Here is a 226,954-nt window from a genome sequence, read left to right on the forward strand (position 1 = left end):
TGGGGAGTTTGCTTTACCCTCTCACTCCGCCCCTCCCCCTGCTTGTGCTCTCTCTCTCTCCCCCAAATAAATAAAGTCTTAAAAAAAAAAAAAAAAGGGAGAAGAAGAAGAAACTACCTAGGAACAAGTTTAACCAAAGAAATGAAAAAGCTGTATATTATTTTTTAAAATGTTTCGTTTATTTACTTGAGAGAGAGCAACCACAGAGGGAGAAGAAGAAGCAGACTCCTACTGAGCAGGGAGCCTGACATGGGGCCAGATCCCAGGACCCTGAGATCATGACCTGAGCCAAAGGCAAAGGCTGAAGAGACTGAGAAACCCAGGCGCCCCAAAGAACTGTATATTAAAAACTGTAAGATATTTACAAAAGAAATTAAGAAGATACAAATAAATGGAAAGATACCCTGTGCTTACAGAGTGGTAGAATTAATATTATTATAATGTCCATACCACCCAAAGAAATATACAGACTGATGCGATCTCTATCAAAATTTCAGTGCCATTTTTCACAGTACAATCTTAAAATTTGTATGGAACCACAAAAGACCTCAAATAGCCAAAGCAATCTTGAGAAAGAGCAAAGCCGGATCCACCACACTCCCTGATTTCAAACTATATTACAAAGCTACAGTAATGAGATGGCGGAGTAGGGTGGCCCTAAGTTTGCCTCTTTCCACAGATAGAGTTGTAACACTCACATCAGCATAAATAACCCAGAAAATGACCTGAAGACCGGCAGAACAAACTCCACAACTAAAGCAGAGGAGAGGACACATCGAGGAAGGTGGGAATAGCAAAGATAGGCTGGGAGCAAATAAGCCGTAGCTATCTGTGGCGGAGAGGGAGCTGATGGCAGAGAAAGGCAAAAAATGGGCTTCCCCACGAGAGAACCCAGGAATGGGAAGGATGAATCCTCATAACATTTGCCTTTGAAAGTGAGAGGGACGGAATTTTTTTTTTTAAAGATTTTAGTTATTTGACAGAGCGAGATCACAAGTAGGGGGGGGGGGGGGAAGCAGGCTCCCTGCCGAGCAGAGACTTTGGGATCATGACCTGAGCTGAAGGCAGAGGCTTAACCCACTGAGCCACCCAGGTGCCCCGAGGGACGGAATTTTGTGAGTTCTTATAACCAATAGGACCTAAACCCTGAAATTTTAAAAATTGGCTGACTTGGCTCTGGGAGAGCGCAGAGGGTGTTAGGAAGTGGAGTCCCTTAGAGAAACAGCATAACAACCGCCTTTGCAGATAGTGTAGACAGCAGTTTGAAAGGGGCAGACAGAAGGGATAGTGATTTGCTTGACACAGAGTGTGTCCCGGAGAGGCAGGGAGCATGGGAGACCCCTTCAGACACAAGGAGCGGGCAGGCGCCACTTCCCTCCCCCACCCCCGAGCATAAGCAGAAACCACTTGCAGGAACCAGTGCTGCATCAACGCACATTACCGAACTTGGTCCACCCTTCCCAGTCACACTCCCCTTAGTCCCAGAACTGTGGGTCCCCTCTCCCGGAAGACTGGCACAAACACTGTCAACACCACATCTGACCTGTGCATTTTGCAGTCTTCAGCTATGGAGTTCGCAAGAGTGGATTCATTTTGCAAGCAGACCACTATGTACCTTGCTAAAACACACCCCCTCCTGCTAGGGACCAGACACTGTCCACAATAGGCAGAGAGCCTTTGCAGACAATTGGACTGAAGGAAAAAGAGGCCAAGATTGAAGAGCAGAGCATCCACAATTCACATGGAAGACATTCCTTGAAGAGCTAGGCCCTGGGGAACAGGGGACACTGTAATACAAGGCACTATAGGACCTTTTCTTCATAAGGCTATTATGTTGATAGCCAGAGAATTTGGGGCACCTGGATGGCTCAGTCTGTTAAGCGATGAATTCTTGATTTCAAATCAGATCATGATCTTAGGGTCCTGGGGTTGAGCCCCACATCAGGCTTACCACTCAGCAGGTAGTCTGCTTCTCTCCCTCTCTCCCTCCCTCTGCCCTACCCCCACTCGCAGGCACACACTCTCTCTCTAAAATAAAAGGTTTTAAGAGCAAGGGAAGTAGCTGATTTTCCTAACACCGAAACAGACACACAGAATTAGACAAAATGAGGAGACAGAGAAATACGTTCTAAATGAAAGTACAAGACCAAACCACAGCAAGAGACCTAAATGAAATGGATATAAGTAATATACTTGATAGAGAATTTATCTTTTTAACATTTTATTTGTTTTTAGACAGAAAGTATGAATGAGGAGGAGGGCAGAGGGAGAGAGAAAGAGAATTCCAAGCAGACTCTGAGCTGAGTGTGGAGACTGACATGGGGTTTGATCTCATGACCCTGAGAATATGACCTAAGCTGAAACCAAAAGTCAGACACAACTGACTGAGCCACTCAGGTACCCTTGATAGAGAATTTAAAGTAATGATCATAAAGATACTGGACTTAAGAAAATAGTGGAGGACATCCATGAGATCCTTAACATAGATTTTTAAAAAGAACCAATCAGAGATAATAACACAATAAAGGAGATTAAAAATATATTTGTTGGAATAAAGAGCAGGCTAGATGAAGTAGAGGAATGAATTAACAACCTATAAGACCAATTAATGGAAAGAAACCAAGCTGAGCAAAGGAAAGGAAAGAAAATTACACATATTGAGAATAGTCTTAGGGAACTCAGTGACTCCATCAAGCACAGTATTTGTATTATAGGGATCTCAGAAGAAGAGAGAGAGAAGGGGGCAAAAATGTATTTGAAGAAATAATAGCTGAAAACCCCCCTAATCTGGGAAAGAAAGCAGAGATTCTGCCCCCACCCCAAATCCAACACAAGGAAGTCCATGCCAAGATACATAATGATTAAAATGGCAAAAAGTAGTGATATTTTAAAGCAGCAGGGGTGGGGGATGGGGGACGGGGTAGGGGAGGAAGACAGTTACATACAAGGGAAACACCATAAGGCTATCAGAGGGTTTCTCAGTAGAAACTTTGCAGGCCAGAAGAAAGTGCTGTGATATATTCAAAGAGCTGAAAGGGAAAAATCTATAGCCAAGAATACTCTTCCTGGAAAGGCTATCATTCAGAATAGAAAGAAGAGAGAGAGTTTCTTAGACAAATAAAAACTAAAGGAGCTTCATCATCGCCAAACCAGCCCTACCAAAAATTTTAAAGGGGACTCTGGGTGGAGAGGAATGACCATAAATGAGAGTATGAAAAGTAAAAAACACAAAAGCAGTAAAAATAAGTATTTCTGTAAACATTAGTCAAGAGATTCATAAAATAGAAAGATGTAAAATATAACAGCATATATGTAAAACATGGTGGGGAGCAGAGTAGGAGTAAAGAATGGATTCAAGCTTAACCATCAACTTAGACTGTTATACACGGAAGGTGTTATAGACAAACCTAATGGTAACCACAAATTGAAAACTGGTGTAAAGAATGAAGAGAAAGGAATCAAATATATCACTAAGAAGTCAACTCACTGTGAGAGAAGAGGGCAAGGGAAGAAAGAAAAAAACTGCAAGAATAGCCACAAAACAAGTAACAAAAAGGCAATAAATATATGTATCGATCAATAATTACTTTGAATGTAAATGGACTAAATGTTCCAATCAAAAGACATAGGATGACAAAGTGAGTTCAAAAAATAACTGGGCGCCTGGGTGGCTCAGTGGGTTAAGCTGCTGCCTTCAGCTCGGGTCATGATCTCAGGGTCCTGGGATCGAGTCCCGCATCGGGCTCTCTGCTCAGCAGGGAGCCTGCTTCCCTCTCTCTCTCTCTGCCTGCCTCTCCATCTACTTGTGATTTCTCTCTGTCAAATAAATAAATAAAATCTTTTAAAAAAAAATAATAATTATCTGGGGCGCCTGGGTGGCTCAGTGGGTTAAAGCCTCTGCCTTCGGCTCAGGTCATGATCTCAGGGTCCTGGGATCGACCCCGAATAGGGCTCTCTGCTCGGTGGGGGCCTGCTTCCTCCTCTCTCTCTGCCTGCCTCTCTGCCTACTTGTGATCTCTGTCTGTCAAATAAATAAATAAAATCTTAAAATAATAATAATAATAGTAATCTGTATGCTGCCTACAAGAGACTCATTTCAAACAGAAAGATACCTACAGATTGAAAGTGAGGTGATTGAGCCCTACCCAGTCTGAGGCATGGCAGACTTAGAACTCAAAGGCCTGGAGGTCAGACCTAAGAAGTGTTCAAAAACCAAGTCATGGATCACCTACACATAAAGAAAAATCCAGGGGCACCTGGGTGGCTCAGAGGGTTAAGCCTCTGCCTTTGGTTCAGGTCATGATCTCAGGGTCCTGGGATCGAGCCCCGCATTGGGTTCTCTGCTCAACAGGGAGCCTGCTCCCCACCCCACCCCCACCTGCCTTTCTGCCTACTTGTGATCTCTCTCTCTCTCTCTATGTCAAATAAACAAATAAAATCTTTAAAAAAGAAAAGAAAAATCCAAAGTTAGACACCTGGGTGGCTCAGTCGATCAAGCGTCTGATTCGGGGTCAGGAGATGGAGCCCTGCATCAGCTCTGCACCAAGCATGGAGCCTGTTTAAGATTCATCTCGTCCTCTCCCTCTGTCCCTCGCTCCCCCCTCCTTGCTGCTTGCACATGTGTACTCTCTCTCTCTAAAAACAAAACAAAACAAAACAAACTTCATGATAGAAACCCTCTGCAAAATAGGTCTAGAAGAAACATACCTCAATATAATAAAGGCCTTATATGAAAAACCTACAGATAATATCATTTTCAGTGTATGATATCATACATCAATTATACATCAATGATGATATTATACTTAGACCTTTTCCTCTAAGGTCTGGAACAAGACAATGATGCCTAGTCTCACCACTTTTTTTTTTTTTTTTAAGATTTTATTTATTTATTTGACAGACAGAGATCACAAGTAGACAGAGAGGCAGGCAGAGAGAGAGGAGGAAGCAGGCTCCCTGCTGAGCGGAGAGTCCGATGTGGGGCTCGATCCCAGGACTCTGGGATCATGACCTGAGCCGAAAGCAGAGGCTTTAACCCACTGAGCCACCCAGGCGCCGCAGTCTCACCACTTTTATTCAACAACGTACTGCAGGTCCTAGCCACAGCAATTAGACAACGTAAAGAAATAAAAGGCATCGGGGCACCTGGGTGGCTCAGTGGGTTAAAGCCTCTGCTTTCGGCTCGGGTCATGATCCCAGGGTTCTGGGATCGAGCCCCATGTCGGGCTCTTTGCTCTGCGGGGAGCCTGCTTCCTCCTCTCTCTCTCTCTCTCTGCCTGCCTCTCTGCCTACTTGTGATCTCTGTCAAATAAATAAATAAAATCTTAAAAAAAAAAAAAAAAAAAAAAAAAAAAAAAAAAAGAAATAAAAGGCATCCAAATTGTTAAGGAAGAAGTAACACTCTCACTATTGCAAGGGACATGATATTATATATAGAAAACCCTGAAGACTACACCAAAAAAACATTAGAACTGACAAATTAATTTAGTAAATTTGCAGGATACAAAGTCAATGTACAAAAATCTGTTACATCCCTATACACTAATAATGGAACAGCAGCAGAAAGTGCAATTAAGGAAACAATCCTAATAATGAAGGAAAGCGATCCTAATAATTGCTCTGAAAGGAATAAAATATCTAGGAATAAACCTAACCAAAGAGGTGAAAGTCTTGTACTCTGAAAACCGTGAAACACTGAAGAAAGAAATTCAAGATGATGCTAAGAAATGGAAAGACAGGGTGCCTGGGTGGCTCAGTTGTTAAGTGTCTGCCTTCGGCTCAGGTCATAATCCCAGGGTCCTGGGATCGAGCCCCGCATTGGGCCCCCTGCTCAGCGGGAAACCTGCTTCTCCCTCTCCCACTCCCCCTGCTTGTGTTCCCTCTCTCGCTGTCTCTCTATCAAATAAATAAAATCTTTTTTTTTTTTTAAAGAAATGGAAAGACATTCCATCTTCATGGGTTGGAAGAAAATACTGTTAAAATATCTATAGTACCCAAAGCAATCTACAGATTTAATGCACTCCCTGTCAAAATACCAACAACATTTTTCACAGAACTAGAACAAACAATCCTAAAATTTGTGCAGAACCACAAACACCTTGAATAGCCAGAGCAATCTTTTTTTTTTTTTTTAGCCAGAGCAATCTTGAGAAAGAAAAAGAAAATTGGAAGTATCACAATTCCAGACCTCAAGTTATTTGTATTACGAAGTGGTAATAATTAAAACAGTATGGTACTGGCATGAAAATAGCCACATAGATCAATGGGATAAAATAGAAAACCTATGGTCAATTAACCTTCGACAGAGAAGAAATGAATATACAATGAGAAAAAGACAGTTTTGGGGCTCCTGGGTGGCTCAGTGGGTTGACTCTGCCTTCGGCTCGGGGCATGGTCTCAGGGTGCTGGGATCGAGCCCCGCATCGGGCTCTCAGCTCAGCAGGAAGCCTGCTTCCCCCTCTCTCTGACTGCCTCTCTGCCTACTTGTGATCTCTCTCTCTCTGTCAAGTAAATAAATATTTTTTAAAATAAATAAATAAATAAAATCTTTAAAAAAAAAAAAAAGACAGTATTTTCAACAAATGATGTTGGGAAAACTGGACAGCTCCATGCAAAAATATGTGGGGTGCCTGGGTAGCTCAGTTGACTGAGGAATCACTCTTGATTTTGGCTTGAGTCATGATCTTGGGGTTCTGGGATTGAGCCCAGTGCTGGGCTTCATGCTCAGCCGGAAATCTGCTTAAGGATTTCTCTCCCTCTGCCCCTATCCCCACTTGCAAGTGAGTGTGCACTCTCTCTCTCTCTCAAATAAATAAATTTAAAAATTTTTTTAAAGAATGTAACTGGAACAATTTCACTATTACACACAAATTAACTCAAAATGCATTAGAAACCTAAATGTGGGGCGCCTGAGTGACTCAATTAAGTGTCAGACTCTGGGTTCAGCTCAGGTCGTGATCTCAGGGTCCTGTGATCATGCCAGTATCGGTCTCCACACTAGGCATGGAGTCTGCTTGTGGATTCTCTCCTCCTGCCCCTTTGCCCCCCCAACTCTTCTCTCTCTGTCTCTCTCTCTCTCTCTAATAAATAAATAAATCCTTTTTTAAATGAATACCTAAATGTGAGGCTTGAAATAATAAAAATCCTTGAAGAGAGCACAGGCAGTAATTTATCTGATGTCGGCTAGATATGTCTCCCGAGGTAAGGGAAATAAAAGCAAAAATAAACTATTGGGACCACATCAAAATAAAAAGTTTCTGCACAGTGCAAAAAGCAATCAACAGAACTAAAAGGCAACTTAATGACTGGGAGAAGATAGTTGCGTATGACGTATCCAATAAAGAATTAGTATCCAAAACGTCTAAAGAACTGATAAACTCAACATCCAACAAACAAATAATCCAATCAAAAATAGGCAGAAGAGGGCCACGGAGGTGGCTCAGTCACTTAAGTGTCTGCCTTCAGCTCAGGTCATGATCTCAGGGTCTTGGGATTGAGCCACACGTGAAGCCCCCTGCTGGGCAGGGAGCCTGCTTCTCCCTCTCCCTCTGCTCCCCACACCCCCCCCCCCCGCTCCTGCTCTCTCTCTCTCAAATAAATAAATTTAAAAAATTTTTAAAATGGGCAGAAGACACGAATAGACATTTCTCCAAAGAAAACATACAGATGTCCAACAGATACACGAGAAGATGCTCAACATCACTCAGCATCAGGGAAATGCAAATCAAAACTGCAATGAGGTATCACCTCACACCTGTCAGAGGGCTAAAATCAACAACAAAACAAGCGTTGGAGAGGATGCGGAGAAAGGGGAGCCCTCCTGTGCTGTTGGTGGGAGTGCAAACTGATGCATCCACTCTGGAAAACAGTATGAAGGCTCCTCAAAAGCTAAAAATATGGGCACCTAAGTGGGTTAGTTAGTTAACTATCAGGTCATGATCTCAGGGTCCTGGGATCGAGCCCTGTGTTGGCAGGGGTAAGGGGGGGTGTCCCTGCTTAGGAGGGAGTCTGCTTCTCTCTCCCCCTCTCCCTCTCTGCCCTGCCCCATAGCTTGTGCTCTCTCTTTCTGTGTCAAATAAAATCTTTTTTCTTAAGATTTTATATATTTATTTGACAGAGAGAGAGAGATTGCAAGTAGGCAGAACAGCAGGGGGTGGGGAGCTCAGCAGGGAGCCTGATTCAGGGCTTCGATTCCAGGACGCCAAGACCATGACCAGAGCTGAAGGCAGAGGCTTAATCCACTGAGCCACCCAGGTGCCCCAAATAAAATATTTTTTAAAAGTTAAAAATGGATCTACCCTACAATCCAGAAATCGCACTACTGGGTATTTACCCAAAAAATACAAAAATACTAATTCAAAGGGATACATCCCCCCTATATTTATTGCAGCATTATTTATAATACCCAAACTGTGGAAATAGCCAAAATGCCCATTGATAGATGATGGATAAAGAAGATGTGTGTATAAACAATGGAATATTATTCAGCCACAAAAAAGAATGCAATCTTGCCATTTGCAACACCATGCATAGAGCTAGAGAGTATAATGCTAAGCAAAATAATCAGAATTACTTCTCAACCTTTTTGCTTTAGAGCATATGTGAAATAAATCAGAGAAAGACAAATACTATATGACCTCACTCATACGTGGAATTTAAGAAACAGAACAACAAACTAAAGAAAAAAAGAGTGAGAGAGAAAGCAAGAAACCGACTCTTTGGGGGCGCCTGGGTGGCTCAGTCAGTTAAGTGTCTGCCTTCAGCTCAGGTCATCATCCTGGGGGCCTGGAATTGAGTCCTATATCAGGGTCCCTGCTCAGTAGGGAGTCTGCTTCTCCCTCTCCCTCTTTCTGCCACTCCCCTTGCTTATGTTCTCTGTCAAACAAATAAGTAAAATCTTTAAAAATTAAAAAAAAAGTCTGTTTCCTTTTTTTTAAGATTTTATTTTTTATTTGACAGAGACACACAGTGAGAGAGGGAACACAAGCAGGGGGAGTAGGAGAGGGAGAAGCAGGCTTCCTGCTGAGCAGGGAGCCCAGTGCAGGGCTTGGTCCCAGGACCCTGGGATCATGACCTAACCAGAAGGCAGACGCTTAACTGACTGAGCCACCCAGGCACCCAGAAACAGACTCTTTTAAATATAGAGAACAAACTGATGGTTTCCAGAGGGGAGGTAGGTGGAGCATGAGGGAGAATAGGGGGTGGGGATTAAAGAGTTCACTTATCATGCTGAAAAATAAATAAATAAAATTTATCCCTTTCCTTTAAGTATAGAAAAAAGCTATAGTAATTAAAAGAGTATAGTATTAGCATAAAAACAGACGCATAGATCGACAAAACAGGATAGAGAGCCCAGAAGTAAACCCACACCAATATGGTCAATCAATTTACAACAAAGAGCCAATAATACACAACGGGGAAGAGACAGTCTCTTCAACAAACGCTGTTGGGGAAATTGGACAGCCACAATGCAGAAGAACGACACTGGACTACGGTTTCACAACATACAAAAGAGTTAAAACTCAAAATGGATTAAACTTGAACATAAGACCTGAAACCAGAAAACTCCTGGAAGAAAAGGTACCTCTTTCACATGGATCTTGGTGATGATTCTTTGAATCAGTTTTGAATCTTGAATTTTACACCAAAAGCAAAATCAATAGAAGTGAAAATAAACAAGTGGGACTTCATCAAGCTAAAAGCTTCCTCACAGCAAAGGAACCATCAACAAAGTGAAAAGGCAGCCTATTGAATGGGAGAAGATATTTGGAAAACATATATCTTATAAAGGACTAATATCCAAAATATATAAAGAACTCATACAGTTTAGTAGCAAAAATAACCCACAAATAATCCTATAAAAATTAACTAGACACTGTCTGTAAAGCAGACATATGGATGACTAATGGGTACATTAATGGGCACCTGGGTAGCTCAGTCAGTTGGGTGTCTGCTTTTGGCTCAAGTCATGATCCTGGGGTCCTGGGATAGAGCCCAGAGTTGGGCTCCCTCCTCAGTGGGGAGTCTGCTTCTCCTTCGTCCTCTGCTCCTCCCCACCAGTCCCACTTGCACGCACTCTCTCTCAAATGAATAAATAACATCTTTAGAAAAAAAAGATACTCAACATTATTAATCATCAGGGGGATGCAAATCAAAACCACAATGATATTGCCTCACACCTGTTAGAATGGTAAAGGCAATATTACCCAAAGCAAATAGAGTTGTTTAGGATTATATCCCAGAGTTATAGGATATAACTCTAATATAACTCTAATATATTCAAATTTATATCACCTTGACTTCTGGTCTATCTGACTCTGCTTCTGTCCAGCGTCATTACCACCTCTTTAATTTATTGCTGTCTTTATGCATTGTGTGTCCAGTAACATAGGCTAATAACTTTTTTATTCGTTAGTCTTTTTAAAAAGGTTTTATTTATTGATTTGATAGAAAGAGAACACAAGCAGGAGGAGGGGCAGAAGGAGAAGCAGACTCCCCGCTGAGCAGGGAGCCTGTTGTGGGGCTTAATCCCAGGACCCCGGGATCATGACCTGAGCCAAAGGAAGATGCTTAATGGACTGAGCCACCCAGGTGCCCCTAGTCTTTCAAATCATAGAGAATTAAAAGTGGGATTACAAACAAAAATTCCAATAATACTAGCTTTTACAATTGCCCATGTCTTTACTCTTACTGGAAATCTTTATTTCTTCGAGACTGTCAAGTTATTGCCTAGAGTCCTTTCATTTCAGCCTGAAGAAGTCCTTTCACCATTTCTTGTAGAACTGGCCTCATGGTAATGAACTTTCTTAGTTTTGGTTTATCAAGGAATACCTTAATTTCTCTATTTTTGGAGGACACTTCTCCCAAATACAGGATTCTTGCTTGACAGTTGCTTGTTTTTTGTTTGTCTTTTTGTGTTTTGTTTTCCTTCAGCAATTTAAATATTTCAACCCGTTGTCTTCTGGCCTTCAAGGTTTCTGATAAATTTGCTGATAATCTTACTGGGAATCCCCTGTCGGAGATGACTTGCTCCTTTCTTGTTGCTTTCAAGATTCTCTTTGTCTTTGTGATTTGATAATTTTATTATGTGTCGTAGTGAGTCTTTTGAGTGGCTCCATTCATGTCTGTCATCAAAGTTGAGAAGCTGTCAGTCATGATTTCTTCAATTAATCTCTTCGTCCCTTCCTCTCTTACTTGTCCTTCTGAGACCCCCACAGTGCATATGTTGGTCCCTTAGGTTCTCTCACGTTTCTTTAATCTTTTCCATTCTGTGTTTTAGACTCAATAATTTCCATTGTCTTATCTTCAAGTTTGCTCATTTTTTCTTCTGCCCGCTCAAATTTACTCTTGAATTCCTCTCGTGAATTCTTCTTTTTAATTATTATACTTTTCAGATTTAAAATTCCTTTTTATTTATTTTCATGCTTCCCATCTCTTCACTGATATTTCCATTTTGTTCATATATCATTTTCTTGACTCTATGTAAGCCTTTAGCTCTTTGAATATTTTTAAGACAGTTGTTTCTTTTTTTCTCTTTGTCTTTTACAAGTTTATTGAGATATATTTCACATACAATAAAACCCACCCCTGTAAATTGTACAATTTGGTGGTTTCAGTGTGTTCACAGAGCTGTGCAACCATCCCCACAAACTAATATGAGAACATTTTCAACACCCTAAAAAGATAGGTATTTTATTTTATTTTATTTTTATTTTTTCTCACATAACACATACACCCCACAATGTCCCTCATCCAGCCACCCCAGCCACCTCCCCTCCAGGAACCCTCAGTTTGTTTCCTGAGATTAAGAATCTCTCATGATTTGTCTCCCTCTCTGGTTTTGTCTTGTTTGATTTTTCCCTCCCTTCTCCTATGATTCTCAAGACAGTTGTTTCCAAGTTTTTCTCGCAAATCCACCATCTCTTCCTTAGGTGAGGTTTCTGTTTTTGAGTGGGCTAGACTTTCCTGATTTTTGTATATGTTGTGATTTCTGGCGGTTTTCACTGAAAACTGAGGATCTGAATTTTACAATGTGGTAACTCTAGAAATCAGCTTATTTCCCTTCCCCAGAGTTTTCTTTTTTTATCAAGTCTTTTTTTTTTTTTTTTTTTTTTTTTTTTTTTTTTTTTAGAGAGAGAGTTGGGGGATGGTGTGGAGAACAAAGGGAAAGAGAGAATCCCAAGCAGGCCCCTTACTCATTATAGAAACTGACACAGGGCTTGATCTCACAACCTTGAGATCATGACCCTGGCCAAAATCAAGAGTTGAATGCTCAACTGACTGAGCCATCCTGGCACCCCTTTTTTCATAAAATGGTTATTGTAGGGTATTTTTGTGTTGAGGATCAGTCTGAGGTGTAAACTTAAGGTCTTCTCAGGTCTTTTCTGAGACTCTTTTCCTGGAAATGTACAGTGACGTTTCCAAATTCCCCTGCACATGTGTTTGCTTTTGAATGTCCAAATCCTGAATTATCTGGTTCCCAAAAGGGAAAAAGGAAAGCAAAACCAAAAACCAAACAAATAAAAACAGCTAAAGAAACAGGCACTGTGGCTTTAGATTCCCTAGATGTTGCTTCAGCTGGTGGGGACTCGGTCCTGAGAGCCAGCTCTGTGTCTGCACACCTGTGGTCACAAGCAGCAATCCACAGTCAGGACACGGGTCCCTGATATTTGGAGAACAATGTCCTATTGCCCACCAGGGCTCCAACAAAGCATTATAGGAACATGGGCATGGCTCCCTGCTATTGGGTGGAGGGGACAGGGGGATGGGTAGCCATTACCATGCTAAGAGATCAAATCACCCAAAAGTAATCGGGGTTCACCATCCAAGCCCTCCCCTAGAAAGTAAAAAGCTGATAGACGTAAGAGCTCCAAAATAGTTACATCAGATGATTCTGTACAGTTGTTATCTAGGTGGGGAGAGGGATTCCTGACTCTTCCTATTCCATCTTCCCTGATGTCGCTGCTATAGCAAGAACTTTGACAACTCAATAATAAAAAGAGAAATACCCCAATTAAAAACCAGCAAAGGGGGAGCGCCTGGGTGGCTCAGTGGGTTAAAGCCTCTGCCTTCAGCTCAGATCATGATCCCAGGGTCCTGGGATCGAGGCCCACATCGGGCTCTCTGCTCAGCGGGGAGCTTGCTTCCTCCTCTCTCTCTCTCTGCCTACTTGTGATCTCTGTCTGTCAAATAAATTAAAAACAAACAAACAAAAAAAAATCAGGTATCTACATACATGTTGGTCTGCTGCTTGAGAAGCCATGGGATTATCTTTGTATTCATACACTAATAACACAGTGTCTTAATTACCATACTTTATAATAAGCCTTGATACCCAATGAAGCCATTCTCTTATTTGTTCCTCTGCTTTCAAACGATTTTGGATATTCTTGGTCCTTTGCATTTTATAGAAATTTAGAATCAGTTTGTCAAGCTACATATCTGTAACATATATGCACACACCCCTTCATGCATGTTTTTTTGCGATTGCATTGGAAGTACCCATCAGTTTTATAGAAGAATTAATACATTATAATAATGAGTCTTCTGATATATAAACATGATATATCTCACCTTTTATTTATTCTTTCGTTTCTTATAATTTCCTTTAGTTTTCTATGTAGCTGTCTTGCACATCCTATATATGTCTTTACAAAGATTCATTCTCTAGCTCCTGTGTCTACTTTACAGAAATACAATTCCTTTTCACACTCTGATCTTATGCCCAGCAAACTTACTAAAGTCACTTATTAATTCTAATAATTATCCATGTATTTATTTTAGATTTTCTCTTTTTTAAAGATTTTATTTATTTATTTCACAGAGAGAGACACAGCAAGAGAGGGAACACAGCAGGGGGAGTGGGAGAGGGAGAAGCAGGCTTCCCGCTGAACAGGGAGCCTAATGCCTATGCTGGCGTGGATTCCCAGGACCCTGGGATCACGACCTGAACTGAAGGCAGACACTTAACGACTGAGCCACCCTGGCACCCATATTTTAGATTTTCTATGTGCATACCATCGCAAATAATGACAGTTTTGTGTATCCCTTCCCAATCCTTTATCTTTTATTTCTTTTTTCTTCCTGCACTTACCAGGAGCTCCAGGACAATCTTGATTTAAATAAGCGAAAGTGGGTGTCCTTGTATTTTCCTGATGGCAAAGAGAAAGCTGGAAACATTGAAACATTAGGAATGACAATGTTTGGTGCAGATTTGTTTAGATGTTTTAACGGATCAAGGAAGTTTCAGTCTATTCCTAGGTGGCTAGGAATATTGAATCAATTGTTTTTTTGCAGGTGTTAGTGTGTTTATATGATTATTTTCTCCTTTATTTTGCCATTTGGGTGAATTACACTGCTTGATTTCTGTGAAATCATCAGGGTCTAGAGTTTTCTCTGGGGAATGTTTTGAATTGTAGTTTCAATTTCATTGGTATGATACTCCTCGATTTTCTATTTATTCTCAGGCCAATTTGGTTAGGTATATTATTCTAGAAATTGGTCCATATCATATAAGATTTTAAACGTATTGTTACAAAGCTGTTCATGATACTCTCTTACTGGCACTTTAATGTCTGAAGGATCTCTAGTAATGTCTCTTTCTCACTCTTGACCTTGTCTCCTGTGTTCCCTTGCCGTGATCGGTTTCACCAGTGCTGAGACTTGCAGTTTTGTTGATTCTGTTTGTTTTCCATTTCATTAAGTTCTCCTCTTTATTATTCCCTTTCTTATACTTTCTTTGGATTTAGTTTACTGTTTCTTTTCAAGCTTCTTGAGCTGCTTGCTTAGGTCTTGGGTTCTCAGCCTTTCTTCTTGTCTGAAAGAATTTGTATAAAACTGAAATAATACAGTTTGATAGAACTCACCTATGGAGTTATTTGCCCTTCAATTTCCTTACTAGTTATGGAGTTCTTCATTTTCTATTTCTTCTTGGATAGTCATGATGTTATAGTTTCTGGGAATTATAAGCTTTCTATTAACACAAATTTGATGATTACATTTTTTTTAACCTCTGTAATATCTATAGTCATTTCTTACTTTGTATTTTCTAATACTTTACTCTTCATTTCTCTCTTTTATTCTAATTAGCCAGGCTAGAGTTTTGCCTTTTGTTTTGTTTTGTTTTTGCTTTTGTTTGATTGTGTTTTTACCAGTTTTTTCAAGGAACTGTTTCTTGGCTTTGTTGAACTCATTTTATCTTTATTCTTCATTTCATTAATTTCTGCTTTCCACTTGTCCTTTTTACTTTCTTTTGGTATAATGTGTTCTTTTTCTGACTACGTAATATTAACACATAGCTCATTGGTATATTTTTTAAGTAAGCTCTTTACCCAGCATGGACTTGAACTCATGACCCAGAGATCAAGGGTTGCATGCTCAGCCAACTGAGACATCCAGGCACCCTGGCCCATCTTCTTTTCTTATTTGAGCATAAAATTCTTTGATTTTCACTCTAAATACCATTTTGTTGTATCTCACAAGTTTTGATGAGTAAAATGGTTATATGATTCAATTCTACTTTTTCCTTCTTGGTTCGTTTGACCTATACATTATCTGTGTACTTGCTTGCCTGCTGTAGGTCTAGACCCGAATGCCTTATCAGGATCTCCTTCGGGCGTCCTGGCTGCAGAGGCCAGTTCCTGCTTATTCATATTCAAGCACCCCAGTTACCCATCCAAGCCTGTACACATCATGCACTGCAAGTCATCCTGTCTCCTCCTCTCTTGGTGAAAGGCGGCTTTGAGTCCAGCAGCCCCAGGGAAGGGCATGTAGGTAGGCCTCAGGCTGACTCAGAAGGCCAGCCCTGGACAGCTCATGTCTGAGGTTACACCCGCCAGAACAGAATCTTGTTCTGACAACCCAACAGGTTCCATGTGGCCTCGTCATGCCCAGCTCCTAAACTGTCGTGTGAGGTCAGAGATTTATTTAACAGGAAAGGTTAGACTTTTGAAGTTTCGCTCTTTCAGTCCTGCCCCTGTCTTTGACCTGGAGTCAAACGTACTGGTAACAAATATTTTCCAAATGCAGTCGGGACAGCCACTTTCCTGGTTGACGTGTACTGGGCATCTGATGAACGATCGGAATCATGGTCGTGGAAAGGGTAGTGCAGGAAGGGCAGGAAGGGTTGAATCTCCGTTCTTTTGTGTTTTGTTTTGTTTAAAGATTTTATTTACTTATTTGACAGAGGGAGCCACAGCAAGAGAGGGAACACAAGCAGGAGTAGTGGGAGAAGGAGAAGCAGAGCGGGGAGCCCAATGTGGGGCTCCATCCCAGGACCCTGGGATCATGACCTGAGCCGAAGGCAGATGTTTAACAACTGAGCCACCCAGGCGCCCTGAATCTCCTTTCTTGACGGCCACTCCCTGTTAGCTTCCTGTAAGGGATCTATAATAAGCAACAGAAAGGTGGCCAGTCACCATTAATTATGCCTAGTGCACGGACCTCAAGAGAAGATTAAATCTATTACCAACCGATATAAATGGCCTGCATATATCAGCCACCATTTTTTGATCATTTTGTCACTTAACTTGGTGACTGTGGGCAAGTTAGTTAGTCCAGGAAGAGTTGGCTGCACAGTGGCCCCCCGAATATCGGGTTTTAATCCCTGGAATCTGTGGATGTTACCTTATATGGCAAAGATCCTGCCTGCCAGTGTAGTTAAATTAAGGACCTTGAGCTGGGTAGATGATCCTGGATTATCTGAGTGGGCTCTAAATGCCATCACAAGGATCCTTCTATGAGCCAGGCAGAAGGGAGGAAGACACAGGAAGAGGAGATGGCAGCGTGACCAGAGACTGGAGCGATGTGCCCAACAGTAATGTGGCAACCGTTTTCCCGCGCAGTAACGTGCCCCGGTGCGCATGTCAGGAGCCTCTCCCGGGCAAATGCTGTGGCCGGGACGGCCGCGGTGTGGGGCATGGCCAGCTTCCACGTTACTTGCCGATGTCAGATTGCTTCCCAAGATGCGCCAATGGTATTCGTTTTTGCAAAGAACCACTTTTTGGCTCCGTTGGTGCTCTGCGTGGTCTTCGTGCTGTGTTTCATGATTTTCTGCTCTTGCCTCTGGTGCCAGGCTCACGTCCCAGCAGCGGCGCCCAAAGCTTCCTTTGCTCCACATTCTCAGCAAAGCGTGGCGTGTCAAACTGTGCCGGTTGTGCCCATCTGGTGACTGTTACACAGTGACTCAGTCTGCTGTTGGTTTGCATGTGCAATAGCAGATGAGTTTAAGCGTGTGTTCTAGTATTTATTGCCACTGTGAAGGGCCTGTTCTAATGTCTCGCCCAAATGTCTAGTAGATTATTTATCTTATTAAATTATAAACATTCTTTACGTAGTATAGTATGACTAGTTTACCACTTATACCTCCTCCTAGTTTGAGTTGTAGATTTGTGCTATCACCCTCTTTTTTTTTTTTTTTTCCTGGAGAGAGAGAGAGCAAGCGAGCGCTCACAGGCAAGGGGGGAAGGGCAGAGGGAGAGAAAGAATTTTAAGCAGGCTCCATGCCCAGTGTGGAGCCCAATGTGGGGCTCGATTTCACCACTCTGAGATCATGATCTGAGCTGAAAAGAAGAGTTGGACACTTAACCAACTGAGCCACCCAGGTGCCCCTTTATTTTTTAATTTTTAAGTCATGTCTATACCCAACACGAGGTTTGAACCCACAACTCTCATGCCCCACTGACTGAGTCAGCCAGGCAGCCCTGTACTGTCACCCTCTTGGTGTTTTTTGAAAAAAGAGATTGTTATAGGGTGGAGGAGGGCTTTTTAAAAACCGTGATTCCCTTCATACCTTGTAACTTATGCACCAAGTGCATCTATTGCCAAAAAACATATATATGATTTGAATCAAAACAAAGGCGCTTAATCTTGAGGCGCCTGGGTGGCGCTGTCGGTTAAGTGTCCCGCACTTGGTTTCAGCTCAGGTCGTGATCTCAGGGACTCAGGAGTGAGTTCCAAATCAGACTCCATGCTCAGTGGGGAGTCTGCTTGAAGATTCTCTCTTTCTGCCCCTCCCCCATCTCTCTCTCGTTCTGTCTCTTCCAAATGAAATACAAAAATCTTAAAAGAGCTTGTCTCTATCACTGTACCCTCATTAATTTTTATAAGTTATCATGGGGCGCCTGGGTGGCTCAGTGGGTTAAAGCCTCTGCCTTCGGCTCAGGTCATGATCCCAGGGTCCTGGGATCGAGCCCCACATCGGGCTTTCTGCTCAGCAGGGAGCCTGCTTCCCCCACTCTCTCTGTCTGCCTGCCTCTCTGCCTACTCTGAGCTGCCAAATAAATAAATAAATAAAATCTTTAAAAAAAAAATGTTATCATGCCCTAAATTGTATCACCCATGAATTTTTTTTATGTGTGTCTTGTGACACTTGACACAGAGCTGTATCCCCAGGGCTTCAAACACTGCTTCACACAAAGTGGGTGCACGGTCCTTACTCTATCGGGGAGCCACAAAGGAAGGTAGGAGACAAAGGAGGGAGGGCTGTCACTAGGGGAGAATGTGGCTTTTCATGGGAATCCACTGGTTCCCGTGATGGCACAGGAACCACAAATAGAGCTGAGACTGTTTCTGGGAAAGTTATTATTTGTACTGGGACGTGTGCTTACTTCCGTAGGTCAGCCCCTAAGGAGTAGATGATGCAAGGCTGCGGAGAGGTCCTGGGTCTTTGTCGTCACCCAGTCGTCCTGGCTCTCCTGCACTCTTTTATTGCCTGACTGTCTTTGCAGCCAGGACGGTGTCTGAGCCACTGGCCTGGGACCTAGAGCACTGGTCTCTGCCCTGGGAGCTTGAGCAAGCCATCTGCCCTTCCACAGTCTCCATGTTCCTGAGGCAATGACGTGAACACTTTACAGCTCACCCTGTATTGCTAGACCTCTTACCAAGAGCGCTTGCCTCCATTGTCACCTCCTGTAACAAGGGACGCTGTGAGGTAAGTGGGATTGGATGAGGAAACCTGGAAGGAGTGAGTCTCTAACTCTTGGCCATGTGTGGCCTAAGAAGCCTGTCGTCTCCACGGTTCATCCTGGGGAGAACTGAGATGTGCGACTGCCCAGGGAAGGTGAACTCTGCACATACGTGCTGTCTGTTCCCTGGGCATTACCTCTGCGGATCCCCATAGCAACTGTGAGGGACAGGTACTATTATTCCCATGTGACTGGTGAAAAAACTGGCTTTGAAAGATGTGAAGTGATTTGCCTAAGGTCACCCAGCACTCAAGGTCATGAGCCAGGGCTCAAATCCAAGGTTCCAATCCAGAACCCGTGCTTCTCTCCCACTGCCGTTGTCTCCATAGATCTTGGCATGCATTTGAAACAGTGGGCTTTCCCAGCTTAGAGCAGAGTGGCCAAGGGAAAGGGCCCTCTACAGAGAGCCACACTGTCAGGATCTAGAAGGTCACCCAACAGAACGTCATATACGTATGCTTCTAAATCTAGACCTGGACTGACAATCTCCAGCACATCAGAGAATAGAACATTTCAATCGCTTGAGGCCATTGAGCGCAGAGTCCAACAGCCCTTTCTATCACCATGTCCCACAAGGCTATCCCAATATTGCAGTGCATTATGGGAACTGATAAAAGGGTAACTATGGGTCAAAGCTGAATTTTCCAGACCAGTGTGCTTAGGAAGGCTGGAACGTCTGTGATCCGTCTCAGAAGCAGCCCATCCACAATCATCCTGAAAGGACGCAGCACTTAGAAGAGAGAAGGGTGGTCCCTGTCAGATCTGTACTGACTTTCTAACTGGACACTCTGCTGAGCTAAGCTGCGGGGGCTAGAAGGCGCACCCCACCCTTACCCAGAATGAAAGGGATCCATCACTGGATCACTGGCTGTTGGATAGTTAGTAGTCTAAGTGCTTGGTGCCGTGCCAGGTACACAGCTGGAGCTCAATAAGTGTATAGTGACCACAGGCAGTAAAAATCAAGGATGCTGGCAGTGGGGAAGAGCCCACTGGAGGCCAGTCTGGGAAGGCTCCATGGAAGAGGGGAGATGACAGGGAGGATTCAGGGGGACTGGGAAGCTGTTCTAGGCCAGAGAACAACAGGAACACAGTCTCAGACATGCGAATTCATGAGCTTCCTGTTAGGCCCTCCCTGAGGGCAATAATAGCCCCACTGGTGTGAAGAAGGGGACCAGAGTAGTGAACTAGAGGAGCAGCGCGCCTGCTCTGCCCTCCGGGGTGCTGGGCAGCGGCCTGGAGGGTGGATCTGAAATGGACTTCGTATTTCCCGGCACCTCCAAGCATCCATGGCCTACTGGGCCTATACGGGGCCTGGCTCCTCCCCTTCCCTTGCCTCTGGGCACGACAAAGACCCCAGGTATCCCAGATTATCACACGCCTCTTCTCTGTGACTTTGCTCATTCTCAGTGCTCAGCTCTGGGTCAGCTCTCTACCCCTGCCCACACACACACCCCCTCCACATACGCACACCAAGGCATTGCTCCTGGCCCCAGCACCTTCCACATGCCGGCAGAAGGCCATGGCTGTGAGCATGGCGGACAGTCCTGCCCTGTCTGAACTAGATGTATGCAGAGAGTGCAGGCCTGGGGCTCAGGAGATCTCACTGCCACACGTGACAGAATTGGTTTAGAAATGCACTGGGCTGCGAGTAACAGACAGCCCAAACCGTCACGGCTTCCACAAATGGGTGCTTATGTTTCCTGCACAAGGCCATTATTGCCCTCTGTGAGGTCCGGCGGGCAGCTCAGGATCTCACAGCTCAGACAGTCTTCCTGCCCTTCTCAGCCTGGAATAGCTTCCCAGTCCCCCTGACTACTCCCTGTTGCTCTCCAGTCTGGAGGAGATCATCTCAGGGCTGTCGCAGGTACTCGAAGATTCTTTCTTCCTGGTGCCCACACTAGCTGGGTCTGGGGCAAGGACACGGGTCTGGGGCTGGGGAGAGCTTTCCGGCTCTGCTGCTAACTAGCTGGGCTGCTGCAGACAAGCCACTTTACCTCTCAGAGGCTCCATTCCTTTCCTGCCCCCCAGTAATGAGGGTAGGACTAGATTATCCTCGGCTTCTCTCAGGATGAGCTTCCTTCCTGAGGTGTGAGTCAGCTCTGCCTATGCACACACCCAGCTTGGTAGATTTCCTTATGTCTCTTCAGCTTTATAGAGACAAAGATAGAGCCTATCTTAATGTAAGATAGAGAATAAGGAACATGGAAGGAATAAGGAAGTCTGAGAGTGACTTCCAGATGCAGACCGCGCCCTGCCGTTCCTTTCAAACCACGGAGCCATACATAACTGCTTTATTTTTTCTTTTCTCCTCCTTCTACACTTCAACTTTTCTTTTTTTGCATGTAACATGCATACTTTGCCTCCCATTTTCCCATTTCCAGGTCTTTATAGTACCCTGATGTCATTTGACGTAAGTGAAATGAAAAGCTCAGGGTGAGGAGGGCCTGTGATGTGATGGGCACTGGGTGTTACATGCAACTGATGAATCACTGAACACAACATCAAAAACTAATGATGTAATACATGTTGGCTAATTGATTTAAAATTTAAAAGCAGGAATATATATATATATATATATATATATATATACACACGAAATATAAATATATATATATATTTCTTTAATTCCAGTCTTGATGAAAGCCAGAAGCATCGTGAGTTAGTGTCAGCTTCACTTGCTATCTTTTGGCATTCCCTGAGTCATTATTTAAGGTTTGGCTTGATGAGAAAAATGTTTAATTGGAAACCTCATCCCTCAGCTACTTTGGACAATGTGGAATGTTCTGAATTGTCTAAACCCTGTCTCTCAGCAATTACCCAAGGCTGAAACACTTTTGTGTGTCCTCCAGGTGTTTTCACAGCTGGTCTAGTTGACATTCATCAGGACGAAGAACTGAGTGCCACACGGTGTCCCAGCCTGGCCCCTGCCTAGCCCACCAACCTAACCTCTCGCCCCTCCTTCTCTTGACACTTACCCAACTCGGCCATATTGTTCCTCATCTCTGAGCTCCTATACGGGCTGCCCTTCTGCTTGGAAAGCCTTTCCACTCATACTCCCCTGTCTAGTTCTACTCACACATTCAGACTCGGCATAAATAAACATCTCTTTCCCAGGAAGCTCCCCTGACCCAATCCCCCAAATTGGGCTATGCCCAACCAGGGCTACCAGGATCTTGTGCTCACCCACATTTCAGATGAAGTGTATGAAGCACACATTTATGTAATGAGAATTTAGCCATGCCTCCTTGGCCAAAGAGGGGGAGAGAGAATAACATTTTATGGGAGCAGGGGGAGAGGGAAAGGGAGAAGCAGATTCCCTGCTGATCAGGGAGCCTGACTTGGAGCCTGATCCCAGGTCTCTGGGATCATGTCCTGAACCAAAGGCAAGTGCTTAACCAACTTTAGCCACCCAGGCACTCCAAGAGAATAACATTTTAAATAAGGTTGCCCTTAGCCCAGTGAACACTAGCCTGAGAGGGTGAGATGGAAGCCCCAGATGCACCTTAGTCCTCATGTGTTTTTACGGTGGGAGCATCTACCCTCTCTGGGTATGATGCTGGGGTTTAAAGACATGTATGTCTCACAGAGCAGGAAATGTCCCAGACACAGCAAGACGGTTCACATGCTGCGGGACGGGAAAGAAAAAATAAAAGGGAAAGAAAGAAAGAAAAACAAGGCATATCGACTACAAGAACTTATCTGTTAGGGAAGCTTTAGGACATGGGTTCAAATCCCAGCCTGCAGCAAACCAACTGGGGTAGTCAAGTCACTCTTATCTGTTGACAAGTGTGTCTGCCCCTTTATAGGCTGGTTACCTTGAGGGCCAGCTGCCTGGCTCGGTCCCTAGAGCATGACTCTTGCTCTTGGGAGAATTCAAGCCCCACATGTTGGCACAGAGCTTACTTTAAAAAATATATGGGTTACCCGAGGCTTAAATGAGAGAACAGATGTAACGTATCCGCGACGTAGACTCAGTGACAGTTGGTGTTACTTCAGCCAATACCCGCCTCCTTCCTCCGAACCCCGAACCAGTGGCTTCCAGCCGCCGCGGGCGGGGGTCTGCGCAGGACCACCAGGCACCGCAGAGCGAGGGAGCCCTCCGGCGGCACCTGCGATGCTCCAGGCCGCCAGCGTCGCTGAGCTCGGCCCCGGGCTGGGACCCAGGGTGCTTCCAGCCCTCCAGCAGCCACACGCTGCCGTTGAGGAATTGGTCCCTGGGAGCTCCGGGGGCTTCGCCTCGCTCCTCCTCCAACCCCCTGTGTAAGCCGAGTCCGGGTCCATCTCCCTCCTGGCCGCGAGCTCCTCGAGGGAGCCGCGCCCAGCCCCCGGCTACCCGGGGATGGAGGCAGGAAGGGTGACTGAACCCTCGGGTCTCGAGTCACCGTGAATCATGCCCACAGCCTCGGCCCTATAACCGCTGCCGCGGCTCGATTCCGTGCAGCACGGTCCCGCGGGCGCGACCTCAACCTCGGCCCACAGTGTTCCACCAGCACTGTACATGCCACCCCAGCAGTCGCAGCCAGACCCCCGCCCAGGCCCACACGCCGACTCTTTCGCGGGCACCCGGCGCCCGCCGCCCGCAGCCCACCGCGCCGGGCCGCCGGGTCCGCGCGCAGAGCGCCGCCGCCTCCGCCCGGGACAGCACCAAGTCGCCCCTAGCAACAGCAGCCGGGCGGCTTCCACGGGCCGCTCTGATTGGCTGAGCTCCGGGAGACGGCGGTGCCGTCACTTCCGGCATCCGGAGGCAGCAGAGGAAGCCGAGGGGCGGCCATCTTGGGTCCGTGAGGCTCTGAGGTACCGGGAGCGGCGGCGGCCGGCGGGTGGAGGCTGAGGCGGCAAGTGAACCCGAGGGAGCGGAGCAGCCGGGCGCAGGCGCCGCTTCCGCAGCTCCCTCCATGGTCGACGCCCGCAGCCCGCGGCGGCCTGTCTTGCACTTCACCTTGTCCACATCCTCCTCGTCCTCGTCTTCAGGGGCAGCCGGCGGCGCCGTGTGGAGGCCCCGGCGCTGAAATCCGCGGTGCGACGGGCGAGGGCGGACGAGGAGGCGAAGGGGTCCGGGCCCGCGGGGCGCCCTGAGGCGCGGGGACGCCGGCGGGCCGACCCGCAGCCCGCCGCCGGCCCGGCCCCGCCACCGCCGCCCGCGGGGCTCCTCGGCGCGGCCGCCGGGGCCGGGGGGAGCATGAGCCGCGGGACCCGCGGAGGGACGGCCCGGGCCCGGCCCGGGATCTAGACGGCCGTGGGGGAGGGGAGCCGCCTTCCGCGGCGCCGCTCCGGAACCGCAGGGCCCTCGAGGACGCGGTCGCCGGCCCCCCAAGGCCGCGCTGATTTGTTTCACCGTCGCATTGTGCAGAAGCGAAGTGAAGTACAATGTCCACTCGGACCCCGCTGCCCACGGTGAATGAGAGAGACGCTGAGAACGTAAGTGGCCGGGGCGTTCTCGGGGTCCGCCGGGGCCGGGCGCCCGCCGCTGCCCGCGGGAAGCGGGGCGCAGCCCGGCCGGGTCGCTTCCCGGAGGCGGCCGCCCTGCCGCGCGGGGCGTGCGGGCCGGGGCCGTGCCTGGGTGATCGGCCGGAGTCTGGCGTGCCTGGCCGGGCGGTGACCTGCGGTCCGGGGGAGCCGCGGCGGGGGCGGGGGGGGTGTGCCCGAGCGTGGGTCGCGCCGCTGCGGGTGTAGTGCTTGCTCGGAGCAGAGCCCCGCGTCGGCCGGCCGCAGCCCCGCCGCTGTCAGCTGGGGACGCTTCGTGGTGCCGACGAGGTGCCGATCGGGGCGAGGCGACTGTCCTTCGTGCCCGCTGTGGGGAGGTCTGGGACTAAGTTTAGTGACAGTCGCTACGACCGATGGCCACCGAGGAACCTCCGAGGGGCCTTGGGAGGAAGTGCAGAGCTCTTCGGAAGAGAAGTTTGCGGAGGGAGTAGGGACCGCGTCCAGCAGCAGTTTCCTCCCCGCGCGACGCGCTCCGAAGGGCCGGCGTGCAGGGAAGCCGCGCCGCCCCCGCCGCCGCGCCGCCCCCCGCCGCCCCCCGCCGCCCCCCGCGGCTGGCTCCGGGGCGCGCGCGGGGAAGCACTTTGGCTGAGAGGAGCCTTGCGCCCCTTCCAGCGCTCCCATCCGATGATTCTGTAAAAGGGACCTGTGGTTTTGTTCTCGGAGACCTTTTAGAACGGCCAGGAACAGCATTTTTAGGGAACGACAACTTGGGGAAATTCCCGAGGACAGATGTTGACGCTGCCCGAGTGCGTTCTGAGCTCTTCTCGCCCCGGCTCCAGAACTCCTGAGTCAGTGGCGCTGGGGGACGTCTTCTGCCACACATCCCGCCCGTAGCTCCTGAAGACCCCTCCCGGGCCGGTCGTGATCCGTGCTAGGAGCCGGTTCCTGGCAAGAAAACGCGGTCCCTTAGGAAAGGCTTTCTTGCCCTGCCTGTTTCCACGCTTCCAACAATGTCCCGAGACTTTGTGGCCTCCTGGCATCAAGTGCCTTCATTTTAATCTTCAAAATGCCACTTGTTTGCTGGATAACTCTCCGGGGATTTAATCTGTTCCTGTAAACTTTGGTCTAAAGCATTCCTGTAGTGTATTGATGTAGAGTATTTGACGCTCGTTAGCCTGGTAAGCGAGTAGTCCAGTGGCATGTGTTCCTTCACCTGAGATGGGGTAGAAGGTTCCACAAAGAGTGAATAATACAAAGTCATAGGCTAGGGCGCCTGGGTGGCTCAGTGGGTTAAGCCTCTGTCTTTGGCTCACGTCATGATCTCTGGGTCCTGGGATGGAGCCCCGAATCGGGCTCTGCTCAGCGGGGAGCCTGCTTCCCCTCCCCCTCTGTCTGCCTCTCTGCCTACTTGTGATCCATGTCTGTCAAATAAATAGATAAAATCTAAAAAAAATAAAATCATAGACTAGGTGAGTCAGTGAATTTATTCATTTTCTTTTTTCTTTTTTCAACCCATATTTATTTATTTTTTCATGAGAAAGAGAGAGGCAGAATCAACGGGGTAAGCAGACTCCCTGTGGAGCAGGAAGCCTGATGTGGGACTCTATCTTACAACCCTGGGATCTGACCTCTTTTTGTCTTTTATAATTAAAATAATCTTTTTGTGTTTGTCTCCTAAACTTTTCTGCTATACACAGAGCCCACTATTTTGTCTTTTTTTTTAAAGATCTTATTCTGTTGACTAGTTACTGGAATACATGTATAGATGAGGAGGCATTGGTATTAAGGGTATATGTTTCTTTTAGAGAACCTTACAAGAGATAAAGCAGTTCTTCCAGCTTCATAGTATATTACTTGGGCTAAGTTTTATTGCTCCTCTTCACTCATTCAAATATTAGTTTTTAGTTATTTGGTTTATTATTACTGTGAAAACCCTTTTGATTGTATATAATACCAAGATTTCTGCATCTGTAATTTAAAAACAAGGAAGATATCAACATAAATTTCAGTCAAATTCACCCATATATTTAATTTAGTTAATGCTTCTAGTTACTGCATGTTATCAGGGATAGGTCTGAAATAGAAACTGACAGGAGTATAACATTCTCCCACCTCTTCAGAATCCCAAGTGGGAGCAAAACACAAAGGCTCAAATTAACTAAACATGTATACAGAAGCAACACAAAATCTATACAGAACTTATCAAACTCAACACCCAAAAACCAAAAAATCCAATCAAGAATTGGGCAGACGACATGAACAGACATTTCCCCAATGAAGACATCCAAAGACAGATGCTCAACGGACTGAGCCACCCTGGCCCACAGGGAATTCATTTTCTTATAGACCCTTGGAAGAACCCATTTCTGACTTAACCATTTTCCTATTCCTTGACTGCTCTGCAGAGTGGAGTAAGCAAAAAAGTGAGTTGATTAGCTTCGATCATTGACTTTCACCCAGAAAAGCGAAATCTTACATTGACTCAAGAGCAGGCACTCCATACTTTCTAAATGAACTGAAGCCAAAAACAGATTTGTGATAATGAAGAATTTACACTAAATGAGTCTTTTTACTTTGATCTCTGGTGAATTACAGTGTGTTGTTAGAAACAACTAAACTTTATTCTTTAAAAACAATGTAGAGGGCGTCTGGGTGGCTCAGTGGGTTAAAGCCTCTGCCTTCAGCTCAGATCATGATCCTGGGGTCCTGGGATCGAGCCCCACATCGGGCTCTCTGCTCATCAGGGAGCCTGCTTCCCTTCCTCTCTCTCTGCCTGCCTCTCTGTCTACTTGTGATGTCTGTCAAATAAATAAATAAAATCTTAAAAAAAAAAAAAAAAAAGTAGGGTGGGTGCCCTACTGGCTCAGTCAGTTAAATGCCTGCCTTTTGCCCAGTTCCTGATCCCAGGGTCCTGGGATCGAGCCCCACGTTAGGCTCCCTGCTAGGTGGGCAGCCTGCTTCTCCCTCTTCTTCTGCCCTCCCCACCCCACTGTGTTCTCCCTCGCTCAAGTCTGCGCGCCCGCTCTCTCTTTCTCACAGAAAGAAGTATAGGATATGGAGTGTGCCTTTATTCTTGTGGAATGTATTTAATTGAATTTTTTATAGTGTTACAGTCAGGGATTTGTAGCACATCATTGCCTTAATTCACCATGCCCTGTTTCATTTTTAAGTTTGTATTAGAATGTTCTGGGAGTAGTTGTGTGTCTTTGACAGTGTGGTGCCCTTGTGTCAGTGTTACAGTCTGGCATTTGCCATGTTATTTACCTGCCATTATTGAACTACTAAGTATTAGACTTCCCACCAGTTGGTAAGGATATGAGAATGAATGGAAGCTCTCAGTTTTTGGAGCAGCTCTACTGTTAAAGTCAGGTCTGTTGAGATAGAACTCTTCTTAAGTGTAAGGCTTGATGAGTTGTGACAAATGTACAGATATGTAACCACGATTGTAATCAAGATATAGAACATTTTCATTGCCCAGAAAGGTGCTTACCTTGTCGCCCTTCAGAGTCCCTTCTCTATTCTCCCAGCTCTTCACAACCTCTGATTTTTTATGTGTCTTTGGAGTTTTATCTCTTCTAGAATGTTACATAAATGGAATCTATATTCATGTTTGTGTGTGTGTATTAGTAGTTCATTCCTTTTTATTGCTGAGTAGTAGTTCATTGTTTGTATATACAGTTTTTTAAAAATAGAAGTTCGCCTGGGTGGGTCAGTGGGTTAAAGCCTCTGCCTTCAGCTCAGGTCATGATCTCAGGGTCCTGGAATTGAGCCCCACATCGCTCGCTCTCTCTGCCTGCCTCTCTGCCTACTTGTGGTCTCTCTTTCTGTCAAATAAATAAATAAAATCCTTAATAAATAAATGAGTAAATAAATAAATAAAAGTTTTAGGTTTCATTTCCAGTTACCATAAAGTGTTGTATTAGTTTCAGGTGTACAATATAGTGATTCAGCACTTCCGTAAGTTATCCAGTTAACGTAGAACAACTTTTAATCCATCCACCATTGATGGACGTTTTGGCTGTTATGATTAGAAGCTCTTTGTCTTTCCATTTATCCTGGGAATCTTACTTATTTATTAATTTTTTGGGGTAGATCCATGCTAGGCCTCCCACTGTCAGACTTGAACTCACAACTATGAGATCAAGAGTCAGATACTTAACTGACTGGACCACCCAGACACCCCTCCTGGGACTCCTATCTAAATTTTGAATAATTAGGTATAACTGTGATAGGAATGTTGCTTACAGATCAAGAGTCATGGGGCACCTGGGGGGCTCAGTGGGTTAAGCCTCTGCTTTCGGCTCAGGTCATGATCCCAGGGTCCTGGGATCGAGCCCCAAATGGGGCTCTCTGCTCGGCGGGGGGGGGGGTGGGGGGGTGGAGGGGCCTGCTTCCCACCCCCTCCCCCGCCTGCCTCTGTCTGTCTTCTTGTGATCTCTGTCAAATAAATAAACAAAGTCTTTTAAAAAAATAAAGAGTCATAAGGGGCAGGTGATGTGCAAGAAGAATATCGTCTTCATCTCAGTACACTACTCTGTTTTCTTTTGTTTGATTTACAGATGTGAATATACACTTTAAGCTGTTGGGTATATAAAAGATAATACTGTTTGGGGTGCCTGGGTGAGTGGCCGATTCTTGATTTCTGTTCAGTGTCTGACTCTTGATTTTGGCCCAGGTCATGATCTCAGGGTCATGAGATCGAGCCTTGTGTTGGGCTCTGCACTCAGTGGGGAGTCTGCTTGAGATTCTTTCCCCTCCCCCTCTGCTCTTTAACCCCATGTCTGCGTTCTCTCTCAAATAAATAAATGAAATGAAATCCTCTTAAATAAGAGATAACACTGCTATCAAATCATTTTAAAACTCAAAATCAGGTCTCTCTGCTCAGCAGGGAGCCTGCTTCCTCCCCTCTCTCTGCCTGCCTCTCTGCCTGCTTGTCAGTCATCTCTCTCTGTCAAATAAATAAAATCTTAAAAAAATTTTTTTCTAATTTAAAAATCTCTCTCAAAAAATAAAAATAAAAGTTATGTACTAATTACTCAACTAGAGAGATGTAGTTGTACCCAAACACAGTGTATAATAAAAATAAGACTTAAAAGTTTTTAAGTCTGCTCTCTGCTGAGCAGAGAGCCCGATGTGGAGCTCCATCCCAGGACCCTAAGATCATGACCTGAGCCGAAGGCAGAGGCTTTAACACACTGAGCCACCAAGCCACCTCAGAATTTAGTGAGTTTTTATCAGTGATTTTCAACCAGGAACGATTTTGCCCCCCCAGTGGACTTTTGATGGTGTCTAGAGACTTTTTTTTTTAAGATTTTATTTATTTATTTGACAGACAGAGATCACAAGTAGGCAGAGAGGCAGGCAGAGAGAGAGGAGGAAGCAAGCTCCCTGCTGAGCAGAGAGCCTGATGCTGGGCTCGATCCCAGGACCCTGAGATGGTGACCTGAGCCGAAGGCAGAGGCTTTAACCCACTGAGCCACCCAGGGGCCCCTCTAGAGACATTTTTGATTGTTGCTACTGAAGAGAGTTTACTGACTAGGAATGCTGCTAAACATTTTATAATATGCAGGACAGGACCCCTTCCTTCTCTAACAACAACAACAACAAATATCTGGCCAAAAATGTCAATAGTGCCAGGGTTGAAAAACCCTGGTATATAGTTAGCTGTCCATGCACTCAACAGCTCAGTGGCCAGTCTTATTTCATTTGGTTTCTCCCCAAGAAACAAATTCAGTACATCATATCACTTCATCTCTAAAGCTTTTAGAAGAGATAAAACTTGTTTTTATAAAAATTGTAATTATAATTCCTTTACCATAATTTCTTCATATCAAATATCCAGTCAGCCTTCAAATTTCTTCAGTTGTTCAGTTACTTTTTTATTTTTTAATTTTTATAAAAGATTTTATTTATTTGAGAGAGAGAACACGCACAGGTGCATGTGAGAGAGAGAGAACGCGCAAGCAGGGACAGAGGCTGAGGGAGAGGGAGAAGCAGGGTCCTGCTGAGTAGGGAGCCAGACAAGGGGCTCAGATCCCAGGACCCTGGGATCATGACCTAAGGTCACCCAGGTGCCCCATTTACATACTTTTTTAACACTTTGTTCAAACTGGAATCTCTTGGGTCCTTATCTTACAGTTAACTAACGTGAAATTAGATACATTTTGAAGGCAACAGAAAAGTTTATGTTTTAGTTTATGTTCTGCAGTTGACTTTTATAGAGCCAGGGTCAAATTCTGTTTGGACACTGGTAAAATTAGAAATGTAGTTTTCATCTAAATTTTAAAACATATCACACTTTGGGGGCACCTGGGTGGTTCAGTGGGTGAAAGCCTCTGCCTTCAGCTCAGGTCATGATCCCAGGGTCCTGGGATCAAGCCCTGCATTGGGCTCTCTGCTCAGCAGGGAGCCTGCCTCCCGGCGTGCACCGCCCCCCTCGCCTGCCTCTCTGCCTACTTGTGATCTCGGTCTGTCAAATAAATAAATAGAATCTTTAAAAAAAAAATCGCACTTTGTAAGCCTGAATTATTTGCCAAAGTACCAGAGGCCCCAGGGCTTTGCCAATTATTTAACGGTTCCTTGTGCGTGTGCAGCATGTACTTACTTATTATTAATGCAGACAAGCCATCAGAGTTTGTCTCTTTAGTGTTCTTGTTTAGTCAGCTATAGGTTATATGACACTGTTATTAACCTGTTCCAGTTTGAGTGCCTACTTTGTGTATGATACTGTGCTGGGTGCCTTAGAGGATATACCTAGGAACCATATTGCACCTGCTCTTTAGGACTCCTCAGTCCCTGTAGAAAAAAACACCCTGAACTCTGTGAAACTAGTCTAATAAACTCTCAAACTGGAGCAAGCACCAGTATCACCTGGTGGCCTTGTTAAAGCTCTGCTTGTTGGGGCCACTCCCACACTCTGATTCTACAGTTAGCATTTCCTTTCTTTCTTTCTTAATTTTTTTTTTTTTAAGATTTTATGTATTTATTTGACAGAGAGAGCAAGAGAGCACAAGCAGGCAGAGCAGCAGAGGGAGAGGGAGAAGCAGGATCTCCACTTAGCAGGGAACCCGATGTGGGGCTGGATCCTAGGACCCTGGGATCACGACCTGAGCTGAAGGCAGTCGCTTAACCAACTGAGCAACCCAGGTGCCCAAGTTCCATGAGTTTTTCAAGTTGGTTCTTTGTAAGAAAGTGTGGTTATCGAGTATAAAAATAGTTAGTTTGTTGATCACATACTGTGCATCAGGCAACAGTACTAAGTATATAGTATTTCATTTAAAATATATAGTATGATTTCGGGGTGCCTGGGTGGCTCAGTGGATTAAGCCGCTGCCTTCGGCTCAGGTCATGATCTCAGGGTCCTGGGATCGAGTCCCACATCGGGCTCTCTGCTCAGCGGGGAGCCTGCTTCCTCCTCTCTCTCTGCCTGCCTCTCTGCCTACTTGTGATCTATCTCTGTCAAATAAATAAATAAAATCTTTTAAAATAAATAAATAAAATAAAATATATAGTATGATTTCATTTAATCTGCCTTTTAACTTCCAAGCGCAACTATCTATTGACTAAAGCTGTCTGGGCCTTTTTAAAAAAGTTGCTCTCTCTCTTTTTTTAAGATTTTATTTATGTATTTGCCAGAGTGGGTGGGGGGAGCATGAGCACACAAGCAGAAGGAGTGGCAGACAGAGGGAAAAGCATACTCCTTGCTGAGCAAGGAGCCTGACGTGGGACTTGGTCCTGGAACCTGGGATCATGACCTGAGCTGAGGGCAGACGCTTAACCGACTGAGCCATCCAAGTGTCCCAAAAGTTGATTTCTGAGAATAAATATTTTTTTACATCAAAGTGTTTTGAGAAAACATCTTAGAGACTTAAATTTGAGGGTTATTTTGTTTGTTCTGTATGTAAATTAGGTGAAAGTGGAAATTGGCAATGAGCAGACTTTGATTATTTATATAGTAAATATTATATTTATGTAGTACATGATTATTTACATTGTAATTACTTGTAAGAGATTTATATACAGTTTAATATCAGTTAGTGGTACCTGTTATTTAATTTCAAAGAAGGTTGTTCTGGATTCTAAGTAAGATATAGCCAGATTTTTATCCCTGGAATTTCTTTTCAACCTGGAAGTAAGCCAGGGATTCCAGCCCTTTCTGATCACCATAGGGAGGACTAAAGCAGACACACCTTGTCTCAGTGTGGAGGGGGGCTGATGCCATGTGAAGGGGGCTGGGGGAAGGAGGAAAAGGAAAAACTATTGTCCCACTTCCATTTTATTTTTATGTATTTCTAAATATTTTTTAAAAGATTTTATTTATTTGAGATAGAGTGTGTGTGCAAGGGTTGGGGGAGGAGCAGAGGGTGAGGGACAAGCAGACACCGTGCTGAGAGTGGAACTTGATTCCGAGCTCCATCCCACGACCCTGAGATCAGGACCCGAGCCCAAATCAGGAGTCAGACACTCCAACATGGGGAGTAGGGATTAAGGGTTGAATGCTCTACTGGCTGAGCCAGCCAGATACCCCATCTCCCCTCTACTTTAAACTATCAAATTAAACCTAAAGGAGAGAACAGATCTCTTCCCTGTGACTATCCCAGCTTTAGTGTTATTTTACACAAGAATTTAAAGAATGTGCTTGGAGTTGGTCTGCAAGTAGTAATAAGGAGTTTGTGCTGACCCCTATATACCTGCTTGTACAATAATCCTTGCACTGTGAGCAAGGATTAATTTTTTTTTTTTTTTTTTGAGTCTCACTTTGTCTTCAACGTAGAGTTTTTCAGCACTGCATTCTAGCCACCTGAGTTGTTCAGCCATGGTTAGTCTTATGTGGACTAGGTAAGGCATTTTGTAAGTGGGTTACATGGAATCTTGGTGCTCAGAGTTGAAATTTGAACAGAGCAGGAGGTGTTTTGGTTGTATTTGTTGCTAATAGTTAGGCATTTGCATTTGGGTGGATGTTCATTCACTATTGGGGAGTTTGTATTATGGACATTTCACATGAAAATGTATATTGGTAGAATTTAATATAAAATTTGAATAAACTGAACCTATAGTTTTATTCTAGAATTTTAGATAACCCAATTCTTTATGCAGTAGGTACCTTTATGACTTCATTGACTACAATAGCAGATTCTAGCTTGAGAATCCTGGAGAGGAGTCCACTTAGAACCATTCCCTAACTCAGCCTTCTGAGAATTGCCAATCCTTATCCAGAAGAATAACTTAAACCAGGGCAATCAACTTTTGTTGTTGAAGGCATTTGAGGTGTTTTTGATTGCATTCTGTTCATGTACTGTCTTTCCTTTTCTTCGCTCCCTTGCTAGCCCTTGCCTATTCCTAGGCTCTCCTTGGTACCCATAGGCATGAATTAGCTCTATTAGTGGAATGGACTAAAGGAGTTTGTTTTCTTCTCTCAAAAGAAGGTTGACATCTAGACGTTACAGATATTTAATGATAAAGAACCTTCCACATACCATGGTAACGTATTCCAGGTTTTTTGTTTTTTGTGTTCATTTATGTTAACTTAGTTCAGGTGTTTTGTTTTAAGATTTTATATGTTTGAGAGAGGAAGAGCATGAACAAGGGGGTAGGGGCAGACGGACAAGCAAATTCCCCTCTGAGCAGGGAGCTCGAAACAAGGCTAGATCCTAGGACCCTGAGATCATGACCTGAGCCGAAGGATGCTGAGCCACCAAGCCGCCCCAGTGCAGGTTCTTTATATTTATTTCCTGCTTATTGTATAGTGGTTCTTAGTAGTGCTGTGGAACAACTGTGGAACTCCACAACTTAGTAGTGTAAAACAATGGCCATTTTATTACCCTCACAGGTTGTGTATAAGGAATTCAGACAGGGATGGCTTATCTCTGTTTTTCTATGTGGGATTTGAGTTCTGAGGATCTCAGAAGACCAGTGGGATTTGAACAGCTGGGCTGGGAGATCTACATCCTAGATTGCTTCTTCATTCACATATCTGGCACGTTGGTGGAAGGCTGGGCTCAGCCGGGACTTGACAAGAGTGTCTGCCAGGGCTACTCCATCATGGAGGCGGCAGTATGATGAGAATTCCGAGGTTGTTCAGCATTTCAGAAGAGAAAGAAGTTGCCTGTCTTTTATGACCTAGCCTCAGAGGGCACATAGTATTACTTTTGTCATTTTTTCTTGGTTAAATCTGTCACAACCACCCAGATTCAACAGAGGGGACATATACTTTAACCTTGTAATGGGAAGTGTGTCAAAGACATTGGGTTCATGTTTCCAAATCACTGTAATAGTAACTCTTTGGGTTTATAATCCGATTTAGCATTTTATTGTGTGACCTTGGACAAGTTACTTAATTTCTTTGTTGTCCCAGCTTGACCTCACAGGGCTGTTACAAGAATAAGGCCTTCTGTGCTCTGGCCTCCCTTCCCTCTTTGCTCTCATCTCCTACCTCTCTGCACCCACTACACCCATAGACCCAGGAGTCTAATTGCTGTTCTGGGAACACACCAGGAACACTTCATTTTGAGGGCCTTGGCATTGCCCTTCTCTTTGAACACGTTTCTTCCAGATAGCCTCATGACTGACTTTCACACCTCCTCTTAATACATACCGCCTCAGTGGTTTAATCACCTGTGGCTCTCCCAGTCTCCCCAACCCTGATCTAGTTTTTCTTTTCTCTTTTCTTTTCTTTTCTTTTCTTTTCTTTTCTCTTGCAGTTGTTACTTCCTACATCCCATATTATTTACATGTTTCTTATGTAGTTTGTGTTTTTTCAGTTTCCTCTAGTATAAGGAAAGCCCCACAGGGACAGGAGTATATGTTTTGTTTACTGACGTAACAAATAACCTAGAATATGCTTGCCATTTATTAGAGATGATCAACAAAATATTGGTTGAATTAGTGATTAAATGAGACAATGTGGCTAAAGCATTTGAAACAGTGCCTGTTACATAGTAACAGTTAAATGTTAACCATTGTTAATGTTGATGGTAACTGTTCTTCTCATCTCTGTCCCTGTGTCCCTAGCCTTTCCCCTCTGTAGTTACTCTACTGAGAGCATCTCCTCTCTCCCTTCTTAAAACCTAAGATAGCTTTCTTTTTTTAAAAAGATTTTATTTATTTATTTTACAGAAAGAGATCACAAGCAGGCAGAGAGGCAGGGAGAGAGAGAGCAGGAAGCAAGCTCCCTGCTGAGCAGAGAGCCTGATGCGGGGCTCGATCCCAGGACCCTGAGATCATGACCTGAACTGAAGGCAGCGGCTTAACCCATTGAGCCACCCAGGCGCCCCCTAAGACAGCTTTCTTAAAGGGAGGCTTGATGATAGTGTCTGGGCTTGGAAATGGAGAGAAAGATGGTAGTGTAAGACTGGTTGAGGGAGTGATTATGAAGCATGCCTGAGGTAGAGTGGACAAGATGTGGAGCAAAAAAAAGGAACAAAAACAAAGCATACAAGAAGTTGGGATTTGGAATTGCATATCTGGAATAGAAACAAGCCTTCAAATATAAGTAACTCGGGCGGTTAAGTGTCTGCCTTCCACTTAGGTCATGATCCCAGAGTCCTGGGATAGAGTCCAGCATCTGGCTCCCTGCTCAATGGGGAGTTTGCTTCTCTGCCCCTCCTGTGGTTCATGTGCTTTCTCTCTCTCTTGCTCACTCTCTTTCTCTCTAAGTAAATAAATAAAATCTTTAAAAAAATATATATGTAACTTAATCATGACCAAGTTAATTCCCGATCCGTGCCTTAAAAATATTTCACTTTTTTTATGTTGAGATGTAATTGACATATAAAACATACTAGTTTATTAGTATCAGGTGTACAGTGTAATGATTCAATATTTGTATTGATTGTGAAGTGATCACCACAGTAAGTATAGTTAATGAATGATTAACATTCATCACCATGCATAGTTAAAATTTTTTTCTTGTGATGAGAATTTTAAGATCTACTCTCTTAGCAACTTGCAAACATACAATACAGTATTATTATCTAAAATCACCATGTTGCACATTTACATGTGTAGTTTTTTGTTTTTTTTTTTTTTAATCCAAGGAAATAACACCATCTACTCGGGGTTGTTGTGATTGAAGAAAATAACACCGATAACGTGCTTGGCCCAGTCCACACCACTTCATGGGCATTCTGTGGATGTTAATTCCCTCTTAAGACAGTTTCTGTAGTGTTATTCTAAATAACTAGATAATCTAAAGTCTTTGGTTTAGCATTCCAAGTTCTTGATATACCTTTCTAGCTTTATTTCTAACTGCTCAACTATATAACCTTAATACCCAACCAGACAATTCTGCTTGGCTATTTGTTTACCCAGAGATCTCACCCCTGGTGGTTGCCAGGTCCTGTGTTCTGAGACTGCAGAGGGACTCACAGTCTAGTACTTTAGGATAGGGATTAATTAAGCTAAGGGTTGGGGATAGAAAGGGGAACAAGGCAGAAAGGACTGCCTAGCCATGAGCATAGAGATAAGTTGCCAGCTAGGGATTGCCGCTTGTATTAGTTACTGTGCTCCAGGTTAGCTCTTCAGCTGGGTTAGGAGTGCCTGAAAGCTTTGGCACCATGCTTTATTTCATCACTTTGTAGTGCCTGGCACTTAGTTGCTTAGCCTGTAGTTAACTGGTCAAAAGCTACTGAGTGAAAGTTTTCTTTAGCCACAATTTATTTTGCCTTACAATCCTTCTGAGTAAATTATTTTTCAGTCCATTTCATTATTATAATAATTTACCTGTTTTACTAGTAATACTAGTTTATTCAAAGTGAAACCAATTTCACTGAATTTATGGATATGAGCAATAATAGTTCATCATTTCTGTTTTTCATATTCTTAGAAACTTCTTATAAATTCAGCTGCAGAAAGTCACCTTATCTTTGGTCAGTGTGAGCTCCTTCTCTTGTTTTATTTACTTTTCTTAATTCCCATATATGTTTCCCATATCCCTCCAAGAGTGACTGTTCTTTGTTTAATACATTGTAATGTGTGTATATGTATGTGCCCTTACAAAGTGTACATTGGCCCTTCATGTAAATACTGCATATGTCTCATCCATGCATCTGATCTTTTCTGACCACTGGCTAGCACACTCCGTGGTGTGCATCTGTCTACCATACTTGACATATCTGCTCGCCGGGGTTAGACATTCCACTTCCTGCAGCCACAAAAATGCTATAGTAAGTATCTTCATGTGTGTCTGTTACAGAGCTGTGTGGGAATTTCTTGGGATGTATAGCTAGAAATGGACTTGCTCTGTCACAGAAAATGTAGATAGGGCCAGAAGTTGCCCTTTTGGATGGCTACATCAGTCCACACTCCTGTGAGTAGTGCAGAGTATCCCTAGTTCCTGGCATCATTTAGCATTATTCAGTTTTAATTTTTTGTAAGCCTGTTACGTGTAATGCGATAGCTCATTGTTTTTTTTTTTTTTTTTTTTTTTTGTTGTTGTTGTTTTAAAGATTTTATTTATTTATTTGTCAGAGAGAGAGAGAGTGAGAGCGAGCACAGGCAGAGTGGAAGGCAAGGCAGAGGGAGAAGCAGGCTCCCTGCAGAGCAAGGAGCCCGATGTGGGACTCGATCCCAGGACGCTGGGATCATGACCTGAGCCAAAGGCAGCTGCTTAACCAACTGAGCCACCCAGGCGTCCCACGATAGCTCATTGTTAACTTGTATTTCTGTATGATTCTTATTAGCTCTATATATTCCTTGGCTTTTGGAGTGTTCTGTAATTGCTCTTTCTCCTCTGTCATTTTTCTCTTGGGTTGTTGTCTTTTTCTTATTGATTCTTAGGCATTCCTTCATTTTCTAGATGTTACTCTGATATATGTTTTATTTATTTTTTAGGGTTTTCTTTTCTTTTTTTTTTTTTTTAAGATATTTTATTTGAGAGAGAGAGAGAACGAGCATGAATAGGGGCAGGGGCAGAGCTAGAGGGAGAAGCAGACTCCCCCCTGAGCAGGGAAGCCTTACATGGTGTCCAGTCCAGGACCCTGAGATCATAACCTGAGCCAAAGGCAGAGGCTTAACCCACTGAGCCACCCAGTCGCCTTCTGTCATCTTTCTGTAATGCCCTTTATTGAACAAATCCTTAATTTTGGTGTTACCAACATAAGCTTTTGCCTTGTTTTTGTGCTTTTAATTTGAAGCTATACTCAAATACCCGGATCACAAGGATATTCTCTTTTATTTCATTTCTTAACCTTTTATCATTTTACCTTTCATGTGTATATTTTTAATCCCTTTAGACCAAGCGTGCCTTGCATATGGTCTCAGGTAGGGATCTAGTTTTATTTTTCTTCATAGGCTTATGTCTGAACAGGTTTTCCCACTGGTTTATAGGTCCCTTTTCATTGTATCTTATATTCCTACATACTTATATCTTACAGTTTTGTATTGTGGTGCACAGGGCTGTTTGTCCATTTTGCCCATACCCCACAGGTTTTCTGTTCTTTTTCATGACTGTGGCTTTGTAGTCTATCATATGAGACCATATAGTATTTGTCTTTGATTTATTTCACTATCTGTATATATATCTTCTCTATTGAACTTTTTATTTTGAAATAGTTGTAAACTTAGATAAAAATTGCCAAAGTAGTACAGAGTTCATTTATGCCTTTCACCCAGATTCCCCTAATGTTAACACCTACGTAACCATGGTTCAGTTGTGAAAGCCAGAAAATTGATACTGGTTTGACAGTGTTAATGATGATGATTACAGAATTTATTTGAATTTTCACTAGTTTTTCTTCAGGGTTCTTTTTCTTTTCTAGAATCCAGTCAGAGATCCCACATTACATTTAGTTGTTGTGTCTCCTTAGTCTTCTCCAATTTGTAATGATTCCTCTGTCTCTATCTTTAATGCTCTTGACAGTTTTTTTTTAAAGATTTTATTTATTTATTTGACAGAGAGAAATCACAAGTAGATGGAGAGGCAGGCAGAGAGAGAGAGAGAGAGGGAAGCAGGCTCCCCGCTGAGCAGAGAGCCCGATGCGGGACTCAATCCCAGGACCCTGAGATCACGACCCGAGCCGAAGGCAGCAGCTTAACCCACTGAGCCACCCAGGCGCCCCTTGACAGTTTTTTTTTTTTTAAAGAGAGAGAGTACCCACACACCAGTGGAGGAAGGGACAGAGAGAGAGGGAGAGAATCCCAAGCAGACTCCCCGCTGAGTGCAGATCCTGCTGTGGGGCTTAGTCTCATGACACTGAGATCATAGCCTGACCTGATATCACCTGTCTGTCACTTAACTGACTGTGCCACCCAGGCACCCCTGCAGTTGACAGTTTTGACAAGTACTGGTCAGTTGTTTTGTGGAATGTCTCTCAATTTAAGTTTGTCTGATGTTCTCGCACAATTAGATTAAGATTATATATTTTTGGCAAGAATGTTCAGAAAAGATGTCGTGTCTCTCTTAGTGCAATGCTGTTAGAGAGTACATAATAGAAATATGTTTTGTTATGCTTATGCTAACCTTGATCACTTTTTGTTTCTGAGCTTTTTTTTTTTAATCTCTTTCATCAAGACTGACCTGGCAATTATTCATCCATGTAAACTTCAGAGTAAGATTAAAATTACACAAAAACTTAAAAAAAAATTGATTTGGAAACTACTAACTGGAAATTTTAATTGAAATTGCATTGAACCTATAGATTAATTTGGATAAAATTTTTAGTATGCCAGGGCATGGAATTTCCATTATTTGAGTATCTTTATGTCTTTTATTAAAAATTTAAAGCTTTCTCCAGAGAGCTTGTATACTTGATTAAGGTAGTTTCTACCTGCTTTATACTTCTTATTGATATGATGGATGGTTATTTTTTGTTAAATGTTGTGGCAGGTTACTACAGGTGTAAAGAAATATCATTGTAGGTTGATCTTGTATCTTACCAGACTCTTTCACAAGTTCTAGTGGTATTTCTTTTTCTTTTTTTTTTTTTTTTTAAAGATTTTATTTATTTATTTGTCAGAGATAGAGCGCGAGCGAAAGCGAGCACAGGCAGACAGAGTGGAAGGCAGAGTCAGAGGGAGAAGCAGGCTCCCCGTGGAGCAAGGACCCCGATGTGGGACTCGATCCCAGGACGCTGGGATCATGACCTGAGCCGAAGGCAGCTGCTTAACCAACTGAGCCACCCAGGCGTCCCACTAGTGGTATTTCTGATTCTGTTGGTTTGTAGGTAGATCATCTCATCTATAGCAATGACAGTTTTATCTCTTTCCTTCTGATTCTCACATCTTACAACTTTTTTCTTTCCTTAAAGTACTGGCCATGACCTTTAGTATTATGTTAAATAGTAGCAGTGATAATAGGCAGCTTTGTCTTGTTTCTAATTTTAAACAAAGGATTCTTAAGTATCTCCATGTAGTGTAGTATTTACTTAAGGTTTTTGGTCCATGATTTTTTTTTTTTTTTTTTAAGATTTTATTTAATGGAGAGAGGGAGGTTGAGAGAATGAGTGGGAAGGGGGCCAGAGGGAGAGACATACCTCCTGCATTTTGGTCCCAGGATCGTCGGATTATGACCTGAGGTGAAGGCAGACATTTAATCAACTGAGCCACCCAGTCACATTGGTCCATGGTTTTTGTCAAATTAAGGAAGTTCCATTCTGTCTCTTGTCTGCTGAAAGTTTCTTAAATCACAAATTGTTTAATCTTAGCATATTTTTTTTCTGTAGTGAATGAAATAATCACCCCACTGCTTTCAAAGTGGAATTTGATTTTCTAAGTATCTCTAAAGTACAAAATACTTGGGGGACAGCCCTTTATCATCACAATTTAGCTTTGTAGATTTTTTTTTTTTTTAACATTTGAAAAACCTGCCCTGTGTTATGGAGGTAGCTTGTTTTTTTTAGGTATTAGAAAGGATGTGTTGGGTACATGTCTTGTGTTTTACAAAAGGGACCAAGCTCTGTTCAGGAGGAGTTGAAACAGTGTAAAGTTGTTGTTTTAAACTCTCAAACCTGATTTTTCCCCCCAGTTTTATTGAGAAGTAATTGATATAGATCACCGTATAAGTTTAAGGCATACAGCAGGATGGTTCAATTTATGCACATTGTGAAATGACTCACAGTACATTCAGCTAACATCTGTCTTATACAGAAGGGGTGCCTGGGTGGCTCAGTGGGTTAAGCCTCTGCCTTCAGCTCAGGTCATGATCTGGGGGTCCTGGGGTCGAGCCCCACATCGGGCTCTCTGCTCTGCAGGGAGCCTGCTTCCCCACTCTCTCTGCCTGCCTCTCTGCCTACTTGTGATCTCTCTCTCTCTGTGTCAAATAAATAAATAAAAATTAAAAATAAATGCAGTGAAAAGAAAGAAGAAATTAAGGGGAAAAATTCTCCTTTTAATAAGAATTCTTAGGATTTACACTTTTAATGACTTTTCTATGTATCATACAGCAGTGTTAGCAGTAATAACCAGGTGTACATTACATCCCTTAATTTACTGTAAAACTGGAAGTTTGTACCTTTTGACCATCTTCCTCCAATTCTCCCTTCCCTTCCCTATAACTTCTGGTAATCTTAAGTATGATCTCTTTTTCTAGTAGCCTTTATTTGTTTTCTTTTCCTTTTTTTTTTTTTAAAGATTTTATTTATTTATTGGATAGAGAGAGAGATCACAAGTAGCAGAGAGGCAGGCAGAGAGAGAGGCCGGGGGAAGCAGGCCCCCCGCTGAGCAGAGAGCCTGGCACAGGGCTTGATCCCTGAGACCACGACCTGAGCCAAAGGCAGAGACTTAACCCACTGAGCCACCCAGGCACTCTTGTTTTTGTTTTTTGTTTTGTTTTACAGCTTTTGTATTTCACATGTGAGACCGTATAGTATTTTTCTTTGACTTATTTCACTTAGCATATTGCCTTCAAGATCTAGCCATGTTGTTGCAAATGGTAGTATTTCCTTGTTTTTTAATGGCTGAATAATACTCTGCTGCATATATATACCACAGCTTCTTTATCTTGTCCAGGGAAGGACACTAAATTTGTTTCCCTGTCTTGACTATTGTACATAATGCTGCTATATGCAGGAATCTTTTTGAGGTAGTGTTCTTGTTACCTTTAGATATTTACCCAGAAGTAGAATTGCTGCATCAAATTATCGATATCGAATTATCGAACCTTTAGCTTTGCGCAGTGGCAGTATCGTAGCCAATGAGGTTTATCCGAGGCGCGATTATTGCTAATCGAATTATCGAACCTTTTACTTTTTTGAGAATTGTCCATACTGTGTTCCATATTGGCTATACCAATTTACAGTCCCACAGTGCACAAGGGTTTATTTATTTATTTATTTATTTATTTGACAGACAGAGATCACAAATAGGCAGAGAGGCAGGCAGAGAGAGTAGGGGAAGTAGGCTTCCTGCTGAGCAGAGAGCCCAGGACCCTGGGATCATGACCTGAGCTGAAGGCAGAGGCTTAACCCACTGAGCCACCCAGGTGCCCCTACAGATGGCTATTAGTAGTATTGACATTTACCAGTATTAATTTTTCCAACACATGAACACAGGATATTTGTGTTGTCTTCAGTTTCTTTCTTTGGTGTTTTATAGTTTTCAGTATGGAATCTTTCATATCCTAAATTTATTCCGAAGTATTTTATTCTTTTTGATGCTGTTGTAAATGGGATCGATTTCTTTCTTTTCAGAAATCTCATTGTTAGTGGGGTTACCTGAGTGGTTCAGTTGGTTAAGCGGCAGGCTCTTGATTCTGGCTTAGTTCCTGATCTGAGGGTCATTAGATCAAGCCCTACATTGGGCTTCAGGCTCAATACAGAGTCAGCTTGAGATTCTCTCTCTCCCTCTGCCCCTCCCTTGTTTGTGATTTATAATTAATTAATTAACCTTTTAAAGATCTCATTATTAGGGATGCCTGGGTGTCTGTCTCAGTTGATTAAGCATTTGACTTTGGCTCTGGTCATGATCCTAGGGTCCTGGGATTGAGTCCTCGTCAGGCTCCTTGCTCAGCGGGAATCCTGCGTCTCCCTCTGCCGGCTGCTCCCCCTGCTTATGCTCTCTCTCTCTGACAAATAAATAAAATAAAAATCTTTGAAAATAAAAAAATCTTAGTGTTAGTTTATAGAAACACTACTGCTTTTTTTATTCAATTCTATATCTTGCAGCTTCACCAAATTCATTGATTATATGAATATTGATTATATCCCAACAGTTTTTTGGTTGAGTCTTTAGGGTTTTCTGTATCTGGTGCTTTGCCAGATAGATACAAGGCCAAGACTGGAACCATATTTACTACGGTAAAAAAATAAAAGATAAAAGATCATGTCTTTTTTTTTCTTCAAGATTTTGTTTTTAAAGTAATCTCTCCACCCAGTGTGGGGCTTGAATTTACAATTTACTCCTGAGATTAAGAGTCATGTGCTCTACCAGTTTAGCCCTTCAGGCACCCCTATAAAATCATCTTTTGCAAATAGAGACTATTTTACTTCTTTTCCAATTCTTTTTTTTTTTAAGATTTTATTTATTTATTTGACAGACAGAGATCACAAGTAGGCAGAGAGGCAGGCAGAGAGAGAGAGGAGGAAGCAGGCTCCCTGCCGATCATGACCTGAGCCGAAGGCGGAGGCTTTAACCCACTGAGCCACCCCGACACCCCATTCTTTTCCAATTCTGATACCTTTTATTTTTTTTCTTGGCCTAATTGTTCCCATTAGGACTTCTGGTACTATGTTTTTTTGTTGTTGTTGTTTTGGTTTTTTTAAAGATTTTATTTATTTGCCAGAGATAGAGAGAGAGAGTACACACAAGCAGGCAGAGAGGCAGGCAGAGGCAGCGAGAGAAGCAGGCTCCCCGCCAAGCAAGGAGCCCGATGTGGGACTCGATCCTAGGACCTTGGAATCATGACCCTAGCCGAAGGCAGCAGCTCAACCAACTGAGCCACCCAGGCGTCCCTGGTACTATGTTTAATAGGAGTTTTGATAGTGGGTACCCTTGTCTTGTCCTGATCTTAAAGGAAAAGCTTATCTTTTCACCACTTATTATATTAGCTGTAGTTCTCACGTATATAGACTTCTTATGTCAAGATAATGTTTTTTCATTGCCTAATTTGCCAAGCGTTATCACCATAAATGGATGTTGACTTTTAAGTCTGGGATTTTGTTGGATGCCTTTTCTGTGTCAAGATGATCATGCAGTTATTTTCTTTTACTGTTAATGTGGTATATCACATTGATTGATATACCAAATTATCCTTACATCCCAGGGATAAATCCCTCTTTATCATGGTAAACGGTCCTTTCACTTTGCTGCTGAATTCAGTGTGCTAGTATTAAGAATGGAGAATTTTTGCATCATATTCATCAGGGATTTGGCCTCTTGTTTTTTTTTAGTAGTGTCCTTTTCTACTTAAACCTGATTTAAGTCGGCTTCTCAAGTTTCAGGTTGATGGTTTCCCAGATAGACACAAAGAAAAGCCTGGAACCATATTTATTATGGTAAATTAAAAATAAAATTTGGTGTGTACCTTAGGTATATTCTCATTTGTATCTTTTGGTTGTGTGATTTATATTTGATGACTCTTACATACAGACTTTTTATTAGAGAAAAACTAATATGTAGAACATAAAATGGAATGCGTTCCCCATTCATTTTTCTTATTGCTTCTTACATTAGCATTGATAGATAGTAATACTTCGGCTGAAAGTAAAAAACCCAAACATAATGGCTTAACCAAATAGGGGTTTGCTTTTCTCAAAAAAGACATCTAGGGAGCTTCTAGCTTTGGTTCAATAGTACAGTAATATTGGAGTTGGTGGTTTTTATTTTTTTCTTTTCTTTTCTTTTTTAAGATTTTATTTGACAGAGAGAGAGACAGTGAGAGAGGGAACACAAGTAGGGAGAGTGGGAGAGGGAGAAGCAGGCCTCCCTCGGAGCAGGGAGCCCCATGTGGGGCTTGATCCCAGGACCCGGCAGACACTTAACAACTGAGCCACCCAGGCGCTCCTGGAATTGGTGGTTTTAAATTTTTTTTAATTTTTAATTTTTTAAAAGATTTTATTTATTTATTTGACAGAGAGAAATCACAAGTAGGCAGAGAGGCAGGCAGAGAGAGAGAGAGGAGGAAGCAGGCTCTGCTGAGCAGAGAGCCCGATGCGGGACTCCATCCCAGGACTCCCTGAGATCATGACCTGGGCCGAAGGCAGCGGCTTAACCCACTGAGCCACCCAGGCACCCTGGAATTGGTGGTTTTAAAAAAAAAAAAAACTTTTTTCTTTCATGTTTGAGACCTTATGGCTGCAGGATAACTTCTCCATCTTCAGTTATGGTTGTTTTTTGAAGGCTCGATAAAGGAGGAAGGGACCGTACTAGTGTATCTGTTCCCCTTTATGAGAAACAAAAGATTTTCCCAGAACCCCCACCCCCTGGCCTTCATTAATGAGAACTGGCCAGAACCAAGCCATACAGTACATCTAACTGCAGAGAAGTTTGAGGAGATAAGTATTTAATTGGCCTTGTAGCCTTGCCAAACACATCCAGGTTCTCTTGGTAATGAAGAAGGGAGAATTTAATACTGAGTAGGTAGCTATATTGTTTGCTCCATTCTTTGCTTCCATATATCACCTGGAAAATTAAATGTTTTGCATTAGGGTTTTTAGTTTGAAAATGGACACTTTATGAATTTGTTAATAATTTCCTGTCCTTGGCTTGCTTTTGATTATTTTCAGTAGCAGTGGCCGTAATCTCATTTTCATGGTGGCTGAAGTGATGTAAGCTCAAATCCATGGGAGAGAAGTTTCAGGAATCCCTCAATCTTTAAGAACTAAATTTAACAGCTTTGAGTACCAATTACATGCTTAGTGCTGCCACACAATGTTATAATATGAATAATGAAGAATTCTATAACTTTTTTTTTTTTTTTTTTTTTTTTTGGTCCTCACGTTGTTTACTGGCTGGCTCCTTAGGGAGAAGGAAAAAAAAAAAGCCTGTGCATGAACTAAGTGGCTAATAGTACAAGAATTTAGAATTATTTGTTAAAATGATTAGTATCCATACTGAGTGCTATAAGATTAGAAGCTTTTGGGGCGCCTGGGTGGCTCAGTGGGTTAAGCCGCTGCCTTCGGCTCAGGTCATGATCCCAGGGTCCTGGGATCGAGCCCCCCGCATCGGGCTCTCTGCTCAGCAGGGAGCCTGCTTCCTCCTCTCTCTCTGCCTGTCTCTCTGCCTGCTTGTCATCTTTCTCTGTCAAATAAATAAAAATTTTTTAAAAAGTCTAAAAAAAAAGATTAGAAACTTTTTTCCTTTAGGGTCACTGATAGAAGCATGGGAAGAATAAAATGAAGGCCAAGTAGAAGCACTACTAACTGTTACAGGGCCATATCAAACTAATGTAAGAAGCAATAAGAAATGAATGGGGAATGCATTCCATTTTATGTTATACCTCTGACTTAAAAATGTGTCCATGTATAAGAGCCATCAAATTTAAATAATTATGTAGCTGGAAGACACAAATGAGAATATACCTTAGACACACATATACCCCCAGAAATTATCTTTAATTTTTTTAATGCAATAAATATGATTCCAGGTTTGCCTTTCTACCTACCTGAAAGCACCAACTTGAAATTTGAGAAGCCTGCTTAAGAAATCAGTTTTAACTGGAAAAGGACCCTACTAGAAGACCATAGGCCAATATCCCTGATGAATACATTGCTTCTGTTTTGAGAGAATTTTTTTGTTTCTGAGAGAGAATTTTTTTTGTTAAGATTTCATTTTTAAGGGGTACCTGGGTACTCAGTTGGTTAAGTGTCTGCCTTCAGCTCAGGTCATGATGCCGGAGTCCAGGATGGAGCCCTACTTCAGGCTCCCTGCTGCCCCTCTACCTTTCCCTGTGCTTCTACTCTCTCACTCTCTCTTGCTGTCTGTCTCAAATAATAAAAATCTTTTTTTTTTTCCTTCAAGATTTTATTTATTTAATTATTTGTCAGAGAGATAGAGAGCACGCAGGCAGAGTAGCAGTCAAAGGTGGAGAGAGAAGCAGGCTCCCCGCCAAGCAAGGAACCCGATGAGGGACTTGATCCCAGGACCCTGGGATCATGACCTGAGCCAAAGGCAGTAGCTTTACTGGCTGAGCCACCCAGGTATCCCTCAAATAATAAAATCTTTTTTAAAAAAAGATTTTGGGGCGCCTGGGTGGTTCAGTCAGTGAAGTGTCTGCCTTCGGCTCAGGTCATGATTTCAGGGTCCTGAGATTAAGCCCTGCGTTGGGCTCCCTGCTCAGCAGAGAGCCTCCTTCTCTCTCTACCTCCGCTGTTGCCCTTTTTGTGCTCTCTCTCTCAAATGAATAAACAAAATCTTTAAAAAAAAAAAAAAAAAAGAAGAAGAAGATTTGTATTCTGTATACGCAACATGGCGCTCTAGCTCACAACCCCGAGATCAAGAGTCCCGTTCTGGGCACCTGGGTGGCTCAGTAGGTTAAAGCCTCTGCCTTCGGCTCGGGTCATGATCCTAGGGTCCTGATCCCAGGGTCCTGGGATCGAGCCTCACATCGGGCTCTCTGCTCAGCAGGAAGCCTGTTTCCTCCTCTCTCTGCCTGCTTCTCTGCCTACTTGTGATCTCTGTCGAATGAATAAATAAAATCTTAAAAGAAAAAAAAAGTTCCATGCTTTACCAACTGAACCAGCCAGGCACCATTAGATTTTTTAATTTAAGGGCTTTATGTTAAGGAAACATGAAACTAAATATACTAAGTTTAACTCTCTTGTAATTTAACAGGCATCATGTATTTCAATCCGTTGTCTGAGTTTATAGGCTAATGGGGGAAATAGAAGTTTCTTTTTTGGTTTGTGTTATGATTGTTTATTTGCATGAGTATATTAGTTTAGTATAAATGAGTATATTAGTTTAGGTTAAGTTATACTGTGATAACATACACAATCCAAATTCTAGTGGATTAACACAGTAAAAACCTTTGTTTACACAGTTTGCCAGAGGGCTCATTGGCTCCATGAAGATTGAGCTCCCTGCCCAGGCCAGTTTGGTCCTGTGCCCTTCCTTCTGCCTTTGGGCAATGCTCAGGATTCAGGAGAGCAGAAAATGATTGGAGTCAAGCACCAGCAGTTAAGTGCTTCTGCATGGGAATGCCATGTCACTTTCACTTACATCCCATTGGCTACACTTAGGCACATGGCTTTGCCAACTCAAATGAGGGAAGCTGGTGTGAGTCCCTTTGTGAAGTCAGTGGACTCCTCCACAAACCCGGAAGCTTAAGAGTCAATATGGTGGATAATAGTTGTCTACAAAAAGTAGCATAATATAGATAGATACAAAGTATCTCTGGAGCCCAAAGGAAAAGAAAAAAAAATCTGATGGGTTGCAGGAAGAGTCTCCGAAAGCTTCACAAAGACAGTAACAAATGATACGATCCAAAGATAAAGGAATGAGTAGGGTTTTCTTAGGTTTGAAGAGAAGAAAGGGCATTCAAACTGAGGGACCAGGACCATGCTACAGAGTAGTGGATGCTGTATCCTGAAAGGAGGAATGGATTAGATCACAGAGAACATGGGATTCTTTTCCCATTCATTCAGAAACAATGTATTGCACAGCTGCTCTGTGCCAGATACTGCTCCCAAGTTCTGGAAGTATTTGATAATGAACAAAACAGACAAAAATCCTTGTCCTCCTGAAGGTTACATCTAGTGGATGCTAAAGAGGTACTCTTTTATCATAAGTAGGTTGGAAAGTAAGAGTAAGCAAAGGTATAAACTTTGGACACCTGTGCATTTTAAGATTCTTTTAATACTTGTATTTTACATGCAATAGAAGACAGTTGATTTGCACGTGTTAATATTTTGTCCATTTAACTGTGCCTCATTCTAGAAAGTAATGTATGAAAAGCTGGATTTATAAAACATTTAAATTAGAAAATAATTTTTAGGGGCGCCTGGGTGGCTCAGTGGGTTAAAGCCTCTGCCTTCGGCTCAGGTCATGATCCTGGGGTCCTGGGATCGAGTCCCGCGTTGGGCTCTCTGCTCAGCAGGGAGCCTGCTTCCTCCTCTCTCTCTCTGCCTGCCTCTCTGCCTACTTGTGAGTTCTGTCAGATAAATAAATAAAATCTTTAAAAAAAAAGAAAATAATTTTTTCATTACAAAAGCTTTTTAACCCAAATTTTGGATAGTAGTATAATTTTTTAATAGAATTTTTTTAAAAGATTTTATTTATTTCTTTGACAGAGAGAGATCACAAGCAGGCAGAGAGGCAGGCAGAGAGAGAGGAGGAAGCAGGCTCCCTGCTGAGCAGAGAGCCGGATGCAGGGCTCCATCCCAGGACTCCGAGACCATGACCCGAGCCGAAGGCAGCGGCTTAACCACTGAGCCACCCAGGCGCCCCAGTAGTATAATTTTTTTTTAATTTATTTATTCATGAGGGACAGAGAGGCAGAGGTAGAGGGAGAAGAGGTTCCCCTTGGAGCAGGGAAACTGATGTGGGACTTGATCCTGTGGGATCATGACATGAGCCAAAGGCAGATGCTCAACCAACTGAGCCATCCAGGCACCCAGATAGTAGTATAATTTTAATGACTGTATTTTCATTGTGTAAATAATAAAACCACTTGACACATAGCTCATGGGAACAGGTTTTTTGTTTTATGCACTGCTGTGTTTCCAGTACCCAAAACAAAGCCTGGCACATACATGCATAAAATCTGGGGTGCCTGGGTGACTCAGTCAGTTCAGCAGCTGCCTTCGGTTCAGGTTGTGTTTCCTGGGACTGAACCTTGAGTTGGGCTCCCTGCTTAGTGGGGAGCCTGATTCTCCCTCTCGTGCTTCTCCCTCTCCCCCTGCTTGTGTTCCCTCTCTCGCTGTGTCTCTCTGTCAAATAAATAAATAAAATATTTTTAAATAAATAAATAAATAGATAGATAAACCATATTCCATTTGATATACAAAATTGCATTACAGCAGCACTTTAAAAAAAAAAAGATTTTATTTATTTATTTGACAGAGATCACAAATAGGCAGAGAGAGAAGGGGAAGCAGGCTCCCTGCTGAGCAGAGAGCCCGATGCGGGGCTCCATCCCAGGACCCTGGGATCATGACCTGAGCCGAAGGCAGAGGCTTTAACCCACTGAGCCACCCAGGCGCCCCAGCAGCACGTTTTGTTTACGAGTGTACCTGTTTTATGTGAAGCTCTCCTCTTATAACTTAGTTGCTATTTTAGTTTTATTTCTTTGATAAACAGATCCTCATTTATAAATAGGCTATTTCTCCAAAGTTCTTATTTGGAAATTAGAATCCTTTTTGTTATAGGAACAGTATTACAAATGACTTACATTTGTAGCTGGTTTATAAAAGCCTATTTTACTTTAAATAATACATTTACAATAAAAACAAAAAAATTGTGTGCATGCAGTATTATATGATAATGAAATGAAACAGAAGCGAACCTGTCCTAAAACCTGGTACATGAGGGAGAAATACTTAATTAGAGGATATGAGGAAGTAGATGGAGTTTAACAGGGAAATTCTGAAAAACATCTTTGAAGACTTCAGAAGCTAGTTGCACAAATGCTTAAGCTTTTACTTTAGAACACTTGTTTTTCCTTTTTCCTTGATATGTGTGTTACAACGTAGTTTCTTAGGTTTGTCAGCTAGATTCAGGCTTGTTTTGATCTAGTAGTGCGAGAACCAGGAGAAAGAAGGGACATTTTCCTGCATAAAAAGAAAAGAGAAAAGAATGAAGATTTCCTGTGTACGTATGAGTGCTGGGAGAGAAAGCAGTGCCCTAGAGGCAGGCAGTGGGCCACAGCATCCTTCATGTGGGGCAAAAGGAAGCACGAAGCAGCTGGATGTTTATGCATGCAGGATTGTACACAGTGGGTGTTTGTAATTCTAGTACTTTTCTATTTAATATGGTTAGAGGTATGTATGCTTTGTTCTACTTTTATGGAGCATGTTGAGTATTCATTTAACATTGATCAAGGACCACGTAGTCTTGCTGGTTTTTTTTTTTTAAGTTTTTATTTTTGTTTTTAAAAATTTTATTTATTTGTTTATTTTAAGATTTTATTTATTTATTCAACAGAGAGAGATCACAACTAGGCAGAGAGGCAGGTGGAGAGAGAGAGGAGGAAGCAGGCTTCCCACCAAGGAGAGAGCCCGATGCAGTGCTTGATCCCAGGGCACCTGGGATCATGACCTGAGCCAAAGGCAGAGGCTTTAACCCTCTGAGCCACCCAGGCGCCCCCAAAATTTTATTTATTTATTTGACAGAGATCACCAGTAGGCAGAGAGGCAGACGGGGCAGGGCGCAGGGGCGGGGAGACAGGCTCCCCGCCAAGCACAGAACCCGACGCAGGGCTCAATCCCAGGACCCTGGGATTGTGACCCAAGCTGAAGACAGAGGCTCTAACCCACTGAGCCACCCAGGCACCCCTAAAGTTTTTATTTTAATTCCAGTTAATGTATGGTGTTATATTAGTTAAAGGTGTATGATACAGTGACTCAACAACTCCATACATGACCTGGTGCTCGTTGAACCAAGCGTGCTCCCTAATCCCCATCACCTCTTTCCCCCATTCCCTCACCCACCTCCCCCCCAATAACCATCAGTTCTCTATAGTTAAGAGTCTGTTCTTTGGTTTGACTCACTCTCTCTCTCTTCCCCCCACCCTTTACACATCTGTTTTGTTCCTTAAATTCCACATATGAGTGAAATCATATGGTGTCTGTCTTTCTCTGACTGACTGACTTTGCTTTGCATTTATGCCCTCTGGATCCATCCATATTGTTGCAAATAGGAAATTCATTCTTTTTTATGGGTGAATAGTATTTCATTGTATGTGTATGTGTGTGCGTGTATCTCCTTTTTTTTTTTTTTTTTAAGTTTTATTTGAGAGCATTGGGGGGTGGGGCAGAGGAAGAGGGAGAAGTGAATCCCCGTGAGCAGGGAGCCTGACATGGGGCTCAATCCCAGGACTCTGAGCTCGATGGACTGAGCTGCCCAGGTACCCCTGTATCTTCTTTATCCATTCATCAGTCTGTGGACATCGGGCTGTTTCCACATCTTGGCTGTTGTAAATAATGCTGCTATATAATAGGGATGCATGTACCCCTTTGAGGTAGTGTTTTTGTTTTTTGAGTGTAAATACCGAGTAGTGTGATTGCTGGGTCATAGGGTAGCTCTATTTTTAACTTTTTGAGGAACGTCTGCACTGTTTTCCAGAGTGGCTGCACCAGTGTGCATTCCCACCAGCAGTGCACGAGGGTTCGCCTTTCTCCATGTCCTTACCAACACCTGTTGTTTCTTGTGTTGTTGATTTTAGCCTTCTGACAGGTGTGAGGTGATATCACATTGTAGTTTTAATTTGAATTTCACTGATGATGAGTCATAATGAGCTGCTTTTTATATGTCTATTGGCCATCTGTATATATTTTGAGAAATATCTGTTCATATCTTCGCATTTTTAAAAAACTGGGTTATTTGGGTTTGGGGTGTTGAATTTGATAAGTTCTTTATATATTTTGAATACTAACTCTTTAACAAATACATCATTTGCAGATATCTTTTCCCATTCTGTAGGTTGCCTTATTTTATTTTATTTTTTAAGATTTTATTTATTTATTTGACAGAGAGAGAGATCACAAGTAGGCAGAGAGGCAGGCCGAGAGAGAGGACGTTGCAGGCTCCCCACTGAGCAGAGAGCCTGATGTGGGGCTCGATCCGAGGACCCTGGGATCATGACCTGAGCCGAAGGCAGAGGCTTAACCCACTGAGCCACCCAGGCACCCCTCTCTAGGTTGCCTTTTAGTTCTATTGATTGTTTCCTTTGCTGTGAAGAAGTTTTATATTTTAATGTAGTGCCAGTTATTTATTTTTGCATTTGTTTCCCTTGCCTCAGGGGACCTGTCCAGAAAAAAAGTTGCTACAGCCTCTGTCAGAGAATTTAATTGCCTGTGCTGTCTAATCTGGCTGCTGCTTGAAACACATTATTTTGAATTACTGTTAGCAGCATAGTGTAGAAAGAAATTGGGAATACAGATTCTCTTTGGATCTTTCACTAAATAGTGACATGGCCCTGAATAAATCACAAAAATCTCCTCCTCTGGTGAGGGATCATGTGTACAAGTGCACTTAATAGCTGATGGACAGGTTACATTCTTTCTGATGTAATGCAGTCTTGTTACTCCTATTTTATGTTGCAGGCACATACAGAAAATATCTCATTTCCTTCTGAATACCCACTTTAACCCTTGATAATTTTCTTCTCAGCATTTGCTTGTTTTCCTCATAGATTTAGATCATGTTGGGCAAATTCCTTTAAAGTGCTAGATGCATTCAGATTAAAAATAAAGCAGTAATGTTTTATTTCTTCAACTAGGGGCTTTTAAAATTTGGCAAGTACTATGTGTTCTTTCATTTCCTTATTTTTGTGTATGTTATATTGTAGCACACGTCACATGGAGATGGGCGGCCAGAAGTTTCTTCTCGCACTGGGCGCTCTGGAGCTCGGTGTAGAAACTCTATAGCTTCCTGTGCTGATGAACAACCTCACATCGGAAACTACAGACTGTTGAAAACAATCGGCAAGGGGAATTTTGCAAAAGTGAAATTGGCAAGACACATCCTTACAGGCAGAGAGGTAAATATTAAGCCTAATTTCTCTTATGACACCAACTCTATTTAGTTTCATATGAGAGAGAGAGGAAGATAATGTATATATTTGAGTTAATTTCTAAGCTAATTAAATATTGTTTTTAAGAACAAGAAACTTACATACTAGTTATCTGGGAGTTCTTTTGCTTTCTCATTTATTTAAATGAAGTAAGTATTACATCAAGTATTTGAGCTTTTGCCTTAAAAAATGGGTAGTGTCTTGTTCTTTTTCAGTGTAAACCTCTGCCACCAGAGTAAAAATTCCTCTGAACTTCATGTATAAGCTCATAGTACTTGCAAATCAATAGTGTTGTCTGTTCTTAGAGATTTTATCATAAAGAAGTTTCTCATTTTCCCAGATAAACTTTTCTCAAAGCTTATGTTTGATTGGTTGTTGTGTAGGAAGGCATATGCTTTCCCGACTTTTGTGGTTGGCTTTCGGTTCAGCTCCATTCTGTGTTTATCAAAAGTACATTGGTTAAAACTACTAAATTGACTCCCTCCTGTTCTACATGTATAATACAGAACCTGTTTTGCTTCTTTGACTTCTTTCATTTAGATCTTTATGCCTGCTCTTCCCTCTGCTTGAAATACACTTCACCCTTTTGTGTGGGATCACTTCTAGGAAGGAGTTGTTGACAGACTCTCTTTTCCCAGGCATGGGACTCAGGTTAAAAATCCTGATACTTCCCCTAATATAGCATGCTTTATATTACGTTGGAACTGCTTATTTCCCAATCTTTCTCTCCAGGCTTTAGGGCAGATACCCATACTTAACACAGTGTTTGGCACATAGTAGGTGCTTAATAAATGCATGTTGAATGATTGTAATGGTACTTTTTTTTTTTTAAGATTTTATTTATTTATTTGATAGAGATCACAAGTAGGCAGAGAGGCAGGCAGAGGGGGTTGGGGGGAAGCAGGTTCCCTGCTGAGCAGAGAGCCCGATGTGGGACTCGATCCCAGGACCCCGAGATCATGACCTGAGCCAAAGGCAGAGGCCCAACCCACTGAGCCACCCAGGTGCCCATAATGGTACTTTTGAAGGAACCTAAATTTTTTTTTTTTTGATTTAAAGATTTTATTTATTTATTTGACAGAGAGAGAGATCACAAGTAGGCAGAGAGGCAGGCAGAGAGAGAGAGAGGGAAGCAGGCTCCCCACTGAGCAGAGAGCCTGATGCAGGGCTCGATCCCAGGACCCTGAGATCATGACCTGGGCTAAAGGCAGAGGCTTAACTCACTGAGCCACCCAGGCATCCCAAGGAACCTAATTTTTTAAAAATATTTTATTTATTTATTTATTTATCAGAGAGAGAGAGAGAACGAGCTCAGGCAGCGGGAAGTGGCAGGTAGAGCAGGCAGAGGGAGAAGCTGACTTCTGCTGAGCAAGGAACCCAGGAACTCCATCCCAGGAGCCTGGTATCATGACCTGAGCCAAAGGTAGACACTTAATGGAGTCACCCAGGTACTCCAGAAAAAAGCTTTTTTTTTTTAAAAGATTTTATTTATTTATTTGACAAAGAAATCACAAGTAGACTGAGAGGCAGGCAGAGAGAGAGAGAGGGAAGCAGGCTCCCTGCTGAGCAGAGAGCCCGATGCGGGACTCAATCCCAGGACCCTGAGATCATGACCTGAGCCGAAGGCAGCGGCTTAACCTACTGAGCCACCCAGGCTCCCAGAAAGAAGCTTTTTGAAGACATGTTTTCCCTGTACCAGAGCCTCCTGATAGGTGTGCCAAGACAGTTTTACAGATGTGTCGTGGTAGTGATGCTTGCAGCCCACCATGCCTGGGGCTGCTGGAGCAGGACCCTGGGCCAGCTATTCCATCAGTAAGCAGCCTGTTTGCTGCAGTGTGCCTCATGGATATTCTCATTTTCTGTGTGTGCTGGGAGCTGAAGAAGGTTGGGAACCATAGGTCTGCACTAACTGGAGTTACAGACTTTAACAGTTAGCCACTTCATGCTTCAGATCACCTTTATTTATTATTTTTTTTAAAGATTTTATTTATTTATTTGGACAGAGAGAGATCACAAGTAGGCAGAGAGGCAGGCAGAGAGAGAGAGAGGAGGAAGTAGCCTCCCTGCTGAGCAGAGAGCCCGATGTGGGACTCGATCCCAGTACCCTGAGATCATGACCTGAGCCGAAGGCAGTGGCTTAACCCACTGAGCCACCCAGGCGCCCTTCAGATCACCTTTAATGACAAATCCCTGGTTACTACTTGTTGAGGTACCTGGGTTGCTTTAGAGTCAGGAGAAGCATGAGCAGGTGGGGCTTTCCTTGCTGTCCTTGATCAGAACTTTCCTAAATAAGGAAAAAACCTCTTGAGTTTAGGCCCCACCAATTCTAGGTGGTTGGTTACTTGGCCAGTTTCCTTACATGGGCAGTTGGTAGGTTGGAAGAGGAATGGAACAGACAGACCCTCTACCCTTCTCCTTAGCTGCAGTTTGGCCCACTGTGTTTGTATCTAGTAGGTTCTCTCTCCAGAAATCTGGAATCTGACTAGCAGAGTGGCTTAATTTAAAATTTTTCTGTTCTTTTTTACCCTAAATTTTTAATTAAGCCATTTTACTCTACTTTTTTGTTTTTGCCCTATTGTAGATATTAAGCAGAATCATGGAAAATGTAAACATTGTATTTCTATTTTATAGAAATTTATTATGTAGGAAGTACAAGTTCCTTGAGATTTCTCTCCTCAAAAAGAAATCAGCATTTTCAGCAGTTTGGTGTATATTCCCACAGTTTTTTATACAGACATCAACTTTTTGTTTATTTTAACAAAGGGACTCATGGATAGAATAGTCATTTTCTTAGCAACATACTTGACCATATCTGAATCTTAGTGCTCATAGATATGACACATTCTTTTTTCCAGTGTGTACTGGTGCCATGGTTTATCCCCTGTCAGTGGGCATTGAGTGGTTTCTGATTTTTTCCTGCTGTAAACATCTGCAGTGAACACTCCTTAACATAACTGTCTACTCTTATTAAGAGTGTTTCTGTAGGATAAACTCCAAGAAGTGGGTGTCTTAGGTCAAAAAGGATGATTATTTGACATTGTAATGGGTACTGCTAAATTGCTTTTGAGAAAATATCAGAGTACTTTATTATCCTGCCATACTGAATGAAAGTATCCATTCTTCTATACCCTTACTAATACTATGTAGATAATTCTTATCTAATGGACAAAAAATGGTATCTTTTTAAAACTTGCTTCCTTTTGATAACTAGATTGATGATATTTTCATCATTCATATTTGCTTCTTAAAATAAGTTTCCCGTTTGTATCCTGTATCCATTTTTCTTTCCTCTTTCAAATCTTAATGATTCGGATGCCTGGTTGGCTCAGTCAGTTAAGTGTACTCTTGGTTTCAGCTCAGGTCATGATCTCATGGTTGTGGGATTGAGCTCCCTCTCGGGCTCTGTGCTCAGCTGGAAGTCTCCTTCAGATTCTCCCTCCCTCTTCTCCCTCTCTCTCAAATAAGTAAATAAAAGTCTTTAAAAAGTAAATAAATCTTAGTGATTTAAACCCATTATGTGTTTCATGTATCAGTCTGATCTGTCTGGGTTTCATGACTTGGTGAGAAAGGTTTACTTTGTCCCAAGATCTAAAACATGGTTATCTTCTTCAAACACTCCTATGGCTCATGTTTGAATGTTTCATTCATTTGGTATATATTTGGGGGGATTAGTATGAAGTGTAGGGATCAAACTTTTTTTTTCCCATGTGGATTACCACTTGTCCTGGGATCATCCGTCTTTTTCCCCAAGTGAAGATACCTGCTTTTTCACATACCAGATTCCCATATATGTCTTTTTGTTTCTCTGATCTGTTTGTTTAGTCTTGTACCCATACGGTGGTAATTTTATTACTGCAGCTTTGAATTTTACATTTGTATGTTTTAGAGTAGGTTAAATGCTCTGCAGATTATTCTTATTTTTTAAAAACTTCATACCTGTTCTTGCCATTTAGTGTGTATCTTAGAGTCAAGATACTATGTCCCAAAAATAGTCTTACTGAAATTCGGTAAGATTAATTTCGATCGGAATTAACTGAATTTATAAACTGATATGGGGGAAATTTGTTATTTTAATGATATCAAGTCCTTCTATATAGGATGTGAAATATGTCTCAATTTTGTTTGGGGGGTTTGTAATTTTCTTCCTCTAGGCTCTGGATCATTTTTTCTTTAAGGGGGTTACAAATAAATTCTGCAGATTAGGTAAATGGTTTACATAATTCTTAAGTTCATTCCAAGGTATTTTAAAATTTTTGTTGCTGCTGTGAATGGCATTTTTGCCTTTGTTGTTATGAACAATATGGGAAGGCTGTAACATGTGTAAAACATCTTATATCAGAGCACCCTTTATACTCACCCTCATTTTAGACATCAAAATTAATCAAGTTTTTGTTATTTTTAAAGTTACACATCATTTTTTCCTTTGACATACAGTTCTCTGAATTGTAACACATGTATAGATTCATGTTACGACCACCATAATCAGGATACTGAAGAGTAAACACAGAGAAATGTCAAACCAAGCTGTTTTTGAAAGGATGGGCAAAATACCAACATGTTTATCTGTTAATGGGAATAATCTGACAGAAAGGGGGAAAGTGGTGCTGTGGGAGAGACACTTAAGAGGGTGAAAGGGCATGGTGGACGTGCTGGCCTTGATCATGTGGACAGTTCTTACATAGAAACCGGAGAAATGTAAAGGACCCTGGCATAGGTGTAGCTCAGGGCTCTGTGTGGTGATGTGGGAGCTTGGGGAGGTTTTCTTCCTGTGGCAGCTATTTTTTTTTTTAAAGTAAAATGGAAAGATCATTCAGCTGACACTGTGATTATTGAGGAGCTAGATAATAGAGATGTGAGAAGTTACAGTAATAACTGGGCCAGCAGAAGAGTTAGCAGACTGGAAGAATGCAGTAGAATTGCCAGGTGGCCTTAAGGCTTCGCTGGGGATGATCCCGGATACAAAGTGGGAATATGCAGCAGGGCTGCAGGGCTGGGAATTACCCAGACACAGGTGTCGCATTTATAGATAGTTGGGTTTTTTGTCACACTGAGTGTAGAGGATGGGAACAGAGCAAGGACATTGATTTGGAATACCTCAGGGAGTGATTACAATGAAGGACTATAGATTTGAATAGGAAATAACTTGGGGGAGAAGACAAATCATAAGAAGGTTGTGGGATCAGTGGATTATGGACCCTGATGATTTCAGACAGTTATTGGCGTTCTAGAAACAGATGGAGGAAAGGTGGAGGAGGTGATAGAAAGTGGGAAGCTCAAAATTAAGGTCAGAAGAATTTTCCGGTATTGGTAGTTCTAGAGATTGGAGTATACAATATAATTGACTCAATTGTGTGAGTATTTTTTCTTCTCTAGAAGCTTTTTAGACTATTCACATTCATCCTTGCTGTTCAGAAATTTCACAGTGAAGTAGCAGGAGTTGGTCTGCATCCATTCTTCTTCTTCTTCTTTTTTTTATTTTTTTTAAAGATTTTATTTATTTATTTGACAGAGATCACAAGTAGGCAGAGAGGCAGGCAGAGAGAGAGAGAGGAGGAAGCAGGCTCTCTGTGGAGCAGACCGCCCAATGTGGGGCTCGTTCCCAGGACACTGGGATCATGACCTGAGCCGAAGGCAGAGGCTTTAACCCATTACATCCATTCTTCTTGATTGCTCATTGGACCCTTGCGGTTTAGAAATTCTTAATCTTTCAGTTCTATAGAATTGTGTCATTCTGTTATTTTAAAATCTTTTTTTTTTCTTTAAGATTTTTAAATTTATTTATTTGACAGAGAGACAGCTCAAACAGGGGGAGCAGGAGAGGGAGAAGCAGGCTCCCGCCTGAGCAGGGAGCCCGATGTGGGGCCTGATCCCAGGACCCTGAGATCATGACCTGAGCCAAAGGCAGATGCTTAACCGACTAAGCCACCCAGGTGCCCTAAAAATCTTTATTCTATAATTCTTACTTATCAGAGACTGGAACTCTTGGAAAAGAGCCTTGACATTTTTTTAAAAAATCTGATCTCCATGTGTGTTTCTATTTTATTTTCTGGGTGATGTCTTTAATTTCATCTTTCTGTTAAATTTGTATGTCCTCCCCCTTCTTCCCAGCTCTTTCTTTTTTTAAAAAGATTTTATTTATTCATTTGTCAGAGAGAGGGAGAGTGCACAAGCAGGGGAAGCAGCAGGCAGAGGGAGAACTTGATCCCAAGACCCTGAGACCATGACCTGAGCTGAAGGCAGATGCCCAACCAACTGAGCTGCCACCCAGGTGCCCCTCTCCCAGCTCTTTCTTATTCTCTGATTATTTGTCTGTGTAGTATTCAGTTGTGGGATCATGAATGCTGTTTCTTCTGTTAGCTCCCTGGGTGGGTAGTGGGTAGTAAAGGCCTTGATCATAGTCTTGTACTCTGGTTTCTCTCCCTCAGAATTTCATGCCGAGCAGTTCTGCATGCCACTGTATGGTCATTGTACCAGGTTTAGTGGTCGTGCGGGGTTGCATTGATTAGAATAACAGTTCCCAAATTCTGTGTCTCAGAACGCCTTGAACTTTTAAAATTGAGGACTCCTGGGATTCTTGGTTGGCTCAGTCAGTTAACTGTCTGCCTTTGGCTCAGGTCATGATCCCAGGGCCTGGGGAATGAATACCCGAATCAGGCTCCTTCTCCCTCTGCCTGCCACTCCCCCTGCTTGGTGTGCGTGCACGCGCGCGCGTTCTCTCTCTCTCTCTCTTTTTCTCTCTGTCTGATAAATAAATAAATAAAATCTTTTTTTTTTTAAATTGAGGACTCCCCAAAGCCTTTGTTTACATGGGTTGTACAGACTGAGATTTGCCATGCTAGAAATTAACACTAAAAAATTTTAAACCTATATTCGTTTAAAGAAATAACAGACCTACTATATTTAAATGACATTTTTATGAGAAAGAAACCCCTATTGGACAAAACAAATTATTCAAAAGAGTGACATTGTTTTAATTTTTTGCAAATCTCTTTAGTGTCTGTCTTAATAGAAGGTAGCTGGGTTTTCATATAGTCTTCTACACTTAAGTTTTGTCAGTATATTGTTTTGGTTGAAGTTTATGAGGAAAATCCAGCCTCATACAGATAATATAACCAGAAAAGAGAGGAGGTCTTAATTCCCTTTTTCAGATAATTGCAAATATTGTTCTTTGATACTCTACTATAACTCAGCAAGTAGTAATTTGGTGGCAGAGGGGGCAATGATTAATGGAATGTTTATTCAGAACAGTTACAGTGATTGCCAAAAAGTGTTGGTATCCAGAACAGTTTGCTCCATTTGGAAATTAATAGTAGTAGATTTGGAAATGAGTGAGCGGAAGGGTGAAAGAGAGCCTCCTGTTCCAGTAATAGATATAATTGAAAAGCATAAAGATGTTCATCTTGCTTTTAGTACAATCTGGGGGTGGAGTATTTAGTTGTGCAGAAAAAGAGAAAACCTCACCTGAACCTAGTTTCTACAAATTAAAAATCACTTAATTACACAACTGTTATGCTTTTTTTATTGTGGTTAAATATATGTAGTATGAAGTCATTTTAACCATTTTTGAGTGTACAGTTCAGTGGCATTTAGAACGTTTGCATTGATGGGGGTCCCTGGGTGGCTCAGTCGATCTGCTTTCGGCTCAGGTTGTGATCCCAGGGTCTTGGGATCGAGCCCCGCATCGGGCTCCCTGCTCAGCAGGAGGCTTGCTTCTCCCTCTCCCCTTGCTTATGTTACCTCTCTCACTGTGTCTCTCTCTGTCAAATAAATAAAATCTTTAAAAAAAAAAATTGCGTTGTTTTGCAACTATCACTATCACCCATCTCTAGAATAGATAAAGTTGATCTTACTTGCAAATTCCATATTTTCAAGATTCACCTGCTTACTACAATTTGTTCGTATTTCCATAATCAATACTTGGCAGTGCTTTTGCAGTATTTGTGAAGATACATAAAGCATCAGAAAGTTTGAATTGTCCAAGGTATGCATCCTCGGCTGAGATCCAGCCAAGGGATGATGCTCTGCCTTGTTTCAGCTTCCGTACCGCGAACAGATGCTCTTTTTGCGGTCTTTTTACTCCACGGTTTTTGCCTTTTTGTGCTTTCTGTTGTCAGTTTTGCTGTTTCAAATGGCCGTTAAGTGTAGGGCTGAAGTACTAGCTACTGTTTCTAAGTGCAAGACTGAGATGTGCCTGATAGAGAAAACACATTTTTAGATAAGCTTCATTCAGACAGGAGTTAGGTTCTGTGGCTGGCTGACAGTTCAGTGTTAATGAAGCAATGATGTGTGGTAAATAAGATGTTCTTAAAAAGAAACACACAGGGGCGCCTGGGTGGCTCAATGGGTTAAAGCCTCTGCCTTCGGCTCAGGTCATGATCCCAGGGTCCTGGGATCGAGCCCCGCATCGGGCTCCCTTCTCAGTGGGGAGCCTGCTTTCTCCTCTCTCTCTGCCTGCCTCTCCGCCTACTTGTGATCTCTGTCAAATAAATAAATAAAATTTAAAAAAAAAAAAAAAAGAAACACACATAAAGCAAGGTTATATATTGATCAGTTGATGAAAATTGTTATGACCAGGGGCCCATAGGAACCTAACTCTGTTTCTTCTAGGAGCAGTATTCACAATGACTTTGTAGAACATAATTACCATACTCAGCAACAAACAACTATCTCTGTTTTTGAAAGAGAAGCGTCAGTTATCTGGTGTTTTCCCCTAACACATATATGGAGAAGGGTATCAAAAAATCAAAGGCTTTCCTTGTCTGTGATTTTTGATTCGCCGTTAATTTTTCAAGTAGGGAGCACTAAGAAGCAAATTGGGAGCTTTCTGTATGGGACAAGGTATGTGGAGGCTACTGGTCAGGTGCCTGGCTAAGCTTCCTGGTGGCCAGTAGGAAAGTTGCCACATACACAGCACAAAGTGATTTTCTCAGTGAGGTTTCCCTGGATTGTGCCCTTCTTTGGGCACACTCTAGGCTTGTATGTGCCCTCAGATTTTTTCTTCCAAAAATTGTTTAAAGTCCCTTGTCTCCTGATGACACCTCTCCCATTCTCTTTGTCATTCTGTTTTTATTCGTAGGGGCTCCTCAGTGGGTTAAGCCTCTGCCTTCAGCTCAGGTTATGATCTCAGGGTCCTGGGATCGAGCCCCACATCCAGCTCTCTGCTCAGCAGGGAGCCTCCTTCCTCCTCTTTCTCTGCCTGCCTCTCTTCCTACTTGTGATCTCTGTCTGCCAAATAAATAAATAAAATCTTTTAAAAATAAATAAATAAAAATAAAAACTGTCTCACTTAATCCCCCACCCTCATTTCCTAATCTTCCAAGGTGGTCACTTTCAGTCTTTTAAACTGGTTCTTTTTTTTTTTTTTTTTAAGTTTTTATTTAATTCCAGTTGGTTAAAACAGTGTTATATTAGTTTCAGGTGTACAATATTAACTGATTATTTATGTTTTACTTGTATCTTTATCACACTTTTTTTCTTTAAAAAACTTTTTTATTGAAGTATAGTTAACACACAGCATGCTCTTACTTAGTTTTCCAGTTTTAGGCATTATTTACTGTCTTTTCATGATTATTTAGTGTCATGATTGATTTTTTAAAAATAAACTCTTTATTGAAATATAACACACATCCAGAAAAAGTATCCAAATCATAAGTGTGTACACCTTGATGAATTAATACAAAGTATACATTTGCGTAACTACAACCCAGGGCAGAACTATACTGTGACTTGAACCCCAGAAGCTTCCCTTCTGTCTTCTTCTAATCACTTTCCTATCTTTCCTCCCCAGGGTAACCACTGTCTTGACTTCTAGCACCGTAGTTCATTTTTTGTTTTCCTTAACATGCTAATGGAATCATGCAGTACGTGTTATTCCGTGTCTCTTACCGCACTTTATGCTTGTGATGCTATTCCATGTTGTGTGTCGTTCATGTGTTGGGCACTGTGCTTTAATTTGAAGTTTTATGTTGTAGCCATGTGTCGTAGTAGTTCAGCTTGGTCTTTATGCTGTGGACTGAATTGTGTCTCTCAGAATCATATATTAAATCCCTAATCCCCAGTGTTTGGAGATAGGGCTTTTGTGGAAGTAGGTTAAATTAGATCATAAAAGTAGAGTCCTGATCCAGTAAGATTAGTGGCTTTACAAGAAGAGACATCAGAAAGCTGCCCTCTCCACCATGTAAGGACACTGTTAGAGGGGGGCCATCTGCAAGCCAAGAGGAAAAGCCTCACCAGAAACTAACCGTGCTGGTCAGACTCTGATCTTGGACTTCCAGACTCCCAGTCTGTGAGAAAATAAATTTCTGTTGTTTAAGCCACTGGATCTATGGTATTATTGTTATCGCAGCCTGAGCTGACTAATAGTGCATCCTTCCGGGCTTCTGCATCCTCTTAAAGAACATGGGATCTTTTTTTGACTGCTATTTTAGTGTTTATGGATGTTTTAATGCATGTTGGAAGCAGGATATTGGGACCTTTGACCAGTAGAAAATTGACAGGAAGTGGAAGATAAGGGTATTTATTTCTCTGGTGGGCGTTTGTTACACGTTTATTGGGCCCTCTAGGGTGACGTATATTGGGGGAAGCCCTTCTCTTGCATGAGGTCTCTTTATTCCTATTTTGTAATTTTCCACTTTGTTTCTGGCATCAGGGTGAATAAATGGAATTTCCCAGAACTTTATGCAACAAGTGGCAGGGACACTCCTCTTTCCTCGCCAGTGAGCTCCCCTGGCTTTTGCTATGCACATGCCACCCCCCCCCCCCCCCACAAAAAAAAAAAACCTCCAAAAACTCCACAACCTTGGGAGCACGTGTGTGGTCTCTCCAGTCCCTGTCTTTCTCAGGCATTGTTGTTGCCCCCACAGTTGCTTCCTCTTTTATTGACTTGAGGTCTGAGGTCTCCCCCAGGCTCCAGTTCTGGGCCAAGGTTATTTGGTAGTTGAGTCACCCCAGCAGGGAACTGGAGGAAGAGGGCATTACGGGCTTCCCCCTCAGGCTTCATGGCCACACAAACTCACATCATTCTAAGTAACAGTGTTTCACTTACGGGACACTTATTTTAATAAATGACTTAATAAAATGACTCTCTTTGACAGTTTGATTTAGCTGAATGAAACATATTTTGAGCTCCTGTTTTTGCTTTAAATACTGCTTGAATAGCAGTATTTGAAAAAGGCAATGATGAAGAATAGAATCTTTACTGTGGAAGGCGGATACTGAATAGAGCCAGAAACAGCTAATGATCAGGAATGTGGTCATGAGAATAGAAACCAGGTCTCAGAGGTTCAGAGGGAAGAAGAACCAGAAAGACAGCATATTTGATAGATCTGACAATCAGAAGGAGGAAGAAAACAGAAGGTTGCCAGAAAGGAGAAGGTATATCTAAGTGGTTTCTTTGGAAATTAGGAGATCCATGGATCCCACATAAAATTACTTAGGAAAGTAAAGTTTGAAGAAAATTAATCCATTAAACCTTGAAATAATGTAATTTTTTAAAAAAGATTTTATTTATTTGAGAGAGCAAGCAAGAGAGAGCATGAGCATGGAAGGGGGTGGCCAGGAGAGAGAGAAGCAGACTTTTGCCGATTCAGGGAGCCTGGATGTGATGCAGGCTTGATCCCAGGACCCTGAGATCATGATCTGAGCAGAAAGCAGATGCTTAACCACCTGAGCCAACCAGGCATCCTTGAAATAATGTATTTTTTAAAATTACATTGATATCTGCTACAACACCAGAAACCCTATTTCTTCACTCTTCTGTCTCCATCTCAAACACGTGTGGTTACTGAGTATGAATGTTCAGGGCCTCACATCAGCTCAGGAAGCATTTATCAGATGCTTCTTATGTATCTAGTAGCATGTTGGAACTCTTAACAGGATGCCAGTCCCCAGCGGAGATGTGAACAAGGTCTTTGTTTATATATTCCAGCCTCTGACTTTGCCTTTCACTTTTTTTTTTTTTTTTTTTACTATAGTTTCCACCAAGACTTAACTATAGTTTTCCACATATGAAATCAGAATTCTATCTTTGCTTTTTTCAAACATGCATGCTGACTGACCGCCCCTCCTCCAATTCTGATTTCTTTTTTCTCCCCAGTTGGGGTGTGCTGGGATGGTGGGTCCTTACTTTCCAGAGTCAAGTTCACGGCGTGCCGTGTTAGCAGCATGGTTCAGCGTGTGGGCTCATAGGAAGTAATAGATAACTTAGGCAGATGGAGAGTTTAGACCAAGTAGAGCAGGGGTCGTTGTTTTTAAGTGTTACTATGAATAAGTATAGCAGTTCTTGAAGTAGGTGTGGGGACCCTTGGAGGTCTCTCTGGAGAACCTTTTAGGGAGTCTGCAAAGTCAGTACTATTTTTGTAATACCATTAAGATAGTACTTTTTCCATTTTCATTCATGAACCTTAAGTAAAAATTTCCAGAGGCTACATAACATGTGGTATCACAACACATTGAATACAGGATATGTGAGAATTTCATAAAAATGTTATTTATATTAACATATCATGGGCTTATTTTTTTTAGTTTATTGTGATAAAATGCACATAACTTAAAATTAACCTCTTAAATGTTTTTAAGTGTATGTTTAAGTAGTATCTAATACATTTATAATGTGCAACCATCACCATCATGCATCTCCAGATCTGTTTTCATCTTGTAAAACTGAAACTTTGTATCCATGAACACTGACTCCCCCATTCTTTCCTTACCCCATTCTACTTTCTGTCTCTATGAATGTGAATTCTCTAGGAACCTCATAAAGTGGAATCATTATTTTGTCCTTTTGTGTCTGGCTTGTTTCATTTAGCATAGTGTCCTCAAGGTTCCTTCATGCTATAGCATGTGTCAGAATTTCCTCCCATTTCAAGACTGAAAAATATTTGGGGTGCCTGGGTGGCTCAGTCAATTAAGCGTCTGCCTTCGGCTCAGGTCATGATCCCAAGGTCCTGGGATTGAGCCCTGCACTGGGCTTTCTGCTCAGCAGGGAGCCTGCTTCTCCCTCTCCCTCAGCCCCTCCTCCAGCTTCTTCTCTCTCTCTCTCTCTCGCTTACTCATTCTCTGTCTTTCAAATAAATAAATAAAATCTTTAAAAAAAAAAAAAAAAGACTGAAAAATACCTACTATATGGAGACACTACATTAGGCTTATCCATTCATCACACAGTGGACGCCGGGGTTATTTCCATATGTTAGCTATTAAGTGAATAGTGCTGCTGTGAACATGGGTCTACAAAGATCTGTTTGTGTCCCTGCTTTTGGTTGCTTGGAATTGCTTCATTATATGGTAATTCTGTTTTTAATTTTTTTGAGGAACTCTGTTCTGTTTTCCATAGCAATTGTACTATTTTACATTCTTAACAGAAGTGCACAAGGTTCCGGTTTCCCTACATCCTTACTGCTTGTTGTTTTCTGGGAGGTGGTTTTGGTTTTTTATAGTAGCCATCTTGATGGGTGTGAAGTGGTATGTTGGAGTTTTGGCTTGCATTTCCCTAATGATCCGTGATGTTGAACATCTTTTTTATGTGCTTACTGGCTGTTAGTACAGTTAACCCTTGAACTACATGGTTTGAATTGGGCAGGTTACTTATACATAGATTTTTATTTTATAAATGCAATACAGTACTATAATGTATTTTCTCTTAACATTTTTGTAATACGTTTTCTTTTCTCTAGCTTACTTTATTGTAAAAACACACACAACAGGGGCACCTGGGTGGCTCAGTTGGTTAAGCGACTGCCTTCAGCTCAGGTCATGATCCTGGAGTCCTGGGATCGAGTCCCGCATCGGGCTCCCTGCTCGGCAGGGAGTTCGCTTCTCCCTCTGACCCTCTCCCCTCTCATGCTCCCTCACTCTTTTCTCCTCTCTCAAGTAAATAAATAAAATATTAAAAAAATAAAACCACACACAACATACAAAAGATGTGTTAATCAATTGTATATATTATCAGTAAGGCTTCCCATCAAGAGTAGGCTATTTGTAGTTAATGTTCTGGGGGGAGTCAAAAGTTACTCGTAGATTTTTCAACAATATGGGTGCCCCCCCCATATTGTTCAGGGGTCTGCTGTGTATCTTCTTTGAGGAAATGTCTCTTCAAGTCATTTGCCCATTTTTCAGTTGGGTTTTTTGTCATTGAGTTGTAGGAGTTCTCTCTATATTCTGGATATTAATCCCTTCTCACATCTATGATTTGTAAATACTTTTCCCATTGTCTGGGTTGCCCTTTTCCCCTATTAATATTGTCTTTTGATGCACAAAAATTTTATGAGGTCTAATTTGGCTGTTTCTTTTGTTGCCTTTGCCTTTGTGTCATATCTAAGAAATCACTTCCCAGTCCAGTGTTGTGAAGCTTTTGCTGTATGTTTTCTTCTAAGAGTTTGATAGTTTTAAATCTTAAATTTAGGTGTTTGATGCATTTTGTAGTAATTTTTGTGGGTAATGTTAGGTAGGAGTCCAACTTCATTCTTCTGCATGTGGATATCCAGTTTTCCCAGCACCATTTGTTAAATATTATGTTGAAATGAATCTTGTTATGTACAATACTTATTTTTATAATTTCTCAGTATTCATTTGTAATAAGGTAAATTTTAATAGATATAACCCACATTTGGGATCATCAGTAATCTTTAAGAGTGTAAAGGAGACCAAAAAGTTTGCGAGGCAGTCTCAAAGCACTTTCCCCAGACTTTGACTCCCTTTCTTCAGTGGTGCTTCTTGCTGGATCTGGTCCTGAAGGATGCACATTAGGAATACAGCATCCTCAGTGTATGGTGAGACCATTTGTGGTCCTGGACTTCAATTGCAAAGCTGAGTTAATTATGTTCTCCAGTTCGTGGCAAAACCTCTTTCTTCTGATATGATACTATATGTGGAAAACCCAAAAGACTCCACTCCAGATCTCCTAGAACTTGTACAGGAATTCAGTAAAGTGTCAGGATATAAAATCAGTGCACAGAAATTAGTTGCATTTCTTTATACCAACAGCAAGACAGAAGAAAGAGAACTTAAGGAGCCAATCCCATTTACAGTTGCACCCAAAACCATAAGATACCTAGGAATAAACCTAACCAAAGAGGCAAAAAGAATCTATAGTCAGAAAACTATAAAGTACTCATGAAAGAAATTGAGGAAGACACAAAGAAGTGGAAAAATGTTCCATGCTCCTGGATTGGAAGAAGAAATATTGTGAAAATGTCTATGCTACCTAAAGCAATCTACACATTTAATGCAATCCCTATCAAAATCCCATCCATTTTTTTCAAAGAAATGGAATAGATAATCCTAAAATTTATATGGAGCCAGAAGAGACCTTGAATAGCCAGAGGAATATTGAAAAAGAAAGCCAAAGTTGATAGCATCATAATTCCAGACTTCAAGCTCTGTTACAAAGCTGTCATCATCAAGACAGTATGGTACTGGCCCAAAAACAGACACATAGATCAGTGGAACAGAATGGAGAGCCCAGAAATAGACCCTCAACTCTATGGTCAACTAATCTTTGACAAAACAGTAAAGAATGTCCAGTGGAAAAAAGACAGCCTCTTCAATAAATGGTGTTGGGATAATTGGACAGCCACATGCAGAAAAATGAAACTGTACCATTTCCTTACACCACACATGAAAATAGACTCAAAATGGATGAAGGACCTCAACGTGAGACAGGAATCCATCAAAATCCTTGAGGAGAACACAGGCAACAACTCTTTGACCTCAGCTGCAGCAACTTCTTCCTAGGAACATCACCAAAGGCAAGGGAAGCTGGGGCAAAAATAAACTATTGGGACTTCATCAAGATCAAAAGCTTTTGCACAGCAAAGGAAACAGTTAACAAAACCAAAAGACAACTGACAAAATGGGAGAAGATATTTGCCAATAACATATCAGATAAAGGGCTAGTATCCAAAATCTATAAAGAACTTACCAAACTCTACAGCTAAAGAACAAATAATCCATTCAAGAAATGGGCAGAGGACATGAACAGACATTTCTGCAAAGATGATTTCCAGATGGCCAACAGACACATGAAAAAGTGCTCCATATCACTCGGGTTCAGGGAAATACAAATCAAAACCACAATGAGATACCACCTCACACCAGTCGGAATGGCTAAAATTAACAAGTCAGGAAATGACAGATGCTGGCAAGGATTTCTTTTGATGGCTGCATATATATATATATATCTCCCATCTTCTTTATCCATTCATCTGTTGTTGGACATCTAGGTTCTTTCCGTAGTTTGGCTATTGTGGACGTTGCCATTTACGACAATGTGGATGGAACTAGAGGGTATCATGCTTAGCGAAATAAGTCAATCGGAGAAAGACAACTGTCATATGATCTCCCTGATACAAGGAAGTGGAGATGCAACATGGGGGGTTGGGGGGGGTAGGAAAAGAATAAATGAAACAAGGTGGGATCGGGAGGGAGATAAACCATAAGAGACTCTTAATCTCACAAAACAAACAGAGGGTTGCCAGAGGAAAGGGGGTTGGGAGAGGGTGGTGGGGTTCTGGATGTTGGGGAAACTATGTCCTATGGTGAGTGCTGTGAAGTGTGTAAACCTGGGGATTCACAGACCTGTACCCCTGGGGCAAATACATTATATGCTAATGGAAAAAAAGCCTCTTTCTTCACTTACGTTCCCTTTCATCCCCTTTTGTTACCCTCTCCCTTCATTATGATATCCCTAGTTCCTAGAAGTCACTTTTATTCTAGAAATGACAATATATCAGATAAGGACACCGCTGTAGGTCCACTTAGTAAATATTAGTAAAACTAATTTTTTTCTTTTTTAAAGATAAGCTTTTATGGCTGGAAACTGTAGATCTTTCTTTCTGTATCTTAGTGGCTTATTTTAAGACTGCTTGGGGTTTACTTGGCCCTTTTTGAACAAAAGTGACCGGGTAATCCATTTGTTGCCTCTGTACATGTTTCACTTGGTTAGCCTACAGATTGTTCTGGAACTAGTCTGTTTTCCTTCTTTTAACTACCAAAAGATCTTTTCTATTTTTTTTTAGTAAAATGTTTTTAAAGTTTTCAGATTGAACTCCAACCTATTAGTTCATGTATTTACTTAATTATCAAGCTCCTATTGTATGCATGACACTGTGAGCAAGGCATTCTGGGCTGTGTAAATCTGTAAAAGCTCTGCTTCCTGCCCTTGGATCCCAGCATCAGATGAAATTAAAATATTGGATTGCTTCTCAGCCTTTTGGCTAAGATCAAGTATAGTATCTCTTCTTTATCAGTTTAATATCTGCTACATCCTCTCTCTGAGGACAGTACATGAGATGGATTTTGGGAACTAGGAAATGGAATAGGAGCTTGCTCCGTCTACTCCGTGCATTGACCTGGTATTGCAGTATTTCCAGGAATGGTGCAGCCACCACCCACTCCTGCCTTTGGATTAAAATTAAAAAAAAAAAAAATTTTAATTTTTAAGTATCACTAAATAGGGAATAGATTTGCTTCATTGTCCTACGTTTTTAGAAGTGTTTTCATTATATAATCAGTCTCGCTCTGTCTTTCTGATGTCCCACATGTCTGAGCATTTACAAAACTATTACCAGTTAGTCTATAATTACTAAATTTGTAAAATCTGTAAACATTTATTTATTCTTTTCTAGGTTGCAATAAAAATAATTGACAAAACTCAGTTGAATCCGACAAGCCTACAAAAGGTAAGGTTGGTTCAATATCCATTATTTATTAAAATGATTTTCGGTGCTAATTGCCATCTAATATGTCGCACAAAGACCTCAGCTGCTGTTTGCATATATTACATTTGGTGTAGTAGCTTCCTGCTCCTCAGTGAGTGCATTGTAGATATAATATTATAGGAGAAGTTGTGGGATTTTTTTTCCTTCAGATGAAGATAATGATTTTTAAATGTTCTTAGTAGCACAAATTGAAGGCTGTACATTTTAATTGAATATTCTAGCTATTGGCTAGAACAGAGCGTTTCGTTTTGTGTAATTACTCTTACGCAGCATTATACACCTTTCTCATAGCTAATACTGAGGTCTTTAAAGTCAGCACTTTGGCTTTATTAAACTCTGTCACTGTAACTAATTAAGGAGTGGTGATTAATTTGTATGAAAGGAAAATATAAAAATACAAATGATAGTTGAAAACATGCTTGTAATGCACTGTTGCAGTTTGTATCATCTGATAGAGATCAGAAGTCCTCAACCGTGTTGCATGTTAGAATCCTGTGGACCTCTTTGCAATGTCTTAATGACTAGTCCAGAGAGATGTTATTGCTCAGGTTAAGGCCTTGGCATAGGTATTTCACTGGTGCAAATGATCTTCACAATAAAATCCTTCTAGTTCTTTTTAGTCTTCCAAAGGCTTTATATCATTCAATTTCTAGATTTGGCCTGTAGTAGTTGGGGTTTTAGCGACCTTGAACTAGGACAAGAAGTCTGAATTAATACCTGCTCTGCCACATAATCAAATGTCTAATTTGACCTTGAGCCAGTTACTTTACTTAACTTCTTTTTTTTCCCCTAGTTAATTTTCTTAACCTCATGTTTCTGGTCTTTAAAATAGTGATAACTTCATCTTCTCAGGATGGCTGTGTTAGTAAAATAATGCACTTAAAAGAGCTCTGTAAACTTCATAGCATTTCACGTATAAGATATTGTAAGTGTATTGCCCTATATAAATTCCTAGTGTTTTCCTAATGGGTATTGTCTGTTTGTATCATCATAATGTTGAAGTCCTGTCTGTGTGTATGTGTGTGTGTGTGTGTGTGAGAGAGAGAGGTGGGGAGGAAGGGACTTTACCTTGCGCTAAAAATGGTACTTAACAAGTGGTTCTGTAGGCGGGAGTGAGTCTTAATGGCATTCAAGATGGCCCTGGAATGGATCCCAAAATTCCAGTCCTTTCTTCTGAATATAAAACTGTCTATTATTTTAAAACTTTTATTTCTTCATATATCTAAAGACTTGGTATTAGTAAGTTAGGGGTTACTAAAATTTGGTATTCAGAACTAAAATCAACATATAAAGAAGTTTACTGAGGATTCTACTTCAGTATCCTAACGTTACAAATCTTACACTATTCAAGCATCCTTGCAGATAACTGGAATTCTAGCAATTTTCTAGGAAGAATTTTATTGTGGTTTTATCTTTAGTTGATTGTAATTTTTCCCTCCTTCCTTGCTTTTTTTCATTATTTTGGCTAAGAATGTTTTATTGCTGCTATTCTTTTATTATTTTTTTTAAGATTTTATTTATTTATTTGACAGGCAGAGATCACAAGTAGGTAGAGAGGCAGGCAGAGAGAGAGAGAAAGGGAAGCAGGCTCACCACAGAGCAGAGACCCCGACGCAGGGCTCAATCCCAGGACCCTGGAATCATGACCTGAGCTGAAGGCAGAGGCTTTAACCCACTGAGCCACCCAAGCGCCCCATCTTTTATTATTGTTATTACAAATTATTTTTGTCACATCAATATCAGTTTAGTACATGATAGATTGTATGGTTAGGCTGATAGTGTGATTATGCATATTTATATCAGCTTATTAATTTGGGCACATAATATAATAGGTAAGACCTTAAGAAGCTAGATCTGTCCAGGTTAAATAACTTAATAAGTATAGTATTTTAAGCTTACCGGCCATTATTTTATTTTTTATTTTTCTATTGAAGTATAATTTACATACAGTTTTACATTAGTTTCAGGGGTACAGTATAATGATTGAGTAGTCCCGTACATTATTCAGTGCTCATCATGGTAAATGCACTCTTAATCCCCTTTGCCTTGTTCATCCACCCCCCACCCACCTCCTCTCTGGCAACCACCAGTTTGTTCTCTGTATTTAAGAGTCTGTTATTTTGCGGGCGCCTGGGTGGTTCAGTGGGTTCAAGCCTCTGCCTTCAGCTCAGGTCATGATCTCAGGGTCCTGGGATTGAGCCCCACATCGGGCTCTCTGCTCAGTGGGGAGCCTGCTTCCTCCTCTCTCTCTCTGCCTGCCTCTCTACCTACTTGTGATCTCTGTCTGTCAAATAAATAAATAAAATCTTTAAAAAAAAAGAGTCTGTTATTTTGCTATGGACATTGGGGAAGGTATGTGCTATGGTGAATGCTGTGAAGTGTGTAAACCTGGTGATTCACAGACCTGTACCCCTGAGGCTAATCATACATTACATGTTAATAACAAATTTAAACAATTTTTTTAAAAGAGTCTATTATTTTGGGACACCTGGGTGGCTCAGTTGGTTAAGTGTTCAACTCTTGGTTTTGGCTCAGGTCGTGATCTCAGGTTGCAGGATTGAGCCCCATGTTGGGCTCCGCATTCAGTACAGAGTCTGTTCGTCTCTCTTTCCCTGCTTCCCCTTCTTCTCTCTAAAAATGAATAAATAAAATATTTTGTTTTTCAAGTGTTGTTTGTCTCTTTTTTTCTTTGTTCATTTGCTTCATAAATTCTACATTTGAGCGAAATCATGTGGTATTTGTCTTTCTCTGACACTTACTTCACTTAGTATTCTACTTTCTAGATCCATCCATGTTGAAAATGACAAGATCTTGTTCTTTTCTATGGCTGAGTAATATTCTTGTGTGAGTGTGTGTGTGTGTGTGTGTATACACATCTTCATTACTCATCTGTGAATGGACACTTGGGTTACTTCCACATCTTGGCTATTGTAAATAGTGTTCCAAGAAACACAGCTGCATGTATCTTTTCAGTTTAGTGTTTTCATTTTCTTTGGGTAAATATTCAGTGGTGGAATTACTAATCTTAACAATAATTCTATTTTTAATCTTTTGAAGAACCTCCCTGATGTTTTCCATAGTGACTGCACCAGCTTCCATACCCACCCACAGTGCATTACGGTTTCTTTTTCTCCACGTCCTCCCCAACTTTTGTTATTTGTTGTCCTTTTGATTCTGGCCTTTCTGACAGGTGTGAAGTGTTACCACATTGTGGTGTTGATTTGCATTTTCCTGGTGATGAGTGGTGCTGAGCATCTTTTTCATGTATCTGTTGGCCATTTGGATGTCTTCCAGGGGAAAAATGTCTATTCAGATCCTCTGCCCATTTTTATTGGATAATATTTATTTTCTGGTGTTGGTGTTTTATACGTTCTGTATATATTTTGGATTTTGACTCCTTATTGGATATATCTTTTCTCATTTAGTAGGTTGCTTTATGGTTTTGTTGATGCTTTATGGTTTTAAAGATGATGGCTTCCTTTGCTGTGTAAAGGCTTTCTATTTTGGTGTAGCCTCAATAGTTTAATTTTGCTTTGGTTTCCCTTGCCTGAAGAGGCAAATCTGGAAGACTGTTTCTTTGGTTGGTGTCGAAGAAATTACTGCCTATGTTTTCTTCTAGGAGTTTTATGGTTTCAGTTCTCACATTTAGGCCTTTAATCACTTTTGAGTTTATTTTTGTGTGTTGTGTAAAAAAGTGGTCCAGTTTCATCTCTCTCTCTCTTTTTTGTTTGTTTTTTTTTCTTTTTTGAGGAATCTCCCCCATACTGTTCCAGTTTCATCTTTTGCATGTAGCTCTGTTGTTTTCCCAGCACCATTTATTGAAATTTAGGGCATTGCTTAAATTGCATGTCTTAGTTCATATTCTTTTCTTATAAATTAGAAGCATTCTCTATATATTTCTGTACAGTTGTTTTTCATTGAATTCCTTTTCCATGGAGACGTTCCCATAGGGTAGAGTTTACATGGGGTCCTTTCTCTTGGAATTGTACTTCCTACAGTCTTTTTTGTTCCTCAGCACCAAGCACAATTTTATCACATCATATCTTTATATTGTAATTTTAAGCCATGAAGCTTATACATTTCTCAGTGTTTATCATGATGAGCACCAACTAATATATAGAGTCATCATATTGTACACCTGAAACTAATATAGCACCTTAGAAGCTAACATCCACTTTATTTTTTTTTTAAAGATTTTATTTATTTATTTGACAGACAGAGATCACAAGTAGGCAGAGAAGCAGGCAGAGAGAGAGAGGAAGGGAAGCAGGCTCCCTGCCGAACAGAGAGCCCGATGTGGGGCTCGATCCCAGGACCCTGAGACCATGATCTGAGCCAAAGGCAGAGGCTTAACCCACTGAGCCACCCAGGCGCCCCAAACATCCACTTTAAGGAACATTCTGCCATCAACAAAATACAATTTTTTTGTGCTGCCACTACCAAAAATGTGGACTGTCTCATTTAAGGAGTGTTTTAACACAGGTGTTAAAATAGTGTCCTTTTCAACATGTTCAAATTATTCAGGCTTACACATTGAATTGTGCACGTTGCAAACTAGTGTTACTTTCACAGACAGGTTTCTTCATTGTTAGATTCATTTCTTCATTTCTTCATGTTAGATTCTAGTAAGAGGTATTCTGAACTTTGAACTATGAGTTAGATCAGCTTTTTTTTTTTTTTTTTTTTAAAGGTCAGCCTTTAAAATGTGTACCTATAATGGTTTTGAAAGCAGCAGGTATAAGAAATATATTAGTCTTCTTTTTGGTTTTACAGAGTTATTTTTAGCTTTGGTTTGGTATATGCGAGTAATTTTTTTTAATTTTTTTTTTTATTTATTTGACAGACAGAAATCACAAGTAGGCAGAGAGGCAGGCAGAAAGAGAGGAGGAATTAGGCTCCCTGCTGAGCAGAAAGCCCCATGCGGGGCTCCATCCCAGGACACTGAGACCATGACCTGAGCCAAAGGCAGAAGCTTAACCCACTGAGCCACCCAAGCGCCCCTATGGGAGTAATTTTGCTGGGTCTTATTTTAGTCTGTCATTAAGCAACTTATGGCTCATTTTTAGAAATTTGTTTACCTATTCAAAATGCTAGTCTCTTGGGGCACCTGGGTGGCTCAGTGGTTAAGACTCTGCCTTTGGCTCAGGTCATGGTCTCAGGGTCCTGGGGTCGAGCCCCGCATCGGGCTACCCCCTCTCTGCCTGCCTCCCTGCCTACTTATGATCTCTCTCTCCCTGTCAGATAAATAAATAAAATCTTCAAAAATGCTAGTCTCTTAAGACATTCCAGTATACCCAGTATATCCCATCTAAAGTTACTGCTGTTCTTTTTCAGTCTCGGAGTAGAATGTTAACATGAAGAGAGAATATGGAGTGATGGTTAGGAGCATTGTGAAGCCTGGCCACATGGATTCAAATCCAGGCTTAATCTGTGTGACAAGTCGTTTAACTTCCCCAGGGTCTTAGTTTCCCTACTTATAAAATGGGAATAATAATAGTAGTAGGTCATAGGGCTATAGTAAGAATTAAATGAGTTGACATTTATTTTTTTACTTTCTTCTTTTAAGTTTTTGTTTAAGTTCCAGTTAGTTTTAACATTCAATGTAATATTCGTTTTAGGTGTACAATAGAGGCATTTCAGTACTTCCATCCAATGCCCAGTGCTCCGTGCAGTTAAGTGTGCTCCTTCAGCCCCAAAACCTGCCTCAACTATCCATCCTCCCACCTCCCTTCTAGTAACCCTTTGTTCTCTGGAGTTAAGGATCTGTTTCTTGGTTTGCCTCCCTCTCTTTTTTTCCCCTTTTCTTGTTTGTTTTGTTGCTTAAATTTCACACATGACTGAAATCATAGATTTGTCTCTTTCTTCTCTCTCTCTTTTTTTTTAAGATTTTATTTATTTATTTGACAGACAGAGATCACAAGTAGGCAGAGAGGCAGGCAGAGAGAGAGAGAGAGAGGGAAGCAGGCTCCCTGCTGAGCAGAGAGACTGATGCGGGACTCGATCCCAGGACCCTGAGATCATGACCTGAGCCGAAGGCAGCGGCTTAACCCACTGAGCCACCCAGGCGCCCGATATTTGTCTCTTTCTGCCTAATTTATTTCGCTTAGCATTATACTCTTCAGATCAATCCACATCATTGCAAATGGAAAGATTTCATTCTTTTTTGTGACTGAGTAATATTCCTGTGTATGTGTGTAAAATCTTATTTATCCATTTGTCAGTTGATGGACACTTGGGCTTTTTCTGTAATTTGTCTATTGTAGATAATGCTGATATAAACATGGGGGTGTGTGTAACCTTTTGAATTAGTATTTTTGTATTTGGGTAAATACCAGTAGTGCAATTGCTAGATCACAGGGTAGTTCTATTTTAACTTTTTGAGGGACTTCCATACTGTTTTCTACAACAGTTACACCAGTTTTTATTCTACCAGTGGTGCAAGAGGGTTCCCTTTTCTCCATGTCCTCACCAATACCTGATACCTGCTGTTGGTTGATCTTCTGTTTTTAGCCCTTCTGGCAGTATTGAGTTGATACCACGTTGTTGTTTTAATTTGCATTTCCCTGATACTAAGTCATGATGAGTTTCTTTCATGTATCTGTTGGCCATCTATATGTCTTTGGAAAAATGTCTGCTCATTTCTTTTGCCCATTTTTTAATTGGATTATTCATTTTTTGGGGTGTTGAGTTGTACCAGTTCTTTATATATTTTGGACACTAACCCTTTATTGGATGTGTCACTTACAGATATCTTTTCTCCCGTTCTGTAGGTTGTCTTTTAGTTCTGTTGATTGTTTCTTTTGCTGTAGTCCCAGTAGTTTGTTTTTTTATTTTGTTTCCCTTGCCTCAGGAGAAGTATCTAGAAAGAAGTTACTAAGGGCACCTGGGTTGCTCAGTGGGTTAAGCTGCCTTTGGCTCAGGTCGTGATCCCAGGGTCCTGGGATGCAGCCCTGCATCGGGCTCCCTGCTCAGTGGGGAGCCTGCTTCTCCCTCTCCCACTACCCCTGCTTGTGTTCCCTCTCTCACTGTCTCTCTTTGTCAAATAAATAAATAAAATCTTTTTTTTTTTTTAAGTTACTATGTAAATAAATTAATATTTAAAAACCCTTAGAAGAACAGAGAATAGTCCCTAACCCACGATAAGGACTGAATGAATGCTTGTCATTATTATGTGTCCTGCTAAATACTAGGTTTTTGTTTGCTTGGGTTTGGTAAAAGATGTTTTTTGTTTGTTTAAAAATTTCTCCTTGGAGCGCCTGGGTGGCTCAGTGGGTTAAAGCCTCTGCCTTCAGCTTGGGTCATGATCCCAGGGTCCTAGGATCGAGCCCCGCATTGGGCTTTCCGCTCAGCAAGGAGCCTGCTTCCCCCTCTCTCTCTGCCTGCCTCTCTGCCTACTTGTGATCTCTGTCCAATAAATAAAATCTTAAAAAAAAAAATTCCCCTTATAGGAAATAAAGCTTAAGAAGTGATCAGTAGATGGGGCGCCTGGGTGGCTCAGTGGGTTAAGCCACTGAGTCATGATCTCGGGGTCCTGGGATCAAGTCCCGCATGGGGCTCTCTGCTCAGCAGGGGGCCTGCTTCCCTTCCTCTCTCTCTGCCTGCCTCTCTGCCTGCTTGTGATCTCTCTCTGTCAAATAAATAAATAAAATCTTTAAAAAAAAAAAAAAGAATTGAGCAGTAGGTTCTGGCTCAGTCTCTTTTGTAGGACTTAATTGCAGTGCACTATTTCCGGTAATGACAGATATTTGAGCATCTAAACGATTTTTATTTATTTATTTGAGAGAGAGAGAGAGAGATCACAAGCAAGCAGAGAGGCAGGCATAGAGAGGGGGAAGGAGGCTCCCCAAGGAGCAGAGAGCCCGATGTGGGTTCCAGGACCCTGAGATCATGACCTGAGCCAAAGGCAGAGGCTTAACCCACTGAGCCCCCCAGGCGCCACAGATATTTGAGCATTTAATGCTGAGCATTTTTCTGGGTGTATGACTTATATGAACCCATTGTATTAGTTTGCTCACACTGCTACAACAAAATACCATGGGTTGAGTAGCATATAAACAGTAGACCTTTATTTCACACAGTTCTAGAGGCTGGGAAGCCCAAAATCAGGGTGTCGTCCTGATGGGGTTCTGGTGAGAGTGCTCCTTCTGACTTGCAGGGAGCTGCTATCTTGCTGTATTTTCATGGCAGAGGGAGAATGAGAAAGCACCTTCTCTGATGTCTCCACTAATCCCATCGTGAGGACCTACCCTAAGACCCATCTAAACCTACCTAACTCCTAAATGCCCCATCTCCAAATGCTGTCACATGGTGGGTTAGGGTTTCAACATATGAATCTTGGGGGATTCAAGTTCAGTCCGTAGCATTCATTCACCCTTTACAACTTTGTCAGCTAAGTTTCATTATTCAGGAAAGAAAGGCCAGGGAGATTTGAAAACCTGCCCACAGTTTTTTAACTTACAAGTAATGGGTACTTGGGCAATCCTTCCAGGGCAGGTATAGTCAGCTTTGAATCAAGCATTACTGAACTCTAAATGCAAATGTGTTTGCCACAGTTGAGATAACGGAGCACTTCGGTAAGCCTAAGGTCACGACTGAATGTTTACCAGGGGATTCACTGTCATTAGATACTATAGTCTGTGCCTCCTATGTTCTTACACATAGAAGTGTTGAACTTTTTCACATTAGCTAGTCTGATGGATATGTTTTCATCTTCATGGTCTGTTGATTTTCCAGTGAGGAGACTGATTCAGAAGTAGATCTAGTTCAGTTCTCTAGCTAGTAAGTGGCGGGGTGAGCATGTAAATCCTGCTCTGACTCCAAAATACAACTCTTTCCACACACCCCCCCCGTGTCTCCTTACTGTGATTAGTTAAATTTCCCCAATTCAGGATTATGAGAACTAGAACTGGAACTAACCCTAGATCTTCCTTTATGGTTCCTGTAAAGAAGTTAGTAGTTTAAAGTTGGGAGGAATATTTCAAGTACATAAGAGAAGTAGGCCTTGTATTCCTCCTCTCTCTCCAAACATTACATAAGCCATGTTTTTATGCAGGTTTGTTTATCTATTCAGTCATTCATTTAATACACTTATTATTAAATACCTACTATATGCCAGACACTGTTCTAAGCAATGTTAAGTTCCTGCTTTAATGGAATTGACATCCTAGTAGGAGAGCGGCAGCAAACAGATACATAATGTCTTGTCACATCAGTGCTATGAAGAAAATAAAGTAAGGTGTATTAACTGTATTTCCCTATTTCCTGTTTTCTTAATATTCTAGCACCTAGGACTGTGCCGCCCTGGGAGAGACCGCCCCTCCCAGGGCAGCTAATTCCTAGAAATAGCAGACGACTCCCCTGTGAGTGTACTGTGTATGTGCATACGCATTAATCCAGAGTTCATACTCAGAACCACCTCCTTTATCTGGCTCTTAAACTCTAGGAGGCAATATTCCTTTGCCCTAATCATCCCAGGCCTAAGTGCCAGACAGCTAGAGACTGTATTTATACCCCAGAGCCTACTGAAATGGTCCAGATAATCCAGTCTACCCTCCTTGACCTTGCGTTTCCTGTGGAAACCAAGATACTCTTTCCTATGCTTTCCCCTTGCTCCTTGTGCCTCCTGACTAAGCCTGGTACTTTCCCATGTGGCTCCAGATGGCACTGTGTGCCCCCCTTCTCTTGTGAACTGTTAATAACAGTTACCTTTTTAGTGCCAGTCCTGATGTGTTGGCTCACCATACCTAAATAATAGTAAAACCTACATTTTAAAACATAGGCTGAAGAGATAATATTGAAGGAATATGTAGATTTGAATGAAAAGTAGGGGTGACCTCTTATTTATTTAAGAAACATCTGTGTCCTCCTGCACCAAGGTCTGTGATGTCTCCAGTGAGTCAGATAAAGTGGACTTATTTGGTGATAAGGGTGAACCCAAGTGGTTTGCAATAAAATTTTACATAGGCCTTGAAGGATCTAAATATTTTTTTACCAGTGTGCCTGAGTGGTTCGGTTGGTTAAGGCACTGACTCTTGATCTCAGCTCAGGTCTTGATCTCAGGGTCTTGAGTTCAAGCTCCACATTGAGCTCCACACTGGGCCTGGAGCCTACTTATAATAATAATAGTAACTATTATTACAATAAATAGTTTTTACCGAGTAAAAAAGATGGAAAGTCCTTTGTAGTCTTATTGTGGTGTTGGCGTGGGAGCACTAAGTGTTAGCAGGGGGACTGCATGCACAGCCTAAGGGGTGGCGCAGCAACAGGCTGGGGAGAGCTGAGTGACTGCAGAGTAGTGCGTGTAGGAGGCTGCTGCAGGGTTCCCATCGGGCCCTGTGGGAGCCCCTGGTACCCAGTGCTTTTAAGGAACAGTCATCTATGTGCAGTAAACTTTTCAGTGATTCCCTGACCTTCCCTTGGGTTGTTCTAAGATTTTCTTATGTTAGAAATACTCAGTCTTCTTGGTGGCAGAAACTTAATTGTCACCATACTCTGCCACAATTCATTTAAACAGTAATTCTTTTTTTTTTTTAACTGGAGCCCCTTAATTTAAAGCAAGAAATTTATAATAATTGCTCAGAATATGTATTTATGACAGCTAGTTACTTGGCCAGTTTTAAACACATCCAGAGACAGAGGCACACTTCTTACCTTACGTCATCTTGTTACCTTGTTCCAGTGGTGAATGACTCTAGTTAATAGATTTTTTTTCCCCTTTAGTTTGCACTAGCATCTGTCTTCTAGAAATGTCTACAACACTGTTTTCTATTCTGCCATGTAGAGCTAGAGAGGTCAAATCTATCACTGCAGACATAGCCAGCTCTTCTGAGTCTTCTTGGTTCCTTCTCCAGAGTCAATACTCAGCCTCTTGGGCCAGCCACAGGAATTGCTCTCGACACAGGCCTAATTTATTTGATACCTGCAACTGTTTTTTTTCTTACCTGAGTTTGGTAACTACTAAAGTTCATTTAATTGGATTTCTGCCACAGTTCCAGTCTATTGACTTATTTTTGAATAGTGAGTCTCCTGTTTGCTGTCACTTCTAGTTTGGTGCTGCATTAACTAGATAAGGATGTCTTGATCCAATTAAAGTATCTGACAAGGCCCTTCAGTGAAGACTCCATCTTTTAGTTGATCCTGCTGACCCAGTAGCAAAGCCCTTTTTGAGTTAAGATTCAAGGACTATTCTTCAGTCTGACTTTTAGGAAGAGAGAAAGGGAAATCCTGTGTTTAAAAATAATTTAGTGAAAATTAATGAAGGAAAAAAAAGAATGGACACTAAGTTCAAGTATATGCAAAATACAGTAGGTTGCTGAAGGATTATTTAATTACTGTTGACTACAGATTCCTTTTATAAGGGTGTTTTTAGGGAAATCTACTTACACCCACTCAGCGTGTTTTCTTTTTAAAGCAAGTGTTTGTTTTGGAGCCACTGCTAGTGCTCAGAGCTCTGTAACAGTAGTGGCCTTTTTGGCATCCCAGAGAATGTTCGCTGTGGGACAAATCAGGGAACTGTATAATTTGAAGGCAGAGAGAGAACCCAGTTCGTGCTTTTCATGTGGTCTAGACAATGTTGTTACTTTTATTGCTACTACCACTGGGTTACTTGGGTCTTTTTTGCTTCAGACTTCTTAAACCAGTCATTTTCAACCCTTGCTGTGTAGTAGTATCATCTGTGGAGTTAAAAAAAAAAAAAAAGTTTCCTTCAGAACACACCCAACCTCCCCAGTTCTAGCTTGATTGGCCTGGGGTGAAGAGGAAGGTTCCAAAGTACACAGCCCAAGTGAGAATGGCTTCTAGACCATTTGGCTTTGGTTCCCTTGTAAGTTCATAATTTCTCTTATCTCCCAATGTGGGGCTTGATCCCAGGACCCTGGGATCAAGACCTGAGCCGAAGGCAGCTGCTTATCTGACTGAGCCACCCAGGCGCTCTGGAAACCTTATTCATTGAACAAGTCTATTCATCTTTTCTGTATACCTCTTCTTTCCAGCTTGACTTGTAGCAAGCTAGCAGTTTAGGACATTAACAACAGTAGTTACAAGGGTTCTGTTTATTATTTACTGGCTCAATCCCAGTACAGTGCCTGCATCCAGATCAGTGTAATGAATCTGGTAAACTCAAAAAACAGGGTAGGGTACATGAAATCTAAAACCCTTCTTGAGGGTGCTGGGTGGCTCAGATGGTTGGCCATCTGCCTTTGACTCAGGTCATGATCCCAGAGTCCTGGGATCAAGTCCTGCATCAGGCTCCCTGCTCAAGGCCTTCTTCTTCCTCTCCTTCTGCTATTCCCCCTGCTTGTGCTTGCTCACTCTCTCTGTCAAATAAATAAATAAAATCTTTTTAAAAATTAAAAAAATAAAACTCTTCTTGATTATACATATTCAAAGTATTGAGACAAAATATATGTATATTTCTTTATTTTTAAATTTCAAAAGCTGTAATAGAAATGCAAGAAAATAGGGAAATCCCTTTTACGAAGATGGCACTGAAAGCTAAGAAGGAAGCCCCTGCCCCTCCCAAAGCCGAAGCCAAAGCAAAGGAAGCTAAGAAAGTGGTGCTGAAAGGCGTCCACAGTCACAAAAAAAAGAAGATCCGCACATCACCTACGTTCCGACGACCCAAGACTCTGCGTCTCTGAAGGCAACCCAAATACCCTCAAAAGAGCGCCCCCAGGAGAAACAAGCTTGACCACTATGCCATCATCAGGTTCCCCCTGACTACTGAGTCCGCCATGAAGAAAAGAGAAGACAACACACTCGTGTTCATGGTGGATGTCAAGGCCGACAAGCACCAGATCAAACAGGCTGTGAAGAAGCTCGATGACATGGATGTAGCCAAGGTCAGCACCTTAATCAGGCCTGATGGAGAGAGGAAGGCATACGTTCTGCTGGCCCCTGACTATGATGCTTTGGATGTTGCCAACAAAATTGGGATCATCTAAACTGAGTCCAGCTGGCTAAATCTAAATACAGTTTTTTCATGATTAAAAAAAAGAAAGAAAGAAAGAAAGAAATGCAAGAAAATAGAGCTTCAGTGTTGCCACTGCTTTATGGGGAACTTTTCAGTTTATTACAAGACTTATTTTTGCTTCGGTAGAAAATAATGCAGCTTGATATTTCAAGTAGATTGTGAATTTGAGAATATATAACTTATTTTTATAAATTATAACAATTCTTTTTTTTTTTTTAAGATTTTATTTATTCATTTGACAGACAGAGATCACAATAGGCAGAGAGGCAGGCAGAGAGAGAGGGAGAAGCAGGCTCCCTGGTGAGCAGAGAACCCGATGCGGGACTCGATCCCAGGACCCTGAGATCATGACCTGAGCCGAAGGCAGAGGCTTTAACCCACTGAGCCACCCACGTGCCCCAAATTATAGCAATTCTTATACCAATTATAATTATACCACTATATATTATAATTGTAGCCATGATTCATGATGCTATTTTATTTTATTTTGTAAAGATATTATTTATTTATTTGACAGAGAGAGAGATCACAAGTAGACAGGCAGGCAGAGAGAGAGGGAGAAGCAGGCTCCCCGCTGAGCAGAGAGCATGATGCGCAGGGCTCAATCCCAGGACCCTGCAACCATGACCTGAACCGAAGACAGAGGTCTAACTGTCTGAGCCGCCCAGGCACCCCTCATTATGCTATTTTAGAAAAGTCCCTAAAGAACCAAATATTTTAAATCGGTTAAACTTAGAGCATGGCATGGACCCATTTGTAGAAAATCAAAAATTGGGCACAAATTAGGTCTTTGGGAGAGTCATACTAACAACAACAGCCAAAATCACAACCCCATACTGAGTGTGTCTTGTGTGCCAGGAACTATTCCAAGCTTCCCACCTTTTAGACTCCTTTAATCATGAGGGCACCAGAATCCCCGGAAGGTCACGTCACCTAGACTCACTCAGTGAGTGCTAGAGCCAGGCTGGGCCAGGTGTAGTGCTCCAGAGCTCAATTTTTTTTTTTTTTTAATTTTGTTTATTTACTTGTCGGAGAGAGAGAGAGCAGCAGGCAGAGGGAGAAGCAGGCTCCCCTTTGAGCAAGGAGCCTGACATGGGATCTCAGCCCCACGACCCTGCAATCATGACCTGAGCTGAAGGCAGTCAATTAACTGATGAGCCACCCAGGCTTCCCCAGAGCTGAAATTCTTAATGACTGTGCACAGCACCTATATCACACATTGCCTGTTTTTAACATCATCCCTGTGACACAGCTTTTTTTTTTTAATCTATATTTTACAGATGAGCAGACTGAAGTTTTCTAGCGTTTTGCAGCTTGTTCAGTCATCCAGTGAGGAAGCAACTGCACTAGAGTTAGAGCCTTGTTCCACCATGTCCCCTTGGAAGGGATCAGGTCCAGCCCCTTCCTTATGGGGATAGCAAAGGAGTGTACTGAAGTTCAGCTTGTATATGGTGGATACCCAGTAAAATCTGTTAAGTGCCAAATTTATTTTAACACTAAAATATCATCTCATATTACCCTGATTCCAGGAATTTGACCACTAGAACCTGGGATTTTGGGGAGTGGAAGAATCTCTTTGTCTTGGAAATATTTAATATAAAAATCCATGTTGCTGCTGCTTTTATTTTGAATTTTTATTTTATTTTATTTTAAAGATTTTATTTATTTATTTGACAGAGAGATCACAAGTAGGCAGAGAGGCAGGCAGAGAGAGAGAGAGGAGGAAGCAAGCTCCCTGCTGAGCAGAAAGCCCGATGCGGGACTCGATCTCAGGACCCTGAGATCATGACCTGAGCCGAAGGCAGCGGCTTAACCCACTGAGCCACCCAGGCGCCCCTATTTTGAATTTTTAAAAATTGCTTAATTTTATTAGTTAAATCTAAGCAATTATTTTAAATTAGTTTTAATTTTTATTAACTGCTTTACATACCAAAAAAGCTGGATGTTTATAGTGTAAATATAATGGGAAATAAACACCCATTCACTTCAAGAAATGGATCATCAGTACCTTATAAATCGCTCACACTGCGGCCCTCTCCAACTTGATTCCCCTTCTTCCTTTCCCACCTACCAGGTAACCACTGATGAGGGTATCCTTGTTGTTTTCTTGATTGTCTTTATAATTTCACCATATATGCATTCTCTCATTAAAATAGTGTAAAGGTTGGGGTGCCTGGGTGGCTCAGTGGGTTAAAGCCTCTGCCTTCGGCTCAGGTCATGATCCCAGGGTCCTGGGATCGAGCCTCACATCAGGCTCTCTGCTCAGCAGGGAGCCTGCTTCCTCCTCTCTCTGTCTCTGCCTGCCTCAGCTGCCTACTTGTGATCTCTGTCTGTCAAATAAATAAATAAAAATTAAAAATAAAATAAAATAGTGTAAAGGTTTTATTTTTTTTATCTTTTAAAAAAATACTGTAAAGGTTTTAAATACTAGGTAAACGTAATCATATGTATTCTTATCCTATTTGCTTTTTCTTACCCAAATTGTGTTCCATGTTGACATATTTAGCTAATTCACATTCTCTACTCTGCTCATTTTCATGATTATATGGTGTTCTATTACATGAATATACCATGATTTACATACGCATTCTCTGATTCAGAGACCTTCAGATTGCTTAGAGCTATTTGTATTACAAACATTGTTGCTGTGAGTTGTCCTGGTACATTTGTGTAAGAGTTTCTTTTTTTTTTTCCTTTTCTTTTTAATACACTAATTCCTTTTTTTTTTTTTTTTTAAGATTTTATTTATTTATTTGACAGAGAGAGATTACAAGTAGGCAGATAGGCAGGCAGAGAAAAGGGGGAAGCAGGTTCCCTGCGGAGCAGAGAGTCCGATGCAGGGCTTGATCGATCACCAGGACCCTGAGACCGTGACCTGAGCTGAAGGCAGAGGCTTAACCCACTGAACCACCCAGGCACCCCTGAATTTGTCTGATTTTTTTTAATCCTTGCCAATCTGATGGATATAAAAATAACATTTCCTTATGATTTTTATTTATATTTCCCTGATTAGTGGGAAGTATTACATCTTTTCATATTTTTATTGTTTTTTGTTTCTTCTGTGAAGTGCCTCTTTGAGTCTTTTGTTCAGTTTTAAGAAATTCTTCTGGGGCGCTTGGGTGGCTCAGTGGGTTAAAGCCTCTGCCTTCAGCTCAGGTCATGATCCCAGGGTCCTGGGATCAAGCCCATCAGGCTCTCTGTTCGGCAGGAAGCCTGTTTCCCCTCCTCTCTCTGCCTGCCTCTCTGCCTACTTGTGATTTCTGTCTGTCAAATAAATAAAAATAAATAAAAAATATATATATATTTTTTTTTTTTAAGAAATTCTTCCTTGCCTAGGGCCATAAAGATACTTGTCTCTGTTGTCTTAAAGTTTTTAAAATCTCTGTCTCATGATCTGACCCTGAGATCATGACCTAAGGCAAAATCAAGAGTGGACTGCTGAACCACCCAGGTGCCCCTACTTTTTTTTTTTTTTTTAAGGACTTTATTTATTTATTTGACAGAGACAGCGAGAGAGGGAACACAAGCAGGGGATGTGGGAGAGGGAGAAGCAGGCTTCCCGCTGAGTAAGGAGCCTGATGCAGGGCTCCATGCCAGGACACTGGGATCACGACCCGAGCTGACAGCAGACACTTAATGACTGAGCCACCCAGGCGCCCCCCTACATTTTATTTTATTTTATTTATTTTTAAAGATTTTATTTATTTATTTGACAGACAGAGATCACAGTAGGCAGAGAGGCAGGCAGAGAGAGAGGAGGAAGCAGGCTCCCTGCTGAGCAGAGATCCCTATATGGGGCTCTATCCCAGGACCCTGAGATCATGACCTGAACTGAAGGCAGAGGCTTAACTCACTGAGCCACCCAGGTGCCCCCCTACATTTTATTTTTAATAGAAGAATGGCACATAATAAATGGAACCCCAAAGTACATGTCATGTCAAATCTGAGCTAAATTAACGCACATGACAAAAGACTTGACCTCTCTCAGGCCATGCATGACACATTAAGTAGGAAAAAAGATACAGATCTTAATATACTAAGCCTATATTACAACTTGGTGTGGTTTTTTTTACACACCCCTTTCTAAGGATATGTTATAACTTTGTGCCAGGATTTAATGTAGTAACTATTGAAATTTATGATGGCTACAAGGTAAATGATTTCTTTAGGGTTAAGCAGTACATATACATAAGCAGTGGTTCTGTTAATCTTTCTAGGCTACAATTTTTTTTCCCCTTCTTCCTCCTCTTCTCTTCCTCTTCTTCCCCTCCTCTTCCTCCTCCTTCTCCTCCTACTTCTTTTTCTTCTTTCTTTTTCTCAAAAAACTTTTTATTTTGAGTAGTCTCCAACCCAGCATGGGACTTGAGCCACAATAGGAGATCACAGATCTTCACTCCACCCTGAGCCAGCCAGGCCCCCCTTCTGGCTACATTTTCTGAATGAAGAGCAGTAAAAATAGAAACAAAAAGTACAAACATGTAGAACTTAAAACACATAGAATTCATAGATCAAATATTAAAATATATACCAAAAGTGCAATATATCTAGAAATTAGCACTAACAAACTACATATCAGAACCTATAGAATACTGCTTTTGGTGTTTAAGAATATTTGTAGCTTCAAACACACTATTAAACAAAAAAGTATGAAAATGAAAATGTTAAATATTAAACTATGTTAGAAAGGGAACAGAATAAATGTGTTATAAATCTGTTATAAATAAATAATAATAACGTAAGAAACTAATGAAGGCAGGAATTCGTGAATTTGAAAAACAGAAAAAAATCTAAAGCTTTGGATTTTGTTGTTATTTTTGAGGGGGGATGAGAAGGAGGCAATAAAAAAAATAAAGGGAAAGAAAATATGAAGTATGGAATGAGGAGCATAGAGAAGACCAGATAGAAAAGAAGTAAAATTATCACAAGGGTGATAATTCACAGGGTACCTTTTGTGCAAATAAATTAGGACCAACCTAAGAAATGGGTAAACATTTCTGTTGTTGTTGTTGTTTATTTGACAGAGAGAGAGAAAGAAATCACAAGCAGGCAGAGAGAGAGGGAAGCATGCTCCCACCAAGCAGAGAGTCCGATGTGGAGCTTGATCCCCAGACTCTGAGACCACGACCTGGGTGGAAGGCAGAAGCTTAACCCACTGAGCCACCCAGGTGCCCCTGGGTGAACATTTCTTTTTCTTTTCTTTTTTTTTTTTTTAAAGATTTATTTATTTATTTGACAGACAGAGAGCACAAGTAGGCAGAGAGGCAGGCAGAGAGGGGGAAGGAAGCAGGTTCCCTGCCGAGCAGAGAGCTGATGTGGGACTCGATCCCAGGACCCTGAGATCATGACCTGAGTCGAAGTCAGAGGCTCCAACCCACTGAGCCACCCAGGCGTCCCTGGGTGAACATTTCTTAAAGGGAAAACATAGTTACCAAAATTAACTCTAGGGAAGAATCTATATGCACCATTAACTATAAAAGAAATTGAGAAATCGGTGAAAGGCCAGATGCCCGCCTCAAATTGCCAAACCCAGAATTTCATGTTTGACTCCTTTCATACCTTCACTGAATAGGTAGTACCACTTCTGTCCAGCTGTTTCAGAACTTGAGAAAGAAGGGGACGCTCCTGATTCATTTCTCAAATTCAGAAACACTGCTATCAAAATGTGTTGGAAACAGGGAAGAAAACTACAGTTCAGTCTCATATACATTCAAAACCAGGAATTAAAAATATTAGCTCTAGGACTTAGAATTGAACATGAGCACATTTATCTTTGCTCCCTCCGTCCACTCACTAAATAGTGGTAAAGGAATTAAAAAGGAAGTGTCAGGTACACCTGGGTGGCTCAGCTGGTTGAGCGTCCAGCTCTCAGTTTCGGCTTGGGTTATGACTCAGGGTTGTGAGATCAAGCCCCGCATTGGGCTTCGGATGGGTGTGGAGCCTGCCTAAGATTCTCTCTCTCTCTGCCCCTCCCCATCTCTCACGTGCGCTCGCTCGCTCTCTCTCTCAAAATGAATGAATGAATGAGTGGAAGTGTCAGAATAGGAGAGAACTAGAGGACAAAGAATTAAACTTAGTTTTGTCAGATGGAGTGTGTGAGTGTGTGTGTGTAATGTTTAATAGATACAGCAAACCAGAGGGAGCGGAAACCAAGCCTCTAAGAGCAGGAGTTAAGGGCGAAGGTAGGTAGGCTGGTAGCAAGAAGAATCATGCTGAGTCATGCCACAGGATTCAGAAAGCTTTGAAATAAGTTCTCTGAGCTCCTTTTATGGGTGGGGTTACAAGTAGAACAGCTGAAAAATGATACAAGGGCCTCCAAGCCACCTCCCAGTTAGAAATGGAGCAGTTTGTTTTCCAAAGAGGCTAAATCAAAGAGCATCTAGACTTGAGGATCTCATACTGCAAACAAGGACCCACTGAGTGGTGAGACACTTTCTCCACTCACTTTCTTTGCTCACCTCCCAGAACTTTGTTAGCCCCTTTTGTATTGCCTGAAAAGAGAATAGGAGATTTCTTCTCTGGGAAAACTGACTTAAAAGAGAATACAGAGGGACGCCTGGGTGGCTCAGTTGGTCGGGCAGCTGCCTTCGGCTCAGGTCATGATCCCGGCATCCTGGGATCGAGTCCCACGTCGGGCTTCTTGCTCGGCAGGGAGCCTGCTTCTCCCTCTGCCTCTGCCTGCCTCTCTGTCTGCCTGTGCTCGCTCTCTCTCCCTCTGACAAATAAATAAAATCTTAAAAAAAAAAAAGAGAGAGAGAGAGAGAGAGAATACAGATACAGTTGGTGTTGAGTTGAAGCTCCTAATTTCTGCCCAGTCATCTTAGAGTCCAGCCCTCATGTATGTAACACTCAGTCCAGAGTTTTGGCGCCTCTCTTAAATATGGAAATACAGAACGACAAACAGAAATCTCCGGATATTTGAGAATAACCAGAGACTAAAATAAATAAGAATAAAAAAGAAAAACTAGAAGAGGAAACTAGACTACTTAAAAAAAAAAAAAAGGAAAGGAAAATTACAATTTTTATTTCCAAAGATTTAAAAAAGAGACAGACAGTAGTACAACAACAATTATATTCATGAAAGAAGAATATGATGCACTGAAAAAGGACCATTGAGGGAAGGTACTTTTAAGAAGAAAGAAGAAGGTAGGAAGAAAGTCAGTAAAAGGGTTGGAAAATAAAGTCAAGAAGATCTCTCAGAAAATACTATACAAATTCAAAGACTTGAGAATTAAGGAGGATAAGATATAAAACTGAAGTATCTGTCTAGATGGTGTAGTTTGTGATAAAGCAGAATGGTAAAAAGAACTGAGGATGGGAGGGGAAATTATCAAGGAATAACAAAAGGTCATTTCCCAGAACTGTGGAACCTAAATTTTCAGATGGAAAAGGCTTGGCGCCCAGTGCAAACATGCCAGAAGACTCACAGTGTATCTGTTTTGAATGCTAATGTACCACAGATCAAAATCTCTGGTATGTTAAAATTTAAATATATCCAGGTTAACGAGAATGAAGAGGAAAAATAAAGTCACAAACAGAATTGTAACAAAATGGCATTACACTCGTCTGCATTGCTTTAAGCTAAAAGAATATGGATCCAGGTCTTTAAAATTCTGAACCAACTGGATATTCACAGGACCCCTATCCTACACGACCCACAAAAATTAACCTGAAGTGGATTAAGGTCTTAAACAGACAACCTAAACCATAAAGCTCCTAGAAGAAAACGTAGGGGGAAAGCTCTTTTCCCCCTTGAACTTGGCAATGATTTTTGGGGTATGACAACAAAAGCAAAAACCAACTAGTGGAATTTCAGAAAACTTAATGCACAGCAAAAGATACAGTCAACAAAGTGAAAAGGCAGCCCACAAAATGGGAGAAAAATATTTAGAAACTGTTTATCTGGTAAGGGATTAATATCCAAAATAGATAAGGAACTCCTATAATTCAGTAGCAAAAACAAAAATATAATTAAAATGGGTGAAGATTTAAATAGATTTTTTTCCCAAAGAAGACCTACGTATAACCAATATGTGCATGAAAAGGTGTTCAGTGGGCGCCTGGGTGGTTCAGTGGGTTAAGCCGCTGCTTTCGGCTCAGGTCATGATCTCAGGGTCCTGGGATCGAGTCCCGCATCGGGCTCTCTGCTCAGCAGGGAGCCTGCTTCCATCTCTCTCTCTCTCTCTCTCTCTCTGCCTGCCTCTCCATCTACTTGTGATCTCTATCAAATAAATAAATAAAATCTTAAAAATAAAAAGGTGTTCAGTATCGCTCATCATCAGTAAAAGGCAAATAAAAACCACAATGAAATATTTATCACCTTAAGCTTATTACAATGGCTATTATCAAAAAGTGATCGATGCTGGCAAGAACGAGAAATGGCAGCCCTTGTGCCGATGGTGGAAATGTAAACTTTGTAGCTGCTTATGGAAGATAGTGTGGAGGGTCCTTTACCAATTAACAGTAGAGCCTCCGTGGTTATCTAGCAGTTTCATTTTTGAGCATATATCCATAGGAGGTGAAATCAACATCTCAAAGAGATAACTGATCTCCATTGTTCGCTCCAGGATTATTCGCAATAGCTAAGACATTGGTACACATTAAGTGTCTACAAATGATGGATAAAGATGTGAGATTACTGGGACGCCTGGGTGGCTCAGTTGGTTAAGCAGCTGCCTTCGGCTCAGGTCATGATCCCAGCGTCCTGGGATCGAGTCCCACATCGGGCTCCTTGCTTCGCAGGGAGCCTGCTTCTCCCTCTGCCTCTGCCTGCCATTCTGTCTGCCTGTGCTTGCTCTCTCTCTCTCTCTCTCTGATAAATAAATAAAATCTTAAAAAAAAAAAAAAAAAGATGTGAGATTACTTACACACATGCAGGAATATATATTATTCTACATAATATTCCATAAAAAAGGGAATCCTGCCATTTGGGGCAACATATTTTGAGGGTGCACTAAACAAATCAGATGGAAAAAGACAAATACTGTATGATCTCACTTAAATGTAAATCTTAAAAACTGAACTCCTAGAAGCAGAATAGATGGTGGTTGCTAGGGATTGGGGGTGGAGGAAGTGGGGACATATGGATCCAAAGGGAACAAACTTCCCAGTTACAAGATGGATAGGTGTCAGGGATCTCATGTACAGCGTGGTGACTGTGGTTAATGCTGGTTTGCATACGCTCAAGCTGCTATGAGAATGGATCTTAAATGTTCTCACCACCACCATAACAACAACAAAATGGTAATTATGGAGGTGAAAGATGTGTTAACCAACCTCATGTAAAGATTTCACAAAATACATATGTGTTTCAAACGATTACATTGTACACCTTAAACTTACACAGTGTTACATGTCAGTTATATCTTATTAAAGGTGGGGGGTTAATTTTTCTGAGAGAAAAGAATCTCATCTAGAATTCTTTACCCAGCCAAAGTGTCAGTCACATTTAAAGATAGAATCACATATTCTGGGGCACGCAGGGTTTCACAGTTAACCGTGTCCTTACCCTTCCTCAGGGCATATTGGTGGTGTGTCCTTCACTACCACAAGAGAGAATTCCAAATAAGAGAAAGCGTAGGGTTCAGAGGGGGAAGTCCGACAGAGTGTGTCTTGAGAACAGGACAAAGGCTTTCAGAATATGAATATCTACGAGGGAAAAAAATTACTGAACTGTTTGAAAGTATTTGAAAGGAGACTTACAGGGGCGCCTGGGTGGCTCAGTGGGTTAAAGCCTCTGCCTTCGGCTCAGGTCACGATCTCAGGGTCCTGGGATCGAGCCCCACATCAGGATCTCTGCTCAGCAGGGAGCCTGCTTCCTCCTCTCTCTCTGCCTGCCACTCTGCCTACTTGTGATCTCACTCTCTATCAAATAAACAAATCTTTTTTTTTAATTAAAAAAATTTTTCAAAAAATCCTTGGAAATAAGTAGGTAAACAGTAGATGAAATACTTTAAAAAGTTGGAAGGATTATCTGTGCGCACTTCACAAAGAGGGACAAACAGAAGAGGAGGGCAGGGGCGAGGTTGGATAAGTAACCAACAATATCTGCCTTGGCATACACCAGTCTCATTTTCTTACTCTATAAAAGGTTGTGCAAATCGGTGAAAATATATAATCTAATAGAAAATAATCAAAAGATATACTTAAGTAATTAATAGGACAGATGGTCAGTATTCAAGTAAAAATATTCAACATCCTAAAGATACCGTTTTTTCACCAGTCAGATCTGCAAGAGACGAATAATGCATAATGTTGGCTAGACTGTAGGGAAACAGGAAATCTCACTGTTGCCAATAGTATAATATGTTTGTTTGTTTGTTTGTTTTTTAAGATTTTATTTATTTATTTGACAGATCACAAGTAGGCAGAGAGGCAGGCAGGGATGGATCCCAGGACCCTGAGATCATTACTTGAGCCAAAGGCAGAGGCTTAACCCACTGAGCCAGCCAGGCACCCCAGTAGCATAATATGTTTTAATCAAGTAATACAGCACTAGCAAAGTGTTGAGGGCATGCATGGCTCCTGGCTGTCTCAGTCAGTAGAGCATGTGACTCTTGATCTTTGGGTTGTGAGTCAAACCCCCATGTTGGGTGTAGAACTTTAAAAAATAAAATCTTAGGGGTGCCTGGGTGGCTCAGTGGGTTAAAGCCTCTGCCTTCGGCTCAGGTCATGATCCTGGGGTCCTGGGATCAAGTCCTGCTTCGGCCTCTCTGCTCAGTGGGGAGCCTTCTTCCTCCTTTCTCAGCCTGTTTGTCTGTCTGCTGTCAAATAAATAAATAAAATCTTTAAAGATAAATAAAAATTTTAAAAATAATAAAATCTTAAAAAAAAGAAAAAAGAAAGCCAGTATGCCTTTTGGCCCCCATCCTATCTCTAAGAACCTACCCTGCCAGAATATTTGCTTGAGTGTACAAGTAGTATATCCCTGTATATACATAGTCCCCCTTTTTCTGAGGGTGTCATGTTCCCAGACTCCCTGTAGATACCTGTACCTGTGAATAGTACTGACCCATATATATATACTATGTTTTTCCTGTACATACACACCTATGATAAAGTTTAATTTATAACTTAGGCACAGTAAAAGAGTAGTAATAATAACTAATAATAAAATATGGGGCGCCTGGGTGTCTCAGTCAGTTAAGCTTCCAACTCTTGGATTTGGCTCAGGTCCTGATCTCATGGCTTGTGAGATCAAGTCTCACATCAGTCTCCCCACTCAGCGAGAGTCTGCTTGGACATTCTCTCCCTCTGCCCTTCCCCTGCGTACACACACACTCTCTCAAATAAATAAATCTCTCTCTTTTTAAAAAAAGGGGGGGGGGGCGCCTGGGTGGCTCAGTGGGTTAAAGCCTCTGCCTTCGGCTCAGGTCATGATCCCAGGGTCCTGGGATCGAGCCCCGCATCGGGCTCTCTGCTCAGCGGGGAGCCTGCTTCCTCCTCTCTCTCTCTCTGCCTCTCTGCCTACTTGTGATCTCTGTCTGTCAAATAAATAGATAAAATCTTTAAAAAAAAATAAAAAATAATAAAATAAAATAAAATAAAACTAATAATAAGATAAGACAATTATAGGAGCACCTGGGTGTCTCAGTCAGTTAAGTGTCTAACTCTTGGTTTCAGCTCAGGTCATGATCTCAATGTTGTGGATCAAGCCCTGCATGGGGCTCTGCACCGGGCCTGGAGTCAGCTTGAGATTCTCTCTCCTTCAGCCTCTGCCCCTTTGGCTATGTATAGCCCCCCAAATAGAATAAGTATAGCCGGGGCGCCTGGGTGGCTCAGTGGGTTAAAGCCTCTGCCTTCAGCTCAGGTCATGATCCCAGGGTCCTGGGATCGAGCCCTGCATCGGGCTCTCTGCTCAGCCGGGAGCCTGCTTCCTCCCTCTCTGCCTGCCTCTCTGCCTACTTGTGATCTCTGTCTGTCAAATAAATAGTCTTTAAAAAAAATATAATAATTATAGCTATATACTGTAGTAAAGTTATGTGAATGCGGTCTCAAAACATTTTATTTAAAGATTTCATTTATTTATTTGACAGAGGGAGAGGTTACAAGTAGGCAGAGAGGCAGGCAGAGAGAGAGGGGGGAAGCAGGCTCCCAACTGAGCAGGGAGCCCGATGTGGGGCTTGATCCCAGGACCCTAAGCTCATGACCTGAGCTGAAGGCAGAGGCTTATTAACCCACTGAGCCACCCAAGCGCCCTCAAAACATTTTATTGTACTGTACTTAACCTTTTTGTGATGATGCAGGATAATAAAATGACTTTGTGATGGGTTGAAATGAGGTGGGCTCTATGACGTAGCATTAGGCTCTACTGACCTTCTGACCATCTACCAGAAGGAGTATCATCTGCTGGATTGAAGCCGATCGCAGGGAACTGAAAGTGCAGAGAAGGTTGGGGGGCAGGGGACTACTGTACAAGGATGTTCACTGTGATATTAGCAAAAATGTGTCCGTGACCTATATGACATCAGTAAAATTCTAGTTAAATACATCATAATAAACAGAACTGTCATATCTCCACATCTATAGATCTCTCTTCCTGAGTGGGAGTAGTTACTGCTTTTGGCTAGTGTTAGACAAATGGTCTTTGGTTATGCTGTTAATAATTATCTTATTTCCCTATCATTCGCTAACTTTCCTATTCTGTTCCTAATTTTAAAATATTTAATGTTGGAGTGATTCTGAGAGTGACTCCAATCTGTATCTGCCTTAAATTTTGCGTTACAACGGTGGCTCTCATATTTACTTTACTTCAGAGATACTCCCTAGAAGACTTTCTTGCCTTTCACCCACTGGCATCCTCCACCCACATGGTGAAAAGAGATAAAGAATGATCAAAATACAGCTTTCCTAGCTACCTTGTCTTTTTCAAGAATTTCCCTTTTAGCCTAAGAAACAAAAACAAAAACCTTTTCTTTGTTCATTCTCAACCCTTCTTAAAAATCAGATTAATTGAGGGAAGGGAAGTAGATAATACAGTTATGTGTCTTCAAGTTCAAAGGACAGAAAGAGTATTGAAGGAAAAGTCTTCATTCAGCCTTTGACTACCCACCTCCCTGATCCTGCCCCTGGGACAACCAGTGCCACTGGTTTCTGTTTGTCCTTCCAGAGATATTCTGTGTATAGAAAAGGAAAGACATAATTTTCCTTTTTTACACAATGTGTTTTCTTCGCAGTTTCTTCTGCATTAACTCTGTGAGCTTTTGCCAGCCTCTCTCCCTTGGTGTCATCTAAGAGAGTCTTTGATTTTTTCTTCTGTTCAGCAGAGCTGCGGTAGCAGTGTAGTAGGACAAAGGGACAGAGGTTTCTGCAAGGTGAAGAGGAAAAGCAGGTCCATCATCCTTCTATTTTTCCTTCCTGAAGCACCCTTGAGACGGGCCAAGACCTGGGATGCTGTTTTTGAATAGAACATGGGCCGCACATGTAGGTCTGTTCTAGGCATTAGGCTCCAGTGTCTGGATTTCATTCTGTGTCTCTGGCTGCCTCCTTTTCTGAGTCTCCATTGTGGACTCGAGTTGTTTCTTCTCTGAACTGTTTGCTTTTTGGAGTTCCTGTCTTTTCATCCTGCACAGTTAGGCAATGTTCTTTCTTTCCCAAGGATGCTATTTCTATGCTGGTAATTCTACGGAACGTATCTCTAGCCCAGATTTTTCTCCTGAGCTTCAGACCCAAATACCATGTACTCTGACTGGCCTCAAGCGCCCTCACACTGCACGTCCAGAAGCAGCTCCGTCTGCCTTGCTGCAGCCTGTCATGTCTTCTCTGTCTCACAGTGGCACGTGGACCCACCTAGGAGTATCCGCGCCCACTCAGCCTCCCTCTTCTTTACTCTCTGATTGTTTCCTTACTGTGTCTCCTTTTCTTTATCCAAGAGTGCTGGTAATTACCCACAAATCTTAGATTTATAGCATGACTATTTTCTATGCAAGAAGAGGGTGGTCATTATGTTTGCTTCATTATTTCTGACATAAGTTGTCATTCAGCCTGTCACTCTGCTGCCATGAAAGCACAGGCTTTCACCGTCACAGCCTGTTCCTTCTTGTATCTATTATGTATCTGGAGAGGGGAGTCTGAATACTTTCACCGTCATGATCTAGATCACAGTCTTATGTGATCTCCCTTCCCCACCTCCGCGTTCTTTTTTACGTGCTCACTTTACTTTTCCTTTGCTTGTTGAATCGTCTTTTTCCAAAGATAACTCCTGGGAATTCCAGGTGCTGGTTGTTGGGACATCTCTTCAGTCTATGGTACTGTACATTTGGGGTCCTTGGTGTTCTGATCACCAGGATCCCCGATCTCTGCCTTCGAACATGTTTGTTCTCCTCCTGGATACCGGTTCCTAGAGGACTTGAAGATGTTGGGAGGTTGCAAATTGGTCAGCGAATTGAGAATTTTTGCACTTCAACTAGTTGTGTTCTTTCGTTTTGTTTTTTATAACTAGCATCTGCATAAGATTGAAAAAGAATGCAGAGAAGTAAGTTGAATTAAGATAGGGTCTCGTTAAGTGTCCTTTTATAATAACAAAACTTAAAAAAAATACACGTTGTATAATCCCAATAGGGACTTCCTAAAATTTCATGCTTTCTCTTCAGTAAGTTATTTCTGTCCAAATTTAACTGTCTTCAGCTATGGTTCACAGTTGATACAATTACATGAAATCTCTGGCATGTTTTTGTGGGGTTTTTGAGTGTTTTTTTTCCTCCATCTTCCCCAGAATCTCTGACATTTTTATCACTTACATGCAGATTGTCAACTTCTAAAAATTGTGCCAGTGCCCATCTGTTGCTCTGGAATTTTCTGAACCAGCAGTTTATAATCTTATCAGTGATTTTACTTTTAAATTTCAAAGGCAGCTACATGGCATCATGAGATGAGCGTGGACCTTGGAATCCTGGCTCCAGCACCTACTAACTGGGAGTCCTTGGACATGTTTCTCAACTTACTCAGTTCTCCTTCATGTCTACTGGACCTGATCAGAGTCGCTGGACAGAGTTGTGAACATTGGGTTATATCATAGGTGGAAGCATCTAGCCTTGTGCTTCAGACACAGCGGATACCTCGTAGCTCTTGGCTTTTTGCTTCCTCTCCACCTCCTTGATTAACTTGCTATAGATTTATTTACTCATTTCTGCTTGAAACAGTTCTGATAGCAGCAAATATGTAAAGTTATTTGGTAATATCCTGACACTATCCTACTAGGGAATCTGTGGGTATTCTTCCTGCCTCCAGAGTTAAGCTCGTGCGACCCAGCCCTCTGTCTGGTACCGTTTACCTTTCCTCTGGGATTTCACAGCATGTGCCTTGGTGTAACTCATGGGTTGTCTGCAGTGTTTTAGTTTCCAACTGCTCTCTAACAGATTACCCCAAAACTGAACAACTGAAACAAAACCATTTGTTACCCTGAAGTTCTGTGAGTCGTGTGTTTGGGAGTGATGGCACAGGTGCTGTCAAGAAATTTTGGGTAAGAGCCATAGCTGCAGGTATCTGAAGACTTGATTAGGCTGGTGGGTCTGCTTCCAGAAGGGCCCTCTAACCTGGCTCTGTTGAGGGGCTATAGTTCCTCACCAGCTGTGGGCATGAAGAGGCCTCAGTACCTTGCCATCTGGCGTCTGTCCATCGAGGTGTTTAATGCCCCCACAACACACAAGCAAGTGATCTCTGAGAGCATGGAGGGGGCCCCAGTATCTAGTCATTTTCGGTGAGTCACTCACTAAGTGCGCCCCACACTCAGAAGAGAGGGATATGAACTTCTACCTTTTGCAGAGGATTGTCAAAGAATTTGTGGACATATTTTAAAACCACCATACCTAGGGTGCTTGCTCTAAGTAAGATTCTTCGTCCCACTTCAGATCTAGCAAGAGGTAGGGCCCAGGGACCTGGAGTTTGCATAGACACTCATGATTCTGATGTCGGTAGCCTGAAACCCACACTCCGAAATGTGCTTTTCTGCCAGACGGATCACTTGGTCTTTTTTAAATAAATGGTCTTAATTAGCCACAACCACATATACAAAGCACACATAGCTCGTTTTTTTACTGTGGACATCGTTTGGAGTCTTGCATGAATCTGGTTACGTCCAGTGGTGCCTGCTACCCCAAATTAAAGTGAGCTCTGCCTTTCTTGAATTCCTGTAATATTTTATGTTTTCCCGCTGTGTGGCTCTGATTACTGTGTTTCAGTGCTGCATTGCTAGTAGGGATTTAAAAATGATTGCCTTCATTTGACCTGCTCTCCTGCCAGCAGAATTATGACAACTCTGCACCTAGCATTCTGGTACTCAGGATTTAAAAGCATTGTGGTCATTAGAATGCTAAGGAGGCCGGTTCAAACCATACTTCTTGGTAGTTAGTACTTTCATAAAGGCATTTGTCAAACAAAAGAGTTCCTGTTGTGTGCCAGGCCTGGTTTCAAGTATCTGGTAGTGAAAGGAGGCCAGTTGCCTTTCCCCAGCCCACGTGGGTGACAAGGCAACAATGAACAGGTACACCGAAATGGATCTTGATACTTGAAAGACATTCTGGAGAAGAAGTAAACAGACCACTATGATGCAAAACAAGGGAGATTTTCTTAGATAAGGTTTTCAGAGAAATCTGCTGGAGACTTCAAGGACAGAACGGAGAAAAGACTCGAAGGGAGGAAGCAGTTCAAATGTTTTGATACCTGAGAGGAATCAGGGTGGCTGGAAGAGCCTGGCTGGAGCTCGTGTTGCAGGGATAGTAGAAGTCGCCATGGCCGTAGTCGGAGTTTTACACTAAATGCAGGGTCCTAACTTGTGTTGGTATTGTACCCAGCTTGGAACTCTCCTGCTTTAGCAGTTGTGGGAATAACTGGGAGATTCAGATTATAAGCTACAAATTCAACTATAATGAATTGGAAGACAGGGTTTCTGTGTTGGCTTGACAGAGGGAAACTAAGAACTCAAGCCTGAGTGGTGGTCAGAGTAGCTGTCTTCTCATCTCAGAACACAAAACGCGGGAATGACTACAACAGCAACAGGAGATATTTGTGTTGGAATAAAAGTGCTTCAGCCTTTAGAGATGATCCACTATTCAGGAAAGGAATCTTACTCATCTGACTCCATGTTTTTAAGCTCTGAGCTCAGTTTAGAGCTCAGATGGGTCCATGTCCATCTCCATGCTCTTAGTTGTGAAGTACTGATTCAGTTCTAGGTTAGATGTGATAGACGGGACAAGTGTAGTAAACCTGTGATTTCTCCCCAGATTTCTTCCCACATAGCCAGCTTCTCCTCCTCCCTCCAAGTTCTTCCCGGCCCATGCCTCCCAGCGGTTATATATGCTGGTTGTTGGCAGACTTTGGTTCTGGCCCAGTTCCCCACGGAAAGAGAGCAGGACCTTGGGAGATCTTTTCCTCTCCTTTCCTGGTTTCCACTTGTCTGCAAGAGGGTTGGATAAGATGACCTCTAAAATTGTTCTTTTCTGAGATCTTCTGATACTGGCCTAGGCCGTAACACCACAGCTCTCTTCTGAATTCACAGCACATGTTTAATCAACAAAGTTTAATATTTCTCCTTATTCTCTGTGATGGTTTGGCAGCTCCACCAGTCTTACCTGGATGGTTTTTCTTATGGCATCCTCTAGGTTCGTTGGTGTGGCAGCATTCGGCTGATGAAGTGATGGGGCTGAACTCGGGTGGGACAGTGGGTCTTTCCCTGCATGTACTCTTTCATCCTCAAAGAGGCCAAACTGGCCTCCTCATATCATGGCATCTTTATTCCAAGAGAGCAAGTGCTGGATACGCAAGCATTGATCCACTCACTCTCTTCTTGTTTTCAAATTTGATAATGTCCCATTGGCCAGAGCAAGTCACCCAGCTTATACCAAAGTGTAAACATGCAAGGCAGAACTCATTAGGACCATAATTGAACCGTCTGCCATAGCTGCCGTGCTAAATTACCTGTCTTCTCCAACAAGGATTTCCCACAGTGGTTTTGTTCAAAATCTTCTCATAGAATTACTTGGAATCATCAGTTCTAACACAATCACGAAGTAGTTCCTCAGGACTGTACACATTTGGATTTGCAGTGATATATTGAATCAGACTGAGTTTAATCACAAGGTATTCTTGGCTAAATCCGATCTTACATGTTCAGGATAGCAAAATGTAATTCAGGTTGTGGCGTCCTCCTCTGCAACTTCTGCTTTTCCCAGAGCCAAAGCTGAAGTCTGTATAGCTTCTCTGGACTTGCATGCTCACGTCAGATGTAGACTGTTGAACACTCTCAGTGAGGCAGTTGTCTAAGAGAAGGTTTGAATTTATGTTGCAACAGTGGAGTAGAATGTTTAATAACCTGTGTTGGGGAACTATGTGTTTGTTTTTTAGCTCTTCAGAGAAGTAAGAATAATGAAGATTTTAAATCATCCAAACATAGGTATTTTCTGCTTTCTTAAATATTTTTGGGTCTAAATGCATTCCATTTGGGGTCTCAACCTATATGCCAAGAGTGATAGGAGAGTCCTTCCCCCCTCCTAGCCCAGGTATACTTTTCATAAAATATTTATTTATATAAATTGTTTATCATTTGTATTAACTTTTTGCGATTACTAAAGGCAGGTTAAAACCTTAGGTATGAAACTCTTGAATTTAAAGTTTTACTGCAGTAGAAACTCTAATCAGATCATAACTTTCCAAGTTTTAGTGCATATTAGAAAGTAATTTTATTTAATTCATATATGGGAAAAGAAATTAAATCAGAGTTAAGATTTTCAGACGTAACAGGTTTTGCTGTGGCAGTGTTCTTAAGAAATTACTTGTCCATTGAATCATATTTTAAAAGATATAGGACACCTGCTATCTAATGGAATTTTTTTAGGAATTGTTTTATACAGCACAGATTTGCTTCATGTGCCCTCTGTGTGCATAGTTCAGTGCTAGGTTTGATGAGGTGGATTTAAAGGAAGGGTATAGAGTGCCTGGCTGGTTCAGTCAGTAGAGCAGGTGACTGTTGATCTCAGGGTCATGAGTTCAAGCCCCAATTTGGGTGTTAAGCCTACTTAAAAATAAGTAAGTAAGGATGAGGAAGGGTCATCATGTCCTGCTCTCATCATAATCATAGGAGCAAAGTGAAACTATGCAAATTACTTAGTATTTTGTATATTCATCTCAGTGAAAATGTTTGATCCCATACATAACATAATAGAGCTCTTTTATGGTTTTATTTATTTATTTTAACAGAGGGAAAGAATTCACAAGTAGGCAGAGAGGCAGGCGGGGCAGGGGGTTGGGGAAGCAAGCTTCCCTCTGAGCAGAAAGCCCAATGCGGGGCTTGATCCTAGGACCCTGAGATCATGACCCGAGCCGAAGGTAGAGGCTTAACCCACTGAGCCACCCAGGTTTCCCTAGAGCTCTTTTTGAATAATCTGTTTTTTTTATACAGTGATAGCTCCTACAATCTAAAATATTATTTCAAGAATGAAGTAGCTATGAAGACAGGCACTTTTACCAGTTTAGTATCAAAATCAGTTCTAGAAAGTGGGGGGCACGAATTGATGTTATGGGTATCATATCAAGAATTCTTAAGGCAAAAAAAAAAAAAAAAGAATTCTTAAGGCACAAGAATAGAAGATAAAATGGAGACACAAGCCACTTCATCAGGTCTAAGCCACATCATTTAAAAGACATTATTTTACATGCTACTAAGGAAAAAATTATGCCAAGCTGTCATCTTATTCTTAGTGATATTAGTTAAAATGTGAAAAAATTTAATCTTAGAATCAGTGAAATCCAATGTTTGGAGAAAAGTAACAAGGAATATAATCATGGGAAGAAAACCTTTCTTCACTTTTCATTTCAGCCCTGGGGGTTACCTGGCTAATTCTTGGTTTCAGATTCCAGGTTTTCACCAAATAACCAATCACTGCATCCTAGAACTAGCCTACTTAAACGTAGTTATTTTGTTCTTTAGTTAGGTTGTGCCCTGATTAGAGTTCTCTCTACTTACTCCCAAATAGCATATCTTTGATAGTAATTTAATAATTCTAATTTAATAATTTAATAATTCTAATAATTTAAATTTCTGTTGGATTCAGATAGTTTTTCCAGAAGACCCAATATCTGTGTTGGAATTTTAGAAAAGTTTTATTTGTATGTTGATGGTTTACCAGCATATATGCCTTAAATTTCTTTAAATCATTTTTCCCATCAACCTGAACATCTTATTTTAGAAATGATATGATAGTTTTATTCATCAGTTCAACAAACATATATTACTTACTGTATAAGGCACTTAATTTGGTCTGATACTCTATATTAAAGTGTCAGAAAATAGCCTACAATATAAGAGACCAGCACCCCATCCCCCATTTTTTGGTAAATTTAACTTTAGAGTATATATTACCAAAATAAAGTAGGTATAAAAAGCTTTAGAAATGTATTTCAGTTTCATTTTAAAATATGTATATATTGGTTTGATTTGGTTTTGTGAATTAAAAGTAATAGAAATCTTATTTTGATCCGTAACAAGAGACTGCTATATAACAAAGTCACACTGACCCAGGGCAAATAATTCTTTAAAAAGTCCTTTTCAGTTAATTATAGCAGAATCCCTTCTATTTCCCATCTCTGGCTTCAGAATAGTAACAAAAGAACCTTGTTCTCTGAGAACAAGTGAACAGAAGTTTCCCAAGCAACAGAAGTCTCAAGTGAAATTGTTCTATATATCCTTAAAGCCATAATGACAAGTGAATGCACTTAAACTTGGAGAAGTAGAATAGATCTGAGCAGTTCCTGCAGATTGAATGTGAAGAACCCTTTTCCTGAGGGAGAGGCACAGTCAGCAGGGAGGGCAGCTAGCCAGTGTAGGCACCATACAGGATGAGGACAGAGGAGATGCGAGTAGGTACACAGCCTGGACTGCTGAGTGCATGCCCACGTTACGCCGTTTGAGGACCCAGACATATCTTGACTCTTAAGGAATTCCGTGCTTTTATAAAATGTGTTGTAATTTATGATAAAATTCCCCCAAAACATTCTATTAAACCACAGCCAGTTATGAAAATTTTCAACAGGCTAAAAGTTACTTTTCGTACTTACAGTTTATATGTACAGTGTATATGCATACAGACCTTTGTTTCTTTTTCTCGGTACCGCCTCCCCTTCCTCAGTGAAGTTGTTCGAAGTCATTGAAACTGACAAAACGCTCTACCTAATCATGGAGTATGCAAGTGGAGGTAAGAAACTTCCATAGTTGTTCTTTCTTTCTTCCCTTTTAGAAGGACACACAACCACACTGCCATGTGGATCATTGCGAAGGTTTTGTTTAACATCCAGAGTTGTAATACGGTAGCATGACAATCAGTAAAGCTGTCTTGGCTCTTCTGTGGGTTGCTATTAAGTATTTCACTATTAGCATTATTAATAATATCCAAAACTTGGATTTTTTTTTATTGTGGTAAGATGTACATAACACAAAATTTAGCATTTTCACCATACAGTTCTGTACAGTTCTGTGGCATTAAGTACATTCACATTGTTGGATAGCCATGACCATCACCCATCCCCAGAACTTTCTCATTTTCCCAAACTGAAACTCTGTCCCCGTTAAACACTAACTTCCCTTTCCTCCTCCCCAGCCCCTGGGATTCACCATTCTATTTCCTGTCTCTGCGGATGTGACTCTAGGTAGTCACATGAGTAGAATCTCATAGCATTTGTCCTTTTATGCCTGTTTCACTCCGCATAATGTCCTCAAGTTTCATCCATGTCAGAGTTCTCCTTCCTCTTTAAGGCTCAATAATATACCATTATGTATATATGCACACCACATTTTGTTTAAGCAGTTGGATTTTTAAATATGTCAGTGCATTAGCCTGTTTAAAATAAATATGCCTATAAATATGCAGTACTGCCTATTGGATGGTTTTCTTTATCAGATTTTTTTTTCTCTTTATCAGATTTTAATGTCATTGATGTTCGTCTTTTCAAAGGCCAGAGTGGTGGTTGCAGTGCATATATTCAGATGTTCCTTAAAGATCAAGGACTTGTCATTTTTTGCCTACAAGGTTATATACATGTAGTCATTTTTCTGAAATGCATGTATATAACTGTTCTCTTTTACAGAGATACTGCTTTTGGGGTTGAGGTTGGGTTGGGCTTCTAGTTTTTGGACCACATGTGAGTCTCCTTGTCTGCGGAGAGCAGAAGCTTTCTGATTTGTCTTTGTGTTCTCCCTACCTTGATACCTCCACATAGTGCCTGGCACAATGCAGATGCTTAACAAATAAGAATTCAAGTGTGGGGACTTCTACTGGGGACATACTCTGTTTAACTAGGGACATGAGTATAGCTTTGACTCTCTTGCTTATACTAGTTTTATTTTATCGTCAGCATTTTGATCAGACAAAACCACAGCCTCATTGTAATGAATTAACAATTAAATAGATTATAATAAACCTGCTGTGGGCAGGAATGAGTTATAGTAGGAAAACCTTTGATGAGCTTTCTCATATTCATTATTGTCTGATTCAGAGTTCAGATGTGTGGTTTGAGAATTTAGTTGGGTGTTTTCACATTGGGGAGGAGTAGAAGAACGGAAACTGAATTGCAGCACCACAAGTCTATACGGAGTTCTGGTACTTTCTGCTTGTGTTACAGAGTTAAGGTCATAATCTTTTCTTTGTAGAAACTGTAGTTTCTATAGTGCACAGGTGCTGTCTCTCATCAGATCTCCTGTGATCCTCACAAGGACTCCATGATGTGGCCAGACAGGGAAGGATGGGCTTTTACCCTTGAGGAAACGGGAACTGGGATGTCATTGTGGTCACCCTGCCAAGCCCTCAGCCCTAGCCTTCTGACAGTAGATATGCTCTCCTGATTGGTCAGTTGGTCACGGCTGTCCTTTCTCATCTATTTTAGGCATTAGGGTCATAACCCTTTTTCTTATATAGGGGCACAACTCATCCAATTTTTGTAGAAAGAGGGTGGGCTTTTGAAAACAAGGACGTGGGGTCAGTCTATGCAGGACCTCTCACTGACAGTGTGACCTGATGAGTCAGCAGTGTCTGAGCTTCTTAGTGGTGTGCTAACACAGCCGTCCTCTGAGGGCTCAGTATGCTGCTCAGCGCTATAACATCACTCCTCAGTCATAGGTCTTTCTTGGCTTTGGGCTATTTTAATCAGCTCAACAAAGCACTACCAGTCCCCAGCACATCTGTTTCATTGTATCATCCCCAGCACATTTGTCATCTGGACAGCCAAAGTGTCATTAAATTGACTACCTAGTCCTCTTTAGCCTGGTATTTCTCAGTTTGGTAGAATCATGGAATTTTACAGTTGGAAGGAATCTTAGAAGTCTATCCAAGGCAACTGCCTAATTTTTACAGATGAAACCACTCTGGAAGGTGGTTCTATGCCAGCAGTTCCGTCACGTGTTTAGTGACAGGACCCCAGCTGGGACCGAGGGCTTTCTGAACTGACCTGTTCAGTGTCCTCTCAACCACAGGGTCCCTGACCTGGGTGGGAAGAGCCACTGTTTGTTGTCTTTTTCCAACAAATAGCCTTTTGAGGTTTTCAGTGTAGCTTCTTAATCTGAGCTAATACATTTTTAATAAGGAAAATAAAGAGCTCTGGGTTGAATTCCTGATATATAATTTAGTGATCATGAGTATGACTTTATTGTTCCAAAATCTCTTAAGAGGTTTATATTGCTCTTGAATTTATAAAAATATTTTTAAAAATTTTGACAGACTTGGACTTTTCTCCAAGTTACTCTACAGCAACTAATGGGTACAGCAACTAGTGGGTTCAGTCGACTAATTTCTTTTAAGTCGAAACTGGTTTTTGTATGATATGAACACATGTTTAGTTGCTTTCACTTTTTAACCACTTGTTTTGACATTGTATACTATTCTGCAAATAGAAAGGTCATTTGCTTAGAAAATGTGGACACTTTATTGAGCTGACATTTAACTTCATAATTCATCATAGTTAAACGAATTGTGTAAATTAACAGTTTGTAATGTGTTTTAAAAGATCATTATGCAATCAGGTGATAACTTAAAAATATTTATGCCCATCCATTATTTTAAAATGTTTCAGCTAGGCTAGAAGCTTAAAAGCTAGAGATACTAATATATAATTCAGAGTAACTTTTTCCTCAAAAGTATGTTATGTTCCGAAACTAAGCATTTTTTTAATTATCAGAATCCTTTAGTTGAATGTTGTCACTCAGCTGCTGGAAGTATTCTTTATTTGTATAAAGTAGATGTGATTCTTTCCCAGGGCATATTTTGGGAAACATAATTTGCTCAATTAGTACCCTTTTCTGTTGATTTGAGAGGTATTGTTTCTTTATTCCCAATTGATAAGCAATTGGCAATGCTAAGGTATTTCCTGAAGTACCACCTCTTCCCTGAGGAATTATTACTGTATAAACTACCAAGTGGTTGTCCACTAGCATGTTCTGTTGGCTTGACCTTCCCACTGAATCCTGAACCCCCCCACTTCTCCCCACCACTGCCACTTCCCGCTTGAGGCCCAGCCTTCCTCATTCTTGCCCTGATTATTGTGCTACTCCCTCTTATCTTTCTGTCTCTTCCCCAACCCTGACCTCTTTTCCTCTCTGGCAGCCAGAGTGACCTTTTCAAGAGGTCGGTCATTTCATAGCCTCCTCTGCTGCTTCTCACTCAGAGCAAAGCCTGCGGGACTCTTCATGGCCTGACACCTCCTTCCCATCTTCCATGCCCATCCAGTAATTTCCTTCTCCTTGTTCATACTTCTTTGGCTATATAGCCTTACTGCTCTTTGCTATTTGCTCCGCCTAGACTTCTCCCTGATAATGACAGTGCCCTCTCCCTCACAGTAGTCCCCAAAGCTCTTGCACAGGCGGACACACTTCTCTTTCTTCCCCTACGTCTGCTCCACAGTCCTTGTCAGCTGCCGTCCCATTCTCATGTTTGTTGATTACCTCTCTCTCGCTACTAGAATGTAAACTCTTCATGAGGAAAAGGACTTCACTTGGCTCACTGCTGTATTTCCCTAGAGCTTAGAAGAGTGCCTGGCAGTTAGTAGGCACTCAATAAATATTTGTTGAATTAATTATTATATTCAGGAACTGCTTTTTTAATAATCCTACAGTGGAGATACCATCCTCTTTTAACACATATCATTTTCCCGTTTTAACTTTCAGTTTTTATTAAAGCACGTTGAAAATATAACCCTTAAAATGTTGTATAAACATAGGAAAGCTTAATTTTAAGGTTTTTCTCTAGTTTAAAGATTTTATCAAAGATCTTTTGCCCGTAGTTAAACTTAAGGCTAGGCCTTAAGTTCAAAATCCACGTTTCTGTTATCTTCATGCCTGTATTTAAAAATAAAAATTAGAGCATTTCTAAAAGTGAAACATCATCAGTTTATGGGAAAATTAATGCTCAGAAGTAGGACTTCTGCTACTTTTATTTCTCTTGATTACAGGTGAAGTGTTTGACTATTTGGTTGCACATGGAAGAATGAAGGAAAAGGAAGCAAGAGCTAAATTTAGACAGGTATGAATTAATGCACCTTTATTCATTTAATAAAGTAATCTTGCTTTAAACCCTGAAACAGACAGTGTTTGCCTCTCTAAATGGTTATAAGGCCCACTGGATGGAGCAGGGTGTGGTTGGTTGGCCATTCAGTTTAACAAAAATTTATCTATTAATTATCTTTCATGCCTAAGGCACTGTGTAAGAGGCAATGATGGGTTCCGTTTCTAGCTTTCTCAAGATTTTCACCTCACTCTTAACCTTAGTTTTTGACAATAGCCTCAAAAATCTAGAGTCTTTCAAAACATTTATGATTGCATTAATTAAAACCATTTCCCAGTTTTTAACAAGAAGAGTGTCACAATCTCAAAATTCATTAATTTTTGTCTCACATAAGCTAGGAGTAGGCTTAAATTTAACTTAAAAACATTAATACTAATGGTATTTTTAATTAAAACCTATTAAATAACAAATTTTAAGACTAATCTTTGGCTATAATTTAACTCTTTGTATCCTCAACTTTTCTACCTACAAAGATTGGAAGTTATACTTGATGATTAGTTTTGAAGTGCTTTCCAATTCTTTTTTTTTTTAAGATTTTGTTTATTTATTTGACACAGAGAGATCACAAGTAGGCAGAGAGGCGGGGAGGCGGGGAGGGCAGGAACAGGCTCCCCACCAAGCAGAGAGCCCGATGCAGGGCTCAACCCCAGGACCCTGAGATCATGACCTGAGCTGAAGGCAGAGGCTTAACGCACTGAACCACCCAGGTGCGCCACGCCCCCCCCCTTTTTTTAAGATTTTTATTTATTTAGGGACACCTGGGTGGCTCAGTGGGTTAAGCCGCTGCCTTCCGCTTGGGTCGTGATCCCAGGGTGCTGGGATCGAGTCCTACATTGGGCTCCTTGATCAGCAGGGAGCCTGCTTCTCTCTGCCTCTGCCTGCAGCTCTGCTTGCTTGTGCGTGCTCTCTCTGACAAAAAAATAAATAAAATCTTTTTAAAAAAATATTTTTATTTCTTTATTTCACAGAGAGAGACAGCAAGAGAAAAGAGAGAGATAGAGAGAGAGCAAGAGAAGGGAACACAAGCAGGGGCAGTGGAAGAGGGAGGAAGCAGGCTTCCCGCTGAGCAGGGAGCCCAATACAGGGCTTGATCCTGGGTCCTGGGATCGTGACCTGAACTGAAGGCCGACGCTTAATGACTGAGCCACCCAGGCGCCCCTAGTGCTTTCCAGTTCTGATATCATTTTATTCTTGTGATCTACAGAGGGAAGCACAAGTTTCTCTTTATGATAAAACAAAGTCTGTTTGGCCCTTTCCATAACTATACTCTTCATTTTTATAAATTGACCACTTAAAAGCCAAGAGATTTTTTTTGCCTCATAATTCTTAAATCCCTTCCCACTAAGTTGAATCTGTCTGACTCACATTTATGTGAATATGGTTTGTTGACTGTGAGGAACAGCAGGTTTGAGCCTGACCATCTCCAAGGAAGCAACCCTGTGACTGACTGCTCCTCACTACTTCCATCTCCACACATCCCCCTGGCAGGGTCTGACTTGTTGGAGGGACTCGGACAGTTACTAACCTACCAGTGGAGTCAATCACGCAGGCTTTTATTTTAAATTTCCTGCAGAGGGGCCTCTCAAGAGTCCTGGGATCAAGCCTTGAGTCGGCCTCCCTGCTCAGCGGGAAGTCTGCTTCTCCTTCTCTCTGGTGTCTCCACCCGATTCATGCTCTCTCACTCTCTCAAAAAAATAAATAACCTTTAAAAAAAAACTTCGGGACATCTGGGTGGCGCAGTGGGTTAAAGCCGCTGCCTTCGGTTCAGGTCATGATCCCGGGGGTCCTGGGATCAGCCGCATCAGGCTCTCTGCTCAGCAGGGATCCTGCTTCCCCTCCTCTCTCTCTGCCTGCCTCTCTGCCTGTCAAATAAATAAATAAAATCTTTTATAAATAAATAAATAAATAAATAAATACATTTCGGGGCACCTGAGTGGCTCAGTGGGTTAAGTCTCTGCCTTCGCTCAGGTCTTGATCTCAGGGTCCTGGTATTGACCCCCACATCGGGCTCTCTGCTCAGCGGCGAGCCTACTCCCCCCTCTCTCTGACTGCCTGTCTGCCTGCTTGTGATCTCTCTCTCTCTCTGTGTTAAATAAATAAATAAAATCTTTTTAAAAATAAATAAATAAATAAATAAATTCCCTGCAGAAATTCTGTAGTCTTTATTTGAGGAACCCGTAAGTTGGTCAAGGAAAGATAATTTATGTGCTTTTACAGCTAATGGCTTGATTTACACTGTTTACAATGTAATGTAATCCTTTCATTTTGCCTTAGTATTTCCTAAACATCCTTCATTTAAACCTGGAAGGATCAATCAGGATATTGGTGTTTCCACTGTGCTCCATTATAAATTGCCATGCTTTACAAAAGTTTATAAGCCATTCTTACTTTGACTGAATAAGAAGTCTTCCTCTCTGTGGCAAAGAGGAAGGTATGCCATACACAAGGTACACTCCTCATGAAAATACTGTCTGTCAGAAACAGGCCCTTCTTTCTGCATCCAAACGCAGATAGTGTCTCCTTCCCACCTCCTCGGCCATTCTCATCCTAATGACCATTTGTGTGGTTTTAAGCTTTTGAATGAGCTCTGTTCTTTTCAAAGAAAGAGAACAGATTCCTGGCTTTCATCTTTCCTCACCTCTTTCTTGGTGGGTTGGTAATGTAGCTGCCTCTGCTTTTTCCTGTCTGACTAGAGGTAAATTAAGTTTGCATTCATATTTCAATCTGGACAACATCCAGATCCTCAACCTTTTTAAAGAAATAACTGCTTCCAGCTTAAAAGAATGCAAAGCAAACAAAAAACCCAGTGACTTAAGGTTGAATATTTTCAGGTTATTGTGGCTTTAAAAAGGTTAACTTTGAGTTGTTTGGAGGTAAAAGGAGAACAACTCTGATCACTTTGAGAAAGGGTAGGAAATTGTCAAATACTTATTCAAAGGCAGAATTTGAAAGTAACCTATAGGAGAAATCTCAGTATTAATGGGGTTGGGGAGAGAAGAGGGAAAGTTGGATGAGGCAGAAGTAAGGTCAAGGTCATGAGTTCAAGCCCCACACTGGGCATGAAGCCTCCCTAAAAACAAAAAACAGCATTCTCTGAGGGTTTATGTTCAATGTAGGTTGTTGTGTGGAGCTTACAGTTAAAAGCTGATGGTGATCTGGAGAAACAAGCAGTATTATCATTAGAACTCCAGTTTTGCATGTATGTGGTCATATGTAGTTACACTGGCATAACACCAACAAGATTAGAAGCAGACACACTAAAACAATAAGAGATGTTAGCAGGCATGCGTTTATGCATACCTTTCTATATTTCCTAAAATTCCTGTAATAGGCATATAAAACTTTTATTAATTAGAAAAGGAGGCTTCTGGGGTACCTGGGTGGCTCAGTCAATTAAGTGTCTGGCTTCACTTCAGCTCAGGTCATGATCCCAGGACCCTGGGATCAAGCCCCAAATCAGGCTCACTGCTCCGTGCGGAGCCTGCTTGTCCCTCTACTTCTGCTGTTCCCACCCCACCCCCGCTTGTTTTGCTCTCTCTCTCTCTCTCAAATAAATAATACATAAAATCTTTCAAAAAGAGAGAAAAAGATGGGGCACCTGAGTGGCTCAGTGGGTTAAAGCCTCTGCCTTCAGCTCAGGTCATGATCCCAGGGTCCTGGGATGGAGCCCTGCATCAGGCTCTCTGCTCAGCAGGGAGCCTGCTTCCCTCTCTCTCTCTCTGCCTGCCTCTCTGCCTACTTGTGATCTCTGTCTGTCAAATAAATAAATAAAATCTTTAAAAAAAAAGAGAGAGAGAGAAAGAAATGCGGCTTTTTTTTTTTTTTAAGAATTTTTTATTTATTTGGCAGACAGATCACAAGTAGGTAGAGAGGCAGGCAGAGAGAGAGGAGGAGGCAGGCTCCCCACTGAGCAGAGAGCCCGACGTGAGGCTCAATCCCAGGGTCCCAGGATCATGACCCAAGCCGAAGGCAGAGGCCCTAACCACTGAGCCACTCAGGTGCCCCCAAAAAGAAGGCTTCTTAAAAATTACAAATAAGTGTAAAATTTCAGCAAAATAGTTGTTTAATCAACAGGAGTGACCCAAAATTTACTAAATAAGTAATAAAAAATATACATCATTTGCTGAGAGTAGAAGGGACCCTTACAGATCAAGCACATGATAACTTACCTAGTCTAGTTCACATATATTACATTTACTCTTCCATTTTAAGGAAGAGGAAACTGATCATCAGAGAGGTGAGTAAGTTTTGCTGTCTTGGAATCCACATCAGCTAAAAGGACATGAGTATTTGTTGTAAGGAGCAGTCCTGACTGGGAAGAGAATTAACAGAGGAGACCCAACCTGGATGAACGCCTGGCCATGGATAGTCTATAACTAACAGTTTGGTTTTGAATTAATTACATGGACATGGAAAGCTTGCACTAGAACCATCCGATCCTGGCTCTGGGGGCAGCTAGGGTCCTCCAGATCCTGGTGATTTCTTGGGCCCTGGCATCATATTCACAGACTACCAGAGTGTCAGGGGATAAGCCCAAGAGGAGACTACCCATTGAAAACTAGAGAGAGCAGGAAGAACATCCTCACCTATCTTTTCTTACCCTCACCCCTGAATTTCTCCAATTGGAAAGTTCAAAGCACAAGAAAATTATTTTTAGAGACCCAGAGTCAGGTGCTCACAGAGTATTTTGCATGTGTGAACATTAATGAGGTTTTCATCTTAATGATGATGATTAACCTGTGTCTCTCCTGTGCAGATTGTTTCTGCAGTCCAGTACTGCCACCAAAAGCGGATTGTGCACAGAGACCTCAAGGTGAGTTGCAGGGCCCTTGGTCTGTGAGAGTACTCTCTGCCTGTATGTGGTCAGTTCTCTTGGTGGTCACTAATTAGACTGTGTTATTAAGACAAAGTAAATCCTATAATAATTGATCTTTTTATTGCTTTCAGGAGTAGAATTTATTGATCCATCACTTACATAATAATTAATCCTTTTAATCAGATTTTGGTATTAATGAAATATGAAGTTTATTTAAAGTATCTTACGGGGGTGAGGGTTGGGTGAGCCTGGTGGTGGGTACTAAGGAGGGCATGTATTGCACGGAGCACTGGGTGTGGTGCATAAACAATGAATCTTGGAACACTGCATCAAACACTAATGATGTATTTTATTTTGACTAACATAACACATAAACACATACAAAACACATATATAACACATACAAAAAAATAAAAATTTTTTGTAAAAGTATCTTACGTTTTAGTGAAGGTAGCTCATAGTTGGTCTCTGTAGAAATATTATCACACTACCAAACAGGGGGACCTCCAGAAATGTTTGCTGTCACCTAGATGGTGCCCTCAGTACCACCTGGCTACGTCTTCTCTGTCTCTGGCCAGTGTTCTCTCCTGTTAACAGTGGTGCTGAAGACCTGCCCCTGCCCTCACTCTTGGCATAGAATAAGGTTCTGTTTCCCAGATAACATAGAAATGCCAGGCAGAAACTCCTTCAGTTTCCCAGCAAACCTGCAAAGTAAGCTGCGCCAATACCTGCCCTTCACCTCTCAGAACATTCTTGTTACAGTCAGTAGGCTGGCTCAGCTGACCCTGCCTCTGGGTTCTGGTCCCTCTCTACCTACTGGCTTCCCACCCGCAGCATTTATAAAATCATGCTGAAGTCTGGACCATATTCTACCAAAAAACCTCCACCCCAAGTCCCCTTCCGCATATGCTTGCTTTCTCTCTCCAGCTCCACGGCCATATCTCCCTAAATACCACCTGTGTTTGTCGGTACTCGCTTCCTCCCTCTCCGCATGTCATCATCATCAGCTTGTCCTTCTCCACACCCATCTGTGCTGTGTACACGTCCACTCTAGTAGCTGCAGTGGCCACCTGTGTGCTGATGACCCCCAGATTCCATGCCTGCAGCCTGAGGTGACAGATAGGCACCCGCTAAACTCTGCTCCTGTCCCTCGGGTTCAGCAGGCTCGCAGCCTACCTTCTTCCTTCCTGAATGGGAATGTTCTTGTTCTGACACCTCATGTCCCTTGGTGCCTCATTCTCCTGTACTCTAACATCCGCTCAGTCTCCGGGTCCTTTTGCTACTGTTCCCCATACTTCTTGAGCCCGCTCTTTTCTCTCCCTGGAACCACTGTCCTCCTCCAGACTGCCAATATCTCGTTCACCAGCTTTTTGTTAGTCTTCCTGCTTCCAGTCTCGTGTCTCCCTCCATCATCTCTTTTACATGCTGCAACCAGAATGGGCTTTTTTTTTTTTTTTTAAAGATTTTATTTATTTATTGACAGACAGAGATCACAAGTAGGCAGAAAGGCAGGCAGAGAGAGAGGAAGGGAAGCAGGCTTCCCACTGAGCAAAGAGCCTGATGCGGGGCTCGATCCCAGGACCCCGAGATCATGACCCGAGCCAAAGGCAGAGGCCCAACCCACAGAGCCACCCAGGTGCCCCCAGAATGGCCTTTTAAAAATAGAAATAAGAGGGGCACCTGGGTGGCTCAGTGGGTTAAGCCTCTGCCTTTGGCTTGGGTCATGATCTCAGGGTCTTGGGAACAAGGATCGAGCCCTGCATCGGGCTCTCTGCTCAGCAGGGAGTCTGCTCCCCCCCCCCCGCCCTCCACCCCCCACACCACCTGCATCTCTGCCTACTTATGATCTCTCTCTCTCTCTCTCTGTCAAATAAATAAATAAAATCTTTTTTTTTTTTTAATGGAAATAAGATTATTGTTTTCCTGCTTGAGTGACTCTAACGGCTCCCCATTGCCATTAGATTGAAAACTTGAACTTTCTATTGGTCATTAAACTGCCCTTTGTGACGGGGCGCCTGGGTGGCTCAGTGGGTTAAGCCGCTGCCTTCGGCTCAGGTCATGATCTCAGGGTCCTGGGATCGAGTCCCGCATCGGGCTCTCTGCTCAGCAGAGAGCCTGCTTCCTCCTCTCTCTCTCTCTCTCTCTCTCTGCCTGCCTCTCTGCCTACTTGTAATCTCTGTCTGTCAAACAAAATAAATAAAATCTTTAAAAAAAATAAAATAAACTGCCCTTTGTGATTTGGCCATGGCCATGTCCCCTGCACCGCTTTCACACACACTGTCTCAGTTTCTTGTAAAACATGTTCTGGGTTTTCAGACTGTTTTTACCGAAGCTCCGGGCAACAGCTTTGATTTCACCCCCTCTAGGAAACCTTCCTGCGCCTTTCAGTGCCAAGCCCCCAGCTCCCCACACATCCTCAGTTACAGCATTTAGGTCAGAGTGCAGCTGCTTGGTTTTCTGCCTTCCCCCCTCTAACAGCTCCTTGAGGGCCAGACCCTGTCTGTCTTGTTCATCATTACATATTCAGACACAAATATATAATGCCAGATGTGTCATTGGCACGTTGTGGATATTTGGTGAAATAAATGAAAATGACTATGATCTGTATCTTGAATGAGGTCTGGGGCTTTCCCCTCCCCGGTGATAGCCACTGCACAGCTCTTTAGCAATTTTTTTAATAAAACGTGGTTGGCCATTTAAAGCAAGTATTCATTTTTTTAAAGCCACTTACTAGTTAAGAAAGCTATATAAATGATTTTTTTTGATCATTGGGCATTTGTTGTTTAAAATATTGCCAGAGTTCACCTGTACCTTATATCCGTTACTCTTATATCAGAAATCTTGGGGTGCCTGGCTGGCTCAGTAGAGCATCTGACTCTTGATCCTAGGGTTGTGAGTTCCAGCCCCACATTGGGTATAGTGATTACTTTAAAATAAAATTAGAAATTCTAATTTATCTCCTTTTTTTTTTTTTGCTTTTCCTCTAGAAAGAATGTTTTCTCATTTTTTTCATTAGGATATATTAACTTTATATCATTACAAAAAGCTTTTATGAAATGCCTAATTCTATCACAGTTCTAATTCTATTTTGGTTAAATTTCATTTTTGTCTTGATGTTTTCCCTCTAGGCCGAAAATCTATTGTTAGATGCTGATATGAACATTAAAATAGCTGACTTTGGTTTTAGCAATGAATTTACTGTTGGCAGTAAACTGGATACGTTTTGTGGCAGTCCTCCATATGCAGCCCCAGAGCTCTTCCAGGGCAAGAAATACGATGGGCCAGAAGTGGACGTGTGGAGCCTTGGCGTGATTCTCTACACTCTAGTCAGCGGGTCACTCCCCTTTGATGGACAGAACCTAAAGGTATAAGAACCAGTTGTTATCCACTTTCTTCAGAATGCTAAACATTTTATTAAATGATTAGGATTAATATTTTAATAATCTGTCGGTATGATGGGGTCTAAGTGGGTTCTTTTTTAACCTAAAAATTGACTCACTAGTTTTCTTTTCTCCCTGTCCCCCCGCAAAGGAACTGAGAGAAAGAGTATTAAGAGGGAAATACAGAATCCCTTTCTACATGTCCACAGACTGTGAAAACCTTCTCAAACGCTTCCTGGTGCTAAACCCAATAAAACGAGGCACTCTAGAGGTAATTGCATAAGTGCAAAATAAGTAACGATTTTGGAGAATCTTTATAGTATTTTTAGAACTTTGCTTGGATTGTAGGACATACTGAATACTGTTCTGGGTCTTTTTAAGCAGAAATTGAGACATTAAAGGTTTTTCTGAAAGTTACCCTTTGAGATATAATCCTTGAAATGTTGAAAATAAATTTTTCTTAATATTATGGATATTAGTATGTTTTGTTCTACACTGCTAATGAAAAGTTCACCTTTCAGCAAATCATGAAGGACAGATGGATCAATGCAGGCCACGAAGAAGATGAACTTAAACCATTTGTTGAACCAGAGCTAGACATCTCAGACCAGAAAAGAATAGGTAATTACTCTGTACCTGCATGCTGTGTGTGTGTGCAAGTAACATATTTCTGTATTGACGCCTGTGGATATGCTAAAATGGGAATAATAGGAAGTTAAACATAAGTTATATGATTCACCTTATGTGTTGTCATATTTAGGAACTTACTATAGTGTAAAATATCACTTAGTAACTCAGAAATAAGCTAACCGCCCGTTTAGGTTAGAAAATCTACAACATTTTGGGTCAAATAAAGGAAATTTTATCCTGTAACACAGTGATTTTGTATCCAAACAAAACACATATACTATATTATGTCCTTCTTTTAGATATTATGGTGGGAATGGGATATTCACAAGAAGAAATTCAAGAATCTCTTAGTAAGATGAAATATGATGAGATCACAGCTACGTATTTGCTATTGGGGAGAAAATCTTCGGAGGTAAGAGTAATCAGAAAGAGCTAACATGACTTTTAGGTAAATGAGTTTAATAAGTTCTTTTGTTAGACTTTATTTCATTACTATGTATAATATTTGATGTATCATTTTTAAATTTACCTGCAAATGACAGACCTAACTGCTCTGACCATTACAAACTACTGTTTTAACTTTGAGGTAGAACCTTAACGGTGGGTATTATACCAAACGTGAATGTTCTAAGTTAACCTATAGTCATTAGTAGTTTAGAAATAATGTAAAGAAAGTATGAGATGAGAGCATTTTAAATTATATGAAAACGCCTAGAAAGAATCTCATAAACACCTATCCTTTTGTGAGCTTTTTCATCAGTCAGAAAAATATTTTTCCCCAAATTGAAGGTTGTCATTTTTGTACAAATTGTGTACTTTTGTACAGAATTCTTCATCTATAATGTGATGTGATTCTTCATCTGTAGAATGAACTGTTTGTGAGAGGTTTGTGTGTTACGAGAAGTTTAGTTTCCTAACATACCACTTGGGTCCGTGTTGTGGTTTTTGCTCTGTTCTTCTCATTTCCTCTTAGCTGGATGCTAGTGACTCCAGTTCTAGCAGCAATCTTTCACTTGCTAAGGTTAGGCCAAGCAGTGACCTCAACAACAGTACTGGCCAGTCTCCTCACCACAAGGTGCAGAGAAGTGTTTCTTCCAGCCAGAAGCAGAGGCGGTACAGTGACCATGGTAAGTCTGAGACCATTCCAGTGTGTTCCTTGCAGTCTCCCCTTACACAAGAGACCTCCTGACATTGGGAAGCAGCCTTTGGTTTAGGCCTCCTGGGATGGGAAACTGACTTGATTTCTTTTCAGGGCATTTCTTTCCTACCAGTCCTACCAATGATGGCATGAACATCTCAAGGCTCTGATCTCCTTGGTACACTCACTCCTCTGGTACCCCTGCTTCCATCTCTGGTCCTCTGTTTCACTCTCTTCCCCATCTCTGCATTGGATTTACTTTCCTGATCATTGTCCAGCACTTGCTGCAGTGGTGAAAATGTTCTAGATCTGTTCTGTCCCATAGAGTAGTCACTGGCCACATGTGGCAGTTGAGCACTTGAACTGGGAAAATGGTTTTCAGTTTTGCTTAAGCTAAATTTATGTGGCTATATGTGGCCTTCCGTGGAAAACATATAGTACCCCAGTTTGCCATGCTTGGTTTAAAATTTTTTTTCCTTAAGGATATTTATTTATTTACTTACTTACTTACTTACTTACTTATTGTTTATTTATTTGACAGACATCACAAGTGGGCAGAGAGGCAGGCAGAGAGAGGAGGAAGCAGGCTCCCTGCTGAGCAGAGACCACCCGCCTCCACCCCTGATGCAGGGCTCGATCCCAGAACCCTGAGATCATGACCTGAGCTGAAGGCAAAGGCTTTAACCCACTGAGCCACCCAGGCGCCCCATTGGTTTAAATTTTTGACTTGGGTCGTTCTCAGCCACACACTCTGTTGATGTGACTAAACATCCTCAATCTTAAAATATTTAAGATTCAGAAATGAATCTTTTTTGAGGCTTTGGACCCTAAGAGATATGGTTACCAAACTTAACAATTCTTCTGCCTTCTAGGCAGCCCCACGTGTGGGGATCCAGAGACGTGTGTGTGTGTGTGCGCGCGCGCACACGCACGTGCTCGCTTACGCACGAGCACATGTACATACTTATGTTGCCTGTAACCTATGAATGTGCACATGACATTTATAAACCTAGCGTTGGGGCGCCTGGGTGGCTCAGTGGGTTAAAGCCTCTGCCTTCGGCTCAGGTCATGATCCCAGGGTCCTGGGATCGAGCCCTGCATCGGGCTCTCTGCTCAGCAGGGAGCCTGCTTTCCTTCCTCTCTCTCTGCCTGCCTCTCTGACTACTTGTGATCTCTGTCTATCAAATAAATTAAAAAAAAAAAAATTATAAACCTAGCATTGATCTGAGTCTTTCTTTGTTCATGTTCAGGTTAGTTTTTAAGGAGAGGTTTTCAGTGCCTCTGAACAACAGGACATTTAGCAAAATGCCTACAGATTGTTCTGAATCACCCAGTTTAAAGGGAATTATTCGTAAAGTCCTGGGGTGAGGGGGAACTGGTTTGTTTTTGAGGGGTCGACATTATATGTGAACGGGAAACATCCTCTTACAGGATTTGACTCTCTCGTATTTTTTTAGATGATAGCAGTCTTAGGTCCTCTTATAAAATATGTTTATTTTCACAGAATAAATTGTAAAACTGTATTCTGACTTTTAAAAAGTAAACTCTTCATTTTAGCTGGACCGGCTATTCCTTCAGTTGTGGCATATCCAAAAAGGAGTCAGACCAGCACTGCAGATAGTGACCTCAAAGAAGACGGAATTCCTTCCCGGAAGTCAAGCGGAAGTGCCGTGGGAGGAAAGGGAATTGCTCCAGCCAGTCCCATGCTTGGGAACGCAAGTAATCCCAATAAGGCCGATATTCCTGAACGCAAGAAAAGCTCTACTGTCCCTAGTGTAAGTATTGTTAAGCTAGAGAGCATTCCTAGGATTGTAGGGTTATGGCGGTCTGGACGTTCTGTTCCTCTCTTCTCATCCACCTACAGTGCTGTCCTCATCAGGCCACCATGCCCAATCTCAGCCTGTGGAGATCACCCTCGGTACCTGGGTTGAAGGTGTTTCTTGCTGAGCCCCATCCCACTAGATGAGTGTTCAGATCTTTCTTGCCAAGGACTGTGTCTGGTTATTCCACAAACATCTGCTGAGCTTTAGGTCATATCAGGTGCTGAGAAATAGAAATACCTCATACCTGCCAGGAAATAAATAAAACCAAATGACGACAGAGCAGGCAGACGGCTGCAGACAGAAGCCTAACAGAGTGTGCAGAGGACACTGGGAGGTCTGATTGGTTGAGGGTCAGCGATGTGGTGTGCATCTTCAGATGCAAAAAGCATTTGACTGAGTCCTTACTGCGTACTAGGGACTGTGCAAGTGTTTCTCCATGTAATAGCTAAAATTTTAAGGTGAGAAAATGAAGAAAAGTTAGGTAATTTCCTAAAATTATACTGCTGATCTGTATCCATCTCTTAATCCCTATTCTTAACAAATCTCCCCCTTAAGTTGGTAGTATTTATTAAATTAAATTCAGTCTATTCAGTTTCAGGAACTTTTCTGTGAATTGAAACATGTTCTATCTGACTAATATAATGATTATAATTCTTAACACTCTTGAAGTAATTTTAGAAAGAATTTCCAGAGGATATACAGTATCAGGAATATTCTATAACCACATATTTTTCCTTCAAAGTTAACAATGGCACAGCCCTCTCTCTACCTCAGAAAACCCAAAGTGTGGGGGCCCACGGAGAAGCTCAGCTGCTCTTTTCCAGATGCTCTTGTTTGTGCTGTTCTGGGGATAGGAGCTCATAGAGAGGCCCCAGGGGGTTTGTCTCTGCCATCCTCTGACCTTGTGTTTTATCAGAGTAAACCCTATTTGCAAGGTTTTTGATTTTGCCTTCCTAATGCCATAAAGTTGGGTTGTCATGTCACAGTCCTACAAGTTCAGTTCAGTCTCCAGCTTTTGTTGAGAGTTGTGAGAGCAAGCTAAGACCCTGTCCTCTGCCCTCATGACTTTCTGTCCCTATTGCTCTACTCAACTGCATACCTCCCTTTTGAAGATACACCCCGCAGTATTATCAGTCATCCGTATCTGATTATTTATAAAAGAAAAAAAGTCATGTTACTAAAATTTTCTCCCATTTAGACTGGAATTTCCCTGTACGTGGTCTCCTTGTGCTGTATTAAAGGTGGCTGTGTTTCTCTTTGTATAAAAATTCTTCTTAGGGGCACCTGGGTGGCTCAGTGGCTTAAACCTCTGCCTTCGGCTCAGGTCATGATTTCGGGGTCCTGGGATCGAGCCCCGCATCGGGCTCTGCTCAGCGGAGAGCCTGCTTCCTCCTCTCTCTCTCTCTCTGCCTGCCTCGCTGTCTGCCTCTCTGCCTACTTGTGATCTCTGTCAAATAAATAAATAAAATCTTAAAAAAAAAAAAATTCTTCTTAATCTGGGGCGCCTGGGTGGCTCAGTGGGTTAAAGCCTCTGCCTTCGGCTCAGGTCATGATCCCAGGGTCCTGGGATTGAGCCCCACATCGGGCTCTCTGCTTAGCAGGGAGCCTGCTTCCTCCTCTCTGTCTGCCTGCCTCTCTGCCTACTTGTGATCTCTGTCTGTCAAATAAATAAATAAAATCTTTGAAAAAAAAAATTCTTCTTAATCTAATAAAATTCTGTAGTTGTTAACTCCTTGCTTGTTAATTTTGAAAGCATTTCTTTCCTTGCTTAATTTTTTTTTTAAGATTTTATTTATTAGAGAGAGAGAGAGACAGAGTATAAGCAAGGGGAGCAGGAGAGAGAGGGAGAAGCAGACTCCTACTGAGCAAGGAACCTGAAATGGGGTTTGCTTGCAGGACCCTGGGACCATGACCCAAGCCAAAGGCAGATGCTTAACTAAACCACCCAAGTGCCTCTTCCTTGCTTAATTTTGAAAGCATTAGCTTTTCAAAAATAGGTGTGGGGGCGCCTGGATGGTTCAGTCGTTGGGCATTTGCCTTTGGCTCAGGTTGTGGTCCCAGGGTCCTGGGATCAACCCCTGCATCAGGCTCTCTGCTCTTCGGGAAACCTGTTTCTACCTCTCCTACTCCCCCTGTTTGTGTTCCTGCTCTCACTGTCAAATAAATAAAATCTTTAAAAAAAAAAAAAGAAAGAAAAAGAAAAGAAATTTGCGGGGGGCGCCTGGGTCCTAGTGTTCAGTTGTTAATCATCCTCCTTCGGCTCAAGTCATGACCTGAAAGAACCTGACACGGGGTTCAATTTTTTTTTCCTTTTGTTATTCATCCTTTGGTGTCATATCTCTGAATCTGTGTAATGCAAGGTTGTACAGACTTACCCCTGTGTCTTTACTAATAATTTTATATTTTTAATACTTATGTTTAGTCCTTTGTTTTTCACTCTTATTATTCTCATGCTTGATATTTATTTTATTTGTATGTTTACCTTATGTTTCTAATCCTTTTTTAATTTTTATTTTAAAATTATTAGCTTTTAAAAACAGTGGATCTCTATCTTCCCACTCTGTTTAAAGTAATATATGAACTAATTTATGGATTATTGTAGCCGGCTTTTTTTTTCTTCTCTTTTTATTTTTATTTTTTATTTATTTTTTTAAAGATTTTATTTCTTTATTTGACAGAAAGAAAGATCACAAGTAGGCAGAGAGAGTGGGGGAAGCAGGCTCCCTGCTGAGCAGAAAGTCTGCTGCGGGGCTTGATCCCAGGACCCTGAGGTCATGACCTGAGCCGAAGGCAGAGAGGCTTAACCCACTGAGCTACCCAGGCGCCCCTGGTTTTTTTTTTTTTTTTTTTAAGATTTTATTTATCTATTTGACAGAGAGAGATCGCAAGTAGGCAGAGAGGCAGGCAGAGAGAGACAGACAGATAGGAGGAAGCAGGCTTCCTGCTGAGCAGAGAGACGGATATGGGACTCGATCCCAGGACCCTGATGACCTGAGCTGAAGGCAAATGCTTAACCTACTGAGCCATCCAGGCGCCCCATAGCTGGCTTTTTAAGAGTTGCTCTACCATAGCCAAGTTTCACTCTTTCTGCCAGGAGACAGCAGAGGCTGTTGCCTCCACCCTCTTTTGTGATCTTTTAGCCAGTACCACTGATAGCTTACTGTCGGTTTATTCAAAGACTAAATTATTCTTGTGTATTTAAATGAGCTTGTTTTTCCTCATTGTACCTCCTTATTACTAAATGGTAAAAAGGCAACCCCCACCCCTTTTTTTTAATAGAGTAATACAGCATCTGGTGGAATGACACGGCGAAATACTTACGTTTGCAGTGAAAGAACCACAGCTGATAGACATTCAGTAATTCAGAATGGGAAAGAAAACAGGTACGAAATTTCACTTGTTTGCAAGAAAATCTGTTTTTCCCAAAAGAAATGGAAGCATGTTGTTTACTTCTCAATTTTTATAATCAAAATTCAGATAATAATGGTAAGTATTCTTTCACGGTAAGTTAAATATGATGGAAATTTTGAGCAAGATACTAGAATTCCAATTCCTGTCATTGTTCAGAGCTTGTTTTCCTGGCAGGTTGTACGTGTGGTAGTGGAAAGGATTGAGTTAAATGAGGGAGCTTTCCTATAGGAGACACATCTTAAGCTGTGTTATAATTGTAGAGTAACAAGTAGGGAAGTGGACATTATTTTGTGTGCGTTAACAAGTTGAACGAAGGGTGAAGCGGGGAGGGATAAGGACCCAGGGCGCAGGGAGCCAAGCCTCTGTAGCACGGTGTGAGGCATGTGGGGAACCTTCAGGAACAGGCCAGCAGGTGACCAGAGGGGCCAAGTGGAGAAGCTGAGTGGGAAAAGTGGGATTGAGTAGGGCCTAAGACCATCCTTTAGGGGGAGAGAAAAAAGAGAAGAAAGAGGTTGGGATTGGTAGAGTAGTTAAATATATTCTTTATGGAAGAAGTTTCTCAGGCAAGCATGGATTTCCTTCTCTTCTATCGGGAAGAGTAGAGTATAAATTAAATGCAGAGTGGTGAGGTAAAGCCACAATGCGCAAGCGAAGTTCTGGAGTAGAAATCTATTAAGTAAATTCCCGCCATTTTCGTTGTCCCCTGGCCACCTAACTTGAACATTGTCTGGTCTCGTCACAGTCCCATGTCTGGCATCAAAATGGTTTCTTTTTTCCTGATATTTACTTTCTGAAGATGCATCGTATGGTTTCTGTTCCCTCGAGATCTCATTAGTCAAATGTTTGGTCACAAACTTCCATCACGGCCTAAGCAAAGATTCTGCTTTCCTCTTCCATCCTCAAAACAAGACCATCATTTCCCTCTCCCATAGACTACTTAACTCTGAGTTGACATGAAGCTAAAACCTTATTGTGTGAGATTATGTGGATTATTCCGTGCATTTTTTTAAATATTTACATTCCAGGATTCTCTCTTCTGATTCCTGTATGTGTACTTGTTTTAACGTTGTCTTTTTCCTCATGATTAAGAACTGTTAATAACTTGAGTATGCGATGGCAGCTGTGCTATATAGCTTGTAGGTATTTAATAGTAGTCTATTCTCTGGTAAAGTTTCTTTCTTTTACATTCTCAAATCTATCAGATTTCTTCTAGTTCAGTGTTATTTAATAGAGTTTCTCAGTAGAAGACAATTAGAAGCTTCTAATGTAAATGTTGTTTCATGACTCTTTTTCCTTTCGGAAATTCTTCTAAATTGTTGAACTGTTCTACCAGCTTCTTCTTGATCTTTAGGAAATACATTTCTCTGAGGTATAGAGTCAGACTTTTTAAAAGGCTCTTAAGACCAGGATCTACTACTCCCTGCTTTCTGGCTTATGTTTGTATGTGTGCACATGGTCTTCTAACTGTCCCTTCCTGCAGGATTCGACTCACTCTTCAGAAATAGTTTGAAGAATTCTCTAATTTCTTTGGAGTCACCACCTGTCTGTGTCCTCCCTGCACACACCTTCCCTGCTGAGACCGACTTCTCGTATCCCAGCCTAGGCCTCATTGCTTCCATGAGCTTCATTTAAATGTTTTGCTTTTGAAAGTGGTTTTTTGTTGTTGTTGTTTGTTTTGTTTTTTATCTTTAGCCAAATAGTCTCAATGTCAAACCACTCAAGACAAGGCCCCAAATTTGTATAGTATCTGGATTTTCTTTTTTATCATACAGATTCATTGAAAAAATGTGGGAAATTATTAGAGGCTTGAATGCCAAACTAGTCATATTTTTTACCTTCAGTTAGGGCAGTAAGTGTTAGAACGTTCTCACCCCTAAAGTAGATGCTGAGTCTTTAATCAGATCCACTGCTTCTTCTCTGTGCCCAGATGACTTTTTAACCAGACAGTTACTTTCTTCTCTCTGTAGAGAGATGTAGATCTTTGACTCCTTGACTAAAATCGCAGTGAGCTACAGGATGCCTGGATCCCTGTTAACTTCTGAAGAAGGGGGGCGCCTAGGTGGTTCAGTGGGTTGAGCCTCTGCCTTCCGCTCGGGTCATGATCTCAGGATCCTGGGATCGAGCCCCACGTCGGGCTCTCTGCTCGGCGGGGAGCCTGCTTCCTCCTCTCTCTCTGCCTGCCTCTCTGCCTACTTGTGATCTCTGTCTGTCAAATAAATAAATAAAATATTAAAAAAAAAATTCTGAAGAAGGACTTTCATTTTTGTTTTTAACCATGAATATGTGGGACTTTTTTTTTATATGGATGTATGTTTATACAGAATTCCAATGTTGAGCATGGCTAGTAAAGGCTGTGCGAGTCTGAACTGAAACTATGCATATCCTACACAATTCTTCTGCTGTTGTCCAAGGCCTGCCATGAGCATGGGGCGATGTTTAAAGCTCTCCCCATTGGCCATGCCATGGTTGTTTGATTTTAGAATTGATTTTATGGATTGATTCTTACCAGTGCAGTCGTTCTGTTTTATCAGCTTTGTTGTATGAAAATAAAGAAATCGTTGTTGTTTAAAGAACAGAAGTTACAGGATTTGGCAAACTGTTACTTTGGCTTGAGAACATGTGAACTGTTTTCTGAGTTAGACCGTTGTTTTGACACCAGGCATGCCAAAATCCAGCTTCCTTTCTGCTCTGTCTCCTGATGTAGTTATTCTGCCTTCTGATGGCAGACTCTGACTGTGGCCCATTTCCAGCAGTGACCAATGGTCCGTATAAACTAGGCGTGAGAGAGTGTAACCACAACTTCAGTTGTGTGATTGTATCACAGTTGTGTAGTTCTTTACGGCAAGTCTTAAACCAGTTAGCACAGAGACTGACATATGATGCTGAACACATCCTGGCTTATGGACGGACGCACCAGTAAACCATTCAGATGGGAGTGTGAAGAATGTCTTGAATCTTACTTTACACTGACTTCTTAATTATTTTGCTAACCTCCACACATAACATGGACCCTGTCCTGCTCTTTCTTATACTTTTAGATATGTCCAGAGACTACTGAAGTGTTCATTTGAGGGCCCCCAAAGAAGTAGTGTGATATAGTTACAGTAAAGCACAACAGAATCTTTTCAGAGAAGTTTTTAGGTATTTGATATTCTAGGTAAGATTTTAAAATTGTAAAATGTCTCTGTTATTTTATCCATTTATCCCTTTGTCCTGAATCAAGGTATAGGGATTGAGCAGAGAAAGTTCACACATGTATCTTTTGGTTATATTTTTAATTCTGCCTTTGCCCAATTACAGAGTATGGTTTGAATCAGCAACCAAAACATTCCATATCAGAGTGTTCCAATATGGCATAAATGTCATATCAAACGAATTCAAAATACCTATCCTTTAGTAACTAACTGTAGGTAGAGTAGTTTCCAAAAAAGACAAAAATACAGACATAAATACAGAGCAATTAGACTAACAAGAATCTCGTACAACTTGAGCTGGTTAAGGTTTGAAAATGGTTTTCATGGTCTGCCTTTGGCTCAGGTCATGATTCTAGGCTCCTGGGATCAAGTCCCGCATTGGGCTCCAGGGAGCCTGCTTCTCCCTCTGCCTCTCTCTCTCTCTCTCTCTCTCTCACATGAATAAATAAAATCTTTTGAAAAAGAAAATGGTTTTCCCTTGGGCCCAGAAATTCTAAAAATGTAATGCAGCTGCTGTTTTGCTGATGTAGATGATTATGGGCTAATCTATTAAATATAATCACCATTTTTAGCACTTTTTGGTTGGTAACATTTTGTCCAGTTTTCTCAGCTTCCTTTTAGAATATACAGCCCAGTGTGATACTGGGGTTGTCTGTTATAAACAGAATTTTTGTGACTTAAGGGGCACCTGAGTGGCCCAGTTGGTTAAGCATCTGCCTTTGGCTCAGGGTCCTGGCATCAAGCACCACATTAGGCTCCTTACTCAGTTGGGGGCCTGCTTCTCCCTCTCCCTCTGCCTGCTGCTCCCCCTGGTTGTGTGCACACTCTTGCACGCTCTCTCTTTCTCTCTCTCTCTCTGTCAAATAAAATCTTTAAAAAAAAATTTTTTGTGACTTTGTACAAATTTGAAATTCAAAAGACATTTAGTGAGTTTACTGTTTCCTAAATCAAGGCTCTAAGCCTACTGTAGAAGTAAAAACAAACAAACAAACAAAAAAACCACATGTCTTGTTGCTCGGTTTGTGAAACTCGTGATGTGACAGGGATTAAATTTCTAAAATAATTCATTTAATTTCCTTCAGGATTAGTGTGTCAAAAATTTAAAAATTTACAATGAAATATCAACTTACACTTACCTTTTTTTTTTTTTTAAGATTTTATTTATTTGAGAGATATGCATCACAAGTAGGCAGAGAGGAGAGGCAGGCAAAGAGAGAGGAGGAAGCAGGCTTCTGGCTAAGCAGAGAGCCCGATGCGGGACTCGATCCCAAGACCCTGAGATCATGACCTGAGCTGAAGGCAGAGGCTTGAACCCACTGAGCCACCCAGGCACACCCCCCTCCTTTTTTGTTGTTGTTTTTTTTTTTTTTTAAAGCTTTTATTTATTTGTTTGAGAGAGAGAGAAGATAGAGACAGAGCTGTGGAGGGGGAGCAGAAGAAGAGGGAGAAGCAGACTCCACCCTGAGGGTGGAGCCCCATTTGGGGCTTGATCTCTGGACCCTGAGATCACCACCTGAGCTAAAATCAAGAGTCGGCTGGTCGACTGAGCCACGCAGGCGCCCCTTACACTTCCCTTTTGAGAAAAGTTTATAACTTTAAGGAGGGTCACTGTTTTGCTGCAAAGTATCCAGTCTTGCCATGCTTATGTGCCTTATAGGTCTTGCCTGCACAGTCCAGCCGTTGAGCGGGGTACCTTGGCAGGCAGTAGATCAGGCATCTTCTTGCTCTGTGTGCTCACTAAAAGCTCTTTCCTTCTTCAGGTCTTTGGGATCATTCATATTCTCCAGGGAAGAAGCCAGAAAACCCGTCTTTCTTCCCTTGCTTTTAATGCACGCATTGATCCTAGCTCCTAATTTGAGCAGGAGAATGTCAGCCGCTGGGCAGAGGCATCAAGTGGGTTGACCCTTGACCTGCCCTAAAAAGATAATAGAGCACAAAAGACCATCATATTTATCTGTAACTTGTTTAAAAATGAAGTTGTGTGTATATATATGTATATGTATGTTTGTGTGTATGAGAAACAAGCATTTCTCAAATAGTTGAATCACTCCTTATTCTGCTGTTTTCCCTCCGCTTCTCACTACTGCACTTGACTAGTCTTCAAAGAGAGTTGAGGGACTCCTGGGTGGCTCACTGGGTTAAGCCTCTACCTTCCACTTGGGTCATGGTCTCAGGGTCCTGGGATGGAGCCCTGCATTGGGCTCTCTGCTCAGCTGGGAGCCTGCTTCCCCTGCTCTCTCTGCCTGCTGCGTTGCCTACTTGCAATCTCTCTGTGTCAAATAAATAAATAAATCTTTAAAAAATAAAAATAAAAAGTTGAATCAGGGGCACCTGGGTGGCTCAGTCAGTTGAGTGCCAACCGACTCTTGATTTCGGGTCAGTTGTGACCTCAGGGTTGTGATACTGAGCTCCGCATCCGGCCCGTGCTCAGTAGGGATTCTGCTTGGGATTCGCTCCTCCCTTTGTCCCTCACCCCCTCGCATGTACTTGACTCTCTCAAATAAATCTTTTTTTGAAAAGTGTATCTTTTGAGTTCCTATCACTAGAAAAGTGCAGGGAAGGAGTCAGGGTCCGTCTCCTAATTCCGCTTTCTCTGTAGGGGTTTCCTGGTTGGGCTCAGCAGCATTTGGCTTGGCATCTTCCCACTGAGCTCTCCTCAGACAGAAGCCCTGGGCTTGGCTCTGAGTCCATGCTGGTGTGGTTCTGGCCAGTCTGTCACTGGCCAGAGTGGCTGGGAAAGTCTGGGGTGGAGTCTGAATCCAGAGCCTCGGAGCTTGTTTCCCTCATAGCGGAATTCAAGTGTCGTTGGCTTGGGAAAAAGAGTCAATGCTGAATGGCAAAAACATGAAATCGAATCTGTATTTATCTTCATAAGACATTTGTTTCCAATTCTTTTGTGACTATATTAGAGCCTTTCTCCCAGGTCAGAAGATAGAATTCTCAAACAAAAATGCAGGGACAACTTATCTTCTTGAGAAATTTATTACAGACACATCTCCTCACCCCCTCAGTCAGGACTGTCAGAACGCCAGGGACTCTCAGTGAGGAGAGCATTTATTGAGCACAATGCTTGCAGGACAGTCTAGCAGGGAAGGGTCACTGTGATATAACATGGGGCATAGTAGCAGATGAAGGTAGTATAAAAGGGGGTGATTCGCTGCTGATGGGAGAGGGCATCAGGGGAAACTTCGTGGAGAGGGTGACTGCGTTAAATTTTTATGAAAATCGACAATGCTTGTTCTCCAGGCACAGAGAATAGTTCCTATGAAAGTTATTTGACCTGATATATGACCAAGGGATTGCACATGATAGGAGCTTCCAAAAGTCAAGTTCCCAGAGGTAACAGCAGAAGGTAGAACCTGGAGATGCAGCCAGGGCCGGGCCATGGGTGCCTGAGGGTGTAGCTAGGAGTTTGAGGGGTTTGAACTTCGTCCTGAAGACACAGCGTGCTTTCGAAAGGCTGTAGCCGATGAGCACCCAGTGAAGGCCAGGAGACCAGTGAAGACGGGTGCTAAGGTATAGGCCAGTGTGGGACAGGAGGGAAGACCCTGTGTGGGGAGACCCTGGGATAGAGGTGGGGAGGGTGTACAGACTGATGTGCAGAATCAGAATTCTGAATCCCTGGCTCGCCTCAAAGGAGAGAAACTGCCTCTTTGGAACAAGGACAGGATGACTGAGCTGGAATTAAGAAGCAGCGTGGCCATGGTGAGGCTCCTTCACTCCGGGCCAGGTGAAGCCGTCGGGGTCCACAGCCACGTCTGTTGCTGTTTCTTTGTCTGCAAGCAGTTGAACTACTCATGCTAGATTTTCTGCCTTGAAAAAGGGGGCTCTGTTGACCCCGTAGGGATTTTGACTTGTTTATAAAGAAGTGAATGCCCTTTGCATAGGAAGATTGTCATCTGTCTTTAAACAGCATAGGACCCTTGGATAAATGCACCTAGTTACTATTCCTATCCTTTTACTAGTCCATTTAAACTACGTCTGTGCGCTGGGAGACCAGGTAGGGCACAGTGTGCTCACGTTGTGGGTTCACTTGACGGCTCCAGTTGGAATGGAGCCTCTCTTTCGGGAGAGGCTTGGTTTTGTACACAGCTTAGAAAACACTGCCCCTCTCATAAATATTCAAACAAGATGTCATTTTTCTTCTTTAAAGCTAAAACATCTTTCATTGTTTGGGAAAAAAGCAGCTACAGGTTAGTAATTGCTGCTGAATCCTTAAAACAGGGTTAAGAGATTTTTGTTCTAAGGCAAAATTGAGCTGGTTTGGGGAGGAAGGTGTGTGCTTGAAATAACAGGTCGCTCTTTTTGTCACTGCGCCATCATATTGTTGTTTCTGCCTCTGCCTGAACCCAAACCCCCTCCCAGCCTGACAGAACTGTTCGCTTACGCAGCTAGCCCTGCCTCAGTTTGTGCCACAGCTTCCACCTGTCGGCTGAGACATCAGAAGTCGATGTCCATGTCAGCCTCGGGGCACCCCACGATGATGGTACCTCCAGTAGACAGTGAAGGAGATAACAGCAAGGCTGTGTAAGACAACTGCACATTCCTCGTGAGACTCGTGTGTGCCCGCCGCTGCTCCATGCTGTGCTGTGGATTTTATAGTCCACGGGTCGTTACTCTTGTGCACAAAGTACCCTTCCTGTGTGTGGTTTTAGTTAAGTGCATCCTGTGTCATGGTGTCCTTGGTCGTCTGTGTGTCTTCATGCCTTTGCATACTGCAAAGGGTGTAAGCAGTCCCCCTCCTCTCCACGGTGCTGCTCTTAGCATGTGGGATCTGATAGTAAACGTGCCATTCGTGTTTGTGTGCTTCTAAAACATTTTAGTTGCCTATTCTTCGATTTCACCTGCATAGCCTCTGTTTATTTTATATTGGCAAGGTTCTCTGCATGTAAGCAACTCTGAGAAGGAAGCAAAGGGAAAAGCTCGAGTTAGCCATTCCTTTGTCCTAGAATTTCCCTGCATTTATCTTGTCCTTGAAAATACGTATGTCCTATTACCTTAAACCCCATGAGGCTGTGTTTCATTATATACTGTTTATTTGATACCCTCCTGTTTAGCTTGCCTTTTGGTCCTGAACCCTATAAAACACCCCCATGGGTCTAGACATTTATTAGAACTGGTTTTCTCCACCATATATAAGAGGTCTATTGTAGATTTTTGTGTGCCATGTTTGCCACAAAGCTGGGCTCTTGTGAACAAAGATGTGAGACCATTCTGTTCTGATCTTCTAGCACTATTCCTGATCCGAGGACTCCAGTTGCCTCGACGCACAGTGTCAGCAGCGCAGCCACGCCAGACCGACTCCGCTTCCCACGGGGCACAGCCAGTCGCAGCACTTTCCATGGCCAGCCCCGGGAGCGGCGGACTGCCACGTATAATGGCCCGCCTGCCTCACCCAGCCTGTCCCACGAAGCCACACCATTGTCACAGACTCGAAGCCGAGGCTCCACTAATCTTTTTAGTAAATTAACTTCAAAACTTACAAGGAGGTAAGTGCTGGGTTGTGCTGGTGGTTTGGAGCGAATATAAGAGCAAAACAAGAAACGTCTTCTCTGTTGTGTGAAGCAACTGCCCAAATACTTTTCACTTTGTCTTTAACTTTTTTTTTTTTTGCTGAGAGAGATCACGAGCAATGGGGATGAATAGAGGGAGAAGCAGGCTCCCCACTGAGCAGGGAGCCCAATGCGGGACTCGATCGCAGGACCCTGGGATCATGACCTGAGCCAAAGACACTTAACGACTGAGCCACCCAGGCACCTTTTGCTTTGTCTTTAGCTCATGTTTTTCTGGTTTATATATAGAACTTTATACTTTAAAACCTTTTGGAGTAGGAATTACAGAGCTCAGAATCCTCACAGCACCAAAAGTCCTCCAGCACTAAGGAGGCTGTTGCACACTTCTGTCCACATGGCATGTTTACTGCAGTTCAGTAAAACCCCACCTCCAGTATAGGCTGGCACTCCAGGGGCAGTTGCTGCCAAAGACAGTGTGTGGTCTGGACATGGAGGAGAGAGACATTTCTTCTCTTACCTCTCTCACCTCCTGTCATTGTCATTGAAGAACACTAAGTTTCCGAAGGTCTAAATCTTAAAACTGTTCTCTCTGTCAGTAAGTCATAGTAAGAACAAGGTAACTTGCTTAAACATATAGTTTGGCAGATAAAATTCCTGATTTCTTCTCAGCAAGAAGCTAGCATCTGATGGTGTATAAAAATCATTTTTCCCTTTAGGTACTTTGAACTTTATTTCCATAACCTAATCTGGAGGCTGCAAAGGCTTAGAATCATTGACTGCTGTAAGAGGAAGAAGAAAAAGTGCCTCTATGCACCATACGCGCACAGGCAGAGGCACCATTAGCTAGGACCACACTCAGGAGACCTGAATGCCACTGTACTCTCAGGACTCCCAGAAGAGTTTCCCAGAAATTGAGCCTCACAGGCACCTGGATGATTCAGTCTGTTAAGGGTCTGCCTGCAGCTCAGGTCATGATCCCATAGTCGCAGGATTGAGTCCAGCATTAAGCTCCCTGCTCAGTGGGAAGTCTGCTGCCCTCTCCCCTTCTGCCCTCCCTCAGCTTCTGCTCTCTCTCACTTTCTCTCTCTCTCTCTCTCTCTCAAATAAATAAGTAAAATCTTGCCTCACCATGGAGTAGTATGTCCAGGGCGTCCTGCAGCTCCCATGTTGCAGACCCTCTTGTGCATCATTTTTATTTTACTCAGAACAACAGAGTCTGATACGGCTGGCACCCCCCTCCTCTGTTTCTCCACATTCCCTGTGGCTCACTAGCTGGCTGCTTTGTTTCCTGCTATCTTTGGTATTTAACCTGTAAGCCAGATCCCACTTTTCAGTCTCCTTAATTCCTCCAGTAATGTTAAATTCTTTTAGATCAATCACTTGAACTTAGCCAAGTCACATTCAGCTGCCTTTCTCCAGGTAATCTGCTTGTCGTCAGGACACTGGCGACCGGATTAGGGAGGACTTCTGCTTTATCTTATTGATTGGAGGTCAGAGGGGGGCCAGAAGTTACAGTCCAGCTTCTTACTCTACCCCTTTGCTGAGACCCCCTGTTCCCAACTGGGCAGAAGAGTAGAATAGTCCAAAGGACTTTGCCAAGTTTGGGGCACCCACTTGGGACCAGTAAGAGAAGCAGGGAGCTGAATCCAAGAAGGGTCTGGTGACCTCCAGAATAATTTCTTCCTCCCTCTCAGGGTTATCCTAGGGCCTGTCCCAGGCCTCTCTGTTCCCTAGTTTCTTCCTTGTGGACTAAACTGAAATGGAATCTGCCTCTGAAACTCAGGTGGTAGGGAACGAGCCACTTATCGTCCTGCTGGCTTTTCGCTCCCTGGCCTTGCTTACTGCTGACTGGTGTTATACACGGGGAGAGCCCTGGGTGCAGTGGGGGACGCACCCAGTCAGATCTGTCTGAGCTGGTTGCAGGACAGGCCGCTGTTTGTCTTCACGCTTCAGTCTCTAATGGGCTCTTTAAATAAAACCTTACAAATCAAGAATATCCTTGAATTTATTTGTTACCTTTGTGCTCTTTTTTGGTCATCCTAATGCTATCATTGTTACAAGTAACATCAGCTAACATTTCGTGATTGCTTATCAAGTGCTAAGGTGAACAGATGTCTATAGATTTATAGAGATGTACTTGTTTTACGTTGATAAAGATGCACATGTCTACGCACACATTCTCTTACATTCATTTAATCTCCTCCACAGTCTGCCTGTGTAATAGATATTATCCCAATTTTGTAGGACCACATGGGAGATGAGGTTCAGAGAGTTTAAGAGTTTAAGTTCAAAGTTATACAGCCAAAAGTTGCCAAGCCAGGTCTGTGCCTCCAGAAGAGGCCCTTGAGTCCGCTGTGCGTGCTGCCCTGCAAGGCTGTCAGGGACAGTGTGGGTCCTTGTCCCTCATTTTCTAATGTCTAATTTTCTTTTCATGTCTTTGAATTAAAATTGGAGACTGAGCTTTCTTGGTTTAATTTTAGAAAAATCTTAGGGGTTATCTTACTTTACATTTCCAGGCAATTTCTACCCCTAAAGATTGGCAGAAATATAGTCTTCTATTTGTTAAAGTTTGCACACTGAGGTCTGTAGCCTCAGTTTACTGTCCTTTAGAGGTACACTGATACAACTAAGTGTTAGATCAGCGAAGGCTGCTAATCCCGCCCTAACAATGACTGTGCGGATCAGAGTCCTGGCGCCTGTGAGAGAGGCGGCGCAGGGGTGCTTTTGGAGGTGCTGCATCGGAGGCCTGCTGAGGTGTGGTGGGAGGACAGCCGGCACCAGGTCTGCATCTGCTCGTGACTCTGACTCTGCCCTGAGTATGTGGGGCTCCGGAGAGCCGTGTGCTCTTCCACCTCAGTAGTCAGAAGGAGTGAGGCTGTCCCCTCCTGGGGACATAGGGTGCTCATACCCTGAGACAGGATGTTCATGCCTCTGTGTGCCTCAGATTGGTTCACGGGCCCCCATGAACCAAGCCTCAGTCCTGCCGCTGCTCCTCTTTATACACCACCGGGATTCATGGCAGGAAATGTGAAGAAAAACAGTCCTACGGCACTTGACCAGTAACCCCGACTTAACTCAGGTAGAAAATTGGGAAATTAAAATACATCTTAGGGACGCCTGGGTGGCTCAGTTGGTTGGACGACTGCCTTCGGCTCAGGTCATGATCCCGGAGTCCCGGGATCGAGTCCCACATCGGTCTCCCAGCTCCACGGGGAGTCTGCTTCTCTCTCTGACCTTCTCCTCGCTCATGTTCTCTCTCACTGTCTCTCTCTCAAATAAATAAATAAAATCTTTAAAAAAAAAAAAATAAAATAAAATAAAATAAAATAAAATACATCTTAAAGGGCGCCTGGGTGGCTCAGTGGGTTAAGCCGCTGCCTTCGGCTCAGGTCATGATCTCAGGGTCCTGGGATGGAGTCCCGCATCGGGCTCTCTGCTCAGCAGGGAGCCTGCGTCTCTCTCTCTCTCTCTCTCTCTCTCTCTGCCTGCCTCTCCATCTACTTGTGATCTCTCTCTGTCAAATAAATAAATAAAATCTTTAAAATATATATATATATCTTAAAGACCTTTTAATCAGTTTTCAACTAAAATAATCTTTTGCATAATTCCTGCCTTATATTTATGTAGTGCTTAATTATTTACAAAGTACTGTCATGTGTGTGATCTTCTCTACTGCGTGTAACCCTGCTGTGTACTGCTTCTGATTTGATTACGACGTGGTTGGCTGGTATCTGCACTAGTTAGATGTTTTTTAAGTGGTTGTATCTGAAGCAGTGCCAGCTTATCCATGTTAGAACAACAAGTCCAAGGCCTTCATCCCTTCGTTCACGCAGAGTGAACCCTTTGTTTAATCACAGAACTGGGAGGTTTCAGAAATAGTTAGGTGAGCCAGCCTGCACTTGCCCAGGAATGCTGACCACATGATCGTGCAAGCCTGACTCGTAGTTTGGAATTTCTTTGGTCAGATTCTGTTCAGAACAACCTAAGCATCTCCTTAATTTTTAACGAGCAAAAAGCCCCTTCTCAATACAGCTCTTCCAGTTTATTCCATAAAACATCAATTGAAAATCCCATTATCTTATTATTTAATATCCATTCATTTTGCCATCTAAAACTCCGAAAAGTCCGCTTCATTTTAAATCCCAATCACTTAGTTTTTTCTTAAAAAGTGATTTATGTCCTACACTGTAATAGGCATTCTGTGAATGTTTAAATCATCTTCCTGAGATAAGTAAAGGTTCTCTTAATGGTTGAACACTTTTAAATGAAATTTTTAATGTTATATAAGAAGGTGAGGTTTTTGTTTCTAAGACATTCTCAAGAGGATCGAGAGGTGTTACCCTCTTACTGTATCGTACTGCGGATGATTTCTGTCACTTCTTTAACATAGGATGTTGGATTTTATCATCTTACAGTATATCTATCTGAAAACCCTTAAATATATTTAATTACAGCTAATGTCAATATTTATTGCTGAATTTTTCTTACAAGTACAGATATTTACATACTCAGTTACCTGTAATTTTACTTTTTCAACAAATGTCTCTGTTCCATTGTTCTTTAGACAGAAGAGGAGCCCTATTTTATTTGTTGTTTTTCTTTCTCTCTATAATTGACTAGATTTTCTATTTAATTTGTGCAAGTCATTTTTGTTAATTTTGTTTTTGGCTTAATTTCTTTTAGAAACATGTCATTCAGGTTTATCAAAAGGTAGGATTTATATATACACATTTTTTTTTCCGATCCTTACCCCAAAATGGCTCCTGCAATTAACATCAGGTTTGGCTTTCTAGCCTTGTTTTTTTGTTTTGTTTTGTTTTCTTAAAAACTAAACTTTCTGCTCAGAACTAAATACTTATTTCTTTGTAAGGAAACCTTGGAAAGAAATAGATTAACTCTGTCAGGCATTTGTAAAGGGACTGTGGCACCCACGTAACAGTAGGCCTGTGCATGCTCTGTGCATTTTCTTTCTTTGCTAGAATTATTTAGCATCCAAATAATTCTGTCTTCATACTAATAACACTTAGCATGCTTCTGTTTGAAGAATGAGTTGTTCAGTAATATTAATGTACAATTACTGATTGGCCTCAAGCCTGCAGAAGGTAAGTGGTAACTGTTGCCATCTTTTATACCATGAAGGATTGAATTAGCAAAACACTTTAAAATGACTGGGAAATTAGCTAATATTTTTACATGCGAAACAAGCACAAAATTCAAACCTATAGCCTCATTTGGTTTGAGGTTTTCAGAAATAAAGATGTGGGCAGCTTACAGCAGAAAAGTTTTAATATTTTCAGAGAGTTGAAGAGTAAATAGTATTCTGTCTAAAACCTGCTTTCCACCAACCACTGAAGGAAGTAGGCCTTACTACTTTACTGAAAGCATGTGGTAAATCTTATATATTCCTACCAGATGATTACTTTTTGATGACGATAAGTCAAGAGAACAAAAATGTTGCTCACCGTCTTGGAATGCACAGAGAATGAAGCAGAAAATCTGCCATATGAGCCACCTGTGCCCAGAAAGCCAGGCTGTGGGGGGTCTGTGTGTTGATGAGGTCAGTGGATCACTGAAAAGCTATGTGAACATGAGCTCTTTGTTAAAACTGTGGGAGGAGTGCTTTCCTTCTAAGGGAAATTCCACTACGTGATTGTTTTTTAATCTTCCCCGTTGCCAAATTTTTCCTTGCACAGGAAATTTGGTAGTTGTAGGTAGGATTTAACTGATAGAATTCATTTCCTTTTAGTTAAAACCCATTACACTTTGGGGCAAGGGTTAAAAAGTCAGAATAAAATCTCCAGTTCCAAAGCCAGGCAAGAGTACCTGTTGCAGATGTGATGCAGGTGTGTGGCCGGGGCCTCCCACCCCACCTGTGAGCGCGCATGGAGAAGGATGGTGGGGGCCGAGTCACCCCCTTGACGGGACGAGTTTAACAAGCACAGCCGGTGACCTAAACTGCTTTGGATTTGTTCATTCATGACATCTGTATTTGTATATGGGTGGTCGTGTACTGGTCTGTAAGATTTCTTTTCTCTTTCCCACTTCTCTGTGCTTCTGCATTCTGTTCGTTGAGGCTTCCAACTGAATATGAGAGGAACGGGAGATATGAGGGCTCAAGGTGAGGGAAATGATTTTTACTTAAAATATTTTATAGGTATTTACCTTGTGTGTGTGGCAGAAACGATGCTCTTTTCTGAATGTCCTGCATCATATGCCTGCTGTCAATGTAGGATTGCTTGGTGAGGTCCACGTTCTATGGTTCTTGAAGCACCAGTGTCACTGCTGCCGCCTCCCAGTGGCCGCTTGAGGGCACCAGAGTGCCATGGCTAACCGCTGGTGAAAGCCTTCCGCCTCCCAGACTGACTAGGGCTTTCCACTGGTGTTTGGGTGGTGCAATACGGGGCCCTCCTGCCTGGGCACTGACAGCCTGAAAGTAGCTCTGGGAGTCAGTAGGAGCACTGTTGGCGTGTCCATAACTCCTGCATGATTCTGGTCTCAAAGAATGAAAGCAGAATATTGAGAAGAATTTTTCGTGTCTTAAATTAGATGTTGTTTTGTTTTGTTTTTGTTTTTTTAAAGATTTTATTTATTTACTTGACACAGAGAGAGATCACAAGTAGACAGAGAGGCAGGCAGAGAGAGGGTGGGGAAGCAGGCTCCCCGCTGAGCAGAGAGCCCGATTCGGGGCTCTATCCCAGGACCCTGAGTTCACAACCCGAGCCGAAGACCGAGGCCTCAACCCACTGAGCCACCCAGGCGCCCCTTAAATTAGATGTTTAAGAATGATTATGTAGTCAAGCAATTTGCTTTTACATTCTGTAGATCATTCCGTATTTCATTACACAGGTTTGGAAGTTGGGGGAGTTCACCAGTTAGGCTCAGACAGGCCTCTGTGGTTGCAGATCTCGTCCACTTAGGCCCTTTCGATACCCATTACCGCCAACATGCTGTCTCGGGTCCCTGTGAACCCAGTTGCTCTCCTGCTGGTCTTTTTAAAGCTCAGCTCTGATCATGGGACTTTTCTGATTGAAAACTTGCAGTGGCCCCATTGCCTGACCTGCTCTAGGTGGCCTCAGCAGCCCTGGCCTCTCCCAGCCTCACCCCTACCCCAGCTGAGACGTCACTCCCAACCCAGGCCTGCCTGTGCCAGCCTTGAGCAGGCTCTAGCTGTTCTGAGTTTGCCTGCCACGAGTACTCCGCGGCTTTCGTAGGGGTGATGCTGTGCCCCCAGTTCCAGCCCATCTGTACACTCAGTGTCCTCTGTGCTTTCCATACGTCCTCGCTTTCCCTTAAGACATTCCCTCTGCTTGGCACACGAGCTCTCTTCCTCCGCCCCGCTGTACTGGAATCCCATCCTTCTTGGTTGCTCTTTCCAGAAGCCACCCCTCCTGGAAGCCATTTCCGCATCCCCCTGCACCCCTCCCTTTAGAGGCTCCACCTGTTGTCCTGCCACCCTCTGCGGACTGCTCCTACCTTTCCTGTACTGCTGCTGTTGCCTTGAGCTGGTCAGTCTTCCCTCCCCCAGCCCCAACTTAGCTTGAGAGCTTTTGCTCATTTTCGTAACCTGTTTAGTGTCTAATACAGCATTTTGCATGTAGGAAGCTTCTGACTGGTTTGACTGGATTTTTAACTAAATTGAATATTCTGCCACCACATGGGCAGCTACGTACATAGTAAACCTGTGGCCCACCCTTGGCTCTGACGAATTTGCCACAGGATGAAGTGTTTTTAACATGCATGTACTGGGTGTTTTTAATACACAAGAGTGTCTGGCATTGTCCTGATTGAAGCATTCCAGTGTACACACGAGACTGTAAATAAAAGTTTGTAGCAATGATAATTAAATGCCATGAAGAGCAAAATATAGTAGACTCAGAAAGTCGTGGACTTTCTGAGAGAACTGTGCCGGGGGCGCCACTGTGACATCCCCTTGTCGATGTTCGGACCACCCCGTCTACTCCGGGTCAGTAGAGGTTGCATTCCAATCGGTTGTTGGAGTGCTCTGCTCTGCAGCAAATGGGCCTTAACATTTCATTTTTCTGCTTCAGTAGTAAGATAATGTCATCTAAGAATTATTTTTAACCATAGATTAGTGGTTTAACAAAGCGGCAGAAAAAATACTGAGGTAGGTGGAGGGAATGGAGAGAAGGCCCCCGCCCGCCCCCCACAGTATACACAGCATCAGGGGCCACCTGCGGGGAAGATGATTTTGAACGAAGTGGAGGCCCTGGCTGTCCTGAGTGAAGGTTATGAGGAGCCGACCCAACAGGAGAAGTGATGGTGCAGGGGCAGCCGTGCTGGTCAGAGCCAGAGGCTGGCCTGCTGACCCCGCCTCCCTAAGCTGGGCCTTTGGCGGCCCGCCAGCACCTTGCCACCTGCAGTCAGCCTGGAGAGGAAAGCTGGGCTCTTCTTGGAGAAGTGCTCAGCTCTGTCCTTCACCTGAGTTCCAGGGATTCTGTTTAATAGATTATTTTCTTCATGTTATTAAGTATAGATGGCTGGCGAAGATTTTCCAGCCAGGTAGAGCTTTGCGTGTGTAGGTCATGGTTTGAAAAGCGCGTGGGGGATGAGTACTAGAGGAATGCTTCTCAGTAAAGGAACAGATCACCACATGGGAGCCTGTGCAAGAGCAGCGTGGGGGCCAGTTACTCTGTCAGAGCAAAGATGTTGATTATGAACTAGCTGGACTAGAAAAGGTTGGTTTTTCTGTGCAATTAAAAATAAAGCTGCCACTGTGCATTTCAGTCGCAACGTATCTGCTGAGCAAAAGGATGAAAACAAAGAAGCAAAACCTCGCTCCCTGCGCTTTACCTGGAGCATGAAAACCACTAGTTCCATGGATCCCAATGACATGATGCGGGAAATCCGCAAAGTGCTGGACGCCAATAACTGTGACTACGAGCAGAGAGAGCGCTTCTTACTCTTCTGTGTCCACGGTGACGGGCACGCAGAGAACCTCGTGCAGTGGGAGATGGAGGTGTGCAAGCTGCCAAGACTGTCTCTGAATGGGGTCCGGTTTAAGCGGATATCAGGGACATCCATAGCTTTCAAAAATATTGCTTCCAAAATTGCCAATGAGCTAAAGCTGTAACCCAGTAATTACAGTGTAAATTAAGTAGCAATTTTAAGTGTTTTCTTGAACACTGATGGAAATGTATAGAATAATATTTAGGTAATAACGTCTGCATCTTCTAAATCATGATATTAAAATATAAGGACGAGAGCACGCCTGGGAGCGGAAGCTGGCCTTTTTTCTACAAATGCACTACATTAAAGATGTGTGACACGCATGCCCTCTGTCTTATTTCCATTGCCCTGAAAGTCAGCGTGTGACATCATCGCCACGGGCCTCCTGTCTGTGTGGTGTGAGCGTGGACTGTGCGTGTGAAGTAGTGCATATGGACGGCTCTCCTTACGCTGGCAGCCAGAGTTGTTACAAGTACTTCTGTGGGAGATCATTTGGTGCTAAAACATTAAAATTGCCAAGGAGGAAAATATTGAATTACTACTAAGAATTAACCTTAAGACTAGTTGATAATTAATACAGGTTTACAGTTCATGCCTGTGGTTTTGTGTTTGTTGTTTTGTGGGTTTTTTTTAGTGCAAAAGGTTTAAATTTATAGTTGTGAACATTGCTTGTGTTTTTCTAAGTAGATTCACAAGATAATTAAAAATTCACTTTTTCTCAGTAAAATCTTGCATTGTCTCCTAATACTGTATTTAAGACTCAGATTAAGGCAGTGACTAAAAAGTATGTTTTTGCCTCCACCACCAAGTTGACTGAACAAAAGCAAATGGAAAGTGATGAAGGCCTGGGGCCGCTTTGTCCTTACCGTGGAGCCCAGCATTTTGTGATTACTAGCATCTTTTTTCTCCAAAGGCAGTAAAGGGAGAAGTCGGCCCTCCTGGCGACCTGAGGAGGAAGGGAATCAGGAACCTCCGTGAACCCATGCAGAGAGACACCGGGTCTTGACGGTTCTGGGTTCTCCATGAAGTATGTAATTTTCCTCTCTTGGGTTCTTTTTATTTATTTATTTATTTATTTATTTTTTGTGATTCAGAGCATAAATCAATTCTACAGCTTTTTTCCACCACCTACATGGTTATACAGAAGGAGTAAGGTAATGAATTCATCACTTAGGGTGACACTTCAGTCTCTTGGGAAAATTGCCACATTGATTGTGGTGCTCTTTTGAGTTCTGGGTTTTTTGTTGGTGGTCAAAGTATGAACGTCTGGACAGTCACTCAGTCAAATATACGCTGCCACGGGCAGAAGACTGTTTTAGGTGTTTGGAGACGTGTCGGTGAACAAAACAAACATCCCTATAGCCTCTTGAAGCTGATGTTCTAGTAGGACTGCAGCCTGTGAACAGTAAGTCAACGGAGGAACTAAGTGGTCAGTGCCAAGAAAAAAATGCAGAGTGGGCTCAGGCATTCCTAGAGACCTGAGGGTTGGTTGGTGCCATGTTAAATTGGGGGGGATGGGGTTGTGGCTTGTCCTGTCAGGGAGCAAGGGGAAGCCAGGAAAGCCTTTCAGAGGCTGTAGGCAGTGATCAGGCAAGAGTTACTGCTGCCCAGTGAGACCGTGGTCAGCTATGGCGATGTCCTGAAATAAGCAACTGCATTTGCTCTTGGGCTGGCTGTGGACAAGTGAGCAGAAGCCCAAGGCTGTACACGTTTTTGGCCTGAACAGCAGAAAGGACAGGTTTGCTGCCCATTGGGATGGGGCAGCTTACTGTGGGGGGAGGGTGAGCAAGAGAGTGGTTTTGAATGCACTAAATTGGGGGGTCCTTCAGACACCATGTGGAGACCCAGGAGGGACCCCAGAAGCCCTCAGCCCCTCAGCCCCTTAGCCCCTTGGGTGGATCCTATGCGGATATGGGACAGAAGCTCCCAGAAAAGGGGTGTGACCTGGGAGGAGCAGTGAGGCGGGAGGGGCCCGCCCTCAGGGACGGCTGTAGACCTGACGGGGGCTCTCAAACTTCGCTCCCTCCTTTCACCGGGGGAATTTTAGTTCCTCCTCTAGACCCGGTTCCTTTGCACACCCACTTCCTCCCCAGCTCTGCGTGCGCAGGCTCTCCCCGCCACTGCCCTGTGGAAGTTTGCAGAGGGAGAAGCCGAGCTCTGCTGACGTTTGCCATCGTTTTGTCCTCAAGGACACACTGAAGACTGGAAGTTAGGCTCCTTTGAGAGAAGTTCATTCCCCGTGTGCTCTGATGAGATGACCACTCTGTGTACACGTTATTGTCAGTTGTTGGTTTGTCCGAAGCGTGTGGGCACATGAATGCACTACTAATCCGGTGAGACCGAGTACCATTCACAGAGGTCGTTCAGGTGGGTCTCATTTAAAAGCTTCTACCACTGACTGACATCGGTTTGATTTCAGTGGCAGCAAAGAAAGCGTTGCCTTTACTGCAGCTAAAACATGAAATCAAATCGATTACTAAGGGCCCCTGCCTTTCCTTTAGAATTGTACATTTTTATAATGTGTTTTTATTCCGCATACATGAATTTTGGAAAGGAATATTCTAGAGTACTTGAAAATCACTTTAGATGCAATGACAAGGCCACATTTTTCCCTTGTTGACTGCTCTGGAGTCCCTCAGAGGTGAGGCAAGGAATGTGGTGGGGGTGGTGCTACTGCTTTTATTTACGTGACGAGAGTGTTGACCTACTCCCGAAACCAGAGTTACGGTTCCGGTAAGCTGACTCTCGTCTGGATCAGGCGAATCAGAGGACTCAAGACAGCATTTTTTTTTTTTTTTTTTAAGATTTTATTTATTTACTTGACAGCGAGAGGGGGAACACACAAGCAGGGACAGTGGGAGAGGGAGAAGCAGTCTTCCTGCTGAGCAGGGAGCCTGATGCGAGGCTTGATCCCGGGACCCTGGGATCATGATCTGAGCCAAAGACAGACACCTAATGACTGAGCCACTCAGGTGCCCCCAAGACAGCATTTCTTAATGACTTGTCTGGCTCTTGAGCCATCCTTTCATTTCTAAGAGTGAAGACCCAGGCAGAAAGCTGGGAGGGAACATGTCTGCCTGTGAGAAGCACAACCGTGACTGTTCTCACATTGTGTGTTTCCCCAGAAACCTAGAGAAGGGTATTTGAAAGAAAGATCTCGCTGCGTGTGCTTTATGAGCACTTTACGGTTGCTGTGGAAACCGTCCCTGGAATACCCTTTCCTGGCTGTTCCTGCTCTGTGAGTGGTGTGCATGGTGACCTCAGTGTCCACAGAGTGGGGGACACGGGTGCAGGGAGATGTGTCTGCCTGCTCAAAACTTGGCTTTTTGCGGGATGTTTTTGTTATTTTGGGGGTTGGGGGTTTGGTTTATTTTTTTTTTTTTAAGATTTTATTTATTTGACAGACAGATCAGTAGGCTGAGAGGCAGGCAGAGAGAGAGAAGGAAGCAGGCTCCCCGCTGAGCAGAGAGCCCTATGCGGGACTCGAACCCATGACCTGAGTGAAGGCAGAGGCCTTAACCCACTAAGCCACCCAGGCACCCCTGGTTTGGTTTATTTTTGCTGATTTGCCATGAGACCCTTCAAAGAGCTCAGAAGCCCACTTTACACTGGGGGGAATGGTTGCTCTCAAAGGGAATGACAGTGAGTGAAGGATGTTCCTTGCAGGTGCCCTGACTGCACCGGTGAGTCTGAGTGTGACTCTCCCCAAGAGTAGAATCCGAAATTCTCTCCAGTCAACAGAGAGGACAGATTTTCACAGCTTTGTAAATGAGTCTTTGGTCTACCACTTTGAGAGACCAGAACCTGGGGGGGCAAGGAGGGGGGGGCGGATAATCCCTCGGAGGGAATAGGGATGTGCACCATTGGTGTGATGGCACTGCAGGGGGGAAGCTGGGCTTGATCAGTGTCAAACCAGCATTGTGCTCCTTAGAAATCAGAGCTCCTGCAGGGCATCTGGACCTGGCTTCTCCCCCTGGGGAAGGGCGGTCACAAGGGAAAGAAACCATCAGAGGGACTGGATGGGGAAGTTTGGGCACGGGATGAAGGGGATGGGGGTGGGGCTGAGACTCTGAAGGTGGGAGCCAGCTTGCTAGGATAGCGGAGCGGACGCTGCAGGGAAGCCTCTATGAACTCCCAGTAACAAGAACTCTGCTGGGAGGTGAGCTGCGGGCAGTGGCAGAGGTGCTGAGGTCTGTCCGCTGGTTACTACATTAGGGTCTAGATGGGTCTAGATGGCCGGGAAGGCTGGTGTAGGATGGATTTTAACAGGCCAGAGGACCTCTCAGAATTCACTTCCCTCAGACATCAGAGCCCTGTTTAAACCTGAATTAGGCGGGATGCCTGGGTGGCTCAGTTGGTTAAGCAGCTGCCTTCCACTCAGGTCATGATCCCGGTATCCTGGGATCGAGTCCCACGTCGGGCTTCTTGCTCGGCAGGGAGCCTGCTTCTCCCTCTGCCTCTACCTGCCATTCTGTCTGCCTGTGCTCACTCTCTCTCCCTCTCTCTGACAAATAAATAAAATCTTAAAAAAAAAAAAAAAAAAAAACCTGAATTAGGCAACGTGGCTTACCAGTTGAGGTATATGGCCTTCATCAAGGCTGCCTGGTTTCCAGGCTCTGGGTTCATGACCTGAGGTTGCCTCTTTAAAGTATGGTAGTGATGATCTCTCACTCTGGGTCACTGGCAGAGTCCCCTGGGTGGCAAGTGCAGAGCGGGGTGTCTGGCAGATGCTAGTGACTATGCCGCTCACACAGGTACAGGCCCTTTTTCTTTTTCTTTTTCTTTTTTTTTAAGATTTTTTTTATTTATTTGACAGACAGAGACCACAACTAGGCAGAGAGGCAGGCAGAGAGAGAGTTGGGTTAGGGAGCAGGCTCCTCGCTGAGCAGGGAGACCGATGCGGGGCTCAATCCCAGGACCCTGAGGTCATGACCCGAGCTGAAGGCAGAGGCTTTAACCACCTGAGCCACCTAGGTGACTCAGTGCAGGTCCTTTCAAACAGGAAGTCCAGCTAACCCTGTGCTCTTCCGCCCCACCCAGCATAGCCTGAAGTCCTTGAACACTGGGCTCTCTGCCCTCCCAACTAGGACTTACTAAGAAAAGGGGCACCTGGGTGGCTCAGTGAGTGAAGCATCTGCCTTCAGCTCAGGTCATGATTTCAAGGTCCTGGGATGGGGCTCTTTGCTCAGCGGGGAGTCTGCTTCTGCCTCCGACCCTCCCCTCTGCTGGTGATCTCTCTCTCTCTCTCACTCTCTGTCAAATAAATAAATAATCTTTTAAAAATAATAATAAATAAAAATTTAAAAATAAATACTTACACATATACGTACATACTTTAAAAAGGGGGGGAATTACCCCGATTTCTAAAATGTAGAGTTCTGGTCTCTGAGCCTGATGACAGGACACCAGCCTGTTCCGTTGTGTTCCAGGCTCCAGGTTTTGGCATATGTCCTCGGGTCGGGGAAGAGTGTGAGTCTGGTGGAAGAGCTTGGGCAGAGGAGGCAGATGGTGCCACCCATCCTCGCTCTACCCCACCCCACCCTCCCTTCAGACTGCTGGTCACCTCTCCTCCAACAGGCCTACTGTTGCCTTCACTTTTAAAGATTTATTTTAGAAAGAGAGCAAGAGCGAGGGGAGGGGCCGAGGGAGGGAGGGAGGGAGAATCTCCAGCAGACTCTGCACTGAATTCGAGCATCGGACGCCCAGCCACGACTAAGCTGCCCACATGCCCCTGCCATCACATTAAAATCCCATTGGTTCAGGAGTGCCTGGCCGGCCCAGAGTCCACAGAGCATGTGACTCTTGATCTCAGGCCCATGAGTTTAAGCCCCACGTTGGACGTGCAGCCTGCATTTTAAGAAATAAAGTAAAATCACACCACACCACACCGGCTTTTCCAACCAGCTTGCCCAGGTCTGTCATCCCACTCTGCTGCTTCATGTTGTGCTACGTCAGCAGGGCGGACAAATGCATTTTGTCCCTCCCTGTCCTTGTTAGAAATCAGGCCCCAAGGGGAAGGGTGGTTTGTGTGTGTGTTTTGTGGTGGGTTTTTTTTTTGGGGGGGGGGTTAATTTTTTTTTTTTTATTATTTATTTGACAGAGATTACAAGTAGGCAGAGAAGCAGGCAGAGAGAGAGGAAGGGAAGCAGGCTCCCCGCTGAGCAGAGAGCCCAACGTGGGACTCGATCCCAGGACCCTGAGATCATGACCTGAGCCGAAGGCAGCGGCTTAACCCACTGAGCCACCCAGGCGCCCTGGTTTGTGTGTGTTTCCCCCTAAATCCGGGTACCTAGAATAGTGCCAGGTACTTAATACAAAATAAGTATTCATTTAAAATAATGATGATGGTGTTGATGGAGGAGAAGTAGTAGTAGTAGTAGTAAGTAGTAATAGTTGTAGAATGGGCAAGAAATACCTGGAAAGCACAAGGCAGTTTCAGTGGCTTCAGTCAGAACTCTTACTGAGGTTGCCCCATAGCCCAAGGCCCAAGGATGAGGCAAGCACAGCTGTAGGAACTGGTGTTTCGATTTGTGGCCCGTTGTCCTTGGTCTCCAGCAACTGTCTGAGTTGAGAGAACTTTCTGTTTTATAGTCAAGGCTCAGAGGTGGCTGGGAATGTGCTTTTCTCTTCACCGAGTTGTCCAAATAGCTGATGCCTATATTGTGTCATTCGGTCAAGTCAGGTGGAAGACACACCAGTCCTTGGGTGGGTGCTGTGGGCGTCCAGGATTAGGTCCTGAATCATATGACATTTGCCATCCGATGTGAAACTGGGGGTTTAAGCTCTTGGCTTAGACCCTTAATGCATGTCTCACACCGCAGAGATGCACAGTGTGATGCTTAGGGCATTAAGAGAGCAGCCGTGCGAGGCTTGGCAGCGGAGTGGCAAGCTGGAGGTTGGAGTAGTCTTTGGGGTGTGAACAGTAGCCCTCAGCTCCCAGTGCTTGGTCGCAGGCACCAAGCCGGAGGGGAGACAGGAAGGAGGCGCAGAGCTCAGGTACCTCCTGCCTGAGACAGGGAGCCTGCTCCTTGGGGCGAGACTAGAGCACAGCTTGCTGAGATGACCCAGGTCTCTCCGGGAAGGCTAGGGAGTCTGGGGCTACAGGAGGCCCTTCCACCGCTGTTGGCTTTGGTTGGATTGCTTTGTTGATTTGTCTTGCTGTTTCTGTGGTGGGGCTTGATTCGTTACAAATTCTGAGGTTCTCCTGTCTTTTTCCAGCTCCCCAGATACTCATCGCAGTGGTTTGTGGCCGTGGTGAGATACCTTCTCACCAAGTGGGTTGACAAATAGGTGCCTTCCTGGGGGGCATCAGTGAGAGCAGGGACAGCTGATCATGCCGCAGCCCTTCCCCCAGCTTGTGCCTTCTGCAGCTTCCTGCTCTCTGCCTCCCACCCGCTGAACCCACCTCTCTGTGCTATTTTAAGCCAGAGCTCTAGAACGCATCCCTCGAGCTGGAGGGGAATGTGGAATTGCTCATCGGGAACTTGTCCAGCTTCTGCTGGGCACCTTCAGTGCCAGGGTGTGCACACGCACGTGCACACACCCTGGGCTGGGGGAGGGGGGCTGGTGGAGAGTCCTGTCTGGTCCCGGATGTTCCTGATGCTCAAGCAGCTTCTTGCCCAGCCCTGGTGGCCTCCTACTCCTAGGAGGTTTCACTAGTCAGGGCTCAAATATTTGAAGATAAAAATTGTGTTTCTTCCTGAGTTTTGCTTCCCCAAGTTAAACTGCCCCAGTTCCTTTCAGGTGTTTCAGGACAAAATGTGAAGATTTTTCATGGTAGTTTGTTCACAGGTTGGTTCAACATGCATTTTTGGAGGGTCAGAGTGAGACAGCTACTCTGGAGGGCCCCATGCTGAACTCTGGGGATCCTAAAAGAACTATGGTAAAACCTAAGTCTGCTAATAGCTCGCTCTCACCGGGAGAGGCGCACAGAGTCTGGAAATGTGGTATGGTCAGTGCTACACGAAGGGGAGGGGGTGGAGGTTCCAGGGGCAGCCTGAAGCACCCCCTGGTCTGCTCATGGAAAGGGAAGCTGTGAGTGTGCAAAGGCAGCCATGGAAGGCTCATCCTACTTCAGACTCAGCATGCGTGTAGGGGCCGTGCCATGGCCAGTGCCCCGCTGAACAGGCTCTGTCTTGTCACCATCCCAGTAAAGTATGTCAGACAATGCACCTCTGTTCTCTTAAGAGGACTTTGGTCCAGTACTTTCTCAGGAAGTGACATGGCAGGATTGGGGTAGAGTTCTGTCGCCAGACAAAAATAGACCCTGCTACACTAGGAAGCCAGGTCCCAGGGTCCAAAGTGGAAGCATCCTGGCCAGTGTGGAGCACCAGCATGCCAGCTCCTTCCGGAGTGAGGTCTGCACTGACTTGCCTCTCCCTCACTCTCTAAAGGGAGCTGCCAGCAGGCGTGGGTAGGTGTGAATACATTCTCAAATCAGACGTGTTTTGCATGGAAATAAGCTGGGAAATAGGAGCATATGTAGTCCTGTTCATGAATATGGCACCCAAAATCCTTTGGTAGACGGTGCCCCTGAGGGCCATTTCCTGTTGTGGCACCGGGAGCTGCTCTGTGTACCCTGGGGCACTGATCAAGCTGGTCCCTCCTCTGCTCCTGTCCTCCTGGCCAGCTTCTGCTCGCTCTGCAGCACCCAGCTCATTCGTCACCTGCTGCCTCCGATCTCTGCGGTTCCCATCCTCTCAGCCCCAGAGCCCTGGGTCACTGGGTCTTCTCCCCACCTTCTCTGAACTCTGGAGAATCCTGTTGGGCTTGTCTTGCGGCCCATCAAACAGCGGCCCAGCCTGTATGTAGCGGGCAGGGTTCTGCTACCCAGAAAGGTGCCGCCATGTGTCTTTTGTCCCCACATCACTAAAGATGCAGGGCACATTTTGTTGGGCTGCATTTCCTGGAATCGTGTCAGTAATAAGTTAGACCAAAACACTGGAGCTGGGCCAAGTCCTGTTCTCCTGTGTTCTTCGGGCGAGGAGAACGGAGAAGATGGAAAGCGCTTTGGCCCTCCTTTCTGGTCTCCGGGAAGAATGAGGAGGACGAGGCAGGACCTCTGGCCTCCCTGTACCCAGAGCATTTCCTCGCTAAGGTAAGCATGTTGCTCTGATTTTTGCTGCAGCAGCACGGATGGATCCTGTCAAGCACAGAGTCCGCAGTTTCGAGTGTGGTTAAATACGGGCCACCGTCATTATTTCTTCTCGAAAGGGTAATGCGTTTGAAGTGCTTCAGAATGTGTTGGGCAGTTGGTGGGTCAAAAGTATTGACAAAACTAGACTTTTCACTTTAGTGAAAACTTAATGGACATTGTCTTTTGTTGCTAAGTCGTGTGTTTCTGGAGTAACCCCAGGGGATGTGTTAACACAGGCCACCTTTCCCAGTAATGGAAGCAGCCCGCTTGGGGTGGGGCAGGATGGACGGAGGAAGACCCGAAGCCTGACCCCACAGTCCGGGTTCTAGAGAAAAGTCACAGCGAAGCAGGATATCACAGGAGAGTGACTAAAGGATAAAGCCCAAGGACAATGACATGTGTGGACTGAGGTCCTTCCCAAAAGGAGGGCTAGGGCAGGCAGGGAGAGTTTCCCGGGAATTTGGGCATAGGTGGGCCTCCGGTAGGGTGGACCAGATGTGGAAAGCAGGAAACCGGCATGCAGGAGGGAGCTCAAGGTCAGACCAAAAGCAGCGAATGAAAGCAGGCCTAGAGGTGTTGGTGGCTCTGCTGTGTGTCTCCTCTCGCATGTTGCCGTGCCGAGTGCACACTGGCTTTGGGAAGGGGAGGGGTAACCCAGGCTGTGTTTCTGGAGCTACTGGTTTGAGTTCCAACCAAAGTCTTGGACAGATTCACCTTGAAGTCCTGCCAGACCAGCAAGCCTTGCAGTTGGGTCCATGAACGGCAGGGCAGCACCCCAGTCCCCATCGCCCCAGCAGGAGCGGGGCTGGCCGTGGCACGTGTGCATGCCAGGTGCGTGCACTGCACATGTGCAGGTGTTCGTTTGCTGGCCCTAGCTGGCCCTTGCCTCACAGCCCAAGATGGCTGCTGGAGCGTTTGTATCCCCATGGTTACAGCTGCCTCAGGGGCGTCTCTGAAATGTGCTCCTCGAGCAGTGCAGCTGCATGCTGGGCTCAGAGCCGGGGTTTTGCTCTGAAAGGAGAAGGGGAGAATGGCTACTAAGAGACCGATTTTGCGTGAATGGGAGGAGCCAGGAGTACTTGAAGCAATTCTGGGTCTTAAAGTTAAATATTTAAGTTGAGCCTTAAGTTTTGACAAGCCCCCAACTCTGAGAAGGGTGTGAAAGTCCTATTTCCAAAACCAAAAACATCATCTTTGGTTCTTTGAAAGACTTCACTGAAGCAGAATGAGTTCTACAAAGACAGGTCTGGGGAGAAAGGGGGAAGGAGTGTATGCACCGCGCATGGGTCCCTGCAGACAGTCTGGGACCAGACTGGGGAACCAAGGGCAGTGTCCTCCAGTTCACAGGTGAAACTCCTAGTTCTCCAAGCTGACATGCTGCTCCCTCATCCATGGAAACCTCGTGGCCACAAAGATGAGTCTTGCCACAAACTGCTTCCCTTTGTTACCTGTGGAGGAAGAAAGTGGCTCAGAATCCGCTCAAGTGCAGGGTGCAGACTCCAGGCTGCTTTAGGACGGTTCCCTGTGGGCACCCGGCAGCTGCTGCCTGTGCGGTCGATGCTCAGAGTGGCAGGAGCTGCACACTGAGGGTCTAGAATGTTCTGAAAAGTCAAGGAGCAGCACAAAGAGCGCAGGACTTGGAACGTGTGGTCTCAGACCGGTGACCGTGGAGCCATTCCTCCCTCGCCTCGAGTCTGTTTCCACCCCAGGGGCGGTGATCAGTTTGTGCCGAGCAACGGACGGGCGGTGGCAGTGACGTCCTGCCTTAGTGGTCTCCCACGAACTGTGACACATGAGAGCATCTTTTTAAACACCACTTAAAAAAGAATTTATTTCAACTTATATAAGTAATACATGTTCACTGTAGAAAATCTGGAAAACAGTATAAAGAAGGAAATCACCTGTTACCCCACCACCCACAGTTAACTACTGTTCGGGGTTTTTTCCATACATGCTCTGGGATCCAGAGTACAAGCTGTTTTATAACCTGCTTTTACACTTCCAACTTTTTTAAGCATGCCTCCGTCTCGCGGATTTCTTCACACGATTGGGATGCTTGCATGGCGCCCCTCAGAGGGAGGTGGCCTGGATTTGTAACCAGCAGTCCTGACCCGTTCTTCCCCATTCTGAGTCACTGTACCTCTTAACTACTTCTGTAGGGCAGTGGTTCTCCCAGAGGCAGTTGGAGCGTGGGGCACGTGGCAGGCTCAGTCAGTAGAGCGTGTGGCTCTTGGTCTTGCGGTTGTGAGTTCAAGCCTCATGTTGGATGCAGAGCTTACTTAAGAAAAAAATTAATTCCCATTCAAAGAGGCAAGTGGAGATTTTGGCCCTCAGGTTACGTTTGGCCATGTCTGCATGGCCTTCTCACCGGGTGGGGGTGGGTAACAGTGCCCAGGGAAGCCCCCGCCCTCCCAAGAGTCACCTGCCTGGTGTGAGTGGGTACAGTTGAGAAGCCCTGCCTGGGGGGCGTGTCCTGGCGGGGCCCCGGCCTGGCGTGGGGGGGGGCGGGGGACAGGGATAGATGCTCTTAGTGCTGCTGACTGGTGGGTGTCCATCCGAGACCGGAAGCAAATAAAAGAATGTTTTCTCCATGTTGTGGTGTGATAGGGTGTTCTTAGACTTCCCATGTTTGACTGTGATTTCATAAGGAAAATTAAATTCACCCTGTTTAAAGGGGGGGGTTGTAGGGACTCTGGTCAGAGGGTCCAGGGACAGGCAAGCAGAGGTACCCCCAGTGAGGGGAGAGCACCGTAAGCCCCACTTTGTCCCAGAAAGAACTGACCAGCTGGAAAAGTGCATTCAGCAGCACCAAATAAAATGAGAATAAAAGTGAGCAAAGAGAAAATTACAGGGGAAATAAAACAAGTGGCCCATAAAAGTAGGTGTAGTTCTGGGCCCGTGGCAAGCACGCCAGTTTGCCCAGCTTCCTGAGAGCACCCAGGCGCTGGAGGCGGCAGCACAGGTGAGGAGCGTGGGGCCGGGCCTGCCCGGCTCTGGGGGAGGTCAGGCTTCCCTGCCTGCGAGAAGTCCTGAGCCAGGCCTGCCACCCGGGCCTTCCCGGGTGTCCTGTTGCGAGGCCTGCACAGGTGTGGAGGTTCCAGCCCATTATTTTACATAACCACTGGTAGTGAAGGAAGGGGGCCCCATTCTAATGGTCCAGACAGCATAGAAACCTCTCAGGAGGTGAAGTGCCTGCCTGACGCCTGTCCACACCTCAGGGCAGAGCAGAACAATCGCTCATCCCTGAGCCTGTGCAAGCAGGACGGCCTTGGCCTAGAAGGAGCGTGGGCACGGGCCCCCCGGGGGGGCGGCCAGCAGAAGGCGCTTCCAGCGGGACGTACTTCCTGTGCTCCTCAGGGCCCTTTCTCCTAAATTACCGGACTCTGCAGTCTGCAGTGTACACTCCGTCTGGCCCAGTCCCCACGGACTGAAGCTAAAAAAAGAGGAGCCGTACTGATGGGCACCCAGGCCGGTCAGCGAAGGTGGGGACCAAGTGCCAGCCCCAAACCCAAAGAATGGGTTCAGAGTCCCTATCCTTGTCAACCATGTGCACCAGGGGCCCTGCCCCCTCCGGTCCCCATCCCACCCAGGGGTTCACTCCCCCAGCCTCTGTGCCTGTGCCCCTTCCCCTGGCAAAGGCAGATGACAAGACACACCTCCTGGAGCTTCTGCACTGCGGGCCCTGGGCCCCAGGGTGGTGGACACGAAAGCCCAAGCTTCAGTGAGCCAGACTGTCCCGGCCCAGGATGCAGAGGGCACAGAGGCCAGGCCTGGCTTCTTTGCCCAATTGCAGGGTAACCTTAGGGGTGGTTAGTCAAGTCGGGTGGGGGACCAAGTCCGAGGTGGCCCTGGCCAGCAGGTGGCAGCACAGGCTGCCCCCAGAACTGTGGAGCTGGAGGACGGGCCCTGCCCCTGGCTGGCTCACCAGGTCGGCTCCTACTCCCCACTCGCCCTGGCCCAGCCCCCCACAGCGAAAGAGCAGCTGAGGACAGTGGCAGCTGTGAACTGGCTGCGAAACGGAGACCAAGGAGCCCCTACCCCAAACAGGCCCGACCGCCACACTGCTGCCCAGGGCCCATATGGTGGGGATCCCATGAGGCCCTAGAAAGGAGGCGGCAGGGAAGAGGGAGCTCCAAAGGGGCCCCCAGGGCTTTCTGAGAGGAACTGAACGGCTAGGCCCGTTCAGCCTACGGAAGCTCAGAGGAAGGGCAGCTGAGGGGAGAGACTGGAGAGAAACTGGGGTGGGGGGGGGGGCACGTTCTTCTGGGCTCCTGCCCACCCCCGGCCGGCATCCACACCTCCCCCTAGCGCAGGATGGGGCTGGGCTAAGTACTAGGCTCCACCCCCCAGGCCCGAAAGACCCTAGACGCTGGGGGTGGGGCTCTGCCACCTAGGAGCTCCTCCCTCTCCCTGTCGCCTCCCCACGGGCCCATCCCAGGCCTGCGAGGAAGCCAAGTAGACAGGGCGGCAAGGGAGTTGTTCTGGGAACAGGACGGGATGGGCACAGCAGGGCGACTGCCTCCCGACTGCAGTCCCTTCTTAGAGAAAGCGAAGCAGAAAGGACGGAGGCCCCCACAGCCTGGCTTCTGGGCACCACATCTGCCCGGAAGGGGACACACTACTCCAAGACTCACGGCAGGCCGAAACCCTAGTTTTATTTCAGCATCAGCAACGTCTTAGCCATCACAAAAATAAACTCTACCAAGGGCGACAGAAGTCTCTACAGCGAGGCTAAGGGCTCAGCCGCCAAGTGGCGAACATCAGGGGTGCATGGCGGGCACTGCCCGGGCAATAAGTTAGGAAGCGGCAGGGCTGGTGGTGGTGGCGGTGGGGGCCGGGGCCTCACTTCTGGGCCGGCACGAGGTCGTCGATGGCCTGGCCTTGCTCCAGCCGCTGCTCCATCTCGATGAGCAGCTTCACGCCGTCCACCACCATCTGCACCAGCTCCACCTCCGAGAAGCCCAGGCGGTCCGCGTTGGAGACGTCGAAGACGCCCCCCACAGCAGCTGTGTCCACACCACCTGGGGAGATGACCAGGTCAGCAGGAGTCGGGTGGGGGGCTGCCCCAGAGGGAGGACTGCCGGCAGCCGCTGCCCCACTCACCGGTGCCTCGTTTCTGAAGCCGCAGCCGCTTGAGCACCTCCGGGAACTTCTCATGCTTGCCCAGGTGGGGCAGCTTGATGTGCACACCTGCCCGCAGGCCTGTGCCCAGGTTGGATGGGCAGGTGAGGATGTACCCCAGGTGAGGGTTCCACATGAATTCGTAATTCTTCGACTTGAAGAGTGTTTCAATCTGGAGTTTGAGAAGTGGGAGAGGTGAGCCCTAGCTGAGAGCCCCCCACCAAGGGATTAGCTGGGACCTGAGGGCCCAGGGGGACCCAGGGGGAACACCCACTCCCTGCCTGAGCTCTGGAGTTTGGCCCTGGCCCCTCCCTGGCCCCAAACCCCACTTGTGCCCACCCAGCTTGGGGTGGTCAGGCCTGACCTGGGTGAGGCCATTGCAGAAGCGAGTGAACACCTCCTTCATGTTGCCCCCTTTCTGCATGGAGATGACGCGCAGGTGGTCTTCCTCGTTGATCCACACCAGGAAGGTCTTATTGTCATTGTGCCTGGGGGAGGGGCCCAGTCAGGCCTCCTCCTTGGACTATGGTCTTAGGACACATCCAGAATAAAGCTCTAGGGGGACCCCAGGCCCCAGGAACTCTCCAAGTCCCCGAGGTGCTCAATCCAGCTGTCCCCAGAAGCCTGAGCTGCGCCCCGCCCTGCCAGTCCCGTGCCCCGCGTCTGAGGGGTGGGGGAGGGCGGAGGGCCCCACCTAGGCGGTCAGGGGCGGAGGGAAGTGGCGTATCTGGACGTTGAAACCGCCCTTCGCAGGCAGCGCAGGCCCGAGGCTGTAACCTTCCCCCAGCCCCCGCTGGGACGCGTCTGCGTCACCCGGCACCTGGCAAAGTCCCGGTGGAGAAGGAGAGGAGAAAGGAGACAGAAAACACGAAGCTCCAGCTCCCAAGAGGAGGGTGCAGGAGAGAAGCCAGCGCCACCCGTCGGCCCCTTCTAAGCTCCCCCGAGGCCTGAGCCGCCTCCAGCTGGAGTCCCTCTCACGTACCTGCGCGGTCAAGGTCACCTGCGAGGCGGCCCGGAGGAACCAAACCTGTCCCAGGAGTGCGGCCCCTCCCTCTTCCTCCTCGGCGGCGGCGGCGTGGGGGGAGGGCCAAAGGGAGGGGAAAGGGGGACCCGCGGGAGGGGAAGGGGGGCACGCACCAAATACCGCGGGCGTCTGGCCAGTCACGGGCCATGCCCGAGGCCAGCAGCAGGGGCGACACGGGCTTATCGAAGAGGAAGTGGTCGTCGATGAGCTGCTGCTGCTCCGCCTCGGTCATGCTCTTGAGAGCGTAGTAGCGGCCGGCCAGGTCCCCGTCCAGGCTCGACAGAGCTGCAGAGGCGCACGCTCAGGAGGACACACACGGGCCCCGGCCCCCACGCCCGCCCGGCTTTGTGTGAGCCCGGTCCAGGCGTTGGTCCGAGACCGCGACCTCGCTGGGCCTTGGGCCTCCGTCCCCCCGGGAAACCGGACACGGCGCGCAGATAAGAGCGTGGCAGCGGCGGCTCGGGTGACTGGGGTGACTGATACCCCGGACCGGGGGGGGGGGGGGGGGAGGGGGCAGCCGGCCGGCCCGACCCCTACCTTCCACCGCGAGCTTCTCGATGGCGCGGCGCTCCCCGCGGCTGCAGTGCGGGGGAAGGCAGAAGCCGCGGATGCTGCGACCCGTGCGCACCCGCGAGCTCAGCACGTAATTGGGGTCCAGGTCGTCGCCGCCCTGGGGGCGGAGCCGGGGTGAGCGCCGGGAGACCCCTCCCCAAGCCCGCCCCGCCACCTGGGGCCGCCCCGCACCTGCAGGTTGTCGGGGTTGAGGTCGGTCTTGTGCTCGTCGCTGGGCTTGTAGCCGCCGTGCCGGTCCTCAATGATGGGGTCGAAGAGCTCCTTGAACACGTCATAGGACTCCTCGTCGCCTGCCACGCAGCCCACGGTCATGATGTAGGGGTGGCCTGGGGGGACGCGAGATGGGGCAGTGACGTCACTGCCAGGCCTAGGTGAGCGCGTCAGGACCCTGCAGCTGCGCCCGGGAAGGGGGACGGCGGAACCCCGGCCCGAGCGGGGTTCTGGGGGAGGCGCTGGACCCTAGCCCCACGGAGATTTCTTGCGGATCAGAACCCGCACCCTGACCCCGGGACCAAGGTGCACGTACCCGGGTTGTCCACGCCGGTCTGGATGACGTCGTCCAGCGTGAAGCCGCTTGGCGTGCTCTTGGCGCGCAGGTCCGCGTACAGCTCGGGGGTCAGCACCTTGGCCATGTGGTTGTTGTGGCCGCTGAGGTCGGGGAACTCGTCCTCGGCCGGGAAGCGCAGCTTCAACGTGTTGTGGCTGTTGGAGAAGGGCATGGCGGCGGCGGCGGCGGCTGCGAGCTGCGGGGAGATTCGGGGGTCAGGGAGGACCCGGCGCACCGTGCCCCTCGGGGACGCGCAGGCCGCGCGGGGCCTCGCTGCCCGGGCTCCTGGTCACCCTGGGACGCGGCCAAGGTCAGCGGGGTCCGCAGCTCGCGCAGGGCGTTCCCGCACCGCCCGGGACCCCAGGCCCCGCCGGCGCGCGCTCCAGGCGGCGGACCCCGGTGTGCGGGACTCTGCGGCCCACAAGCCCCTTCGTGCGCAGCAGCGCCCCCGCCCCAGCGCCCCGGCGGCCTCCGCCCGTCCTCCGGCCCACTCACCGGGTGGCCGGGCGGGGCAGGGGCTCTCCGTCCGTGGGCAGCTCCGGGCGCGGCGCAGGCGAACAGCCGCGGCTCCGCGCTCCCGCGGCTCTTAAGGGGCGCGACGCGGGCCGCCCATTGGCCGCTATTTATAGCCCATTCATTCCATTGGCCCGCGCTGCGGGGTGGTGCCGCCGCTTTGTCCGCCGCCCGCAGCCCCCGACAACCCCCCCAGGCCGCCCACCCCTGCTGTCTCCTCGCCGGGACCCCGCGCAGCCCGCCCACCCCGCCCGGCGTCCGCCCAGGACCCCGCGGCCGAAACCTCAAGCCTTTGGACGTGCTGGAAGTTCCCTCCCACGCTGCCTCCGGGCGGGAAACTGAGGCAGGGAGCCGCGGGGCACTTGAAGGCGCTCGGGCTCCTCTGCAGCCGGGCTCTGACCTTCCCCGGTCCCGCCGGGGCCCGCGGCCGTCACGACGAGGGGCCAGGCGTGAACGTTCCGCGCTCCCGCAGCAGGTACTCACCCTCCCCCACCCCACCCCCGCCCCGTCCGAGCCGGCCAGGAGCCGCCGACCTTCCTCAAGGTGTCCGGAGGCATCTCCCGGGCAATGTTGGTGCAGAGCGAGGGCGCGCCGGGAGGCGCAGTCTGGCTGCGGTCCAGCGGGGCGGCTCCCGCGGTACCTTGACCTTGGGCAAGTGCCCCGACTCCGGGGGACCCGAGCCAGAGACCCCCGGCCCAGCCCTTCCTGGGAGATGAGAGAACAACATGGCTCTGGAGGCCACCGGGGTTGCACAGCCTCAGAGCCTCCAGACCCCAGCCTTGGCCCCTTTCCACCGGGGACAGGGTCATCTCACCACCCCACCCCCAAAGGCAGGCCCCAGAGACTCTCGGCAAAGATGGGAGGAAACACGAACAAACAATAAGCATGTGTGACATTTAAAAACAAACAAAACCCAAAACCGCCCCTCACTAAAAATCAGAATCATCCAAATTAAAACTAGGACTATACCTTCCTTCCACTGCCCCAAATACACCCAGATGGCAAAAATGTGAAAGACTGACACCAGCCAGGGCTGGCTACGGGCTGGAATGTGGATAGACAGGCCTTCACACACTGCTCAACTGTGAACGGCTACATCCTTTTTGGAAGGTAATTTGGCAGTATATTAAAATTAAAATTGCTTGTACTTCATGACCCAGCAATCCCCCTTCTAGGAATCCAGCCTGTAGAAAGGACAGTCTCATTTCTCTTTGCGGATAGAGATGTGCAGTGGGAGAAACATACAAATGAGCTTGGATAGAACTCGATGCCCATCACTTGGGGACTGGCCAGGGGTAGGAAGGCGCGTCCCCAGCATGGAGTATTACACAGTTATTTTAAAAAATGAGTTAGACCCCTAGTCATTGAGCCACCAGCAAGGACTCAGCAGCCTCCCCCTCAAACCCCTCACCTCTTGAAGATCCACCTGCCTTCTCCCAGGAGGCCTTCTGTCGGCCATTTCCACCGAGGAAAAGGAATCCTGTCCTATGTCTGCCCTCCAGAACCTCCACTCTTCTGAACCCTTTGCTAATGCACATAAGAGTAATGATCTGATTCCTGCTGGCACTGCGGGTCACATCCATAAGAGCATTCAACAGAGAAAGGGCAGGAAGACCCTTCCTACTTCCAAGTCACCAATGATTACAAGAGAAAGAACTTAATGAAGGTGTTTAAGAGGAAGCCTGCCTACAACGGTGATGCAACGAGCACCCGGAATACGGAGAAGTGATTCCGCTGCAGGCTGACCGTGCGAAAGCATGCACCAGTTCCTCACAGAGACCGGGCTGACTAAGGATGGCCAGCGGAAGTTGCGAGGCTGGGCTGTTGTTGTTGTTCATCTTTTTTTAAGTAATCTCAGCCCACAACGTGAGGCTCCAACTCACAACCCCGAGATCAAGGGTCGCGTGCTCCATCGACCGAGCCAGCCGGGCGCCCCAGTTTCATGGGTTTTAAGTGCTTTTGATTCACTGAAGCTTACATGAGGATTTCCTTGCAATGAGTAGAATTTCCCTTCTGTCCCTTATCGCAAGTTCAGAAACCTCGTGGCTTACATAATGTAACCATTGGGGTCTGCTTTTAGCTTGGAGTAATGCAATTCCTGCCTGCGGTCAAATGAAGAGAAAGGGGCGTCTGGGTGGTTCAGTCGGTTAAACCTCTGACTCTTGATTTCAGCTCAGGTCATGACCTCGAGGTGGTGAGATCAGGCTCCAAAGCAAGACAGGCTCTTTGCCCGCAGTGTGGGGGGCTCTAGAGTCTCTCTCCCTTGCCCTCTGCCCTCCCCCCACTCACGTGGCCTCTTTAAATAAATAAATTACATCTTTTTTTTTTTTAAAGGTATTTATTTGTTTGTTTACCTGAGAGAGAGAGCACAAGTGGTGCGGAAGGGGGGGGCAAGCAGGCTCCCCGCTGAGCAGAGATCGGAATGTGGGGCTGGATCCCGGGACCCCGAGATTGTGACCTGAGCCAAAGGCAGAGGCCTAACCCACTGAGCCACCCAGGCGTCCCAGTAAATAAAATCTTTTTTATTTTTTAATGAAAAAAAGGGGAAAAAAGTGAATTGGAGCTTGTGTGTCCATGTCCACCATACACTGTCCTGTGAATAAAGCAGGAAAGGAGACGAAGCCTGTAGCACTGTGTGTGTCGCACAGCATCCCTGCAGGCTGCGAGGTGAACGTGGCGCCGCTGCCGGAAGGCTGGCCCCAAGCAAGCGGCCACCCGAACCAGAAGGAAACCAGAAGGAAATACTGGCGGATCGGGGAGGAGATGGGTGCTGCTGGGCAGGGGCGGGGCACAGGCAGCGCGAGCAATCCCAGTGTCTCTGGTGCCTCTGGGGAATGGGCACTGGAGCAAAAACCCAGAGGAGGAGCGAGTCCCTTCACCTCTGCCTACGTGCGCCGCCGCGGGGCCAGTGCCGGCAGGCAGTCCCTGCGCTCAGCCCCTTCCCTCGTGCGCCTTAGCATGCTTTGACCTGTTCCGTGTCGGCATTCTCTCAGGTACGTAAAACAAAGCAACGCGAAGTGGCAAATGGCCCCGGGCTGCCCAGATAGCAGGTGTCCCTTAAGACTGAAATTTCTGCGCACTGTGCTCGGGCAGCCCCTCCTCCAGTTTTAGAAATCATCTGCAGTTGCTCTCTTTACCTCCCCACCCCCAGCCACAGCCTGATGGGCTCAAGTTTCTGTTTCTGGAAGTCTGGAGGCTGACTTGGCTTTCAGACATGGGGGTGGGGATGTGGAACTCTGGGCTTCTCAGAAGAACCCCCTCTCCACCCTCAGGCCACTATGGGCCTGGCCTACTGGGTGGAAGGCCGGAAAGTCTTGCTCCCTCTCCTCCCTAGAGCTCGGCCCACACTGGCGAGGGGCAGTCCAGAGGTTTGGGGCTGCCCTGCTCAAGGTCAGGCCCCTGTGACCCTCCTGCCGGAGGCTCGAGCAGTCCTCGGCATTCGGACATGGGTGTTGTACCATGCTGCAGAGAAGTGAAGGGAGACCAGAGGTGGGAGACGGGAGAGACAGGTCAGAGGTCCAGCAAACCCTCAATGGTCCGGGAGTGCCCAGCCCTGGGCTAACTTAACCTGGAGCCCATCCTGGGGACCCCTGGGGCAGGCCAAGCCTCGGCTGGACTAGACTCACAGCATGCGTGATCGACAGCTGTGCTGGGGGAAGGGGAGGAGAGATTCAAGGCCCTTAGACCTAAAGGTCATGGCGGCCCCTACCAGGCAGAGGCTGCTTGGGAGCCTGGGTGGTCCCAGAGCAGAGGAGCAAGGGGTGGGGAGGCCTGGATGGTGCCAGCCTCCACCGCAGCTAGAATAACATTGCCCCAGTGGCCTAACCCTTACCTGCGGACCCTCCATTTTCCCCAGGGCCCAAGGAGCTGGTTTGGCAGTGTCTGGGCAAGAAGCTGGGTGACATCACCCAACCAGTTTATGGTCCAGGTTCCTCAGAAATCACAGCTGGTTGCACATTAACCAGCTGGCCCTGGAGGGGGAGGGAAGCTTCAATGGAATCCTCAGCTTTGCACCTGTGGGACTTAGCCTGCCTAATGGTGCTGCAGCTGTAGGCATGCAGAGGCAGGCCAGATGGGAGAGCCAAGCAGGGGGCCAGAGGTCATTCTCAGAGTCTGTCCTCAGAGGGCAGTCAGGGTATGGGCTGCCCCGTTGGCTCAGTGGGGAGAGCACGCAACCCTTGATATTGGGGTTGTGAGTTTGAGCCACATGCTGTGTGTAGAGATTATTTAAAAATAAAATCTTTTGGGGGCGCCTGGGTGGTTCAGTGGGTTAAAGCTTCTGCCTTCGGCTCGGGTCATGATCTCAGGGTCCTGGGATCGAGCCCCACATCGGACTCTCTGCTCAGCGGGGAGCCAGGTTCCTCCTCTCTCTCTGCCTGCCTCTCGGCCTACTTGTGATCTCTGTCAAGTGAATAAATAAAATCTTTAAAAAATAATAATAAATAAAATAAAATAAAATCTTTTTTTTAAAAAGGAGGCAGTCAGGCTGAGCATTTCTTCCTCTTTTGCTCTGTCCCTAGTTCTGAAGAACCAAAGGGGAAGCTGCTTGGGGTCAGGAGAGGAGTGGGAGCTGCTTTGGGGTCAAGCACTCTGAGGCAGGAGGCTAGGCTAGTCAGAGAGGGGAGGAGCTTGGTCCCTGCCAGGTGCAGCCTCCCCCAGTGCGAATCTTCAGCTTCTCCCTTTCCCCCAGAGTGACTCTAACCCTTTTCTCCAAGGTCTTTTTCCTGCCTGCTCTCACCTTTATTCAGACCTACCATTGGTTCTCTGAAGTCAAGATTTACTGGCTTTACATTCCAGTCCAACTGTGGACCCATTGCCTATGTGACCTGAGGCAACTACCTAACCTCTCTTGAGTCTGCATTGTCCCATCTGTAAACTGATCCACACCCCTGCGCAGTCCCCTGCTCCATAGGATTGTGGAGAGAGTTTAATATGATGAGACTTAGCTGGGCTTATACAGAATCAGTTCTTGTTAGTGAAGCCTCAATATGTAAACTCTGCCCAAAGCAAGGTGCCCACCTGACCTGGGTCATCAGCTGGAGCTTGGGAGAAGCTGGTGCTTTGAGGACACAGACTGAGGGCTGGGGCAGGTGTGGATGGGGCAGACGGACAACTCTGGGTAGGCTGCCTGGAGGAAGGAGCTGGGCCAGCCAGTTACGGACAGAGGCAAGTGGGAAGTTGGGACCACAGGAAACCACGGCGGAGTCACCAAGTTCTAATTTAGACTCTTAGTAGGCGCCCAGCCCCAGCTCCGTACTGCAGCTGAGAGGTTGAGGAAGAGGAACCCCCAGAAGTGGAACGCTGACATCTCCCAGGGGAGCGATTAGGTGGTGACTCAGGCAGGTGCATCACGAAAGGAGCGAAGATCACCTGGAACAGAGGCAGCCGCAAATGGGGCGGCTGGTCTCAGTGCTGGGAGCAAGAGGCAGAGAGGCAGGGAGGCCGTGATGAGACACACAGGCACCTGATCCCAGAGGAACATGAACCACGGGGAATGGGAGGCCGCCTAAGTCCCCTTAACTTTTTACCACCCCCCAAGGAAGGTTCCCAGACCGAGGTCCAGCCAGGGCAGGGGCATGGTGGGGGCAGGGTGGGGGCGGTGGACCTGAGGCTAGGCAGGGGTTTCCACCACGGATTTTGTGGGATCCATGGCAAGGGCCACAGACCCTCTGGCAGGCCTGGCCACTCCCATTTTGCCAGGCAGGAGCTATGTGGGCCTGGGGTGTGGCCCGGGGGTCATTGCTAGCTGGCCCTGGTTCAAGCCCTGACTCAGCCTCTGGGTAGCAGGGGTCGGCGGGAGAGTCTCTATCCCTTTCAGGCCAACAGGCCAAGGCCTGGCTGCTGGAAGCTGGGAGATGCAGAAAGGCGTCCCACGGCCCCGTCGTGCTCCCTCCCCCACTGTCCACCGAGGAGCTGGCTCTGAGTCAGCGGGGCTGAGACAGAACAGAGCTGCGCTTCCCTTTTCTGGCCCTCGCCTTCCCGCTGCCCAGCCCCCAGCCCCCGCTCAGGCCGCTCGCCTGGGCCTCCGGGACCCCAGCGCGAACCCAGCTCCTGCGTCTCGGCACCACCGACCTGCCCCTCCCCTGCCCCTGCCCCTGCCCCACGGCTTCCCTGCAGTGGAGGACGTGCCCGCGGGGGAGCCCGGGCCCGGCCTAAGGCCGTCTGGACACCTTCCCGGACAACCCACCGGTCTGCAACGTCACTTTCCGGAGTCCACCCCGGGGCCCGGTCCGAGGGGCTCCCAGGGCGGTCCCGCGGGCACCACGGCCGAGGCAAAGCGCCTCGACGCGCCTGGGCAGCTAGCGAGGGCCGGCCTTGCCGGGAAGCCCAGCCCCGGTGCCCGCCCACGGCAGCCCGGCCGCGGGGACGCTGCAGCCCCCCGAGGGTCCCCGCACGAGCTTCTGTAAACAGGGAAGCCGCCGCGGACGGAAAGGCGCCCAGGAGGCGCGCTCGGCGGCCGGGCGGGGCTGCCCGCGGGTCCCGGCGTCCCGCGCGGGGGGCGGGGGCGGGGCGGGGCGCCGTGACGTCATCGGCGGGCGCCGGGCCGGAGCCGGAAGCGTGGAGCCGCCAGCGTGGAGCCGCCGTCGCGGCGGCACGTGCGGAGCGTCCGGGAGCGGCCCCCGCCGCGCGAGGCGGGTGAGACTGTGCTCCGGCCGCCCCCGCCGGGTGCCGACCCGGCCTGACGCACCCCGACCCCTCCCGGGGCGCCCTGACGGCTCCTGCATCCCCCTGAGAGCCCGCTTGGGGGGAGACAGGGAGGGGGGCTTCGCGGAATGGAGCCCGGCCTGGAGGTGATCGCGCAGACCAGCGGCCGCTGCCCCGCGGCGGCCGGGCCCTCATCTCGCCCCCGGAGCATGGCAGCCAGTCGGCTGGGCTCCGGCCCTTGCTTGGTGGGAAACCTTGGGCCCGTCCTCCGCCGTGGCCCCGCTTCCGTTTCTCCCTCTGTGATTAGGGCCGGTGACTTGGGCCTCGTGACCCAGACCGAGGAGGGTTTAACCTGTCCGGCCAGGGTGCAGCCAGGGACCGAGGCAGCCGCCCCACTCGCACCGCGGGGCTCTGGGCCTCACAGCCCTCGCCCAGATTCCAGGTGCACCCTCCCGGCACCTTTGCGCACTCACGTCGACCCACTTCCTCCCAGGTCCCAGCCACCTGCCCGGTCGCAACACCATGAGCTTCGTGGCCTATGAGGAGCTGATCAAAGAGGGTGACACGGCCATCCTGTCGCTGGGCCATGGTGCAATGGTAGCAGTGCGCGTGCAGCGTGGGGCACAGACCCAGACCCGGCATGGTGTCCTGCGGCACTCCGTAGACCTCATCGGCCGCCCCTTCGGCTCCAAGGTGACCTGTGGCCGCGGTGGCTGGGTGTATGTGCTGCACCCCACGCCTGAGCTCTGGACCCTGAACCTGCCGCACCGCACGCAGATCCTCTACTCCACCGACATTGCTCTGCTCACCATGATGCTGGAGCTCCGGCCTGGCTCTGTGGTCTGTGAATCCGGTGAGTTCTGTGGGCTACCTCAGTTCTGTTTCTAGAAAAGTGACGTGAACATGGAGATCCGACCCAGCATCGAGACAGCCTCCAGCCTGCCCTTCCTGAGGACGGTTGTGGGTGCTCAGCCTGTCTCTTGCAGGAAGTCTCTGGGGGGCTAACTGCAGGGAGTGAGACGCGGTGGAACTGGTTAGGAGGCTGACGCTGTGACCTGAATGAGAGTTGATGGGGCAGGACCAGCGCTTTCTCCGCCAGGAGCTGGTGTTCGGTGAGGGTCCTGCCTGCCTTGGTGGGGCAGGGCCAGAGTGCCTCTCGGCTCTGGCCTGGCTGCCGACTGCCGTTGCCTACCTCTTTGCTGACAGAAGAGTAGGGAGCGCCTGGCCTAGCAGTCCCTGACCACCCCTTCCCGGAGGGAGGCCAGAGCTGCTCTGAGGTGCTCATTGTAGGTAGGGAGACTGCCTCAAGCTCATCCTCGGCCGGCAGCACTGTACCGAGTCCAGGGCCCAAGGTCCGTCTTGGCCCTTACACACACATACATACACATGGGCATGGGGCCAGCTAGGACGGAGATTGAAGCATACACCGCAGCCAGGAACAGCCCAGGCATGCGTGCACCTAGATTTCCAGCACGTTCGACATGGGCTGCGCAGCTGGGCTCCAAGGTCACGAAGTTTCCACCAACTTTCCAACTTTCTGAGGACTCGAGGCCATCTCGCCCTTCTGCATGTGGACAATTGGATGGTTCCTGTTGCCCAGCCGAACACTCTGAAATGGGAAGGGTCAGAGGGTGAGCAGGGGCTGGGCAGTGGCCATCTGCTCATCCGCAGGGGACCTGGGGTGATGGTGGCGGCAGGACAGTAGGACTGCAAGACGGTGCCACCCCCTGCTACTGTGTGTGTGCGGTGGGCATGCTTCTGGGCTCTGCTGTGCCGGCCCCTGGTCTAGGAACTGTGGGTCCGGCCCTGAGTAGCACAGGTCGGGTTTCTGCTTCCCCGAGCAGGGAGTCAGCCCAGTGTCACCATTTCAGTGCTGAGTTGATTGTCGTAAGGCTGCACGTTTGAGGGCGACTCCCAGGGGTCCCTCCAGCTGGTTTGGTCGGGGAAAACTTCTGACAAGATGTTCAGCTGGGAATGATGAGAAGGAGGCACTGCCAAGAGCCGAGGGAGAACGTCTCCCTAAGGGCGAGCCATGCAAAGTGCGGGCCCAGCAAGGAGGCCCGAGTGGCCAGAGCAGGTAGTGAGGTCAGGAGGAAACAGGCTCAGACGGCCATTAGGGTTCGGACCCTGCATGGTGTGGGGTGGGGAAGGCAGGTGTGACTGAGGTGAAGAGACCCTGTGCTGTGTTTGAGGCGGGATAGAGGGCGGCCGGGCCAGCTGGTGGTGGTCACCCCAGGCAGCGGGGTGGCAGGGTGGGAGTGAGGGGAGACATGAGTTACTAGTGGGTTGAATGCTGGGTGGAGAGGGGCACCGAGCGCGCTTCGGGGTGTCTGGCTGAGCTCTGGGCGACTTTGACTGGGCTGGGAAGGCTTGACAGGGAGGGGTTTGGGATTGGAGCGGGCCCAGGTTTGCTCTTGCTCCTGCTGAGTGCCGGTCAGCTGTTTGGGGCAGGGGTGGGGGAGGCGTGTGCACTGGACACTGGGTAGGAGTCTGGAGGGCAGGGACATGGCCTTGCAGCGTGTTCATCAAGGCTGGCATCTGAAACCACCGGGGGGGGGGGGTCATTGTGGGGGCGGGGCCGTAGCCCCGCTGGGGGCTGCCAGGTAGGAAGTCCAAGCTGAGGGGTGGCTGAAGGCAGCTAAGGAGTGGCCAGAACAGGTGGAAGAGAACCAGGGGACGATGACGGGGAAGACTGGCGCCGTGTCGCCAGGTGGTTACCGTGTCCCAGCTCATCGCCGTGAGGCCGCGGGGAGGACGACAGCGCTGCCCCTGTGTGGTGGACGTGGGTGAGGGGCAGAGGGATGGGCAGCCTGAGCGGGCCAGGAGCTGGGGGAAGGGGCTGGGGACCAGCCACCGGGTGGAGGGTACGGGACAGGCCCGCGCTGCCCTGTCCACTCTGTCCAGACCCTGCCTCTGGCGTGGGATTGGGTAGGGCTGCCACTCCCCACCCCCCAGGCCCAGGGCAGACTCAAGAAATAAACCCCAGCTCCTGTCCCCACCCAGCCCTGGTGCAGCCCCAGCTAACCAGACTCTAGGCGGCCGGGACCTGACGGGCCGCTCTGGGAGCAATGCCCCCAAGTAACTGGGATCGTCTGTCCCCGCGGGGCCTGTGTGGGTCTTTCAGGGTGAGGGTGGAGTTCTTTCGAGTGTCCCCAGCAGGCCCGCCTGACATGCGTGCCGTCCCGTCAGGCACTGGCAGCGGCTCCGTGTCCCACGCCATCATCCGCACCATCGCGCCCACGGGCCACCTGCACACGGTGGAGTTTCACCAGCAGCGTGCAGAGAAGGCCCGGGAGGAGTTCCAGGAGCATCGGGTGGGCCGCTGGGTGACGGTGCGCAACCACGACGTGTGCCGCAGCGGCTTTGGTGTGACCCAGGTGGCAGATGCGGTTTTCCTGGACATCCCATCTCCTTGGGAGGCCGTGGGCCATGCCTGGGACGCCCTCAAGGTGGAAGGTACAGTGCGGGCTCCGGTGCGGCCCGGGGGCTAAGCTCCTGGGCTGGGCCTTGGGCCACCTGAAGTCCAGAGGGGTCAGAAACCACCAGGCCACGCAGCCTGGCCAGGCCAGGGCCCCTTTTGGCCCAAAATAGGGGTGGGTCAGGCTGGCTGAGGACTCAACATTGAGGTCAGCCCATGAGAGGGGAGGTTGGAAGGAGTAGGGTCCGGGGAGAAGGCAGCCCCGGCTGCCCCTGCCCTTGGCCTTGTCCCACTCTCGCACGGACGTGAGGTCTGAGTCCGCCGGGGAATGTGGCAGCTCCACCTCGGTGAGATGTGGGGCCCATGCCAGGGAACATCTCAGGGGTTGGAGGTCAGCCCCTGACCCCAGCCCTTGCCAGCAGTCTCCCTTCCCCCCAGCCACAAGCCGGCTGACGGCCCCTTTTAGGGAAGATGCTGGATGTGGAGGCGGGAAGGTTGGCTCTTTGCCAGGGAGGAGCTGGTGAGGCCCTGGGTTTTTCCCTTTTCTGGAGAAGGAGCCGGCCCAGGCAGGGCCCCTTCCCTCCTCCCTGCTGAGTAGTGCAGCCAGGAGAGCAGGGGGGGAGCCCAGGGGGCCCCCCGGGAAGGGCCGCCCCTCCGAAAGAGGTGCCAAGGCGCGGCTTCACGAGTGAGGGGCTCCAGGCAACGGTTCCCAGGGGGTCCCCTGTTGTGACCGTGACCCTGGGTTTTGCCAAGGTGGGCCTCGCTTCCCCACACCTGCACGCCTTCCAGCTTTGCCCCCAGGCACCATAGTCCCGGGTCCCAGTCCCATGGAGGCTGGAGCCAGCTGCCCAGCCTGGGCCAAGCCCAGGGGGTCACACTCTTGGGCCTTCTTCCTGTCACGAAGCTTCCTTCCTGGTGGCTGGCCCTGGGTGCCATCTATCGTCCCCATCCCCCAAGCTCCTCTAAGCTCCCTCCTTTGGGCTCTTGCTGTGTCTGATCTTGTTGGTCCCAGAGGCTCCCAACTTACTTGTGGGCCTTGCATTTTCCAGTGGCTCCCCTGCCTGCTCTGTGCAGACCCCCACGAAGGGCCGTCCCCAGGCTCTGTGGAACTTGGGCTGGCCCGCAAGCTTGGGCCCTCGCCTGGTGGGGCCTGTTTTCCTGGTGGTACGCATTGGGTCGGGTTCCTTCTTGGGGATGACCCTGCGCCCTCCCTGGGTTGGCTTCAGACTGCTCGTGCCTCCTCCAGGCCCACACCTTCTTGAAGACCTGTCGGGGGCGGGGGGTGTCTCTGTCCCCAGGTGTGGCTGACCAGGCCTCAGGGCCATTTGAGGACTCACCCGGCCACGTCCCTGTCCCCGCCGCAGCTTCCCCACACCCTCCCTGCTAGGACAGGGATGTGGGCTGGCCCCGGGCCAGGCTGAGGGACACCGCGGGTGGGCCGTGGTGGGAGGAGGCAGGAAGGGCTGTCAGCTCCGCCTGCACCCTGTCATCCTCGGCCGTCGGGCTCCGCTCGGAGTAGGCGCCTCCTGTTCCCGCGAGCAGGTGACAGCCTCTAATTTCCCGTGACAGCAGCAGCTCCCACTGCCTGTGAACCCCTTCCCCCGCTGCTGCCGCACTGCATGGCTGGATCTGTTCTGGGAGGGTGATCTGGCGGCTGCCAGGCAGAGGTTCCGCCCTGACCCCTGATGGGTGGTTCGTTCCGGCCCCAGGCCTTGGCTTCCTTGTGGAAGTGGAGGGTAGCGGTGCCCAAGTCCAGACGGAATCAGGGTCGTGGGCTCGGTCTAAGCGGTCCCTTCTATGCAGCTCCAGGGGAGCTGTGGCCCCACCGTGGTCTGGGCCCACGCCTGTCCCCCTCACCCCCGCTGCCCCGGGGACAGTGGGGGGCCCGGCCTCCCCCCTGCCACCCCCAGCCCTCCAACCCCAAGCCTGGCTCCCCACAGGTGGGCGCTTCTGCTCCTTCTCGCCGTGCATCGAGCAAGTGCAGCGGACCTGCCAGGCGCTGGCCGCCCGCGGCTTCTCGGAGCTCAGCACGCTGGAGGTCCTGCCGCAGGTGTTCAACGTGCGCACGGTCAGCCTGCCCGCGCCCGACCTGGGGGCCCACCCGCACCCCGACGTGCACCCCTTCCGCAGTGGGACGCCCATGAAGGAGGCTGTGGGCCACACGGGCTACCTGACCTTTGCTACCAAGACCCCGGGCTAGTGGGCCTTCCGCCAGGAGCTGCGGGGAGCGGGGAGCTGGCCACAGGCCGCCTTATATGGTCGGTGAGCCTGCTGGGCCTGCCTTTAGACGGACCTTGGGGCCTGCAGCGGGCGGGGCAGGGCCTCCCACAGCCTGGTTCCCTCCCTGCAGCCTCTCTGGAGAGGAAAGCCTCCGGCCCATCAGCCTGCTGGACGCCCCCACCCCCCGCTGCTGCTCTCTTGCTACAGAGTCTCCTGCTCTTCTGGTTGTTGAGACCAAGGGCTATAGGTGGTGGGGCCCGGGTCTGACCACTTCCCAGGTAGCCCCAAACTGGCAGGGAGCAGGGCTGGAGCCAGGAGGAGGAGAACCACCGGGACTGGGGGCCCCCAGAGCTGATTGTGCCCGGCTGGGGGCGGGAGAGGTAGGCTTTCTAGGTGGCCTCAGGCCTGAGCACACCCCCATCCCTGTCCCCGTGAGGTGCCCTGCAGGCCAAGTGGGGGTGCCCTGTACCCCCTCCCATGGAAGGGAGGGGGCCCTGGGCAGCCCTGCTCCTCTGCCGCGCTTCTCTCGCAGCTGGAAGTGCCTTCCGTGGCCCCAGTCCAGCCAGAGCCCTGGCGTGTTGGTGAGAACAGCGCCCACGCGGCCAGGACCCTGAGGGGGATGGTGAAGTGCCTCAGGTAACCCGCCCAGCCCTCTCAGAGCTGTTGGAACCCCGGCTGGCCAGCCCCGGGGCTGCTTGGGTGCCTCTGCCCCTCACAGGAGTGCCAGGGGCACGGGGGGCGCATCCGGGACAGAGGGCAGCAGCCCTGGCCGCCAGCTCTGGGCCGAGCGGCCGGCATCCCCGCCTGCCTCGGTTGCATGAAGGGCCTGAGCGTCTGCCCTTGGCCTCCCCCATCCTCCAGAGCTTCCGTTTCCCCCATTAGGACAAGAGCCCCAGGGAAGGTGCTGGCAGGGGGGCTGGAAATAAACACTGTTGTCTCGGCCATGCTCACTGGTCTCTTCGGTGACCCTCACACCAGACCCTTGTTCCCCAGTGCCAGTGTCCAGGCTGGACCTCCCCACACACAGCCCCTGCCCCGCTGCTTCCTCTCCCTGTCAGACAGCAGCCTGGGATATGATGGACAAAGGGGCAAGTGTGTGGCCACCCCCACTCAGCTGCAGAAAGGGCCACTTGTCCTAGTGAGGGGGAGGGGGGGTCTGCCTGTGTGTGTGTGTGCGCGTGCGTGCTTGTCCTTCTGTGTGTCCCAGAGCACTGGACCCTGCCTTCACGGCCCGGCCTGGCATGGCATTTACAGCATGGACCGCCTCTTGTGCTTCTGGAAGGGCCTAGAACTCAAGAAGAACCCCCCCCACCCCCTCCAAAAACAGGCCTGCCCTTCCAGCCCCAGGCCTGTGAGTCCTTGCAAAAGAGCCAGGTGGGGTGGGCCTGCTGGAGGACTGGGCTCCTGGGGCAGCTTTAGAGGCCTGGGGGGCCTCCCCTCTCCTGCCCAGGCTCCTGACAGGAACCGAGTCCCATCAGAGTTCCTCTGGGGCCCTGGAACCACCAACCCAGTGTTCTTACACTCGTCCCGACCTCTGAGCAAATGCCTAGCTTGGGGGACAGGAGGGACCTGTGCCTTGGGCTGGCCTTGAAGAAAGCTGGGTGAGACCCCTGGCCCAGGTCATAACCCTCCATGCTCTGCAGAGCGCACGGACCTGCCCGAGCATCCTCCCTCCACGCGGCCTGAGGATGGCCTAGACTACAGCCCTGGGCATCCCTGGGCCTGTGGGAGCTAGAGGATTGAGGTCAGGAGACCCTCACACCTGGCCCGGGGCAGGTCCGAAGTCCGGGGGGCCCTCTGGCCCCTCGGCTGTGCTGCCAGGCCCCACACAAGCCCCTGGGCATCAGTCTCACCCCAGGTAACCTCCAGGCCCCATTCAGCTTCAGCCTGGAGCTCCATGTCACCCTAAGCCCCCCAGGAACACCTGTGCACCCTTTGAGACCCACGCCGGTGTCTCCGTGCCTCCCACCAGCAGTCTCGGGCTGCCCCACTATTCTCCCGCATCGCCCAGCCCGCAATCCCCGGTGAGTGCGCCTCGGTTCTGCAGAAGGGGGTCCTGGGTCCAGAGGTACCACCAGCGCCCGTGGCGAGTGAGTCTGCAGGTCTGTGTCATCAGCCCTGCAAGTCAGCGGCATGGGGCTGGTCACAGGGCGAGGATTCACCCAGATGCTCCCTGTGATGCTCCGTTTTTCCTGGAAATTCCAGTACTCACGCTGTGACACATCCTGCTGCCTCTACCCCCGCCAAGGCCTAGGGTCCCTGAAGGCCTAGAGTCCCTGGCTCACCCCGTCCCTGGGCGGCAGCCCCGGATCCTGCCCTATGGACAGGATTAGAGTCCGCTTCGGTCTCCATGGAGGCTGGCTCCAGCTGCTTCCCCCAGGAAGGGCCCTCCCGCCTTGCCCTCGTCAGCCCTGGTGTGTGCTGCCTGAGCCCATGCTTTGCCTTCCCTACCTGTGAGGGGCTCACCTCCCCCAGCGGGAGCCCCTGGGGCGGCGAGGGTCCTGGGACTGAGCCTGAATTTCTGACAGGCACTGGGTGGATGCAGGCCCCTGGGGGCCACACGTTGTCTAGCCATGTGACAGGGAAGGGCTGTTTGTTCCGTGAAGACAGACAGCGGGTGGACTTCCCCACACCTGCCCCCCACCCCTACTCTAGATCTGTGGCCCACCAACCTTCCCCCCACAACCCCTAACCCTGTCTTCCAAGGAACGTGGGGCCCCTGCCTCTGATACGTGGAAGCGAGGGCAGGCAGGCTCTGTGGGACCCCAGGCCCAGGGAGATGATCCTGTTCCTGACCCACCCTAGCTCACTGCACATGTGGAGAAACTGAGGCCCAGAGGAAATGAGACTCGGGATACAGACCTCTAGCTTCTGCCTGCCCACCAGGGACCTTCTCCCACCCTGTGTGGTCCCCTAGGTTGTGACCCCAGAGGCCAAAGGGGAGAGAAATCTCTGCTGTAATCCTGGAAGACTCCTCAGAAGAGGTGACAGTCATACAGGGGCTGGAAGGGTGGGTGGAAATTGGAGGAGGCAGAGCAGGAAGCCTTGCCAGGTGGGAGTGGGTAGGCCTGGGGCAGGAGACCAGCAGGAGACCAGGAGACCGGGAAGAGTAAGATGGGAAGTGCTGGTGGGAAGCTTCACTAGGTGTCTAGGACACCTCCTCCAGGCTGGGAGCTGCCTGCCCTGTTTGCAAGGCTGCTCCAAGCACAGGCCAACCGCCCAGACCCAGTGCCCCACTCTGCCAAAAGGCTTCTGGGCTCACGGGGCAGCCTGGGGATGGCCCTGCCTCCAGGCGGGGCCTCAGGTGTGAGGGTACCCGGGTCAGCCTTGCTGGAGGTCTTAGCTCTTGATGACCCCCAGGAGGGAGTGTGCAGGTGGGGGCTGATTGTGCCTGATTCTCAGAACCTTGCCCTCCTTGCCAGCCTCTCACGGGGTGCTCCCACCCAGCAAGTGCAAACCATGCCCCTCCTGGTGCTGAGGACCCAGACATTTGGGGCAGCCCGGCCTGTCCTTGGGGCAGGGAACCAGGCACAGACTGTGCAGGTGAGAAGTGCACGGTGGGAGCAAACAAAACAGGGGAAGGGGTTAAACTCTGGGGGTCAGGGTGGGTGTGGTTGGGGGTTGGGACTGTCAGGAGGGCTTTGCCAGCAGGTGGCCCCTGCAGCCCCAGAGGGACCAGGAATCTGGACTTGAACTGGAGCCAGGATGGCCAGACTTCGCTCTGCCCTCCTCTGCGGGGGGGAGGCGAGCCCTGATGGGCGCAGGCTCTGAGCCTGCCCGCTTCCCGTCCTCCCTCTGGCGCCATGGCGACAAGTCACCTCCCTCCTCCTGGCAGAGGACGACGAACACAGTGCCTGCCTTGGGCTGGGGGTGGGGAGGAGCTGCCAAGAGATGAAGGATCAAGTCAGCATTTGCTCCGCAGTCCTCACGGAACATTTCTGGTCTATTTCTTTTAAGTTAAAATTTATTTTTTAAAAAATAATGTCTGCACCCATTGTGGGGCTCAGACGCACGGCCCCGAGATCAGGAGTGGCGCGATGGCGCACTCGTCCGCCGGAGCCAGCCCGGTGTCCTGGAACGTCTGATTGTTCTCACTGCCGCCTCCAGGAAGCCCCCAGGCCCTGCGGCAGATTCCCAGGCGGCCAGAATTCGGCCGCGGCTGCTGGGTCCATCTGAGCGAGTCCTTTGCTACCTGAGGCAAGCCTTGAAGGGCGGTTGGCCCCAGGGGCGCTGAGGACGACGAGAGAGACTTCCCCGCCCTCGTGGCCCCCGCGCTCCGAGGGAAGCGCGACGTGAGGCGCCGCGAGCACCGCGGGGACCCGCCCGCCCCGGCGGCCCCGGACGCCTGCCCCCACCCCACGCGCCTCGCGGGCTCCCGGCCTCTCCCGGCCTCTCCCGGCCTCGCAGGTCCGCCGGGACCTCGGCGCTGCGCCCCCGCCCCCGCCCGCCGCGGCCGCGCGCTCATCCCTTCTCGGGCGCGCCCTGCTCGGCGGCGGCCGCGGCCTCGGCCTCGCGCGCAGGAGGGGCGGGCGGGCCCCTTCCGAGCCGCGGCCCCGGTCACGCGGCCCGCCCGCCGGCGCGGTGGGGAGGGAGACCCCGCGGGCGGGGTGCGGCGGGGCGGGCCGAGGGACCCGGGCCCCGCCGAGCGACGAGGGCGTTTCAAAGTCAGGCCGCCCCCGGAGCCGCGGCGTCGGCGGGAGGGAATAGCTCGGCTCCCACCAGGCCGAGAATAGCTCGGAATTGGGTCACCCTCACCCGGAGCTCCGGTCACAGCCTCCAGCCTCCGACAGTAATCAGCTTTCTCCCTGACATCTGTCCCTTCCGAGGGGGACGGGCTGGGCGCACGCCCATTTTTAGAAGGAGCCGAGGGGCCGGGGCGGGGAGGAGGGTCGGCGCACGGGTTGGCCCCGCACCCCCGCCCCGCCAGGCGGGCCACCCCATCGCCCCCCGCCGGCCACCTGCTGCTGCCCCCACCCGCGGCAGCCCCGCCACCGCGCCGGCCCGCGGGCGGATCAGGGGGCTCCGCCCCACCCCTGCTCGCTGGCCCACCTTGCCCTTTGCCTCCGGAGACCCCCTGTGACCACCTCCAGGGCCCCCCTTCCTTCCCTGGTGGAGGAAGGTCGTGTCCTCCGCCAGGCGGACTCCCGTGCTCTGTGCGGGCCGGGCCCTCCTCGCAAACCCACTCGGCGGTTCTCCTGTTCCCCGCGGCACGACCCGTCCCGACCCTGGCCGCACGCGGGTCCAGGAACCCTCCCTGGGGCTGCGACCCTCCCGCGGCCGCCAGGGACCAGCACACCACCCCGGACCTACAGAATGTGGAACCCGGGGTGGGGGGGGGCGCGGGGATCCCTGCCAGGGGACCTGGCGTCTCCCCAACCGTCCTCCTCCTGTTTCTTAAGCAAACCCAACACATCCTGAGCGTAAGCAGCCCAGCCAGCCCCAGGGAAGCTTCCAGACCATCGACCTCCCTCTCCAAGGCCAGGCTGTTGTCAATTAGGGCTTCGCTTTGCCTCAGCCTGACTGGAATGTTTGTGTCAAGTCCCCAAGTCCTTCCCCTGAGACGACTGTCTCCAGATCATTTCACAAAATGAGACATTTGGGCAATGGGAAGCCTGAGTGGCTATTCCGTGGGTTGAAGGAACGATCATGAGCCCCTGAACGGGGAAAGTGGCTGGACACCGGGTGAGGGGAGTCAAGGCGGCGGGCAGAGCACAAGCGCCAGCCCTCCTCGGACCTGGAAGGCTGTGCATTTTCTCGGCCCTCCTCGGACCTGGAAGGCTGTGCATTTTCTCAGCATTTGTATTTTCCTGACATTTCCCATGACGCCTTCTTTTAAAGGGGAAAATGCCCAGGGCTGCTCCAACCAATTGGTCGCTCTGGGTTCTGGGGCAGCAGCTGGGGCAGCAGCCCTGCCCCTGTGGGGGCTCAGACTCCCGCTCACAGCCTCCCCTCCTGGGGTCAGGGCCCTGGTGCTTTTCTAGGGTTTTCCAGCCTGGGGAAGGGTTGGGGGGCGGGCAGCGGGGTCACGCGCTGTAGGGCGGGCAGGAGGCAGTGAGCTGGTCCTTGGCAGGGCGACAGGGAGCCGTCCATTCTCTGCTCCCCGCGGCGGCACGGATCCAGCGGCCGCAGACCCAGACGTGGGTTTGGGGCTGGCAGAGGGGCCCCGGTGCGGGAAGATGGGGGCAGCAGGGTCCCTTGCTTCCCACCCCCGAGAAGGCTCCGTCCCACACCCCGGAGGTAGCGCCTGCCCTGGCTTCTCGGCTCCGGGCGACCACCCCGTCTCCTCCTCAGCCCCGGACCCCTGCTCCACTGCTGCCAACAGGTCTGATCTGTCCCCCAGAAAATGGCTCAGAAATCCCTTTCATCACAGTGTAATGGGCATGCAGTGGGGGCACCCAGGCCATTCTCCTGGCTCAGGCGTCCCCTGGAACCCATGCCCCTTTCCCGTCCCTGCCCCTTCACCCCTGCCTTCCCCACAGCCGCTTGTGGCTCTCCCTACAGTCACCACATTGGCGAGAAGGTGGACCTAAGCGGGGCTGAAGCGGGAAGGAAGCGCGGGGGAACCCGGGGCTGTGGCCTCAGAGGCACAGGCGCGGCCGGGAGGAAGCACGTGGCAGGCGCCCCTCCCCCCACCCGCCGGTGCCAGTGGCCGCGGCTCCCAGGTGCTGGGCGCAGAGGCGGGGAGGGCTCGGGGCTGCTGGATACGCGGGAGGCCTGTGGAGACTCTGGGCCCAGGAATGCGGGCCGCGGGCTGTGGGGCGGGGACGGCAGGGGTGACCGAGGCGTGTTGCTAAGCTACCCGCACAATGGACATTCCGGGCACTAGGCAACCGGGCAGGAGCTGTTTCCCGGGGAGGGGTAGGAACCAGAGGCCCCCGCCTCCCCTATCCCCTAGCTCTGCTGCCCCCCAACCTGAAGGTGCACAGGGTGCCTGGCCCCTCGGGGGAGAGTGCAGCTTCTTCCCAGTGCCTGATCCCCTGCGGCCGCCTCCTGACCCAGGCCCAGGAGCTGGGCTCCTGCAACACGGGGTGACCCCGCCCTCCCTGCCTGCTCCCAGCCTCTGCCTCCTCTGCTCATGCTTCCTGGCTGGTGCCCCCAGCCCGGAGTCCAGATGCAGGGACTTCAGGGGGCCCTGGGCAGATCTTAGAGGTTTTGGTGGGACCCCAGTCCTCTGCCATCTGCTGTTTGTCCCTGGCCCTTGCGCTTGGCACCCACACCTCGAGTCTGGCCAGGGCAGGCTCTGCTCGCAACCACGTCTTGGCAGGGCCGTGGGCCCCCAGCGGCTGTCCCTGGTGTCCAGCCTGGCCTCTGTTTGTCTGGGACAAGCCAAGGGCTTTTGTTTTGCTCCCTTCAGGCTCCACTTCCTCCCTCCGCGGAGAGACTGCTAAGGAGCTCTGGGCCCAAGTGCCACCAGCTGGCGGGGGAGGGGGGCGGCTCAGCAGGCTAGGGAGGGAGGTCCACGTGTCCACGCGGCTGGCTTCCCACCCCACAGCCCTGCTGAACTCCTAGGTCAGGCCACCAGACCTTTGCCCACGCATCTCCCATCCAGCGCCTTTTCCCCCCCTGGGTCCCCTGCACCAGGGCTCCCCCGGCTCCTCTCACAACCCGGAGAGACCAATGGAGGCCGCCAGCCCCTCTCACCCCACTACGCTCCCGCGCACGTGCAAGCATGTGCACACGCGAGCGCGTGCGCGCACACACACACAGCAAACACACGCACAGGCCAGGCATCACGGGATCCCGGGAGGAGCCAGTTTGGGTGGCAGAGTGCGAGGCGCTCTGCCTCGAGCCTCCCCCCACGAGCAAGCCCCGCCCCAGGCCAGTGGCACAGCGGCTACGCCTGCCTCAGGACAGCCTCCTAACACCCCACTCTCTCCCCTTCCTGCGGCCCCCACCCCTGAAGCCTGGTGGCCTGCCTATCCGGGGAACACCCAGATACAGACACGCCCCAACAGAGCTGAGGCCCCCACAGCTGCCCCAGGCCCAGCATAGCGTTTGGGGTGGGGTCTGCACCCAGGCCGGTGCTGTCACTCCTCGGGAGCCAAGCCCAGGGACGGGCGGCTTCCGCCCCTCCCCCATGCCATTCATTTTCCCAGGAGGAAGGCTGGGCCTGGCCTAGGCTGAGTTGGGGCCCCTTGGGGTCTCTTTTAGGCTGAGAGCTGGGGACAAAGAGGCAGCTGCCAGCGGGGTGGGGGGGGCGCGGCGGCCTTTGTGTGCGTCCGGCCCCTCTTGGTGACCTCACTGCCGGCCAGTGAAGGGCCCTTTCTTCCCAAAGGCGGCCGTTGGGAATCCGCCTGGGGACAAAGCCGCTGCCAGGCGGGGAACAAGTGAGTGGACGGCCCCCCTCATGGCATAAATTAGGGGGCCTGAGGTGGAGGAGGGGAGGGCAGCTGCAGCTGGCGCCTGAGGCAGAGCACACCCATGCGCGTGTGCAAACGTACAGACGGACAGCCCCACCCCCCCACTCACAAACTGGTGCATGGGGCTGTCCCCCTTGCAAGCCTCATTCATTCATTCCTCCCGCGTGGGGCGCGCTGGCCTGGGGACACAGCATCTGCTGGTGAAGCAGTGAGGACGTCTGCTGGGCACCGGGCGTCCCTGGGCGCAGGGACTCTGGTCCCCAGCGGGAGCTGGGACTGAGTCTGCAGGTGGACCCCCAGAGCTCCCTGTCTGCAGGTGCCTGAGGTCCAGCGGGTGCCCCGGCCTGAGATCCCATGGCAGGTGTCTCGGCCTTCCCGCTCACCAGGTGAGGTCAGGAAAACAACTGGTTTCAGATGAGTGGTGTCTTGTGACACCCACCCCCTGGGGGCCCAAGGGCTTCCTGTCTCCAGGGTCCCTCCTGCTCCACAAAGTATCCTCACAGCCGTATTGACCCTCAGCCCTCCCTGCCCAGGGCACTGCCCCTGCCCCAGGGATGACTGTGTGAGACCCTTGGGATGAGGGGGGAAGGGATCCAGGATGGCCAACGGCAGCAGGCCCATGTGGACGTCAGGAGGGTCAGCCAGCATGGGTCACCACACTGTCCCTCAGGCCACCTCACGAATGCACCAGGTCTCCTCCAGCAACTTGCTTAGCCTCCCTGCGCACTGGAAACACTTGTCCCCATCCCGACAGCTTCAGGCCAGGCAAGCTTCCCACCGGCGGAGGCAGTGGGCTTGGAGCTGGCCCTAGATGGTCAGCTAGGTCCCAGAAGCAGGCACGGCTACTGTCAGGCCCAGGGGCTCTCCCTCAAAGAATGGCGGCCCTGCCTGCCCTGAGTGCAGTCTGGCCCTGGTGTCCTGGCCCTGCTGATGACCCAGGCTGAGAAGGCATCTGACCCGGTGAAGGGCACTGGCCCTCCCATGGGTCCCATCCCTTGAGGGGACGTATGTGCAGCTCAGGGCTCTCTCCACAGTGCTCCTGGCTGCCCCTCCCACACTGGGAAGCCTTGACCTGAGGCCTAGGGTCGGGGTCCAGAGAATTTTGAAGCTTGCTGTCACCGCAGCAGTACAGAGAGCCCTGAGATTTCTAGGCGGCTTCAAAGCTCTTTTGCAACCCCTGAGACCACAGCCCACCCGGAAGCGGGAAGGACCCTGGGGTGGCTGGGCACCTGCTGGGTGCGGGGCATTTCTGCACCCCCCTCCCTTCTATGGAACGGGACACTGAACACCCACGGGCTGCGCCCAGCATCCAGGGGCGGGCGGCCGGCCAGGAGGGGGCCCGCAGACGCCGGGGCGCGCAGCCCCGCTCCCCCGCCCCAGGCCGGGAAGCCCTGCGCCCTTCCGAAGCTGGGAGCGGGAGCGGGAGCGGGAGCGGGAGCGGGAGCCCGCGCACTCGGGACGGGAGCGGGGAGGGGGAGCGCTCTGGGCCGCGTTGCCATGGCGCCGCCGCTGGCAGCCCGGTGCACGTTCCCAGCGCACCTCCCGGGACTGCCGCTGCGGGGACTCGGGCTCCGGCCGGGTCAGGGGCTGCCCCCAGTCGCCCAGCCCCGCTCCAGCCCCAGGCCCCGGCCCACCTGCGTCTGCCCGGGCGGGGGTGGGGAGGGGTGTCCCAGGGCGGACCGCGTCTGTCCCACCCCGTCACGCCAGCGCGCGCGCACGCACACACCGCGCCGCGTATCCGTGCACGCGCAGAGCACACACGTGCACACACACAACCGCACGAGGCGCTCCGCGGAGCGGCGGGAGCCACTGCCCTGGAGTCCCCAGGAGCTTCACGTCCACCCCCAGGCGCAACGGGAGGCAAGATGTCCGGCGGAGCTTCAGATCCCAGACCTGCCCGGGCTCCTGGAGCGCGGCTTCGGGGGTCTTGGCCTCCTCTGCTTGCCAAGTGCTGCGGAGGAGAGGCGGCTCTGCTGGACTAGGACTTAGGGGACACCCTGGTCTAAAAGGAGGACATGAATGGCTCTGAGCTCAGATGAGGTCTGCCTCCAGGAGGCTTTGGGACCTACTGGGCTCCTTGCCACGTGATGGCTGCGGCCACCCCCAGGGCTCCACGTGGGCCCCCTTCACAGACAGTGGCCCAGAGACACACGGGTGGGTAGCTGCCTTGGCCAAGGCCTCGGGCTGTCACCGGGGCCAGTGGACCACAGAGAGGCCCTGGGGCCCTGGGCAGCTGGCCCTGACTCCTTTTGTCACCTGATGTCAAAGGGTGGGGTCTGGACATCAGGGAAGGGACCCAGGTTCTGTGAGCTTCTGCAGGACCCCACTGAGGGTGGGCAGGGACAGAGGCAGTGGCTGCTGGGAGGCTCCAGAAGGCTTCCTTGGGCAGAGGCAGGGGCTGGAACCAGGGTGCTGGGGCAGGGCAGGAGTCAGCCCACGTCAGGAAGAGAGCCTTCCTTTCTCCTGGGGCAGAACTGATGGCAAGGAGGCTTCCCTTGTGTGGAGCTCAGGGCCATGGTGAGGCCACACCGGAGGCCAGGAGTTAAGGTCCTCCACCTGCCAGCTGTACCCTGGGTCACCAGGAGGTCATGCTAGGGCTGGTGCCATCAGCCCCTGTGCCCTGCTCCTCCCTGGCCCCGGCCTGCCGTGCTTGGTGACAGGTGCTCTTTGCCTGGTTCACCACCACCTGTGCTGTCCTGCTTGCTGCTGACCCCACAGTGCCATGTGGGGGCCCTGTCAGCCTGGGGACAGCCCTGGGAGGCCTGCTGGGGGGAAACTGAGGCTGGAGAAGAGCAGGATGGCAGGGCTCCATAAGCCTCCAGAGCAACCAGAGGGAGGCCCAGGAAGGGGGAGGAGCACCTTCCCTTCTCACAGCAGCCCTTCCTGACCTGAGGGTCCAGACCCCAGCCCAGGTACACCTGTGGGCTCCTTCCCTCTTTTCAACTTCTTTCTTGACTTTCTCCACCCTGTTCCCCTAGAGCCCGAAACACAGGAGCTGTAGTGGGGCCTGAGGACAGAGGAGGGGGTGGAGATTACCCAGAGGAGGGGGTGTCTCTCCAAGGCCAGAGCAGAGCCCCAAGGGGCCAGCGCAGGGGGCTGCGGGCAGGAAGGGGGAGCTGGGGTTACCCGGGAGGGGGGACCCGCCTGCGGGGAGAAGGGCGCAGGCAGCGTGGGCTCCTTGTCTGCCAGGCGGGGGCCCACGCTGACGGCGCTGCACCCCGTGGGGCCTGAGGCGGGTCCGCCAGACCCAGCTCCGAGGGGCGGCGGAAGCTGCGAGAACCACGGGGCCGCGCGCCGACCTTCCGCCGTGGCGCGTGGTTGTGGCGTTGACGGGTCGCGGAGCCCCCACGGGCAACCAGCTCGCGCCCGGAGCCGCGGCCACCTGTCCGGCAGCGCGAGGGCAGGTGCGCTCAGCGGGGACCCAGGAGCGACAGCTGCGCGGCCGGCCCGCGGCTCGCTCTCCGCGGTTCCCTCCACCCGGCCAGGACCCCGGTCCCGGACGCCGGGTCGCGGGCGCCGCCTGGCGGCCGCTCTTCCCCGCAGCGCACGACCAGCGCCGGCCCCGCGAGGTCAAGGGGGCCGCGTGCCAAGCAGGTGCGGGGACAGCGCGGGCTGGCTGTGGGGAGGGCCAGGGGCGTGGGGGGGGGTGGGGGTGGCGGAGGGTTTGGTCGGGTCCTCCTTGTCCCCTAGAGCTCTCACGGGAGGGGCCCCCTGAGGCGCCCTCCCAAGCCGGCCGTCGCCCAGGCTTAGCGAGGGAGGGACACCCACGGGACAAGTCTCTGCTAGGCTTGGTGGAGCTGTGGCGGTCGGGCCTCGGGGAAAGCGCCGGCTCCCAGCGGGCCACCTGAATCGCTGTATCACACCTGGCTCTCTGTTCTTGGGGACTTTCTGATTCCGGATGCGGTCCTGCCCCTCAAGGCGCCCGCAGCTCGCCCAACAGCCAGCAACGCGGACTCTCAAGGCCTTTGCCTGGGCTGTGGTCTGCCCGCAGGCGCTGCCGGATCCGGTACAGCCCGGCTCTCAGGCCCGCCCCACTAGCCATGTTGGTTCAGGGACAACTTCCTTTCTTCTGAGTGTCGGGGTGGGCAGGGAGAGCGGAGAGCTGGGTGTCCCAGGGCAAGTGAGCATCTGGAGCTGGGAGGCGAGGGCTGCCGGGAGTGCCCTGGGCCTGCCTAAGCTGGCCTACCTGGAGGGAAGCATGAGGAGGCTGTGGGGGTGCCCACGCGAGACCTCAGGGTGAGGGCCGCGGCCGGTGACTCACTGCCCCAGGCCCCAGGGTGGCAATAGGCAAGGGACAAGTGCCCTGTGCCCATTGCATCTTTGTGCCTTTATTGTTATTGTTATTTTTTTATTTATTTTTAAAAAAGATTTTATTTATTTATTTGACAGAGATCACAAGTAGGCAGAGAGGCAGGCACAGAGAGAGAGAGAGAGAGAGAGAGAGAGGGAAGCAGGCTTCCTGCGGAGCAGGGAGCCCGATGCGGGGCTCGATCCCAGGACCCTGAGATCATGACCCGAGCCGAAGGCAGCAGCCCAACCCACTGAGCCACCCAGGCGCCCCTATTTTTTTTTTTTTAAGATTTTATTTATTTATCAGAGGGGGGGGCGAGCACAGGCAGACAGAATGGCAGGCAGAGGCAGAGGGAGAAGCAGGCTCCCTGCTGAGCAGAGAGCCCGATGTGGGGCTCGATCCCAGGATCCTGAGATCATGACCTGAGCCGAAGGCAGAGGCTTAACCCACTGAGCCACCCAGGTGCCCCTTCTTTTTTTTTTTTTTTAAGATTTTATTTATTTATTTGAGAGAGAGAGAAAGAGAGAGAGCATGAAATGCAACAGGTCAGAGGGAGAAGCAGACTCCCTGCTCAGCCAGGAGGCAGATGTGGGACTCCATCTCGGGACTCCAGGATCATGACCTGAGCCGAAGGCAGTTGCTTAACCCACTGAGCCACCCAGGCGTCCTGCATCTTTGTGCTTTTAATAACCAGCTCCTGTCGTTAGTGAGCCAGACCTGGGGAGTTCTCCCACTCACCTGCTTCTGTGACTGTCCCCCACACGTATTCTCTCTGGTCAGGCAGGTCAGACCCCTGGGAGTCCCCACCTCTGGGGCCGCCCTCACTGCGCCACCCCAGATCCTCGCCCTGGGTCCCTCACTCTGCCTGCTGCTCTTACCGCACCCCCGCAGGCCCCCGCCCTCGCCCCAAGGCTCCCAGTTCAGCGCCCGCCCCTGCCACCAGGTGAGTACCCAACCGGGCAGCCAGTCCTGAAAGCCTTGGAGGCTCCCGCGGCTCCTGGGGGGCGGCCATCCAGCTGCTCCGTTCTCTGCCCCTGACTCCCTGCTGAGCTCTGCCGGGCCCTCGGGTATGCCTGGCACCAGGCTCTGCGCTCCGCCCCTGCTACTCCCTCACCTCTGGGGGCTCGGTGTAAAAGGTGTGCCCCTCAAGGACCGTCCTCCGACGCCCCCAGCGGGGGCACACGTGCGGTGTATGCACCCACCCTGAGCTGTGTGCCCCGTGACCCTCGTCTGCCTTCCCCCTGGACACGGGGACCCTCCTGGGGCTGGTGCTGCCAACCTCCCGGTACCCCAGGACAGGGCCCCATGGAAGTGTGCTGCGGGAACACAGGCGGCCCTCCCGGACTCAGGAGGTCACCCCACCCCTCTCTGCTGTCCTCCTGCCTGCTCGGTGGGAGCCGTTTGCCGTCATTCACTCCGAGAAATAGTCATGGGTTGGTCAGGTGCTGTTCTAGGGACTGACTATCCTGCCAGGAAGAAACCAGTTTTGTGACCTTAGAGTCCATATGGAGACAAGCGCGACTGGACATGTGCTGTGGCTTCGGGCCGCGGGACTCCCCGCCGAGCCCAGTGGTCCGGATCGCCACTAGTCTCAGCAGGTGGTGTGTGCTGTCGGTCCCGCTGCCCTGGGGGTTCACTACTGGCCGCTCAGCAGTCAGACTGGACGTGCCGAGGACCAGGGACCGGAGCCAAGGAGCCGATCCTTTCTGCAGGGCCGGCCACCAGGAGGTCACAGGGCTGCCTGTAACCAGGCACAAGATGGAAGCGGTTCCATTCTCTGCCCTCCCCAGGGAAACAGAGCAACCCAGACAGTGAGAGAGAAGGGTGGCCCGGACCCAGACCTCAGGGGTCCTGGGGGGACCCTCCAAGTCCATTCCCACCACGTGAGCTCTGGTGTAGTGTCCCTCTTGGCAGAGGGTTCCTGCCTCTGCCTGACACCCTGGACCTTGGGCACCTTGCTGTCCAGCCCCGGACTGGCCAGGAAGATGACAAGACCAAGGAGGCCACAGCGTGCTCTCCTGAGGGAGGGGCTCGCTTCCGTGAGGGCTGCCTGTGTCCCTTCAGCTCCTCGCCCGGCTAGGTGCTCAGCCAAGGGCGGTTGGTCAGTGGCGAGGGTGGCAACACAGCAGCCTGGCCAGTCCCGGTCTGGGGGCCCCTGGGCAGGAGGATGAGGTGGTGGCTATAGGGCAAGTTCCTGACCGCGACACCAGGCCCCCAGCTACGGGTGCAGTAGACCAAGGTTCTTTGAATCCTGATGAGCAGAAAAGCAGGTGATTTTATTTGAGATTTCATTTTCTAAGGGGCACCCGGGTGGCTCAGTGGGTTAAAGCCTCTGCCTTCGGCTCAGGTCATGATCCCAGGGTCCTGGGATGGAGCCCCGAGTTAGGCTCCCTGCTGAGCAGAGAGCCTGCTTCCTCCTCTCTCTCTCTCTGCCTGTCTCCCTGCCTACTTGTGATCTCTGTCTGTCAAATAAATAAAAATCCTTTAATTTTTTTTTTTTCTTTTGGCAAGTGGTGCTCACTCCTGGCTGAGCGCCGAGGCAGCGGATGGTGAACAGCCCGTGGAGCTATTCAGCAAGTTCTTGAACAGGTATTGTGCAGAGAACACTACTTCCCAAGAAGAGTTCCCTGAAAGGACATGGGGAGTCTGGGAGGCAGCGTGGGGTGGCCTGGCGAGGGTGAGGCGGGAGCCAGAGGCCGGGGCGCTGTGGGAGGGAGGGCCGGCGCGGAAGTCACGCCCGCAGCCTGGCCAGGTAGGGAGGCGACCAGACCATCCAGCTCTGTGTCCCAGGCCCCTGGAGGACGGGGACCGGGACACTCATGTCAGCGTGAGGACTGGCCATGTTCGCTTGGGAAACAGGCTGCAGGGGAAAGGCCCAAGAGTTTAGATTTTATTCTGAGAGAGCACGTGAGCACGGGGAGGGGCAGCGGAGAGAGACAGAGTCTCAAGCAGACTCGGCGGCGGAGCGCGGAACCAGAACCGGGGCTCGATCCCACGACTCTGAGATCGTGACCTGAGCCGAAACCAAGAGTGAGACGCTCAACTGACGGGGCCACCCAAGCGCCCCGCAATGTCTCAAGTTTAAAGGATTATTGTGTAAATCCAATGGCCTGTGTCGTGACCGTGCGGTGAAGGCGAGATGTGGGGGCATGCGGTGCTGCTCGAACGGGCGCCATGGCCTCCCGGCCGCTCAGGAACGTGCTCGGATCTGAAGAGGAGTAGGAAGGAGGTATTTTTCCGGTTATAATTCACAATGAAGAGCCATGAGGACAGAATAAGACACTGGTTTGAGACAGTATTTCTTTTGAAGTTTTCCCATTAAAAGGGATGCAGGGCGGGGGCAGGGAGCCTGGCTGGCGGTTGGTAGAGCCCGCCACTCTTGATCTCCAAGCTGCTGTTTGAGCTCCATGCTGGGTATAGAGATTACTTGAAAAAAAAAAATATATATATATATATATATATTTAAAGATTTTATTTTTTTGAAAGAGAGAGGGAGCATAAGCAGAGGGAGCAGGAGCCGGAGAAGCAGACTTCCCGCTGAGCAGGGAGCCCGAAGCGGGGCTCGATCCCAAGACCCTGGCAGCGTTGAAGGCAGAGGCTTAATGACTGAGCCACCCAGGCACCCCTTAAAAAAAAAAAGGCCACAGGGTTTATTGATGTTTGGAGCCTAATGTGGTGCTCGTGAGCCAGAGGCCTCCTCAGCCTTCAGCGCTAAGGGCCCACTTAAGCCCCGGAGAGCTGAGATCCGGCCCCAGTCTGAGCTCTCAGCCGATGCCCCAGGCGGGCCGCCGAGTTCCCGGGCTGTGCACCGCGCACGGGAGCACCTGCGGGTAGGACCTGCCCTCCAGGTGAACTGGAGCAGGCGTTCTGCTGAGCCGGAGCCGTCCCAGACGCCTGTGCCTTTCCTAGGTGCCCTGGTTCCCCGGACAGGTAATCTCCGGAGGGTCTGATTCATCCCGGGGACAACGCTGAAGCTGCCTTGGGGCGCTCCTGAGAATGAAGCGTGTGCGAAACGCGCCTCACACAGGGCCTGGCGCGGGGGCTCGGTCCAGGACGGTTTGGAGAATGAAGCATTTACGGCAGAAGCGGGGGCGCCTGGGTGGCTCGATCCGCGAAGCGTCCGACTGGTCTCAGCTCGGGTCTTGACTGAGCTCGGCGGACAGTATGCCGGGGTCACTCGCCCGCTGCCCGCCCCCCCTCCTCGCTTGCTCTCAGATCAGTCCCAGTAAAAGCCACCATCACACACGTCCTGACCACCTGGGTACCCTCAAACTCGCACCCAGGGGCCCCATCTGGGCCCTGCCCCAGCCCCCTCCCTCAGCCTCCCTGGCCCAGGACGCCCCCCCCTTCCCCGGCCTCACCAGAGCACACTCGGCTCCCTCCCAACTCGCGCCGCCGGAGTCCGATCCGATCGGAGCGCCCAGCACGGCACGCCCTCTGCCACCCTGGCCGGACTGCGGTTTCTTCGGGGCCACACGGTGACGGACCCGCTCCGACCGCCAGCACAGCACGAAGCATGCAGCAGAGCTGGACGCACGGGTTCCGGTGTCCGCAAGCAGTGGAAGCCTAGTGTGCTACGGTGCCTCTGTGTGGCAGAGCATTTAAAAATTTCCAGTTTCCCCCAAAAGTATCCTTTTTTAACCTGTACAGTTTGTTTCTTGTCACTTCTGGGCCTCGGGCTCATTTGCATGGCTGGGTAGGCTGCCCCGTCTCTATGTGGGTCACCTGGAGACCTTCGCAGGAGAGGCGGCAGCAGAAACGAGCCGGCAGGAGGCGAGAAGCAGAACAAGGTCCTGCTTTCACGTAACAGGGGGAAACGGGCAGGGAAACGGTCCCCAGTGAATGGGACTAGTCCTTGCTGGAGGCGGAGCAGGGAGGCGCCGAGGGCTCGGGAGCTCTAGAACTACCCGGTCAGAAATACCAACTCTCTACCGAGAAGATGAGCTTCAATAGCACACCTTAATTCATGCCTTTTCTCCGTGGAGAGGAGCTTCCCCGTTTCCCCGCTTTGCTACAGGTAAGGCCACCTCCTGCCTGCACGGGGGCGGAACGGGAGACCACATCTCCCCTGGGCTGTTCTCTGGTCCCCACACTCCGGGACTGCTTACGTCAACGGCCACCCCTTCCTCTGCCACAGGACTCTGATCCGTGCTCCGTGCTGTCACCTCCTTAGGCCACTGCCACCGACGGGACCTGCGAACCCCTCCCCATGTCTGGCCCATTCTGCCAAGACATCGTTGCTCACCCAGGCCGGACAGCAAATGACGGTGAATCAGAACAGAACTCAGACCTCAGACTGAGTTCTCCACTGCAAAGATAAGCTAAGAGATTTTTATTGCATTAATAATTATGGGTATACTAATATCTCAAAATACTGAATTATTTCAGACATACGATTACAATAGTCATACAACGGACGGAGTGGGGACAGGAACCAGCGCGCTGGGGGGCACATCCGTATTGTACATCAAAATCAATGGCAAATATTTCTCCAATTATTCTTAGAAAAATACTAGACAGATTAGAAGCTGAAAAGCTTTGCTTAATAACAACCTGTATATACAGGATAAGCTTAGACCTTCAAAAACCAGGTAAAAACTGGCAAAGTAAAACACAAGAGAAACACGGGTTAACACACGTACTAACCGGCAGCAGATACCGTACCGAGGCATTGTACCAAAATAAAGCATCCACCCCCGCAGGGACGGTTCGTTCCGTCTGTCTTCATCACGACTTCGTTACAGGTAGACCGACTTAGTCTAATGTGGGTCAGGACTGACCCGAGAGCAAAGCTGTCTCACGGGAGGTAAAGAAAGCAAACATTCCCAGCCAGTTTTTGCGTGAACATGGATTGTACTGTTTAATGCAGACCCAAGGCCGAACAGTTTTGGGGGGTAGGTTTTACTAACATTACAGGTTCTCCTCATGTAAGACCGTAAGAATACAATAGTGTTACGAGCCCGGTTCACGTTACACGCGGCAGCCCCCTAGGACACGGACGGCTCCCAGCCGGGGACAAGGAAAGCTCCGTCCCGTGTCGCCAGCGTTCCTGACGGGAGCGTCATCAGGTGCAAGGAACTAGAACAGGTCGGATAGGGGACGTCATGCCTTAAGTCACGCGAGGATGATGCGATCATCTCCACACCTCATCTCCACGACCGAGGGCCACACGAGCACGCGCACCGGCTCCCGAGACTTCCCTCCCTCACAGGCGCGCTCAGAGCTCGCGGCTCCGGAAAAGCTAGAGATCACCTTGTTTAAAACGAAACAATGGAGATTTCAAAAGGAAACTCCGACACTGAACTTTCAAATCTGACTTTGAAAATGAAGTCAAGCCTGGGGCAGGACAGGCCTCAGGCACTTGAGTTTAGAAACGCTAAGATTTTAAGCGCACCCACGAGTGAGGATAAGCCCTAAAAAGGACTTTGGCCCAAGTGAGCTCCCAGTGGTCTGCATGGGGACCTGCAGGCGCCAGGGGTGGGATGAACACATGGGAAGGGCTCAAAGCCCAAAGACACAAAAATGCCCTTGGACTCCACGATCCGCTGAGTCCCACTGCCACAGTTCTAGCAGGAGACACACATGGAGGGCGCTTAGCTATCGGGCAGCGCCGAGACAAAACGGCGATCTCGAGGGTCACATTTTTATCCTCCTTTCGGTGTCAGGGCCCTTCCCTTCTCTCTTACTTTTAGCTGCCTGCAGTTACCAAATCAGTATCTCTGAAAGAAAATGACAGGCTGCCCGAGTCCAAGAGCCATCCGTCCTCTAGTAGGGTTATTGGGTGAGAGGTGACAACAGCAAGTCTGTTCGCCACCATGTGGGGACCGACACGTTACCAAGCCACTTGAGAACATTGGGAAATTCTCTTCTTCCCATCAACTGGCAGTCACAGAACTGGGTCCCCAGAAAGCAAAGTATAGACACCCGCATGCCCTTTAACGAAAGGGAACCCACCACACGCGGACAGACCTTACTGGCTCTTTCTGGCCCTTGAGACACCGCCACGTGCCACTGCCGTGAGCTCCGAAGCCCAGCGGGTGCGCAGAACCGCTGTCACTGCTCGGCCCGGGCGGGAGATGTTCTGATGCCGGGGCCGTGCCCCTCCTCGGGCAAGCTGGCAAGGTCTGGTCCCGCAGAGCTACTCGCTGCCGCTATGGAACAGCACGGGGTGTGCGCAGGGAGTCTGTCCGCGATGCAGCCTCCAGCAGCAGCAGCCTGGGACGCGCCACACTCAGGCACTTCAGGAGGCTTAGCGCGACCTGACAGCGGCAACTCATCTCCAGCTTTCCTGATCTTGCCACAGGGATGGGTGTTTCCTTTTTTTTTAAGGTCTCCTAACGTCACTTAAATGTTCCCAGCCTTACTGATGACCATTGAAAACTGTGAATTCAGAGTTTACAACAAAAACTTGAAGTAATAACTTGGTGTTTTATCCCTTCTTCAGGGCAGTCTCAAAGGTTTTTTTTTTTTTGCTACTAATTTTCATAATTTTCTTATGTTGCACAGGAAATAAGAGTTTCCCCTCTAAACGCAGAGTATGGGGGAAAATACAGACACCATTTTCCAAACAAAAAATGCTTATGAAAAAAAAAAACCCCAGAAAATCCAAAAACAAAAACAAAAACCCTCACCCTATTAACTTGGGTTGAACCAATCAGGCCTCAGAAACAAAGGAAAAAGCCCCCAAGCCCTCTGCTGTAGGTAGCGCAACAGAACATATACCATGGTCTGCTTTGTGTTTGGACCTTACTTCTAACCAAAAATCTCCCTGCCTCATAATCGTTCCAGTGTCCTGTCAGCCTATGTCTGTATCTAGATCCTGAAAGATCTGCACCCCAGTGCTTGCACAGCCCCCTTAAAAATGACAAAAGCTGCCCGTTCCACTTTGACTTAAAAAACCCCCCAAAAACCACACCACAACATATGGATAACGATCCAAATGGAAAAGTTAATGTGCTGTAATGACATTTGTTTTGCAACATCAAAAGCAGCAGATACTGAATATAATTTGCTTAAATCATAAAAACGGAGACTGAAATCTGCATGTATAAATCAAATCTAGGCTCCACGAATTGACAGCTCCCCATAAACACGCAGAAGTATACATAAAGTGCAAAACAGGAAGTACCCCCCGCGAGACGGGCAGCGTCTAGTACTCCCACTCGTCGGACTTCAGGTCCAGATAGCTGAGGATGTTCTGGGCGAGCTTCACCGCCTGCTTCCTGGCGGCCTTACACTTCTCTTCTCCTTGCGGGTCCACGGCGTCCAGGGCCAGCAGCTGCTTCGTGAGCAGCTCCTCTAGCCGGATGTAGTTCTTATCCGTTCGGTTCCCATCAAACGAGAGAACTTCGCCCTGGATCTCGGACAAGTTGCCCAGGATGTCCCAGACCGCTTTATGGGACGGGTGCTCCTCGCAAGCCAGTGTCTTCCTCTTCTCCAGGGCCTCCTTCAGGTCAATGTAGGTTATCAGGGTTTGCACCTCAATGACCGCCCTCCTCCGAGCCTCCCGGATGCAAGGATTTTTCTCGAGACTGACCTCATCCAACTGCCCGATCAGACCCTGCAATTCCATCTTTGAGCTCAGGTACAACTCAGGAGGATTCTGTGCTTGAAGAAGTTCATTTTTTATTTCTCTCATTCTCTTGAGGACCTTTTCTATTTTTAAAATGGAATGATTCTGTCCCAGGTCGAACGCGTAAGTAGTATCTGCTTCCTCTTCCAAATCCAAATATTTCAGTAATTTGTTGATATCTTCCACCACCTCGCGCCGGTAGTTCCTGATCTCCGTCCGCCCGCACACGTCCAGCGCGTCCAGGTCGGCGATCAGGCCCGAGAGCACACAGGAGAGGTGCCTGCAGGTCTCGGTACTGTTCACGCCCATGAGCAGCGCGATCAGGGTGCCCCTGGCCTTGTTCACCTCACACATCACCGAGTTGATTCTGGCGACGGAAGGATGGGCGTCCTCGGAGAGCGGCAGAGAAGGCTGCTTCTTCACGCAGTCTTCGATGATCTCCTGCACCGCGCAGATTTTGGTTAAGGTGTGATACCTCGCTTTCCGCAAGGAGATCTTCCCTCCGGTTTTGACGTGTGTCAGCCTCAGGATGATATCCTGGATGCCTTCTTCAAATTCGTCAGCCACACGGTTGCCCCCACTGTAAAAGGGCACAATCTTCTCCTTCACCAGGGACTGGGCTTCTTTAAAGATGTTCTCTATTTCGATCCGGTGGGGGTGGTTTGCGTTCTGCTCCAGCTCCTTGAGAAGACGCTCTGTCTCTTGGGCCGCCCTCTTCCTCGCTTGCTGAATATCTCCTTTTCCTTCAGTATCTACAGAATCTATTTCGAAAAGTTGTTTCGTTAGAAACCGCTCCAGTTTCTTGTAATTCTTGTCATCTGACAGACCACTGAAGCCAATTACTTGCTGTTCTATGCTTTTTACTTCCTTTTGGATTTCCTGAAGCCTACTGATAGCAGGATGTTGGTTTCCCATATCCATACTTTTGTTGTGTTCGGTTTTACAAGCACTATAAAAAAAATTGACGAGAATGCCAAATTACACAACATTGCTACAGAAAGGTAACCGTATACTCATTTATTCTGAAATTTTCGTTAAAAAGATGTATTCAAGAAAAAGGGCCCATCATTACTGTGATCTAAGCAGTCATACTCAAGTAGAGACAGTGACCAATCCACTTTGCTGAAAAGCACCTTCACAGCCGTGATTAAGAGCAGACAGGAGGGGCATCTGGGTGGCTCAGTCATTAAGCCTTTGCCTTCGGCTCGGGTCATGGTCCCAGGGTCCCGCCATGGAGCTCCACAGCCGGCTCCCTGCTCGGTGGGAGCCTGCTTCTCCCTCTCCCCCTCCCCCTGCTTGTGTTCCCTCTCTCGCTCTGTCTCTATCAAATAATAAAATCTTGAAAAAAGAAAAAAGCAGATAGGATACTGCAGTGGGGAATGAGCTGGAGCTCTGAGCCTGTGAATGTCCTGTGTCCTCAGCCGGAGCAGAGGAGCGTCTGTGCGCACGAGGTCAACCCCCAGCTTGGAAACAGTACAGGAATCTCAGGTAACATTAACCTCGGCCCTGGCTGTTGGCAGGAGCTGGGCGCCTTAGTCGATGTACAGCAGCAGCTCGTTTCACCTTCAAAGCTAACCGTGCCATCCCAGCACCTCCCTGGCCCAGGAGCTATTCCTAGTTTCCAGAAAAAGGAACTCTAGGTCAAACAATTAGCAGCAGTCACCCCGCAAGAAGTCCCGCTTCTGCGTTCCTCCCACCCTTCAGGTGCTTCTGCAAAGCGACCCTGTTTCTCCCCGCCCGCCGAGTCGCTCACAGATCGTCCCTCCGCTGGAAAGGTGAGGTGACTGGCACCGCGTTCAAAGTACCACCTTGGCCTCCGGAGGGCTAGGACCTCCGCAGACCCCACCATGCTCCCCTCCCCACCCCCACCCCCACCCGTCAGATGCCGCAATGCGTTCATTAGCCTCCCACGGAGAGGCCGGACTGGCTCAGCGCATCCCCCCAAGCTCTGAGCTTCTAAGGGCCGGCTCGCGGAGGACGACGGACGACCCGCTGACCCCAACCCCTTGGGGGTGTCCCGGCCAGGAACAGGCCTCCGGAGGCCCCCGAGGGCGGCTGCCCGGCTTCCTTGCCCCCTTCTCGCCCTCCCCTGCCGGCACTTTACCCAGAAGAGGTCTAAGCTGGTTTGGTCTTGGTTTCCCGTGGGTGAGGTGGCGAGGTGGAAGGTCAGCCCTTTACGGGGTGCGGCACCGGAGCTGGGCCCCTAGCTGCATCCCCTCACCCCTGCCGGCTAGGTCTGAACCGGGCGGCCGGTGAAGGGGCCGGCGGTGGCGCGGCAGCTACTGGCCGCAGCGGCCGCTCCGGGGGTCTCGCCCGGACCCCCGCTGCGCCCGCCGGCCCTGACCTCACAATGGCCCGCGCGGGGAGGGGACGGCCGCGCTCGGCCGGGCCGCCGAGCCCCCCGGGCGGGCGGAAGCCCCGAGAGGGGGGCGAGCGGGCCGGCCCGCGTCGGACGCAGGCAGGACGCGGCGCCCGGCCGAGGCCCCGTCGGGCGGGCGCGGGGGGGCGCGCCGGCGCGGGGGTGGCTCGCGGGCCCTCCCGCCGCCGCGCCGCGCTCACCTGTGCCGCCCGCGCCATCGCGCGCTGCGCCGCCGACGCCCAGCGACTCCGCGGCTCCCGCCGTCGCCCGCCCCGCGGCCCCGCCCCGGGCCGAACAGCGCTCGCCCTGGGAAAACGTCCTCCGGCGCCGCGCCGCGCCCGCGCTGAGCCCGCCACCACCGCTGGGCCCCGCCGCCCGGAAAGGTCCGCAGGGCAAGAGCAGCCGCCGGCCTTCCGCCCCCGCGCCGCGTCGCCCGCAAGGCCGGTTTCACGCGGGGAAAGCTCACGGTCGGCCGCGCCGCTTTCTCCCGCCGGCTTTGCGACCGTGCCGTAAGGCAGCCCCTCGCGCCGTCGCGGCTCTGCCGTGCTCTGCGGCCGTCGGGGGACGCTGGCCATGGCGGCCCTGCGGCCCTCGAGGAGGGCACTTGTCCCTCCGCTCTGCCGCGCCTTCGCGGGGTCCGGCTGTCAGCTCGCCCCAGAGCGCGGCGCGGAGCGCAGGGATACTGCGTCCGGCCGGGTAAGCTGGGGTCCTGCAGAGGGCGGGCCGGGAGGGCGGACCGCCAGTGGCGACGGCCCCAGGGACACCTGTGGGCCCCACACCCCTTTGTGCCCGGCCGCGGCGTCAGCCGAACTCTGAGGGAGCAGGGCCCGCGGGGCCGGGGGCGGGGCGCGCAGAGGGAGCAGTCGGCCGCGTGAGGGGCGCCCGACCTCCCGGCCTCGGAGCCCCCGGGTCCGGAGCGCCTGGAGCTGAGGGTGTCGCCGCCAGCCCGGGGCCTGTTGACAGAACCGCTGCTGCGGCGGAGTCCGGGGCCAGTGTGTGCGCACCTGCTCTCCTCCAAGTTGGTGGCCCGAGTGGAAGAGCGCCTCGTGGGCGCCCCGCGTGCTGTCGTCGTGGCCCGGATCGCTGGTGGCTCCCTGCGAGCGGTGGCCCTCGCCGCGCGGAAGCGGCAGACGTGCGTGTCGCGCATGGCAGCTGCTTGTCCTTGCCTGCAGCGACAACGAATGACAGTTCTTACGGCCGCACGGCTTTGGGGAGGGCTGTCGTGTCTGCGGGGTTCTGGGCTTTGAGTCCAGCCATCCGTGACCGCGCTCCGCGAGGTGCGGGACGGCTGCAGATCAGCAGTTCAGACCACGCCCCCGTGGGCCAGCAGCCCGAGGGGGAGGCCGGAGAGCCTGGGGTGCAGGCGTCCGCCTGTGCGAGTTGGTTGCTCTTCGCACGCTTCTGGAGACCAGCTTCGCAGTTCCGTCTGGTTTCCAGTTTCGGCAGGGAGTTAGCAGGAGGACCGGTCCCCGGCTCGGGTCCTGTACAGTGGCCACAGCTGTGACTTCATTCCTGCAGCATAGAAGCCGGCAGCGCGTCGTGCTTGGGCAGGAGCATATTCTACGTGTGTTGGAAACCGCATCTACAGCTGTCCGGAGGGCGAGGACTGACTTTAGCTTATTCCGTGAGCTGGTGCTGGAAAACGGGACCCACGAGGGGCTCCTGGCCGGCTCCCGGTGGAGCATGCGACTCTGGATCGGGGGACTGGGAGTTCGAGCCCCCACATTGAGTGTAGACATTACTTAGACATAAAATCTTGGAGGAAAAAAAAAAAAAAGAAGGTAGAACCCACACACAGTTTTCTTTATTGTTCCCTAGCCTTTGGTTAAATAAAGCAAATCTTCCCGTGGGTCCAACCCTCAGGGTGAGACCTTCCCATTGTAGCCCCAAGTGACTAGGGAGCTGGTGTCTAAGCCTGTGGCGGTGTTGGTTGTGATGATGGCGGCCAGCTGGCCCAGGACTCAGACCTCCTCCTGTTCTAGCGTGTGACCTGTGGTGGTGTGTTTTTGGTTTTTGGTTTTTGTTTTTTAGGATGTGTGCCCTGTTATGCTATGAATGTACGGAACTTAAAGGAACAGTTCTTACTTGAGGGCATTGTGTTCGGTCTGGTCTTTGAGAGTTTGCTGAGTACGCGGCGGGTTCTCTAGATAATTAAATTCCTGCAGCACGGAGAGATTGTTGTTTTTGACTTTGATTTTAAACGTTAGGTCTTCTCAAAAGTAACATGTTGTAAACCTTCTGTTTTCTTTCTTTAAGTAGATATATGTTAATCCTGTACATTTAGTTCACACAGCGTATTTTTAATTAAGTTTTTAAATTTAATTCCAGTACAGTCACCACAGGTGTTATTAGCTTCACGACGTACTGCAGTGATTCAGCACGTCCACACACGGCCTGGAGTCCTCACAGGTGGGCTCCTCAAGCCCCAGTCCCCACCCACCTCTCCCCTGGTAATCGTCGATTTGTTCTCTGTAATTAGGAGTCTGTTTCTTGGTTTGTCTGCCGCTTTTTTCTTTCCTTTGTGCACTACTTTGTTTACTTTTCTTTTTTTTAATATTTTATTTATTTGAGAGAGAGAGTATGAGAGGAGAGAGGGCAGTGGGAGAAACAGACTCCTTGGCGAGCAGAGAGCCTGACGTGGGACTTGATCCCAGGACCCTGGGATCATGACCTGAGCCGAAGGCAGAGGCTTAACCCACTGAGCCACCCAGGCGCCCCTATTTATTTACTTATTTTTAAGATTTTATGTATTTGAGGCGCCTGGGTGGCTCAGTGGGTTAAGGCTTCTGTCTTCGGCTCAGGTCATGATCTCAGGGTCCTGGGATCGAGCCCCGCATCGGGCTCTCTGCTCAGCAGGGAGCCTGCTTTCCTTCCTCTCTCTCTGCCTGCCTCTCTGCCTGCTTGTGATCTCTGTCTGTCAAAAAAAAAAAAAAAGGTTTTATGTATTTATTTGACAGAGCACAAGCAGGGAGAGAGGCCGAGGGAGAGGGAGATGGCAGGCTCCCTGCAGAGCAGGGGAAGCCCCATGTGGGACTCAGTCCCAGGACTCCAGGACCACGACCTGAGCGTAAGGCAGTGCCTTAACCAACTGAGCCACCAAGGCGCCCCATCTAGTTTTAGAATAAATAAATAAATTACAAAACAAGTCAGCTCTTAAATTAAGTGTTCTCTAGTCACTTCACACCCCTTTATTCCTTATCTATGGAGGTTACATCTTTGGCTCCTAAACTTGTTTGCACATTTGGAAGACTAAAAAAGATGTGATTGGTCTGGGATGTGGCCCTGGCCTCAAGATATTTATTTATTTTCTTGGTTTGGCTAGTTTCCCCGCCCCTCTCCCACCCAGCTTCATTGAAGTATAACATCGGATTTTATGGGGGCGTCTAATACGGGTCACAAGTTAGAGAACCGCTGGTTATGTGATATGCATTCATATTCGCTTGTAGTCCTGAATCTCATTAACATAGTAATAATTAGCATTTATTGAGCGTTTGCATGCTCTGCTCTGAAAGCTTTGTGTAGTTTTTAAATTTTATTTCATTTTAAAGATTTTATTTAATTATTTATTAGAGAGCGAGAGAGTGTGTGCATGCACACAAGCAGGGGGAGCAGCAGGCAGAGGGGGAAGCAGGCTCCCCGCTGAGCAGAGAGCCCGATGCGATGCGATGCGGGGCTCCATCCCAGGACCCTGGGATCATGACCTGAGCCGAAGGCAGAGGCTTAACCAACTGAGCCACTCAGGCCCCCTGAGCTTTGCATATTTAGTTTATTTATTTTCACATATCAATGAAGGAAATGCTTTCATCATCCCCATTTTACACATGAGAAGATTTAAAGCATGGATAGGTTGAAAAATACCCTCAGGATCAGGTGCTTGTGCATAGGGAGTATCTGTGTTACACTTCCTGAATCTGGAAGATAATGAAGTAAAATTTTTCTTCTAGTAATTGTGGATAAAAAAAAATAACAAACACGCCCTCAGCATGGAGAGGCAATATTTACAAATGAACAGTACGTGTACTGATCTCCTGTTTTGCTTACATTTTCATTAAAGAGAATGATCTTCAGCCCACACCCCCAACACACAAGTGTAGATCCCAGTGAATATAAGGAGGAAGTTAAATGCCAGATAAATGAGAAACTGGTGAGAGGATTTTAAAATTAACATGGATATTTCTAGTATTTAAAAAGCTTTCCGTATGTTTGTTGGGAAAAACAAGAAAACTGGGGCAGGGGACTTTAAAATCGTGTGGTCAGGGGCCCCTGGCTGGCTCAGTCAGGTGAGCTTCTGACTCTTGATTTCGGTTCAGGTCATGATGTCAGAGTCCTGGGATTGAACCCTACATCCTGTCAGGCTCTAGGCTCAGTGGGTAGTCTGCCCGGGAATTCTCTCTCTCCCTCTCCCTTCGCCCCTCCCCTCTCTCAAATACATAAATAAATCTTTAAAAAAATTATGTGATTAAACTCCATTATTCTCAAGAAAAGGACCCAGGGCTCAGAGAGGTGGAGTGACTGGCCTGGTGTTACCCAGGAGCGCTACAGGGAGCCGTTCTCGGCCTCAGTCTGGTGTTTTCATGTCCCCCATGTGCTTTTTCATCAAGTGAAGCAAATACAGGGTTTCCCCTTACTCTGTTAATGTGCCCAGTTGCACTCATTTCTTTTCTTGTTACTTATAGGAAATTTAAACCATGCAGAATGGGCCTCTTGGGTGGCCCAAGCGTCTGCCTTGGGCTCAGGTCATGATCCCGGGGTCCTGGGATCAAGCCCCACGTTGGGCTCTCTGCTCAGCAGGAAGTCTGCTTCTCCCTCTCCCACTCCCTCTGCTTGTGTTCCCTCTCTCGTTGTGTCTCTCTGTCAAGTAAATAAATAAGTACAATTTAAAAAAACCCCACAACCATGCATAAATGGAAGACTATAAAGAATTGCTCCCTGTACAGTTAGCTATGGGGGGGGGGGTCCCGGGCGTTTATCTCATCTTTACCCCTCCCCTCCCCCTCCAGATCATTTTGTGGCAAATACCGGGATGCATGTTTCATTTGTTACTGTTTCTGTATGTAATATCTAAAATATTAAAATTCCTTAATTGCAGCAAATAGTCACTGTTCAGGGTTTTCCAGTTGTGTTAAGGATGCAAAGAAAACAAAGCATGCAGACCGGCCTGCACATTGCAGTTGATTGATGTGCTTTTAGTTCTCTTTTACTCTGTGGGTTTTGATCGTCCGCTTCCGTTTTTGTAAGCAGTTTGTTTGGGAGCAGGGGCAGGATGTGTCCTGTGGGATCCCCACAGTCCGCACCTTGCTCTTGGCGTCCCCCTGGTCTGATTGATGTCCTTCCATCTGTGTGTTTTCTGTAAATGGAAAGCTGTCATCCAGAGCCTTGACCACGTTCACATTTGACTTTCTTTTTTTTCTTTTGGAGACGACTGCTTCTCAGTTGGGGGTTCGTCTTCTTCCCTTAGGATTGACTGATTTTCTGATGTTAAGTTTCCACGCCCAGTATAAATGCGTTTGGTCCTGATGTGCTGGTCTTTCTGTGCTGCTGACTGTGGTGTGCCGATCTGCCTGGCCTCTGTCTGGATGGGAGATGGGGGACTCCAGCCCTCCAGAAGGTCAGACTTTGAGCTCCCATCTCTGACGCGGCCGGGTGGCAGACCAGGAAACACCAGCAGGAACACTGAAATTTGCCAACATTTGCTCCTTTCATCTTTGCCCGCTGGTTGCCCCAGTGGCCAATAGTGCGACACTTTAACTCAAGAGCTTTGTGGTCTGTATGGCCCGTCCGGGAAGGAGGGCGTGGGGCAAAGTCTTCCGTCCCACATTGGGGCTTGGGGGTGGTGCGCAGGCAGAGCAGGAGTGTGTGGGGAGAGCTCGGGGGCCTGCTGGTAAGCCCGAGGGATGAAGACTGAGGCTGGGCCTACTCAGCAGGACAGAGCCCAGCACAGGGCTGCCTGGCTGGCAGTTTGCACTCGGGAAAATGCCAAAGATGAGTGCCCCGCCGGACACGGTGACGGAGAGTCTGACAAGCAGGTGCATGCACGCTTCTTCCTCTGTGAAGAGGCAACGACATCTGGCTGCTTGCCGGCGGCGCTGCTCGCTTCCAGCTTGCACGGCCGCCTCCCGGCCGGCGCGGAGACGGCCAGGGCGCTTTGAGCTGACTGAGCTTTACAGGCCGATGCTGTGAGAACCATAAATTACAGTGATTACTCTGACCTCAGAGACATTCTTCCTTTTACAGAAGGACTTTTTCCTCCCCCAAGCCCCTTCTCCCTTTTAAATAGCAGCTCTTGGATATGCAGAGACAGCATGTATTTATAGGGGAGAGCGGAAGAGCTGCCTCTGCCCCCGCTGAGATGGAGTCGCTGGGATGATCGCGGAGAGCCGAGCGCTTCGGACACAGCCCGCCCCTCGCCCGCAGCACGTGCGCCATCGCGAAGCTACACACGAGGAGGACTTGAGCTCTCCTGGGGCCTCTTTGAGCTGCCTTCATCTCGTATGGGTCGCTCGGAAAAGCCGTGAATTGTCGGGGCGACTCCTTGACACTTCCTCATAGGCAGCCTGCAAGAAGGAGAGCCTGGGATACGGGTCTGGAAGGTGATAGAACTGGTGAAGCACGGTTGGGGTGACGCCTGTCCATCTGTCCCCATGCTGCTGTCCGTCAGTATCCTCGGTCAGCTTGGGGGAGAGGAGGAACCCCCGGCATGGGATGGAAGTCCGTGGGGTGAGCCTGGGGCGGCCATCTCTGTTTCCACCCACTCGGTCCCTTTGTGTGAATCACCTTTAGTTTCTAAAGACTTTGGGGCAGAAGCCCAGAAGTAGTCGTGGAGGGTTTTTCTTTCTTTTATTTATTTATTTATTTAAGATTTTTTTTTTTTTTTTTTTTTTTTTTTTTGACAGAGAGAGAGAGAGATCACAAGTAGGCAGAGAGGCAGGCAGAGAGAAAGAGGAGGAAGCAGGCTCCCCGCTGAGCAGAGAGCCCGACGTGGGACTCGATCCCAGGACCCTGAGATCATGACCTGAGCCGAACCCACTGAGCCACCCAGGCGCCCAAGGGTTTTTCTTTTAAAGGCTTTTTCTGAAACAGTGGAAACCACAGAGATCACGTATTGTTCTTAGAATGTGGATGAAATGTTAAAGATCGGCGGCTTGCCGTCTTGCTGTAGCTGAGAAGGACTGTCAGGCCAGGTTAGTATCAGAACCGTGTCCGATGACAAGCAGCAGTTTCAGGGCTTAGGGAAGCAGATCAGGGTGTCTTTCTGCCAGCAGGGCCCTGCTGCTCTCTCCCAGCAAGCAGGAATTCAGTCCCCTCTGTGGAGTCGCCAGCTCTTCGTCTGGAACTTTCCACCTCGGCTCTGTCTCTTGTGAGGCGTCCAAGTTCATGAGGGAAGCACTTCAGAAGTACAAGGCGGAAGTAAACATGATCCAATGTGAGATGTCTAAACCCGCAGGAAGAAATGAATGCAGCATGAAGTCCGACCGAGCATGGCTAGGGCGCAGCCGTCCACAGTGCGGTGGGGACCTGCAGCAGTTGTGGCCACGCAGGGGTGACGGCAGTGGCTGGGCTGCTCCCATTGTGCCCCCCCCCCCCGTCCGCAGGTCAGTCTGGCTCCCACATCCCCTGCAGCTCTGACCAGTTCTCCCACCGTGTGTGAATCTTACTGCAGAATGCTCACCGAGGCTCCACTTCTCTACTATCCAGACTTCGGAAAGTCTGGAAACTTGTCAGGAACTAACAGTTAACCATCCTTAGGAACCCCAAATATAGGGGTGCCTGGGGGGCTCAGTTGTTCAGTGTCTGCCTTTGGCTCAGATTATGATCCTGGGGTCCTGGGATCAAGCCCCGCATCGGATTCTCTGCTCGCTGGAAGCCTGCTTCTCCCTCTCTCGCTCCCCCTCCTTGTGTTCCCTCTCTCGCTGTCTCTCTCTGTCAAATAAATAAATAAAATCTAAAAAAAAAAAAAAAAGGATGCAAGATGTAAGGAGCACTGGACAGCGATGGCATTGGTGCCTCAGAACTTCTGGACATTGCTGCTGGTCAGTAACCGCGGTCTCTAACTTGTTGGCTGTCCTTCCGCCAAACAGTTCATATAAATTCAGCTTTTTTTTTTTTTTTTTAAGATTTTTTTTTGTTTATTTGACAGAAAGAGAGAGAGGGAACATAAGCAGGAGGAGCGGGAGTAGGAGAAACAGGCGGGAACCCGCCAGGCAGGGAGCCCAATGCGGGGCTTGATCCCAGGATGCTGGGATCATGACCTGAGCTGAAGGCAGATGCCCAATGACTGAGCCACCCAGGCGCCCCTAAATTGAGCTTTTTTTTTTTTTTTAAAAAGATTTATTTATTTGACAGAGATCACAAGTAGGCAGAGAGGCAGGCAGAGAGAGAGAGAGGAGGAAGCAGGCTCCCCGCTGAGCAGAGAGCCTGATGCGGGACTCGATCCCGGGACCCTGAGATCATGACCTGAGCCGAAGGCAGAGGCTCAACCCACTGAGCCACCCTGGCGCCCTAAATTGAGCTTTTTGAAGGTGGAGTGGATTTCTTGCATAAACAGAGAGTCAATAGGAATGATTAAGACTGGGAAGAACATTGTTCTGACAAGTATGTGTCGGGACTGGAGACTAGACAGATGCAGTCTGGGCTGCCACGGGCTCACAGTCTGGTGGGAGAAGCAGGAACGAACAAGAGCTGTGGGGAGCCTCGGGAGTGCCTGGAGCCTGTCCTTGAACGTGAGGTCTGTGACCATGAGCAGGAGGGAAGGGTGCAGGGAGAGAGTGCACAGGGTCGGGAGGGACTGAAGCAGGCTGCGGTGTCACTGAAGCAGGCGCCTATGGGTGGGGGCAAAAGCCCAGACTGCCAGGCCACAGGAGGGGTTAGACTCTGTCCCGAGGGTAATGAGTAACCACTGAGGTTTTAAGGGAAGGGGGAGCATGGTTTAATGGGGGTTTGGAGAGATTGCTTCGCCGTCTCAGTGGGTGTGGAGCCCGTGTAGACGGGAGGGTGTGGTCCCCAGGCAGCTGGAGCGGCTCAGACCAGCCCATCCCAGAACTGTCTAGGGGACAGAAACCCAGTGCTCATGATCGCTGGCTCACACCCTGTAAACCTCAGCCCTGGAGAAGCTGGGTGCGGCTGTTTGAATACTTGAGTCCTGGTGTGTATGAGGGAAATGCCATGGTTCAGCATCGCCTGGGGCCGGGGCGGAACCCAGGCCAGAACTGTGCAAAGCTGCTTGTTCCAGCCCTAGACACTAAGGCTTGTCAAAGGATAGCATGTGACTCTTTCTAACTTTGATCAGAGGTCTTGCCTCTGTGGCTGCAAGAAAGTTACAGTTAACGTAAGTGAAAATATTGGCCGCCATAGTGCAGTAAGCTAACTTGAAATAGGAAGTTGTCAGTCTCCTAGCGTCGCGCTGCAGAACCCCAGAGGTGATAACAGGAGAAGTGTTGGGGGAAGCTGCGGAGTGAGCTGAGAGGCATTGCTCAAAAAGTGAGATTAGTTGGGCAGATCTTTTTTTTTTTATTTTATTTTTAAAAGATTATTTATTTGACAGACAGAGCTTATAAGTAGGCAGAGAGGCAGACAGAGAGAGGAGGAAGCAGGCTTCCCGCTGAGCAGAGAGCCTGATGTGGGGCTCGATCCCAGGGCCCTGGGATCATGACCTGAGCCAAAGGCAGAGGCTTTAACCCACTGAGCCACCCAGGCGCCCCTGGGCAGATCTTTTAAGGCAGAAACCACACAGTGAGTTTTAGAACTGTGTCTTTAAAAAATGTTTTTCCTTATTTTTCTTTTTTTTTCAAGATTTTATCTATTTATTTGACAGACATCACAGGTAGGGAGGCAGGCAGAGAGAGGGGGGAAGCAGGCTCCCCGCTGAGCAGAGAGCGCAGGCGCCCCTATTTTTCTAATACACATACACTTAATGTTGGCTTGCTTCTAGAAGACATACAGGAAACAAACTTTGCCATTATGTTGATAATTTTGGAAGTTCTGTTAGGTTTCTTCTGTTTTCTCATCAATTATATTTAGGAAGATGAAACCATTCTAGGTATGTGAGTGAACGGTGTTGAGCTGTGGTTCTGCACGGGGCTGGGGGTGGGGGTGGGGAGACATGCCGCTCTCCAGGCCGTTTGGCATCTGGTATTGGAGAAGCAGTAGGTGCTAGAAAGGGTGGTCTGACCCCTTCTGTTCTTCCAAAAGGCCCAAGCTCAAGCTCCTGGTGAAAGATGCCTTCCCTCTCCCAGAAGGGAAAGAACCTTCTTGATTAAAACAATTCTCATCTTCCTCTAGTCTCCCGTGTATTTCAGTTCCTTTTCCACAGTTGGTGCTTTCTGTTCAACCTGGCGTATCAGCCCAGGCCGCTCTCTGGGTCTTCATTTCCCCCGGGGGCCTGGGCACATGTGAGACTTGAGTGTCTTTTATTTATTTATCTATCTATCTATCTATCTATCTATCTATTTATTTATTTGACAGACAGAGATCACAAGTAGACAGAGAGGCAGGCAGAGAGAGAGAGAGAGGGAAGCAGGCTCCCTGCTGAGCAGAGAGCCCGATGCGGGGCTCGATCCCAGGACCCTGGGATCATGACCTGAGCCGAAAGCAGAGGCTTTAACCCACTGAGCCACCCAGGCTCCCCCCCCCCCTTTTTTTTAAGATTTTAATTTACTTATGTGACAGACAGAGATCACAGGCAGGCAGAGAGGCAGGCACGGAGAGAGGAGGAAGCAGGCTTCCCGCTGAGCAGAGAGCCCAATGTGGGGCTCCATCCCAGGACCTTGGGAACACTACCTGAGCCGAAGGCAGAGGCTTTAACCCTCTGAGCCACCCCAAGAGACTTGGGTGTCTTGTGTGGGTTTGTCTTGAATCAATTTAACTCAGGTCCAGCTGCAGACCGCAAGGGGGGTCCGGGAGGGAAGGCTCTGCCTTTTGCATGGTACACAACTATAAATATTTAAACTACTTTTTGACTATATTTCCATAAACCTTCTTGAGTAACCTGGTTAAGGAGGTGTGCAGGGTGTGTTATGCGCCCTTCTGAAGAAAGGCAACGGGGAACTGGGGTGACCAGGCGAGTGTGTTTGTGGTGGGATCCAGAATGGGGAGTGTGTGCAGGCACGTGTTCAGGGACACACTTAGCACTCACACCCCACTGTGAAGAGAGCCACTCGCTGCGTTTTCAGGAATTTTGCTAATAAATGGCTGTTACTGATAATTATATACTGAAATAAATTCAATTAAAAGCAAAGATAAGGGGGCGCCTGGGTGGCTCAGTGGGTTAAAGCCTCTGCCTTCAGCTCAGGTCATGAACTCGGGGTCCTGGGATCGAGCCCCGCATCGGGCTCTCTGCTCGGCGGGGAGCCTGCTTCCTCCTCTCTCTCTGCCTGCCTCTCTGCCTACTTGTGATCTCTGTCTGTCAAATAAATAAATAAATCTTTAAAAAAAAAAACAAAGATAATATGTACTTAAACTCTATCACTTCTGTTTATTTTACTACATTTTACAATGTTCTCTGCTTGTGAGGTTGTTTATGATTGTTGTATCTACATGGTAGAAACACCATATAATAATAGGCTGCTCGAAACTCCACGGTGGAGGTATTTACACCATGGAAATCCCCAAATGGGCTAAATCAGGGCTCAATTTATTACTTGGTTGATTAACTTGACCTAGGGAAGTGAGGGAGAAAAGCTAGGAAGAGAGCTTGAGGTAACGCATGTGTCTTGTCTGTCAGCATCCCACTGTGAGAAGCCCCAGCTGAGGAAGTAGGCTTCTCGCGTTCAGAAACCAAGAAGTTTCTCATGTCATTGGCAAATAGGGCTTGTTTCACTTTTTGTTTTTTAAGATTTTATTTATTTATTTGACAAACAGAGATCACAAGTAGGCAGAGAGGCAGGCAGAGAGAGAGGAGGAAGCAGGCTCCCCACTGAGCAGAGAGCCCGATGCGGGACTTGATCCCAGGACCCTGAGATCATGACCTGACTGAAGGCAGAGGCTTAACCCACTGAGCCAGCCAGGCGCCCCTTTTCTTGTCCTTAATACGGAGTAACGTGAGTCTCAAGTACACTGACTGACACTAACACTCGCAGGCCTGGGTTGGCTAGTAATAGATTTTGGCAGAAATCAGCGAAAGAATGCAGTGAGAGCGCCTCCCGCCTCCGAGGACAGCTATGGCGAGAACAGAGGTACAGGAGCCGGACGGAGGAGTGCTGACAAGGACACAGGGGACACGGAGGGAGGGGACCTTGTGCACAGCCAGACGGACCGTAACATGGCCCGGCCGCTCCGGGGGAGTTTGGCGGTGTCTGAGGTCCAACACAGCGGCCGTGTGGACCAGCAGGCCTGCTCCCGCGTGTGCGGCGCGACCTGAGCGGCTGCAGCAGCGCCAGCCCTGATAGCCCGAGGGGCGCCTGGCTGGTGCAGGCCGCCGGGCGTCTGACTCTCCGTTTCTGTGCAGGTGGTGGTCTTGGGGTCGTGGGATCGAGCCCCCTGTCCGACTCCGTGCTCAGCTTGGCGTCTGCTTGGGTTTCTCTTTCTTTCCCTCTGTGCCTCCTGCTGGTGTGTGTGTGTGTGTGTGTGTGTGTGCGCGCGCGCTCGCTCTCCTCTCTCTCTCGAAAGTAAATAAACAAAAATCTTTTTTTTTTATTTTAAGATTTTATTTATTTATCAGAGAGAGAGAGGGGGAGAGAGAGAGAGCACAGGCAGACAGAATGGCAGGCAGAGGCAGAGGGAGAAGCAGGCTCCCTGCTGAGCAAGGAGCCTGACGTGGGACTCGATCCCAGGACGCTGGGATCATGACCTGAGCCGAAGGCAGCTGCTTAACCAACTGAGCCACCCAGGAGTCCCAGAAATCTTTAAAAAAAAATAGCCCCCAGATGGAAACAATCCAGATGTCCTCAGCTGCTGAATGGATAAAACCAATGTGTACATCCGTGCTATGAAGTATCCCTCAGCCGTAAGAAGGCAGGAGGTTGACGTGGGCTACAGTGCGGGTGGGCCTTGAGAACGCGTGGTGTGAGGGACGCCGGGAAGGAGCACAGACTGCACGCGTCCGTGGACGTGAACTGTCCGCGATGGGCGAATCCATGCAGGGGCACCGTGGGGCTTTGGTTGCCAAGAGCTGGGGAAGGAGAATGGGGAGTCGGTGCCGAGAGGCGGCCGCCTTCTTGGGGCGGGGACATGTTCCCGACTGGCAGTGGTTGCGCACCTCTGGGAACATGCTAGAAACACTGAACTGCATTCTTTATGGGACTCATTGTATAGTATGTGAATCATTTCTCAGACAGTTGATGAGAACAGTTTGTAAGAATCAGTTGGCTGTGGAGCTTACGAGGAAGAGTATCATAGTTCATTATTACCTGTGCAGTGTGTGCCGCACGTCCTGTACCAGCAAGGTACGGCCTTCACGTCCCTTAAACACGGACCAGCACACTGGTGAGGGGCGGCCCCACCGAGTCCTCGCCGTGGCCCCGGGCTGCTCTCTACTCCACGGGCTTGCAGACCCCAGGTCCACCTCCAGCCACAGCCCACAGCAGGGAAAGGCTTCTGGCCCCTCTGTCCCCACAGAGTCCTCGCATCCCCCTGGAGCAGGCCTGGGGGTGAGGTCCCTCCTCGTACCCCTCTGGGGGCCTCCTGTGTGGTTGCTCTGGAAATGCTGAATTGCAGGAACATCTGCACATCTGTCTTGGCACTTTTCCAAGCATATTTTTTCTGTGAAATAACAGTACTTTAATCTGGGATAATTGACATGCATTTAAGTTAAACATTTGTATAACAGACTTGGACCATTTTTAAAATTTAAATTCAATTAATCAGTGTAACGTGTTACTGGTTTCCGAGGTGGAGGGCGGCGATTCATCAGTCTCAAGGAACACCCAGTGTGCATCACATCGATGTGCCCTCCCTAATGCTGTCACCCCGTTACCCTGGCCCACACCCCGCCCTCGTGGTTCTTCAGCTCACTTCTCAAGGGCTGAGTCCAGGGGCCTGAGTGAGTGTGCGCCCACACTGGGACAGGAGGGTACGGACCAGACGTGGAGCCGAGCGGCCGGGAGCGCTTTTGCTGGGGCCTCTGCTTCCTTCCGTGCTGCTGGTGCCCGGTGGGCAGTCATCAAATCTCAGCCATTCTGTGGGCAAAATGATTAGCTTTTATTTCTGCTTTTCCCAATTAAATTGTTGGTGAGCAGCCACGTAGACAAAAAACCTGCTGTAGGTTAACATTTGCAAGCCCTGCGTCTCTTCTTAGTTCCTTGCACCTCGAAATGGTGAGCCTGATGTATTGAGATGCCCTGAAGGCAGCGCCTCCTGAGGGAAGAGGAATGTTCATCGTGTTTGTTGTGATATTTTTTGGGGGTTTGTAAGTTTTAACCTTTCTTTTAATTGACTTTGAGGTGTAATTTGCATACAGTGAAATGAATACACCCATTTAAAATGCCCATTTGGTGAGGTGTGGTTTTTGTTTTTTTTTTTTTAAGATTTGTGTATTTATTTGACAGAGATCACAAGCAGGCAGAGAGGCAGGTGGGGGCAGGCGGTGGCGGGGGGAGCAGGCTCCCTGCTGAGTAGAGAGCCCGATGTGTGGCTCCATCCCAGGACCCTGAGATCATGACCTGAGCCGAAGGTGGAGGCTTAACCCACTGAGCTAGGCACCCCCGTGATGAGTTTTGACAAACACGAATCTTTGCAGTTTTCACCCCAGCGAGACCCCCCCATCTCTAGCAGCCACTGATCTGATTTTTTCTGGAATGCCGCACGGTTCAGTCCCAGAGCACATGGTCTTCCGTGCCTGGCTCTTCCAGTCTGTGTATTGTTGGCTGACTCCTCCGTGCTCCTTTCTGTTGCTGCGAGACGGTGCGTGGGAGACACTGTTATTGGAGGCAGAAGGCAGGGTCAGTAGTTGTTGTTGTTTTAAATAACTTAGAAGAGATTTCTAGGGGCACCTGGGAGGCTCAGTGGCTTAAACCTCTGCTTCCCCCTCTCTGCCTGCCTCTCTGCCTACTTGTGATCTCTGTCAAATAAATAAATAAATATTTTTTTAAAGTAAGGTTTAGAAGAGATTTCTAAATTGAGTGGTATTTTCCCCACGAGTTTTGGTTACTCTTTTAATGGACAAACGGAAGGCTAGTCTTTTGATTATTCAAGTGATCTTTTTATTTTAATACCGAGTTTGCTGCAGCCCAGTTTATATACAGCAGTACTCCCTGCTGACGAGGTGTGCGCCACACTGCGGTTCAAGGTGGAGAACGTTTCCGCCAGCCCAGGAGATGCCTTTGCAGTCCGCCCCTGTCCCCACCCCAGCGCCTGTCCCCCCAGTGTCCTGTGAGTAGAATCCTGCCGTATGCAATGTCTTGATGGTCTTGATGTGGCTTTTTCAGGGAACACGAAGCATCTGAGATTCATGTGTGTTGCACATAGTTCTCTGCTATTGAAGAGCACCCGTTGTGCGGACACGCTGTGCTTTGTTTTCCACTCACCAGGCTGTTTCCAGCTTGGGCAGTTATAAATAAAGCCACTTCCAGCAGTCATAGACAGGACAGGCATTTCTGGGATGAGTAGGCAGGAGTGGGTCGCTGGGTTGTGTGTGAAGCGTGGTTTGCATTCCCACCCGGGACGTGGAAGAGCTCATGTGGCCTGCGTCTTCAGCAGCCTGCAGCGTTGCTGGGCACTTCTGGGGCGGTCTTGGCCATATTGAAAGGTGTGTGGTGGGCGCCTGGGTGGCTCAGTGGGTTAAAGCCTCTGCCTTTGGCTCAGGTCGTGATCCCAGGGTCCTGGGATCGAGCCTCACATTGGGCTCCCTGCTCGGCGGGGAGCCTGCTTCCTCCTCTCTCTCTGCCTGCCTCTCTGCCTACTTGTGATCTCTGTCTGTCAAATAAATAAATAAAATCTTTTTTAAAAAAAATTGGATCATCTGTTTTCTTGTTACTGATTTTTGAGAAATTTTATATATTCTGGGAACAAATCCTCTTTCAGATTTGCGTGTGTTTTCCCAGTCGGTGGCTCGTGCTTTTGGTGTCGTAGCTAAATAGTGGTTGCCTAGGGTAAGATTGTAGACCCTGTCTACTGTTTGAGAAGGTAGAGGTTGTTAGAGTTTTAGAGTGACCCATTTTGAGTTAGTTTTGTATATGCTGCGAAGTAAGCCCGAGGTGGTTTTTCTGCATTCAGGCTGAACTAGCCCGGCGCCGTGGCAGAACGTGCTGTACGCACTGCTTGTGTTAGTAGTGTTACGGTTCCCTCAACTTGGTGTCCTCTGACACGTGGTATTAAACAGAGGAAGCCAATGGGGGACTCTAATAAGTCTAGACTGTTCGTTACATATATAGGGATTCGTTTAGTTTATGTTAAAACCCTGTGCATTTTGTTAAAGGTCTCAGGATTCTGCCCTCCAAGAAAATCTTGCCATGATTGGATAGGACCCCCAGATAAACATTCAAACCTTCGACCCGTTCACTTCTACGTCCCCAAAAACGAATCACCGTTGGAACAGAAGCTAAGACAATTAAGACAAGAAACACAAGAATGGAACCAACAGTTCTGGGCAAAGCAGAATTTGACATTCCGCAAGGTAAGCCTGGAGCAGAGGCTGCGGGAGGGAGAAAGAACAAGGGTGGCCACGTGGGGGCGCTAAGTCCCCTGCTGTTCCGAGTCCCGGTCCTGCCTCCTCCCTCCCTCCCCACCCCTGCCCTCGCCCTCCCGCCCTCCCTCTGCCGGGCGTCTGAGAACGGACGTCGGCCGGGATTCTTCAGTCAGTATTGCGCCTGTCCGGCAGCACTAGAATATGTGTGTGTGTTTATGAAAATAGGGGTTTTGTGATGTGATCTCATTCGGAGAATTCAGAGCTCTCAGCAGCGCATTGTTAATGAACTACATGAGAAAGAAGTAGAAATGCTCGAATCCAGCAGGAACGGATTTAAGCTTTGTATGTCCAGCTGTTGGGGCAGGCTGTCTCAGACGGACTGTATCCATCTTGCTCTGGATTCATAAACAGACAGGACCTCCCAAAGTTTAGTAAACATCTTGTTTTCAAATCGTGCTTCAAGCATGGGACTTTGAACCAAATTCAGGCGGCTTAAACCGGTTTGGAGTTGGGTCCTTTCTCAGAAATCTCCAGGACACCTCGAGCCGCGTCCTAGCCCAGGGAAGATGGCGAGACGAAGAAAGGGCGTTCTGATGCTTGTCTTCTTTTAGGAGAAAGAAGAATTTATTCGCTCGAGACTGAAAGCTAGAGGCCTGGAACCCAGAGCTGGATCAGGTTCGTCCCTTTGTCCTTTCTCTGCTAACGTGGTGTGTGTGAGGGACTGCGCGAGGCGAAAAGAGGGCGCCCGTGTGGCGCAGCCGGTCCCGTGTCCGGCTCTTGGGCGTGATCTCGGCGCGGTGAGACCCAGCCCCTCACCGCAGGCCCGGCTTGACTTCGTGGGCAGTCTGCTAGAGATCCTCCTCCTCCTGCCCCTCCCTGTGCCCCTCCCCCCAAAGAAAGGATGTCCACGGGAGGAGAGAAACCCCGGGGGCGAGTTGTGGTCTCCTTTGGGACAGGTGCTCTGAGCGTGTAATGGTGGGTCTGCCCTCCTCCTGCTCCCTCTGTTCCCCTTGGGGGAGATCGTCCTTCTCCTGATTTTAGGTCTTGCTGATCGATGCCTTCCCTCTGACCTTTGAACTTCTGTCCCAAGGTCCCCTGGTTCTGCAGCCTTTTCTGCGGAAGAGCGCCGTCTCTCTCCTAGACCAGCTCCACTCCGTGCGTTCTGACCTCAGCTCAGGCTGGTGCCCACCAGCCCCCCGGGAGTCGCAAACGTCACGGAAGCCCTCCTCAGAGCCCCCCCATTTCTCTGTGAGGATTTCCTCTTGCACATTTCCCAGCACTCGGAGCGCTCCCTGACTGATACACCGCTTTCCTTCTGGCACTTGCTAATTCTGTGACCGCGGTGGTAGCTTTCTGACTGGTTCTGTGACCTCCAGTCTTTAAATCAGGGGTCGGCAAACTTCCTGTAGTGGGCGAGATAGTAAGTAGTCTCATTTTCTGGGCCGTGTGGGGTCTCCATCTCGGCTGTTCAGCTCTGCCACTGTGTGAAAGCGGCCATGGAAAATACGTAGACTAATGGGCATGAGTGTGTTCCAGTAAAACTTGATTTCCGAGAGGGCAGGCGGTGGGCCGCATTTGGCCTGTGGGTGTAGTTTATCAACTCCTGCCTCAAATTCACTCTGCAGTGCAGCCAGACCGTCCTTCCCCAAGGGCAAATTTGACATTTGTTGCTTAGCTTAGGTTTTCAGACTCCACATGACTACAGAATGGCGGCTGTGCTCTGGGTCTGGATTGAAGGCCGCCACGGCCCTGCCTGGCTACTCTCCGCACCTCGTCCCCCGTGCCCTGTGCTCGATGTGGCGAGAACACTGTGCTCTATTAGTCTCTGCTCCCCTGAGCCACCTGCTCTTTTCTGGATAGAAGATCCAGAGTAACTTTGATCATTTTCTCTTGCCGTCAGTGTTAGGCCTGAATAACATTTCATAATGTTTGTTAAACAGATTTCTGCTGTCAAAACGTGATTCTCATGGAAAATCAGAAAACCATTGGCCCTAAAAGCCATGTCTCTCGTTGGGCTAAAGCGGGGTTCCCTCTCTCTCTGCTAATCCTTAGTGCGGCCAGAATCAGTTCAGGATGGAGAGCTGCGGAAGCCGGACCACATGGTGGCGGGCTCTGCCGTTGGCTGCCATCAAGGTGCTGGCTTGGCGGGCTGGAGCCGGCGGGAAAGGATGCTGGGTCCGGTCCTGACAGCACGCGGAGAGTAGCGGCTCGCAGTTTCAGCCCGCAGCTGCGCTGGGTGCTACGCTGAGTCCTCTGCTGCGTCTTGTGTTTTAGTTCCCACCATGACCCAACGAAGTGGCTCCTGCGACTTTTGCCATTTTAGAGATGAGGAACCTGAGGGCAAAGTATGTAACCAAAATGACACAGTAAGTGGAGGGGCCTAGATTCTGGCCTAGTGACTTGGGTTTCCGGCGCTTGTCTGATGTGATCTTGCCCCAGTGGCTCTCAGCTTGCCCTGTGCTGTCCTGGCCCCGGACCGTGGTCACAGTTGCCACAGCCCTAAGGGAGGGGCATGCCAGCCTCAGGAGTGTGCCGTCAGGGTCGTCAGGGTCAGGGAGGCTGTGACATAACCACTCTCTGAACAGGTGGGAGAGGTGGTTTTGAGTCTTGTCATTAATATCACAGAGTTCCTGTAGATGGCGTTACCATGTACTGGAAGGTTGGGCTTAAATCAGATCTTTTAATTAACTTGGTAATGAAACAGGAAAGAATGTATCAAGGAAAGGGACACCATAAGGGGAGGCACCCACTCTGTTAGCATTTCAACCGTTTCCAGGCTGCGGTGATGGTGGTGTGGGGGGTAACACAGGCGTGTCGCCTCCATGGGCCCAGAGTACACGAGTACGGGGTCCTGCAGACTGAGGGAGGAAGAGGTCTGTTCTAATTAACGATGACGGAGAATCTGCTTCTGGCCCGAAAGAGTAAATTTGGATTCATGGCCCCTATAATATAAATAGGTTCCAAGTATTTCAAGAAGTTAATTATTAAAAATGAGTTATTTATGGATTAAAAGTTAAATATTTTTTTTTTTAAGATTTTATTTGTTTATCTGACAGGGATCACAAGTAGGCAGAGAGGCAGGCAGAGATCCCAGGACCCTGGGATCATGACCTGAGCCAAACACAGACCCTTAACAACTAAGCCACGCAGGTCCGCCTAAAATTCACATTTTATTTACAATTAGTAGTAGTCAGCATTCACAGGATATGTGCGATCATCACCATATTTCATTCCAGAACATTCTCGTCACCACAAGAAACCCTGTTCCCACTGTCAGTCAGTTCTCTTCCTCCCACCGGGTCCTGATGGCCGCTTAATCTGCTTTCTGTCCTTATGGACTTGCCTGTTCTGGACCTTTCCAGATAAATGGAAACATAATATGTGGCCTTTGTGTCTGCTTTTGCTCTTTTTAAGATTATGTTTATTTATTGAAAGAAGGAGAGTGCGTGTGAATGGCAGGGCGTGGGGGGAGCAGAGGGAGGGGACATGCAGACTCTGCGTGCTGAGCGCAGGGCCTGCCGTGGGGCTCGATCCCGTGATCTTAAGATCATGACTTGAACCAAAATCAAGAGTCAGACATTTAACCAACGAACCAAAATCAAGAGTCGGATTTAACCAGCTTAGCCACCCAGGTGCCCGTGTGTCTGCCTTCTTCCCTTAAGTGCATGTTTTCAGGTTTCGTCCATGCTGTAGCATGGACCAGGATTTCAAAGATTTTTTTTGGCTGAATAATAATCTCTGGTGGGGATAGACCGCATTTTGTTTGTCCATCAGTTGATGGGCATTTGGGTTGTTTCTGCTTTTTTGACTTATGAAGACTGCTGCTGTGAGCGATTGTGTATCATACCTACAAGTGGAATTGCTGGGTCGTATGGTAACCCTGTGTTTAACTTTTTGAGGAACTGCCAGGTTCCTTGCCATAGTGCTGCCCTGTATGACGTCCCCCCGGTCCCCCCGGCAGTACGTGAGGGTTCCAGCTTTCCCGTGTTCTCCCCAACGTGTCCTGCTGTCTGTCTAACCATCCTAAATTACGGCCTATGATTTTAGCTGTCCTGGTGGGTGTCAGTGGTATCTTACTGACTTGATTATTTGAATTTCCCTGATGACTAGTGATACCAAGTCTCTTTTGTGCTTTTTGGAGAAATACCTATTCAGTTAATTTGCCCGTTTTTTTGTTTTTTTTTTTTAAAGAATTTATTTATTTATTTATTTGACAGAGAGAGATCACAAGTAGGCAGAGAGGCAGGCAGAGAGAGAGGAGGAAGCAGGCTCCCTGCTGAGCAGAGAGCCCGATGCGGGACTCGATCCCAGGACCCTGGGATCATGACCTGAGCCGAAGGCAGTGCCTTTAACCCACTGAGCCACTCAGGCACCCAATTTGCCCGTTTTTAAAGTGGGTTATTCTTTTTTGTTGTTGTGATGGTTTTTTTTTTTTTTTAAGAATTTTTTTAAAAAGATCTTATTTATTTATCTGACAGAGAGATCACAAATAGGCAGAGAGACAGGCAGAGGGAGAGGGAGAAGCAATCTCGGAGCCCAATACGGGGCTCAGTCCCAGGACTTTGAGATCATGACTGGAGCTGAAGGTAGAGGTTTAACCCAGTAAGCCACCTAGGCGCCCCAAGAATTTTTATTTATTTATTTGACAGAGAATGAGAGAGAGAGCACAAGCAGTGGAGTAGCAGGTAGAGGGAGAGGGAGCAGCAGGCTCCCGGCTGAGCAAGGAGCCCGATGCAGGGCTCGATCCCTGACTCTGGGATCATGACCCAAGCTGAAGGCAGACACTTAACTGACTGAGCCAGTCTCTGTGATCTCTGTCTGTCAAATAAATAAATAAAATCTTAATAAAAAAAAATGATGGTGTGGTGCTGACACAAGGACAGGCCTCAGAGTCCAAAAATAAGCACAAGCATTCACGAGCAGCTGATTTTCAGCGAAGGTAACAAAACAGTTCAGTGCGGCGGGTGGTTGTGTATGGAGCAGCCTCTTCAACAGACGGTTCTGGAATACTTGAAGGCCACATACAAAAATATAAAGTTGGTTCCCTACCTCACACCATATACAAGCACAACCTCAAAATGGGTCAAAGACCTAAATGTGAAAGATAAAACTAAAAACCTCTTAGAAGGAAACAGGGACAAATTTTCATCTCCTTGATTTAGTCAGTACATTTTATTTATTTATTTTTAAAGATTTTATTTATTTGTTTGAGAGAGAGAGAGAGAGAGATCACAAGTAGGCAGAGAGGCAGAGAGAGAGGAGGAAGCAGACTCCCTGCTAAGCACAGATCCTGATGCGGGGCTTGATCCCAGCACCCTGGGATCATAACCTAAGCCGAAGGCAGAGGCTTAACCCACTGAGCCACCCAGGTGCCCCACTTCCTTGCATTTTTACATGAATTTTAGGGTCTGGTTGTTAGTTTCTGCCAAAAGCCAGCTGGGATTCGAGAGGGATTGTATTGAACCTGTGTGTCAGGTTCATCTCAGCAGTGTGAAGTCTTAAAAACCATGAACATTGGAATATCTTTCCATTTATTTGTGTCTTCTTTCATTTCTTTTAGCTGTGTTTTGTAGTTTTCAGTGTGTAAGTCTTAACACTTCCTCTCAAATACATTCCTGGGTCCTTTATTATTTTTGATGCTATTATAAATGGAATAGTTTTCTTCAATATGTATATACGTATATATGTTTCAGTTAAGTGAACTGTGCCCAACATGGGGTTCAAACTCATGACCCCCAGATCAAGAGTTGGTTGCTTCACCGAGTCAGCCGGGCACCCCTGGAATCGCTTTCTTAATTGCATTTTTGGCTTGTTTCTTGCTGGTGTGTAGAAAAATATAGTTGATATATGTATTTTAATCTTATATCCTGCAGCCTTGCTGATCTCTGTTAGATCAATAGTAGTTTGTGGGTCTTCCCCATTAAATCTTAATGTTTAAATTGAAATTAATTTTCAGGCCAAAAAGCAACATTAGATGCAGAAGAAATGGCTGACTTCTACAAGGAATTTTTAAGTAAAAATTTTCTGAAGCACATGTATTATAACAGGTAAGTATTTTTTTTCTTAAAATCTGAATATTATATCTGTATAAGGTAGGATTATTTTTTTATTTGTATTTAGTGACATTTATGTTTATATTAAAGGTAGATGTTGCCATAAACCTAGTTTTTACACTTTTAAATAAAATTGATAGCTTAAAGATACTCAGGTGGCAACCCTATGACAGTTTGTACCCCTCGTGCTTGGACAGCGCTTTCCACTAAAGGGAACCTGGACTCTGTGGAGAAGCTGGTCTGGGGTGGGAACAGTGCCAGCTGAGTTGAGACACCTTGTATGTCCAAGTGCGGAGGCTTAGAGACCAGCAGGGTCATAGGAAAACAGCACTGGAGCCAACTGGAGGGGCTCAGGCCAGGGTTGAAGCCACTTCAGCTGCATAAAGGAAATGACCACTGTGGATTAAAATACACATCAAATATGCAAACGTCTTTGCAGTCATAACAATATTGAAAAGCTCAGTCACCTCTGGGTATAGGTAGGCAGCCAGCTGTATTCTTTGGATTCTAAAATAGGGGTGCCTGGATGGCTCAGTGGGTTTAGCCTCTGCCTTCGGCTCAGGTCATGATCTCAGGGTCCTGGGATTGAGCCCCGCATTGGGCTCCCTGCTCAGTGGGGAGCCTGCTTCCCCCTCTCTCTCTCTGCCTGCCTCTCTGCCTACTTATGATCTCTCTCTCAAATAAGTAAATTTAAAAAGTCTTAAAAGAAGAGTCTGGAATGTGTGCATTCTGTTTGGAAACCTCCCGAGCTTGGCCCATTCAGCAGCATGCAATTTCCAGCACGTTTAGTACAGTAACTCATGGGCAGGGGAGCTCGAGACTGTGAACTCTATCCCAGTATTTGCACAAGCAGCTCTGGGACTCTCTGCTTGGAGACACAAGTGGCCCAAACTCAGATCATTTAGAAAGGAGGGTGTGGAGTTGATGATGCCGGCACGTGTGGTGAGTTACCTGACGTCTGCAGAGTGCTCTGCCTCGTGCTGCCTGTGCACGTGAAGTCACCAGGATGGTCCCTGCTGAGTCCTGCTGGCCATTGGCCCCGGGGCTATACTCCCATCTCGCAGCAGTCGCCTCTCTCCTGGAATGCCGTGGGACTCTGGGCGCCCCAGGCTTCTCTCTCGGAGTCCTTTAGCAAAAACTAGAGGGCTGCAGCAGAATGGGAAAAGGTTGGGGTTGGGTAACACGGGGCACTCACTTTGTTGAGCCTTATTCTTGGTCTTATTCAAACCAGTGGGGGAAGGAAGGCTCTTATGGCCCATTTAGTGTTAACGAGGGCGGAAAAGGGAAGAGACCGAGGGGAGAGGTGGAGGGTCAGAAGGACTTGCCTGTTGGCTGGGAACTCCCCTCCGAGGCCTGGGCACTAGTCCGCAGTTCCTGGGGGGATGTCACATGTGTCTCTCCTGTTTCTCTCTATACAGAGACTGGTACCAGCGTAATTTTGCCATCACCTTCTGCATGGGAAGAGTGGCCCTGGAGAGGGTTTGGAACAAGCTTAGGCCAAAACCAAAGGAGACAGCACGGAGGAGCCCACCCTGACCTGCCCACTCTGACCCACCCACCATCGGGGGCCGAGTTTCTGGGAGAAGCGGCTGCTTTGGGAATCCGTTCACAAGGGCTCTAGAAACCTGTAAGTGAGCTGAGTCCCACGCCTGCTTTATGGGGGCCCCTTGGCTTCTGTCAGCACAGGGTGGACTGCAGAACAGGGGGCCTGGTGAGCCACGGGCTGTGTGCCTGCCCTGACTCTGGATTCCAAGCTGGCCCTGGGTCATGGACATGATGTTAAATAAAACCCAAGCACCGTGTACCCGTGTTCTGTGTTTTTTTAATTTACCAGTTTGAAGTAGAACAGTATAAAAATACTAGTGCACACTGACCTGCATGTTCGCCTCCACTGATGGGAATGACTTGGCAGCTGGCCGCTGAGCGCACTGGGAGCTGGCTGCAGTCATACGCGCTGTGCTGTCCTGGGCCCAGCGGGCTGTGAGTCCTGGACACCCCGGGCCATGCCCTAACGAGCTGTAGCTGTCCGGGGACGCTTGCACCTGTGGACGTGGAAGCAAGTGCGGCTCCTCTGTCAGAGAGACCTCGGTTGATAGTAAAGCCCCCTTGGAGCACTTTCATCCATTTACTCTAGTGAGGTAGAGCCTCAGTTTCCAAAGCTTTACTGAACAGCTGGCTACTGGATCAGGTCCCTCTGGTTTTCAAATTAAAAAAACAAAAACAAAAACAAAAAAACGGGCGCCTGAGTGGCTCAGTGGGTTAAAGCCTCTGCCTTCAGCTCAGGTCATGATCTCAGGGTCCTGGGATCGAGTCCCACATCGGGCTCTCTGCTCAACAGGGAGCCTCCCTCCCCGTCTCTCTCCCTCTGCCTGCCTCTCTGCCTACTTGGGATCTCTCAAATAAATAAATAAAATCTTAAAAAAAAAAAAAAAGATTTATTTGCAGAGAGAGCAAGTAGGGGTGTAGGCAGAGGGTGAAGAAGAATGTTAAGCAGACTCCCCGCTGAGTGCAGAGCCTGAGACAGGGCTCACTATCACAGCCCTGAGGTCATGAACTGAGCCAAAACCAGGAGTCGGACTGACTGAGCCACTGAGGCACCTCTCAAAATCTTTGTATTTTTATTTCATTTATCTGTTTTTTTAAAGTATGTTATACACTCAACATAGGGCTTGAATTCAGGATCTCGAGATAAAAGTCATATGCTTATTGACTGAGCCAGCCAGTGGCCCTAAATCAGTATTATTTAAAATAGGAGTGTATGGGGGTATCTGTCTGGCATCATTGGTAGAGTGTGTGGTTCTTGATCTTGGGGTTGTGAATTCAAGCCCCACGTTGGGAGCAGAGTTTACTTTAAAAATAAGATTGCATATTATAAAATGCCGAGGCTCTCTTAGTATTAGATCCTGGAGCCCTGTGATATGGGGGTGTCACGGCCTGCAGGAGAAGACAACACCTGCCTTGACAGCAGGGAGTGGGCCTTCGGAGCCAGGCCTTGTTAGCAAGCCTGCCCTCTGAGGCCTGATGAGTTAAGTGGAATTAACCAGAAGCTACTTGGTGAGCAGTTTCTGTTGCAGAGCAAAGCATGATAATACAGTCTTTTTTAAAGATTTTATTTATTTGACAGAGATCACAAGTAGGCAGAGGCAGGCAGAGAGAGAGGAAGGGAAGCAGGCTCCCTGCCAAGCAGAGAGCCTGTTGCAGGGCTCAATCCCAGAACCCTGGGATCATGACCCGAGCCGAAAGCAGAGGCTTTACTGACTGAGCCACTCAGGCGCCCTGATAATACAGTCTTAAGCCCCGATTTCTTCTGTGGCTTCTAAGGTGCTGGGAGCAAAGATTATTTCCATGGAGAAAACTCAGAACCCAAAGGAAGCATGTCACCCCCTCCTTCCAGGGACACTTTCAAGGGCCCATGGCTGAATGGGGTGCATGTCTGCCCAGGAGGGCCGCGGTGCTGCACGTCGCCAATGCTGCCGCATCTCCCCGGGAAGCTGCGTGGGCATAGCCATGCCCTGAGCTCTAACCTGGGTGCCCAGAGGGTGGCATGTGTGCACCAGACTGCATGGAACTTGGGGTTCCGTAGAAACGCCTGGGTCCTTCCTTCACACCATACTGCGGAGCTTAGATTCTCCGCTCGTCACCAGAGCATGTGGTGCTGGGTGCGTCCTCAGAGACAGCGGAGAGCGAGAACTGGCCGGGCGCGAGCTTCGCATCCTCCTATAGCCCGTCAGCTTCACTGGCTGGCGTGAAGGTCGAGAAGATTGTCTCTGTCGGGGACGGCGTCACAGTGGCGTGCGTGGCAGCCTGCGGTGTGACGCTGCTCTTCCTCCTCCTCGCTTGTCAGTTCCTCCGGACTCTGAGGGTGACTTTCTGTAGGAACAGCGAAGCCAAGTGGACCATCCGGGCCCTTGGGGGGCTCAGTTGGGCATCCAGCTCTTGGTTTCAGCTCAGGATCAAGGCTCCGAGCTCAGTGGGGAGTCTGCTGCTCTCTCTCTCTCAAATAAATCTTTAAAAAAAAAAATTAATCTTTTTAAAAAAAAAAAAAAGGACAAGCAGACCATCTGAAAGAAAATCGGTCTTCCAGAAAGTTGAGTTCAGCCGGCGGTCGAGGTGTGTGTGTGAGCGCAGCGTCACGGACGGTGCGAGACACGCCGTGATCTGTGTGACTGTGCGAAGACAGGGGGACGGTTTGAAAAGCTCATGTATCTTGTAGCCTGTGGGACTGTTGAACAGCCATATGTGTGTCCTGTTGGTGAAGGGCCTTTCGGACACACGTGTGTCCTGGATCCCACTCTGAGCTGTTGAGATCACGTTGTCTCTGGGTTCTTAGTTAGCCCGGTGTTCCAGAAAGCTTGTTTCCTGGACCTTGAGCCCACGGCTGCTGCCTTTCGGCTGGTGGTGTAGCGCTCCAGCGTCCGTCTTTCCCTCGTGTGAGACCCATCCCCAGCTGCTGCTCTTCTCGGCAGTCTTCCCAGTTTACTCGCTGACATCCTCATGAGGCAAGTGTCTTGGGATTTCAAGGAACAGAAACTTACTCAAATGAGCTCTGGTCACAGGTAGGGGGTGGGTGACCATTAGAAGCCAGAGACCTCCAGGGGTGCCTGGCTGACTTAGTTGGAAGAGCCTGGGACTTTCAATCTCAGGGTTGTGAGTTTGAGCCCCACTTTGGGCTCATAGAGATTACTTAAACAAACAAACAACAACAACAACAACAAAAGAAGAAGAAGAAGAAGAAGAAGCAACAGCCACAGATCTCCAGAAACAGACCACCCAGACCTCTGTAGTGGGAACACGCGATGCCCCGATGTCTGTCAGGGGCATGGATCTCTTGGGCCAGCTGCTGCCTTCTAAGAGTGGGCAGGCCGTGGGCGGGCACAGGGCAGGCAGTGCGACCGAGGTGACAGAATGCCATGCATAGACTCCAGGTCCTATCCCCATCAGGACCCCTCAGCTCTGAGGCCACAGGACCCTGTCATAGTTCCAAGGATGCTTGCTTTTAAGAGTGACTTGAGGGGCGGGGCGCCTGGGTAGTTCAGTGGGTTAAAGCCTCTGCCTTCAGCTCAGGTCATGGTCTCAGCGTCCTGGGATCGAGCTCCCACTCCCTCTGCTGTGTTCCCTCTCTTGCTGTGTCTCTCCCTGTCAAATAAATAAAATCTTTTTTTTTTTTAAGATTTTATTTATTTATTTGACAGACAGAGATCACAAGGAGGCAGAGAAGCAGGCAGAGAGAGAGGAGGAAGCAGGCTCCCTGCTGAGCAGAGAGCCCGATGCGGGGCTCGATCCCAGGACCTTGGGATCATGACCTGAGCCGAAGGCAGAGGCCTAACCCACTTGAGCCACCCAGGCACCCTTACAGTAAAAATTATAAAAGTGAAGCTTCCTTTGACAGTTGCTGGTGGGAGCAGCGCCCTGGGCTGGGAGGGGGAGGCTCGCTGCCTCCATGCTGCCTCCATGCCCTCCACACCTCTGGGATGGGGTGATGGGGGCGCTGGGGTGCAGGTCGGCTGCAGGTTAAGAACTGAGCCACAGAGCGCCCACAGGTCTGTTTCCACCGACCCAAGGAGTTCTCTTAAATTGTTTCCACTTGACATAAATTACATGGTACTTAGGCAGTGAGCACTGGCGGCGGAGTCCAAGCGGCTCAGGACCTACGGCAGCCGCACTCCTGGGAATCTGGGTGCTGTCCTGCGGCTACAGTCACGTTTCACCCGACTCGTACTGTTTACCTGTACGAGGTTCTTGAGTGCTTTGAGCAAACAAACGGGAAACAGCGGTGCTCATTTCTTCTTCCTTGGATCTTAGACATGTAAGTTTAAATGATTGTGGTAAACATTAGTTTAGGTCACAAATAAATGCAAATGTTTCATTATTAAGGTGATTTTGACCCTAAAATATGTATACTCAGTTAAAAAAAATTAGGTTGTTTTAAGATGATTTTTTTTTTTTTAGATTTTATTAATTTCACACAGAGAAGACGGAGACAGAGCCCAAGCAAGGGGAACAGCCCATAGAGGGAGAAGCAGGCTCTTCGGCTCTTCACTGAGCAGGGAGTCTGGGACATGGGATCATGACCCGAGATGAAGGCAGACACTTAACTGACTGAGCCACTCAGGTGCCCCTTAAGATAATTTTCTACCCTAGCCATATTCATGTAAAGTATTTTTGTAGGCTTTAAATAATTACAGAATGAAGATTATCTCCGTGATGTATTTTACACTGCTTTTCCCTGAATGTGTCTCTGATAAATTAATGTTTCTGGGGCACCTGGGTGGCTTAGTCGATTATACTTCTGCCTTTGGCTCAGGTCATGATCCTGGGGTCCTGGGATTGAGTACCACATCAGGCTCCCTGCTCAGTGGGGTCTGCTTCTCCCTCTGCCTGACGCTTCCCCTGCTTGTGCTCTCTCTCTCTTTCTCTCTCTGACAAATAAGTTAATAAATAAATTAATTATTTTAAAAATTAACATTTCTGGGGGCGCCTGGGGGGCTCAGAGGGTTAAGCCTCTGCCTTCAGCTCAGGTCATGATCGCAGGGTCCTGGGATCGAGCCCCACATCGGGCTCTGTGCAGGGCATGGAGCCTGCTTCCTCCTCTCTCTCTGTCTCTCTCTCTCTGTCTCCTTGTGACCTCTCTGTATCAAGTAAATAACATCTTTAAAAAAAAATTAATGTTTCTGTTTTCTGAGATAAAAAGTAAAATAAAATTGAGTTTCTCCCCCTCTATGTGTTAGGTGCTATTTGTAGACATTTGTTTTGTTTTGTTTTAGATTAGATTAGATTTTATTTGATTGATTTTTTTAGAGAGAGAGCTGCGGAGAACATGGGGTGGGGGTGGGGGGCAGAGGGAGAGAGAATCCCAAGCAGGTTCCATGCCCTGCACAGAGCCCTGATGTGGGGCTCGATCTCACGCCCTGAGATCATGACCTGAGTGGAAATCAAGAGTCAGACGCTTAACCAACTGAGCCACCCAGGTGCCCCAAGATTTTATTTTTGAGTACCCTCTACACCCAACATGGGGCTCAAACTTAAAACCCGAAGATCAAGAGTCACGTGTTCTACCAACTGAGCCGGCCTGGTGCCCCGCATTGGTTTCTTACTTGCTCCTGTTTCCCCAAGAAAAGAAAATCCAGGTGTAGCCATCAGAAGTACGAGGACTTGGGGATCACTGACAATAGGAATGGCTGATTGCAGTGTTGTTTCTTGTTGGGTTGTAGTCCTGGTATCTTGGACAAGTCTGCCTCTGAGAGGTACAGTGACGTGTCCTTGTAACACAGTGCCACCGGACTGGCCTTCTAGAGCAGACTCATTTGCCTCAGGGCCCATCAGCAGGCCTCGGCTCCCTGGGTTGTGGGGGTACACGGCTGGCTGGCCCACAAACACTCACTGTAGAGTGACTAACAGAGCTGTGCCAGGGGGCTGGTTTCTGAGCAGGGGAAGGTGGAAAGCCAGCTCTTGTCAAGAGTCAGGAGGCCTGGCGCCAGTCCAGAGTTCAAGCAGGATACACTGGTTGGTCTCCTGTGTGTCCCAGAGCTGTCAGCACACAGTGGATCTTCAGGAATCATCCACCGAGTAGCAGAGCGTGGGAGACGCTCCTCTTAGCCCATCCCTGAGTGTCCCCACGGTTGCACTCACTCTGTGCTGGCGACGTCACGCCAGCTCCTTCTAGAAAACCTCGTCCTGGTTGCAGAGAAGCCTTGTGCTCAGGCATCGGGCTTAACTGGCTTTGGCGTTGCATGATCAAAGTCTCTGTCCCTCCCAGGGTGCAGCTTGGACGAGCCCTTTTTCTGGCCAGCCCTCCTGGCCGGTCCCTGGAGGGGCAGCGGCTGTCTTTGTGGGAGGGGCTTCCGCCAGAGGAGGCGGAGAGCAGAGAACCATCCTGGGTCCTGCACAGCAGCCCTCTGTTCTGTTGTTTCCGAAGACTATTTCAGACTTCTGATTAATGGGGAAATAGCAAAACTTGCCGGCAATTGTATGGTAATGTTTTGTATTCTATGATTTTCTTCCCCCCATGGCAGGACACCTTGCTTTTTTCTCTGTGTGTGTGTGTGTGTGTGTGTTTAAAGATTTTTTTCTATTTATTTGAGACAGAGAGCACAAGTGGGGGAGGAGCAGAGGTAGAGAGGGACCCAGACTCCCCACTGAGTGGGGAGCCAAAAATGGGACTCAGTCCCAGGACCCTGGGGTCATGACCTGAGCCAAAGGCAGACAGATGCCCAACCAACTGAACCACCCAGGGACTGCTTCGGTTTTATTTTTAAGTAATCTCTGCACCCGGCGCGGGGCCCAAATTAGCAATCCCGAGATCCAGAGTCACGTGCTCTACCAACTGAGCCAGACGGGCATCGCTGCTTTTTTCTTTTTTTATAAACAAAGTAAAACACGACTAGTCATGTTCTGCGGACCCTTTAACAAGTCTCTGGTGCGGAGATGTGCAGGAAGGTGTAGACCAATGGGGAGCCTCCCTTCCGGAGCCCGTTCCCGAGGGCTG

At 47.5% G+C, this 226,954-nt stretch overlaps 5 protein-coding genes, 1 long non-coding RNA gene, 1 other non-coding gene and 2 pseudogenes across 18 annotated transcripts; 7 read left to right on the top strand and 2 right to left on the bottom strand.

The window, feature by feature from the left end:
- The first annotated feature begins 23,706 nt into the window (after nucleotides 1–23,706).
- On the top strand, nucleotides 23,707–143,402 carry MARK3 (microtubule affinity regulating kinase 3). Of its 7 annotated transcripts, none has more exons than XM_059183232.1 (18): nucleotides 23,707–24,380; nucleotides 53,764–53,955; nucleotides 71,610–71,663; nucleotides 103,009–103,057; nucleotides 105,789–105,854; nucleotides 110,095–110,165; nucleotides 114,964–115,020; nucleotides 118,152–118,388; nucleotides 118,555–118,674; nucleotides 118,925–119,024; nucleotides 119,333–119,445; nucleotides 120,007–120,160; nucleotides 121,729–121,946; nucleotides 125,274–125,377; nucleotides 132,965–133,126; nucleotides 133,831–134,088; nucleotides 140,186–140,230; nucleotides 142,858–143,402. In XM_059183232.1, the coding sequence occupies exons 1-18, from the start codon at nucleotides 24,330–24,332 to the stop codon at nucleotides 143,201–143,203; spliced, it is 2,397 nt and encodes a 798-aa protein (XP_059039215.1). In that variant the 5' UTR covers nucleotides 23,707–24,329; the 3' UTR covers nucleotides 143,204–143,402. The 7 variants fall into 7 exon arrangements, with proteins under 7 accessions (XP_059039215.1, XP_059039207.1, XP_059039212.1 ...); XM_059183224.1 differs by lacking the exon at nucleotides 132,965–133,126 and adding an exon at nucleotides 138,796–138,822 and having other exon boundaries at nucleotides 23,708–24,380; XM_059183229.1 differs by lacking the exon at nucleotides 132,965–133,126 and adding an exon at nucleotides 138,796–138,822 and having other exon boundaries at nucleotides 23,708–24,380; nucleotides 120,055–120,160.
- LOC131837351 (U4 spliceosomal RNA) lies at nucleotides 42,485–42,589 on the top strand (annotated as a pseudogene).
- Nucleotides 71,179–71,370, top strand: LOC131837302 (U2 spliceosomal RNA). Its single transcript, XR_009355964.1, has one exon. It is a non-coding gene; the product is annotated as a U2 spliceosomal RNA (small nuclear RNA).
- Nucleotides 143,403–156,850: 13,448 nt separating the features above from the next.
- Nucleotides 156,851–160,082, bottom strand: CKB (creatine kinase B). Its single transcript, XM_059183233.1, has 8 exons — nucleotides 159,972–160,082; nucleotides 159,460–159,669; nucleotides 159,105–159,259; nucleotides 158,898–159,030; nucleotides 158,474–158,645; nucleotides 157,701–157,824; nucleotides 157,319–157,508; nucleotides 156,851–157,236 (listed from the first exon to the last, which is right to left on the bottom strand). The coding sequence occupies exons 2-8, from the start codon at nucleotides 159,650–159,652 to the stop codon at nucleotides 157,058–157,060; spliced, it is 1,146 nt and encodes a 381-aa protein (XP_059039216.1). The 5' UTR covers nucleotides 159,653–159,669; nucleotides 159,972–160,082; the 3' UTR covers nucleotides 156,851–157,057.
- A 409-nt stretch (nucleotides 160,083–160,491) lies between these two features.
- LOC131837028 (eukaryotic translation initiation factor 1-like) lies at nucleotides 160,492–164,375 on the top strand (annotated as a pseudogene).
- A 2,184-nt stretch (nucleotides 164,376–166,559) lies between these two features.
- TRMT61A (tRNA methyltransferase 61A) lies at nucleotides 166,560–173,218 on the top strand. Of its 2 annotated transcripts, none has more exons than XM_059183235.1 (4): nucleotides 166,560–166,629; nucleotides 167,132–167,491; nucleotides 169,828–170,094; nucleotides 171,997–173,218. In XM_059183235.1, the coding sequence occupies exons 2-4, from the start codon at nucleotides 167,161–167,163 to the stop codon at nucleotides 172,254–172,256; spliced, it is 858 nt and encodes a 285-aa protein (XP_059039218.1). In that variant the 5' UTR covers nucleotides 166,560–166,629; nucleotides 167,132–167,160; the 3' UTR covers nucleotides 172,257–173,218. The 2 variants fall into 2 exon arrangements, with proteins under 2 accessions (XP_059039218.1, XP_059039217.1); XM_059183234.1 differs by lacking the exon at nucleotides 166,560–166,629 and adding an exon at nucleotides 166,636–166,784.
- A 13,867-nt stretch (nucleotides 173,219–187,085) lies between these two features.
- Nucleotides 187,086–190,183, top strand: LOC131837037 (uncharacterized). The gene is made up of 4 exons (XR_009355927.1): nucleotides 187,086–187,197; nucleotides 187,439–187,516; nucleotides 188,837–189,944; nucleotides 190,065–190,183. It is a non-coding gene; the product is annotated as an uncharacterized LOC131837037 (long non-coding RNA).
- Nucleotides 190,184–190,228: 45 nt separating this feature from the next.
- Nucleotides 190,229–197,338, bottom strand: BAG5 (BAG cochaperone 5). 3 transcript variants are annotated; one of them, XM_059183265.1, is made up of 2 exons: nucleotides 196,863–197,338; nucleotides 190,229–194,448 (listed from the first exon to the last, which is right to left on the bottom strand). In XM_059183265.1, the coding sequence occupies exons 1-2, from the start codon at nucleotides 197,003–197,005 to the stop codon at nucleotides 193,077–193,079; spliced, it is 1,515 nt and encodes a 504-aa protein (XP_059039248.1). In that variant the 5' UTR covers nucleotides 197,006–197,338; the 3' UTR covers nucleotides 190,229–193,076. The 3 variants fall into 3 exon arrangements, with proteins under 3 accessions (XP_059039248.1, XP_059039250.1, XP_059039249.1); XM_059183267.1 differs by lacking the exon at nucleotides 196,863–197,338 and adding an exon at nucleotides 196,059–196,166; XM_059183266.1 differs by lacking the exon at nucleotides 196,863–197,338 and adding an exon at nucleotides 195,604–195,975.
- Nucleotides 196,309–220,271, top strand: LOC131837036 (cytochrome c oxidase assembly factor 8). 3 transcript variants are annotated; one of them, XM_059183279.1, is made up of 5 exons: nucleotides 196,364–196,554; nucleotides 212,207–212,404; nucleotides 213,028–213,091; nucleotides 218,373–218,463; nucleotides 219,888–220,271. In XM_059183279.1, exons 1-5 carry the CDS (start codon nucleotides 196,432–196,434, stop codon nucleotides 220,003–220,005), a joined length of 594 nt encoding a protein of 197 aa, XP_059039262.1. In that variant the 5' UTR covers nucleotides 196,364–196,431; the 3' UTR covers nucleotides 220,006–220,271. The 3 variants fall into 3 exon arrangements, with proteins under 3 accessions (XP_059039263.1, XP_059039265.1, XP_059039262.1); XM_059183280.1 differs by lacking the exons at nucleotides 218,373–218,463; nucleotides 219,888–220,271 and adding an exon at nucleotides 213,507–215,439 and having other exon boundaries at nucleotides 196,309–196,554; XM_059183282.1 differs by lacking the exon at nucleotides 218,373–218,463 and having other exon boundaries at nucleotides 196,336–196,554.
- Nucleotides 220,272–226,954: the final 6,683 nt, after the last annotated feature.

This window comes from Mustela lutreola, chromosome 7 (genome assembly GCF_030435805.1).
Source record: "Mustela lutreola isolate mMusLut2 chromosome 7, mMusLut2.pri, whole genome shotgun sequence".
Taxonomy (NCBI): Eukaryota; Metazoa; Chordata; class Mammalia; order Carnivora; family Mustelidae; genus Mustela; species Mustela lutreola.

Coding starts and splice junctions, on each gene's coding strand:
- MARK3 (XM_059183232.1), top strand. CDS start 24,330: ATGTCCACTCGGACCCCGCTGCCCACGGTGAATGAGAGAGACGCTGAG. Junction 24,381..53,763: donor ATGAGAGAGACGCTGAGAAC/GTAAGTGGCCGG, acceptor GTTATATTGTAG/CACACGTCACATGGAGATGG. Junction 71,664..103,008: donor ATCCGACAAGCCTACAAAAG/GTAAGGTTGGTT, acceptor TTTGTTTTTTAG/CTCTTCAGAGAAGTAAGAAT.
- CKB (XM_059183233.1), bottom strand. CDS start 159,652: ATGCCCTTCTCCAACAGCCACAACACGTTGAAGCTGCGCTTCCCGGCC. Junction 159,031..159,104: donor TCAACCCCGACAACCTGCAG/GTGCGGGGCGGC, acceptor CTCCGCCCCCAG/GGCGGCGACGACCTGGACCC. Junction 157,237..157,318: donor GCTTCAGAAACGAGGCACCG/GTGAGTGGGGCA, acceptor TCATCTCCCCAG/GTGGTGTGGACACAGCTGCT.
- TRMT61A (XM_059183235.1), top strand. CDS start 167,161: ATGAGCTTCGTGGCCTATGAGGAGCTGATCAAAGAGGGTGACACGGCC. Junction 167,492..169,827: donor CTCTGTGGTCTGTGAATCCG/GTGAGTTCTGTG, acceptor CCGTCCCGTCAG/GCACTGGCAGCGGCTCCGTG. Junction 170,095..171,996: donor GGACGCCCTCAAGGTGGAAG/GTACAGTGCGGG, acceptor GGCTCCCCACAG/GTGGGCGCTTCTGCTCCTTC.
- LOC131837036 (XM_059183279.1), top strand. CDS start 196,432: ATGGCGGCCCTGCGGCCCTCGAGGAGGGCACTTGTCCCTCCGCTCTGC. Junction 212,405..213,027: donor AGAATTTGACATTCCGCAAG/GTAAGCCTGGAG, acceptor GTCTTCTTTTAG/GAGAAAGAAGAATTTATTCG. Junction 213,092..218,372: donor GGAACCCAGAGCTGGATCAG/GTTCGTCCCTTT, acceptor ATTAATTTTCAG/GCCAAAAAGCAACATTAGAT.
- BAG5 (XM_059183265.1), bottom strand. CDS start 197,005: ATGCGCGACACGCACGTCTGCCGCTTCCGCGCGGCGAGGGCCACCGCT. Junction 194,449..196,862: donor ACCAACTTGGAGGAGAGCAG/GTGCGCACACAC, acceptor TTTTTTTTATAG/TGCTTGTAAAACCGAACACA.